Source organism: Pongo pygmaeus, chromosome 21 (genome assembly GCF_028885625.2).
Source record: "Pongo pygmaeus isolate AG05252 chromosome 21, NHGRI_mPonPyg2-v2.0_pri, whole genome shotgun sequence".
In the NCBI taxonomy this organism is placed as follows: Eukaryota; Metazoa; Chordata; class Mammalia; order Primates; family Hominidae; genus Pongo; species Pongo pygmaeus.
In genome coordinates, this window is record NC_072394.2 from 64,922,987 (window position 1) to 65,197,130 (window position 274,144).

Here is a 274,144-nt window from a genome sequence, read left to right on the forward strand (position 1 = left end):
CGCCTGTGGGGACCCGGGGTGGGGGTGGGGGAAACGCCTGCACCCGCGCTCCAGGGAACTTGCCCTGCGGGGCATTTCCTCGGTGCATGTTTTGGGAATGTGGGTCTCCGGGGGAAGGAATGTCTGGAGGAGAAGGGATGGGGAGGAGGGGGTTTTGGAAAGCCGGTGCCCAGACCAGGGGTCCGCTCCACCTCCCGTTTGCACGGACCCTGGGTGCCAGCCTCCCTGTGGACAGGGCCCAGTGCAGGGTCCAGGGTGACCTGCAAGGCGCAGGCAGACGTGGAGTTACATAAGGGAAGATGAGGCGCCGGGCGGACCCAGCCGGAGGGGAGCGCGTCTAGCCTGGGCTCCGGCGGCCTCAGGCTGAGGAGGGAGCAGCAAGCCGCTTGGAGCCCAGCCACGGACCCCCGTGGACAGAGGGGCAGTCGGCACTGCAGCGGACAGACGAGGTCACTGCACTCAGGGCGCAGGTGGTGGCTGTGTTAGCGCCTGTGGGAGGGGACGGGGGAGGAGAGGAGAGGTGGCAGGAGGGAGCGCCCCCACCACCAGACACATGCGCTCAGATACACCGGGTCAAGGACAGATTCCTCCTGAAACACTCAGGGCAGACAGACAGACATGCCCACACTCAGATACACAGACACCCACAGGCCAGGGAAGCAGCCACCAGCGCCAGGCTGAGGACCCACCAAGAGCGAGACACACATCAGACAGCAGGCAGGGAGGGAGCCGCGCCCCAGAAGAAGGAAGCAGCAACTCCGCTCGGTCGCCAGCTGAAGGCATCCCTGGTGCCTCGAAGAGGCCAGAGTGCGCGTGTCTGGGGCAGGGGCTGCAGAGGGGACCACGGGCGCTGACATGCACCGTTACTCCCCTACTTATAGCAGCTTCCGCATACTGTGGGGACCTGCCCCTTCCCCTCGCCCCCAGTGGCGCTTCAGAAACTTTGGGGAAAGAGGAGCTGGGATTCCTCTGCTGCCACCTCAGGGCTGACTGCAGAAAGGAACCCCCAGACCCGTGGCCGCAGTCAGCCCACTATTCCACAGCTTCTAGGAGTCTGCTCTGGGGGGAGGGGTTCGGCTTCCCTCTCTGACTACCTGGTTGTACTCATCCCACTCCACCTGCAAACCCTACTCCTCATACGGGTTCCCCCACGTTCCCTGCACCCCACCCCAACTCACCCAGTGTGGAGGGGTTCTGCCCGGACCAGGGAAGTTTTCAAGGGGAAAAATTCCATGGAGCTGGGCAGCAAGGGGCTGTGGGGCCATCAGAGCTGCCGCCCAGGCAGGCTGCGGCCCTTGACTCACTGTCCCCACCCAAACAAGGACTCCTTGTTGAGTGGACTCCTCCCCAGGCCCTTCTCCTCCCCAAGTACCCACTGAGGCTGCGGGAGATGGCATTGGGTGGGGGTTAAGAGGGGGCCCTGGCTCTCTCCTTCACTGGCTGGAGCCTCAGTGTCCCCATCTTGGAATGGGGAATATAAATTGGAATCCCAAGCAGAACCAAGGATGAAGGAGTCTGGAGGCCCGCCCAGCCATTCTCCCTCCCCACCCCTCCTCCCCTGTCATCCACAGCTGCCCAGGCTTCCCCATGAACTGACCAGCCCCGGAGAGCCTGGGCAGTGCTGGCCTGAGCCAGATGACCCAGACAGAGGGAGCTTTCCTGGTGTTCTCTCTGCCCCAGAGCCTCAGCGGGGACAGTTCAGCCCACACCTACCCCACAGCTGTTCTGAAACCCCCGCGGAGCCTGCACCAAGATCCAGGGGCTCATGGAATCTGGACCCACAGGCGGGGAATCCCACACAGCATGGCATCGGCCAGGGGACCCACTTCTGCAGCCTGTCACTACAGTGGTGACACATATCCATCACACGCCTGTGGGTCACCTCAGGGCACCCTCGCGGGAAGTCAGAAGGAGGCCCTGGGGTTCGGCCCCTCGCAGTGGGGACCCAGCTGTGTGACCCCAGGTGAGTTACCAAATTCTCTGAGCTGCTGTAAATGGAGGCTGCCTGGAGAGAAGAGGGCCTGGCTTGGCCCCGAGGTCTGATGATGACAGTGGCTGGCGGCTGTGAACGCCCCCTACAGACTCAGTGGGAGTGCTTGGTACCTGACCTCACCAGCCCCTGCAAGACCATAAAGTTGGGCAGGACTTGCCTCCCTGCAGCGCTGGTGAGCCCCCCTGCCCGAGGTCACGCACGCCCACCCTCTCCATGGCCACATGTCCAGCCCAGCCTGAGGACAGCAAGCCCACCAGCGTGACCAGCAGCCATGTGAGAGGCCCGTGTCCTTGCCCAAACAGGAGGCCAGTGTCCTCTGGGCTGGGGCTTGATGTGGCCATGGCAATGCAGGGTGCATGTGGCTGGTCCCTGTGTAGCCTGTCTAGCCCTGGGGAGCCCTGTCCCAGGGACCGGCTATGTTGTGTACCTTGTGATGAAAAAAGAAAGTAGCCAGGGGAGACCATCCCTGTATTCATGGGCAGAGGCCAATGTTCCTGCAGGCTGGTCTGGGCCGGGGAGGAAAAGGACTAGAGATGGAGACAGGAGCTCTGGGCCAGAGCCATGTAGATGGCCACGTGACTGGGGGCCTAGCTTGTTGGTTTCATATCACAAGCAAACACCCACCAGAAGCCATCCACCCTGAAGACGTGACATTAGCAAGCCCCTGTCACTGGCCACCCTCGAACTGGGATGTTTGAGGTGAGTGCAGTGAGTGCAGCGCAGCTCCATTGAGAGCAGTGGCCACCCTGGTGGCTACGTGTGGGCCAAAGGGCACCGACTCCCACCTCCCAAGGCCCACCTGCTGCTGCTGCCTCTGAATGTCTGACCGCCAGCAAGTGTTCAACACCCAGCCCCAAGTAGAGGACATTCTCTGAGGACAACAAATAGCTGCTGGTGAGCTGGCTCCATGGGTCGCCTTCCCCTAGCCCTCATGGACCACAGACCTGCTCTGGGTGTGCGTCGGCCTGCCTTGCCTGTTGAGCCTACACTGCAATCCAGGGGCCTATGGATCTCAGATCCACAGGCAGAGATTCCTACACAGTGTGGCATCTGGCCAGGGGACCCTCTTCCCATGAAGGCAGAGCCAGCATGGCCCCCGGCCATGGGCCCACCAGGGTCTGGCCTGCCACACCACCCAGGAGCAGCCTCCGGAGGCACACCAGCCTGGGGCACTCACCTTCGAGGCTGACGCTGCCCTGCGGACACGGATGACAGAGCAGAGTCCTTTCCATGGCGCCACGTCTCCAACAAGAAGACCACAGGCCTTCAGGACCAGGGAAGGAGCAGGAGGGGCCCCGCCTGGCACCCTCCCAAGCATCATCAGGGGAATCTGTGCTTTCCAAACTCGGGGCTCTGCAGGGCTCAAGCTTCTCATCTCTGAGGGACACCTGCTTACTGGGGACACAGCTGTGGATGGCTCCCAGGCACTTTGAGCTCCTGAGCTCCAGCAGACAGGACGAGGAGCTGCCTTTCTGTCGGGGTAAGTGGCCCTGATCAGCAGGAGAAGGTGGGGCTGCTGTTTCCAGGAGAGGAGGGGTGGGAGGGGGTGGGTGTGAGGCTCAGGGCCCTCTTGGGCGCCATGGCACCCCGTGGCCCAATCGTTTCTGTGCATGGACAAGTGCGGCCACTCCAGCCTGAGAAGGTCCAGTGGCTGGGGCTCAGGGAAGGAGCGTGAGCCTCCAGGACCTGCAGTGGCCACAGCCGAGGTGGGAGAGTGCAGGAGGGAGGGGACACGTGCCAGGCTCAGCTGCCCCTGTCCCCTGACCCCTGATCCTTCACAGCCCTCACCCCAACACATCTCTCCACCTCCCGTGCTGTCTCGGCATCTGCTTCCTGGAGGACCCACGTTGACACAGCCCAGGTTCCAATTTTGAAAGGGTGGTCAGGGAGTTTCCACTGAGAAGACACACGAGCAAAGGGGGAAGAGAGGGAGGTGGGTATTGGAGGAAGCAGAGTTCCAGGAAGCGGAACAGCAGGAGCGAAGGGCAAGGGGTGGAGCACGTTCGTGTTCCAGGGACAACGACGAGGCTCGTGCGGCTGGAGCTCAGGCGGGGGCATGTGGAGTGCGTTCCAGGGGCAGGTCTTGGAGGCCCTCAAGCTGCTGCAAGGATGCTGATGTTTTCTCGGACAGGTGCTCCAGGAGGGCCTGGGGGACGCTTTTACAGGATCCCCTGACTGCGTTGGAGAGTGGTCTCTAGGTGGATGACAGCAGAGAGACCAGAGGTGAGGCGTTGCAAGACTCCAGGTGGGAGGCGATGGTGGCAGTGGGGGTCAGGCAGACCTGGGCAGATTCTGACATGAGCTGGCACGTGAGGTGTGAGAGGGCAGAGGAGACGAGGGGCCCAGCCCAACTCCATAATTTGGGCTCAAACTCCTCAAAGGAGGTGCTGACAATGAACCAGAGGGAGCAGGTTTGGGGGACGAAGAGGTGCCCTGTTTGAGAGCGCCAAGGCTGAATTGCCAACGGGATGTTCAAGAGATGAGACTGGACAAATGGGCAGTCAGGGGCTGGGATGAGAGGAGCTCTGGGCTGGTGGCCATGCTGGTGTCACAGCAGCGGACAGCAGGATGCTGTCCCATCACCCTGTGCCATCGGGGGAGCAGCTCTGCTGCCAGCATCTCTGCTGCCCAGAAAAGACCCTTCTCTTTGGAGCTGATGGTGCGCCCAGGTGCTGTCCCCGCAGTGCTCTGTCTCTGCTGCATGGGGACGCAGCTGCTGGTGAGTAATATGGGGGTGAGGCGCGGGGCCGCCAGGGCCAGTGCAGGACAATTGTCCTGTTAGTTACAGCCAAGGCACCTGTGGGGGTCTGGGGCCAGCACTGTGCCGCCTCTTCCAAGGAACCCATATTTGCTTTCTCTCTTTCTGCAGGAGCTCATTTGAATATGGGAATGTAAATTTTTCTTTTTTTGTTCCATGTCTTTTTTTCCCCCGTGACATTCTGAGCCAGCTCCGGGTGCATCCTGACGAGCTCAGGGCCTGGGTGTGACAAGAATGGCGTCTGAGGCCGCCGACTTGGAAGAAAAAGTTGAGTCTGGTTTACCTGCCTTTGCAGACCAGGCAGAACTGGGCCCAAGACTTGGATGGTAGGAAACAGAGAGGGGACAGGAGAGCCAGACATTAGTTGCTATAGTTTGGGGGAAAGTGAGAGAGCTCAACTCCAAAGGGCCTAAGGACAAGGAGCAGGTGCTGTTTCCTATGCCCACGAAGTCCAGGCGCTGTGAGTTTCAGGCACAGCTGCATCTGGGCTCAAGTACAGCTGCTCCATCCATTTCGTCTTATCCTGTGTGCACTTCATCCTCAGGCAGGGAGTATCTCCCTGAGATCTCTCCCTGCAGCTCCAAGTGACTCCCCTGTCCCCTCCTCCATCCCCAGGCAGGAGAGGAGGCTGCCTTTCAGCCAACAGAACCCCAGGATCAGCCGCTTTGGCCTGGCATTGGCCTGGCTTAGGCATTCGTGATGCCTGAGCTCACAACGGTGGAGTCAAACCCTGGCTGAGGATGCATGAGAAGTGGAGGGGGAGTAGCGGTGGTCATCCCTGAAGCTGCTTTGAGGTCCCCGCGAGGAGCCCCTGCTTAATCCCCCAGCAATGCCTCAGGGGTCCAAGCGCCATCCTGCTGGGTCAGTGGGCCTGGGCACAGAGAGCCTGGCCGTGGTTGGGGTGGCAGGGAAAGTGCGACTGCAGAGATGACCTTCTCTCGGGGCATCTGTGTCTCTTGCTGCCTGGCTACTGTGAGAAGTGAGGCTGAGAGAGCAGGGAGAGGGGCAGTGATGGGTGATGGCAGTTTGGCGGATCTCAAGGGGCCCAGGCAGGATGGGTGTGGAGCCACCCGTGGTCCATCCATAGGAAGGAAGCCTGCAGCCTGCTCGGGGTCTGCTCCCTGCTCACCCAGGGCTGATACAGCCAGCTTAAGGGACAGGGTCGCAGGCTGGGCATGAGGGCTCATGCCTGTAATCCCAACACTTCAGGAGGCCAAGGCAGGAGGATTGCTTGAGACCAGGAGCCCAACACCAGCCTGGGCAACATAGACAGACCCCGTCTCTACAAAAAATAAAGAAAGAGGCAGGGTCACACCCACACCACAGGCCAGGACAGCGGCCCCCAGAAAACCAAGCTCCAATCAGACCTCAGCTCCTCCTGCTGAGACTAGGGGCCTGCTGAGCCCTGGGGCCTGGGTCGGAGGGCAGAGGCTGCGGCAGGGAGAGTGCAGAACTGAATGGAGCCTGACCCAGTGCTCTTCCCTCCTAAGGATGGCACCTGGTGGAGACATCAAGCACGAAAGAAGGAGTGATCCTAGGAAGGCTCCCTGGAGGAGGTGATGCCTGGAGGTGGTCTTGAGAACCCAGGTCTGATCCGAGGGTCAACAGCCCGGTGAGTGCAGAGGCTGTCGGAGAATCTGGAGGAATAAAAAATCTTTGCCGGAGGAAAGGAGCTCCTGCCTCCCCAGAAAGTCCCTCCATGTGAACCAGACTGTTGCTGGCGCGCAGCGTGCACCTCCCAGGGCTGGCTGAGAAGTATTCGCTGAATGAATGGAACAGATTGCATCTGTGCAGCCTCCCTCCGTGGGCTAAGAATGAAGACGTGATAGAGAAAACAGAAAAGAAGACAGAAAGCAGAACGGTCTCCACTGTGCTTTTCCAGAACCCTCTGGAAGGCCGAGAGGGCTCCAGGGCAGCTGGGACCCGGCCCCATACCCAAGTCCAGCTGTGGGGGACCCAGCCCCGGCCCAGGAGCCCTCACCCCATCCCTAAGAGCATTTGGTGGGGCCTCCTGTGGCTATGATCCAACAGAGCAGCACTGCTGGGGGTGGCCTCCGAGCCAAACCCAGGCCATGACCTCCCATCCCTGCCGGTGCCTGGGGGTGAATCAGGCCCTGGACAGTGCTAAGCATCAAGCCAGGGGGCCGCTGGGCCAGGCCAGAGGTAGGGACAGGCCCTGGGAGAGGGTGACGTCTGGACCCTCAAGCTGGTTGGCATCCAGCTCCTCCTGCTTCCCATGCCAGGGTGCCCTGAGACCCTGCTGATGTCTGCCCCGAACACCTTGCCCACACCCTCAGCCTAGGTCTTGGCAGTGGGGACCAGGCTTGGTGACGCTGGTCCATCCTGCAGACCCCCTGCCAGGGTGCAAGGCTAGGCAGGCCAGCCAGGGGCCACGTGCTCCCGGCTGCTCCACACACGAGCCAGTGGGGCCCTCCCCTCCAGCAGCTGAGGTTAGCACAGGCAGGGGCCTGGTGGATCTAGCGGAGGGCGACAGACAAGAACGTGGGACGTGTGGCCAGCACACCTGCGCTCACCGCCCAGGGCTGCTGGAGGGCTAGCCCCATCTCTGTCCACCCCCTGCCTCCCGCCTGGGTGGGGTAGTCTGTCTGGGTAGGAAGCAAGGATGGCCACGGGGTGAGCACACTAGAGGCCCGGCGTGAGTACTGTGCAGGCCAGTCTCCATCTGGCTGCTGCCTGGATCCATTTTCGGTAAGGCTGAGAGGCCAGCCTTACCCTGGAGCCTGAAGCCTGGTGGGGAGGTGGCCCCTCCTCCTCCCTCTGTCCCCGCCTCCTGCACCTCCATGCCCCTCCCCAGACACACGCCCCTCAGGCTCCGCCCCACCTGGCACCTTCCCCTATGGGTGCCTCCTCTCAGAAGCCTTCAGGGTTATTCCAGGTCTTCCCATTGCCTGTGCTGTTCCCAGAGCTGCTGACCGCGGTCCCAGGTAGTGTATGCCCTCACCCCTAGGGCAAACGCAGCGCCCTGACCCCTCCTGGAGCCTTGGACCCTCTTCCCCTGCAGAAGGTCGGGAAGAGGCGCCAGGTGGAGGGGCTGAGCGGTGCAGGTGGGCTCAGGGAGCCTCGTCCTGGAGGGGGAGTCTGGGCTCTACGAGGACGAGGACAGAGATGGGGACAGGGACGGGGACGACCCTCTCTGTTGACTCCCTGGAGTCCCCCAGATCCAGGGCAGCTCCTGGGGACCTGGTGCCTACTGGAAAACTAACCCAGCTTTGATCAGTGCTGGGGCTAGGACCCAGTGAATGTGGCCGCCCCCGTGTCCTGGGGGAGGAAGGATGGGGGCTCCCAAGCAGCAGGCAAAGAACGCATGTGTGTGCGTGCGTGCGTCTATGTCTGCGCCTGTCAATGTACACGTCTGTGTGCATCCGGGTATGTCTATGCATTCGTGCATCCGTGTCTCTCTGGGCTATGTGTGTGTGCACGTGCGTCTGTGGGTCTGTGGGTGTGTCTGAGGGTGTTTGGTGCGAGCTGTGACAGAGGTGTCGGCAGGAAAGTGACACTGTCCCCTTCCGCCCTGCAAGGGACAGGTCCGGGTGGGAGAAACAGTCCCTCCCTCCACGAGGCCCTGAGCCACGGCAGGGGGCGAGAACTGCTCTAGAGGCAGAACCCCCTCCCCTGGGTCTGGGCACGAATCACTGTCACTTGCTGCCCACACGCCTTTCCATACACACTCACACACAACGCTCATCCCACACACACTCGCACACTCAACACACACACACTTAACACACTCAACACACACTCACACACACTCACACACTCATCCCAGTCACTCACACACTCAACACTCATCCCACACTCACACACTCAACACTCACACACACACTCAACACTCATCCCACACACATACTCATCCCACACACACTCACACACTCAACATTCACACACACACTCTCATCCCACACACAAACACACACTCATCCCACACAGACTCACACTCATCCCCCCACACTCTCAACACTCACACACCCACACACTCACCTACTCACACTCAACACTCACACACACTCATCCCCCACACACTCAACACTCATCCCACACACACAACACACACACTCCACTCATCCCACACACACTCACACACTTAACACACACACTCATCCCACACACACTCCACACTCATCCCACACATTCACACACTCACACTCGTCCCACACATCCCACAGTCACACACTCAACACTCACACACACTCAACACTCACACTCATCCCACACTCACACACTCATACACTCAACACACACTCATCCCACACACTCACACACACTCATCCCACCCACAAACACATACTCATCCCACACACTCAAACACATACTCATCCCACACATACACACTCAACACACACCCATCCCACACCCACTCACACACTCAACACACACTCACACACACTCATCGCACACACACTCACACACTCATCCCCCACGCTCAACACATACATTCATCCCACACACTCACTCAAAGACACATTCAAACATACTTCCCCCATTCCCCACACACACTCACACTCAAACACGTACACACTTCCCCTCAATTCACACAAACACACACACTTCTCAATTCCATACACGCAAACGCACACTTCCCCATTCCACACACACTCACAAACACGTACACACTTCCCCCATTCCATACACACACTCACTCTCACACTTCCCCCTCAATTCCATGCACACACACGCACTCACACTCAAACATGTACACACTTCCCCCATTCCCCCCCCACACACTTTCCAATTCCATACACACAAACACACACAGTCACACTCAAACACATACACACTTCTCCCCATTCCACACACACACTCACTCTCAAACACACACTTCTCAATTCCACACACACAAACACATACACACTTCCCCCATTCCACACTCACACACTCACAAACATGTACACACTTCTCCCCATTCCACACACACAAACATGTACACACTTCCACCATTCCACAAACACTCACTCACACACTTTCCCCTCAATTCCACACACTCTTATGCTCACACAGTCACACATACACACAAACTCACTTCCATACTCATACTCTCAACACACCCAAACACACACACTCCCAATTCCACACTCTTCCACTCACACACACTCATTCACTTCCGCACACGCACACACACTCCAATTCCACACACACACTCATTTCCACTCACACACACTAACACTTTCGCACTCACACTCACTCGTACACACACTTCCCCCAATTCCACACTCTTCTATTCACACATTCATTCACACCTCCACACACACTCCCACAATGCCACACACACTACACACTCACATTCACACTCACACACACACTCTGCCACACACACTTCCACTCACACACACAACCAGCAAACAAGGGAACAAGCTGTCCCGCCTGGGCTGTCCCTGGGGGAGCAGGGGAGAGTGCCTGGGACCGAAGGGCTTTGTAGGGCCTCACGTAGCTTTGCTTGGAACCCACCAAAGTGGCATGGGTGCGTCCTGGCTGCAGCTGGGAACCCGAGGTCCCGGGCCAGACCAAGGGCATGAGCAGGGGGCAGCGCCGGGCCTTGATGGAGGATGATGGAGGCGCAGCTCCTAGACCCAGGTCAGAGGTTGTCTTTGCAGGACATGGTGGGGCCATCTGGGCTCTCCCCACGGCCCTGGGGGAATGACGGTCCACATCCTCGGAGTGCCTGTTACCCTGGTGCATCCCCCTGCCCCCTCCCCTCCACTGGCCAACCTTGCCTGGATCTGCCTCTTCCTGGCGTCCCATCATCCTCTCACTTTTTCTGGAGTTGCTTAGCTGATCCAAGCAGAGATGTGAGTGCCCAAGGGATGTGCGGTGAGGTCATTGGGCGACTCCTCCGTCCCCTGGGCTCTGTGTCCCACCTGTGCAGCACTGGATGAGCCAGTGGTGGAAAGACCCTGGTGGAAACATCTGGGGCTCCTTGGTGTGCATCTTGAGTGCCCACCTATGTGCTCTTCTGAAGGGTGACCCCAGCCCAGAATGCCCTGATGAGGAGAGGAGGGAGTCAGAGACCTGTTGGGACATGTGGTCGTCCTCTCCCTGTGTGGCGAGGTGGGCAGATGGCTCAGGACACTTCATTTACCAGGATGGAAACCTTGCCTGCATCTGAGAGTACACTGCTGGTGCTATCTCCTTCAGGCATGGCTGGATCCAGGAGCCCGACGGCTACCATCAGAACTGGTGTCCCCACCCTGGGCTCAGCCTGCCGTCCTCTCAGGCAGCCCTTACCCTTGGCATGGCACCTCCAGGCTGACATCCCAGCTCAGACCTGGGGTCCATGAAGGGCCCAAGTACGATCTGACTGATTATGGCTACGCAATGAGTGATGCCCAGGTCCCAGTCACATGCCCTATTTGGGGCAAGAGATGGGCTCAGCCTAGTACCAGCCTACGGGTAGTTCCCAAAGGAGGATTCAGGGCTGTTCCTAGGAGATGTGGTGGATGCTGGGCAGAGCCCCGGCAATGCCCGCACGCCCTCCAAACAACTTTCCCTTGCTCTGCCTCCTCTGAGCCTCACCAAGCCCCCAGGAAGTTCAGGCTCAGAGTGCCTCTGTAGCCTGCTTAGGACCTCCATCAGCACCTAGGACCTCCATCAGCACCTAGGACCTCCATCAGCACCTAGGACCTCCATCAGCAGCTAGGACCTCCATCAGCAGCTAGGACCTCCATCAGCACCTAGGATCTCCATCAGCAGCTAGGACCTCCATCAGCAGCTAGGATCTCCATCAGCAGCTAGGACCTCCATCAGCACCTAGGACCTCCATCAGCACCTAGGATCTCCATCAGCAAAGGCTGGGTCTAGACCCCCATGGGCTCCAGGTTCCACCCCAACTCCCAGCCATCTGCCCAGACTGACCCACACCTGCTTCCTGCAGATGCCCTGGGCATTACTGAACCCCTATTTCCTGAAGCCAGCCAGCGAGTGAGAGCACCGGCCAGCATGGTCCTCCCTGGCCCCAGGGGTCTCCCAGCCCTGGGGCATGGGACTCCTGGGCAGACTGCCTTCCCCCAGCTTGTGCAGGCTGGCACCAGGCACAGGAGCCCAGCACAGGGCCTCTTATCAGCCCCTCCATCTCTTCCCCAGAACAGGCCCAGCCTGCTTGCCCGGCCTGTCACCATGCCTGGCAGGGATAGCATCACCCAGCCGGCTGTATGCAACTGCTGAAACCCCGTTGGCCCTGCTTCCAGTGCCGCACCCTCCTCGCCCAGGACAACTGCAGGATTTACCAGGTCCTCCGCACAGTGAAAATATGAGCTCCTTGCCCCAAGATGATGAAGAATTTCAAGACGGCAATGGTAGAGTGGTAAATTAACCTCAGGTGCCATGTGACAGCACAGGTTGGGTGCTGTGAGCCATGCATGAAGCTCCTGGTGGGTACAGCTCTGCCTCATGGGCCACCCCTCTCTACCATGAGCACGAGGACTGGGCTGGTATGCAGTGCCCTGCTGTGACCCCTGACACACAGACCCCTAGCCATCTCCTCCACCCCCTCCCTGACCTCTTCTCCCAGGGATGCAACTGGGGGAGCACACCTATCCCCAGAAGAACCCCAAATCTCTGGCTGGCTGTCTCTTACCCAACCCCCACCCCAGCTCCAGCCGAGGGGCAACTGTGCTGCTGGGCTGCTCCTAAGGAGAAACCAACGGCGCCACCCTCAGGCCCCCGGTGGCTGCTCAACCTGGGCCCCATCTCTGCCCCCCATCTTGGCTCCCCAGGCATATTTAAACTTTGCCCCTCCCACCCCCGTGCCTGGCGGATCCCCTGGCACTGAGGCCCAGCCAGTGGCTCCAGCCAACGCACTTGGCTCCCGCAGCAAGTTAAATCTAACCCAGCCCAGCTGTCTCTCCTCCAGCTCCCACCTGCCCCTCCCGTTCCCTGCAGGGATGTGCCCACACCCTGCCCACCCTACACGGGCCCTCAGGAAGGGTGCAGAGGTCCCCCAGGGTCCCCCACTTTCCCACACTAGGAAAGCCCTTTGCCTAGCAGCCTCTGGGGTGGGTGCCCTGCTTCCGGAGGTACCCTGGCACCCAGGGTGGGGCCGGCAGAGTGCAGCAGGTTTTCAACAGGTATTTCAAGAAGGAGCAGGAACCCATTTCCCAACAGTCAGGGTGCAGCCAGGAAGAGGGAAACTCCAGGGCCAACACTGAAGTGGCCGCTGCAGCACCACGCTGGGGCACGGAGTCGGAGCACAGCCCTTGTGCCACAGGCATGCCAGGGAATGTGTGCCAGGCGCTCTGTCTCACATCTGGGGCTGTCGGTTCTTCTGAGGCAGGGCACTCATGGGTCACTTCTGGAGATGTCCACATTTCTGGGTCTGGGACGGTCTAGGCCTGGCTGTGGGGCCATCTGTAATCTGCTTCCCATAGCCCCAAGTTTTGTTTAGGCTGGCAGTGCATTCAGCTAAAATGCCGTTATCCTACCAAAAGTGGCATAGGATGGAGTTCTGGCCAGTGAGATGTGAGCAGAAGTGCTGGGTGTGTCTTCAGGGACAGATCCTCAAAGGGAGCTGACTCATCTAGGGGGCAGCACTTTTGCTCTTCCTCTTTTCCTTCCTCCTTTCTGGTCAGCTATGCTTGTGATGGCTGGAGCATCAGCAGCTGTTTTGGGCCATGAGGTGACACTGAGGCTGGAAGCCAGCACTAGGAGAGTGATACAGTAAGGTAGGAGCTGTGTCCCTGAGGATGCCACTAGGAGAGTGATACAGTAAGGTAGGAGCTGCGTCCCTGAGGATGCCACTAGGAGAGGATAGTGTAAGATAGGAGCTGTGTCCCTGAGGATGCACGGTACCCTGCCAGCTGGACAGCGCAGGCTTGTGTCACCCGAGAGAAACATACGTTTCTACTCTGTCAAAGCCTCTGTTATTCTGAGCTTTCTCAGGAACGCAGCTCTAACCAGTCCTAAAGGGCAGGCAGCCATGTTGGCTCAAATGCTTCCCCCAGCAAGGCAGGAAGCCACTCCAGTGTCCTGCAAGAAACTTCATAGAAAAAAGGCTTCCATCCCCATATGTTGGGAGTCTGCATCAGGCCCTTCCTGGGCCCTGGAGCTTCCATGTGCACCTGAGTGGGAAGGGCTCTAGGAAGCCTAAGGTTGGGGAGGGCACCTGTTGACTTTGTTTAAATAGTGTTCTCAAACCTACTTGACTGAGGAACCCCTTCCTCCAGAAACAAGGAATTACAGCCGGAAAGGCCTCTGGGAAGGCCACCTTCTCTGCCCTTCACTGCGGGGTGGGGCGTGTCCCTGAGCTGCTGCACTCAGAGGAGCTAGGCCTGGCCCTGGGCATGCAGCAAGCACTCCAGGAGAGGCTGTGGCTGCTGCCAGCTCTGTGAGCGGGAAACTGGGGGGCCTTTCTCCCCTCTCCCCAGCTCCTCATTCCAACTGCTCTGGAGCTGTGGCCTGGGCCCCACCCTGGCCCTCTGCTCAGAAGAGCCTGTTCCCAGGCAGGTCTCAGTGCCCAGGAGTGGAGAGGGGGGCTGTGGAGACAGGTGGGGTCACCCCAGGAAGAGTGGGTTTGCAAAGCTGCAGCAGCAAGGAAGCTGTGGGGTAAAAAGTTTATAAGAGGAACACTATTTTTTCTTTTGGCAGAATTTAATGGGTGCAGATTGTTCAGGTCCCAAAGACATGGGAAAAAAAAAAAAGAGAGAAAGAAAAAGCCCTTTGCTGCTGCTATTGATAACTTGTCTCGCTTCACGTGGTGGGTTCAAAACTAAAAATACTCTCCTCCCAACAGTAGAGAAGCCAGGGCTGTCACGTTGCAGAGGAGACTGGAGAGCTGCGGTGGGGAGGGGTCAGCTGTGGCCACGTGAGGGCCAGGGCCAGGCCTCAGTGGCCAGGCCCCTCTCTGGCTGCCCAGGCTGCATCCACACAGAAGATTCCATGGCTTTCCATAAAAGAGAGTGGGAGAATGTCCTCTCTAAAGGCCTGCGGAGTGCCTGGGGAGAGGAGACAGCCTCAGCCGGGGCTCACCAGCCAGCAGCTGCCAGCCAGGCCAGCAATGCCAAGGCACCCGGCGTTCCTGGAAGCCAAGCCCTGTTTGATCTAATGGGGCAGCTGTGGGTGCAGACCCAGATAAAGAGACAAACCCAGACCCAGAAACCTGGGGGAGGAGGTAAGAGTGGAGCGGGGGAAAGGGCGGTGGGTTGTGGGCGGGACTGGTGCTGCCAGGCCCTGGGCAAGCTGCTTCTGCTCTCTAAGCCTCAGTTTCCCCATCCAAAAGGTGGGAGCAACAATCTCTCTTCCGCCTCCTTCACAGTGAGAGGAAAGGAAGCGGGATGCCATAGTTGTGGCTGGGACTGCTGGACCCCGCACGCCAGCCCTGGGAGGTATGTGGGTCATGAAATCCACCCACTGGTGACCTGCCCCATGGTGAGAGAGGGAGAGAGCTTCTCTCCTCCTTGGCTAAGAGGACAGAGGGAGGATCCTAGAAATTCTGTCAGGAAGCAGAAATTTGGTCTGAGAGCAGTGCAGGTGGGAGCAGACACCCCCCAAATCACCTGCAGGATGAGCGTTTCTCAGGCTCTAGAGAGCATGTGTGGCACACAGCCGCCAGCCCACCTGGTGCGGGGGTCCAGCAGCCACAGCCATGGGGACTCCTGGGCCTGTTGTTCGTGTGCGGATCCTGGTCCGGGAGCCTGGGTGGGGCTCTGCCTTGCGGACAAGCTCCCGGGCCAGGCCTGGTCCACCAGACCTCCCTATGCCTGGAGTGCCTCCTTGTTGTGCCTGGAGCTGTGCTGGGCCCTTCCTCATTGCAGGGCTGGGGGACTCACTTAATCTGTCTGGGGCTCAGTCTTCTCATCTGTAAAGTGGGAATGATGGCACCTGGTACCCACTTGATTGGCTGTTGCAAACATGAAACCAGATGGGCCTGTAAATCACAGGGCACTCGGCCACCATCATCATCATCATCATCATCATCATCATCATCATCATCATCATCACCATCCTCATCATCGTCTTCATCATCATGGCCCCAGCTCATCCATCTTTGTTGACTTCCCCAACCCCATCTTCCATCCTTGGAGAACTGTGCCTCTTGAATTGGCCTCGTGACCTAGTAAAGATCATGACAAAGACACCTAAGTTGGTCTCAAGGCACCCTCCTTACTACCCACCAACTGAGGGAGGATTCTTGCCTAGTCCCAGCAACTGGCCCCGGGGAGGAAGTACCCTTCCCAGTCCTGGCACGTCTCCAGCAGCGCTGGCTGACAGCAGACTACCCTTGGAGCTCAGTTACTGCATCTGTGAAGAGGAGTGAAACCCCTGTTCCAGCCCAAGGGCCATCTGAGATCACACCCCCAACCCCAAGGCCAGGGTGGATCTCCCTGCTTGGCCCTGGGGTGGTCCCTGGGCAGATGAGAGGGTCCTTCTGCCTGAGCCTCTGAGGCTGCCCTCACTGCAGAGCTCGTGGTCAAGGGGTGGGTGGGCAGGTTGGATCCCCTCAAGGGCACAGGGGTTAGAGTCTTAGAAACTTAGGGTGAGGGACATGGAGAGTGGTGGGTTTCTGGGACCCTGAGCTGGCCCTGGCAAGGCCCACAGGGGAAGCTGTGGAGCGCGGTCATCTCCGTGGCAACTGGCCTCATCGTCCTTGTCCTGGCTTGGGGGCCACATGCCTTCCCTTCCCTTTCACCGGCTGGAGTCGCTTTCTTCAGAGGTAACCATGGCAACCCCTTTGTTTCTGAGGCCTGCCCGCCCTCCTCCCCGTTCTCTCTTCAGGAGAGGCTCAGCCAGCTCTTTCCTAGTCCTGGCACGTCTCTAGTGGCGCCGACTGACAGTGGCCCACCAGTGAGTGGGGCCAGCCCCTGGGGTGGGGGAGAACAGCCCTGCTGAGCCCAGAGATGTGACCTGAGCCCCACCCCCGCCACAGAGGCCACGTTCATTGGCTCACTCATGCCCTGAAATTGATAGAGAGTACCCATGTCTGCCACGGGGCCACAGATGGGGCAAAGGCCTGTCCCTGCCTCCATGGCCCTACTAGGGGCAGCCTGGAAGTGGGGAGACAAGGCCTGAGGAGAGGGTGCAGAGGCCCAACGGGGGCTGGCTCTGCTGCAGGATGCGCTGCGGGGTCACGGGTCATCCGCCAGGGCTCTCAAGGCCACAGGAAGCCCAGGACTCTTGGCTCTACCTCAAACGGGCTGAAGCAGAAATGAGCATGTGGTTCACGTAACTGAAAAGTCAAGGAAAGGACCTGCTGAGGTGCAGCAGGGTCCACGTGACCCGGCCGTGGTTGCTCCGGCTTTCCTCTGGGCTGGCTTCATTCTCGTGCAGCCCTGTTCTCGGGTGGTGAGATGTGGAAGACTGGCCCCTTCCCTCTCTCACCTAACCCAGCTCTGGAGAGGTCTGTGGGCAGATGGGAGAGTCATTTGACTTCAGCCTCCCCTCTGGTCTGAACTCTGACCCTACAGCAAAAGTCCCAGGACTGAGCCTCTTTGGCTAGAACTGGGTCACAGGCTGACCCCTAAACCAACTGCTGTAACTACGTAGCCAGCCTGGTTCATGCCACTCCACTCACCTCAAACCAGACCCATGACTTAAATGAGTTGATGACAGGGGAACCCTGGTTTGCAAATGAAACTCTGAGTGCTCACAGACTCAGAGAGGTTAATTAATTTGTCCAAATCCACACAGCTGGTAAAGAATGCAAGCTCCAGGTCTGATTCCAGAACTTCTGGGCTTAACCATGGAGCCACTGTAGGTCAGTGGGAGTCCAAAGGGTTTTAAGTATGGTGGGGAAACGGTCGGGGATGCAGCTGGAGGGGTAAATTGGCGCTGGATTTTGGTTGGCGGTGAATGGCATGCAAAGGAGGTGGACGATATTCAGGATTTGGTAGGACGGTGGGAGCAGCTACGCCCCAGCTATCGCACGGTCCCCAGCATTTGTGGGAAAAAGCCCCCAGGGCTTTGGGTAGCCTTGCAGGCCCGCACCGCCGCCAGGACGCAGTGCACCTGAGGGCGGAGCACCCACGCCCCAGGCCACCTGACTCACTGTTTGTCAACTCTGCTCTCTGCAGCCACGCCTTTTCCTCCTTCCCTCCCTCCCCTTTTGGCTCAGGGGCGGCATAACCCCGCCTCTCTCTTGCTGTGACTGGCTGTTCTTACCGTCACTCCGCTGCGTGGGCGGGGCTCTGAGGGGGCATAGGTAGAGGCCCCTTCGCGAAAGGATTAGCATAGTCCCGCCCCCCGGCGCGAGCCTCGGGCCGGGCGCTGATTGGGCAGGCAGCGGCCCACGCGGCGGCGCCGGGCGCAGCGAGTGGCGGGCGCGGGCTGTCAGTCGGAGAGGCGGCGGGCCGCACTTCCGCCTCGGTGTCAGTGGGTCGCGGGCCTAAGGGGCGGGGGCGGGGCGGCAGCGAGCTCGGCCGGCAACAGAGGGACCCGCGTCCAGGTGAGTGGCCCCCGCCGCCGCCACGCGAAGGCCCGGGACCCCGGCGAACTGCGGGGCCTGGGCCGCGGGCTGGGGCTGGAGCCGGGGCGGGGAGGGGAGGGCGGGCCGGGCAGGACCCGGGTCCGCAGGCCGCCTCCAGCCCCGGCTCCGGCCTCGACCCCCACTGGGAGGCGCGCCCGGCCTAGGCCGCAGCCTGGCGCCCCGGGGAAACTTTGGGAGGAAAGTTCCGGCCGGGCTTGGGGCCTGGGCCTGGGTCCCGCGGTCCCCGCACCCTTCCCCCTGCGGTCGCCCGGCAACTGCGGTCCCGGGACTCCCGGCCCGGCCCCCCGAGACCCCCAGCCCCGCTGCTGCCCCGCTGAGCAGGAAGTGGGGACAGGCGCACCTGCTCGCGGCCTCGCCCTCTCTCACCAGCTCACCGGGAACAGGGAAGGATTTCGTGCGCATTTAGGGCGATCCTGTAGGTGAGGAGGGCGAGTTCCGCCGGGAGGAAGGGCAGGGAGACGCAGCTCCACTCCGACCCTGGCCTTCTTGTCCGGCAGGCCTGTGTGCACGTTGTCCCGGGGAGGGTGCCCGCGAGCCCTTGTCCGTTCCCCGGGCTCTGTTTTTGTTTTTAATTTATAAATCTTAGCAGACTACACACGGTTGAGAACTTGCCACCTAACACCTATCTTTAGTAATGTAATTTTAAGAGGTTCCTTTTTTCGCCAGTTATATTTTGGTACTCAGAAGAATACGTCTTTAGACTTTCCAAGTTTATAAGCCCAGACCAAGACTGTTAGGTCGTCACAGCACCTCAGCCTCCCCGCTACATGGGAGGACCGGCGGCGAGGCGGTGGGTGTCGGGGTGTTGCAGGCTCTCCTGGGGTGAGGGTCACCTCCCAGGGGCGTTTCTATCTGAACCGTCCTCTAGAACAGGCCCTGGCCTGGCCTGGTTCCGGCAGCTTTGGGATGACTGCCCGGGACACCTGGAGAAGGGGTCCCATTCGGTTTGGTTGGACAGAGGTTTCTCGAATGCCTGCTGTGGGCCTGGCTGGGTGCTGTGCGGCCTTCCCACCCGCTGGATGTGTGGCGAGGACAGCGGAGAGTTGAGGAGCCCGGAACTGGTGCAGGGGCCACATGCTGGGAAGCCACGGCCGTCCCTGCTGCCCTTCCTAACTGGTGCCCACGGCCTCTTTTCTGGCTGTCAGCCTCAGCTCCTTCATCCGGACACGTAGCACTTTGCTGATAAGAGGAGCAAACGAGATCATTTTCTTGTTTTATGTTTTGAGATGGAGTCTCGCTTTGTTGCCCAGGCTGGAGTGCAGTGGTACGATCTTGACTCACTGCCACCTCCGTCTCCCGGCTTCAAGCCATTCTCCTGCCTTAGCCTCCCATGTAGCTGGGACCACAGGTGCCGTCACCACGCCCGCCTAATTTTTTTATTTTTAGTAGAGATGGGGTTTCACCATGTTGGCCAGGCTGGTCTCGAACTCCTGACCTCAAGGGATCCGCCTGCCTCAGCCTCCCAAAGTGCTGGGATTCCAGGTGTGAGCCACCGCGCCCTGCCATGAAATCATTTTCTACCACAGTCTCTGACACCTAGTGCGCACCCCGGAATGCCAGTTCCCTTCCCCTTGTTGAGGAACTTTGTCGGTGGCACTTCCTCCCTGCCCAGCCCAGTGCCTGCCACAGTGTCGCCTTTTAGAATGTGGCGATGAGTGAGTGAGTGACTGAGTCTCCCTCATAGAATTTACCCTGTTTTCTTCGTGTGTCCATCTGTTAATGACAGCTCTTACCCGAGCAGACGATCATATTTAATAATGATTGTTCCAGGACTGTTAGGAGCATGTCGTATTCACTTTCTTTGTGTGATCTTCACAACAGTCCCCTGGACAGGTACTGACATTATCGTTAGTTCATTCATGAGGAAGCTAAGGAACAGAGAGGTTAAGTAACTTACCTAAACCACACAGCAGTAAATTACGAAATATGGATTTGAACCCAGGCTCCAGGGTTCACACTCTGCCTTTTAATATCAAGATTTTCATTTAACATTTTTGTTTAGAATATTCTAATCATGCTGCATTACTGTGTGTCAGAATTTCGGGATTTTGCTACATATAGAACTAATAGACTTTCTTTTTTTGTGAGCCTGAGTGTTTACAAAGCCATTTCATTTTTTCTGAAATAAAGTAATTTACCGTTTGGCTATTCAGGATTTTGCCAGAATACCTTCCCTGCCACCCAGCTCCTTTGTTACTGGCAGATTCAGTGGTGGTCTCTGTGTGAAGAGGGAGGACTGAGGGGCATGGGTGCTGACAGGCGTGCAGTCCAGACTCTGAGGTCTCCGTTCTGAGTTCAGTTCCAGGGGACTTCACACACTGCCTTAGAGTACACACGTAGGACATTTTTCTTCCATGCCTCGAGTGCATTGAGAGGGTCAGACTCTGCTGTGTTCCACATGTTAATGAGGGGTGCTGTTTGAATGTGAAAAAATGCCACTTGACTTTCATCCCAGTGTCTCTCCTCTGTGCCCTCCAGGAGATGCCAGCAGATGGGTCTCGGATTTTTTTTTTTTTGAGATGGAGTCTCGCTCTGTCGCCCAAGCTGGAGCACAGTGGCGCGAACGCGGCTCACTGCAAGCTCCGCCTCCCGGGTTCACACCATTCTCCTGCCTCAGCCTCCCAAGTAGCTGGGACTACAGGCGCCCGCCATCACGCCCGGCTAATTTTGGGTCTTGGATTTGTCCTTAAAGCTTGCTCGACTTTTAAAGTTTTAGCACATTCAGCCAATTACAAAAGTGACATTTTGTATAAGGGAATTGTTGACACATTTTAGGTTCTCATGCTGTCTTCAAACAGGGAAGCTGCCGTCTCCTCAAGGTGATTTCTTTAGTGTCCCCATGCAAGCCATGTCTTGTCTGGCCGTGCAGGCGCAGCTGGCGCCATGCCTTCCTGAGTCACAGCATCTTTGCGAAGGTGGTGCGCCGGACCAGGGCTCTTGGGTCCTGGGTGGGTTCCCACTGGCTCCTGCCTTCAGTGTCTTTGCCTGTAATACGGATTATTGTGTGGAATCTGTGTGAAAATATAACATCAAGTGTCTGATACGTTGTGGGTGCTTGGGACACCCTTGGCTCCACCACCACCACCTGCTGAAGCTGGAGCCACTCAGCAGTGCAGCAGCCACACCCTCAGGTGTCCCAGGATCTTTTTATGAGTCTGCCCCCCACTTGAATGGTCACTTATTCAAGAGTGACTTGTTTCAAACAGAACATAGCTCTGCCAGGCAAGGGTTTTCTCGGCTTCTGTGATGAGGGGCACCTGTGTGTGTGGTGTCACTGGTGGTGTCGGGGCCTCTGTGGGCAGTGCGGTTGGGTGTGGGCTGATTTTCTCCTAATCATTGTCATACTTCCTGTTTGGGTGTTGACATTTTGTTTAGTGTTTAGCACAGATTGTCAAGTACGAGGTTTAATTCCAAAATGTAGTACATTTTCAAGTGGATTTATAATCTTATCTACACTGAATGGAAGTCAGTATTTGAATATGACTGATTATTAAAAAGGACCGAAGTCCTGAGTTAATATGGTGGGTTCTGGTTTGATAGTTTAAATGCACTTTCCACATATGCTAGTTGATTTGTAAATCTGCTGTCATTTTTGCTTTTTCAGAGTGTTCTTGCTAGTGAGTTTCAGGCATGGTGTCACGGCCTCTCAGGCTGCTGGTTTGGGCTAGGGTCCCACTGTGGAAGCGTGGCGGTGTCCCGGCCCACCCCTGCAGCTCTTGATAATAAACATCTGTTAAATGGTTCACAGCACTGTTTCCGTGAACTTTTTGGCACTTCTTTCCTTTTCCTTCCAGATTCAGAAAAGAACTTGGGATCATTTAGCAGAATGTCACAGCATCCACGTTCTTTCAGCTGGAGCTTCTGCTGATGCAAATCCTGTGACCTCTGAGTTGAGCTGAGTGGTGGAAGTGAGCTGTTAGAAGGGACTGGATCTGAGACTTGTGCCTGATGTGTGTGGCTGTTTCTCTTTGCTTGCCTTCTTTTTTCAGTGGAACACTTGCTTGATTTATTTTGAGAAACAAACTCTGGGATCAGTCCTGTTGAGCTAGTGGCTGGCTCCATAGTTTGGGGCCTGAAGAGGTTCCCACACCCTCAGGGCTTGTGGCGGCCATCGAGCCTCTCTCCTGGGTGTAAGGTGTGTGCTTCTCACCTGCGCACTGAGGGCCTGGGGGCTGTGGCCCCGACGCTGAGGCAAGTCACGGGTGGGAAGGGTCTGAGGGGCTCTTGGCTGAGCAGACACTGAGCACATTTCTTTATCAAAGGGGCTGGGACCGCAGCCTTCAGGGGTGCCCAGAGAGCGCCTGTTGTGGGCTGATACGGGGAGTTCTTGGAGGAGCACCAGGGAGGGAGGACTGCAGCGTGTAGGGAGTTGTGTGGAGTTTTGGTTCCAGAAAAGATGGAGGCAGCTATAAAGGAAGGAGGACTGTGGTGTGGAAGTGATTGCCTGTGCCTTGTACTGAATAAACCTAAGGCTGATCCAAGGCTGATCGTGAGAAAGAGCCCCCTGTAACCTGGGACCTCGTGCCACTGTGCTCAGCCAGAGAGCGACTTCCATTATTGCCTTAAAACTAGGGTGACTGTGATTCAGTGACATTTCGGTGACTGAATGCGCAGGTGTCAGGTACGCGCAGGGCGTGGGGCTACCCTCTTACTGTGAAAGAGGACACGGGCTGGATCTGTGGCGGTGAGCTCCTGCGAGTGCCCTGGCTCTGGCTTGGCCTCTCTTGATGATGTAGCAGAGCTGGGAGTCTCGCTGTAATCATGACCCGTCTTCCAAGTAAGTCTCACCTGTGGAAAATGCTGGAACACCTGAGCGGAAGCAGAGCCAGGGCAGTGCCTGAGCTGGGGGCAGGGGGAGGGGTACCAGTGCAGAGGCGCCCGAGGAGCTCTGGCACCTGCCCCACAGCTCCTGCCCCGCAGCTCCTGCCCCGCAGCTCCACCTCTGCAGTGGTTCAGCTGTCAGGGAAGAAGGCTCCTGGGTTAACATCATGGAGTTTTCACCGCTGCTTCTCATCAGAAAAGCCGGGGGAGCTTTTTAAAAGTATGGGTTCAAGGCCCAGCCCCCAGCTTCACTGAGCCTGGGTTTCCTGGGAGGGGCCCAGGAAGACATGTGTTTAACAGGCTCGGGAGGGTCTGGGGGGTGGGGGTTGGGGGTTCTCAGCAGGGAGTCCAAGTGCTGGAGGCCCATGGTGGGGTCAGGACCCTTTTTTAGATCAAGGACCCTTTTGAGAACTTCATGAATATGAATAATCTGGGTCATTGTTCTGGGGAAAAAAATGAACACAAATTTTTTTTTCCTGTTTTTTTTTTTTAATTTTAAAATTTTTTAAATTTTTTTTTTTTTGCAGCGGGTAGAGGGGTTAGAGATTCGTGGTTTTCCCTGACCTTGGTTTGAAGCCCTGCCTATAGGTGCTCAGGAAGCACAGTTGGCAGCCACGTGGGCAGGTCTGATGTTTGGGTGACAGGTTTCTCAGCACAGTGGACCCCATTAGGGCTGCGCAGGATGAAGATGGGCACGATGGTGAGGAGGCCTGGAGCCGAGGCCACGGAGGAGGGGGCCAGAGGGCAAGGAGGCACTCCAGCGAGCCAGCCAGTCCTTGGCTGGGCAGGTGCCCTGGGGAAGGCCGGGAGCCCTGCAGGACAGCAGCCTCTCACCCGGCCCGCTCACTTCCCTCTGCTGTCTTAATTTTTCTCCCACTCCCTCACGGCGTCCTCCGCCTGCTGTGGCCCCTGCTGGGTTGTGAGATGTGGGTACAAGGTGTCTCCTTCTCCTCTAGCTGCAGCCGCAGGCTGGGCTCCTCTCGGGACCGTTGGTTTTGGTCATCAGAGATACACAGCGGTGGCGGGCGGTGGTCTGACCGGCACTGCTGCTGCCCTTGGAGTGCTCTCCCTGCCCTCCGGCGTGGCTTTCTGAGAGCAGGGTACCCATGAGCTGTGGGGCATGCGCCTTGTCCATTGTCTTCCCACCCAGTCTCGTGGGCTGCATTGGAACAGCTTTTTATTGTGTTGCATAAGGACAAGGTTGATTAAAACAAATGTTTTTGTACGGAAGAGCTTGCATTCATCTTGTGTGTTTGGAAATACATCGTACTGCATTACAAGGTAATGTTCCTCGAGGTGCATGATGTATTTTTGGCAATTAATATTCCACAGGAAGCAGTTAAGTCAGCGACAAGACTTGAGGGAGTTGACTGTGATGAGCGGGGCGCTAGGCTCCACTTCTGGGATGTCGGACCACACTGGCCACGAGGCCCAGTGGGAAGAATTGCCACTCCCCACAGCTGTTCCTTGGAACCAAGCTAGTCTCACCTTTGCCTGCCTCTCAAGGTCACCCTCTTGGCATGGAGAATGGTAAACAGTGGGGGTGCTGCTGTCTGCACAGTGGGAGAGGTTCACCTGCCTTTCTCAGTGTAGAAACTGTTCCTGCATGAATTCCGGACCGATTCAGAGCCCTCATGTGCGCCTGGCAAGTTTGCCTGGCTGGCACGCTTAGCACAGGGCCTTCCCGAGTCAGGGTTGGGCCATTTGTTTGTCCACGCTGGTGTCTTAGGATAAAGGGCTGAAATCTGTTCTTTTTTTTTTTTGAGACGGTGTCTTACTCTGTCGCCCAGGCTGAAGTGCAGTGGCGCGATCTCGGCTCACTGCAACCTCCGCCTCCTGGGTTCAAGTGATTCTTGTGCCTCAGCCTCCTGAGTAGCTGGGACTACAGGCATGTGCCACCTGTAATTTTTTTGTATTTTTAGTAGAGATGGGGTTTTGCCATGTTGCCCAGCTGGTCTTGAGCTCCTGACCTCAAGTGATCTGTCTGCCATGGCCTCCCAAAGTGCTGGGATTATAGGCGTGAGCCACCGTGCCTGGCCTGAAACCTGTTCTTCAGCTAAGACGTGTTACATTCTGTGTGGTGTTAGGTAGCTGATTTTGTGATGAGCTACATAGAACCCCACACTAAGAAGAACCATACAGGCCTGAAGAAGGCGGAGAGGTTGTTCAGGTTAAAAAGCGCAGACCTAGAGCCAGCTGGTTCTGTGCTCAGAAGGGCTGTCTCCTGGAGCTTCTGATGCAGTTGTACTTAACCTTATTTGGCTAAAGGATCAAGAACCAGTGTTCAATAAAGGTTACTCTTGATTCCATCCCATTGCCACCAAAACACAGTGCATTTAAGGGCAAAGGCCTGAGCGGCCAGTCGTACGTGCCTCACTCGTGATGGGCTGCAGACGGTGATGAGGACAGACAACCGTGCACATCCCCCTTTTTAAAAAAGGTCATTGTTGTGAATGGCATATGATTTGTTTATTTGGTTCTAAATTTATACAAAATCTGTAAAAATAACCATTAAGCTTTTACAATGACTGGAATATTAAGGCTTGATTTTTTTCCTCAACAATTGGCAGAAAGCGTGTTTCAGTGAGCACAGACGGAGCAATCCAGGGAGGTCTGGGAAGGAGGAATGGGGCCTGGCCTGGCGGCGTCCTTGACGGCCCTCCATTGTCGTGGGGTTGGTGTTTGAGAGGTAGCTGTGGCGCGGGGCGGGCTGCCATTCCCACGTCTCCTCGCAGAGGCCTGGACCTGCGCCTCGGGCTAGCAAAGCCCCCTGCTCTCGCTGCTGCCGCCGCCTCCATCTTCCTCCACCCTCTGGTGGGGCTGGGCACAGGCAGGGCACGGTCCCATGATGGTTCAGCCCCATGGGGCCCCGGGACACTGTGTCCAGGATGGGCACCACTGCCGTGGGTGGCTGTTGAAGTGAAGTCAATTCAGCTGATTAGCATCGAGCATTCAGTTCTCCCTCACGTTTCAAGTGCTTGTAGCCACCTGTGGCCCATAGGGATGACACTGGACAGATGACATTTCCAGTGCCATGGGAGAGTCTAAGCTCAGCTCTGAAGCTGTGAGATGTTGAGTCTTTGTTTTAGTTAAGTTTTGTTTTTTTGCAAAAGAAACGAGATTGTGGCCTGGTGGCCAGCTGGGTGTCAGTGGAGCGAGGGCTTCTAGGCGTCCGGGTGATGCATGGGCTGAGTTTGCAAAGTGGATGTGTCAAGGTTGAAATGCTAGCTGAGAAGCGTTGCCCACGCAAGGCTTGGACACGCAGGGAGGGATGAGGTGTCAGGCCCTGACCGGTCACTTCTGCCCCAGGGCTTAGAAGGTGCTGGGTGAAGAGAGCTGCACCCCTGTCCCTTAGCCCCTGCCCCTCCCCCTCAGTGCCACACGGAGGCACAGGCATCTCACACCAGGTTCTCCCTGGGTCCATTCATGTCACAGCAGGCTTTGTCTTGCTCTCCATGATTTCATGTTCCTATCCTCCAGCCTTGATCCGGGAGACCTTCTGTTCTTTAATTTCCACAGAGAGCTAATTCTGTCCTTAAACTTTGTGACTCTGATGCTCGTAGGTGACACTTGTTTCCCTTTCTGGTGCTCTGGCAACCTCGCAGTGTTATGGTAGCATCTTTCCAAGCGTTTGAGTGGCCAGGTTAGGCCCTGCCAGGTCGCCGACTGCTCTGGGAAAGGAGAAGTCCTGCAGGGATATGACAGTGGCTTTGGTTTGCTCCTTGGCCGGCCCCAGCCTGACCTAGTTCTGCTCTGCACTGTGGTTGGGCTCACGTGTTAGCCTTGACCTTGAGCGGATGGCAGGTGCTCTTCAGTACACGATGCTGCACCGGGAACTTCGCTTGGCCCTGGAAGCTGGTTTGATGTGCGCATCGGCTTGAGCGAGTGCGGGGATGGGCGAGCTTGCCTCTTGGCTTAGGCACTGAGTATCTTCCTGTGGGTCCTCTGGGGTCGCTTGCTCTGTGGTTGTGCTGGATGTGCCCTCTTGTGGGGCAGAACCAGGCCTGTGGAACCCATTCCCTGTGACTGCCCTGGCACCTTGGCTTATGATTGCTGCCCCCACGCCGCAGCTGCCTCCCTGCGAAGCTCAGCGGGACCGTGGGGACTGAGGGACTGTAGCTCCCGACCGTGCCTGATCACAGTGTGATCCCTACAGGAATGAGTTTGAAAGTCTCTGCCAGTGGCTTTGACCTCAGGAGGAGGCAGGAGGAGGAGCATTCTTTCAAGTGGAAGTGTTGGATGGTCCTTTCTTTCTTTTTTTTTGAGCCGGAGTCTCGCTCTGTCGCCCAGGCTGGAGTGCAGTCGTGCGATCTCAGCTCACTGCAACCTCCTCCTCAGGTTCAAGCTATTCTCCTGCCTCAGCCTCCCTAGTAGCTGGGACTACAGGCACCTGCCACCATGCCCGGCTAATTTTTGTATTTTTAGTAGAGATGGAGTTCCACCATATTGGCCAAGGCTGGTCTCGAACTCCTGACCTTGTGATCCGCCCACCTCGGCCTCCCAAAGTGCTGGGATTACAGGTGTGAGCCACCATGCCTGGCCCCTTAGGGTCCTTTCTAAGACAGAACCCCATCCTTGTTAATAGTGGGGACATTTTCCCTTTCAGCAAAATGCCACATAAGGCTCTGTGCACAGTTGTTTACTTGTTAGTGCTGCTTGCTGATGTATTTTTAAATTATGAAATAAAACATATTTTCTTTCCTTTTTTTTTTTTTTTTTTTTGAGACAGGGTCTCGCTCTGTTGCCCAGGCTGGAGTGCAATGGCTAAATCTTGGCTCGTTGCAACCTCTCCCTCCCAGGTTCAAGCGATTCTCCCACCTCAGCCTCCTGGGTAGCTGAGATTAAAAGTGTGCGCCACCATGCCTGGCTAATTTTTGTATTTTTTGGTAGAGATGGGGTTTCACCATGTTGGCCAAGCTGATCTCGAACTCCTGACTTCAGATGATCTGTCCACCTTGGCCTCCCAAAGTGCTGAGACTATAGGCATGAGCCATCGTGTCCGAGCAGATCTATATAAACTTAGAATTAATATTTAACCTCAGAAGTGATTTTAGAATCTTCTTGTGATCAGTGCACTCTCTGTGTCCAGCATATCCGGGGTGCCCTGCCTGTTTCTGATGGACAGAGTAACGACATGTAATTGAACTTCCAGCAGGTCGCCCGTGGTGGTCAGCACCGGATCCCCAGTCTCATTCACTGACTTCCTGAACTGTCAGGTCTGCTTTATTTATTTATTTATTTTTTAAGAGACAGGGTCTTGTTCTGTTGCCCTGCCTGGAGTGCAGTGGAGCAATCATAGCTCACTGCAGCCTCCAACTCCTGGGGTCAAGCAGTCCTTATGCCTTAGTCTCCTAAGTAGCTAGGACTTACAGGCACGTGCCATTGTGCCCAGCTAATTTATTTTATTTATTTTTTTTGTGCAGACAGTATCTCACTGTGTTGCTCAGGCTGGTCTCAAACTCCTGGGCTCAAGCCATCTGCCACCTCGGCTTCTCAAGGCATTGGGATTATAGATGTGAGCCACCGTGCAGGGCACACATCTGAGAAAAACATAAAGATGGGTTTGTAAGACTTGAGTCCAAGTCTTCATACCAGTGGTAGGACATTTTGAGATCCTGGTGGGACGGGGACAGCACCTTTAAGAAAGTGTGCTGGGGTCCTTTTCAAGGGACTGGTGAGTTCCCTGGGCTAGGGGAACCGAGACTGGCTGGGACCTGCAGGGATGGCGTCCTTGGGGCCGAGGAAGTGCCCCCCACCCCCCCCCCAAAAAAAAACTCTCACTGGAGAAGGACAAAGGGCAAGAGGCCAGCAGAGATGCCCAGCACAGACTCAGGCCCCGGGGTTTTTCTCTAGAAGTAGAAAACGGAGAAGTTGACCAGAAAGAGCTCATTAAAACAGACAGAAAACCCCAGCAAAGTTTGTTCCTGAAATACTCTCTCTGGGGATTGTTTTCTGAGTGCAAAGTGAGATCTGTGCATGGAAGAACATATTCAGGAAATAAACTCTGCCTTCCTAATGCTTTTTCTTAAACATTTAACTTTCTGTATATTCCTCAACTTTGATACTCAATTATGAAGGCTAACTTTTGCTTTTTAAAATTATTTTTACTTTTTAAATTTTTATTTATTTATTAATAAAATAAACAGCCTCTGTTGCCCAGGCTGGAGTGCAGTGGCACGATCTCGGCTCACTGCAACCTCTGCCTCCTGGGTTCAAGCAATTCTCCTGCCTCAGCCTCCCAAGTAGCTGGGATTACAGGCATGGGCCACCATGCCTGGCTAATTTTGTATTTTTAATAGAGAAGGGGTTTCTCCATGTTGGTCAGGCTGGTCTGAACTCCCAACCTCAGGTGATCCGCCCACCTCCGCCTCCCAAAGTGCTGGGATTACAGGCCTCAGCCACCGCACCTGGCCCCACCCAGGCCTCTGAGAAGTCCAGGGGTGGGCAGATGGGACCTGGCTGGGGCAGGCGCTCCTCGACCCCATGGGCCATCTGTGCTTCCCACCATGCCCTGGGCCGCCTCTTTTCTCCCTGCCCCCAAGGCTCACTCTGAGCTCAGCTCCAGGGTTGCCCCCTTAGGGACTTGCCCAGGAAGGGCCCTCCTGGGAGCACCTTCGTGACCGGCTTCATGAGGGCGGGACCACCACAGTTTCCACCTCAAGGCCTGGCACCAGGTAGGCTCTCTGTGAGTGTTTGTTGAATGAGTGAGTAGGATCATATTCCACCTCAAGGCCTGGCGCCGGGTAGGCTCTCTGTGAGTGTTTGTTGAATGAGTGAGTAGGATCATAGTTGTCTTGCATAGTCGTCTGTACAGTTGGGTAGTTGTGTGGGCTCTGGATAAGGCCTCTTCATTTTTCTGGGCCTTGGTAAGTGTAGAAGGAGACGCAGGGCGTGGTGCCTGTTACGGCAACTCCTTCAGGAGTGACCGGGAGGCTGTGTTGGAATTCACTGTTGCACGTGCAGATATGGGGGTCTGAGGGCACTGTGACCTCTGGGTGCTCCTTTGGTGGTTGACGGGAAAGGCCTCCCCAGGTGGGTCTTCGGTCTTGGTTGGACCACACGGCACAAACACACAGTAGCAGGCGACGTTGGTGTCTCAGTTGTCCAGCCAAGCTTGTGTCTGACATCTTAATCCTCATATTAAACATTTCCCACAAGCTGTGATTGATTTACCTTTGACGTTAGACTTTTGTTATAGGCAGGGGAGCATTTTAAAAAAGGCAAGCGGGCCAGGTGCAGTGGCCCACATCTGGAGTCCCAGCACCTTGGGAGGCTGATTCGGGAGGATCACTTGAGTCCAGGAGTTCAGCACTAGTCTGGGCAAAATAGAGAGACCCTGTCCCTACAAGCAGTTTTTTAAACAATTAGCCGGGTGTGATGGTGTACGCCTGTGGTCCCAGCTACTCAGGAGGTGGGGGTGGAAGGATGGCTTGGGCCCTGGAGGTCAAGGCTGCAGTGAGCTGTGATTGTGCCACTGATGCCAGCCTAGATGACAGAGCAAGACCCTGTCTCCAAAAAAAAAAAAAAAAACAAGCAAAAGGGAGAATAAAATGGTTTCTAATTCTAACTTGCTTTCTATTCTGGGAGGCTTTTCACATAGTGCAGAGCAGTAGATTTTTTTTTTTTTGAAACGGAGTCTCACTCTGTCGCCCAGGCTGGAGTGCAGTGGTGCGATCTCGGCTCACCGCAAGCTCCGCCTCCCGGGTTCACGCCATTCTCCTGCCTCAGCCTCCCGAGTAGCTGGGACTACAGGCGCCCGCCACTGCGCCCGCCACCATGCCCGGCTAATTTTTTTGTTTTTTAGTAGAGACGGGGTTTCACTGTGTTAGCCAGGATGGTCTTGATTTCCTGACCTCTTGATCCACCCGCCTTGGCCTCCCAAAGTGCTGAGATTACAGACAGGTGTGAGCCACCACGCCCAGCCAATTTTTTTTTTTTTTTAGGGTTCTCTCAAAAAGATATTCATACTATCGTGACTTTTTTTTTTTTTAATTTTTTTTTTTAAGACAGATTTTTGCTCTCGTTGCCCAGGCTGGAGTGCAACAGTGCAATCTCGGCTCACTGCAACCTCCGCCTCCTGGGTTCAAGTGATTCTCCTGCCTCAGCCTCCCGAGTAGCTGGTATTACAGGCATGCGCCACCATGTCCCACTAATTTTGTATTTTTAGTAGAGATGGGGTTTTTCCATGTTGGTCAGGCTGGTCTTGAACTCCTGACCTCAGGTGATCCGCCTGCCTCGGCCTCCCAAAGTGCTGGGATTACAGGCATGAACCACTGCGCCTGGCCTATCGTGACAACTTAAAAATGAGCAGGAATCCTCCTACTGTCAGATACTCACTGTGTTTAGATTTCCACTGTCTTATGAATGTCTCCATCAAATCCTGTCTGCCTGTGTGTGGGCCTTGTTTGCATCCTGCTTCAAGCATCATTTTAATTGGTATGCATTTTTTTTTTTGGAGACAGGGTCTTGCTCTGTTGCTCAGGCTAGAGTGCGGTGATGCAACCATGGCTCACTGCAACCTTGATGTCCCAGGCTCAAGTGATCCTTCCACTTCAGCCTCCCATGTAGCTGGGACCATAGGTGGGTGCACCACCACACCCGACTAATTTTTGTGTATTTTGTAGAGATGGGGTTTTGCCATGTTGCCCAGGCTGATATCCAACCCCTGGGCTCAAGCGATCCACCTGCCTCAGCCTCCCAAAGTGCTGGAACCACTGCACCTGGCCGGTATGTCTTTTTTTTAAAGATAGCTTTTTTGAGGTATAATTGGCATATGATAAATTGCACACATGTAACGTGTACGATAGGTTTTGACACGCATGTGCACCCATGAAAACTTCACCATAATCAAGTTGGTGAGAAGCCGTCCCTCTCCTTCTCTCTCTCTGTCTTTGTAATTGATTTGTTGGAGAGACTGGGTTGGTCATGCATGGGTTTTGCTGATTGCACCCCCACATTCGCATGTAGTCGAACGTGGTGTGCCCACGCCTAAGAAGTGGCTGCTCAGTCAAGGTCACGAGGTTTCCTTTCTCCTCCTGGGTGCCTCCTTTTTCAGTGTGGTTGATTTTCTGCAGAGGCCAGCTCTGCTGGGCGAGGCGCCGGGGGCCCAGGTGCTGCTGCTGAGTCCCTGTGGTGTGGCCTCTGGTCTCTGTACTTCCCTAGGTTGGGAGGTGTGTTAGGCTGTTCCTGTGTTGCTATAAAGAAATACCTGAGACTGGGTAATTGATAAGGAAAGGTAGTTTAATTAGGTCGCGGTTCTGCTCTACGGGAAACATGGCGCTGGCGTCTGCTCAGCTTCTGGGGAGGCCTCAGGGAGCTTTTGCTGGTGGTGGAAGGCGAAGCGGGCGCAGGTACCTCACGTGGCGCGAGGGGGAGTGAGAGAGACGCCTTTAAACAAGCAGATCTCATGGGCACTCATCCTTGCCCAGGACCAGGAGGACAGCACCAAGCCGTGAGGGATCCACTCCCACGGCCCAAACATCTCCCATCAGGCCTGCGTCCAACACCAGGGATCACATCTCAACAGGAGGTTTGGTGGTGGGGACACATCCAGACCATGTCAGTAGATAAAGCTAGAAACTGGACAAACCTGGGCTCAGTGTTCCTGGCAAAACTGCTTCAGCAGTGGCAGTGTCATCTCTCCCCGGGGGGCACCCAAGGCCGTCTCTCGGGGTTCGGTGCCTGGATGCGTGAATTCCCCAGTGTCGTCTAATGGTGATGGCCACACACCTGTGTGCCTTGTTCATCCGTTTGCTGGGATGCTTCCATAAAGCGCAATTTCCTCACTTATTACCTGGCGACAGTGGTACAGTAGTGTGTGTAGGGAAGGCAGGATGCTATCTCCTTGATTGCCAGTTTCAAAATAACTTGTGGGCTTACTGGCATCATCCACCATGACCAGTTAATCTCCTTTTTAGGATCTTAGGAACTCTGGACTTGAATGTATTCACCATGTTTCAGCCTTTTCCCGTGTACTGGTACTCAGATTGTCTCCTCTTTCTTGTGGGAGCTTCCGTAGGTTCATCCTGAGTCATTCAGCGAGAGCCCCTGGCGTAGCCTGTGTTGTGCTGCTACAGCAGGCTGGGCAGTTGAGAATGAGCAGCAATGTGCAGGCTCCTTGTTTTGGAGTCTGGAAGTCCAGTTCAAGGTGCTGGTGTCTGCTGAGGGCTTTCTTGCTGTCATCCCATGGCAGAAGGTGAAAGGGCAAGAGAGGAGGGAAGAGAGGGAGAGAGGGAGAGAGAGGAGAGAGGGAAAGGGAGGGAGAAGGAGGGGGAGGCAGAGGGAGGGGGGAGAGAGCGCACTAAAGGGGGCCAAACTCACCCTTTTATTTATTTTTATTTTTTTATTTTTTTTGAGACGGGGTTTCACTCTTGTTGCCCAGGCTGGAGTGCAGTGGCGTGATCTCGGCTCACTGCAACCTCTGCCTCCCGGGTTCAAGCGATTCACCTGTCTCAGCCTCCCAAGTAGCTGGGATTACAGGTGCTTGCCACCATGCCTGGCTAATTTTTTTGAATTTTTTTAGTAGAGACGGGGTTTCATCATGTTGGCCAGGCTGGTCTGGAACTCTTGACCTCAGTGATCCGCCCACCTCGGCCTCCTAAACTGTTGGGATTACAGGCGTGAGCCAACACGCCCGGCTGACTCACCCTTTTATGACAGACCCTTTTATAAAACAGTATGAAGCCATTCCTGAGGGCAGAGCCCTCACAGCCCCACCACCTCTCAAAGGCCCCACACCCTAACATTGTCACATGGCAGTCAGATCTCAGCATGTGTTTGGAGGGACACACATTCCAACTCTACACCCCAGTCTTCCTGGGCAAGCAGCTTCCTCACTACCGTGGAAGAGGAGCCCAGTCCTGGATTCAGCCGCGTCTCCTCAGGAAGCCCTGGCTCCTCAGTGGCTCTGAAGGGGGAAGCACGTCGCTGCAGTTGTGAAGGGGACCTGAGTGAGTGACAGCAACTTCTCCTGTCTGCAAGGGCAAGCACACCCTGGCCGTGAGCAGGGCTGTCTGCGCTGGCCTTCAGGGGCTGCCGCAGGCCGGCTGGGAAGGAGGGAGGAACTGGGAGACACTGGAGAGTCTCTCAGGGGACGTGGTGGCTGTCCTGTTGTCTGGAGGGAAACAGCTGCTGTGGCAGGGCTGCAGGATGAGCCACTTGGGGGATCGCCCAGCACTGGGGGCTGTTCTCGCCCCTGGCGCCCTCACCCTCAGAACTGTGCAGAGAGCTCTGGGCTGGTTTTTGTATTTTTGACACAAGTAAGGATGCTGATTTTGGCTTCCTTCTCTTGTCGTTCATCAAACGCTGCTTTTCCTGATGGGAGACACTAACGTGCATGAGTTCTAGAATATTGAGCTAAGGTCGTTGTGAGAAAATGTAAGTTTACTTCAGTTTATCCTGGTAGCAGCTAACTTACATAGCCTCAATTCTCTAGAATTGATGTTGGTTTCAGGTAGTTGTGAAATTTTAGACATAATTTTCCATTTACTTATACAGCTACTTGTTCCAGCCTCTGGTGAATATTTGCAATGATTTTCAGCAAAACTTCCTGAGCTGTGTTTGAACCTCGGCTGCTGAATACCTCATTGAAGTCCATCTGCTCTCTCTTGACTGCCCCCATGACTTTTTTTTTTTTTTTTTTTTTTTTGATACGGAGTCTTGCTCTGTCGCCCAGGCTGGAGTGCAGTGGCGTGATCTAGGCTCACTGCAACCTCTGCCTTCCGGATTCAAGCGATTCTTCTGCCTCAGCCTCCTGAGTAGCTGGGATTACAGGTGCCTGCCACCACACCTGGCTGATTTTTGTATTTATAGTAGAGACAGGGTTTCACCATGTTGTCCAGGCTGGTCTCTGAACCCCTGACCTCAAGTGATCCACCCGCTTCGGTCTCCCAAAATGCTGGGATTACAGACGTGAGCCACCACACCCTGCCTGCCCCCATGACTTTTCCCAAATTAATGTTTTATTGTTTTCTTACATAACTGTAGATAATGCTTTTAATTTTATTTTAATTATTTATTTGTTTATTTATTTCAAGACAGAGTCTCACTTTGTCACCCAGGCTGGAGTGCCGTGGCACCATCTCAGCTCACTGCAATCTCTGCCTCCCGAGTTCAAGAGATTCTCCTGCCTCACCCTCTCAAGTAGCTGGGACTACAGGCGTGCGCCACCACGCCTGCATAATTTTTGTATTTTTAGTAGAGACGGGGTTTCACCATGTTGGTGAGGCTGGTCCCAAGCTCCTGGCTTCAAGTGATCCGCCCACCTCAGCCTCCCAAAATGCTGGGATTATAGGCATGAGCCACCATGCCCAGCCAATAATGCTTTTTAGAAACAACTCTTCTTATAGGGGTGAATTATTGGTCTGTTATTTATTGATTGATCTTACGTTATAAATGCTCCCTCTCGTTTACTTTTTGAAATTATGTTTGTGATGTGATAATTTATTTTACTAATTTGCTTACATGGACTTTAGATTGATTTTAGGATGGTGAATGGGTATTTTTAAAATGTTTTTAAACCATGAAACTTCTGGAAGCTAAGTATGGCAAATTTTTTTCCCTTTAGATCTTCAGTGTCTATTGGATTTTTCCAAGAGAAAGTTTGTAAAATTCTTTACACCGTAGATGTGGATCAGATACGATGATTCAGTAGAAGAGCACATGTCAGGGGCAGTGGAAGCTGGCTGCTGAAGGATGAACGGAGAGGAAGAATTCTTTGATGCCGTCACAGGTGAGTTGAAAGAGAACCAACCAGGGACGTAGTAGAAGGGCGAATGTCCCTGGATTCAGATGTTGGACCTGGCGTTTGGGGTGTAAAGATGCTCAGTAAAGCAGTGTGTGGGTGAGCGTTCACGATTTCAAACACGGACTGTTCAGCAAAACCTAACGTCCCTCTCAGAGGTGGGAAAAGCCTTGTTGGCTGACAGGGTTTAAGTCTCCCGAAGAGTTTCCTGGGGTGCGGATATTTTCATTTGTCTCCTGAGATAGCCATCTTCTTCTCCTATTTCTGCTTCATGATGAGAACGTTCCAGATATGATGGCCCTGTCTTGCCTGGCACTGCTTGACGCATCCCATCAGACAGCAAACCCCTGGCTCCGCAGCCGCGCTCACAGCCGCAGAGTGCAGTTATTTTTTTCTTTTGCACGATGGTTTAAAGTGGCAGCATGCAGCCTGTGGTCTGAATGAAATCCTGTGGCCTAATTGAAAAGAATGTGTTTTGGCCTCCAGTCACTCAAAAAAAGAAGAAAATGAAGACTGTGTTGCAGGGCCCATGGGCATGTGACGGGGCGGCTAGAGGAAAGGGCAGGCGGGGCTGGCAGCTTGGCGTCCCAGAGCTGCCCCTTCTCCTGGCACAGGGAAGAGCCTGAAACCCTTCGAGCTCGTGTCTTGTCAGGTCCTCATGTTCATTCTCCACTCTTCTGTGCCTCGGAGTCAGCATCTGGAATTCCGCTTGTTTTTTCTGGAAAGGACCATTGCTGGTGGGAAGGGGCATCAGGAGATTCTCTTGGATGTTCCCTTGTCCTTAGGTGTCGGGATCAGAAAGGAGCGGCTTTGGAAATTTGGCCGCAGGCCAGGAATTAGTGACGATCTTTAGAAGCACTTCTGCAGTTACTGCCGCTCAAGGATCTGTCAGGGTCTCTATGGCCACGCCCCAAGGACACGTCGATGGCTCTGTTGGCACCTCCAGTCTGTGGCCCTGCTGGGGTGGGTGTGTCAGGAGGGTCTCTGTGGCCACACCCCGAGGACGTTGATGGCTCTGGTGGCGCCTCTGGTCCGTGGCCCTGCTGGAGCGGGCTGATTGTCCCGAGGCTGTGCTGCTCCTGTACCTGCGCTGGCAGCCCAAGATGATTGACTTACTCTTATCCAAAACCCCAGGAGAAGGGGATGCTGCGCTCCTTACCGGCTTCAAAGGCTCAATTTCTAAGTCATTTTCCATGATTTCATAGCTGAATTATCTGCAGCGTGTTTTCCTCGGATGCAGTCTCAGAGGAGGGTCCGTGGAGCTTGCACCTCATCCGTGGTGGTTCTGTGTTCTCTGCTGAATCCCACACAGCAGAGGGGTTGTCAGGCTCTCACACCCTCGGGCTGCCCTCTAGTGGGATGCCACGTCTGTCACAGAGAGCGCAGCCTTGAGGTCCCTCCTCTGCTGGGAGTCTCATAGGATGTCCTTTTTGTCTGGGGTCCTGGTGTGACTGATACTTTCCCAAATGCCTCTGGGTGGCTTTTTTTTTTTTTTTTTTTTGAGCCAGAGTCTTGCTTTGTCACCCAGGCTGGAGTACAGTGGCGTGATTTCAGCTCACTGCAACCTCCTCCTCACGGGTTCAAGCAGTTCTCCTGCCTCAGCCTCCCGAGTAGCTGGGATTACAGACTCCCACCACCACGCCTGGCTAATTTTTGTATTTTTAGTAGAGAAGGGGTTTCACCATGTTGGCCAGGCTGGTCTCGAACTCCTGACCTCAGGTGATCCACCTGCTTGGCCTCCCAAAGTGCTGGGATTACAGGTGTCGGCCACTGCACCCGGCCACCTCTGAGCTTTTTGAGTCAGTTTGCTGTGACTTCCCAGGGTCGCCAGCTGTGTGTGATGTAGTGCTCAGATGGACTCCACTGTTCTAGAGCCACAGGGTGTGCGGGGCTGCGGGGCACTGCTCCTGCACAGCAGGCCTCTCCGTGTGTCCCCAAGGGCGAGGTGGAAGGGACAGACATCTAAGTGATGAGAATTTTCCCCCTCAGTTCTTGGGCTTCAAAACAAATAATGGAAGGAGAACACTTCATCTCTTTGTGTGATGAAATACCTGTGCTAGAGGTAGACTCTCGACTCCTTCACCCCCTGTAATCCTCATCTGACTTTGTAACTCTAATTTCAAAAGTTATTAAATGAACGACTTCATTAGGCATTAATTTGTCTTAAGAATCAGAGGAAAGGTTCGGAGGACATGAACAGTGTGTATGGGATTAAGGGCTACGAACGCAGAGGGGCTAATAAAAGCGGGGGTTTCCGAGAGAGCTGATGGTAGGAGATCTCAGCTTCCTCCTTTGCTCATCTGTATTTTCTGTTCTTCTACAATAAATGCATGTGGTGTCTTAGAATGTTATTAGGCCATCTGTGTAGTGTTGGCTGAGTCAGAGGCTGTGGTGGCTGCCCGGGATGTGCTGCTTTAATCTTCTGGGTGGGGGCAGGTCCTGCCCCGCGGAATTCCCTTAAGTAGGGAATGTTTTCAAGATAACTTCAGAGTGAGAAGTTAAGAGATGTTGCTTTTGGGACAGAGAGCAAAACATGAGAGATGGCAGGCTATTTCAGAAACCGTGGGCCATTTCAGGGTTCCTTTTTAACCCATCCTCTCAAAATCACGATGTCATCCACCCCAGCACTGCCTTTATGGATGGACTCTGCCGTCTGGAGGGGCAGGACACAGCAGCTTTGCTTTGTTCTCGTGGAGCATGTAGCAGACTCGTCTGCGTGTGGGGTCCGACCGCAGTTGTCTACCTGACCTTCCCGGGCCTGTGCCCCTCACGTGGAGCCCTCAGACCCTGGAAGCATGTGTGGTTGCCGGCTCCCGCAGGCCCAGAGCCCCCACGAAATTGACTCATCGTGGGGCCCCAGCCCCCAATCCACCCGGCTCTGGAGCAGAACTTGGCCCTTCCAGCGACTCAGACTGACAGGAGTTGAAGGGAGACGTATGTTCCTGTTCCCTAGTCGCCCGTTCTGTCCTGGGGAAGGGCCCACCCCACCAGGGCAGCAGCCGGCCGTTCTTCTCCAGGACTTTTGCTCCAGGAGCGCGTGCATGGCTGGATCTCACACACATGCTAAAGAGCTCCTTCTCCAGAGCCCCCTGCATCTGGAGTCCACTCCGAGTCCAGCCACATGTGTGGCATTTCCATGATTGTTCCCTAGCTGGGTACAGTTTAGTGGTGCCTTTGCGTGTCGTGATGGTCTCTCTTGAAACATTGTCAGCAGGCGTGTTTCAGACCAAGACACAGACCTTGGTCACAAGCCCTGAGCCACAAGGCGTGCGTCGCAGCCTTGGGATGGGTTTGAATCCGATAGAAGTGGCCCACCCAGAGCATGTAGGTCGCAGATTAAAATGATGAAAGGGTTCCTTCTGGAAGATGAAGCTCATGGCCTGGGACTGGACCTCACGTCACAAGCGTGGGAGGAGCCTGGGCACTGGAGCTCGCTGGGAGCACGTTCTTAGGAGGGAAGCTCCCGGGCGTGCTCCTGTTCTCTCTGCACCCTGTCTACTTCTGGGGAACCAGAGTTAATTCTTCCAAATGTGTCCATTCACACAACTTAGCGCTTTAGTCATCTGCTTGCATAGTCAGAATTCTTGGAGGTAGGCTTTTAAAAAATCTTTCAGGTCCAGCGAAAATTACCATTTTCTTGTCTCGCACAGGCTTTGATTCTGATAACTCTTCTGGGGAATTTTCAGAGGCAAATCAGAAAGTCACGGGAATGATTGACTTGGACACCAGCAAAAATAATAGGATTGGGAAAATTGGGGAGAGGCCCTCTCAAGAGAATGGAATTCAGAAACACAGGTATGTTCTCTCACGTCTGTTGTTTCTAAAATGTGTCTGTAATCACCCCAAAAATACTCTGCAGGGTATCCCTCAGCCCTCACGAGCATTGAGCTGGAGTGGCACCCCCACAGCTGCCTGGCCTCCCCATCCGGACAGCCTCCTGTGTCTGGCCAACAAGGGTTCAGAGAGACTCCATGCCTCTCTTGGCTCCCGGAATCCACAGATGGCAATTTTTTGAGCAGTGCCTTTCCCCATCTAAGAAATGCCTCCGTTCCCCTCCCTGCCCTCAGGAGTTGCTGTGAGAGGATTTGGGGTGACACAGGCTTTGACAGGGCCTGGCGAACAGTACATGGCGTTTTGATCATCAGACCCCTTGCTGATTTCCTACAGATCCGCCTGTTCTTCCATGGGCCGCCAAGTTCATCCTGTCTCATTGGAGTTCTATTGCAGTGTGTTCAGCTCTGACCCCTACAGAACAAGAAGGGTTTGATTTGCTTGATGTAGCAAGACCTCATTCCCTTTCCTCCTCCACCACCTTCGTTTTCATGTAGGTAGAGTACAATGACAGTGGCCATCACAAGAAGTCTTCAGTCCTTGGCTGGTCACGGTGGCTCATGCCTGTAATCCCAGCACTTTGGGAGGCTGAGACAGGTGGATCACTTGAGCCCAGGAGTTGGAGACCAGCCTGGGCAACATGGCAAGACCCCACTGCTACAAAAAAAATAATTAGCTGGGCATGGTGGTGCACGCCTCTGGTCCCAGCTACTTGGGAGGCTGAGTCAGGAGGATCCCTTGAGCCCAGAAGTTTGAGGCTATGGTGAGCTACGATGGCGCCGCTGCACTCTAGTGTGGGCAACAGAGCAACACCCTGGCTCAAAAAAAAAAAGGGAAGAAGTCTTCAGTCTTTTGTTGATAGAAGCACGAACCAGGTGTGGTGGCTCATGCCTGTAATCCCAGTCCTTTGGAAGGCCGAGGCGGGCGGATCATGAGGTCAGGAGATGGAGACCATCCTGGCCAACATGGAGAAACCCCATCTCTACTAAAATACAAAAAATTAGCTGGGCATGGTTGTGTGCATCTGTAGAGTCCCGGCTACTCCGGAGGCTGAGGCAGGGGAATCACTTGAACCCGGAAGGCAGAGGTTGCAGTGAGCCAAGATCATGCCACTGCATTCCAGCCTGGGTGACAGAGCGAGACTCTATCTCAAAAAAAAAAGGCACAAAGGCAGGACAAGTGTCAGGTGGGGCAGGCGGTGGCCCTGGAGCTGGTGGCATTGCGTTGCGGGCTCCAGGCACAGCCGCTGATGTGTGTCTCAGCTCCAGGGAGCTGCTCCAGCCTGGCCTCAGGCTCTCCTTCAAGCTGTAGGCCCACACGCCTGCTTGGTGGGTCCACTCGGGCGCCCATATGTGCATCTCACCTGTTGTTTGTTCATTCTCTCACCCTACAGATGTGGGAGCCCCCACCCCGGCTCCTGCATTCCCCGTTTTCTAGCCCTGACTCTGTGGTCGCTTTAAATGCTGTTGGGTCCTTCAGTTCTTCCATCTTCTCTGCCACATGCCCGTCTACCCAACCACCCTTGTTTCCAGAGTGGCCTCTGCGTCCCTGCCTTTTATTCCTGCTGTTGTGCAGAGGCATTTGTGTATATGTGTATTTATTGTGTTTGAGATGGAGTCTCACTCTGTCGCCCAGGCTGGAGTTCAGTGGCGTGACCTCGGAAACCTCTGCCTCCCAGGTTCGGGTGATTCTCTTGCCTCAGCCTCCCGAGTTGCTGGGATTACAGGCATGCGCCACCATGCCTGGCTAATTTTTGTATTTTTAGTAGAGACAGGGTTTCACTGTGTTGGCCAGGCTAGTCTCGAGCTCCTCAAGTGATCCACCTGCCTCGGCCTCCCAAAGTATTGTGATTAAAGGTAGGAGCCACCATGCCCAGCCCAGAGGCACTTTTCAAAAGACAGATCTGGACCCCCCCACCCCATCACCCTCTGCCTAAAACTCAGGCAGGATGACAACATGGCCGGCCTCACACTCCTGGTCCTACAGAACTGTGAATGGCGCCCTGTTATACTAGAAGAAATGACCCAGCTCGGACAGTGCACCATGTGGTCACTCACCTCTTAGAAAGAAAGCCAGCACCCTCACCTGTGCCCTCAGGCCTGGCCCCGAGCCCTGTTGCCTCCCGTCCCAGCTGCAGGGGCCTCTTTCAGGTCCTCGGGTGCGTCAGCTCCCTCTGCTCCCTGGGCCTGGGGGCTCTTTTCTCTTCTTTCATGTCTGTAGTTCCTATGCATCCCATCTCCATGCAGGGTCATATCCTTGGGGGATGAGACCTGACCTTCTGCAGAGCCACGTTCCCCTCCTGGTAGCACCCCCGAATCACAAAGTATTCGCTGAATGCGTGCACGGACGATGGCGGAGCAGAGCTGGGTGCTGGCTTCTGGCAGCCCGGGCCTGGCACTCAGCAGATGTTCCTTTTCTTTTCCACCTCGCCTCATAGCTGCCGTGTCCTCTCCCTCCTGCCCTCTGACACCAGTAGTGTGCCCTGACCCAGCTGCCCTGACGTGGCATTCCCGGGGCATAGCTCGGGAGCAGAGCAGGCAAGAGCTCGTGCTTTCATCACTCTGGAGGTCAGAATGTCGGTGTCAAGGTTCTGCTGGGTGTGAGGCAAAACGCCCCTCAAAGCAGCTTCCATGAAATGGGAGTTCAGCAGGAGAGCCCTGGGGTGTCCCTGGAGGGCTGTGAGCAGCAGGGAGCCCCAGGCCCCTACTCTGCAGCACCTTCTTTGCACCCTGCTCTGTGGTGTCCTGTGTGGGTCTGGCACGCCTCTCCCCAAATCCAAGTTTATGTCTCCATTCAGGCGCTCCCCTCCTAGATGGAGACAATGTCTCATTCCAGCTCCATGTTCCTGGTGGGGAGACCGGGGCCCCGGGTCACTGGTCCCGGTCAATGAGTGGTGAGCATTGGTGGGGGTGAGAGTCTCCTGGTGCAAGCGTGACCCTTGCAGCCGACTGGAAGACTACCTGGAAAGAAATGCTCCTCAGGAAAGCAAGCATGTGTTTAAAGGGTGGAAAAGCTTTTAATTCGGGTCACTCGTGGTGCCCTTGTGGCCTGTCCTCTGCCTATGGTCTGGCCACTGCCGCAGGGACCCAGCAGGAGCCCCCAGAAGGCTGTGGGCTCTGCGGGCAGAGGGACTCCCTCCAGCTGCCACCCTGTCCCCCAGCTCTGGGAGGAAACAACAGCAGGGCCACTGTGGGGCCAAGACTGCAGAGTCATCTTTGTTGTCATGACCATTCCCAGGAGGCCCTGGGAACATGGGTGTGGAAGGCCTCTAGGCAGCAGTTGTGTCCTGTGTCCCTAGGCATGCCAGAATGCAGAAATGCCAATGTTTAGGGGTAAAAATTAAAGAGAAATGGTCATTGAGCACAGCCGCCTTGAGTGGTCAGAGTCCCGTGTTGAATTCACCCACATGCACCCCTTTTGTGCTTCGCAGGACATCGCTGCCGGCTCCCATGTTCAGCAGAAGCGACTTCAGCGTGTGGACCATCCTGAAGAAGTGTGTTGGCCTGGTGAGTCCGGGGGCCCGTGTTCACACATGGGGCTGCACCACTGACTCCTGGGAAGGTATTGCAGTGCTGGTGGTTTAAGAAAATGCGTTCTTGCCAGGTGTGGCGGCTCACCCCTGTAATCCCAGCACTTTGGGGGGCCGAGGTGGGTGGATCACCTGAGGTCAGGAGTTCGAGACCAGCCTGGCCAACATGGAGAAACCCCATCTCTACTAAAAATACAAAATGAGCCGGGCATGGTGGTGCATGCCTGTAATCCCAGCTACTCGGGAGGCTGAGGCAGGAGAATTGCTTGAACCCAGGAGGCGGAGGTTGCAGTGAGCCGAGATCGTGCCATTGCACTCCAGGCTGGGTGATAAGAGTGAGATTCCATCTCAAAAAAAAAAAAAAAAAAGAAAGAAAAAATGCACTCTCATGTTTATAAGCAGCATGAGATTAAGACAATAAAACAGGAAAAGAACAAGCAAGTCAGGGGAAGGGGTGTTCTGTAGGTGAAACGGGACATAAGAACCATCCTGCAGGCACCCATCCAGCCCTGTGTCCTGCGTGAGGTGGGTGGGGCTTCCGTGGCACCCTCCCCGGCCACATGCTGAGCTGCAGGAGGGGTGTCAGCCTTTGTCAGGTGCTCAGGGTTTGGGACAGAAAAACCAGCTGGGAATGAGTGCCCAGAAGTTACAGAGTTTCCCTTTCATGATCTTTCCGGACTGTGAGAACCCAAGCTGTGCCTCACAGGGGCGGGGAGTGTGCCGCACCTTCTGTACTGTGCTGGTTCCTGGGCCAGCGCTTGATGACTGAAAACTCAAATGGCCTGGGAATACGCATCACTCTTGCTCAGACCATGTCTTCTAGTGCTGGCGATTTTTTGTCCTTATCTGTTTTAGTCCTTTTTTTTTCCAGAGGGAACTTCACTTTTCCTCAACTTTTTATTTTGAAATAATTTTAGACTTACGGAAAACCACAAAATAGCACAGAGCATTCCTGTAGACCCACCACCCAGCTCCCCTGATGCTGGCATCTCTCAGAATAACCATAGGTCAGTGACCAAAGCAAGAAATGCATCTTAGCTCCACATGTCACTTGTATTTCCTCAGTATCCCCGACGTCCTTTCCTGTCCCAGGACCCTCATGGCATTTGGGCTCTTCCACTTGGTGGCAGCTGCTCTGGTCTGTTACTTAGTGGACTTTTCCTTAATTTGGGTTTGTCTGATGTTTTCTTCTTAGAATGAGATTCTGTATTTTTGGCACACACAGAAGTGAAGTACCCTTGCCAGGGCCTTGTCTGAGGGGCTCTGTGATAGCCACATGTCTTGTTAGTGGGACTGTTAACCTGTTCACTTGATCAAGTGTCTCCACTGCAAAGTTGCTGCGTTTCTCTTTGTAATCAATGTTTTGGGGAAGACACTTGGATTCTCCTTGCTAATTGTAGCATCCATTGGTGGCGTTTACTGAAATCGTTCTAATGGGGATTTTCTATTCTCGTTCTTTCTTCTGCCTTTATTAATTGGAATTGTTCTGTAAAGGAGAGCTGTCCCTTCTCCCCTAATTATATATTTATTCAGTTATTTATTTGTATTAGTATGGACTCATGAGCATGTATTTTATTCTGTGAGTTGAATTCCAGTATAGTCCTTATTTACGTAATTGCTCAAAGTGTTCTACCTTTGGTGTTGAGAGTTCTTCTAGGTTGGTTTTCCCCCTTCTGCTGAACCCCCATCCTTTTCTGAACACTTATTTCAGGCACTAAAGGATGCTGTAGTTCAGCTTATATTTTCCCTGCCTTAACCCTGGAATCAGCCACTTCCCCGGGGAGCCCATTCACTGGGCAATGGTGTTTAGAAACCACAATCCGGTGCTAGGTGAGCTCATTGCTGCTGAGGTATCATTGCCTGCAGGCCCTCTCAGCAGACGGCGCTGGAAAATACGAGTGTGCTAATGCTCATGCATACACATCTGTATTTCTGTATATATCTGTATGTTTCTTTTAAAATAAACCATTTGAGATTTTTTTTCTCTGTCAGCGGTGTTTTTTGTACATTTTTGACTGTGGATAATTCAGGTCTTGACAAAAATATCTGTCTTGGTATAGATGAGGAATGTCTTTTGTGAACTTGACAAACCACCTACTTTTGACTCTTTTAAATTCTAAGACAGGCTGGGTGTGGTAGTAGCTCATGCCCTCAGGAAAGCTGAGGGAAGAGGATCGCTTGAGGCCAGGAGCTTGAGACCAGAGCCTGGGCAACATAGTGAGACCCCAACTCTACAAAAAAATTTAAAAGATTAGCCAGGTGTGGTGGCTTATGTCTGTAGTCCAGTTACTCAGGAGGCTGAGACAGGAGGATGGCTTGAGCCCAGGAGTTTGAGGCTGCAGTGAACCGTGATTTCATGACCATGTTCCAGCCTAGATGACAGAGGGAAACCTTGTCTCTTAAAAAAAATAAAATAAAGATTCTAGGACCAAAAGCATCTTTTCAACAACATGAAGTGATGTATATTGCATTCCCTAGGTGAGGGTTGTGGAGAGATTGAGGTGAAAGTTTCATGTGAGCATGTAGGACTGGCAAGTGTAGTGGAAAGGTGCTGGGAGGGGCCTTGTGGGGTGGCTTCACCCCTCACACTTCACTTCGAAACACTCCCCTTTGGAGGTTTTGGTGGCACTCCACTCTTTTTACTACTTCTCAGCTTGTATTGAAAAAACACAAGCACACTTGGCAACGTGGACAGTCCCAACATAGACTCAGACAGTGGTGAGCTCGTCCCCATAGCTGGATCTGCAGTGATTGGCTGTGGCTCGTTCTGGATCCACAGTGATTGGCTGTGGCTCGTCCTGGATCTGAGGTGATTGGCTGTGGCTCATTCTGGAGCCACAGTGATTGGCTGTGGCTCATTCTGGATCTGCAGTGATTGGCCGTGGCTCATTCTGGATCCGCAGTGATTGGCTGTGGCTCGTTCTGTTTGGTCCACACCCTCCTTCTTCTCTCCTCCCTCGTATTTTGAAGCAAATTCCAGACATCTTTTTGTTTGTAAATATTTCTTACGTATATTTAAAGGATAAGGATTCTTTTTTAATGTGACTGTGATATTATTATTATACTTTAGAAAATAACTTTAGAAAGTTATTTGATATCAGATACTCAATCTATGTTCAGATGTCCAGTGGTCTCACGTGTTGCCCTCTGGTGTTTGCAGTCGTGTGTGTGGACCTTGTTTGTGTCCCTCTGTCAGGAAGCCTTTTTGTTGCTCTTTCTCTGAATTTAAAAGCTGTGGGCAGGCCAGGCGTGCGGCGGCTCACGCCTATAATCACCATCAGAGGCTGAGGCGAGAGGATCGCTCGAGGCCACAGGTTCAGAACCAGCCCGGGCAACAAAGTGAGATCCCATCTCTACAAAAAAGAATTAGCCGGGTATGGTGGCGCATGCCTGGGCTCCCAGCTACTCAGGTGGCTGATGTAGGAGGAACACGAGCCTGGGAGGCTGAGGCTGCAGTGACTGGTGATCACATTACTGTACTCCAGCCTGGGTGACAGAGCGAGACCCTGTCTCTAACAAACAAACAAAGCTATGGGTGCTCAGAGCCTGGGTCCATTAACTCATGAGGAGTTGCTAGTTGGAGCTGTGCCAACATGATCACCCTTTATTGATTGCCAGGGATAGTTCTGTGGTGAGAGGGTCCCCTTCCTTTGCTGTAAATGCAGTTTGTGTAGGAAAGTCAGGACCAGTGAGTGATTCTTCCTCTTTATTGAAGTTTTCACATAATGTATTCATTCACTGGCATCATCCAGTGTGACTCGTGTAACCAGCTAGTTTGTCTTTTGTTTACCTCCTAGCATTTAACCTATTGATGTCTTCCAGTCCACAAATTGTTCCATCTTTGGTCAGTGAGAGTCTCTTCAAGGTGGCCCGGAGTCCTTTACGAAAGGAGCTTCAGGCCTATCTTGTGCATTTACTGTCTGGGGTCTGGAATCACCTACTTGTCCAGGGAGAGAAGGAGAATTCAGGAGCACAGCTGGGCTCTCAGGAGGCCACTGGGGTAGTCTTATTTCGAGGTCTGTTCCTACAGCTAGGAATTGTGTTTTTGTTTGTTTCAGTGATGCTTCAAATTTGGGCCAACAGGCTCCACCTAACCTCTGCGGCCTCATGTCTGTGTCTCTTTTTCTCCCTCACTGACAGTCCCAGTTTTCTGCAGCCCTAGCGAGGATAGATTTAGACCGGCACGCAGTTGTGACTCACTCACTTTGCCCCACATACCTGTGGGACCAGCTCTGCTGCCGACAGTGTCTTTGCTGAGACAGCACTTGTCTGTGGCTCCTGCAGTTGCCACTTGTCTTTGTCTTCAGGGCATATCTCAAATGCCTGCATTATTTTTTATTTATTTATTTATTTTTTTTTTTGAGGGAGTCTCGCTCTGTCGCCCAGGCTAGAGTGCAGTGGCACGATCTCAGCTCACTGCAGCCTCTGCCTCCTGGGTTCAAGTGATTCTCCTGCCTCAGCCTCCCGAGTAGCTGGGACTACAGGCGCCTGCCACCATGCCCGGCTAATTTTTTTTTTTTTTAGTAGATACAGGGTTTCACCTTATTGGCCAGGCTGGTCTCAAACTCCTGACCTTGTGATCCACCCACCTCGGCCTCCCAAAGTGTTGGGAGGATTACAAGCGTGAGTCACCGCGCCCGGCCAAATGCCTGCATTTTAAAACCACCTGGGTGCTTCTTCCCTGGGTGATTGTGCCACCAAGGGAATGACATAGGTTCATTTGTTTCATTTTTGATATTGAGAGATGACTTTTTAAAATTTAATTTTCTTTTTGAATTATGGGTCCTGCGTCAAATTTATCAAGCAAGGTATATTCCAGGAGAGTCAGCTTCCTGTCCCTGTCCCTTCCTGGTGCTCTCTGCTTTCCCCACAGGTGACCAGGAGCCAAGTTTAGGGCACATCTTTCATGCGTCACATAGCTGATTCTGTATGTATCTTCTCCCCACTTCTTTACATAAATGAGAGGCTTTATCTACCTTTTAAAATTCGATAGCAACATGCAGTGACTTCTTATTGTATTATTTCTTGTTAAAGACTGAGTCTTGCTCTGTCACCCAGTCTGGAGTGCAGTGGCAGGATCATGGCTCACTGTAACCTCAACCTCCTGGGCTTAAGTGAACCTCCCACATGAGCCTCTGGAGTAGCTGGGACCAGAGGAACCCACCACCATGCCCAGCTACTTTTAAACAATTTTTTGGCAGTGGCTCATGCCTGTAATCCCAGCACTTCGGGAGTCTGAGGCAGGCGGATCATGAAGTCAGGAGTTCGAGACCAGTCTGGCCAACATAATGAAACCCTGTCTCTACTAAAAATACAAAAAATTAGCCGGGCGTGGTGGTGCATGCCTGTAATCCCAGCTACTCGGGAGGCTGAGGCAGGAGAATCGCTTGAACCCAGGAGGTGGAGAGGTTGCAGTGAGCCGAGATCACACCATTGCACTGCTGCCTAGGTGACAGTGTGAGACTCCAACTCAAAAAAACAATGTTTTTTTGTAGAGACGGGGTCTCACTTTGTTGCCCAGGCTGGTCTTAAACTCCTGGCCTCAAGTGATCCTCCCCGCCTTGGCCCCCCAAAGTGTTGGGATTACAGGCGTGAGCCATCTCGCCTGGCCGACTTCTGAATCTTTCAATGGTGTGGCACTCCCTCATGTGGCTGCCCCCTAGCTCATTGGACTGGCGCCCTGTTGTTGGACATACGGGTCATTTCTGGTCTTTCTTGGATCCAGCTGTGCTGCAGCAAAGAGCCCTGCATGTGTGTTTGGCCGAGGCTCTGTGGGGTAGGTTCCTAGAAGTGGGGCCGCTGCGTCAGGGGCAAATACCTGTAGAGTTTGCTGGAAGCAGCCCAGTCCCCTCTGTGAGGCTGCATCACTGTGCATTTCCACAGCAGCTGGGGGGCTTTTCCTGGCTGGGAGCTGCACACAATTGCGATACCATCTCTCCTCTCCTGAGCAAGGCAGCGTCTCCCCCATACTCATGGCCGCCACCGGCCGCACTTCCTTCCAGGCCTCCCTGGCCCCATCTCTGGCCGCTGTGGACTGTGGCCTCTTCCAGTTTACCCGGCGTTTAGAGCACGGGATGCTGTCGATCCTGGTCTGGAATGTAAATTGCAAATGCTCCCCCATCTGTCTGCTTTTCTGCTCATTCTTTCGGGCTTCCTTCTTTCTCTGCCACGTGCTCCTGCGGTGCTGAGCTCTGATCACGAGGGTCACATCTCTTCCTGCTTTCCTCGGCAGCCGCATTCCCTTGTGCAGTCTTGGCCACACCCATGTGCCGGGGCTGCCTCAGTTGGAATCCAGTTCTAGCCCCTCCTAAGCCCACAGTCCCCGTGTGTCCAGTGCCATCTGGGGCCTGCTCGCCCATGCAGCAGCCTGAGCTGCAGGCTCTGTGCCTCTGCCGTGTGCTCTCAGCCTCGGTCCCTGCGCTTGTCCTTGACCCAGCGTCTGAGCAGAGCCCCCCTCCCAGCACGGACGCTGAGTTTTGGGAACCTCGGGGCCCAGGCAGAGTGCGTCCTTGTGGTGCTGTGCACACCCCACCCACCCTCCGTCCACCCTGCACACGCAGTGCCCGTGGTGTCCTGAGGCCTTGGTGGGGCCGTCCTAGTCCCTGGTGGAGGAGCCTGAGAGGCTCAGCAGCTCGTGCGTGTGTCAGCTGGGAACCCACAGCAAGTGGATCCCAAAGCCTGCCCTGTCCCTGTTGCCACTAGCACCTCCTCCTCCACTCCCTCCTGGCCTCTCTGGTCCTCTCCTTCTCTCCGTGTCCCTCTCCCTCTGCCTCTGCTTCGGCCACCCCAGACCCTGCTCCTTCCTGAAGAGCCTGCCCTGAGGTGACAGCTGTGCTTCCCTGGAATGCCTGCTGCCCTTGGGATCCCTTTCCTGGAAGCCCAGCGGGAAGAGTGGCCCCTGTGGGCACTCTTCCCCTTGGCACCTTCCCAGCTTCCCCCACTAAGCCATGCGCCTGCTCTGTGCTGCCCAGGGCCTGGGAGCAGAACCTGAGGCTCCTTTGCCAACTCGGAAGGCCTTAGGGGAAAGCCGCATGGAGCTGTGTTATGGGAGGCCTCGTTTGCCAGGTTCAGGCGTGTCCGAGGCATCCTGGAGGGACGGGAAGCCAGGGACTATTTTTAATGGTGCGGGTGGCTCTGCTTGGGACCACTACTCTGTTTTTTTGTTTTTGAGATGGAGTCTGGCTCTATCTCCCAGGCTGGAGGGCAATAGCACAATCTCGGCTCACCGCAATCTTCACCTCCTGGGTTCAAGCAATTCTCCTGCCTCAGCTTCCCGAGTAGCTGGGGTTACAGGTGTGCGCCACCATGCACGGCTAATTTTTGTATTTTTAGTATAGACAGGGTTTCACCATGTTGGCCAGGCTGGTCTTGAACTCCTGACCTCAAGGGATCCGCCCACCTCGGCCTCCCAGGATGCTTGGATTATAGGTGTGAGCCACCGTGCCCAGCCTGGGACCACTACTCTGGAAGTGTGGTGGAGAAGATGTGGAGTCGGGGATGGGGCACGGGTGGGCCCAGGAGCCGCTGTGGCAGTCTCTGTGTCTGGAATGGGGCGGTGGGCTGGGGAGGCAGAGAGGATTCAGGGGTGTCACGCCATAGACCTCTGCAGGCTCAGCACAGATTGTGTGTTAGGTCTGATGGCAGCCGAGGCTCACAGAGCAGGGCTGATGGGACAGGGAGTGGCTCACCCATGGGGGGTTTGAAGATCCGGTTCAACCCCAGAGTCTGCGGCTCCATGAAGGGATGCTCAGAGCAGGGGCATCGGGTGAAGGGATGCTCAGAGCAGGGGCATCGGGTGAAGGGATGCTCAGAGCAGGGGCATCGGGCAGCCCAGCGGTGTTAGGAAGGCAGCAGTAACCAGCGAGTCTTCCCCATCTTTCCAGGAGCTGTCCAAGATCACGATGCCAATCGCCTTCAATGAGCCTCTGAGCTTCCTGCAGCGGATCACGGAGTACATGGAGCACGTGTACCTCATCCACAGGGCCTCCTGCCAGCCCCAGCCCCTGGAGAGGATGCAGGTGGGCCTTAGGGGTGCCAGGCGGGAGTTTGTCATGAAAGTGACGCCCCTTGCATGTCTGGCCACACAGTCTTGGGGCCCCAGGCATCTGTGAGAACGGCTCGCACAGCTCCCCCCAGTGTTCAGTGCCATCCTGCCTGGTGGCCGTGACATTTGTCCTGTCACCACAGGTATGTGATGACAGAACTTGCAGGAAATGCCATTGAGCTCTCAGTGGCCCCAAGAGCTCCCTGCTGCCGCCTCCTGCCAGGAGTCTCTGCCTCTTGGAGCTGAAGGTGGCGGTGGGCTCTGCCCTTGGGCTCCTCTTGGGTTCTGTTGCACCACCGTGCCCCATGTATGTGACTGTGCGCTGGGCACGCACGGTGGCTCATGCCTGTAATGCCAACACTTTGGGAGGCTGAGGCAGATGAATTGCTCCTGGAGGTTGAGACCAACCGAGGCAACACAGTGAGACCGCATCTCTACAAAAATTTTTTTAAAACTTAGCCTGGTGCAGTGGTGCATGCCTGCAATGCCAGCTAGTTGGGAGGCTGATGAGAGAGGATCGCTTGTGCCCAGGAGCTGGAGGCCACAGTGAACCACGATTACGCCACTGCACTCCAGCCTGTGTGACAGAGTGAAACCCTGTGTCTAAAAAACAACAAAATACGAGTGTGTGACTGTGGGTGCACATAACCTGTGTCCCTGTGCACGTGTGTGCGCTTGCCTCTGTGAATGCGTGTGCGTGCTTGGGGTGTGCGTGTTCCGTGTGTGGCCTTGTGTGTGCATGTGAGACAGAGTGGCTGACGTTGCGGCAGCGTCTGCCAGGAAGGGCCCGGCTCCGGGGGTGGAAGGCAGCACCCAGTTCCTTCTTTCTGTGCTGTCAGGGGAGTGGCGGGTGATGAAGGGCGTTCCCTGGAAGTCCTGTAGTCTCAGACACACCGCTCGGGGAAAACTAACAAATCACACAGAACAAATAGTGACAGAAACCAGGTGCCCACCGCGCTCCACGAGAGGCCATCTTCTCCAGTGCGTTTCCTAACTGAAGCTGTTCCTGCCTACCCTGTGGATTATTTACAGTCTGTGGCTGCTTTTGCTGTTTCGGCTGTGGCTTCCCAGTGGGAGAGGACCGGCAAACCATTTAATCCACTCTTGGGAGAAACGTACGAATTAATCAGGTAAGGGGGAAAAGGCCCATCATAAATATCTTGTAAATGGAATTCCTTGGATGACGGATGAGTTTGACTCTTTCACTAGCATTGATTCCTCTGCTCTGAGAATAAACTGTTTGAATTAAGAGCTCACGAAAGCGTTTGGATGCTGTAGGCGAGATGTTTCACACACACGGGGTGTTGTGCTAACAGTGCCACAGCGTCTGAGTGAGTGTAAAGCGCTGGCAATGAGATATTTTAGTGTGTTCGACTCAAGCGTGGAGATAGCGCGTACTGTGGATGCTTCCGTGTGTGTGTGCGACGTCTGTGAAATGTGTAGGATTGTGAGCTTCACCGAAAATGGAAATAGGTACTAATGAGCAAAACTAGGCTGTTTTACCAAAGCATTTAGTGAATGCTGTCGAAAAAGCAGGTAAATCCAAACACAGGAATGATTGCAAAGAGGAGCTTCACTCCCAAGGCCACGTTTGCCACCACAGCCTCCCCAGAGTTTTAGGGAGGGTCAGACAGCTCTGGCCAAGGGAGAGTTAACCAGACCACACCTCATCTCCAGACATCCCTGAAACTTCTTCCTACGGAACTTTCTTCTAGGCAGCGTTGCCATCCCTTCCTAGAGTCTCCCCAGCTTCCCTCCTGTCTCTGGTGGCCCTCACCTCACAGACCTGAGACTGACTCCAAGTCCCAGAACTCTGACCCCAGAGGTCCAGCCGGGCCCCAGATCATGTTGTTTGTGGCTGGGCCTCTGGAAGGACTGGTTGGGGTTCTCTTCACCCACCTGGTTGCCCTGGGGACTGCTGTGGTTATGCACAGAATCATCCTGGGATTCTGCCCAGGTGACAGTGCCCACCCAAACCAACAAATGAAGTCAAAAGCAGGCCAGACCACGGCATGTATGTGGCAGTGTGGTAATTCCTCAGCCATCGAGCAGCCTGGCTGGGGCTCCGGGGAGCTGTGGATGAGAGAGATGTGTGTGGCTTCCTTCAGGGCCATTAGGTGATGTCTAAAATGATTTTTATTCCACTGCCTGTGGACCCCATCATTCTCTTGTAGATGCATGCAGGTGCCCGTGGGCAGATGTGTAGGGAGAGTCAGCAGAGCACAGTTCAGCCGCTGTCTCTGTGACAGGGCTAAGCTGTGGTTCTGAAGGAGGGAGGGGCAGGGCACTCTCGCTGCACCCTTCACTCTTCTGACTGTTGAGGTAGCCCAGCACACAGAACTCACCCCACCTGCCTGGGGAGAAGGAGCTTGCTGGAGGGGCACCCTTCACTCTTCCGACTGTCGCGGTAGCGCAGCACACAGAGCTCACTCTGTCTGGGGAGAAGGAGCTTGCTGGTGGGGCGCCCTTCACTCTTCCGACTGTCGGTGGAGCCCAGCACACAGAGCTCGCTCCGCCTGCCTGGGGAGAAGGAGCTGGAGGGGCGTGGGTGGTTATCTAGACAAGTCTGCTGTGCAGAATGCAAGCTGTTTGCCACAGGCTGCTGGGCTGCACGCCTCCCTGCCCAGGAACAGGGTGCAGACAGGAGGGAAGGCGGGCTCCTTTATCATCTTGTTTTATTATTTTTCTGTGAAAAAGGGAGTTGAGCCAAAACAATTAGCCTCTTATTTGGATTCTGGGTTAGTTGAGATTCTGTTGGGTTGTTTTATTATGAAGTCTGTTTGTTTTTTTAATTACAAGAGAGTGCTCCTTATAGAAAATGTATAACATTGAGAAAGGTAGAAAAGATGAATCAGGCATAATCCCATAAAAGATAATAGCTGGCTGGCTTCATGCCCGGAATACCTGCAACCCGGGAGGCCCAGGCAGGAGCATCACTTGAGCCCAGGAGTTCAAAGTTACAGTGATCGTGCCACTGCACCCTAACCTGGACTACAGAGCCAGACCCTGTCTCTTTAAAAAAAAAATAAAGATAACTGTCATCATTTTGTTAGACTTTCTTTTATGTGTGTTTCAAAATATGATAATGTTAATTTGTATCCCTTTTTAACATGTCATAATTTTCCTGTGATATTAAAAACTTTTTCTAAATTATAGTGTTTCATCGATTCTAAGACACATTGTTCACGTTGCAGCACTTCTACGTGTCAGTTTCTTTTTCCCTTTTTTTTTTTTTTTTTTGAGACGAGGTCTTGCTCTGTCGCCCAGGCTGAAGTTCAGTGACATGATCACGGCTCACTGTAGCCTCAGCCTCCTGCCTCGACCTCGTGGATATGATCACGGCTCACTGTGGCCTCAGCCTCCTGCCTTAACCTCCTGGATATGATCACAGCTCACTGTGGCCTCAGCCTCCTGCCTCGACCTCGTGGATATGATCACGGCTCACTGTGGCCTCAGCCTCCTGCCTCGACCTCCTGGATATGATCACGGCTCACTGTGGCCTCAGCCTCCTGCCTTAACCTCGTGGATATGATCACGGCTCACTGTGGCCTCAGCCTCCTGCCTTAACCTCGTGGATATGATCACGGCTCACTGTGGCCTCAGCCTCCTGCCTCGACCTCGTGGATATGATCACGGCTCACTGTGGCCTCAGCCTCCTGCCTCGACCTCGTGGATATGATCACGGCTCACTGTGGCCTCAGCCTCCTGCCTCGACCTCCTGGATATGATCACGGCTCACTGTGGCCTCAGCCTCCTGCCTCGACCTCCTGGATATGATCACGGCTCACTGTGGCCTCAGCCTCCTGCCTCGACCTCCTGGATATGATCACGGCTCACTGTAGCCTCAGCCTCCTGCCTTGACCTCCTGGATATGATCACGGCTCACTGTAGCCTCGACCTCCTGGGCTCAAGTTATCTTCCCACCTCAGCCTCCCAACGAGCTGGAACTACAGGCATGCGCCACCATGCCGAGCTAATTTTTGTATTTTCAGTAGAGACAGGGTTTTGCTATGTTGCCCAGGCTGGTCTTGAACTCCTGAGCTCAAGTGATCTGCCTATCTCAGTCTCCCAAAGTGCTAGGATTACAGATGTGAGCCTCTGTGCCCAGCCCAAGTCATAGTTTCATTTGCAGCATTTTTTTCTTTCTTTCATAAAATAATGGTGTGCAGTGCAATGAATGGCATCTTAGGTTCCAAGAAGTGCAGTTCCTTTGAAACTTCAGGCCACTGTTTTGGGGCCCTTTATTGTATTTTATGTGTTATTAATGATTGAGAATTTTTTTTTTTTTTTGAGACGGAGTCTCCATTGGTTGCCCAGGCTGGAGGGCAGTGGCATGATCTCGGCTCGTTGCAACCTCCGTCTGCCGGTTCAAGCAATTCTCCTGATTCTCCGCCTCAGCTTCCTGAGTAGTTGGGATTACAGGCGCACGCCACCAGGCCTGGCTAATTTTCGTGTTTTCAGTAGAGACAGGGTTTCACTTTGTTGGCCAGGCTGGTGTCGAACTCCCAACTTCAGGTGAGCCGCCCACCTTGGCCTCCCAAAGTGCTGGGATTACAGGCGTGAGCCACCATGCCTGGCCATGATTGAGATTTTTATCAATAGTGAGCAAATGGTTGTGGGATTTGGTTTGCTTCAAATGGGCTCTCTTCCAGCGTGTAAAGAGTTTAAAAGTGTATGCCCACATTTGTCCTAGAAGATGTGTCAGCACTGCCTGTCAGACCATTTTGGGAGGAGCCGTTGTTAGTAGTACAAGCTTTCCTGCACTTCGGTATATAAATCACTATGCAGTTTGGAGAAGCAGCATAAATGTCACAGCTTCAAATTCTAATCTGTTCCTGGCCCATCCTGGCTGGGTCAGCTGCTGGTCCTTACCCACATGCTGCCCGTGTGTGAATGCCAACTTTGTGTTTTTTGTCTGATTTAGAAGTTGGCTGGCACTGGGCAGCCGAGCACCTGTTCTCAAGATGTCATTGCCTTTGAGCAAGTAGGACTAGTTTGGACAGAGTGTGGCGTAGTGACAGCAGGGTCCAGCAGGCAACTGTGGGTCTTGGCACATGCTGCAGGGAGCAGCCCTGCTTCTGCTTCTGGGAAAGGGGAGGCTGAGGCCTGGACAAGGGAAAGACTGGCCACGAGAATCACTTGTGAGGGAGTCTTCTGTTCTGAATTCATGTAGAGTGTGCTTCCTTTTCTAGATATTTCTCTTGAGCAGTATTCCTGTTGCTGCCTGCCAGCCTTCTCGTCCTCTGGTCAGCGTGCTGTGCCACCATCGGAGGCATTGACGGGATTGGCTCTTAAAAAATTATTAAAATGTCTTGAAAAAGATAAATCAGGCCGGGCGCGGTGGCTCACGCCTGTAATCCCAGCACTTTGGGAGGTTGAGGTAGGCAGATCGCCTGAGGTCAGGAGTTCGAGACTAGCCTGGCCGACATGGTGAAACCTCGTTTCTACTAAAAAATACAAAAAATTAGCCGGGTGTGGTGGCGGGCGCCTGTAATCCCAGCTACTTGGGAGGCTGAGGCTGGAGAATCACTTGAACCTGGAGGCGGAGGTTGCAGTGAGCCGAGATCACGCCACTGCACTCCAGCCTGGGTGACAGAGATTTTGAGATTCCATCTCAAAAAAAGAAAAAGAAAAAGATAAATCAGAAGAGGAAAGAAGTTCTAGATGATAGAGAAGAAGCCTTGTGGGTGAAAGGAATGCAAGCCGCCTGGGCTGGGTAGAGCGGGGCGTGCCACCAGCACCCTTCCCCAGGGGCTGCACCCAGGGCTGGAGCTCCTGCTGCACAGCCGGAAGCAAGCGACGCACCTTCGCAATGCTGAGACACGTCGTCTGTCATGTGTTCACTTCCAGATCGTCCTTGCCAGTGTCTGCCATGTGCTGTGCGTCTGTGAGACCCTGGCAGTCTGTCAGATTAGGGGCCATGGACGTGGACCAAGTCCTTTCCTGATACCCTGGGTCCCTACAGATCCCTTGTTATAGCTAAAAATACACATTCTTTTCTTAGACAAGTATTCATTTTGTAAATTACATACCTTGGTAGTCAACCTTTTAAAATCTAATTTTTCAACTTTCCTTCTTCTGTAATGATTGGAAATTCTGATTCCAGTTAAGTTGGTAATTATGTGGTGTAGCTTTTCTAATTTTTAATGACTACAATTGTAGGTGTATTCACAGTTCCGGAACAATTAAAAGCTGACATTTTGATTGAAAAAGAGAGTATACTAAAAATCCTGTTTCCTGGACAGGACTATTTTGGGATATAAGCCATTCCATCTCGGAAATTTCAGGGGCCTTGTAGAAAGGCAAAGAAGGGGCAACCCCTTCAGAAAGGGTTTAGGGTCCTGAGTTCCTGGGCAGTGGGAGTCCCTCGGGGTTGAGGGTTTGGAGTCAGGGGTGTGTAAGGGTTGCTTCTCCACCTGCGTCTCTGGGCACCTCTAGCCAGACACCGCTGTGGCTCAGGTGGAGAGCGAGTGGGGCATCAGGGTGGAGGCCTCTCCTGCACCATTGCCCTCTCTGGGTGGGTCAGATGCGCTCTGGAAGCCATGTGTGTGTGTGTCTGTTGCCAGTGTTAGGCCGAGTGCGTTGTTGTGTTTGTGTGTGTGTCTGTTGCCAACGTTAGGCCAATGTTAGGCCAAGTGTGATGTCGTGTTTGTGTGTGTGTCTGTTGCCAACATTAGGCCAAGTGTGATGTCATGTTTGTGTGTGTGTTGCCGTTAGGCTGAGTGCGATGTCATGTTTGTGTGTGTGTTTGTTGCCAACGTTAGGCCAAGTGCGATGTCGTGTTTGTGTGTGTGTCTGTTGCCACCATTAGGCCAAGTGCGATGTCGGAGAGGCAGTGTTGGGTGTTTCTGCCACATGTTGTGGCGCGGAGGGCCCCAGCTTCCCAGCGTCCCGTGAGGGGCTCCACATGATGTCTGAGCTGCCCTTTCTTTTATTTTGCTGCCATTAATGTGTCTCTTTCTCTTTTTTTGTTCTTTGACCTAGGGAAGATTTAGGATTCAGATTTATATCGGAACAGGTCAGTCACCACCCCCCCATCAGTGCGTTCCACTCGGAAGGCCTCAACCATGACTTCCTGTTCCACGGCTCCATCTACCCCAAGCTCAAGTTCTGGGGCAAAAGCGTGGAGGCGGAGCCCCGAGGCACCATCACCCTGGAGCTGCTCAAGTGAGTGTCGGTGCGTCCTGCTGAGATCCGCTTCCTGCAGAAACTGAAATGGGTGCTGGTGATATGGAGGGAAAGCTTCCTTCAGGAGGAAACCCTGTCATTTTTCTCCTGAGGTGGTGACCTCCCCACAGCAGAAATGTCTTCAGAAGAGCTTCCTGACCAGGGTCCCATGTTGCTGGGGTGCGTCCTCACGTCTGCAGTTGGAATTCGCGCCCCTTTCAGTCATCATTCATTGTATTTCTTGTCTCTTACTGCATAACAGCCCCAAACTTAGCAGCTTCCACACCAGTCTGGCAGGGTGTCTGAGGGCCGGGGACAGTGAGGTTGCGGTGGGGATGAGGGTTGGGTTGCCCATGGCGCCTGTGTCCTTGCTCCCCTTCAGGGCTGCTTGCTGCAGGGCACTGCCTCCCACAGGGGGAGAGAGCTGAGAAGGAAGCCAGGGAAGTGGCTCTTTGCACACTCCCCCACCCTGTGCTCATGTGGCAGGGGTGACTTAGGGTTGGAATTTGAAACAGCGTGGTGGGGGACCCTCTGAGAGGCTGCTCACCACCCCTCTTCACTCTCAGCCTAAATGCTCCCCAATCCACTGTCAACCAAAGACACCTCAGAGCAAAACACAAGTCTCCAACAAACCCCGGCCTCTGAGACCCGGCAGACACAGACCGGATGCTGGCATCCTCCTGGGCCACCAGTTCTGAGATGCGAGTCTTGCCAAGCCACTGCCTGCAGTCTTGTTGTAGGCACCAGCTCCTAACAAATACATACAGAAATAAGTAATAAACGACACCTTGCCTGATGAAGCATTTGATGTGGGTTTTGCTTCACATTGGCCCTGCCTGGATGGTGGCTAGAAGGTTCCACAAGGACCTGGAGAAGCCCCTGAGAGTGTGTCCTGGGGCTGGTATGGCCTAGTGCCTGTTGTGCAGTGGCCTTGCTTTCTTAGGAAGAGGCGTGCAGAAATGAAATGTTGCACACTTTGCTGATAGAGTTGCACACCTTGCTGATAACCTTGGTGATGAACCCGTTTGGGTTCCACCCCTAGGAAATTGAGAGAATTCCACACGTGTCACAAAATATCCTGCTCTGAGCAGATTTCTGCCTTCACTATGGCTCCTCCACGTAGCCCCTTAGAACGCGGGGCTGCTAATCTGCTGCCTCACATTTGTGGGGTGTTTTCTTCTTGGGCAGGACCATTTGGGAGGATGAGGAATAAAGGAAACAAGTATGTGGAGTGCGGTTGAAAACCCTGCACCCTTCCACAGCCACGTGCCAGCTCCCCAGAAAGCCAGGGCCGCATGCCCAGGACCCTGCATTACTGCCGTATGTGTTTGGTGAGGTGGCTTTTCTTTTGACTACTTCACAGGAAAGCCATTTCTCTTTGTTCAGTCTTCTTTGATTGCTTATTAACTTGTCTTGACATTTAAGTAGAAAGCTTTGTAGATGCTACAAAGGAAAGAAGAAGTACGTTTCAAACACATGCTAAATACACAGCCTCTGTTGCAGGGGCTTCAAAGCAGCGTGCTGCTCTCCTGCGGGTGCTGGTTGCTGTGACCCAGCCCCGCCTGGTCGTTGCGTCTTGGGTCACGTCGTGTCTTGGCTTTTCTGGACTCTCACTGCTTGTTTTCTGGTGTCTTCACAGACATAACGAAGCCTACACCTGGACCAACCCCACCTGCTGCGTCCACAACGTCATCATCGGGAAGCTGTGGATAGAGCAGTATGGGACAGTGGAGATTTTAAACCACAGGTGACAGCACCCCACTGTTGGGTGAGAGTGCGAGGCTCCGGGTGGGGATGGGCGCGCCGGGGAGCGTGGGCATCCGTGCTCCTGGTGGGTTTCAGCTCAGCCTCACGAGCTGCTGCCTTGTCCCCGCCAGCCCAGGCATAGCAGCTGCCTGGACTTGACTCTGACCGGTGTTGGCCATGGGTGCTTCTTGTTCAGGACCTCGTTTTTAGTCACGGTCGTTACTTTAGCGCTTTGAGCTATGCCAAAGAGCCGTGTCATTGCCGGGTGCAGCGCTGTCCACAGCCGTTGGCCACTGTCTAGGCTCGAATGCCCTATTCCTGGAAGCTCATGACTGGTGGGCTTTGCCTTTTCACCACTTTAGTGAGGTATAATCGATGCATCATAAGATTTGCCCATTCTGAGTGGACACTTAAGTGATTTTTAGTAAATTGACCGAATCATGGAGCCGTCCCCACAGCCCGTGTCAAACACTTCCATCGCCCCAAAGGCCCACCACACCCATTTGCAGTCACCCTCCGCCTGCCCCAGGGGCCTCCGCCGTGCTTCTCCTGTTACGGAGTTGCCCTTTCCGGCTGTTGGCTGTCTTGCAGCAGAAACCTGTGTTTGTTTTTCTCACAGAACTGGACATAAGTGTGTGCTTCACTTTAAACCGTGTGGATTATTTGGAAAAGAACTTCACAAGGTGGAAGGACACATTCAAGACAAAAAGTAGGTCCTTACCAGGTGTTCACGGGGCACCACTACAGCCTGTGTGTCCACGTTAGAGGGCTCAGGTGCTCCTGGGCCTGCATGTGCCGATGTGCACGAGACGCGGGTACGCCAATGCCATCTGTTCATGGTCCAGAAGTATGAGTCTTTTTTGTTTTGGAAAGACATTTTGTTATTGAGCATAAAAGGAAATAAAGGGTATTTTTGAATGTAGTTTCTAGGTGGCTTGTTACTGGGGCCATCTTCTTTTGATAAAATTGTCTTGAGAAGTCAGCTGTTTCCACTGGGAGATGAGACGAGACTGTTTCGCAGCAGAGCTGAGGTGCGTGGGAAGTGTGGCCTTGCGTTTTCCTTCCACCTGCACCCCATGCGCGTTGTCAGGCGAGACTCAAATGTGTTAGCTTGTGGGGCGTCAGTGTCATGTGACCAGTTCACTCCAGTCTTTAAATCAGGGACTTTCACAAGTTTCTGTGAGCAGAGAAATGGCCAGTACTGGTTTAACAAATTTTTCAGTTTTTTCCTCCCCATGTGGGTTAATTACTTTGTAATCTGGTCTCCAGGGTGTTTTCTTCACGAAGGAATTTGAGCCATAGGATGTCATGAATTTCCTTCTAGTTCCAAAAATGTAGACATTTCCCCTTAGAAACTAGCCCCCAATTTAAAACAGTCAGGGCCAGGTGCAGTGGCTCATGCCTGTAATCCCATCGCTTCCGAGGTGGGCAGATCACCTGAGGTCAGGAGTTCGAGACCAGCCTGGCCAACATGGTAAAACCCCGTCTCTACTAAAAATACTAAAATTAGCCAGGTGTGATGGCGCACATCTGTAATCCCAGCTACTCGGGAGGCTGAGGCACAAGAATCTCTTGAGCCCCGGAGGTGGAGGTTGCAGTGAGCCAAGATCACGCCAGTGCACTCCAGCCGGGGCAGCAGAGCAAGAGGCTGTCTCAAAAAAATAAGACAGTTGGTGTTTCTGCTCTGTTCACCCTCTATGGTATACCAGAAATGCACCCATTTGAACAGCCTATAAAATAAAATGGCCAGGCTTATGACTGACCATTTCTCCCATAAAACATGTGAGGATCAACGTGTGGACCTAGAAGGGACAGCAGTCTTACAACGGGGTAGCAGTCATCAGTGCCTTGACACCTCTCCCCCTTGGAACTCAGCCCAGTGAGCAGCTGGCTGGCTGTTTCCAGAACCGGGCGGGGACCCCGAGGCCAGACTTGCTGACCTTCAGTGAGTGCATGTAAAGTGTGTTTTGGTTGTCTGGTTTTCCATCCTAAATTTAAGGATGCTCTGTCCTTGGAGACAGAGAGTTGTCCCCAGGCTGTCTACTAGGTGAGGCCTGGCCCCGTTCCCCGCATCTGTGCTGGCTCTGCAGGCACTGCAGAGACACCGTCCCCTCCTGGGTCCTGAGCCTGTCAGAGTTGCACTTCCCGGGGGCCTGTGGTCGCGGCTGACTCTTCCCAGCCAGAGGCGAAAGGAGAAAGAAAATGGAGTCTGGCACTATTTGGCTTCATCCCTTTTAGAATCAAGAGCTCTAGTGGCCACTCTGCAAAGGTCTCTGGGTTGTTATTGATGAAAAATGGCAGGCGGGGAACCAAAGATCAAGCAAGCAGCATTGACTGCACCGATTGATAGAAAAGGGCTGAAGGACACACACACAACACATTCAGTGTGTTGAAAATGATCAGTGGGCGCATGCAGCTTTACATTTTAAAACGCTCACTCTTTTTTGCCCCTTCCCATCTCCTGCAGCCCCGTGGGCTGTCCGTCCTTTAGGTTTCTGGCCCTTCATTTTCCTTTCCATGGTGTGTATCAGGGCTAGGAATGGTCCCAGAATGCAAATTTTCACCTTTGTATTTATGTCCAGAGATGTCCCAAAATGCATAAGAAAACATGCCTGAGGGGAATTTATTCCAGGGTCAAAATTAAGGTGCTACATGTTTAGACAAATGGTTTGTAATGACTAAAACTTGGCTTTAAAAATCCCATTTAATTACAGCAAAAAGAAGCTCTTTATGATCTATGGCAAATGGACGGAATGTTTGTGGGGCATAGATCCTGTTTCATATGAATCCTTCAAGAAGCAGGAGAGGAGAGGCGACCACCTGAGAAAGGCCAAGCTGGTAAGGGCTGGGGCGTCTCCGGGCAGAGCTGAGCCCTGGGTGCTGAGGGCTGCCAGGCCGCTGCTGCCTTTAGCTCACTGTTGGGGGCCCAGGGAGCCTTTGGGCCCCACCAGGAGAGATGAATGTGCAGAATTTGTCTGTCCAGATGAACCATGTGTTGTGGGTTCCAGTATCAGTAGGGGGGGTTAATCTGTATTTCTTTCCGTTTTTTTTTTTTTTTTCCCCCCTCCAGGCAGGGTCTCCCTCTGTTGCCCAGGCTGGAGTGCAGTGGTGCAGTCATAGCTCACTGCAACCTCCAGCTACCAGGCTCAAGCAGTCCTCCATCCTTAGCCTCCCAAGTGGCTAGGACTATAGGCATGTACCACCATGCCTGACTAATGTTTATTTTTTTTTGTAGAGATGGGGTCTTGCTATGTTGCCCAGGCTGGTCTTGAACTCCTGGGCTTAAGCAATCCTCCCACCTCGGCCTCCCAAAGTGCTGGGATTACTAATAGGCGTGAACCACAACACCCAGCCGATTTATCTGTATTTCGGTTGCACGGAGGCTGCTGCTATAAACCGTGGGCACCAGTGCCCTAGAGTCATACATGGTCGCTGGCCCCCATGGCTGGAAGTATCTGAGGGAACCTCAGGCAAGGCCGTTTCTTTTCTGGAAGCTCCAAGTTCTGGGTCCTTCTTAATAAATCTTCTTGCTTTCTTTGAGTTAGCCTAGACATATTGTTAAAAATCAAGTGAATTTCAATTTTTTGTTTTTAGTTGTGAGTACCAGATAATATATTCAACAGCCAGAAAGTACTGGCAAGGCTTTTTCCCCTTAGAGCTTTGGAATACTCATTACCTTAAGACTAGTTGTTCTTGAACTTAAAAGTGATAGTTCAAAAGAGGTGTCATATTTTCTACATAATGAATTGGAATGTACCAAGCCTGAAATGTTCAATATTTATTTAACGGAAACATTCAGCCTCCTCCGGATCCCAAGTGTTTTTTATGTTGTAGTATTCATTTGTGCTGTTAGACACCTTTTCTAATCACCCTCTTTTATTTAAAAAGGAAAATTCTGCTTACACACTAGACAGACCTAGAAGGGTAAATCCATTTAGCGATGTCTTTTGATGCTTTCCTGCTCCTTAAGGTGACCTAGAAACGGGAGTTTTCTGTGAATGCTTCCCAGCCTCAGGCCATGGTGCCTACAGCCAGTGTGAATACAGCTGGTGCAGGAAGCCCTGGGCTTTGACTCGCCCCGGCCTCGGGCCACGGGGCCTACAGCCAGTGTGAATACAGCTGGTGCAGGAAGCCCTGGGCTTTGACTTGCCCCGGCCTCAGGCCACGGGGCCTACAGCCAGTGTGAATACAGCTGGTGCAGGAAGCCCTGGGCTTTGACTCGCTTGTTTTCAGTGGTCTCCCTGAACAGCTGCTTCTGGAATCATTGTCTCCCTTTTCTAGGACCCATTTATTTTGAGAAGCAATGTGGCAGGTTTTATCTTTTCATCAGGGTGTAGAGAGCCTGAAACCCCCACACAGGAGCCACTTATTGATGGAGGGCAAAGCTGCGCTATCTAGAAAGCTCTCAGTCCCAGAACCTGCCTTCTGGAGAGGCGCCGTGCGTGTGAATGAACCTGCTGTTTGGAAGGCACCGCTGTGTCGTCGCGCTCAGACTCCACCAAGGCACCGCTGTGTCGTCGCGCTCAGACTCCACGAAGGCACCGCTGTGTCTTCGCACTCAGACTCCACAAAGGCACCGCTGTGTTGTCACGCTCAGACTCCATGAAGTGCCGTTTCGCGTGCACCGCTTCTCCTGAAGGGAAACACGCCTGGCCACTGACTTCCTTCGTCTCTGCGAAGGGAAACACGCCTGGCCACTGACCTCTGTCGTCTCCGCTCTGGGTGTCAGTTGGAACAGAAAGCACAGCCCCACGAAGGGAGTGTGAGCTGCTTTAGGGACTGGGGCCCAGCTCCTCTCCGTACAGTGATGGACAGACAGTGTCATAGACTGGAGAGGAAATTCGATTTTCTCCTTAGTTTAAGAAGAAAAAGGCCGGGTGTGGTGGTTTACGCCTGTAATCTCAGCACTTTGGGAGGCCGAGGCGGGTGGATTGCCTGAGGTCAGGAGTTCGAGACCAGCCTGGCCAACATAAGTGAAACCCCGTCTCTACTAAAAGTACAAAAAATTAGCTGGGCATGGTAATGGGCGCCTGTAATTCCAGCTACTCAGGAGGCTGAGGCAGGAGAACCTCTTGAACTCGGGAGGCAGAGGTTGCAGTGACCCGAGATCGCACCATTGCACTCCAGCCTGGGCGACAGAGCGAGACTCCGTCTGAAAAAGAAAAAAAAAAAAGGAAAAGCCCGCTTGGCTCTGCTCAGGCATGGTGACTGGTCTGAAAGGCGCCCTGAGAATAGCTGTCCTCCTGGCCAAGAGCGGCCTGGCCCCAGGCAGCCACACAGCAGGGTTCTGTGTTTCAGGATGAAGACTCTGGGAAGGCTGACAGCGACGTGGCTGACGACGTGCCTGTGGGCCAGGAGACCGTGCAGGTCATTCCCGGCAGCAAGCTGCTCTGGAGGATCAACACCCGGCCCCCCAACTCTGCCCAGGTCTGTGTCCCTCCGTGGCCTGACGCCCCCACTGTGAGGCCAGGCCTCTCTGCCTGCCCATGTCACACCCACCTCTGGGCCCAGCCCCTCGGCTCTTCCCTGTCCTTGGGCCCTTGCCTGCCACCTCGCCTCAGCCTGTTGTCCCAAAGCAGAAGGAGGGGCTTCCGCCAGAGCAGACGGAGGGGCCTCCGCCATTGTCGGAGTGGCTTCTCTTGTCCCTGGAGCTGTGTCCCGGCCCTGTGCTTGCCTGCCTTGGGGCCTGCTGTTGGGGCTGGGCACCGCTGCTCCATAGGACATGCAGGTCGAGGTGTGGACGCATGCTCAGCTGCGTGTCAGAGCTGCCCGCTGCGTGTCGGAGCTGCCCGCCAGGCACACATGCCTGTGCTTCCCCTGGGAACATCAGACAGTTGTGGCCATTGCCGGCCAAGGCCTGCACCGAGTGCATCTTATCAAAAGAGGCTTCCAGACCTGTTCAGGGAGATTGCTTTTCTAACTTGTCAATTTAGATGCTTAAATGCCTTGTGATATTTACTTTTGAAAATTGCACTTACAATTTTTATTAAATACATGATAAACTACATGTCTTACGACAAATAACAAAATATGTGATATATGGTTATATGATAAATACCACATGTAATATCTTAGTATTTTTTATAAATTCTTATTTGTATATAAAATATATGCAACTTATGCAATTTTGTATGTCCCATAAACAGAGCAGAACATGCGTAAAATACAGAAAAGGAAGCAAAACCTTCACTCTAAGCACATTATTTCAACAGTCGCTGTTATCATTTGAGTAGAGTACGAACTGGTTTAACAATGCTATTTTCTTTATTAATAGAGGCAGAGTCTCGCTCTGTCACCCAGGCTGCAGTGCAGTGGTGTGATCTTGGCTCACTGCAGGCTCCAGTTTCTGGGCTCAAGTGATCCTCCCACCTCAGCCTCCCGAGTAGCGAGGACCACAGGCGTGTGCCACCATGCCGGACTAATTTTCTATTTTTTGTAGAGAGGAGGTCTTGCTATGTTGCCCAGGCTAGTCTCGAACTCCTGGCCTCAAGCATTATCTTCCTGCCTTGGCCTCCTGAGTTGCTGGGACCACAGGCACGAGACACTGTGGCCTGCCAATGATACTATTGGTATTTTAAATTTATTATTAGGAAAACTGCTTATTTTTTTTTCAGGGAAGTCTCTTTAAAGGTAACTCGTGCTTCCAGCCTTTGGCTCAGCGTATGTGTCGAGTCCTCCTGCCTGCCAGGCCCTGTGGGCCTGGGCACTAGAACCAGGCAGATGAGGTCCCAGGAGGGAGGCGGGGCAGGTGGTTGACTCACACCTGAGAGTCAGGTGGGTGCCTTGGGTGCCAGGGAGGGCATCTGAGTGCTGTGGCTTCAGTCATGGGGTAGGGGTGGAGGTGTGTAGGGATTGCATTTGGGCGGAGGGGACAGTCAGGGCAGAGCCCCCTGGAGTAGACTAGTGTGTGAGGGCCCAGGGGGCCATGGGGATGAGGGTGGAGGGGGTGCAGGGGTCTCCAGATGACTTCAGTATTTGCTGTGAGTGACATGGGGCACCAGGAGTCATTTGAGCAGGGGGTGACGGGCGCTGTTGATGTTTCCTTTGGCCTTTCTGGCTGCTTGCTGAGATGCTGTGAGGGCAGCAACAGAAGAGGGAGGACACGGGTGGCAGCTGGAGGGCCTGGATGTGGCAGGAGGACCTGAGGAGCCAGGGCCCTGAGGGCTACAGAGGCCGGGAGGCTGTGGGTGCAGAGGCTGGGAGGCTGTGGGTGCAGGGTGCTGCCTCAGGCCTGCTCGGGTGTGCTGACCATGAGACGCCGAGCAGACAGCTGTGAGCCAGAAGTCAGGCAGAGCAAGGCTCTGGGCGTCCTGGGCACGGGGCGGGACTCTCATACCCTAAGCATCCCAGTTTTTAATGTGACAAATGAACTTGCTCCCAGGGCTGAGGCTTTGGCAGCTGCAGGGGTAAAGAGGAGGAACCTGCGGGCAGGTGTGGCTGAGGGCAGGAAAGGAGCAGGTACAAGCTGAGAGTTTAGCAGTGGGAGACAGGTGGTGTGGCTGGAGTGTTTCCAGCAAGCTGGTGACAAATCTGTTGATGAGATTGTGAAGACAGAAAAAGAAATGTGTGTGAGTTTTGCTGTTATACCTCAAAATGCAAACGTTACAGCCACAGTGCATGATAGGTGCTTAGTGAAGACGGCAGAGGCATTGAATTTGCGGGTGGAAGACGTGAGCGGAAGTAGGTTCCCATGGTGGCAGTCAGGTAGCACCTGCGGGATTTCAGGGGCCCACTGGGGGTCTTGGAGCATAGTCCATGGTTCAGAGGCCCTGCTGAGGTCATGTCTCTGTGCCTTGCTCCACAGATGTATAATTTCACCAGTTTCACTGTGAGCCTCAACGAGCTGGAGACAGGCATGGAGAAGACCCTGCCACCCACGGACTGCCGCCTGCGCCCTGACATCCGCGGCATGGAGAATGGCAACATGGGTGCGTCCACGCAGTCAGAGGAGGAAGCTTGGGGCCAAGGACGCCCTGGCTAGGGTGGGAGAGCACAAAGCACTTGCTGGCAGAAGCCAGGCTCTCACCTACAAGGGGAGCCCCGTACCTCTCCCTAAACAAACAAGCAGGCTTGCAGGCCTTCTAGCTAGGCTTCTCAGACCGTCTGTGGTGAAGGGCTTTAAAGATCTCTTGCCTGCCTCAGACCAAACCTTTTGTAAATAAATTAAAATTACATTACTAGAAAATGAAATGAAAAAGAATACATACAAAGTACAAGTCCTAGGCCGGGCGCAGTGGCTCACGCCTGTAATCCCAGCACTTTGGGAGGCCGAGGCAGGTGGATCACCTGAGGTCAGGAGTTCGAAACCAGCCTGGCCAACATGGCAAAACTCCATCTCTACTAAAAATACAAGAAATTAGGCGGGCATGGTGGCGCCCGACTGTAATCCCAGCTTCTAGGGAGGCTGAGGCATGAGAATCGCTTGAACCCAGGAGGTGGAGGTTGCAGTGAGCCGAGATTGTGCCACTGCATTCCAACCAGGGCAACAGAGTGAGACCCTGTCTCATAAACAAACAACAACAACAAAAAACACAAAAACAAAGTAGAAGTTCCCAATTTTTTATTATTAAATTAAATAAAAGTTAAGATTACATTTTGAAAACTGCACGTGTTCCACTGTGAGGATCCGAGTAGCCATCAATGCAGTCACTGGCACGTGTGTGGCGTGTCCTGCAGCCTCACGCTCTCCCGGTGGGCTGTGTGCATGCAGCGTTCATCTGTAACATGGCAGATGAACAACTTTCTCACTCACTCATCTAGATGGAATCCACAGTGAAACTGCTGCCTGAGGAGGCATATCCAAAGTGTCCTGAGTTTTGAGTTAGTAATGTTTTATTTATTTATTTTTAAAGTCGGGATCTCACTCTGTAGCCCAGGCTGGAGTACAGTGGTGTGATCTTGGCTCACTGCAGCCTCAACCTCCCAGGTTCAAGCCATCCTCCTGCCTCAGCCTCCCGAGTAGCTGGGACTGCAAGTGCATGCCACTACACCTGGCTAATTTTTGTGGGTTTTTTTTTTTTTTTTTTTTTTGAGACGGAGTCTGTCTGTCCCTCAGGCTGGAGGGCAGTGGTGCGATCTCGGTTCACTGCAGGCTCCACCTTCTGGGTTCACGCCATTCTCCTGCCTCAGCCTCCCGAGTAGCTGGGACTACAGGCGCCCACCACCACGCCTGGTTAATTTTTTGTATATTTTAGTAGAGACGGGGTTTCACCGTGTTAGCCAGGACGGTCTCGATCTCCTGACCTCGTGATCCACCTGCCTCAGCCTCCCAGAGTGCTGGGTTTACAGGCGTGAGCCACTGTGCCTGGCCAGGTTTTTTGTTTTTTTTGTTTTTTTTTTTGAGACAGAGTTTCACACTTGTTGCCCAGGCTGGAGTGCAGTGGCGCAATCTCGGCTCACTGCAACCTCTGCCTCACAGGTTCAAGAGATTCTCCTGCCTCAGCCTCCCGAGTAGCTGGGATTACAGACACCCGCCACCACACCCAGCCAATTTTTGTATTTTTAGTAGAGACGGGGTTTCACCATGTTGGCCAGCCTGGTCTCGAACTCCTGACCTCAGGTGATCCACCCGCCTCGGCCTCCCAAAGTGCTGGGATGACACTGCGCCTGGCCTAATTTTTGTATTTTTTATAGAGATGGGGTTTTGCCATGGTGCCCAGGCTGGTCGCCAGCTCTTGGGTTCAAGTGATCCGCCTGCTTCAGCCCTCCTAAGTGCTGGGATGCAGGCATGAGCCACTGCGCCCGGCTTGAATTAGTGATGTTTTCGGAGAGAAACCCAGCTCACGGAGGAGTGTGACTTGGGAATGGATGTAACTTCTCATGCTTTGTATTCAGAATGTGTGCCCAGTCCTTCACAGAAGCCACATGGCAGTTACCCGGGAAGGTTAAGGCTAAAGGGAGCTCGTCTTTGAGAGATGGGCTCTGATTTGCATAGCCCATGGTGGGGCTGGCTCCCCGTCCTGAGCGCCTGCTCGCACACCAGGGCATCAGGTGGTGCTTGGGCCCTGCCTGTCCTTCAGACTCCTGCACCCGCAGACTTTGAGTAGTGCTGTCATAGAACACGCAGCACACGCAGCCCTCACGCTCTACTCAGCTCCGCTTGGGAAGGGCCCCGTTGGCGCGCTGGCCGCTGTGGCCTCGGCAGTTGTGATTGTGTTTGGTCTCCCGATCACAGAACCTGTTGTCTGTGGTATTCAGCCACAGTGAGACATGCCAACTAGAGATCTAGGTGCATAGCAGGTGGCGGGGTGCGGTTCTAAGGTCTCTGTCTGACCTAAACTGTTTGCTTGGATCCTAGATCTGGCCAGCCAGGAGAAGGAGCGGCTGGAGGAGAAGCAGAGAGAAGCGCGGAGGGAGCGGGCCAAGGAGGAGACGGAGTGGCAGACGAGGTGAGTACTGTGGTAGCCACGCAGGCTGGGGCAGCAGGGAGGCCCCACACACACCTGGGGACGGCGGGGAGGCCCCACACGCAGCTGGGGACGGCGGGGAGGCCCCACACGCACCTGGGGACAGCGGGGAGTGCCTTCTCTCACCCCCACACCCCTGTGGCTGGGCAGTTACTGTTCCATGACTCCATTAAGGTAGTGACACCAGTGGCCGGCCCTGACCCACGTGGTTCCCACTGCCCAGGTAAGAGCCCATCCCAGCTTAACGCACACTTCGCCGAGACCACCCGGCTGGGGGTGGCCTGTGCAGAGTGCCTGTCACCTCAGACCCGGGTCTACTGCTGGGCCTCATGGTGTGTTGGCCCAAAGCTTTCTTCTCAACTGTGGCAAACTTAAAGAGAAAACGTTGCCTGAATGTGGCTGCTCCCTTTAGGAAAACACAGCTGGTGAGTGTATGGGTGAGGTCCCCCAGGGGCCACGGCCCATGTGTGGGGAGGTGGCACCGTGTGGAGGCCACGCCTGTCACACCGATACCACATCTTCCTGTCAGTGCCACTCAGGCTGATCTTCACCCCGTGACCCAGAAAGGGTTTGTGAAAATTAAATCCCGTGCGCTGTGCCGTGGCATCTGTGCACACGGAGGCTGGGACGGTGGCATGGGCCGCGTGGGTCTCACAGAAGCATCAGCTGCTGGGACATGATTCCTGTTTCTGTAACTGTCCTAAGCTGGCTGTAGTTTGTTCTATAATAGTCATAAGAGAAAAGAACCATTCAACAAGGATTCAATCAATAATGTACTGTAATAAGTATAATTTTAAAATGTATTTATAAGTAAAACATTTTAGTTCATTAGAAGAATCTTTGGGTGTTTGTGAAGCATCTTAATCCTGTAGGCCACCTGCTTGGCAGGACTCGTTCTCAAGGCCCAACAACAATGATACCCGGTGGCTTACATGTGGCTGGCGTTTTGAAACCAATTCTCACTGTTTGGGCTTCCAATTTAATTTAATACTAGACTTTGAATGGTTTGATATTTGGAATTTGCCCTTAATCCACAGAAAAATCAGCTTCAAAATAGTTAACCTTTCCTCATTTTTTTTTTTTTTGTTGCCCAGGCTGGAGTGCAATGGCGTGATCTCGGCTCACTGCAAGCTCTGCCCCCCGGGTTCACACCATTCTCCTGCCTCAGCCTCCCGAGTAGCTGGGACTACAGGCGCCCGCCACCATGCCTGGCTAATTTTTTTTTTTTTTGTATTTTTAGTAGAGACGGGCTTTCACCGTGGTCTCAATCTCCTGACCTAGTGATCCGCCCGCCTCCAGCCTCCCAAAGTGCTGGGATTACAGGCGTGAGCCACCGCGCCCGGCCTGTTCATTGTTTTTTTAAAGTGTTAAAAAAATATACTGTGAAAATAATGATCTTTTGTCCTTTGAAGAAAATGTCTTCTCCTTTGTGAGCACCGCCCCCACCCCACCCCCAACACTAAGGACACCCCTCGGGCCCTGAGTGCCAGCCGGGGGCTGTGGACGGCGGCTGAACCATCCCCAAGGACGCCCCTTGGGCCCTGGGTGCCAGCCGGGCGCTGTGGACAGCGGCTGAACCAGCACCAACACTCAGGCCCTGTGCTACCTGCTCTTTGCCTATAATGTCTTCCTTTGTCCTCAATTAAAAAAGCAAATACTTGGTTTGCTTTAAATGAGAGCAAATGTGAACAGTGTAACTGCTTTTGCCTTGAAAAGGGAGAGGCATTATTTAGGCTCCAGTAACTTCTCTGATAAGGGCCCAGTGTGAGGATTTTGTGTTGAGTTAAACCCTCAGGATTTTGTTGGGAAGAAAATTGACACGGGTGGCTGGATATCTTTAGGTTCCAGCATTCACGTGACCACGTGATCAGTAATTCTCCGTTGAAGTTGTTATGCTGGGCTGCATTTTAAAACCCACGCTACAGTGATGGTGCTGAGTTGGGGGAATACACTCTTGCACCCAGAACAGGGCTGCGTTTTCCTTTTGGGCTGAGCATCTTCTGACCCCTCTCCCTTGTGTCCGGCAGGTGGTTCTACCCAGGCAATAACCCCTACACTGGGACCCCCGACTGGTTGTACGCAGGGGATTACTTTGAGCGGAATTTCTCTGACTGCCCAGATATCTACTGAGGGCCTGGAGGGGCCTGGGGCCCGGGACCGGAGGCTGATGAGGCTGGACTTCCTCGAGTGGCCACTCTGAGCCTCGTCACAGCAGAAACCAACTTTTCTAACGACTGTGTTCGCGGAGATAGCATCATCCCTGATCAAGGATGTAATTCTAATTAACTGTTGATTGCCAAACATTTCACTCTGCTGTGCCGTCTCTTCATAAAGCTTCACTTGGGATCATCGTCTTCATTAAGGTTTCAACAGGGAAATTCTTCACGGCGCGCTTTTATGTGGCAGAAATCAGCTGGGGCTTGTTTAGCTTCCAGCACACTCTCAGTCATAGAATGTGTAGCTAAAGGAAGTAATGGGAAGGGGTTCATGTTCTCTTTATAATGCAGTGGCAAAAGGTTCTGAAAGTCTTTGAAACTCGAACCAGTGGGGGAAAGGTGGATCTTGAAACTAATCCTGCAGAGAGCTTTATAAAGGCCAGGGATGGCCTTCTAAATTACGATAAAACAGAAGTGAAGAGTTTCAGAGCATCAGATTGAGTGAAAAGTTGTCAGATTCTGTATTTTTTAACAATCTTCAATAATGTAAAGATTACTTTTAAAATATTTAAGTTAAAACTACTTGAATAGTATTTTGCTGAAGAGCAAGATATGCATTAATCACCGGTTTTATACTGTCCAAAATGAAGCATCCCCGTGACAAACCAGAGTGGGCAGAAGCATCAAGAGCGTGACAGGAAATCCCAAGACTGCTCCTGCCTCAGAGGCGTCCCGGCTCCGACTCGCTGTCCTGTTGTCAGTGAGGCCTGGCTGTCACTGCACACCGTGTCCATGTCTCCAGGGGGTTCATTTCTTCTCACACGTAGCGTGTACCCATAGCACTCTTGTGTTTCTGTTTTTCCCAGTATGCATGTTTAAAATAGAAGTGACAAGAATCACATCCAGTTGTGTGCTGTGGGAGGGTCAGAGGCAGAATCTACTTACAGTGGTGTAATTAAAGTTATTTAACCAAAAATAGGTATGTGTCCATCTCAGCATTCACCTTTATCAAGTGACTGATTTTTTTTTTCTTTTTTCTTTTCTTTTTTTTTTTTTGAGATGGAGTTTCGCTCTTGTTGCCCAGGCTGGAGTGCAATGGCATGATCTCGGCTCACCGCAACCTCCGCCTCCTGGGTTCAAGCGATTCTCCTGCCTCAGCCTCCCGAGTAGCTGGGATTACAGGCATGCGCCACCACGCCTGGCTGATTTTGTATTTTTAGTAGACACGGGGTTTCACCATGTTGGTCAGGCTGGTCTTGAACTCCCGACCTCAAGTAGTCTGCCTGCCTCCACCTCCCGAAGTGCCGGGATTACAGGCGTGAGCCACCGCGCCCGGCCGTGACTGATTTTTTTCACGTAGAATTGTCAACACGAGAGATCACAGTGGAGGACTTTGAAAGACCGTCGGTTGTGTGCACGCTCATGCACACGCTGACACACAGTTGCATGGAGTCCAGGTTACTCAGGCCGGCACTTCTGAATGACAGGTGCCACCTGCGTGTGTCTTGGCTTCCGCATCACACCTGTGACGGAAGCGCTTCTAGAAGTGAACACTCGTTTTGAAAGCTTGATTTTGTAGCTTTGGAAGCTGGAAACGATGGTGTTTGGTGCCGAGTCCTGTGTCATCCTCGGGGCCTGTGAGCTCCGTACCAGCCACTCAAAAGTGTCTAAACAGAACCGCTCGGTGACTGGTAGCTGGGTCTGAGGATTCAGGATTGTGGCGTTATTCAAAGAGGAGACTTTGAAATCCCCGATGGCTGGAATGTGGAGCCCAGGTGCCTCTGGTGGAAGGTCATCTGCTTTTCCAGACTGTGGTTGTGAACCGGCTCCTTCTCCAAGAAAGACTGAAAGCTGAGAACATCCAAAGGTGAGACTCAGACACATTGAAAGTGACTGCATTTAGGGAAGTTTAACGACTTCTTACTCATCATTCCACTTCTTACTGGTTAAGATAATTTGCCCCAATGGGTTTGTTTCCAAGTCCTCTCCTAGGACCAGCCTCCTGGTATTTCAGGGGCTGGTTGGCTGCACAGACAGCCCCTCTTCTGCTGTCCCTGAGGAGAGACACCAAACCAGAGGTGGAGGAAGAACGGTAGGAAGGCTGTTGGCAAAAGCAGCTGTGTCGAGGTTATTTTAACTTTTTACTATTTTTTGTTACTGTTTCTGCAAATGCTAACACATAAACTATGACCTAACTTTTGTCACCTTTGATACCTATTGAATGTTAAACATCTCTAATAAACATGGCCACCACTTAATGTGTGGAAAGTGATGGCCTTCTCGTGGGCCATGCGTTTGGGTGTGAGTATGGCCTTGACCAAGGGTCTTGGTGTTTTATTCCCTTTTAGAGATAGGGTCAGTTGCCCAGGCTCGAGTGCAGTGGTGCAATCATAGCTCACTGCAGCCTCGATATCCTGGGCTCAAGCGGTCCTCCAGCCTCAGCCTCCCAAGTAGCTAGGACCATAGGCACATGCCACCAAACCCAGCTATTTTTTAAAAAAAAATTTGTAGAGACAGGATCTCACTGTGTTGCCCAAGCTGGTCTTGAACTCCTGGGCTCAAGCAATCCTCCTGCCTCAGCCTCCCAAAGTGCTGGGATTACAGGTGTGAGCCACCTTTTAATTAATTTTAAAATTAATCCTGTCATGTAGGATGTCCTTACGGAATGAAAAACCTAGCAAGCTTATTCCCCAACAGAACCTAATACCTTGGTTGGATTCTATTGCTAATTGAAATGAGAATTGGGTTCCATGGTCATTGGTTCAGGGTGTATGTATTGTGAGCTGCTGGAGACAGAACGGTGAACAGGCATGCCTCCTGGAGAGCCGTATGTGAAGCACGTGTTGGCATCACAGCACACGCTGCTGCTCACCAGGCTCACCTGGGATGATGGTGTGGATCTGAGTCGCTGGCCACATGGTGACATCTGCCCTGCCCTAGTGTCCGAGGACGGTGAAGGGTCAGGTGTCACCAGCACCTGCAGCCTTCTCACTGGGCAAGGCTTGGGTTGTGGGAAGTGGGGGACAGCTGGCCGTGGTCCCCAGCCCTGATGGACATCCGGCATTTTGCTGGTGCAGGCTGTCCTGAGGCCAGACCCTCCAGAGACTGCTGTCTGGGAGGAGAGTGAGCCAGCGGCCCAGAAGCCTTGATCGCGGGGAGGTGCCTGTGTGTGCCGTGAGCTTCCCAGCCTCCATCAGCAAGTGGGAAAGCCGGTACAGGAAGAGCAGTGCCTGCAGGTGCTCCCGGTCACCACCACCCCTTCCAGACGCCATCCCCAGAGCTCACATCTGTGCTGGTTGGAGGGTCAGGGCTACACTTTGCCCGACAAGCAGTCTGGTGCAGAGGACACAAATGTCAGACCCAGCAGGGCCCGGCACTTGGAGAAGTGCCACATGCCACCCTGGTGGCCATCGGGCACCCCATTGTCCACGTGTCTGAGCATGGAGCTGTCCATCTGGGGCATTGGCCTTGAACACCAAGGACCTGCCCCGGTTTGCCAGGCACATCTGAACACAAGGTCAGGAGGTTAGAACAGGACAAGAGAAACGCCTGGAGGCCTCCTCACAAGGCATCCTGCTCTTTGGGGAAAATTTCTCCCCAGCACAAATGGGGATTTACAAGTTTTATGGGTCCTTGTCATTTCTGTGAAGGAAAACAAAGTGAAGACAGTTACGAGTTCCGATGAGCTTTCCACTGTGCTGGGCGACAGAGTTCAGGTCTCCAAGTGCCGGGCCCTGCTGGGTGTGACATTTGCGCCCCCTGCACCAGACTGCTTGTCGGGCAGAGTGTAGCCCTGACCCTTCAGCCAGAACGGATGTGGGCAAGGGGCACAGCTGGACCCCAGAGGAGAGTTCGATCCATCTGCAGGAAGTCCTGATGGTCCCAGTTTTCTTTGATGGCCACATCTGGACTTGCCTGTGTGTAAAGTGGACACAAAAGACGGGGCCCCTGCCATGGCCGAGAACGTGGCGGTGGCTCCTGCTGCTCGCCAGGCAGCATGGGAGCTGGGTCTCCCTCGGACTCCTCAAAAGATGGTTCCTCACCATCTTCTACAGGCTGATGTAAAATTTCTGTGAGGCGAAAGCCACATTTGCCAACTCTGGGTACGAAGTTCACTTTACAGTCAGTCCTTCGCTTGGTGAGCTTTGGGAGCCAGGCTGCCGTGGCCAGATGTTTAGGAGCACAACGGTGGCTCTGCAGAGGGCGATGGTGTGCAGCCGGGCGTTCCTGTCGCCCACGCCTTGCAGGCCCTCACCCCTCCCCGTGCCTTCGCCCAGCTGCTCCTCTAGTGCCATTCATCCCAGAAGGCAGCAAGGACATGGCAACTGAGAAAAGATGCCAGCAGAACGCGCTTATTTTATAATATTTAATAACTGTCAGTGCCAAACTGCATTAACACAGTCATCCTCAGATTTTTCAGAGGGCTGTGTACACATCGGTGAAAATAAATGTTAACCTCTAAGTTTTGAATGAAGATTCTCTGAAGACGGGCAGCAGGTGACCTTTGTTTTACACTGAGCAATTTTTCACCATCTCAGCCGCTCTGGCCATTTTGAAAAGGGCTACAAATCTGCTATGGATGAGTCCTCATGCCTGGTTATCAGATGTTTGGACCGTGTGTTCCTGAGGATTGGCCAAGCAAATGGCTCATTTCCAAAAACTGCCCTGTGGAGAGGGGGCTGGGGGACACGCGTGACACCTGTCGGGCGGCACATGTGATGGGTGGAGCGCCCAGGTTCTCCGAGCAGCAGGAGGCTCTGATGGACCCCCCTCCCATGGCGGGGGGATGCTACTGCTAGAAGCAGCGAAGTGCCCGGTGCCCCAGGTTTCGGCTGCCTGCCTTCTGCCGTAAGTGGCCCCAGCACCTTTGTGCTTTTCAGGAGTGTAAGCTGAGCAGACACGGTCGTCCCAGTGGTCACTGTGGCTGGGGCAGAGGGACACACGGTCCACGAGACGTCCATGCTCTCGGAATGCTCCAGGTGTGTGGCTGTGGGGCTCCACCACCATTGCCTGAGCCTGGAGCCAGAGGCTCATCCCACACTTCCTGGTCTGCCCCACAGAGCATCAGCACCATGCAAGATGAGGACAGCTCTCATCAGACAACCAGGCCTGCCGCCCCACTGACGCTGACTTCCTAACCTGCACAACTGTGAGAAAGTAAGTTTCGGTTCTTTGTAAACTGCCTGGTCAGTGGTGGTGGTATGGCAGCACAGATGGACCGATGGTGGACCTCGACGCAAATGGCGGACTCTGGGTGCTGACCCGGTGTCGGCGTAGCTCACCGAACACCCAGGGGAACCGGAACTCTTTGCCTTCCACTCAGCTGTGACTTGTCTATTTTTAAAATGTTAAAACAAAAACAAAAACAAAAAAAACCCCACAAGGCGCAGTGGCTCACACCTGTAATCCCAGCACTTTGGGAGGTTGAGGTGGGTTGGATGGGTGGATCGCTCAAGCTCAGGAGTTCGAGACCAGCCTGGCCAACATGGTGAAACCCCGTCTCTAATAAAAATACAAAAATTAACCTGGCCTGGTGGCACATGCCTGTAATCCCAGCTACTCAGGAGGCTGAGGTAGGAGAACTGCTTGAACCCAGGAGGCGGGGGCTGCAATGAGCTGAAATCAAGCCACTGCACTCCAGCCTACGGGACAGAGTGAGACTCCATCTCCAAAAAACAAAAACAAAAGTTTAAAAAACGCTACCCCTGCCAAATGCTTTTCCCAAGTAGCCGTGCCATTGGTGTTTCAAAGTTTGCCTGGCACCTTCTGTCGTTTGCTAAGCTCCAGCAGGTGTATTTCATTTGCATTTCCCTCATGAATAATGGTGTTGAGCAGTTTGCCACGGTGCCTTTGCCGCCTGTGACCTCTTTGGTGAAACATCCGGAGGTGTCTTCTGCCCACATGGAGGCGCAGCCTGGGCTCTGCCGCCTACCTTTCACCCGAGGAGCCTGCAGCACGTGGAGAGCATCAGGGTGTGCTTTCTTCACAGTTTGGGGCTTTTTTTGAGATGGTCTCGCTCTGTCACCCAGGCTGGAGTGCAGTGGTGCCATCACGGCTCACCGCCAGCCTTGACCTTCACCTCAGCCTCCCAAGTAGGTGAGATTAGAGGCATGCACCGCCATGCCTGGCTCTTTTTTTAATTTGTCTTTTTGTAAAGACGGGGGTCTCACTGTCTTGGTTAAGCTGGTCTTGAACTCCTGGGCTTCAAGGGACCCTCTCACCTCGGCCTCCCAAAGTGCTGGGATTGCAGGTGTGAGCCATTGTGCAAGTCTGGGGCTTTTTTTTTTTTTTTTTTGCTAAACAGGATGAATAGAAATCTTCTTTGGGGGTTATCTTAATCCAAATCCTTTAGCTGAATGCGCATGTCCCGGTGAGGCTGCTCCTCTAGACACTGCGGGCATTTTGCAGACATCTCACCAACTGCCATCAGCGACCAATTAGAAGATAGCGACGGCTGTGCCTGTCACACAGCCCTTCCGACCTTGTGTGTGCTTCAAGTCCGAGATTCCTGACACGAAGCAGCGTGTGCCTCCCCACCCACTCCGTGGCCACAGCTGGAGTCCTGGGCTGCTGGGTGCTCCAGGTGCCACACCCCACACACGCATAGAGCCCGTGCGCTGGCAGCGGGCACCCACAGTGGCCTCTGCAATGCCTGCCTGGCTGTGGCTCGTTTCCTCACTGCAGCGTGCTCATAGGAGTGTGGGAATTTCACTTGAAGTGCAGGTAAAGAGTTCTGGGGTTGTTTGTTTGAGCCATCCCAGGCCACAGGGCCAGCAGGAACTGGAGGAAATGGTAAATCCAGGGCCCTCTTGGCCGCTGCGTTGGCCTCTGCACCCTTGGCCCCTGCGGACCCTGGGGCTTCTGCTTCACTGTCTGTGATGTAAACAAGTGACACTTGCCTGCCACCTTCTTGCCGGGAAAGCCAGGCTGGGTTTTCTCATTTCCACCTTTCCCCTGTTTTAGACAAGGGCACGAGGACGGGGTTGCAGTATCAGTGATGCACCTGTCACCAGCGGGCCACAGAGCTTTGTGTTAGCCCCTCTCAAGCCCTTTAGCCTCTGGAACCCTTTAAATTCTTAAAAATTATACAGGACCCCAAAGAGCTTTTGTTTATGTGAGCTTTATCTATTGACGTTTACCATACTAGGAATTAAGAGGACATTTAAAATTATGTAACTACGTAAAAATAACAATAACAAACTCACTACCTGTTAACACACATTTTAAAATGAAAAATAGCTACATTTTCCAAAACAAAAAACATGAATCTTTAGATCAATAAATGTTTCAAATGGAAGCATTATGACAGTCAAAAGCTGGCAACTAAACATAACTGGCACAAGCTCTGCCACCGAGACAATGGAGGCCTGAGCAGTAGGCTCCCTGCAGAATGAAAGGACTGGAGCTGCCAGCATCAACACCAACGCATCTCCCAACAAAGGTAAGTGAAAACACACACCTAAAGACCTCAGAGAGCACGTAAGCACGCAGCTGTGCATCCACTTGGAGGGTGAGCCACCAAGCACACGGTGACCCCGGGGAGCGCCCGAAGGGAGTGAAGTATCTGAAGGAAAGAAGGGAGCGGTGGGCAAAGGAGAACCTGAGGACCCTGGCACAGTCTCAGCTGCAAACATCTAGTCCTGCTTAACTGGGGTGCAGAGGCCACTGCACCTCAGGGTTCTCACGAAGCGCCTGACCTCTCTATTTTTATTACTATTATTATTATTATTTTTTTTTGAGAAGGAGTCTCCCTCTGTCGCCCAGGCTGGAGTGCAGTGGCACAATCTCGGCTCATTGCAACCTCCACCTCCCGGGTTCAGGCGATTCTCGTGCATCAGCCTCCTGCGTAGATGGAATTACAGGCATGTGCCAGCACACCTGGCTAATTTTTGCATTTTTAGTAGAGTCGGGGTTTCACCATGTTGCCCCAGGCTGGTCTTGAACTCCTGGCCTCAAGTAATCCGCCCGCCCCGGCCTCCCAAAGTGCTGGGATTACAGGCGCGAGCCACCGCGCCTGAACCCTCTAAGAGCCCCCTCCTGGCGTCGCTATAGGCAAATCCCAAAGAACATGTCCCTCCAGCAGCCGGCTGGGGCGCCACAAACGCTGTTGTCTTCGCTTTAGTTTGTGTCAAAGTGACTCAAAGTCACACAACACTGGCGGGCGACTGCCGCCTTTTTACCCTGTGGTCTTTCCCATCCAGGCGTCCAGAGGGTGAGCCCCTGCCCTCCAGGACCCCTCCCTTCCAGGACCCCACCCGTCTGGGACTCAGGCCTTCCCTGACTCCTCCCTCCCGGACTCACCCCTCCCAGATCCCTCCCCTCCGGGACCCTTTTCCCTCCCGGGCCCCCTCCCCTCCGGGAACCCCTCCCCTCCCGGACTCACCCCTCCCAGATCCCTCCCCACCAGGACCCCTCCCGTCTCGGGACCCCTCTCCTCCGAGACCCCATCCCTCCCTGACCCCTGCCCTCCCGGACCCCTGCGGGACTAGATGTATACAGCTGAGACCATATCACGGTTCTCACCCCTGCTCTACCCTCCCGAACCCCTGCTCTCCCGGACGCGTGGACTCCAGCTCCTGCCTGGGCCCCCAAAGCGCCGAACCCATGGTCACTTCTATGCGTAGCCCTGGTGCCCGCCGCCCAGAGCCGGACCGCACTCCTCGGCCCCCGCCTAACCCCTGGCTCAGCCACACGAGTGACAGCTCTGCCCGCCCGGGCTGGCGACGCCGAGGGGTGGGCTCGGCCCCACCTGAGCAGGTCCCCAGCGCCCCTCTGAAACCCGCCTGTGGTCCCTGGCGCCGCCTCTAGGGGCCGCCGCCGCTCCCCTATGACACAGCAACAATAGGGGCCGCTCTGGTCCAAGCGCCCCGCGGCCCGCGCTTCCGCCGGAAAAGAGCCGCCGGCGCGGGGGCGGACCGGGGAGGAGCGAGTGCGATGGACGGTCGCCCTTGCCAATCGTTAGCAGGTTAGGGCCGGCAACGCGGCCTACGGGGCCCAATTGGCGGCGAGAGCGGCAGGCGGGGCGGGCTGAGCGCGGGCTTCCGGCGGGGCCCGGCAGGCGCCGAGGAGGAAGAGCGAGCCCGGACGGCGCCTCTCGAACGAGTGTGGGCGCGAGGCAGGTGCGGGAGTCGCCGGGCCTGGGGCGGCCAGGGGCGACCGGAGGCAGGGGCAGGGGCTGCTGGACCAAGGATGGGGCGGGGGCAGCCAGGACGAGAAGGTGGCCGGCGCGGCGGGTGGGGCCTGCGGGGGCCGGGCCGGGCGGGGGTTCTGGGGTCTCGGACGCCGCCCCGGTTCCGCCTGCGGCCCTGAGCGTGGGGCTCGGCGGGAGCTCGGGCGGGTCTGCCCCGCGGAGCGGGTCGCCGTGGCGGCGCGTCGAGGCTGGTGCCCCGCGGAGACGGCGTCACGCCTAGGGCCGGCCCCACTAGGCTTGGCGGGGCTGCCCCGGCCCAGCGCCGACTGCGGGCGGTGCGATCGTCGGGAGCGGGGGAAACGCGGAAAGCAGCCCGGCGTGTCCGTGTCTGCCTTAGGCAGTTCTGGGCGCAGGCCCCCTGCTCCCAAACACTCCGGGGGGCGGGAGCTTGCCGGACCGCAGGCGACAGTGACCGCCGCGTCTCAGCGTCCTCTCCGCGCTTTCAGGATGACGACCTCAGGCGCGCTCTTTCCAAGCCTGGTGCCAGGCTCTCGGGGCGCCTCCAACAAGTACTTGGTGGAGTTTCGGGCGGGAAAGATGTCCCTGAAGGGGACCACCGTGACTCCGGATAAGCGGAAAGGGCTGGTGTACATTCAGCAGACGGACGACTCGCTTATTCACTTCTGCTGGAAGGACAGGACGTCCGGGAACGTGGAAGACGTGAGTGTCCCTGAGCCGCAGCAGCAGGACAGGCGACTTCTCGGGCCCTCGGAGTCCTCGCTTTGGAGTTCGCGGTGGGGGCTTGGCCGCATCTGGGGACCGCTCGTGGGGCCGTCATCGACTGCCCTGCTGATGGGTCGTCCTGGTTTCCGCGGTCACAGGGGCATCTCGGCCACTGTGTATCTTGAACTGTCTGTGTGAGGTGCCTGGGGTTGGAGGTGTGGCCCTGGAGAGCCTGGAGCTCTGTGCCTGGCCTTGAACTTTCCGTATGAGGTGCCTGGGGTTGGAGGTTGTGGCCCTGGAGAGCCTGGAGCTCTGTGCCTGGCGGCTTCACTCCGTCTCTTTGTTTTTCAAACTCTAAGTTGTTCTTTGTTAATTTGAGAGCAGTTCAGAGTTGACTTTTTAATTACTCTGGGAATGTTGTTCCCAGCACGTCTCAGAAACCCCGTTGCCATCTGAAAGGCCCCCTTCCCTGCTCTCTCCCCACGCCTTGCCTTTCCTGGGCTGTCTCTGACCCTGGCTTCTCTGCCTTGTGGAGACCCTGCCAAGCGAGGGGTCTGGCGGCTTAGCTGCCCCTTGCGCACCCCACCCGGTTAGACCCAGGGCTCGGCATGCTCTCCTGAGACTGGGCACAGTGATGCCATCTGCGCCACTGACTCTCTCTTCCCCTGGCTTGCCAGGACTTGATCATCTTCCCTGACGACTGTGAGTTCAAGCGGGTGCCGCAGTGCCCCAGCGGGAGGGTCTACGTGCTGAAGTTCAAGGCAGGGTCCAAGCGGCTTTTCTTCTGGATGCAGGTATGGGGCAGGCCTTGGGGTTGTGCCTTTTTGTTGCCCTGCGATTCGGTTAGGAACTTGCTTACAGTGTGGTGCGATTGGCTTTTATAAACCAGCGGGCACCGGCCACGCGGCCTGAGATGCACCTCGGGGCTGCATGTTACCTGGGGCCGAGGTCCTCTCCCAGAGTGCGGAGGCTCCAGGCTGGGCTCTGGGCACCCTATTGCGGTGTGAAATTGCCAGGCAGATGGGCATGCTGGCCCTGGTTCTAACGATGCCCAGTGCCCTCTTTCTGCCCCTTGCCATGGGTCACTGAGGCCCCCACAGCAGAGGCAGAGGCTCCTATGTGGCTTCCCTGCTGGTGCTCACAGAAATGAAGCATCCTGCTCACGCTCTCCACAGCCCTGCCCCTTCCCTGGCAGTGTGTCCTGGAGGCCAGGGGTGTCAGTGCCCAGGGTTTCTCTTACCCACAGCTGCAGAACGTCTTTTGGGTCTAGACGCTGCTGCTCATTCTGCCATCTGTCAGTGACCATTGAGCTTGTTGCTGTTTTTTGTGCCGTTACAGGCAGTGTTGCAAAGAATTGCCCGGTACACGGATTATTTTCCATAAGCCAGTATAATCTGTGGGTGAAAACTGGCGGCGGGCCTGTGGTCAGAAAGCGTGTGCATGCGTTTGCAGTGTGGAGAGAGAATGCCATGCGCTCTGCCAGAGGTGGAGCTGCTGTCCCCACCCCGCCCCCCTTGGCACTTTCGAGAGCAAGGGTGGCCCTGTCTGAGAGGTCTCTGTGGGGCACATGGTCTGTATTGCTGCTCACCTGTGCAAGTAGTGTGCAGCGGCCTGGGAAAATGAACAGGCATAGCCAAACTCCAATTAAACTTTATTTGCAAACACAGATGGGGGCCACAATTTGCCACCTGCTGGTGTAGAACGTGTTTTTCCATGGTTTTGCCAAGAAATAGTGTCCAACTGTTACCACCCTCTCTCTTTTTTTCCCGATTTTCCTGTTGGTGGCTTTTAAGTCCCCTGTCCCTGCTTTGCCATGAGGGCAGGGACTCCCAGTGTCCCTGGCGCCCTGCAGCTTCCATAGCCGTTCGGGGTGTGCGTGGGTGCTCTGCTCCCAGCTCTGTGAGCTCGCAGGTCGATGCTTCTGACACTGATCTGTGCATGTGTGAGCACACGCGTGTGCTCGGTTCTGAGCGCCTGCCGTGGCCCTGGGTCGCGGTGTGCTGAGCGGGCCGGTTCGCCGCCTTCCACTGGTTGAAGGAAGGAGACGGGTGTGTAAAGAACCGCACCCCAGATGGCAGCAGGGTGAGAGGGCTTGGCCTGGCAGCAGCTAAGTGCCTTCGGAGCTCTAGGCTCCCCATTTGTGAAATGGGCGGAGGGGGACAGGGCACAGGGCACACCCAGGATTGCGGCGGATGGGGACAGGGCACGGAGCATCGTGCTCAGGAGGCGCCACTGCCATACCCTCACCCGCTGGGCCGGGTCCTGTCTCCTCAGCACTGTGTGGCCAGGCACACGCGCCTCTGCGTCTCAGGTCCCTCACCTGTAAGCCAGGTCAGAGAATGGCTGTGGTGGCCCTGGGAGTGAGCTGGCGCCAGCTCCTGCCCTTCCATGTCCTTCCTGTTGCAGGAACCCAAGACAGACCAGGATGAGGAGCACTGCCGGAAAGTCAACGAGTATCTGAACAACCCCCCAATGCCTGGGGCGCTGGGGGCCAGTGGGAGCAGCGGCCACGAGCTCTCTGCACTAGGCGGTAACTGGCACATCTGTCACATGAGCTCAGGGTTTTCTGGGAGGCCAGAGTCTACTGTGGATGACTCGCCCTCTCAGCACAGGTTGTTTGGAAACAGAAGATTCTAAGTTAGAGACCCTGTGAGCTCCCTGGGTCACTCCCCACTCCCACCTTCACAGGGTAGGACTGATCTGCGTCCCACCGTCACCTCAGTTCAAGTGGCGCCTCCTGTAGAGTTCAGGGGCAGCCGAGTGGGGTGCTCAGCAGAGGCCCAGGCAGCGCCGTGGGGCCCGCGTGGATCTGGCTGGGGCAGGCCCGCCTGAGCTGCAGTGTTTTCCAGGTGAGGGTGGCCTGCAGAGCCTGCTGGGAAACATGAGCCACAGCCAGCTCATGCAGCTCATCGGACCAGCCGGCCTCGGAGGACTGGGTAACGCACGCCACCTGGGCTCTCGGGCAGCTTCTGCTGGGAATGCTTTGAGGCCCAGTCTCTGTTTCCTTTAAACTTCTGCTGGCTCTGTCTGCGTAGTGTCGGGGAGTCTGCGGGTCTGCAAGCTGGTTCCCCTTTGGGAATGGGCTTGTTTGCCTTTGGCTAGAGCTGGGTAGGCGAGGGCTTCTGGGCCCCTGGTGAGGACCCCAGCTGGGTACTTCGGAGGAGGGTGGCTGGCCGAGCGGTGGGGCTGGAGGACTGGAGGGAGCTGGGGTTCCTGCCCTGGGTCCCCTGGCCCCACATGGCTGCCCGCCTGCTGCTAGCTCATGGAGTGCAGGCCCGTGTGCTTGCTTGGCCCTTCAGAAATGCTTGTCCCTTTGGGTGGGATCTGGACTGAATCTTTTAATCTAAGCACATGAATTGTGTAATGGGATGGAACAGAAGTGACCTTGCTTCCAGAACACAGCCACAAGTGTCCGCCCGCCCCACGCTGCTCCTCCAGGCCTGTGGGTCCCCACCATCCCGCTTCTTCCTGGCTTTGGTGTTGGGAATTCCTGCTCCTCTGGCCTGGGGAGGGGCCAGGCTCTTCCTGGTGGGCTAGAGGGCATCCTGAGCTTGCATTTCCTTGCCCCTCGCAGGTGGGCTGGGGGCCCTGACTGGACCTGGCCTGGCCAGCTTACTGGGGAGCAGCGGGCCTCCAGGGAGCAGCTCCTCCTCCAGGTGAGCCTCATCGTTCCAGTCCTGCCACGCAGGCTCCACAGTGTTAAGGGACGGGCAGTGGGGAATCCTGGCCCGGCGCCCTGGACCCTGGGAGTAGGCTCTGCCATGTGGGGTGTGTCCGCTCCAGCGGTGCCCTCTCTCTTCGCAGCTCCCGGAGCCAGTCGGCAGCGGTCACCCCGTCATCCACCACCTCTTCCACCCGTGCCACCCCAGCCCCTTCTGCTCCAGCAGCTGCCTCAGCAACTAGCCCGAGCCCCGCGCCCAGTTCTGGGAATGGAGCCAGCACAGCAGCCAGCCCGACCCAGCCCATCCAGCTGAGCGACCTCCAGAGCATCCTGGCCACGATGAACGTACCAGCCGGGCCAGCAGGCGGCCAGCAAGGTAACGCGTGCTGTCGCCTGGAGCTGGGTGGTGGGTACGGGGCCTGCTGACCCTCGCATGCTTACCTTCCAAGGCATCTGCCCGGTGTGCGCGCCTGGGGTGCTGCGGCGTCTGCCCGGTGTGCGCGCCTGGGGTGCTGGGGTGCTGGGGCGTCTGCCCGGTGTGCGCGCCTGGGGTGCTGGGGTGCTGGGGCGTCTGCCCGGTGTGCGCGCCTGGGGTGCTGGGGTGCTGGGGCGTCTGCCCGGTGTGCGCGCCTGGGGTGCTGGGGTGCTGGGGCGTCTGCCCGGTGTGCGCGCCTGGGGTGCTGGGGTGCTGGGGCGTCTGCCCGGTGTGCGCGCCTGGGGTGCTGGGGCGTCTGCCCGGTGTGCGCGCCTGGGGTGCTGGGGCGTCTGCCTGGTGTGCGCGCCTGGGGTGCTGGGGCCATGGGCTGAGTCCCTGCTTGCATGCCTTCCTTGTGGGCACTTAGGCTGTCATCGAGCTGATGGCCGTGTTCTTGTGCCCCAGTGGACCTGGCCAGTGTGCTGACGCCGGAGATAATGGCTCCCATCCTCGCCAACGCGGACGTCCAGGAGCGCCTGCTTCCCTACTTGCCATCTGGGGAGTCACTGCCGCAGACCGCGGATGAGATCCAGAATACCCTGACCTCGCCCCAGTTCCAGCAGGTAGAGGCCGGGCCCAGGGTGTCCACTGTGTGCTCAGGGAGTGCGGAGGAGGAGGCCCTGCCCCACCTTCACCGTGGCCAAGTGCTTCGTGTACCTGACCCACAGAGCTGGCAGCTGAGCAGTGTGGCTCTGGGGCGCAGCCCAGGGTGGAGCTCAGCCCTCGCCTGGCTCTTCTTGCAGGCCCTGGGCATGTTCAGCGCAGCCTTGGCCTCGGGGCAGCTGGGCCCCCTCATGTGCCAGTTCGGTCTGCCTGCAGAGGCCGTGGAGGCCGCCAACAAGGGCGGTAAGTGGTTGCGCCTGCACCTCCGGGCCAGAGCCAGGGGCAGGGTCCGTTCCTGTCCCCCTGGATCTGCAGAAGTGGGGCTGAGGGGGTAAAGGTCACAGTCCTTCTGCTTTCGATCCCCAGTTCTGGGCAAGGGTTAGACACCACCTTGTGTCTTTAACATGTTTTAGATGTGGAAGCGTTTGCCAAAGCCATGCAGAACAACGCCAAGCCCGAGCAGAAAGAAGGCGACACGAAGGACAAGAAGGACGAAGAGGAGGACATGAGCCTGGACTGAGCCATGCGCCGTCCTCTGAGGAACTGGGCGCTTGCAGTGCGTTGCACACCCTCACTTCCCACCCACTGATAATAAAGTCTTTTCTTTTACCTGCCAACGCTTAGTTTCTTTGCCCAAAGAGAGTTTTGGCTGGACAGGTGCTAGCGTGAGGAGCTGCTGTAGGGTCCCAGAGAAAGTTATTTGACCTAACGACGGAAAACGGTCACTGCAGGAAGAGTTTCGTGCTTCTGTCCAGGCCGGTTACAGACCTGTCTTGAGACTCTCTCCATATTTAAGTCAACATTCAGTTATACAGAAGTTACTTTTTAATTTTTAAGGAGGAACCAGTGATTGATTACAAATCTCTCACAATTCATTAAAAATGGGTGGAAGGGCCAAATACAAAAACATTTTGCAGTATTTTATTCTTTTATTTAAGAAGACAGATAGATAGATATAACTTAAACCATCTTCAGAAACGATCTGTCACCCGTAGAGCCTAGAGTCCCAATAGACACCTATGAGGCGAGCACAAGGGGTGCTGTGAGTCAGCTGCAGGGGCATGACCAGGGGCCGGGGTTGGCTGTGCCTTAGACGGCTGGGCAGCCACTGGCCCCCACTGCTCCGTGGACCTCCGCAGAGCGAGTCATGGCGACGGGGGACCGGTTCACCGCCAGCCTCCTCATGCAGCCACGGTAGGTGGGGGGCCAGGGCTGCATGGCCATGGGCTCTGGGGGCACAGGGAATATGGAAGAAGGCTGGTTGGGGGACAGCTAGAGACCCACAGGCCCTTCCCAGATGTTAGTCCCCTACCCAGCCTCTGTCTTATTCCACATCACAGGGGGGTGGGTTACCCAGCACCTAGTCCTGAGGGGCAGCTCCCCCACCCTTGATCAAGGCTGCACTCACCAGGCAGGCCCCCGAGGTACAGAGGGGTTGGGGCACCAGCTGCAGCTACCAGCAAGGGGCCCACAGTGTGGTTGCTCTGCGCATCCACCTCCAGCCGGAGCACGTTCCCGCCTTTCATCACTGGGAGAAAGGGGGACTCCTGAGGCCAGGTGGTCCCCAGCCCAGCCTCTCTCCAGCCCCAGAAGAAGCCACCCCACCCAGAGTCCCGCCTGGCTCCCGCTCTGCAGAAGGGTGGGGGTGGCAGAGTGCCCTGGCCACAGGAGGGGCCTCACCTGCCAGCCGGTGCCACTGGCCGTCACACAACACTGAGGGGCGGGTCACCGACGTGGAGAACTCCCCTCCTCCGTCATCCGCCCGCAGCAGGACCTGGCGGGGTAGGAAGGGAGGGTCAGGCTGTGCCCCCGAGATCACCAGAATGGGGAGGCAAACCCCGCCCTGGCGCGCCACCTCTGCCAGGCTTACTTGCTTCTCGGTCACCTGCAGCTGCAAGTAGGGGGGCGTCCGGGCCTGGCCCAAGTGGAAGATCAGGCCGGTGACTGCCAGGGGCCGCACCTCCAGTTCCAGGCCCACGTCAGGCAGCGTAGCTCCTGGGAGGTCTGCGGGGAGGGGTTGTGATGGAGAAGGAAGGGGGGGCCCCTCCCCAGAACCTCCCGGAGCCCCCTGCCCTGCCCTGCCCAGCTGGGGCCTGGGATACCAGCACCCACAGACCTAAAGTGATAACTCCCCCGCTGCCTGGGAAGAACAGGCCCGCCTCCAGGGGGCCCAAGATGCAGGGTGTGACCCCTGCCATCCGTGTGGGGGCCCCCAGGGGCCTCCCGTGCAGCCTCAGTCTCTTCACACAGCCGCTGAACCCGACGGTCACCTATAGGAGCAGATGGGGCAGGGATCAGGGCCCAGGGCAGCTGAAAGGGGTGAACAGTGGGTGGGGAGTGGCCGGGGCAAGATGGTTCTCACCGGAAGTTTGGAGCTGTGGCTGCTGGCCGGGAGGCCCCCCACAAAGAGGGTGTAGGGTTGGGGGTGCTCTGCCCCCTGGTGCTGCCGGCGTGGCCCCTCCTGGCTCCAGGCCCGGGCCCCGTCCGTCAGCAGCAGGATCCGGTTCTTCTCCCAGCGCACGGAGACCTGGGGGCAGGAGATGGGTTAGGGTAGAGATGGCAGGAGATGGGTTAGGGTAGAGATGCCAGGCCCTACCCACCTTCCTTCTTCTCGGCCCTCACCTTGTGCCAGCGGCCAGGCCGGGAGTGCTGGCGGCTCTGGGCGCGGAGCCGAGTCCCGAGGCCTTCCATCTGTGCGACGAAGTGTCCATTGCTCAGGAAGAGCGCCAGGGAGGGGCCGCCGGGCCTCAGGCGGGCAGTGAAGAGGAGGAGGCCTCGGGAGCTTCGCGGGAGGACGTGCATGGAGAGGCTGGGCCTGGAAGCGGAGCTGGTGTCAGCCTGCGCGGCCCCTCTCAGTCCACCCCAGCCGGGCCTGGCCTTACCAGTTCCTATGTGGGGCCAGGATGCCCACAAACTCCAGGTGACTGGACAGGGAACCCCCAAACTGGTAGGAGTCTCGGGTGGTCCTGAGGTGTGGGGGCAGCATGCAGGCAGGATCCTGGGTGGGCTGACGGCTGCGGCGGGAGGCCTGGGGGCGTGGATGGTGAATTCAGGGGCTGCCCGCACCGGGGCCACCCTTCTAGCCACCCCAGCTCTGCCTGCTCACCCCTGGGGCGCCCACCTTCCGGGCGGTGGCCTGCAGTCCTCTAGGCCCCAAGCCCGGGGTCTGGGCTTGCAGGGCGGGTGCACAGCCTGTGCTCACATTGACGCTGCCCAGGTTCTGCTGCAGGTCAAATACGCGCTGTGGGCCCAGGAGCCTGTGCAGGGCGGGCAGGCGGTCAGCAGCTGCAGAAGGCCAGCTGGGACCTTGCCCCCCAGTGCCCACTTGGCTTACCGCCGCACGAAGACGTTGCTGATGCAGCCACTGAAGTTGTAAATGGTGCCAGACTCAGGCAGGCCTCCCAGGAGGAGCCTCGGGGACCCCTCAGGCTGCGGCTGGAGCTCGGGGGCTGGTCCCCAGTGGGGCTTCATCTGCTGGAGCTGGTCGTCGACATAGAGCCAGACTCTGGGGGGCAGGAGGCCGGAGGCTCGGTTCTTCCCCACCTAGCCCGCCCCCACCTCACAGGGGACACAGGTCCAGGCAAGCGCGGGCGGGCGTCCCTCCAGACCTTCACGATGAGGGCCCAGCGGCCAGGCTCACCCCGTGGCATTGCTGTAGAAGGCGACGTAATGGGGGGCACCATCGGCAAAGCCCCCTTGAGTTTTCACTTCAGTCCTCAGGAGCTGTAGGCTCACACGGCCCTGCTGCAGGGACACCTGGCACAGCCCATCCTGGGGACAGCAGCCAGGTCAGCCGGCCAGCCGGCCTGGGGACCCAGACTCATTCCAGACACCCCAGTCCCAACTGCTCTGACGGCCACCGCGGGGTGGGGAGTGGGCACGGGTGTGAGGTCTCACCGGGGACGCCCGGTAGTAGAGCAGGGCACTGTCCTGGGCGCTGCGGAAGCCGAAGCCGGAGTAGACGTTGCCAGTGAGGGGTGCCACGTTCGAGAGCTCCAGGCGAAGGAAGCCGTGGCCGTGGAAAGTCATGGCGCGCCCCACCTGCGGGGAGGCCATCCCTGAGTGCCCGCGGGTGCCCCTGCATGTCCACAGATGCCACCCCCAGCCCAAGGAGGGCTGCTCACCAGCAGGTCGGCGGTGCAGCCGGCGCTCACGCCTGTCGTGTTCAGCCGCTTGAGGTCCACATACTTGCCCAGGGCTTTGATCCCTTTGATGCAGCCACGGACTGAACCCCCGGTGGGGAAGAGCTGTCGCAGGCTGTGGGGAAGCGGGGATGCGGGTCAGGGCGCCACCTCCTCCAAGCCCAGCCTACCGCCCCCAACAGCCTGGCCTCAGAGCCCCAGCTGCGCACAGTGCTTACCTCAGGGGCAGCTGGTCGGGCGGCACGCCCCCCAGGTAGTAGGCGTCGGCCAGCTCCAGATCATTGTCCTGCTCCACGCTGTACACCGTGGCCCGTTCCACACGCACCAGCACACGCTTGCGGCTGCCCCCCAGCAGGAACACCTGGATCTACAGGACCAGTGGGGGCTCCAGGGCCAGCTGTGTCCCTGCGGCCTGCCCCGCCCCCGTCGTTCCACCTCCTCTCCCTGCCACCCTGGTCCCCGCCCTGGCCCTACCGCCTTGCTGGCCGAGGTCAGGGGTGGTGGGGGCTGCAGTGGGACGGCCTTTTTCAGGCCGGCGCCAAAGTCATACAACAGCACGAGGCTGCCTTCTTGCATGGCCAAGCACAGGAACTGGCTCTGCAGAAACAGGGCAGGGTTAGTGTGGGGCAGGGGCAGTGCAAGTGGGGATGGCGGGACGGGTGTGCCTGGCGTACCTGCTGCTTCAGGAAGAAGAGGACCCCACTGTAGGATACGAGCCGCAGCTCCTGCTCGAAACGCTTGGTGGTGCTGATCTGACCGTCGAAGCTGATGCGGGCGAAGCCGGTGCCGTCCAGGTAGGAGCCGTCCGTGAGCCATGGGTCCCCAGTCGACTTGGAGCTGCAGGTCGGAGGTTCTGGGGTCAGCGGAGGGTGGGGTGGGTGGAGACGGGGGGGGCAGGCCACACGCACCGGGCACAAGGCCTGTCCACAGCCGTGTCCAGCTGGAAGGTCCTCTCGAAGTTGTAGAGGCTGACCACCTCCTCATTCAGCGTGTCCATCTCGATGCAGCCCCGGTAGCCGGGGAAGCGAAGCAGGGGAGGGGGCTGTGGGCACAGGGCTAGGTCAGGGCACCTGGCCTGAGGTGCCTCCCCTCCAGGATGGACCAAGGGGACTTCAGACTACAGCAGGACGGACTGAGACGAGATACCAAGAGAACCCGCGGCTCTCCAGGACACAAGCGACTTGGGGCTGCGGAGCCCCTCCCAGGCTGCCCCAGGCTGGGCAGGCTCACCGTGAAGGTACTGGGGTACCCCCCGACGTAGAAGACGAAGTCGTCTGGCCGCATGTTGAGCAGCCCCTCTGCCCCAGGGGCCACCGTGTCACCCTTGGTTTCCTGGATCATCTGTCTCTCCACTGTGACGGACATGTGGCCAAACTGGAGAGTCCTAAGGGCAGAGGCGAGGGGTGGCGGGTGCGCACGGAGAGGCGAGGGGTGGCGGGTGCGCACGGAGAGGCGAGGGGTGGCGGGTGCGCACGGAGAGGCGAGGGGTGGCGGGTGCGCACGGAGAGGTGAGGGGTGGTGGGTGCGCACGGAGAGGCAAGAGATGGCGAATGGGCACGGGCCCTGCAGTTGGAGGCATCCAGCCTCTCTCCTGGGCCTCCCACCTGTCCAGGCTGACAGCTGCGAACTGCTCCCCAATGTCCTCATCGATGCTTAGGACTGCAGGGCCCGCCTCGCCCAGCCGATACACCCAGTGCACCTTCTTGTCACGCAGAGACACACCCATGTAGTCCCCAGTGGCCTGCGGCAGTGACAGACACACAGTCGGGATGGGGACCAGGGACCAGGCACCACTCATTTCCAAACAGAGGCTGAGCTCGGGCCCCATCCACCCAGCCAGCCCGGTACCTGGCGGCTGCCCATGTACATCACAAAGCAATCCTCGGTACCCTGCCCAGGCTCAGGCTCTGGGCCCTGCAGGTAGAACTTGAGGGCAGTGTAGGCAGCAAGGTCGGCAAGATCCCGTGGGGTGCGCAGCTGCACCCCTGAGTGCCCGTTGAACTTCATGGGCACCTTGACCTGCGGGGCACGGTCCATCAGCGTCCACCACCACCGTCCCTGATGTCCACCTTCCCCTGGGACTCTCACCCACCTTGCTGGCAGCCCCCCGGGCCTGGGCAATGAGCTTTCGCACGCGGCCAATGCTAGTGGACAGGGCCAGGCTGGCGTTGTGTGCCCCACGGTTCTCCAGGATGCTCAGCTTGGCCAGCAGCTGGGGCAGCGTCTTCTCCAGGGTGGACACTGCAGAGAGGGAGGCCTGAGATCTTTGCCCCCCACCCTGCCCCGCCTCCATCAGGGGCACCGCGAGGGCCACGCCCGAACCTGAGCGGCCTGCGTCGAGCACCGCCTGGCCCAGGTCCTGGCCCCGCAGGCCCTCGTATTGGCCCTGCCACCGCTCCACACTCTCCTGCATGGTCTGCAGCTGGGACTGCACACGGGCGGCGGTGTCCTGGGCTTCAGCAGCCACAGCCTTGGCGTGTGCGATCTTCTTGCTTGTCTCGTCTGTGGTGGGCAGAGGACACGCTCAGCAGGGGCCAGCAGGGACCATTCTGGCTTCATGTCCCCAAGTCTTTCTGTCGGGCCAGCAACAGGGACATCCAGTCCCCTATGGATCGTGTGAGACCCTCACACCCCGCCGCTCAGTGCATTCCAAACCCATCCTAAATGCCTCCACCAGATGCCCCCTCCATGCCAGGACAGGCACCCAGCCTCTCAGGCCACAGCTGGTCTCTGGACATGTGCCCCGTGTCACCTCCCACCACCTGGCCCCCACCATCTCTCCTGGGCTTGCTGGGAACAGTCTGCAGCCACAGGGGTCCCTCAGAAACTGGGTGAGGCCACATCATCCTCTGCTCCAAGCCTCTCAGGGTGGGAGCCCTGGTCCTCACCGCCCGAGGTCTCGCCAGCCCCTTGGTTCCAGCCATGCTGACCGCTGTGCCCTCCTGGGTGCCCTTCCTGCAGGGTGTACCCCAATGCCCCCACAGGCCTACAGCCCTCCCACCTATACCTCCATTTCTACCCAAAGCACTTCCAAGCCTGCCAGGCTCCCGACGGCTGGCGCTGTCTGCAGCCCTGGCACCTCCCTGGCAGGCTTTCTGTGTCTGGCCCCAGCTGCCCACTGTGGGGGTCTCTTCAGCAGCACAGTGAGCGCTCACCAACCACGTGGCCAGTGCCACTGTCACAGAGCCTCGTGGTCAGCCGGCTGCGAGAGCCGGGCCCAGGCTCCGCATACCTGTGGCCATGGCAAGCATGGCCTGCGCCGCCTGGATGTGCGCCTCCAGCTGGTCTTTCTTGGCCCGGACATCTCGGAGCTGGGTCCCGGCACCCTGGAGGGCAGCCCACACTGCGGGGGAGGCAGCTTCAGCTCCCAGGCAGCTTCACCCCCAGTATACAATTGTAGCCCACCTCCACCCTTCTGACCCCAGGAAGACCAAGGCTGACACACAGGCAGACAAATGGACAGGGGCACTCAGACATGGAGTCCCTTGGCCTGTGGGGAGGTGTTGAGTCTCGGCGTGGCCTCTGTTCCCTGAAGGCCTCTGGTCCCACTGCAGGCATAGCTGTCTCCATTGTACAGATGAAACAATAGAGGCTCAGAAGAGACAGCCCTCTGGTCCTAGCAGCTCACACCTTTCTCATTGCGCAGCTTGGCACGTGTGTGGCCCTCGGGTCAGCAGAGCAGAGGCCATGTACCTCTTGCCCTGTGCCCTGTGCCTCAGCTGGTGCCTCAGTGGCAGCTGGTGCCTTGCAGGAGGCTGCTCCTCCCTGGGCTCCCCTGCAGGGCTCCCCGGGGCTGACACACAAGCAGCTGAGGAGCCACCTCCAAAGCTCTCCCACCCCAAACCATGCTGCGGCAACCCACAAACCCCACGCACACATGTGGCCAGGGGCTGAGGGTCCCTGGGAGCTCGGATGCCCAGCAGGCCCAAGGGCCCCCATCAGAGCCCAGCACTCACCGAGGCCCAGCCTCCGCTGTTCCTGGAGCATGGCCTCCTCTAGTGCACTGCTGTTCGCCAGGAGCTGCTGGGCTCGGTCCACCAGGCCCTGCCGCACCACCGTCTGTGGATGCCAGGACAGACTGTGGCTCAGACGTGCAGACCAGGGCTGCGGGAGGTGCAGGCAGTGGGGGCGCTCCTGCTGGGGCTGAGGAGAAGTGAGGGGCCTCACCGCCCACGTGTGGTCCGCCTCCTGCAGGGCCTGGCCAGCGGCGTCCTCGGCAGCCTCCACGGCCTGTAGGATGCGGCTGTAGGCGCTGGAGGCCTCGATAGCCCTCTGGGTGAGGCGATCCTGGTTGACGTCCAGGATGATGCTGCAGCGAAAGGGAGGGTCGAAGGAGCGGGTAAGCACAGACACCCTTGGCCTGGCTCTCCAGCCTCCTGCAGTCACGATCAGCCGTGCCCGCGCCTGCCCGCCAAGTCCCGCCTCCAGGTCTTTGCCCGTGCCTGTCGCCTGCTGGGTGTACTGCTCCTGCCTGCTCCTGTAACTCTGGGCCCCAGCTTGCCCTGGAGCTGAGGAAGGCCTGGCTTCTTTGAGGACAATGGCCCCAGCCCCTAGAAGCCTTCCCAGACCAGCTGGCCCTCCCAAGGCCCTGGCTGCATCCCCAGGGTGGGCCCAGGGCCCCTCCTCTCCTGGCCACGCACCTGGACAGATTGAGCGCCAGCTGGCCCAGCTGCTGTGCGTGGGCCTCGGCGGCCTCCACTAGACGCAGCTTGCTGCCCGCCGGGGAGAAGGTCTGCATCCTCCGCAGCAGTGGGGTCCGAGCCCCGTCCAGGCTGGCGGCGAGGCGCTCCAGCTCCTGGAATTTGAGTGGACTTAGCAGCCCCTCATCCTGCTCACAGCCACCTGATCCACGACCCTGAGGGTGGGCTCTGCACGCAAGTGTGCACACAAAGCTGCCCATGGGCCTGGGAGGGAGTTGGCCGTGGATGGGGTGGTGACAGAGGCCCAGGGCTGCACTCACCCCCTTGGCCTGGTCCAGGCTGTGCAGCAATTGGAAGACGCTGGCCAGGGTGTCGCTAGCCGCATGCAGAGTGGCCTGCAGAGTGGCATTGTCCTGGGACAGCTCCTGCTTCCTTTGCTGAAGGCAATGCAGGGGAGTTGGGGACAGTGAGGGATAAGAAAAGAATAAAGGATGTGATGGGGTGGACAGCGGTGCAGGAAAGGGAGAAGAAAAGAGAGTGAGTATGGGGAGCGAGGAGGGGAGGGATAGGATGTGTAAGTATGAGGGAAGGAGGAGGAGGGAGGGGAAGGGGGAGAGGGGGAAGGGGGAGAGGGGAAGGGGGAGAGGGAAAAGGGGGGAAGGGGGGGAGAGGGAAAAGGGGGGAAGGGGGGGAGAGGGAAAAAGGAGGAAGGAGGGGGAGAGGGAAAAGGGAAGGAGGGGGAGAGGGAAAAGGGGGGAAGGAGGGGGAGAGGGAAAAGGGGGGAAGGAGGGGGAGGGAAAAGGGGGGAAGGAGGGGGAGGGAAAAGGGGGGAAGGAGGGAAAAGGGGGGAAGGAGGGAAAAGGGGGGAAGGAGGGAAAGGAGGGGGGAAGGAGGGAAAGGAAGGGGGGAAGGGGGAAAGGGGAAAAGAGAGGGGAGGAGAAGTGGGAAAAGAGGGGGGAGGGGGAGAGGGACGGGGAGAAGAGGGAGAAAGGATGCAAGGGGTGGGGAGAGATGGGGAAATGAGAGGAGGGGAAGGGGGAGGAGAGAATGGGGGGGTGGGGGGAGGGATGAGGAGTGGAGAGGGACAAGGAAGGGGAGGGGGGGAGGGAGAGGACAGAGGAGGAGGAGGGAGGAGGAGGAGGGAGGAGGAGGGGGAAGAGGAGGGAGGAGGAGGAGGAGGGGGAGGAGGGAGGAGGAGGAGGGGGAGGAGGGAGGAGGAGGAGGAGGGGGGAGGAGGACGGGGGAAGAGGAGGGAGGGGGAGGAGGAAGGGGGAGGAGGGGGGAGGAGGAGGGAGGAAGGGGGAGGAGGAGGGGGGAGGATGGAGGAGGACGGGGGGAGGAGGGGGGAGGAGGAGGGGGGAAGGAGGAGAGGGGAGGGGGAGGGGGGAGAAGGAAAGGGAAGAGGAGGAAAGTGGGGAAGGGGGAGGAGGAAAGGGGGAAGGGGGAGGAGGTGAGAGGGAGGGGAGGAGGGGGAAAGGGGGGAGGAGGAGGAAAGGGGGGAGGGGGAGGAGGAGGGGAGGAGAATGGGGAGGGGGAAGAGGAGGGGAGAAGGGGGAGGAGGGGGAGAAGGTGGAGGGGGAGGAGGGGGAGAAGGTGGAGGGGGAGGAGGAGGGGAAGAGGAGGGGAGGAGGAGGGGAGGAGGAGGGGAAGAGGAGAGGAGGAGGGGAAGAGGAGAGGAGGAGGGGAAGAGGAGGGGAAGAGGAGGGGAAGAGGAGGGGAGGAGGAGGGGAGGAGGAGGGGAAGGGAGGGGGAGGGGAAGGGAGGGGGAGAGGAGGGGGAGCGGAAGGGAGGGGGAGAGGAGGGGGAGGGGAAGGGAGGGGGAGAGGAGGGGGAGCGGAGGGGAGGGGGAGAGGAGGGGGAGAGAAGGGGAGGGGAGGGACGAGGGGAGGGCGGAGGGGAGGGAGGAGGAGGAGGGGGCGGGGGGAGCAGGGGGAGGAGGGAGCAGGGGCAGGAGGGGGAGCAAGGGGAGGAGGGAGTGGGGGAGCAGGGGGAGGAGGGGGTGGGGGGAGCGGGGGGAGGAGGGGGTGGGGGGAGCGGGGGGAGGAGGGGGTGGGGGGAGCGGGGGGAGGAGGGGGTGGGGGGAGCGGGGGGAGGAGGGGGTGGGGGGAGCGGGGGGAGGAGGGGGTGGGGGGAGCGGGGGGAGGAGGGGGTGGGGGAGCGGGGGGAGGAGGGGGTGGGGGGAGCGGGGGGAGGAGGAGGGGTGGGGGGAGCAGGGGGAGGGGGAGCAGGGGAGGGGGGAGCTGGGGGGAGGGGGAGGAGGAGCTGGGGGGAGTGGGGGGGAGGAGGGGGAGGGGGAGCGGGGGGGAGGAGGGGGAGCGGGGGGGAGGGGGGGAGCGGGGGGGAGGAGAGGGAGCAGGGGGGAGGGGGGAAGCGGGGGGAGGAGGGGAGCGGGGGGGAGGAGGGGGAGCAGGGGGGGAGGAGGGGGAGCGGGGGGAGGAGGGGGAGGGGGAGGGGGGAGGGGGGAGAGCGGGAGCAGGGGGGAGGAGGGGGGAGGGGGAGGGGGAGCGGGGGGGAGGAGGAGGGGGAGCGGGAGCAGGGGGAGGAGGGGGGAGGGGGAGGGGGGAGCAGGGGGAGGAGGAAGGGGAGGGGGGAGCAGGGGGAGGAGGAGGGGGAGGGGGGAGCAGGGGGAGGAGGAGGGGGAGGGGGGAGGGGGGAGCAGGGGGAGGAGCAGGGGGAGGGGGGAGCAGGGGGAGGAGGAGGGGGAGAGGGAGCAGGGGGAGGAGGAGGGGGAGGGGGAGCAGGGGGAGGAGGGGGGGAGGGGATGAGCGGGAGAGGAGAGGGATTGCAGGGAGGAGGCGGAAGAGGAGCAGGAGGAAGAACAAGTCCAGGGTCCTCACCAGGGCTTCCTCCAGGCGCTCCTGGTTGCGGCTGTTGAGCTCCTGGGCCTCCCGCGTGGCGTCCACTGCCCGGTTTAAAGCCTCTCGCAGGTCCATGAGGCCGGCCTCCTGCTGGGCCAGCTGATCGCGGGTGTGTGTGGCTAGTGCCTGGTTCTCCTCCCAGAGGCTGCTCAGCTGCTCCTGCACTCGGGCCAGCACTAGCCGAGACCAGGGTGAGGGTGGTCACTCTGGAAGCCAGGCCCCTTCGTGACCCCTGGTCTCTACTTGGTGCCTGCCACACCCATCTGCCCCGTGATGACCACCTGATGCCAGTCCTTGCTGACCTCCCCCTTGAAGCTCCCAGGTCCCTGCCTCTCCCCACCCCACCTGCCAGGGACAACACCACTCACATCTCTGTGCGGCAGCCAACTCAGCCTCAGCTGCTGCCTGCGGGGCCCCCAGGTCCCGGGCCCGCATCTCCCAGAGCAGCCGCTCCACCTCGGCCAGTGTCCGGAGCAGCTGCTCAGCTGACGGAGCCGAGGCATTGGCCAGCCCCAGGTGGCCCGTCTCGGACATGAGCTCTGTGGGGCAGGGGTTCATCAGAGCCTGGGGCCGCCCGTACTAGTGCACCTCTGCCTGCTGGCTTCCAAGCCCAAGACCCCAGCCCTGCCATCCTTGGCAGGCCAGCGGCCAGGAACCTGAGTGCACCTGGGTGGCCCCTAGAGCACCTGGGCCAAAGGCCATGGCTGCCTCACCTGCCCAGCCCTCACCTCCTGCAGTGCCTCCAACACCCTCACACCAGTCTGCTCAGCCAGCTTCCGAGCCTTCTCGTCCTGCCCCTCTCCGCCTGGCCCACCCTGCTCCCTGGCCAGCTCTCTCTGAAACGGCACCCCCTGCCAACCCTCAGGCTGGGCCAGCAGGTCCTGTTAGGCAGGCAGGGGAGCCAAGTCTCTCCTGAGTTTTGTGTCTCAGTGTGCATTACGGGATATCTGTGAGCGTGAACATCTAACCGGCACGTCTCCCGGGAAGGCCGTTGAGGGGTCTGATGTCTCCCGGGGCCACCTGTCTGGCCACACGGCTGTGTCGCCAACCTCCTGACCCTACCCTACTGTTCACACCAGAGGCGTCGTCTCCCATCTAAGCAGACAGACCCTGCCTGTTCTTCCAGGCCAAGCTCGGCCAGGCACCCCTGCCCCTACCCCAGGCAGCCCTCCTGGCTCTGAGCCCTGAGTCTGGCTGGGCTGGCCCCTACCGCTCAGGGTGCGGTCCACGGCACGGATGGCCTCCAACACCGTCTTCGCACGGCCCAGTGTGGCCTCGGTGCCGGCCAGCAATTGGCTCGCCTGGTCTCGGGTCCCCACGGCCTGTGGAGGCAGAGCCCACTAGCCCACGCTGCTGGTAGGCGAGGGTTGGGGTGGCAAGGGAGGGCCTGGGGTCTGGGGGAGCGCCGAGGGTCCCAGGGAAGAGGGGCCCCTTATCTATTTAACTCTTTTATCTGATGACTTGTTATTTATCACTTGTTACTCACCTAAAATAATTGGTTATTACTTGCCATTTGTTATTTCCTGTCAATTTAATGAAATAGTTACTCATTAAGACATTTGAGGCCGGCCACGGTGGCTTACGTCTGTAATCCCAACAGTTTGGGAGGCTGAGATGGGCAGATCACCTGAGGTCAAGAGTTCGAGACCAGCCTCACCAACATGGAGAAACCCCATCTGTACTAAAAATACAAAATCAGCTGGGCGTGGTGGCGCGTGCCTGTAATCCCAGCTATTCAGGAGGCTGAGGCAGGAGAATCACTTCAACCCGGGGGACAGAGATTATGGTAAGCCGAGATTGGGCCATTGCACTCCAGCCTGGGCAACAAGAGCAGAACTCTGTCTCAAAAAAAAACAACAAAAAAAAACCCAAACATTTGAGTGATATTATACACTGTAAACAAATGTATTAGGTAGTTTAGATAGTAATTCAGTGACTTGGTCAACCCCTAAGACTCTCGAGTTCCTGTCCCCTGCACTGACACATATATGAGGCATGAAGTAACATCTGCTGAATGAGGACAAGCGAACCGAACCGCGGGGAACACAGGTGAAAGCCTCCCAGGGCCCTGGGGGGTCTTGGGGCTCCTGCCTGGCCGCCCAGCCGCCGTGCATCCTGCCCGAGGCTTGTGCTCTGCTGCTCCAGCACCTCCAGCTGCTGTGCTGTCTCATGGCGGGGGCCCAGGGGGCTCCGAAGCTGGCTCTGTGGGGAGCGGAAGGTGAGGGCCTGCACTGGTCCGGGTTGGGGAGGGAAGGCCGGACGCTCAGTACCTGCAGGTCAGCGATGGAGGCATTCAGCCTGTGCAGACGGGCCCAGGCCACGGAGCTGGCATTGATGCCACGCAGTTGCTCACGAATGGCGGGGAGGAGGGCGCCGGCCCGTTCCAGGTCATCCAGAAGCAGGACCACACAGTGGTCACACACTGCAGGCGATGTAGGGTCACAGGTCAGTGTCATGGGGTCAGGCCCGGGGAGAATGATCAGCTGGGGCCCTGGGGTCATCAGGGTGGGGAGACCTCAGCCAGAGGTCATGAGGTCAGCTTAGGGACACAGGACCTGTGGGGAAGTCCCAGGGTTCCGGCAGTCATGGGGTCAGGTTGGAGTCAGATGGGACTGAAGGGCATGGGGTCACCCAGGGAGAAGGTAGGGCCAGCACAAGGGGTTGGGGCCGGCAGCAGGCTCATGGGGGAAGCCGGTGGAATGGGGTCAGGGTGGGGTCATGAGATCAACATGGGGTTGGCACAGGAGACTGGGCTGGGATGAAAATGACAAGGTTAGTGGAGGTCAAAGGACAGCATGGGGCTCCCAGGATCAACTGAAAGATCATTACAGGAGTTAGGTCGGCAGGGAACTGAGTGGGTACCAGGAATCCAGCAAAAGGAAGGGGAGACTATACAGTGGGGTGGGGGGTGAAGCAGTGGGGCCAGTGGAGGGGCGGGGCCAGTGGAGGGGTGGGGCCAGTGGAGGGGGTGGGGCCAATGGAGGGGGTGGGGCCGGTAGAGGCAGGATCAGTGAAGGGGTGGCGCCAGTGGAGGAAGAGGGGGTCAGGGAAGGTGTCGGGCCAGTGAAGGTGTGGGGCCAGTGGAGGAGGTGCAGCCAGTGGAGGGGCAGGGCCAGTGGGGGTGGGCTCAGAGGAGGGGTGGGCTCAGAGGACGGGCAGGGCCAGTGGAGGGGTGGGGCCAGTGGGGGAGGCAGGGCCAGCAGATGGGGTGGGGCCAAGGCACACAGGAAAGCTAGGGACAGTAGAGGGGTGCAGCCAGCATTGGAGCTGCGGCGCTCCTCAGCGTGGTTGGAGTTGGAGTTGGAGTTGGACAGGCACGGGTCTCTTGGGAAATGGAAGGCAGCTGGGACCACACTGGGAGGTCGAAGTTAACACAGGGGTCACCAGGCTGTGTGGGACTTGGATTCCCACTCCACCTAGGTGTGGGGAAGTGGGGTATTGAGGACGCACCTTCACAGTGGATGCTGTGGCCCACAGTCCCGCCGGGAACGGGCACCTGATGCTGCTGGCTGCAGGTGTCGCAGCGCTCCCCGCTGAGCCCCGGGGGGCAGGTGCAGTGGCCCGTGTGAGGGTCACAGCGGCCCCCAGGGCACTGGCAGCCTGTGGCGGGGGGCTTGGGTGAGCATGGCCGGCCTGGGACCTTGGAGTCTACCCCACTCAGAAGTCCCCATCCGCCCTCCTGGGACTGGCCAGCACTCACGCCTGCAGCCCTGCTCAGGGAGTCCCCAGTAGCCAGGGGCACACTCGCGGCACTGGGGTCCCATGGTCCCTGGTCGGCAGTGGCACTGTCCGCTCTGGGGGTGGCACTCGGAGCCCTCGGCGGCCGGTCCACAAGCACACGGGCGGCAGCCCCCGCAGCCGTCGAAACCAAAATGTCCCTCCTGTGGCACAGGCTGTGGTCACTGCCCTGCCCAGCCCTGAAGACTGTCCCAGACCAACCTGGAAGCCAGGGGTCCTGCCCATCTGGCCTCACCCCCTGAGGCTCTGCCCATCAAACACCGCCCCTCAGCCCCACTTATCACTCTCCCCAGGCCCCATCTCTAGTCCCTAGGCCCCACCCACCCAGCCCTGCTTACCCCACAGCCCTACCTGACAATGGTCACAGCGCTGCCCAGTCACACCTGCCTTGCACAGGCAGTGCCCGCTGTGGGGGTCGCAGGCCTCTGTCCCACATGGGGCACAGTTGCATCCTGCAGAAGGGGTCCGTGACTGCAGCCCTGGGCCCTCTCACCCCCCAGGGAGCCCCTAGGCACCCTCCTAAACCCTCACTTCGCTGCCTCCTGCTGTGTCTCCTCCAGGCCGCCCGGACCACCCGGCTACCCACTCCCGTCCCAGCCTGGCCCCACTCCCCAGCTGCCTCCGCTGGGCCTGAGGGACCTGCAGACTCCCTGCCATGGTCTGCCCTGCTCTGATGGCTGGTGTCCGCTGCCAGTGGCGGGGCATTGGTGGTGGTGTCTAACCATGAGGGGGGCCTGATTGTAGCGGAAGAGGGGATGTGATCGTGAAGTGGGGGGGGGGCGCTGGTCATGGGTTTGGGGGGAGGGTCTGATGGTGAAGGTGGGGGCCTGATCGTAGGGGGGGTAAGGCCTAATCATAAGTAGGGGAGGGGGGATGTGATCCTGGTATGGGGAGGGTCTGATTGTGGTAGGGAGAAAGGGTGTGATGGTCGGGGGAAGGCCTGATGGTGAAGGGGCCTGATCGTTGGGGCGGGAGGACCTGATCATAGCAGGGGAGAAAGGGTTGACCATGAGCCCAGAAGGCTGGCTCCATCTTGTTCTGGCTGGGCCCCAGCATCAGGCACACAGCCTACTTATGGGGTACGCCCAGCAGGCCTCCCTCCTCCCTGCGCAACCCTCCCCAGGGCACATCCCTCCCAGCCCGACGCCTACGGGTGCAGTTGCCGGGCAGCAGGGCATTGCCGTAGAAGCCGGGGGCACAGATTTCGCAGCGAGGCCCGGTGGTGTGGCGCAGGCAGCCACGGCAGGCACCCGTCAGGGGGTCGCAGTCGCTGAAGAGCAAGTTAGGGTCACCGTTGCCGCTGCAGTCGCAAGGCTGGCAGGAGCTGCCCAGCACCAGTGGGTTCCCGAAGAATCCGGGCGCACACCTGGGAGCAGGGCGGGGAGGGGCTGTCAGTGGCCCGTGGCGCCCACCCTCGCATATCCTGGGGTCAGCACTCAGGCCCTGCCCCGCTGCCTTGGCCCCAGCTCACCGCTCACAGGAGGCACCTGCATAACCAGGTTTGCAGAGGCACTGGGTGCGGCCGCCTCGCAGGACACAGCCCTCGGCGAAGCTGCAAAGACCAGCAGCGTCAGTCACTAGGCCCCTGGCAGTGCCCGGGCCCGGGCAAGCACACTGTGCTCAGGCTGGAACTCACGCCAGGCATCGGGGGTCCAGACCTCACGGACACCCCCAGCTGGCCAGGCCTCTGCAGAGGGCAGTGGGAACCCACCCTGCTGCTGGGTGAAGGGAGCCTGGCACCATCAGGGCCTCGTCCCGGGAGGAGGCTGGCTTACTTGTTGGAAGGCACGGAGAGGGGACAGGGGCAGCTGACACAGGGGGCGCTGGGGTCCTCCCCGCTGCTCACGAAGCCAGCCTGGCAGCGCTCACAGTGGGCCCCTTCGGTGTTGTGCTGGCAGTCCTGGGGCAGAGTGGACAGTCAGCGCTATGGTGGACACCCACATCCTACTGCCGAGTCTGTGTAGCTCCCACCACCGCTGCCTCAGACTCTGTGCCCAAGGCCAGATGGTCCCCCGCTGGGCAACGCCCTTCCTTGGACCTCAGTTGACCTGCAAGTGCAGCCCCTGGTCTTCCCTGGCAAGCTTGACTGTGCCTTCAGTGAATGCTGCCCCCCTGGCCCCGCCAGCCCCTACTCACCACACAGATGCCAGAGCCAGGGAGGCAGCGGTCTGAGTGTCCATGGCACTGACAAGGGACACATCGGCCCAGGAAGAGACCTTTGACGTCCCGATAGAAGCCGGGGGCACATTCCTGAGGGCATACGGGGGCAGGTGGCATCAGCGATTGAGAGGATGAGGGGCCCCACCCTGCAAGCTCACAGGTCAGACCCTCAGGGATCCTGCAGGCACGAGGCACTGGGAACCCGTGGAGCGTGGTCACCACTGGGTCAGAGGCTGGTCAGAAACTCCTAGCCTCGGCCAGCTGGAGGTGGGCCAGCACCTGGCTGCTGTTTGAGGACACAGCTCTCAAAGCCACACGGATGTCCTGTCTCGGGAATGACCAGGCCTTGGGGCTGGTGACCACCCCCTCCACGTGGACCAGGGCCTGCTCTTTCCACTCCTTCTAGGAGGTGTTCAACCACAAACCTCATACGGAAGGAGCAAAGTTACAGCAGACAGACAGACAGATTAGCAGGACAGATTAGCAGCTGGACAGATGCACAGTGGGCGAGGGATGGGCAGAATGACAGGCAGACGCCAGGATGACAGGCAGTGAATGACAGGCAGACGCCAGGATGGTTGGTGGGGGATGTCCAGGTGACCCAGTGGTGGGGGCTGGGGTAGGTGGGAAAGGGGTATGGAGGGTGTGTGCATGGAGGGGCAGGCAGATGAGGGGCAGGCAGATGAGGGGCAGGCAGACAGGCAGCAGGGGACAGGCAGGCCTGTGAGTTGGCCAGCAGCCTGTGAAGGGCAGAGACAGGAAGAGAGGTGAGTAGGGTGACAGGAAGTGGAGGCAGCAAGGAAGGGAACACAGGGAGGTGCTAGAGGAAAGGGTGTGCACAGGTGAGCAGTCTAGTGCTGTCCTGACCTCACCTGGCATGAGTCCCCCCGGTAGCTGGCGGGGCACAGGCACAGCTCCACATTGCTGGCCAGGGCCCCCTGGCCTGCTGGGCTGGCCACCTCCAGTGCCACCCTGCGCAGGGAGACAGCCGAGGAGATCTGTGAGAAGAGGGCACGGATCTGCAGCTGCTCCAGGCTGGCCAGCACCATCATGAGCTCCTCGCGGGACACAGTGTTGCGAGTCTCCGTGTGCCGGAAGTTCCCCTGTGGGTCCAGGATGGCACCTCAGTGGGGCCACACTCAATGGGACAGAACAGGGAGCCTAGAACAGACCCCCCAACCCTGTAGGGGATGGAGGGGCACAAAGACCACGGGGAAGGAGGAGGTACACACAGGTAGAAAAACCAGTCTCCCATGTGGCCAGCCAGCACCTAGATCCCTGCCTCACACCACACACCAAACCAGCTCCAGATGCCTTAAGAATTGAAATACACAAAGAGAACAGCCAAGCTTCTAGAAGAAAATATAGGCGGGTCCTTTCTGATCAAGTGGTGACAAATAAACTTTCTTAAACAAGATGCAAAAACGCGTGCTGCCAAGGAAAAAAGGATAAATTCAAGTACATTAACTATAAGACCATTCATCAAAAGACAGCTCAGGCTGGGCGTGGTGGCTTTGGGAGGCTGAGGCGGGAGGATCACCTGAAGTCAGGAGTTCAAGACCAGCCTGGCCAACACAGCGAAACCCCATCTCTACTGAAAATACAAAATTATCCGGGTGTGGTGGCAGATGCCTATAGTCCCAGCTACTTGGGAAGCTGAGACAGAAGAATCGCTTGAACCTGGGAGGCAGAGGCTGCAGTGAGCCAAGATTGCATCACTGCACCCCAGCCTGGGCGACAGAGTGAGACTCTGTCTCAAAAAAAAAAAAAAAAAAACAACAAAGAAAAACCAGATGAGCTGTGAAAGGGGAGAAGACGGTTGTTACTCTGTTATTCTTGGTGCTTACTCTCTGTCAGACTTCAAAGAACTCTAAAAGGATGGAAAAAGATTTGCAAGTCAAAGACAAATGGGCAAAAGATGCTAACAGGCAGTGCACGGAGGAGGAAGCCAACAGCTACTGAGCAGCTGCTCACCCCTCAGGGATCAGGGACTCACAAAGCAGGTGAGAAGACAGCATGACACCCCCAGGGTGACCAGCACAGAAGATGTCTGACAACGGGTGTGTGGACCCCCCAAGCCCTGACCCCACTTCTGCTCCTGGGCTGTTTTTCCACCACGGAGAATGGGCACAGCAGTTCTGGGACCCCTTCCGGCCTTCCCAGATGAGCTGAGGTCCAGGAGGGACCTGGATGCCCAAGCCAGCTCCCCTCACCTCCACCAGTTGCAGCTGCCCACGGTGAACGTGGCCAGGCGTGGGGTACGCCGGCTCCAGGAATGTGATGCTCATCTGGTTGCCCTGGGAAGGCACATGGGTAGGTGAGGGTCGGCACGGGCCTGGACCACAGTGCCACTGGGCCACGCCCACCCAACCACCCTGCCACATCATCTCAGCTCCCTCACCTGCAGCGCCACATCCGGCCTGCTCTCCATGGGGACGAAGACATCTCCCCGCTGGGTCTCTGAGTGCAGTTCATAACGGAGGGTCCCACCGTAGGATGACACCTGGAGGCGGGACAGACAGAGGTGACCTGGCCAGACCCTGGCCCCAGGCTCAGAGCCCGTCAGCAGTGGTCTGGGCACCCCCAGCCCTGAGCTGGGCCCGGATACTTGCGCTCATTCCCTACCTGGGACAGGGCCTGGGCACCCTCACGGACCCTCATGGAGCTCCCCCTCCCTAGACAGACCCCACTCCTGGCTCCCAACCCTCTCAGGCGTCCTGGCCATCCTCAAAGTGCCTCCCCTAGACCTGATACCCTGCTTACCCGGTCCCCCAGGTAGGAGGGCGGGGCCTGCCAGTACAGCTCGGGGAAAGCCTCGGGCACAGCCTCAGGCACATGCCGCAGGTCTGCACGGAGCATCTCCGTCCCTGGCCGCCGCTCGTGGGGCACCACCTGCCGGTCAGTGCTCAGCAGCACCCAGCCCTCCATGTCCACGAACTGTGGGCACACACATGTGGGGGCACACACATGTGGGGGCACACACATGTGGGTGCACACGGGTGGACGCCCACACATCACAGGGCCCCATCTTGAGTCCAGTCCCACCTACGCCCTCCCCGAGAAGGCATTGCCCTCAGTCCTGCAGGCACACCTCCTGGCGGGTGTAGGACGAGCTCCGGCAGCGCTCCGTGGCCCCAAAGCAGAAGCAGCGGGTGCAACCTTTGGGGTTGGCAGCATCCAGGGAGAAGGTCCCAAGGCTGCACTGGTCACATCTGGGGCCCTGCACGTTCTCCTAGGGACGAGAGAACAGTGAGGGTGGTCGGCAGGTGCCAGGTGCCTGACCCCAGGTTCCTGGTACCCACTTGCCCATGGGGATGACTCTCCCAAAAGCTTCTAGGAAGCCCCAGCTGCCCAGAAAGGCTCATAAGGACACTTTCAGCTGATGAGGCTGGAGGGAGAGGCCAGATCTGGGCCCAGCCCTCACTTACCTTACAGTAGCACTGCCCTGTGAGGGGATCACACATGCCAGGCGCAGTGCCCGCCTCGTGACAGTCACAGGGGCGGCAGCGGGGGTAGCCATGGAAGCCCGGAGAGCAGGTATCACAGCGGCGCCCAGTCACGTTGGGTCTGCACCTGCGGCAGGGGCAGGAGCTGAGCCCCCTCCACCCCAGGTCACTCACACCAAAGTGAGACCTCGTAGGCACCCCCCACCCAGGCAGCATCCTCCCAGAAGCAGAGGAGAGGGCGCTGCTGCACCCAGGGAGCACGAATGGGAGCAGGGTGGGTGCCAGGACCCGCTGGCTAGAGGAAATGCTGTCCTTAAGGCCACCAGGGGCCGCGCTGATGCCGCTCTGGGCTCTCACTTGCACTGGCCGCTGTCTGTGTCACAGGTAGGGTCTATGAGCTCCTGGACGCCGGGCCCTGAGCAGTTACACTCCTCACAGCCGACCAGGGGGTGGCAGCCAAAGGTCTGGGGCTGGCACAGCAGGCAGTCGGGCGGGACGGTGCGTGGTGGGCAGATGCACTGGCCCGTGAGCTCGTCACAGAGGCGGGCGCCGCAGTCACAGGCTGTGGGGCGGGTACAGGGTTTGCTGACCCCTCTTCCCAGTCCCACCCCTCTCAGAGGCCCCAGATGCAGCCCTAGGGGATGTGGCGGTGTGGCGGGGGCAGGGGAGACAAGAACAGGGACCCCTGCCCCGGGTGCTGAGCCTTGGACAGCTTCTGACGTGGAGGCAGCTGCTCAGAATCAACATCATCGTCAGAGACTGTGGACCACCTGCTGGTCCCTGAAACCTTCTGCACGGCCCGCAAGCTGGAGTACTGGGCCCAGGCCTGCAGACAGGGCAGCAATGCTGCCCTGCCAGGCTCTAGAACATTCTCCTGACCCTGCTTTCTGATCGACCCATCCACCTTGGGCTCTAGCACCAACCCTGCCGCTGGGCGCCCAAGGACTGGGGTACTCACGCCTGCAATTGGGGAAGCCCCAGTATCCGGTGGCACAGCGGGAGCAGTCACGACCAATGACGTGGGCACGGCAGGGACACTGGCCCCCGAAGGGCTCACACGTGGGGCCTGTAGCACCTACTTCGTGGCAGCCACATGGACGGGCTCCGTTGTTATAGAAGAGGGAGAGGGAAGCAGCAGCGTTTCGGCAGAACAGGGATGAGCTGCTGGGGCTACATGGAGGAGCAAGCAGTGAGGCCAGCTCCCCACCCAGACCCCCACCCCGGATCCCTGACCTGCCAGAGCCCTGCCCACCTGATGTGGTAGCCCTGGGCTGCGCAGTGGCTGATGAAGTCATAGGATTTGTCCAGGGGCTCCTCCCGGAGGTAGCCAAAGCTGTAGACGTTCTCAGGGACCACGAGTACATAATCCTAGGGGGTGAGGCCTGGTCACTCTCCCGTGGGCCCAGAGCCTGCAGCGGGGAAGCCCCCAGTGGCTGGCTGGGACCAGGGTCCTGCAGGCAGCTCAGAGTCCTGGCGGCAGCAGCCCAGCCCAGCCCTGGGCCCTGGCTGCTCAGGGGAGGCCACTCCAAGCCAAACAGCAGCTTTCGGGGGTGTGAGGAGGCAGCAGCATTGATGAGACCTCCTGGTGTCTCCCACATCTCCGTCTGCTGGCCACGCCTTCCTCCTCCCTCTCCTTCCTGGAGGCCCCACCTCCTCCAGGAAGGCCACCCTGACCAGCAGGGTGCAGGGTGCAGGTCCAGGGCCCCTCTGGAGCCTCACAAGGTGGATCGGGAGGTCCCCTAAGGCAGGAGCTGCTTTGCTGGGCATAAGGCCAGGCCTCAGCAGGCCCAGAACAGACCCAGCCCAAGTGTACCAGAGTGGTATGACAAGTATAAGGACAGCTGCTCCCTGAGCAGAACATCAGCTGGGACTCACCAGCCAGAGCCACCGGCCCTCGGGCACACGCACGGTCACAGTGAGCTCGCTGTGGGTCACGTCCAGCAGGGCCTGGCCCTCACACACCACCAGGGTGCGGCAGCCATAGCCATGTGGACAGAAGCTGGCGTTGGCGTGGCCTGGGCGGGGGAGAAAGGCAGAGTTAGGCCCCCATCTCCAGCACCCCCAAGACACCCAGAGGGTTGAAGATGGCAGTGTCGGGGCAGCCAAGGAGTGCCCGCTGGCCAACGGCCACAGGCATAGGACGTGCCCAAGAGGTCTGCAAGGCCGGCCTCTCATGTCACGGGAGTTCGCCGATTCATGACCTACAGGTGTCATGCAGGACACCTCTAGGTGCCGGTCAACTCCATGTGCGGGACCCCAGGCTTGGCCGAGCCAGGAACCAGACAAATACACAGGGCCACATGTGCTGCCAGCGGCATCCTGGGGCAAGCCCTCAATTCGCCACGTGCCATGGAGCACAACAGGGCTTCCCAACGCACGAGACGGAGGCGAGACCCAGCCTTCTCTGAGAACGGGGGCGGGCGGGCGGGTGGGGGCTGCGGGCTGCAAGGGCAGCTAGTTTGAGAACTGACGGCAGGACAGGGTCATGTTGCCTGTCACTCATAGCAGGTAGCACAGGCCACACTGTGGCGCCAGCGTTCCAGCCTCATCGTGTGTGGTAGCCTCTCCAGCCCCCACACCATACACTCACCCTGCCACACGCGGCCGGCGTTGATGAGGACTTCCACGGGGAAGGTGGGGTGGGCTGGCTGGTAGCCGTGCAGCAGGAAGGCGTAGCGGCCCAACATGGGCACATGGGTGGTGAAGACCACGGTGGCCTGCAGGGATAAGCCCTAGTGAGCAGGCTGAGCTGTGAGCCCCTGCTGCCCCCTGGACCGCCTGCCGTGGGTTGGGGCCCAGAGTCCTGCCCTGACACCCCCGTCCCTCTAGAGACCGTGGCCCTCACCTGGGGCTCACGCAGCAGGGTGGGCTCCGTGTCAGGGTCCACGGCGGTGGGGGGCCGAGGTTGGGGTCCGGTTGGGGACGTGGCTGGAGTGAGATCCTGTGCGTGGGTCAGCGGGAGGCCGGGCGGCAGTGGGATCACCTGGCAGTCCCTGAGGATGAGGGGCTGGGGCGGCTTTGGGAAGCGCGAGGGCAGACAGGCAGCACTGGTGAGAGCACAGTGGGTGAGTCAGAGCCGGCCCTGCCGCCGGGCCCTCGGCCGTGCCCCTCCCAGCCCCACTACCTGCCACTACCTGCCGGGGCCAAAGGCGCCGTGGCTGCTGATGCAGCGGACCCGGGGCTCCAAGAACTCCGGGCTGAACTCCTCAATGGGCACCAGAGTGACCCCATGCTGCAGGCAGAAGGACGAGATGCTGCAACGCCCGTGGTGCGGGGAGGATAGGGGGTGCAGGCGGTATAATGGGGGGTGCAGGCGGTACAATGGGGGGGCCGGTCACACAGCTCAGACCCAGGAAACTGCAAACCCAGGTGTCCGACTGAGCCCTGCTCTTTGCAGGAAGCCCTTGTCCCTGCTCCGGCTGCACAAACCCAAACCCTAGACCAGCGTGTGGGCCAGTTCCTGGGCCCACAGACCTGTGCGGCTCCTCCCATAGCCCTCTTTCTCCCCTTCGCCCTCCCATCCGTCACTATTCCCCCACCCTTATCTCGAGGGCTGTTTGGTGCCACCAGGCCAAGACAGGCCCAGCTCTCCCAGGACCTGGCCCAGGCAGGCGCTCAGCAGGCACAAGCCGCAAATGGGTGCTCCCTTCCCGTGCGGCCATGTGAGGTTGGTGTCTTGGAACATGGCAACTTATCCGCAGACACAACAGTGGGAGACGTGACTGCACAGAACATGTTGTGTGGCATTTATAGAAAGTTCCAGGCCAGGTGTGGTGGCTCCTGTCTGTAATCCCAGCATTTTGGGAGGCCCAAGAGGGCGGATCACCTGAGGTCAGAAGTTTGAGAATAGCCTGGCCAACATGGTGAAACCCCGTCTCTCCTAAAAATACAAAAATTAGCCGGGCGTGGTGGTGAGTGCCTATAGTCCCAGGTACTTGGGAGACTGAGGCACAAGAATCGCTCGAACCCAGGAGGTGGAGGTTGCAGTGAGCCAAGATCTTGCCATTGCACTCCAGCCTGGGTGACAGAGACTCCATTTCAAAAAAAAAAAAGAAAAAAAGAAAGTTCCAGAACAGGCAACCAACTAATGCTGTCTGTGCCAAGAGGTGGCTGCCCTGGGTCCTGGGAACTATGACTGCAGGTGCTTTCCTGAGCACATGGAACAGCTCGGGGGTACGTCAAAAGGGACTGAATCCACAAAACGCTTGCAGGAGGGGTTCCAGAAGAAAGATGCTGGGCATGAGCAAGTGTGGCCGCCTTGGGGACCTGGGACCCCAACTGTCCTCTCCCCTCTCATGCATGTTTCAAATCTTCTGAAAGAAGCTGACCCCTTGGGGTGGGGACCTGAGGGGTCCTTACCAGGAAGAAGCGTGCCTGCTCAGCTGTGAGCCTCACGCTGGCCTCTGAGTCCAGGTGGAAGACAGCCAGGCGGTCATGGGTATCCCGGGCGGTGCCCCGGCACAGGGTGCTGTGGGGGGAGGGTGGTCAGCAGGTGGGGCAGCCCCGGGCGTGCCCTTACTCCAGCCTCACCGGCTCCCACTCACCTGTACAGGCAGGGGTGCAGGGAGAGCAGCCCCTGCTGGGGGGCCCGCTGTGGGGTGTGCACGGCCATGCCCACCTCCTGGCGGGCATCCTCATTGGCGTACTCCACCACTAGGGCGTAGCGGCCCGGCTGCGGCACTGCCACTTGAAGCTGGACGTCCACCTGCAGGAAGGCAGGGTGACGGGAGGGCCGCCACCCCTCGCCCTTTACACCTCCCTCCCCTCCCACTCCAGTACCTCCCTGACCCCAGGGCCTGCCCCTCAGCCGAGTCCCACCCTGGCCCGGACAGCTCCAGGCAAGTGGTGGGGGCTGAGCTGTATGCGGAGGCCACAGCCGATCCCAGGTACAGACAGGCACCGAGGTCACACATGCAGGAGGCAGGGGCGCCCTGCCTGGGTGCTGGGCTCCATTGCCTGAGGCAGTGCCCTGCTCCTATAACCTGTCACCGCCACAGGACCCGCAGCCCCCAGGCCAAGGTCCTGCAACACCCATTGCTCCGTGGGGTCCCAGGACACGCACATCACTGCCCGTGCAGGTGATCAGTGGCGGGTGCAATGGGCTGAGCTGTTCCGTGGGGCAGGGCCGGGGCAGGCTGTTGTCCTGGCGACACAGGGCCTCCAGCCCGGCGGCCGAGGGGAAGCCATCCAGGGGGAGGTGTGTGTAGAGGAGGCAGCTGGATGGACACAGACCATGGTCAGCCCCAGGTCTGCCCAGGTCCCCAGAGACAGCCTGAGTCGGGGAAGCCAGGCACAGTGGGGGTCCAGGCAGCCCCCACCCCGGTCCCACCACATGTGTGGCCTCACTTGTCGCCAGACTGCTGGGCAGAGGGGCGGTATGTGCAGGCCTCGGTCACCCGCAGCTGCAGGAGCGCCGCCTCGTAGTATGCGCTAGGCAGCAGAACCACGTAGTCCTGTAGGGTGGTGGAGGTGGTGGAGGTGGTGGTGGAGGTGGTGCTGAGAAGGGTGGGCCCCACCCCCTGACCCGGCCCCCAGCCCTCACTCTGGCCCCCGCCTCACCAGGAGCACCCCTTCAGCCTCCACAAGCAGGGCCCAGGTGCCAGGATTCAGTACAAAGGGCTCTCCGAAGCCCCTCTGGGGCACAGTGATGAAGGCAGGTTCCGTGCTGGGTGGGAAGGCCACAGGCTGGCTCTGCGCTGTGCCTGGGCGGGGGTAAGGGGTGAGACTCCTGAGCCCAGCCCTTGGGGCCACCCCAGGCTGCACCCCCTACAGGGTTGGGGATAGGCTAGTCCTACCACCCACAGGAGCCAGAGGAAGGTGGCGGGGGCTTGGGAGTGGGCTGGGCTGGTGGGGCAGGGGCTGGGTAGGGCAGGGCAGGGCAGGGCAGGGCGGGGCAGGGGCTGGGTAGGGCGTGGCAGGGGCTGGGCAGGGCGGGGCAGGGGCTGGGCAGGGCGGGGAAGGGGCTGGGCAGGGCGGGGCAGGGGCTTGGCAGGGCGGGGCGGGGTGGGGCAGGGGCTGGGTAGGGCGGGGCGGGGCAGGGGCTGGGTAGGGCGGGGTGGGGCAGGGGCTGGGTAGGGCGGGGCGGGGCAGGGGCTGGGTAGGGCGGGGCGGGGCAGGGGCTGGGTAGGGCGGGGCAGGGGCTGGGTAGGGCGGGGCGGGGCAGGGGCTGGGTAGGGCGGGGCGGGGCAGGGGCTGGGTAGGGCGGGGCGGGGCAGGGGCTGGGCAGGGCGGGGCGGGGCAGGGGCTGGGCAGGGCGGGGCGGGGCAGGGGCTGGGCAGGGCGGGGCGGGGCAGGGGCTGGGCAGGGCGGGGCAGGGGCTGGGCAGGGCGGGGAAGGGGCTGGGCAGGGCGGGGCAGGGGCTGGGCTGGGCGGGGCAGGGCTTGGGAGTGGGCTGGGCTGGTGGGGCAGGGGCTGGGTAGGGCAGGGCGGGGCAGGGGCTGGTTAGGGCAGGGCAGGGCAGGGCAGGGGCTGGGTAGGGCAGGGCAGGGGCTGGTTAGGGCAGGGCAGGGCAGGGCAGGGGCTGGGTAGGGCGGGGCAGGGGCTGGGTAGGGCAGGGCAGGGCAGGGCAGGGCGGGGCAGGGGCTGTGGCCCAGGGACCCCACTCACAGTTGGCGCAGGCAGCCGACCTGCCCTCCTCTCGCACAGAGACCCGCCCGCTCACACTCATGGCCCCCCGGTTGACGTATCGGAAGACAAGCCAGAAAAGGTCGGGGGAGGTCAGGTTCAGCCTGGCCACGATCCTGGGCTGGATGGGCGTGGAGCGTTGGGTCACTCTCCCCGACCACTGCCAGCCTGAGGCCCGGGCCTTCAAGGGGCCTGCCCACCCCTCCCTGCCAACCACGCCTGGCTCCACTTCTAGGCTGAGCCTGGGAGGGGGAGCACAGCACCCACCTGGACAGGTGCCATCTGCGCATAGCCCCTCCAGCTGAAGTTCTCGAACTCGAGGGGGTTGAAGCCAAAGCGCACGGCGTGACCCTCAGGTGTGGCGGCCTCCTCCAGTTCCAGGCGCAGGTGGTGCAGGTCTGGGAGGTAGTGGTCCCTCGCAGGCCTGGCCACAGCAGGGGCTGGTCAGGTGCAGCCTGGCCATCCTACCTGGCCCTGCACAGCGGCCCTGGATCTCCAGGGAGGGTGAGGCCTCACTTGGGCCCACGGTGAGGGACACGGAGAGGCCCGGAGGACAAGCTGCTTGCCCCGCTCCCCGCCACCCAGTGGGGAAGGGGTACCCACTTGCTGCAGGTGGGGCCTTGGGTGTTGGGGCGGCACCGGCAGGCGCCGGTCCTCGGTTCACAGCTCTGGCCCAGCGCACCGCCAATGTCACACCGGCAGCCTGCCGCGAGAAGGTGGGACATCAGAGGCTGCCTGGCCCCCACCAGCCTCAGAGGCCCCTCACAGCCAGACTGAGAAGCCTGCCTGGGGCTCTCTGGACGATGGAGAGTCAGGGGTCAGGGGTCAGGGGTCAGGGGTCAGGGGTCAGGGGTCAGGGCTCAGTGCTCAGGGCGAGGGCGAGGGCGAGGGCGAGGGCGAGGGCGAGGGCGGGGGAGCTGGGGTCTGTTAGTGCCATCTGCCTGGGTGCAGGACAGGGGAGAGGAAGCCATGCATCTGGGTGGGAGCTGCGCCCCCTCTCCCGCACCGTAGCACAGGCTGGCACCAAGGGGCAGCCATCCATCACCCAGGCCTCATGCTGCCCAGGCTGCACTTGTCCCTCTGGGCCTTGGGTTCCCCAGCATAAACTGAGGGGAGGCAGGGCCGTGGTCTGGGATGAGCGAGTGGGCACTCACTGCGGCAGCCGAAATAGTCAGCCTGATCCAGTCCAAAGAAACCATCCTTGCAGGATGCGCAGGCCTGGCCACACACGTGGGGCTTGCAGAAGCACTGGCCGGTGCCCTGGGGGCCAAGGGAGGAGGTGAAGTGGGGCACGGGAGGGTCCCAACCCGTGTGCCCCCAAATCCCCCACACCTTGGTCCTCAGACTCACCGGCTGGCACTGAGCAACTCCACCCAGCGTGCCCCTGGGGTCGCAGCTGCAGCCTGGGGAGAGCAGAGCAGGACTCAGATGCTTGGTGGGGCAGGAGAGCCTGGCTCCAGCCCCCTGAGGAACCCCCACATACTAACACCCCCTCCAGGGCACATTCACGGGCTCCAGCCCCCCCAGGAACCCCTGCACCCCGACACGCCCTCCAGGATACACTCACGGGTACAGTTCCCCAAGGAACCCCTATACCCCAACACTCCCTCCAGAACACACTACAGGCTCCAGCCCCCCCAAGGAAATCCCATACCCCAACACTCCCTCTAGAGCACACTCACAGACTCCAGCCCCCCAGGAACCCCTGTACCCCAACACTCCTTCCAGGATACCCTCATGGGTACAATCCCCTGAGGAACCCCACACCCCAACATTCCCTCCAGGGCACACTCACGGTTGCAGCCCCCCCGAGGAACCCCCACACACTAACACCCCCTCCAGAGCACACTCACAGGCTCCAGCACCCTGAGGAAACCCCATACCCCAACACTCTCTCCAGGGCACACTCATGGACTCCAGTCCCACGCAGGAACTGCCTGCACCCCAACATTCCCTCCAGGACACACTCATGGACTCCAGTCCCCCCCAGGAACCCCCGTACCCCAACATTCCCTCCAGGACACACTCATGGGTGCAATCCCCTGAGGAACCCCACACCCCAACACTCCCTCCAGGGCACACGCACAGGTGCAGCCCCTCCGAGGAACCCCTGTACCCCAATACTCCCTTTAGGGCCTTTAGGGCACACTCACAGGCTCTAGCCCCCCAAGGAACCCCCATACCCCCAATACTCCCTCAGGGCACACTCGCAGCCCCCCCGAGGAACCCCACACCCCAACATTCCCTTCAGGCCACACTCATGGGTACAATCCCGAGGAACCCCATATCCCACCACTCCCTCCAGGGCATACTCACGGGCTCCAGCCCCTCCAGGAACCCTGCACCCCAACACTCCCTCCAGGATACACTTGGCGGATACAGTTCCCCAAGGAACCCCTGTACCCCAATACTCCCTCCAGGGCACACTCACGGGTACAGCCCTCGGGGTTGCTGGGGCTCAGTCCCCAGAACCCAGGTTTGCAGCGGTCGCAGCTCGGCCCCTCCACGTGAGCCCGGCACATACAGGGAACCTGTGCCTGGGAAAGGACAAGACTGCGGTCGGAGCGGCGCCGTGCTCTCCCAACCCACAAACCTCAGCCATAGAGCCCTGAAAAGGGGTAGTGAGGGGTGAGGGCTGAGGGCCCTCACCTGTGACTCACAGGAGTCACCTACAGTAGGGGCAGAGGACCAGCCTAAGGAGCAGACAGGCCCTGGGGTTGCCATGGCAATTGAGCAGCAGGCAGGAAGCCCTGGTCTCACCGGGCTTGGGACTTTTAGCTTGGCCTGGGTCCCCACCCATCTCCCACACTCGAGCAGACTTGGGCTCACCTCAGGAAGGGCAGGATCCACTGAGGCCAGACCAGCAGGGTGGCAAGAGCCAGCTGTGAAGAGAGGACCATGCCTCGGTCATTCCCCGGTGACCAACCCTGAAGGTCAAGGGCGTCCCAGGCCCAGGCAGAACCCACGGTCCCACGGGACCTGACCAGCACAGGTGCCTCTCATCCACGTGGACGGCCTGAAAACATGCACCTCCCTGCTCCCTCCACAGCAACGGACATGCCATCCCACCACACAGCACCTGCTCACGGACACGCACGCAAACGTGCACCGCGTGGGATACCCGTGGACGTTCCACACGCAGTGTGTGACACACGTCTGAACAAGCACACAAACTCACGTGAAAATGCACCCACTACACGTGCACTAACACACGCACACGCCTGTGAAAGGACATGAACACGCACACCTACACTTGAGACACGCGATACGCGCACCCACTTACGTGACGCGCGCACCCACACGTGACACGTGCACCCATTTACGTGACACACATGCCCACACTTACACGAAGCGCACACCCACTCACGTGACAAGCGCACCCAGACTTATGAGACAACACGCACACCCACTTATGCAACACACACACCCACACTTATGCGACGCGCGCCCACACTTAGGCAACATGCAACACACGCACCCACGTGACACACAAACCCACTTACGACACATGCAACCACACTACGCGGCATGCAACATGCGCACCCACTTACGTGTCACACGCACCCACACTTAGGCGACACATCCACCCACACTTAGGCAACACATGACATGCGCACACACACAAAACACAACACACACACCCACACTCACGAGACATGACAGGCGCGGATGCACAGCACGCAGATGTGGGCAGTACACAGACACTCCTGCACAGCATGTGAACAAGGTACGAACACAAAGCACGGGGACGTAGTCGCAGTACACACAGCGCATAGATGCAAGTGAACAGCGTCACAGGAAGGCAGGTAGCGTGTGAACAGCACATAGACCCACAAACAGGCCCGGCACCTGGTGCACACTGCCACCTGCCTGCTCACCTTCGCAGTAGGGGAAGTTGTAGGCACCGGGCACACACGTGTCACACCGCAGCCCCGTCACGCGGGGCCGACAGCTGCACTGCCCACTCTGGGAGTCACAGGCTGCGTGCAGGGAGCCTTCGGCAGAGCAGTGGCAGGCTGTGGACAAGGATAGCTGTGGGCACGCAGTGGAGACCGCACCCGCCTCCCCACCGCTTCCTCCCTAGGCACTCACGGACACAGCTGGGAAAGCCGTGGAAGCCGGGGCTGCATTCCTGGCAGGCGGTGCCTGTGTAGCCGGGGCGGCAGCGGCACAAACCTCCCGCCCCACAGAGCTGGTCCAGGGCTCCCCGAGGGTCACAGGTGCATGCTGCAGGGGGACAATGGGGTCAGGCCCTGGCGCCATGTGGGTGGCAGAGCCCCTTCCTGCCCTGACCCTCTGCTCACCTTGGCAGTTAGGGAAACCGTGGTAGCCAGGGCGGCACTGGTCACAATGAGGTCCGGCAAACTCAGGCTGGCACAGGCAGCGGCCGGCCTCATCGCAGCCCTCGGGCAGGGTTCCTGCAGGGCTGCAGCCACACACTGCAGAGCGGAGCGGGTGTCATAGTAGGCCAGGCCCACGGGCCTCCCCTACCTACGCCCACATGGAGAGGTGCCACTCACACTGGCAGAGAGGGAAGTGAAAGTAGCCGGGGGCACAGCGATCACACGTGGCCCCCTCGAAGCCCGCTCGGCACCTGCACTGGCCTGTGTCAGGGTCACAGCGGTTGTCGGCCACTCCAGGGCTGGAACACTGGCAGGCTGCAGGAAGGGGCGGCCCACATGCTTGGTCAGAGGCACCAGGCCTCTGGTGTCCGCCTCGAGCGCAGGTAGAGGTTGAGTGGGGAGAGGGGACTCACGCTGGCAGCCGGGGCCGTAGAACCCTGGCGCACAGAGCTCACAATGGGTGCCTTGGAAGTTGGGTTTGCACACACAGCGTCCCACCCTCGGGTCCTTCCGGCAGGCGTTGCCCTGGGTCCCTGCCGCGCTGCAGTCACAATCTGGAGGGTGGGGACAGGCAGGGGAGTCTCAGATGCCCTGCAGACCCCAGTACGCCCCTCCTGGCAAACTTTCCCTCTCCACAAACTCATTTTCTTACACTTTTACACAACACTAACGAGAAAATAAAAGAATAAAAATCCCAACAACAGCTGCGCGCAGTGGCTCACGCCTGTAATCCCAGCACTTTGGGAGGCCGAGGTGGGCAGATCATGAGGTCCAGAGTTAGAGACCAGCCTGACCAACATAGTGAAACCCCGTCTCTACTAAAAATACAAAAATTAGCTGGGCGTAGTGGCGCGCGCCTGTAATCCCAGCTACTTGGGAGGCTGGGGCAGGAGAATCGCTTGAACCTGGGAGGTGGAGGTTGCAGTGAGCCAAGATCGCACCACTGCACTCCAGCCTGGGCAACAGGGCGAGACTCCGTCTCAAAAAAAAAAATTCCAACAAGGGAGAGGCGTGTTTGGGAAAACAGTGGCGTGCAACAAAGTCAGGCCAACTATCAAAACACTTCATTAGTTATTTGTTATGTAGATTCCTAGTTAGCTGCAAGCATTAACACAAACAGAAAATACAAATCAAAACTCAAAACAAGCTGCAAAGCAAATTATAGTTTTTGTTTTTTTTTTTGAGACGGAGTCTTGCTCTGTCGCCCAGGCTAGAGTGCAGTGGCACGATCTTAGCTCACTGCAAGCTCCGTCTCCCAGGTTCACACCATCCTCCTGCCTCAGCCTCCCCAGCAGCTGGAACTACAGGCGCACGCTGCCACGCCCGGCTAATTTTTGTATTTTTAGTAGAGACGGGGTTTCACTATGTTAGCCAGGACGGTCTCGATCTCCTGACCACGTGATCCGCCCGCCTCAGCCTCCCAAAGTGCTGGGATTAAAATTATAGTTTCTTTAGAAACAATGTCGGATGTTGGGAAGAAGGTAGAAAGAATGTATCAAATGTCTTAACTTACACATGAAAGGAGGGTTGTGAACACACTTCAGTTTTTGTTACTGATAGAAAAATAAAGGTTCAATTCTTGTCAAAAATGTAAGAGTAACCACTGGTCAGACCAGAACACAGAAAGAGAGCTTGCAAACCCTCCCCAGAGAGGAAACAGTAGCAAAAACAAACAGACCAAAATCAAAGCACGTTTTCTTGCTCTAACTTGTGAAAGTCAGGAAAGGAAACATTTCAGCAGAAAAGGAGAAATGATACAAGGGCAGGAGCGAGCCCGAACTGACAGCGGCAAGGACGATCGTGGGGCTGGGCTGTCTCCTTCATGAGATTAAAAACTGAAGACGTCAGCGTGACCAAGAGGAAACTCCAGCCATAGCCTCTTGAAAGAGCGTACCTTAAACCAACGCCTCAGACAGGTGGTAAACCGAGAGCTGTGTGCAGGGGGCTGGAGTGGACGCAAACACAGAGGTGAGTGAGGACGGAAGCTATGGCGGTAATGAGACGGAGGGAAGCTCAGGCACACCACCCAGTGGGGCAGCAGAAACGAACCTCTAGGAGCAGGTAACGTGTCCTGGGGGTGAGGGAAGCTAAAACTATTAAAATGGCAAGGAGAATTTGGCAAAACCAGAGTCAGAGAGAGACAAAGACTGGATGGAGATACATAGACTGTGACAGCTCAGAGGGACAGAAATTAAGCAAGGGTACTGTGGGTTTGAAGAGTATAATGAACAAACCTCCTTCTTTTTTTGGAAATGGAGTTTCGCTCTTGTTGCCCAGGTTGGAGTGTAGTGGCGCCATCTCAGCTCACTGCAAACTCTACCTCCCGGGTTTGAGCCATTCTCCTGCCTCAGCCTCCCGAGTAGCTGGGATTACAGGCATGCGCCACCACGCACAGCTTATTTTGTATTTTTAGTAGAGACGGGGTTTCTCCATGTTGGTGAGGCTCATCTCAAACTCCCGACCTCAGGTGATCCGCCCACCTCAGCCTCCCAAAGTGCTGGGATTACAGGCATGAGCCATCGCGCCTGGCCACAAGCCTGCTTTAACATGCCAAATCAGTACTCCATAGAGAACACACATTCCTGTCCAATGTTCCTGGAACAATCTAAAAGTGGTCACATTCTGGATTAGAAACAAAGAAAATCTCAAATTCCAAAAACAAAAGGCAGAAACTGCCAGGCGCGGTGGCTCATGCCTGTAATCCCAGCACTTTAGGAGGCTGAGGTGGGTGGATCAACTGAGGTCAGGAGTTCGAGACCAGCCTGGCCAATATGGTAAAACCCCATCTCTACTAAAAATACAAAAATTACCCAAGTATGGTGGTGGGCACCTGTAATCAATCCCAGCTACTTGGGAGGCTGAGGCAGGAGAATCGCTTGAACCTAGGAGGTGGAGGTTGCAGTGAGCCGAGATCGCGCAACTGGACGCCAGCCTGGGTGACAGAGTGAGACTCTGTGTCAAAATAAATAAATAAATAAATAAGATAAATAAAATTAAAAAATAAAAGTCATCACATTCTAGGTTAGAAGCAAAGAAAATCTCAAATTCCAAAGACAAAAGGCAGAAACTTGTCAGTGTGCCAAGTCTAACCATGATGCAGCAGAACCAGAACTGAACACCACGAAAAGGACAGGCGGGAAACCTCAGCACCTTCAACAGTGACAGGCTGAAAGAAAATAAAACCCCAAATGGTAGACTATTTAAAAAAAAAAAAACAGCAATGAGGACACCCCACATCTCAAACTACGAGACACCTAGCCGAAGCTATACTCTGAGGAAAATTTATAGCTTTAAACTAGAGTTTCCCAGCCTCAGGACTACTGACATTCCGGGCTGGATAACTCTTTGTTGTGCATGCAGGAGCGGTCCTGTGTTGTAGGAGGTTCGCAGCATCCCTAGCCTCTACCCACTGGATCGGTTACATCCATCAATCATCACAACCAAAAATGTCTCCAGACATCATCGAATGCTTCCTGTGCATCAAAGTCACCACTGGCTGAGAACCACTGCTTTAAGCCTTTTCGTTGGGAATGAAGACAGACTAAAAATAATAACTCAAGAAGCTATTTAAAAAAAAGTAATAAAGAAAGTGGATTAAAGAAATTGAATATTAGAAAGGAAAATCTCTCCTCCCAAAGAAAGAAAAACCTCAGCAGGTCTTATCAAGAGAACCGCATCTGTACTTCGAACAGACCAATAAACTCAACAAACCTCTGTTAGGTCTGATCAACCAAAAAAAAAAAAAAAAGAAAGAAAGAAAATAAAAATAAAAATAGATGAGAACAGAAATGAACAGAAATTTTAACTTTATAACAGGTCACTGTGCATAACTTTATGTCAATACATTTAAAAATCCAAACAAAATACACAATTTGCTAATACAAATAATCAAACCTGACTTAAGATGAGGAAGAAAACTGGCCGGGCGTGGTGGCTCACGCCTGTAATCCCAGCAGTTTGGGAGGCCGAGGCAGGTGGATCACTTGTGGTCAGAGTTCAAGACCAGCCTGGCCAACATGGTGAAACCCCGTCTCTACTAAAAATACAAAAAATTGGCCAGGCATGGTGGCAGGTGCCTGTAAATCCCAGCTACTCGGGAGACTGAGGCAGGAGAATCGCTTGAACCCAGGAGGCGGAGGTTGCAGTGAGCCAAGATCGTGCAGCTGCCCTCCAGCCTGGACGACAGAGTGAGACTCCATCTCAAAAAAAAAAAGATGAGGTAGAAAACTGAATACAATAGCCACAGAATACATTCAAACCTTAATTTAAGATCTCTGTTGAAAAACAGGTATCAGAGGCCAGTCTCAGTGGCTCACACCTGTAATCCCAGCACTTCGGGAGGCCAAGATGGGTGGATCACGATGTCAGGAGATCAAGACCATCCTGCTTAACTTGGTGAAACCCCATCTCTACTAAAACTACAAAAAAAATTAGCCAGGCCTGGTGGCGGGCACCTGTAGTCCCAGCAACTCAGGAGGCTGAGGCAGGAGAATGACGTGAACCTGGAAGGCGGAGCTTGCAGTGAGCCGAGATCGTGCCACTGCACTCCAATCTGGGTGACAGAGCGAGACTCCATCTCAAAAAAAAAAAAAAAAAAAAAAACGAAAAAAGAAAAACAGGTATCAGGACCAAAGGGTTTTGTAAGTTTGACCAGACTTTTAACAAGTAAATAATTTCTGTGATTTTTAAACTGATTGGGAGCATAAAAAAGTGTGGATGATTTCCCAAGTATTTTACAAAACCAAAACAATCTCACTTGTGAATTTAGACAAAATAAAATATTGATGTTCAACGCTGTGTCCCCGTTAGGAAAGACAATACAATTCATTGTAATGAACACATTGAAAGTGAATACTGTACAGCCACAGGTAAATTACTGAGTGCTTACTATGGCCCAGTAGCGAAAAGATAAATTGTCAGTTTACACCCGGGATTAGCAAACTAGTCTATGGACTCCTCGCTTGTTTTTGTAAATAAAGTTTTATTGGAACACCGCCAAGCCCACTCATGAATACATGTTCTATGGCTGCTTGCAAGCTACAGCTGGTAATGGTAGAGCTGAGGAGTTTCCCCACAGGGACCACACGGCCCTCAGTCTATGACATTTACCGTCTGGACCTTTTCCGACAGTTTGTTGACCCCTGGTTTACACTATTGACGAAAAACTAAACATTTCCACGTAAAAAAGAAAACCATCAGAGAACCAGCAGACAAGAGGATTCCGGGGTAAGGGAGCAGCATCTAAATCCGACCCAGACAGAGATTCGGTAGAACAACATGGGCAGATTCACCTAAAAATTTACAAAATCAGGACACAGAAAAAAGCTCCCCCAAAAAATAAGGGGCAAATGACCCATCAGGAGAAAAACACACAACTGATAATAGGTGATACAGGCTGGTCACAGAGGCTTACGCCTGTAATCCCAGAACTTTGGGAGGCTGAGGCGGGCAGATCCCTTGAGGTCAGGAGTTCGAGACCAGCCTGACCAACATGGAGAAACCCCGTCTCCACTAAAAATACAAAAATTAGCCAGGCATGGTGGCGCATGCCTGTAATCCCAGCTACCTGGGAAGCTGAGGCAGGAGAATCACTTGAACTCGGGGGGCAGAGGTTGCAGTGAGCTGAGATTGCAGCATTGCACTCCAGCCTGGGCAACAAGAGTGAAACTCCGTCAAAAAAAAAAAAGAAAAAAAAAAAAAGAAAGCACTTGAAAAGTCAAGCTTACAGAGTAGTCAAAGTGCAGCTAAAAATGACACAATATCGTGCCAGGCGTGGTGGCTCATGCCTGTAATCCCAGCACTTTAGGATGCCAAGGCAGACGGATTACCTGAGGTCGGGAGTTCGAGACCAGCCTGACCAACATGGAGAAACTCTGTCTCTACTAAATTACAAAATTAGCTGGGTGTAGTGGCGCATGCCTGTAACCCCAGCTACTTGGTAGACTGAAGCAGAAGAATCGTTTGAACCTGGGAGGTACAGGTGGTAGTGAGCCAAGATCACACCACTGCATTCCAGCCTGGGCAAAAAGAGCAAAACTCCATCTCAAAAAAAAAAAAAAAAAAAAAGACGTCATATCAAATACAGTCTAAGAGCCCACTCACTGGGAAAGATGCCATGCTTGTATGTCCTGTCACGAAAGGGAAAAACCCTTCCAACTAGACTATGATATGCCACCAAGCAAAAGACACGTCCCAATTCCAGAAACACTAAAAAGCAAGGGAACATGGCTCTGACTTGAGAATATTTTTTGTCTATCAAGCCAAGAGTGATAGACTCTGCTATGTGGTAATGGCAATGATTTGGTCAGCAGGTGCCATGCTGCTCTGTGGCTGTGACTGTATGCTGGGAGACTCTTTTTTTTTTTTTTTTTTAATTATTTTTTGAGATGGAGTCTCGCTCTGTCACCTAGACTGGAGTGCGATGGTGGATCTCAGCTCACTGCAACCAGGTTCAAGCGATTATCCTGTTTCAGCCCCCCAAGTAGCTGGGATTACAGGCACGCACCACCACGCCTGGCTAATTTTTGTATTTTTAGTAGAGATGGGGTTTCACCATGTTGGCCAGGCTGGTGTCTAACTCCCGACCTCAGGTAATCCACCTGCCTCGGCCTCCCAAAGTGCTGGGATTACAGGTGTGAGCCACTTTGCCCGGCCAGTTTTCTACCTCATCTTAATAATGCTTTATCACGGTATGATTAAAAAAAAAAAAAGAACCTAGATTTCAAACCACTGGGGGCTGTTTAAATAAATACTTCTTTAGTCCCTATGAAAGAGACCACAAGACAATGTGTTTACAGTATTGTGGCTGGGACGTAATCACAGGACAGGGTGCAGAGCGCATGACGAAGCTTGCGAAAGAGAAGTGCTTGTGTACAGAGAGCATTCAAGCGCTGTGCAGAGCTGGTGGAATTGTGGATAACTTTTTGATTTTGTTTTTCTTTTTGAGATGGAGTTTCGCTCTGTTGCCCAGGCTGGGGTGCAGTGGTGCAATCTCGGCTCACTGCAAGCTCCGCCTCCCGGGTTCAAGCGATTTTCCTGCCTCAGCCTCCTCAGCAGCTGGGATTACAGGTGCCCGCCACCATGCCCAGCTAGTAGAGACGGGGTTTCACCATGTTAGCCAGGCTGGCCTTGAACTCCTGACCTCAGGTGATCCACCTGCCTTGGCCTCCTGAAGTGCTGGGATTACAGGCGTGAGCCACTGTGCCCAACCAATTTTCTTTTTTGAAACAAGGTCTCACTCTGTTGCCCAGGCTGGAGTGCTGTGGTGTGATCATGGCTCACTGCAGCCTCGGCCTTGGAGGCTCAAGCAATCCTTCCACCTCAGCCTCCGGAGTAGCTCAAACTACAGGCACACATCACTACGCGCCCGGCTAATTTTTGTATTTTCTGTAGAGACAGGGTTTTACCATGTTGCCTGGGCTAACTTTTCTTTGGCTTTATGCCTACCTATATTTCTGAAGGTTTTCCAGTGTGAATAGGCATAATTTGCATAAAAAGAAATAAGCCAAAAATAAAGTGACCAAATGAAAATCCTCCCTTTCTCCAGGAACTTCCTGTGAAGCTGCCCCCATGGCTCCAGGGCAGGCCAGGGACCTGGGGGCCTCAAGGACACTTACTCACAATCTGGCCAGCTGGCAGCACCTGCTCCCTGGTGTCATTGGACGACGAGGGCGTCGCTGAGGGGAAGAGACACGCATGTTGGCCAGGTCTGCTCAGAACCCCAGCACCCTACACCCCCTGCCACCCTTAGTCTCTCAGCGCAATCGGAGATGCAGGCAGGACAACACGGTCCACCCTGGGGAACCCCTCCACCCCCTGCAGGGCTCCTGGAGTCCAGCAGGTAGTGGTATCTGTTCGGATGCCCCTGGCAGGTGCTCACGGTAGCAGCTTGGGAAGCCTGTGAAGCCCTCGGCACACACGTCACACCGCTCCCCAGAGAAGTTGGGCCGGCAGTAGCAGCGACCCGTCAGGTCCTCGCAGGTGCCATCTGTGAAGTCGGACTTGCAGTTGCAGCCTGGGCAGAGGCAGGAGCCAGGTAAGCCTGGAGCTACCAGGACCCAAGAGGTGGGTTCCAAGATGGGTCAGTCTCTACCTCCCTAGCCAGGGCCGTGGGGATGAGGGCTACAGCCAGGCCCCCTGGGGGGACATGAGGGCTGGGGACCCGCCCGTGGCCTGGGAGGCTCCTTCCTGGGCTGGGCTGGCCTGGAAGCTCAGGACATCCCCTCCAAAGCAGCCCCAAAGGCCCAGGAACGCCTCTTTCCGGGCAGACCCTGAGACCCAGGACACCCGTCCAACTGAGCCCACTCACGGCGGCAGACGTGGGGCGAGTCGAGTGGGTGGTTGGGAGAGCGGTAGAAGCCGGGCAGGCAGCGCTCACAGTTGACGCCAGTGGTGTGGTGCTGGGGGTGCAATGGCTGTTGAGTCTGGGGAGGTCCCTGCCCCACCTCGGGGCCAGCCCATTCCCAGCCCTCTAGCCCAGCCCACCTGGCAGTCGATACAGACACCCCCACCCTGATAGGTGCCATCCAGGCTCTGGCTGGCGCGGCGCCGGTCCACCTCAGGGTCGTAGTAACAGTCGGTGGCATGGCCGTGGCAGTTACAGGCTAGAGAGAGGGGAGCGCAGCTGTTGGCACGCCCTCCACGGGCCCGGGCATTGGGGCCCTCTCATGGGTCAGGGTGTGGGCAGGACATGCGTGTGTGGGAGGAGGCACTCACACTGGCACTCGTTGGCGCTGTTAGCAGTCGCAGGCTTCCACGGCTGCTGGTTGAAGCCGGGGCAGCAGCGGTCGCAGGTGCCCCCACAGGTGTTGTGCTGGCAGGTGCACTGCAGCCTGTGGGGAACACAGGAGGGGGGCTCAGGCCCATCCTGGAGGCAGGTGGCAGGTGCTCAGTCCCTTCCCTGAAGGGGCCTGTGATCCCCTCGATGGCTTGGCTTGCCACACGGACACGGCCCCCCACTGCTGTTTCTCTAGCTATCAGGCAGCAAGTGTTAGCCCAGACTCAGCATCCCCGAGCCAGTGGCTCTGACGCAACTTCCCCAGGCTGAGAGAATGGACACAAGGAAAGAGGCGGTGGAGGACAGGGTCTCACAGGGCCTTTGTAGAGGCGGGACTGGGGAACAGGTATGCATTGACCAGGTGGGGCCTAGGACAGGGCACCTCAGGGGTCAGTAGAGCCCCCTAGCCTGCAGGTCAGGACAGAGACCTGCGTTCTCCAAAACGGAGTTATGCCCTTTCCACTTCGGCCAGGACTCGAACGTAAGCCCAAAACCTCCCTGAGCCAGAAGGGAAAGGGGCCCATTTGCACCCCCCCAAGGCTCAGATTTCACTTAGCAGGCAGGACTCCTAGGCATCCTGGTCACCTCCCTAGGGCCAAGTGGCCAAGAACTGCTTCCTTCTTCCAGCTGGGGTGGACACTAAGTCAGAGGGCTGGAATCTTGCCTTATGTCCCGTGGGCAGGGTGACAGCTGGAGGGAGACAAGGCCTGAGGTTGGAAGCACCTACTCCTCAGTATTAGCCAGACCACAGCGGGAGTCCCTGCCCCAGCACACAACACAGCCAGACCACAGCGGGAGTCCCTGCCCCAGATCAGGCTCTGCCGGGGGCTGCAGGGCCATGCGTTTCCTGAGCAGGACCCCAGAAGTCAGTCCATGAGGATTAGACCCAGAGCCTCGAATTGTCTAGCTCTAGTCCTGTCCTCCACGGGGCCCACCTCACAGGGCCTCGGGAATCAATATTGCTTTCCCTCTGAATCCAGAAACATCTGGGAGGGCCATACCCTCAATGAGAGGAATTGGGAAATTAACTGCCCGTCAGCACAGGTGATCAACAAAGCAGCTGCTCTATCTTCGCACCAACTCCAAGTACCTACAAGCAAGGGCCTGAAGCTGGTGTTCCGTTTTTCAAAAATCCACATGGTCAAGAAATTGATAGGAAAAGTGGTGCCAGGCTGGCGATACCCTGGGGTGTATAGCAAAAGCTCTCCCAAAACCATCCCAATCCCAGGGCACACCAGAAGCACAAAGATAAAGCCTGCTAAAGACCTTGCAGAGAAACCATGTGGCAGGTCAGCAGAAAGAGCCTCAAGAACCTCACAAAACGGAGTAATCTAGTAGAAGCTGGAGAAGAATGTTAAAAATGGTCATAAAGAAATCTAAAACATAGGCCGGGCGCAGTGGCTCACGCCTGTAATCCCAGCACTTAGGGAAAGCCAAGGCGGGTGGATCAGGAGGTCAGGAGATCGAGACCATCTGGCTAACAAGGTGAAACCCCATCTCTACTAAAGAAAAATACAAAAAATTAGCCGGGTTTGGTGGCGGGCGCCTGTAGTCCCAGCTACTCAGGAGGATGAGGCAGGAGAATGGCATGGACCCGGGAGGTGGAGCTTGCAGTGAGCCAAGATTGCGCCACTGCACTCCAGCCTGGGCAAGAGTGTGATACTCTGTCTCAAAACAGAATAAAATAAAATAAAAAAGAAATCTAAAACATAATAAAAAAAAACACTATGGAAAACAGGCAGATGTGAAAAAGAACCAATCAGAACTTCTAGAAATGAAAAATGAAACTATAAAATTAAAGACTCAATGGATGGGCTAAACAGCAGACCAGACACAGTGGAAGAGAGATTTAGTGAAGTGGAAGAGGAGCTAAAGAAGCTATCCAGAAGACAACTCAGAAGATAAAGAAAGAGGAAATAGAAATTCTGAGAAGGAAACCAGAAGGCGCTCCTGTATCTAATGGGGACTCCAGGGGAAAAGAGGTAGGAAAGGGAGCCAACAGTCAGAAAGAATGGCCAAGGATGGTCTTGAATTAATAATGAACACATGGCCAGGCGCAGTGGCTTACACCTGTAATCCCAGCACTTTGGAGGCCAAGGCAGGTGGATCACGAGGTCAGGAGATCAAGACCATCTTGGCTAACGTGGTGAAACCCCGTCTCTACTAAAAATACAAAAAAAAAAAAAAAAAAAAAGGCCGGGCATGGTGGCTCACACCTGTAATCCCAGCACTTTGGGAGGCCGAGGCGGGCAGATCACAAGGTCAGGAGATCGAGACCATCCTGGCTAACATGATGAAACTCCGTCTGTACTAAAAATACAAAAGAATTAGCCAGGCGTGGTGGCAGGCGCCTGTAGTCCCAGCTACTCAGGAGGCTGAGGCAGGAGAATGGCGTGAACCCAGGAGGCGGAGCTTGCAGTGGGCCGAGATCGTGCCACTGCACGCCAGTCTGGGCAACAGAGCGAGACTCCGTCTCAAAAAAAAAAAAAAGAAAAAAAAGAAAAAGAAAAAGTGTGAGTCCTGAGCAAGAAAAAAATCCCAATCCTCAACACATCACAATAAATCTGCAGAACACCAATGGCAAAAAGACCATAAAAAGTCCCGGAGAGGAAGACGACCCCCAGAGGATCAGCAACTACAGGGACAATGGACTCTCCCAAGCACCTGGAGAGGTGAAGAGACAGTCAAATCATTTCTCCAAAGTGCTGAGAGACACAGCTATCAACCATGAATCCTACAGTCAGCTCAACTCTCATTCAAGAGGGAGGACAAAACAGCCGTTTTCAGACAATTCCAGATAGACTGTCATGGAATAGAAAAACTATGGGGTGCATTTCAGGGAGGAGGAAGCAGCAACCCAGGGGATGGGGATGGTGATGGTGATGGTGGGGGTGGGGGTGATGATGGTGATGGTGGGGGTGATGATGGTGATGGTGGTGGTGATGATGGTGATGACGGTGATGGTGGGGGTGATGGTGGTGATGGTGGTGATGGTGGGGGTGGTGATGATGATGGTGGGATGATGATGGTGGGGTGATGATGGTGGGGGTGGGCTGGTAGTGGGGGTGATGGTTTGGGTGGGAATAAGTTGATGGTGGAGGTAAGGAGGCAGAAAATTGCTGGCTGAAGACATGGAGCCCCCTTCCCTGGAGGAGAGGCGGGGTGGCGGGTAAAGGGTGCAGGGAGAACACGGGCAGGCTGATGTTTTGGGACACTGGTGCATGACCAGGTGCGGGTAACAGAGTCTGTGGTTCCAGGAAAGATTCCAGTCACCCCTGCTTGCACCTGCAGGGAGAGCTGAGCTCAGTCCACACCCAGGTGCGGTGAGTCAGGGGATGGCAATGTCCTTCCTCTCCTTGGAGGCCCATCGGGCTGCCTGGTGGGTTCCACTCCCTGCTGTCACGAGCTGCGTCCCCACTTGGCACTTAATTTCCCACAACAACTTAGTTCTGCTGGAGCTCAGCAGCCTGAAGCTGTGCTGGCAGCAACCAGTGCCCAGGGTGGGTCCCCAGGGCCCACAGCTCCTGGCAAACAGCCCAAGTCCTCCGGCTCAGGTGACTGTGCCACTTCTCCCCTCAGACCCATCACCGCATCCGAAGGGGCCCGGGGCTCCCGCCTCTGCTCGGCACTGACCGTGAGAATAGGAGTAAACCTTGGTCCTATCTGAGCTCCACCCGCCTCCCCACCTCCCCTGTAAACTGGAGCGTGGACAGAGCAGTAAGACCCCGCAGAAGGCAGGGGCAGGTCCCAAATCCAAGCGCATGAAGTTGGGCTGCTCGGTTGCAGGCACTAGATGAGCCCTGCCAGCTCCCTGCTGGGGTTCCAGGAGCCTCGTCACTCGCTCAGCCTCAGCTGCACCACTCTGAGTGGCTTCTGTCCAGCCCCATGCCTGCACTGCCACCCTCGGGTGTTACGCCCTCCGGGCACCACGCTGAGTACTGGTTTGCGTGTTTCCCAGCTGCCTCCCCCGGAACAGGTGCTCCTGAGGCTGGGCTGGGGTCCCACCCTGTGTTCCCATTCCCAGGAAAAGGGCCCAGCATGTGTTAGGCACTCAACACACAGCTGCTGGTTGAAGGAACCAACAGAGGGAGGGAGGAAAGGAGGGACATGCCCCGGGGCTGCTTCTCGGCAGAATGAGCCTGGCCCTACCTTACTGAGGACTCTGGGTGAGGCCCAGGAATGTGCTGGTGCCAGCACCAGGGCCACTTTCCCATTCTGTGAGGGGCTCCCGGGAGGTGGACGCTCTGCAGTGCCCTCGGCCACCCCCAAAAGGAGGCACACAGGGCACAGCAGATGACGGGTGTTGGCTGCCCCCACCCCGCCATCCCCGTCCTGGGCCTTGGTCCCTGCTTGGCTGGAGTGAAGGTCAGGCCTGGGGCCGCCAGGAAGTTGTCTGTTGTGTCCTGAAAGGTTGGGGGAGCTGGGCGGGCACCCCCAAAGTGAATTAGGGCTGCCTCGGCAGGTAGTGGGCACCTGTCCGTTCTAGGGGATGCAGGCGTGGAGTCGGGGCTCAATCATCCCCATCACTGACTCCCCTCCACGGGGCCCCAGGTGTCCATTATGGTGGGAAGGCCAGCTGGCCTGGGGGTCCGGAGAGCCTCACCTCTGCTGGCAGTAGGGCAAGGCCCCCCCAAACTAAGACAGGGCACCCTGGGGAGGCTGCACACACCCTGGCCTCCACATCACTGCACACATGAGGAAACTGAGGCCCATGCGGTGGTGGTCAGTTCAGGTCACACAAGAGAGCAGGGCCGTGGTGGGCCATGGAACCAGGTCACCCACCCTCAGGTTAGGCAGGGGTGACAAGGACAGGCAGGGAGCTGGGGGTCTCACCTGAACGGGGCCTCACCTGAACGGGTCCTCACCTGAACGGGGCCACACCTGAACGGGGCCACACCTGAACGGGGCCTCACCTGAACGGGGCCACACCTGAACGGGGCCTCACCTGAACGGGGCCTCACCTGAACGGGGCCTCACCTGAACGGGTCCTCACCTGAACGGGTCCGTGGGGTCTTTGGCATCACAGGCATCCGCGTGGCCATGGCAGACACAGCGGCCTCCAATGCTGATATCCTTGATGCTGTAATAATACTGCACCCGCAGGCCCCGTGAGCGCCAGGCGGCCAGGCCTCACCCACCCTGAGTCCCGGGTCCACCCAGCCGGTCCCCCTCCCCCGCCTGGGCCACGGGCAGCTCACCCGGCGGGTGACCGTGGGGTCCCGCAGCGCCTTCCCCATGAGGTGCCCCAGCAGCGTGTTGGTGCGCAGGAAGCGCAGGCGGACGTTGGTGGCCTTGGTGAACTCACGTAGCAGCGGCGAGTAGGAGAAATTCATGGCGCCCGGACGTCCGTTCACCAGGGACACCACGATCTGTGGGCAGCATGCGGTGAGGCCAGTGTGGCCCTAGCCCCCGCTCAGCACTGCCCCTCCCGGCCCACCTTTCCCTTCTGCAGCCCCGCACCGCGCTGCCCCTCCCCTCCCGGCCCACCTCTCCCTTCTCCAGCCCCGCACGGCGCTGCCCCTCCCAGCCCACCTCTCCCTTCTCCAGCCCCGCACGGCGCTGCCCCTCCCCGCCCCACCTCTCCGTTCTCCAGGGGCACGATGCGTGAGTACTCGGTGGTGCAGATGGCCGCGTCGTCCCGTGTGATGCGCTCCAGCGTCTGTGGCCCGAACCGCTCCAGACAGTCCCTCTTTGAGGCTGCGGGGAATGGCGGGAGGGAATGGCGGGAGGGGAGGGCGCTGGATCACCAGAAAAGCCTGGGCCCCCGCAGTGCCCCGGGCCCCTTGACATCTCCAGGCCTCGCCACTGAGGCTCCCACAGGCCAAGAGGCCGTGTGACAGAGACCACAGGTCGCTGGCTGAGGGGGCCTGGCCCGTTGGACTGCACTGCCCCCCACCACTCACCACTCTCCCTTGCACGATTTGATGTGAGTGACCCCCCACCCCCCGCAATGACCATCCTCACCCCCTTCCTTGGGGACAGACGCCTACTGCCCATCACTGACCCGCCCCTCCCCCATTCTCAGGCCAGGGAATTTTAGGGGACACGTGACCAGGCCTGCCCCATTGGGGAGGAGCACCCACTCCCACCAGCATGACTGGTCAGGGTGGCACGGGGCCAAGGACGGCCAGCATCTGGGCTAGGACTCCAGTACTCCTGACACAGGTGGCTAGGCTGGCAGGAGGCGAGGTGGGAGCTGCCAGGGCCCTTTTGTCACCACGGGAGCTGCCGGCGCATGAAGCCATCCAGAGGCAGCCAAGAGATGGCACCAGAGATTCCTGGCGCCACAGCCCCTGGACTCGGCTGTGCCCGACGCCGGGGACAGGAGCCAATAAATCCCCAGGAGCCTTTGGGTCCTCATCTGACAGTCATGACCACAGCAGCCGGGTATGGGGGCAGGGCTGGGTGTTCTGAGACCTTCAGAAGCCTGGTCATGGAGAGCCTGCCCAGGGACCCCCCTGCCTCGCCCCCCAGGCCCCATGGCGGCAGAGACTCACAGGCAAAGAACTGCCAGGGCTGGTAGGTGCGGCCGAAGTCCATGGACCGCTCCAGCACCCAGAGGTCCGGCCGGGGTGAGTTGGCAAACTTGATGAGGACGTAGGCCACATGGAAGACCTGCGGGTCGAGAGGGTGTCAGGGGAGCCAGGGGTGCCTGGATTCCCATGCTCCCAGGGGCCTGGCTCATTTTCTGCCCCTCAGGTGAGGCTGCAGCAAGGGATGTGGCACCCTTGCCACATAGGGGGCACCTCTGGGTTTGCCTGCATGGGGTAGACGAACCCAGGGGAGAGGGCTCCCCAGGGATGGAGATGAGTCCCCGGGAACCAGCCCTCCTGGAAGGGCTCCCCGCCTGTGCTCGGGACCAACGCGCTGCCTCCTCCCCTTCCCTGCCGCAGGAGTTTGGGGTTCCCCATGGTCCTGCAAGCTCTGTAATTGCAACTGGAGCAAGCTAGGGAGAGGCCCACCTACGGCGCAGGCAGGAACACACCCCAGCGTCCCCACAGCCCTCACGTCCAGCCAGGCCCGGTGGCCAGACAGTGGTCCCCGCCACCAGGCAGGTCCAAAGGTCCAACCCCCTTGTCCCTCTGACAGGTCAGCGGCTCCTAAGACGGGGCCCCTGTCCCCACCTCACACCGGGCACCCCTCCCCAGGCTCCACTCACTCCCATGCTGACCAGCCCACAGCGAGAGGCCCACTGAGCCCCCGGGTACCAGGCTGCAGGGAGCAAGCGGGGCTCAGCCTTGCAGGCAGGGGGCCCTCTCGAAGCTGAGTCTGCCTCGGAGACTCCACCAGCCCAGGCACTGGGGCAGTAGCACTGCTGTGGCCCGGTGTGTGTCAGGGCAGCCGTGCCCAGGGCAGAGGAAAGCTGCTCCTTCCCAGGCCCCCGAAACCCCAAGCCCCTGCCCCGGCCCCACCCTGGCTCTGTCCACTTTCTCCCCGTGTGTCAGCCCGACCTCCACCCAGGGACAGCCCATGTGTCTGTGCCTCGGGGCTGGGGGAGAGCCTGGCTCAGTCTTCACAGGACGCTTTGTACATCTCCTCAGAGAAGCCTTCCCTGACTGCAGCTCCTCCCCCTAACCCTCAGCTGTGGACATCTCCCCAGGCCCAGGCCCTTCTCCCTGCACAGGCCAGGCCTGCTGGCTCCCCTCAGGCCTCTGATCAGCCTGGGCTTCCCTCCCTCCCTACCCATCCCCTGACACCCTGCCCTCAGGACTCCAGGCCTGAGCCTCTCCTGCCCCCAGCAGTCAGTGCTACCCAGCCTCATCTCTGCACCCACCCGACATGACCACAGGCCTCCATGCCTGCACCTGGGGGTGCACACACACCCGCCCAACAGTGAAACACCATGGGGGTGGCTCCTCCATGGACCCAGGCCACAGGCCCCCTCTGAAAAGGTCTCTGGTCCCTAAAAACAGCCCATGGCCTCAATGGCAAGAGGCTGCACCCAGGAGCGGGGGGGGGGGGTCCGGAGGCACACAGGAGGGGGCGGTGCCCAGGCAGCACTCCGCCTTCACACTTACGCAAGCCAGGGCTCAGCCCCTGCTGCAGCAGAGTGCTCCCACCCGCCATAGCCTCTGAGGGGAGCCCTAGGCTCCCCCTATGTGGCGGCAAAGGAGGGAAGCTGTTTCCAGGCCCTGTCACAAGCCTGGAGGCTCCAAGGGAGGGTGAGCCCCTCCCCAGCCCCTCTCAAACAAAGGGGAAAGGGCTCTCCCAGGCAGAGGCTCCACAGGGACCTGGCAGGGAGGCGGAGGAAACACGAACCTCTCCCCCGCCTGTACGAGCAGGCCCGGGTGCCAGGGAGAGAGGCAACTCATGGACCCACAGCACAGGTGTGGCCTGCCTGTCCTGGCCCACACCTCCCCTGACAGGCCCACAGGGTCTGCAATGGAGACCTTGGGAGACCTCAGTACTCAGCCCAACTCTTTGCGGGTGGCAGTGGGGACCGGCCCCTCCTCTGCTCACAGGTGGGCCCCCAGGTGGGCCCTAAAAAGGCCAGCAGGCCTCCGAGGGTCACGCCACACCCCAGGGCCACCCACCACACTTCCTCGGGACAGTGACCTGCCAGTGCCCACTCCTCCGGAGGGTTTCTCCCCATAGCAGGTGCACCTGGGAACAGCTGGGTGCTGTTGGCCAGGTAGGCCTGGGAGCCTAGGGCCCCAAGGGGGAGAGCAGGGTCCCCCAGAGCTGCACGAGACCTACAGTCACCCTACTGGACTGAGCCAGACTGCTGTGGGGTCCCCCATGAAAAGACCACAGACCCCTCATAGCTTCAGCCCTTAGGGGCACCAGCTGCCCAGACTCCAGGTAGGGGGCAAGGTTCCAGGACTCCAGACATACCAGGTCCAAATCCCACCCTTCTCGGAGGGTTTGGCGTTGCAGGGACTGTGGGAGCCAAGCGCAGCCTTCCGGGGTGGGGGCGGGGCACAGGCCTATTCACCGGCTGCCAGGCTCTGAGGTCATCGTCTACCTCCCTGTGGGTGGGGGGCAGGGAAACAGGCCCTGTCCAGCAGGGAGGGGTCTGAGCCTCTTCAGGGACAGACCCTATACCCAGCCCCACACCTGGGCCTCAGCAGCCCCCTGTGGGCCTGACCACAAGCATTCCAGAGAGCCCCAGGTGGGGGCCAATGGCTCCTGTGCCTGGACAGGGAAGGGTCCACTCGAGGTGGACGGGGGCACGGACACAGGCTGTTCTCAGGGAGCTGGCAGCACAGCCCTCCCACCAAAGGCTCCGAAGGAGACTAAAGGTCCCGACTGAGCCCCCTGGGAGCCGCCCCCGCTGTTCCCTGAGCGCCTGGATGGAGGCTGCACTCTCCTCAGCCCAATCCGTCCTCCCCCCTCCCCTTCAGCAGGCCAGTCACATTTTTCCCAGCTGAGAGCACTTGCACAAATATTGACTTGAAGACGCTGATCAGCAGGATGAGGGGGACACAGACACTTCGCCCTCCCCACCCCTGGGACGCACGGGAAGATCCTGGCCTCCTGTCTCTCCCCCATCCCAACCATCTGTGTCAGACAGGGGCCCTGGACAGCTGTCCTCGAGGGCCTGGTGGCTGCACAGATGCTCACAGGAAGGGAAGCCCGCACTGGAGGACTCCCATCTGTCTCTGACCTGGTCGCGGCTCCCAGGGCCACACCGGCCGCCCTCGCCATGACCCGGAGCGAGCGCAGACCCTAGGCTTCAGGACCGCCCTTCCCCCTCCACGCCCCGCTCAGCTCAGCTGCCAGTGCTGACCTTTCCGCTGCTACATAGTTCTGTGCAGAAAGAAAAAAAATTCTTTTAAAGCAAAAGCCAAACAAAAGCCGCCTGAGTTATTTTTAAAAATCGGCTATTTTGGGGCAGGCACGTCTCCAGGACAGCAGCCGGACCCGCCTCTCAGCCACTGCACCCCCCCAGTCCCCCCAACTCAGCCTGACCTGGGAGGGCCACAGTTCCCAGAGGAGGCCTCTGCCCGGTGACTACTGCGTCACAGGGGGTCGGTGAGAGCCCCAGGAGTACGGGGCCCGGGGCCCAGGGCCCAGGCAGGCTCCAGGCTTCAGGGGTTGTGTGGCCCTGGGGCGGACACTTCCCTTTCCTGGGCACAGGGCAGTGGGAAGAGCTGCAGAGAGGGGCATCAGGATAAAATGCCTTTCATGAGGGCATGAAGGTTTGAGCACCCTGGGAGGGAGGACGCCAGCTGTTCCTGGATGGCAGGCAGCAGCCACCCCGCAGACACACTAAGAGGCCCCCACTGGAGCTGCCCCACTCACTGGCGCTCCGAAGGCAAAGCTACAGAGGGGACTGAGTAGGTGCTGGGGTCTGGGCAGCACGGTGAGGACTACAGAGAAATGCTGGTGGGGCTTTTGGGGACCCTGGGGATGGTGTGGGGCTGTTGGCTAGCAGCCTCCTGGGCTGAGGCACCCACCTCACCATGGGGTGGGCTGTGGCTGGAACCTCCAGAGGAGGGGAGGCGGTGCTGTCCTGTGCCCAAACCCAGCTCTGCCCTGGCTCATCTTGGGTTGGGGAGACCAGGGCCAGGCCCAGGTGCCCGCTGTGCTGGGTGAGGGCCAGTCCAGCCTTCCCCAGCAGCCTGGATCACAGCGGTCTGTGACTCAGCCCCCGCCCTGCAGGAAGAAGGGCATTGTGCCAATTCCCGGGGCAGGAAAAGCCCCTCCTAGCCCCAGGCGTCCGGGCCAGCACCCTGACCGCACTGCTCTGACAGGGCACCAGGGCACCCAGCCCCCTCGATGCCCAGAGTCCTGGGCCAGCCCAGCCCTTGCCCGCTCCCGCCATGTGCCTCCCCTCGAAGAGACCCCATCTGGAAACACAGATAAGCCCCACAGCAGGGGCGGGGCAGGGCGGCAGCCGGGAGCATCTCCACTGGCCCCCAGCTGGGTGAATAAGCACGGCAGCCACACAACCTATCAGGGGTCCGGAAACACGCCCCACACAGACACTTCTCCCAGAGGGACGCAGAGTGGAAAAGCCGGGGGTTTCCACAGCAAGCCCACCGCTGGGAAGAAAAATAAAAACTCCAAGGCCAGAACCCCCAACTCCGGGGTTGGACGCCGCCATGCCCAACTACAGATGTCCTAAGCAGGATAGGAAAACTTCCAGGAGTGGGCGGAGGACGGGAGCTCCCCAGCTGGAGGGAGAGGATGGGGTCCCAGCCAGGGGGCTGCCCGCGCCTCAACAGAGCCGGGCCTGGGGTGGATTCAGGGACCCCAACCACTGCAGCCCAAGCTCAGGGCTCCCTCCCTGCAGCCCAGCCCAGGTCAGGCCAGATGGTCAGCCAGGGACACAGGAAGTGGAGATTATCCCAAGGGGACCCCTGGGCCTGAAACCCAAACAGTTTCATCTCCACTGAGCTGTGTTGTCAGAGGCCAATGTAGTGGCTGTTGTTTAGAAACAGACAGAAAACAGGAAGCCTCTGGGGACCGCCAGGGCCTGGGGGTCTAGGTGGGTGCTGGGGCATCTCTGTGCCCTGAGTGCCAGGTCTGGCCGTGCAGCCACCAAGGGCGAGCATGGCAGCAGGGGTGCGGGGAGAGGAGTGGCCCCATCCCCACCTTGGCATGGCAGCCCCTTGGGCCGTGTCCTCCTTCCAGGACAGGTAGAGGGCTGGTTTCGCCATCTATCCTGTGCCAGGGGAGGGGAGCGGTGCCTCCCAGGACCCCCGCCGTACCCCCCAGGGAGCCCCGCTCAAGTGGCTGCGTCCGGCTCAGCCCGTGCACCTGTCCCGGCTGCCGAGCTCTGTAACTAGAGCCTGGCCGCGGCTGCACTTCCTGTCCTTCCCTGGACAACCCACTAACCGTCCTGGGGCACTGGCCACATGGCTGAGTGCCCACCCAGGCCCAGGAAGCCAAGCCAGTGGCACCCTGGATCAGGAAGCCTGCCCAGGGCCCAAGCCGGCCGGCCAGAGAGCAGGCAGTCCTGAAGGGTGAGGCAGCCTGGGCGTGCTGGACCTCCGGCAGGTCCTCCTCCTGCGGTGCTCCTCCCATTTACAGAGGAGGAACCAGCCCGGGAACCCAGACTGCAGACAGCATGGCCAACCCTACAGTCCTCCAGACCCCAGCACTGGGACTGGGCACTCCACACTGGCCCTGACCCTCTCATAACTCTACCTCAGTTTCCCCAAGTGCCTAGGGAAACTCACACTCCAGTGACCAATGACCTCAGCAGAGCTTTGCCTCCTCGTACCCCCACTTGGCGGGGACAGCTGACTGCCTCCCCTCTCCGGCCCTGCCTGCTGCTCTGCCCTCCTATGGCTCTCCACCATCCCAGGGGCACGGGCCCTCACCTGGCACTGCTCGCCCCCAACCAATACTTCTAGCCTCATACCTAACTGCCCCCCTTATACCCTGCCAGCCCCAGTTCCCGCACACCTTGACCCCCACCTGGGCCTCCCCATTTGCCCTGCAGCTCTGGGCCTCGGGGGCTGGGACAAAGCCGCTGCCCCACCTGTGGCACCTGCACTGCGGCCTGCTGTGCAGAGAACAAAGCAGGGGCCTCCCTACCGGAAGGGAGCCCATGCGTCCTCACTCCTCATCTGAGGGAGGCGGGAGGCATGCCCTCCTCTGCTGGGGAAAGCCCCGCCCCCACAGTCAGACCACCCAGGGGCTGACTGGAGAGGGAGGGGACACAGGCCAGAGCCAGCCCCATTCACCCTGCCCAGCTCCTTACAACCTGGGCCTGCTGGGCTAGCGTGCTGGTGTAGTGGGGCAAGGGCCTGGACCCTGTGGCAGAGCCAGGGGGTGGCGGAGCTCAAGCCAGGACCCGCTGGCCACGTGCCTGGGCAGTCATGAACGCGCTCACCCTTCCCGGGACCCGGGTGTGGTTCATCGGAAGAAGGAGCCTGAGGCCAGTGATGTGACCGCTCAGTTCCAGAAGCTTCCGGAGGATGCAAGGAGATACGCAAGAACCCCCTAGAAGGACCCCCTGGGGAAGGTCACGTCTGGAACTCGGAAACTGCCCCCTGAGTCACCAGTGACCAGTGCTGGAGCCTCTTCCTGAGGCTCCACCCTTGGAGAGAGAACCCCTCCACGGCTGGGCGCAGTGGGACCCAGGCCAGGAGCCCAGCTGGCACTCCCGGGGGCCCAGGCTCATCTGCTTCTGGGTGGACACCCCAGGGACTAGTCTCCCCTCCCCTGCGCCAGCCCCTGCCCCACCACACACCAGGGGCATGAGATCCGAACAGTGATGCAGCCCACCCCGCCCTCCTCAGCCTTCCAGGAGCAGGAAGCCTTCCCGATGCCCAGTGCCAGCCGCCCCCACCCCCCTCCCAGGGCATCCGCTCCAGATCCCAGAACAAAGGCTGCTGGCAGCCCGCTGCAGGGGGAGTGCCCGGACCCACCCGCTGCTCAGCCTGGCTTCCTGATGGAAGCCCCAGCCCCGCCCCAGGATCAGCCCTGAAGCCCAGGAAGGACATTTCCCCACCCCACTCCAGGGAGTCCCTGCCCCCACCCCGACCAAGGCTGGCAGCCCCCCGGCCTAGGCCAAGACGGGGGCCTTGGTAGATACATCCACGTGGTCAGGAAAGTGGGTGAGAGGAAGGAAGGAAGACGGTGCAGGTGTGAAGGGAGGAATGAGCAGACAGATGGATGGATGGATGGAAGCAATGAAGAAAGGGTGGGTGCTGCATAGGTAGGGGGGTGGGTAGGGGGGTGGGTGGGTCAGCATGCAGAGGGATGGGATAGGGTAAGTGTGTGGGTGGGTGGATAGGTAGGAGGTGGGTGGGTGGATAGGTAGGGAGTGGGGTGGGGTGGGTGGGTCAGCAGGCAGAGGGATGGGATAGAATAGGTGGGTGCGTGGGTTGATAGGTGGGGGGGGTGGATAAGTGGGGGGGTGGGTGGGTGCATAGGTGGGGGGTGGGTGGCTGGGTGGATAGGTAGGGGGGTGGATGGGTCAGCAGGCAGCGGGATGGGATAGGATAGGTGGGTGGATAGGTGGGAGGTGGGTGGGTGGGTCAGAAGGCAGAGGGATGGGATAGGATAGGTGGGTGCGTGGGTGGATAGGTAGGGGGGTGGGTGGGTGGATAAGTGGGGGGTGGGTGGGTGCATAGGTAGGGGGGTGGGTGGGTGGATAAGTGGGGGGTGGGTGGGTGCATAGGTAGGGGGGTGGGTGGGTGGATAAGTGGGGGGTGGGTGGGTGCATAGGTAGGGGGGTGGGTGGCTGGGTGGATAGGTAGGGGGGTGGGTGGGTCAGCAGGCAGCAGGATGGGATAGGATAGGTGGGTGGATAGGTGGGGGGTGGGTGAGTGGGTCAGCAGGCAGAGGGATGGGATAGAATAGGTGGGTGGGTGGGTTGATAGGTAGGGAGTGGGTGGGTGGGTAAGTGGGGGGTGGGTGGGTGCATAGGTAGGGGGGTGGGTGGCTGGGTGGATAAGTAGGGGGGTGGATGGGTCAGCAGGCAGCAGGATGGGATAGGATAGGTGGGTGGGTAGGTGGGTGGGTGGGTGGGTGGAGGGATAGGTGGGTGGGTGGGTGGAGGGATAGGTGGGTGGGTGGGTGAGTGGAGGGATAGGTGGGTGGGTGGGTGAGTGGAGGGATGGGTGGGTGGGTGAGTGGAGGGATAGGTGGGTGGGTGGGTGGAGGGGTAGGTGGGTGGGTGGGTGAGTGGAGGGATAGGTGGGTGGGTGGGTGAGTGGAGGGATAGGTGGGTGGGTGGGTGGAGGAGTAGGTGGGTGGGTGGGTGAGTGGAGGGATAGGTGGGTGGGTGGGTGGAGGGATAGGTGGGTGGGTGGGTGGAGGGGTAGGTGGGTGGGTGGGTGAGTGGAGGGATAGGTGGGTGGGTGGGTGGAGGGATAGGTGGGTGGGTGGGTGGAGGGGTAGGTGGGTGGGTGGGTGGAGGGATAGGTGGGTGGGTGGGTGGAGGGATAGGTGGGTGGGTGGGTGAGTGGAGGGATAGGTGGGTGGGTGGGTGAGTGGAGGGATAGGTGGGTGGGTGGGTGGAGGGGTAGGTGGGTGGGTAGGTGAGTGGAGGGATAGGTGAGTGGGTGGGTGGAGGGGTAGGTGGGTGGGTGGGTGGGTGGAGGGGTAGGTGGGTGGGTGGGTGAGTGGAGGGGTAGGTGGGTGGGTGGGTGAGTGGAGGGGTAGGTGGGTGGGTGGGTGAGTGGAGGGATAGGTGGATGGGTGAGTGGAGGGATAGGTGGGTGGGTGGAGGGACAGATGGGTGGGTGGAGGGACAGATGGGTGGGTGGAGGGACAGGTGGGTGGGTGGAGGGACAGATGGGTGGGTGGAGGGACAGGTGGGTGGGTGGAGGGATAGGTGGGTGGGTGGGTAGAGGGATAGGTGGGTGGGTAGATGGAGGGATAGGTGGGTGGGTGGAGGGACAGATGGGTGGGTGGAGGGACAGATGGGTGGGTGGAGGGATAGATGGGTGGGTGGAGGGATAGGTGGGTGGGTGGGTGGAGGGATAGGTGGGTGGGTGGGTGGACGGATAGGTGGGTGGGTGGGTGGAGGGGTAGGTGGGTGGGTGGGTGGGTGGAGGGGTAGGTGGGTGGGTGGGTGGGTGGAGGGGTAGGTGGGTGGGTGGGTGAGTGGAGGGGTAGGTGGGTGGGTGGGTGAGTGGAGGGATAGGTGGATGGGTGAGTGGAGGGACAGGTGGGTGGGTGGAGGGACAGATGGGTGGGTGGAGGGACAGGTGGGTGGGTGGAGGGATAGGTGGGTGGGTGGGTAGAGGGATAGGTGGGTGGGTGGGTGGAGGGATAGGTGGGTGGGTGGAGGGACAGATGGGTGGGTGGAGGGACAGATGGGTGGGTGGAGGGACAGATGGGTGGGTGGAGGGATAGGTGGGTGGGTGGGTGGAGGGGTAGGTGGGTGGGTGGGTGGGTGGAGGGGTAGGTGGGTGGGTGGGTGGGTGGAGGGGTAGGTGGGTGGGTGGGTGAGTGGAGGGGTAGGTGGGTGGGTGGAGGGACGGGTGGGTGGAGGGACAGATGGGTGGGTGGAGGGACAGGTGGGTGGGTGGAGGGATAGGTGGGTGGGTGGGTAGAGGGATAGGTGGGTGGGTGGGTGGGTAGAGGGATAGGTGGGTGGGTGGGTGGGTGGAGGGAGAGATGGGTGGGTGGGTGGGTGGGTGGAGGGAGAGATGGGTGGGTGGAGGGATGGGTGGGTGGGTGGGTGGGTGGGTGGAGGGACCGCTTCCCAGGTGGAGTGGAAAGGGTTCCTTTTCCCTCCGTATCATTTTACAGTTGGTGAAACTGAGGCTGGGAGAGGCAAGATGCTCACATGGCAGAACCTGATTTCTGGCCCAGAACAATCTAAAAGCAAGCTGGCTTCAGACCTGAAGTTTCCAGCCCAGTTCATAGATGTGCACCGAGGCTGAGAGACAGCCCCAGAGCCAACGGGTGGTGGAGCCCACGCTTGTGGGTCCGAGTGTCAGTCCCGTCTTCCCTGCCCCACCCAGGCACATCGGGCACTGCGCCCACTGGCTCTGCAGCCACCCTGGGGTTGCCGTGGAGACTGGGCCATCTCCCCTCCCCCAGCCCAGCCCCCTAGTTTCTTGAAGGAGGAGGAGCGGGAAGAACTCGCCAGTATCCAGCTTCCCGCCGCCAGCAGCTGAGAATTCACATGCCAGCAGCTGAGAATTCACACGTACACTACAGCCAAGGTGGGAGCCTCTGCTGCTGTGCCAGAGAGATGAGGGACCTCCAGGGTCCAGGGGACAGGGGAGCCAAATGCGGGGAAACCCAGTGAGATGAAGGTAAACAGGCAAAGCCACACCCAGACCCAGGCCAGGGCAGGGCTAGGGGCCTGGCAGGCAGGCAGGGAGCCCAGGACAGGCAACCCCTCCCCAGCTCCCCGCCCTTCTCCACAGGGCCCTGCAAGTTCAGGAACCCCTGGAAATTCCAGGCCACTTGTTGGAGCTTGAGCCCTCCCCTCACTGCCTGCCCACCCCGGAGCAGGCCTGCAGGCCACCAAGGCTGCCAAAGGTGCCTGCCCCTTGGGGCCAGCCCTACAGCCAGGCTCCAGGGAGACCTCCTCTATCTCTAACACCCTCGGGACAATGGCAGGGACAGAGGCTCAGACAGGGGTGAAGACCTACGTGTCACACACTGGGACTGGGGCAGCGGCGGAGCCAGCTGGGATGCAGGCCTCTGGGTCAGCCCTGGAGCCCCCACTCCAGGCACTGGCTGCTCTCAGGCCCAGCCTCCTCCACCTGCCCCACCACTGTCCCTGACCCAAGAAGCACCAGGATTACTGGCCCATTTTACAGGCCAGGACCTGAAGGCCGGGTACCCAGGCCAAGTCGCCCCCAATCTGGGGGTGCTCAGGGCTGGCAGCCAGGCAGGCCCACCTTGGGGGGTTCACTCTTCACTTGGAGGCACCCAGCTGCAGCCTCCTGCTTGTGCAGGGGCGTCCAAGGCCAAGGAGAGCCCAGAGCTGGGGACGGGAGAGCAGGCACTCGACCCCACCTAACCCTCAGCGGCTGCCACCTCGGCACAGGTATCCCAGGAATGTCCACTTCCACCAGCCTCCTCTGCATTCCTGCAGCCCCTCCAGCACCTGCCAGGAATTCCTTAAACAGCAGGGCGCCTGATGCAGGGGCACCACCGCACTGCCCACAGCACCTCCGCCCTCCCGGCCCCAAGCTGTCTACTCAGCGCTCCCACCCAAACTCTGTGGCGTTTGGAAGCACCCCCATCAGCACCCGCTTTCCCTGTGTCACGGGGATGCTGAAAGCACAAACAAAAGGCGACCACTGCCATGCCTTTGTCCCTGTGGGGACTGCCCCCCACCAAGTCCTTCGTGGCCAGCCTCCCAGGCCCCAGGTCTCACTCAGAGTGGAGACCTCGCCTTCTGGTCCTGTGGCCCAAGGTAGGCCCGACGGCTACAGACACAGAGATGGGGGCTGCAGCAGGCAAAGAAGGGCCCCTACCTGGCCCAGGTCCAGGGTGACATTGACCTCGTTGTACTCCAGGCCGCGGGACAGCGGTGGGCTCTGCCACCAGCGCTCCGTGCCGTCGATGGCATTGCTCGCGGGGTGTGCCTTGTTGCTGTTCGCAGCCGTGCAGATGTCGCAGTACTGGCCCTGCAGAGGGAATGGGAGGGTCAGATAGCCGAGAAGGGCCGGGACCCCCTTCCTCCTCCACAGTCACCCTCCTGCCCTGAGATGAGTCCTGGTCCCACTCCCAGCCTCTGTACCCCTCATCCACTTGCTCAGCAAACATGCACTAAGCACCCGCTGCTCCTCCGACTCAGGGGATGTGGCTCATGTGAGCTGCTCATGGCGCTAAGGACAAGAGGAAGACCAGGGATGGAGACGGGAACCTGCCTTGGGTGGGAAAATCTCGGTGGGCCTCTCTAGGGGGGTGGCGTGTGAGCCCTACGTGGTAAGGGAGGGTGTGCTCTAGGCAGAGGGGGTGCCAGTGCAACGAGCTCTGGGGGCAGGAAGAGTCTCACAGTAAACCGCAAGGTGGATCAATGTGTCTAGAGCCAAAGGCGCAAGAAGGGGCAGGAGCAACGCAAAGCATGGCTACCCCTCCCTGCTGGCCCTGCCAGGGGCTCCAGAAAGGCTTGGACAAAACGCAGCAAGACATCGGGTGGAAGGGGGAGGAAGGTGGAGCTGCAGACAGAAGGACCGTCAGGGCGGGGATCCAGGCGGCCAGACCCCGCCCCACCTCCAGATCTTGCCCACAGCCTTCCGGATTAGGGTCTCCAGAGACAGAATTAAGCTGTTCCGGCGGCCTGTGGGGACCGGCCCCAGAGTGGAGGTGTGGACAGCGGCAGGTGGGCCTGGGCCTCCTGGCTGCTGCTTCTGAGTCCTGGGAAGAGGCCAAGTCACAGTGACCGCTGAGCCTCAATGTCCCCATCCGAAGAGTGGGGATAAGGCTGCACCTGCCTGGGGCCACTGTGAGGAGTAATGGCTCACACACACAGCCTGGCAGCCGCTTCTGTCCCGGGCCTGCCACCTGCTGGGGGCCTGCCCTGCATGGGTGAGTGGAGAACAGAGGAGGCTCCCAGCAGGGTCCTGGCCTGCATCCTGGCAGGGGAGGGGTAGTGCTGGGAGCCAGGGCGGGGACGAGGAGAGGGGGCAGAGCTGGGTCCTGGCTGCCCTCCCCCCCCCCGCCGGGAAACCAGACCTGCTGTTTGTCCACACAAAGGCGCCCTCCCAGGCTTGGGGTTGATTGAGGCCCCAGAGGCCGAGTTTGAGAAAGTCAGCGGCCCTACCCCACCCAGCCTCCCTGGGGGGGCCAGACCTCATCCTAGGAGGAGGAGGTAGGAGCTGGGGAGATCCCTTCTCCCCACCCCCAGGCCCAGCACCTACAGAGGGCCCAACCCCCTCACCCACAGAGTGTGCCCTCTGCCTCCACTGAGCACCAGGGCAACGCCCGGTACCCCTCCCACAGGCTCCCAAGACCCCGCCCTGGTGTTTGGATTGCCCCATCTCAGACTTTGCCCTGGACCACCCAAGATGCAGCTCTGCAGCCCCCAGTGTGGCCACTGCTGTATTTCCTTTACTGCATGTATGAGATCTGGAATTATCTGGGGGCTTCCCTGGGGTCCCCCAGAGCTCTGCAGTGGCAGGGTCCATACCCTCCTTATTCCCGCTGTGTCCCCAGCTCACCACCTAAGCATTCTCGTGGATGGGGCTAGAGCAACTGAAGACACCCAGTTAAGCGCCACGACCCCTACCCGCAGACCGCACTGCAAGCTTCGATGGTGACCCCCAAGAGCTCACTGACAGCACGGCACACACAGGTCCTGCTCAGGGTGGGGCCGGGGGCTCCTGGAGAAGGTAGGTGTGGGCAGGGCCCTCTGGCTGGGGCAGCGGGACCTCCCCGGGAAGGCTGCTTGCTGGTCAAGACCCTCCCAGACACACGAGCAGCAGAGGGAAGCTGGGTGGAAGGTTGCGGGTCAAGGGTCAGCCTCTACTTTTCCAGGAGGTCAGGGAAGCAACTGTTCAGTCCCTGCCTGGGCCAGCGTTGGTCCAGTTATTGGGAGGCAGTTCCAGTCCCCATTCGGCCACTCACTGAGCCACAGAAGACCGGACTGGGAAAACCAGGCTCCCACCACCTCCGCTGCGGAGGGTCCCGTGAGAACAGAGCTAGGAAACAGCAGAGGGGCTGATAAGGACTTCCCCTTCCAATGAGTCACCACGCTGGCCTGGCTGCCCAGTCCCCACCTTCCCAGGCTGGGCTGGCCGGTGATCCCCTGAGGCTGCGAGGGCCACGACCTCCCCCTGCCCTCTGCCTGCTCTAGCTGCCCAGCAGGGTTCACCCCCACCCCCATCTGGGATGCCCAGCTAATGTGCATCTCCTGCAGTGGGTCCCTGAGAGCCCCTGGCCTGCAGCCTTGAGAACACACTGCCCAGCCCCAGGCCCCAAAGCCTTAGTGAGCCCCCTCAGATGGAGCTGCGGCTTCATCGCCTGGGTACCTCCTGTGCCTGCCTGCCTTGCCCCGACCGCAGCTCCACTCCAGACCGGCCGGCAAGGACTTCTCACACGCCCAATCCACGGCCAGGGCGGTCAGCAGACCTGCAGCTCTCAGATGAAGGAGGCGTCCAAGGTCATACCCGTCCAGCTCACGTCTACCAGCCGATCTTTCTACTTATCTGGCAGCCTCAGCGGGCACTCACTAATCAGAGCTCGAGACTTTGGAAGAGAAGTGTTCGCCTCTATTGCTAGACATGAACTGGGCGAGGCTGGCTGGTTTCTCATCCAAGCTGGCTCTGAGGCGTGGAGCACCACAGCCCACAGCTGCCACTGAAACTGTGGCTGCTTCCCAGGCTCCTCAGGCCAAGCTCACAGCCTCAGGCGAGGCGGGCCAGCACGCTGTGCCCATTTTAAAGACAGAGAGCTTGAGGCTGACAGAGGGAAGCCACACAGCTGAGGCAGAGGAGAGGGGCGTTGACTACAGGCTGGCCCTTTACTCACGAGACGGGGGTAATAAGCCCCCACAGAGGAGACAGATCCGAGAGGGGGCCTGTGGCCCCCAGCCACATAGCACGGGCAGGCGGTGGGGGGGGGTGGTCTGAGGTTCAGAGGGCACCTGGAGCCTCCCCTGCCAGAACGGCAAAATCTCAGCTGGGGACACTCAGCCAGGCCCTCTGCGGTGAGGTGTGGCAGCAGGCAAGGAGACAGTCACAGGCCCTCCGTCCTGAGACCCGGCCCCTCTGAGTTGACCAGATAAGGGGGCAGCCAGGAGGCGCCCAGGTTCCCACAGCTAACCCCCGCTGGACCCTGTTCTGGCTGGGGGGGTCCAAGCAGGTGTCAGCAGCTTTCCAGGGCTCAGTTCCCCCATCTGAAGTGTGGGCTTGAGACCTCCTATCTCAGAGGACTGTGCTGGGCTTAAGGAGAGAACGGTGAGCTCAGAAGCAGGGGGAGGCTCCTTCCCCCTCCACCAGGGCGAAGGGGGTGGGGCAGGCAGAGGGGGCGGGCCCAGCCCAGGCTCCTCCATTCATCCCCTTAACATCTTGCTCCAGGGCCCTCTGCCCCCACCCGGCAAATCTCCAGCTACTCGCCCCTGCCCCAGCCTCTCCTTCCAGGAAGGCGGAGGTACCAGGGAGGAGACAGCTCAGGTTACACGGGCCCTCAGGGCCCCTAGACTCTCCCTAAGGTGGGGCTGAGGTGGGGAAAGGGCCTAGAGCGGCCGGTTGGGAGCCGTTGGAGCTGACTTTGCTGCTCCTTACCCAAGGCTGACCCCAGGCCCAACCTAAGTCTAGGGGGCCCCAAGAGCCTTGGTTTTCAGGTAAGGTGTCCATGCATGGAGTCCACCAACAGAACCCGCCTACAGGTTTAAGGCTTGCTGGGGAGGGGACATGCACCCCAGGGGGTCTTCAGGGCCTGAAACCACATCTCCCAGTGAGACTGAAGCCCCCGGACCCTACCACCTGCTGGACAAAGATGCTGCCCCTCCTGGGAGCCACGTGTTCCCAGCCCCAGTCAAAACTTCGTAGCTGGCCCTCCCCTACTTTGGAGGTATCCTCGAGTCCCTAGACTCCTCCGAGGGGGGCCAGTGGGAGCCTCAGGTGGCTGGCCCCTCCCACCCCATCCAGAGGCCAACAGGTTCCAGCCTGTCCCGGGTAGGGCGGAGCTGCGCCCCCTCCCCACCGGCAGCAGGCGGCGGAGGCCAAGTCCCGCCCTCCCCGGGATCCTGGACTTGGGGCCGCCAGGGACTGGGCTCGGCCCCCCTCCCGCCCCGGTCACCGCAGTCGAACTGGACCGGCGCCCAGCCGCCCCCGGGTCCATGCCGGGGACTTTAATTCCGCCTTCCCGGAGGGACGCGAAGTTTCCCGGCCGAGACGGAGCGGCCGGGTCGGGGTGCCTTCTTGAGCCCCCAAAATGCGGAACCAGAGAGTCCGCACCTGGACTCGCCCCAGGCCACTGCGCTCCCCCTGGGGTCGGGCCGGCGTTCCGGGTCCGAGTGCCCCGGGAGGATGCCCCACGGCCCGCCCTGCGCTCACCTGGATGGTCTGGTTGGGGTCGCCGCCGGCCACGGGGCCCCCCACCAGCTTGCAGTAAAGGTCTTCGGTGGGGCGCGGGGAGCCGCGCGCCGGGGCCTCCTCTCCGCAGGTCGCGGAGGCGGCGATGCGGGCGCCCTCGGCCAGGTTGAAGTAGGGCGGGTGCAGGCTGAAGCCGCCGCCCGCCTCCTCCCGCGCCCGCGCCGCGCCCAGCAGCGCCAGCCCGACCAGCAGCAGCGGCGCGGGGCCCCGGGGGCCGCGAACACACAGTGCGCTCCCCGCGCAGAGCCGCTTCGCCATCTTCCCGGCTCCGGGCCGCGTCCCCGCGCTCCAGGGACAGCGCGCGCGGCGGGAGCCCGGCGGGTCTGAAGCCAGGCGGCCGGCAGGGCTCGCTCCGCCCGCGGACGTCAGGCCCCGCCCCGGCCCGCCCGAGCGCCCGAGCCCCGAGCCCCGGGGAGAGGTCCGGGGAGGCGGGGTGGGGGGGGGGGGGAAGGAGAGGGGAGGGGGAGGGGCGGCCGGGCGGCCTTAACCCTTCGGACCCCGGCCCGGCCGCCTCCCGGAAGGGGCACCTGCTGGCCTCGGGCCAGGCCGTGGGACGACGGCGCCCCCGCGCCGCCAGCCCAGGTCGTAGCTCCGGGTCCCAGGTACGACCCTCGCGCTCCCCACGGCGCCCTGGCCCCCAGAGCGCCCACCAGCTCCTCCCAGCCCAGGGGCCCACTCTTTGTTCCCCTAACTTTGGTGCACCACTCGGCTGCCCCCGCTCCTCCCCCGACAGCGTCCGTCCTGCTGGCTGCGGGAAGGTGCCCTCTGCACCCGCGAATGACCATCTGCAGAGGAACAGGGGGAGCCTAGGTGGGAACCCCCTGCTTCCTGGGGCGGCCAGGTCAGGTTCAACTCGGCCTGGCTCCTGCCTGCCCCAGCAGGGCTTAAAAATACTCTCCGATAGGGAAATGGGGCAGGAGGGACTGGCCTGCAGCCACAGTCCCCTTTAGAGGACGGGGGCGGTGCTCATGGCCCCACAGCCGCCAGATTGGCTCTTAAGGAGGTCGGAGGCTTTGGCCACAGCTGCTGAGCACCTGCTGGGTGCCTGGAAGCACCTGTGCTCCGGGGCCCCGTGGACTCCACCAGCTCTGTCGGCCTGGCCTCCAACCCACTGCACAGCCGCGCACGCGTTCCTGCCACGGTCGGCGGCTCGAGGACGCCTGGCAAACGGCACAGGACCTAGAGGCCGAGATCAGGTCTTCGTCTGCCTTTGGGTGGCTGCGGCCCTGGGTCTCCTCCTTCCCTTGGGCTCCGGGGCCAAATCTGCCTCCAGGGAAGCCCCGAGGGGGTGGTGGCGGGGTGGGGCTGCAGCTGCCGAGCTGGCAGCAACCCCCCATCTCTGAGCCAGGCCAGCTGGGCGGGCCATGGTCCCAGATGGGCTGTGGGGCTCATGTCTCGCTGGGTTCCCTGGACAGTCCTGGGGGGCTGGGTGGGTTTGTGGGGCACTGGCCAGCTGGTTCTGGTGGGGGTTTTGAGCTAGCAGCTGTCCCTGGAGGGTGCACCTCCTTGCACACCTTCCTGGCGCCCTGGCCTCCTGCAAATCTCAAATCCCAAGAGGGTGTATGGCCCTTTCTCTACGGAGTCGGAGGGCGATGTGACCCTCTCTCCCTCCTCCTACTTTCCGGCCCGGCAATTCTTCCATAACTTCACTATTAGTTCTCCCACCTGGGGGAGGGGGAAAGGAGGCGGCTCCCCTTGGCAGGAGAAGCTCCAAGTGGGGGAGGGGCTGGCTGGAGAAGGGGCGGAGACATCAAGGAATCTGCAGTCCAGGCGCAGAGTCCAGCTCTGAGCTGCTTTAGATCCCGTGTGAGGCAGACAGCGGCCTCTGGGCAGTAGCGGGTCCCCAGGTGGGGGCTTGGCCCCAGGCAGTGTGCTCTGGCTCTGGGCTCCCCCTTGACAGCTTGGGGCTCTGACAGCCCCAGGGACTGGAGGTGGAGACTCCGGAGACCCTGAGGGCTTCTTGGGATCCCTGGAGGGTCGGGTGGTTGGAGGGGTGGGATTGCGAGTGGCGGTGTGGGAGGTGGGGGGGAACAGCCCTTTAAGCCTCCTAGTGGCCAGATCAGGCCAAGCCGCCAGGCCTCTGCTGTCCTCGGCACTGGCCAGGAGGGCAGCGGGGGCCGGCCCTGAGAATGCGCTGTGTCAGCCGGAGCTGCCAGCACTAGCAGGGTTAATCACCAGCTCACTGCTTCCCGGCAGACAGCTGCCCCAGGAGCAACTGGCAGGCAGGCGGGGAGTGCAGTGGACAAGACAATGTGGCCCAGGGGCTGGGTAAAGAGCCCACACTCTGCCCCCATCCTGTGCCTGCTGGTGCACGGACTGGGGGGCAGGCAGCTGGGGCAGGAGCTGAGCGTATGGAGGGCGGAGGGGCTGTCCCAGCCGGGCTACACACAGGGGGTTGGGGAGGTGGGCAGGGAGAGGGGCAGCTCATCTCTGCACACCCCCACTCCTTGCTGTCTTTGTCATGGTCATCACCATGTCAGTGAGTCATCACCAAATGGACCAGTGAGCCTCGCTTCTTGTCTGAGTCCTGTGCAGCCCAGCCACCTCTTCTATTTACAAATGGGGAAACTGAGGCCAAAAAGGCCGGGGCCAGTCAAGAGCACACAAGTTACTAAAGCAAGAGGAAGTCTGTCCGTCATTCATTTTTTACTCCTATTTGCTGGGCATCTTTGGGGCACCCGTCCCTGACGTAGTCCTCCTCCCTGCAACAGGTCAGACAGCACCCCACCCCCAAACACGTTCTGTCCTGAATCCACAGGAGGGAGCTGCCCAGTCTGGGAGTGGAGGGGAGGGTAAAAGGAGGTGGCTCGCCAGGGGAGGGCCGTGGAGGAGCCTCTGTCCCACCAGGCTCTGGCTGCCCTCCAGGGACAATCCAAGATCCAGAGCCCCTGTCCACCCAGCTCTAGGCTGATGGAGCCCCAGAGGAGGTGGGTCGGGGGCAGGGGTCAGTGGCAGCCCGAGAGAAGTAGGGGCACTCCTGGCCCTGGGGAAGGGGTCTCAGATCCTCCCCCAGCCCTGGGACAAGGCCTGCTGGGGAGCACCCAGTGCTACTCCAGTGGCATTCCCGAGAGTGCCCCCACCCTACTCAGCCACACCTGCAGGCAGCTGTGGGGGACCCTGAGGGTAGGCCACAGGCACATCTGACTCAGCGGTGAGTCGTGAACTCCTGACCTTGGGAGCCTCCTGGAGACACAGCTGCGCTGAGGACATGGGGCGCCCCCACGCCCACACTCAGCTGCATCACAGGCAACCACAATCGGTAACAGATGACTGCGGACCTTCCTGTCTCAGAGCCCAGGGTCCAAGTGGGTGCTGCACCCTCGGGAGAAGCCCCCAAGAGGAAGCGGGGGTTGAGCAAGAAGGAGGGCTGGAGGCTGGGCTCCTGCTGGGGCCAGGCCTGCGGGTGAGGCCTTGTGGCTCCCACTCCGAACTGGGAATGTTGTCTCAGCGGGATGAGATCTGGAGGAACGCCAGCGCTGTGGTTTGGGATATTGGAGGCCACAGTCCCTTTCTCAGGGCTGCTGGGATGCCCTTCCAGGGAGCCGGCCGGTAAGAACCTCCATCCCTGTCCATGAAATACAGAAGCTGGGAGCGGGCAGCAAGGCTGGTTCTGAACTGTTCACATGGGCCGGCTCAGTCCTCTGGGAGGAGGACACAGACCAGCAAGTGCCGGGAAGACAGGGTCTCATCAGGATTGCATAAACCCAGCGGACTGGGAGAGCTTCTGGGCCTCTTGGCCTAGGAGGCCCCCACTGCCCTCAGCCTGGACCGACTGCTGTAAGAGCCAGCCCGGAGCTGCAGACCCTGGGGGGCTGGCCTCAAAGGAATGGAGGCAGAGCCCAAGAAGACCCTCAGCCATAGCCAGACCCCTCCCCCAGGCCTGGAGCCCGCCTTCCCCCAGGGCTGCCACCTGCCTCCAGTCTCCGAGGGTCCACAGGTTCCTGCTGCCAGAAGGATGGGGCCAAGGGACAGTTGGGCATTCCTGGGCTAGGGAGGGTCTGGAAACAGCCCGTTTGGAAGGAGTGGTGTTATTTCCTCCCTGGCTGTGATCCCAGCTGGGCCACTACTGGGCTCCTGATGGCCTCTGGGACATGTGGTTGTTGGAAAGCACAGAGGCCAGGTTCTGGGTTGACCCTAACCGGGAATGGAGGATTCTTACCCACCGCTGCCTGGCCCCTCTGCCACTTGCTGTGTGTGACCAGCTCACAGCCCCAGGCACCACTCACAGGGCAGGCCCTCCACAGACTTGGGGCTCTTCAAAGCCTTCCAGTCCAGGCGCCATGCCAGGAGCATGGCCACTGCCTTAGGGCTCCAGGAGACAAGTCACCCGTGCAGGTGATATGCCTCATGCCTGCCCGAGGCCCGACCCAAAGGCCGCCACTGGATTCTCACCTGGGGGATTTCAGGTGGGCCCCCATGCCAGATGGGGTGCAGACAGGCTTAGGTGGTGCCCAGTGTGGGAGATCTGGAGAGGGTCAGCATCCGGGCTCCTGGGTTCTCCACAGATGCTCCCCGACGCTCCTCTCACCCACCCAGCTCCTTTTCTTCCCAAGTGGCGAGGAGAAGCGCTTGGGCTGGTGCCCTGTGCCGGCGGGCCCAGCCCCATGACAAGCAGGCAAACCTGGGGTGCTCAGAAATGGGGGGGCCTCATGGAGCTCTGTGGGGTGGTCTGCGTGGCGACGGAAAGTCCGGAGTCCAGGATCCCACCTGGACGCCCGTGCCCCGGCCTTGGCGTGTGTAGCTGGGTGTAGGGGAGCCTCCACGCTGCCAGCCTGTAGGAGGGAAGGAGCAGGGGGCCCGGGACCTCCCTGGGATCTAACCACCTACAACTTGGCAGGGAAGGGGCCGGTCCAGTAACAAGGTTGCTCCCAGGACCCCAACCCATCCCCTCCCTCAAGTGGGGGCCCCTGTCAGGGCACCTCCCAGCACCTCGCTGGGGTGTGAGGCAGAGTCCAGGACTCCTGTCCCCAGATCTGTGGGGAGCCCCAGAAAAGGCATCGCCCGGGGTAAACATGCAGTGGCACACGGCTGCAGCGTCCACCCCGAGACCGGGCACCTACGTTTCCAGGTGTCACCTTAATCTTATTTAACTGCGGTCCCCCTACCTTGTACCCCCTATTCTTACCACTTGCTTGCCTCAGGCCTAGACTGGGGAGCCCTAGTGAGCTCCAGGGGCCAGGAACCCCAGGGGAAACAGGCGGAATGGGGGCACCCCAGTATGCTGGGCAGGGTGACTAGGGACCCTGAGCCTCAGCCCCTGGGGCCTGGCCTGCCTGTACCCTCCTCCCCCACAGGACCACGGCTCCAGCAGCCCCTCCCCTGCCTCTGTCCTTGCCTGGCTGAGCTCTGGTTCTCATAGAGGGTGGGGCAGGTGGGGGGTGAGGGCTCTGAGCTTCTCCAGGAGGTGCCCACAGACGGCCTTATATGGCCAGAAGGCCTCGAAGCCCAGGAGGAATCTGACTTCCCAGGAGGGCCCAGTGGGCAGAGCCAGAGCCTGGGCAGGAACCTGGGACTGCACCCTGGGTGAGGCCAGGGCCCCCATGAGCCCACCCTCAAATGTCTCCCATGAACCCAGCCTCCTGGGCTGACAGGCCCTCAGAGGGAGCCAGCTTGGCCCGGCCCTCACCCACCTTGGGACATCTGGCTGGGGGTCCCATATGGATGGGAACACCTGCAGCTCTGCAAAGGCCCCTCCTCAGGACAAAGGCCTCCCCTCATCCCGGTCGGCTTTCCCACACTGCAAGGGCAACTCCCCAGGCCCCACAGTCAGCCGCTTCCAGCCACATGAATGCCCATGGGGCTTCATCCCCTCTGCCTGCGCCCTGGTGTGTGCCTCGGCCAGCCAGGGCCACTGGGGCAGAGAGAAGCGTCCCCCTCCTACTCCTCCCTCTCCTGACTCTCTCCCTCTGACTTTCTGCCTCTCTCTGTCTCCATCTCTCTGTCTCTCTGTCTCTATCTCTGTATCTCTTTCTCTGTTTCTGTCTCTATATCTCTGTTTTTATCTCTATTTCTCTGTCTCTATTTCTTTGTCTATCTCTGTTTCTCCCTGTTTCTGCTTGTCTCCATCTCTCTGTCTCGATCTCTTTGTCTCTGTATCTGTCTTTGTGTCTGTCTATCTTTGTCTCTGTCTCGCTCTCTGTGTGCTCCCCCTGCTACTGCCCTAGCCCTGCCAAGCTCAGCCGAGGGTCTTAGGGATTACAGGTGTGGGCCTCGGTCACTTTCATTAGGGATTACAGGTGTGGGCCTCAGTCACTTTTACTTATTTGACTGGATCAAACGTGGGGCTTGGCTTAGTCTGGGGGTTGGTGCCATCGCTGGGACACAATGGGCCACGGTTCCTGCCCAGGAGCTGGTCCAGATTCTGCAGTGAACCAGGATCCCAGGAGTGACGGCTCCCAGGCTGCACACTTCCACACTGAAAGTGCCGTCCACAACACGGTTGGGCCCTCTGTCCTTGCGCCCTCCACCCGGGAGGCATGTTGCTGCCCCCGGCTCACAGAGGACAGTGCAGCATGTCCTTGGGCGTCCAGGATGAGATGTCCTGACCCACATCAGCCCCCCAGACGCAGCACATAAGGCAGAGGCAGCTCCGTGTGCTCACTGCTGCGTCTGAGCCCAGCGCTGGGCTGCTGGACGATGGTGGCTGAATGACCGATCGCCCCTCTCCCGTCACCTTCCCACTGCCCTGGGACCCACATCCTCCCACACCAGGCGTGGCAGGCAAGGGCCCGGTGCCCAGACTCCAGCCTCGTTTTATGCCCGCCTGAGGCCCACACCGTGATCCTCACTCTATAGCCACCAACAGAATCAGGAAGTAAGACAATAACAACTACAGGCAGGATCCTGCGGGGACCAGTGTGGTGTCCAGTGTGGGAGCTGCTAGGACACCAGCTGGTTGTTCCTCAAAGGACTGAACACAGTTGCACACGGCCCAGCAGCTCCACACCTGGTAGCTGCAGAGAGAAGCATAAACACGTTTCTGCACAGACACTCGTGGGTGGACATGCACAGCAACGCCAGGCACCAGAGCCATCAGGCGGAAACAGCCCGAACGGCCATCCAGGGTCGACTGGGGAGAGAAACGTGGTGCATCCACACAGTAGATGTCAGTGGACAGGAACGGCACTCTGTACAGGTAGGCTCTTGGAGGGGCTGCCCAGGGACCAGGGACTGGAGGCCTGGGATGTGCCATGACCACTGGCCCCTCACCAGTGGGGAGGGGGAGAGGGAGGGCGTGGATGCTGAGTGGGCCTGCAGAGGCCAGTTCAGGCGGGCAGGTGCCTGGGAGTCTTCAGGTGGAGGTCAGCAGAAGCAGGATACTTCTTGGTGCTTATGGGCCACCCACACAAGCCTGCCAACGCCAGGTGGACCTGTGCTCATGCACAGAGAGGTGTGGGCCTGTGTTTAGGGCCATCACATACCCAGGACACCCAGCCCTACACACTGACTCAGCCTGGGGCGGGAGACACAGCCCCGTAGCTGCCTCTGTCTTCAGCCCGGTCTGCGAGGAGCCTGAGTTACTACGCAGGTCCAGGGCCTGACCCCCGTCCCCTAGGGTCTTCATTGATTCCAACCGCCAAGCAACACCTCCGCCACCTCCACCTACTGCCACCCCAGTTTCACAAAAGGCAGGCTGAAAGGTGGGAGGATGGCAGTGCCACTGAATCCCCTGGGCTGGCTGCCCCAGCTCCGGCAGGAAGATGCCCCAGCTGGGCCCCCACGTGCCTGCCCAGTGCCTGCCCCCTGCCAGGAGGGGGAGGGGGATGGGCCAGGTGAAGAGGTAACCCCAGGATCCCACTGGGCCCCCGATGTGTGGAGGGGCAAAGTGGTGGGTGGGCCCACTCCAGGCCTCTGTTTGCCACAAGTTCCAACATTAAGAAAATATTTGCAGCTCTTCTGGGGAGCTATTTCCTGGGGGAATGTAAACACACGGAGACTTGGAAGGCTCCCGCTGACCACAGATGGTGCTGGGGCCCACTGGGAGCCCACGCTCCCTCTTGCAAGGGATCTGGACCACCCCTGGCAGCCAGGTCGGGGGTCTGTGCGTGGCCTCCCACGGGGCTCCCTCTCAGAACCCGGGGAGTGGCAGTGGGGACGGCATGCAAGAGAGCAGCTGCCACGGAGCCTCCTGGCGGCCAGGGCAGGGCCCGTCGGCCCGGTTGCCCACTGCCTGCTCCTGGCTCCACGAAGGGCTTGCTGTGCGGCTTCAGGTCAAAGGCACAGCCCCCGCCTCCAGCCCCCTGAACACGTGGGGTTGTGTTTTCTTGACTTGGGCCCCTCCGTGCCTCCCCCCCACCTCTGGGCAGGAGACCCAGGCAGCCTGTGCAGCCGACTTCAGGCCAGGCGCTGAGCCGGCTCCCATCTCCTGAGAGGGACCTGCTCTTGTTTTTTTTTTTTGAGGTGAAGTTTTGCTCTTGTCGCCCAGGCTGGAGTGCAGTGGCACGATCTTGGCTCACTGTAACCTCTGCCTCCCGGGTTCAAGCGATTCTCCTGCCTCAGCTTCCCGAGTAGCTGAGATTACAGGTGCTCGCCACCATGCCCGGCTAATTTTTATATTTTTAGTAGAGACAAGGTTTCACCATGTTGGCCAGGCTGGTCTCGAATTCCTGACCTCAACTGATCCACAGGCCTCGTCCTCTCAAAGTGCTGGGATTACAGGTGTGAGCCACTGCCTGGTCCCCTTGTTATCTGCATTTTACAGATGGGGAGGCTCGGTTGCAGGTGAAGTGTGGCTGTGTCCTGCCAGCCCCTTGGAGCTGGTGAATCCCTGCCTTATCTGCAAGTGGCTCCTCCCCACACAGAAAGGCGAAAGGCAACCTCTGCCTGCGTGTTCCAGCAAAGGCCGACTGGCTCAGCTCCAACATGCCGAGCTCGGCAGAGCCTGGACAGGGCTCCCCAGGCCCCACAGGAGGCTGGCGCAGGCCGCGGGCTGGCCTCCCTATCTCCACCAGGAATGCGCTGAGCCCCTGCACCCCTGCCCACCCAGGTGGAGGAATGTGGCAGGGCCGCTGGGAACTCGGAGCCTGGAGGAGGGCTTTTGAGGCCTCTGCCTCCTGGAATTCCCCAGGCCTGGCACCAGGCGGCTGCTCCCTCAGGATCCGCCTGCCTCGGCCTGCCCCCAGGCGGCCGTGCTCTCAGATTCTCCTCTTCCCAGGCTGTGGGGACCTGCAGAGGAACTGGGCCATCTCAATTCCGCTCACTCTGTGAAAGTCCCCTGCTCAGAGAGGCCTTCCCTGGCCGCCCTGCCCCTGGAGCCCCTTCATCGGGCCATGGTCCTTCAGAGCCCCTGAACAGGCGCTGGTCAGACGGTCTGGGGGACACTGACCTGAGGTGGGGCCGCTTGGCCCCCACTCCCCAGAGGCCAGAAGCACTTGCCCTCCAGTCGTGACAACCGAAAATATCTTCTGAGTAGCCCCATGTCCCGAGGGCTGAATCTTCCCGGTGAGACTCACAGCCCTAGACGCTTCTGGGATGCCAGTTGGCCCCTACCCTAGGCTGCGAGCTCCCTGGGCACAGGGCTGTCTGTTCCATGCATCAAGGAGCCCCTGTACCCACCACAGGGCTTGGAAATGGCGGGTGGACATGATGGGTGCTCTGTGCTCTATGGTTCCCGGCTTCTGATTTGCAGTTGTTCGGTAGAAACCGTACTTCCAGTGCCCACACAACCAATCTGTTTTTCTCCTTCTTACAGCATTGGACAAATTACGTGAGACATTTGATGCGTTATTATAAAGGAGGCTTCATGGGGGATGATTTCGCCCAGCTGTAGGCTAATGGAAGCGTGCTGAGTGTGTATAAGGCAGGAAGGCTCAGCTGTGATGTTCCGTGGGTTAAGTGTATTAGTGCATTTCAGCTGTCGGTATTTCTAACTTACCACGGGTTTATCAGGACGTGGCCTCACGGGGGATGGAGGAGCACCTGTGTTTGTTTGTGGAGTGAATGAATGAAGTGAACCAATACTGGTTCTCAGGTAGCCTTGTCATGCAGGCCTGGAGCTCAGAGATGGTTCCTGGCTCCTGGTGCAGGCTCCTGGGGACAGCGGTGAGGCAGGGGCTGTCCTGTGTCCTGGCCGGAAGGATGGTTGGGGAGCCGGTGGGCCTGACCCATTCCTTGCCCAGTCTTGGCTCAACGCCTCCCTGGCTGGGAGCCTGGGAGAGTCTTAGGGCTTTAAGTGCTGAGCAGGGACAATGGTGCCTCCCTGCTGAGTGGCCGTGAGGCTCCCTGAGGGGAGTGGGCAAAAGCACCCCCTGAGGCAGGGGCCCCAGGAAGCGCTGAGAGGTGGTGCCGCTGTGGGAGGGAGGTGGGGGCTGCGGCTCTGCCTGACTCCTAGGCCGGGTGCCAAGTTCTTGGCAGGAATCCTCCTGGGCCCTGCCAGCTGCTGGGCACCTCCCACCAGCATGGCCGGTTGAGAGGTCTGCATGGAACGCAGTGGCCGGCCCAGGGGTGCAACCCCATCCCCTCTCTGGGGTCCCTTTGCAGGGCAGACTTAGGCTCCATCCACTGTGGCCCAGGGCAACCTGTGACCCTGCGGAGCCACCTGCAGGAGTCCCAGCAGATGAGGGCCTCTGGCTGCCCCTCAGGGGCTTGTTGGGTCCCACAAGAACTTCCAGGGCCTCGGAGCTCCAGCCGGGCCACAGAGCTGGGAGCCTCGAGTGGCTGGGAACCCTGAGGAGCCAGGAGAGCCAGGCTGAGCAAGACAAGCCTGGGCGACTCACCTGGGGCAGGAATGTGGATTCCATCACTCCGCAGAGGCTTTCACGGCAAACACAGCCTCTGGGCCTGTCTGCTGCGCGGCACATCCAGCCTGATGCTCTCAGAAGCAGCTGGGCTGGGCTCGGGGAGGTGGGGGTGGAGCAGGAGTCCCAGCTGCCTTCCTCTGGGGCCCGTCGCAGGCTCCCGGCTGGGCGCCAGCAGGGCTCGAGAAATGAGGGGGCCCCACACCGTTGCCTCTGAACGTGCCGTGCCCGAAATCCCGCCATTCTCACTGGGCATGCCTGGCCCTCGAATCCTCACATCATGACTCAGGGGAAGCGACTCCGTCCCGCTTGGCCTCAGTCCCTGCTCTGTCAATGGGCTGATAACTGCCCTTCCCACAGGGCTGCCACGGGGTCTCTGCGCGGCCCCGGCAGGTGCCAGGTGGCCGGTCAGGACCCCTCGTGGGCCTCCCAGGAGGTGGCTCCTCTCAGGCCACAGTTCACAGGCGGAAGAATGGAGCCTGCTGTCCTGTCCTGGCACTGGGGACCTTGTTCCATGGAGCCCTGCGTCTGGCCGGCCACTCCCTTCCCATGCCTGCTTGCTGGCTTAGACATTCTCCACATTTCCCAGAGGGCAGGAGGAGCTAGGCCCCCTGAGAGCCAGTCCCAGGCCCCTTCCTGGACACACAGGCAGACAGAGGTGGCCCATTTTCTTTTTTTCTTTTCTTTTTTTTTTTTGAGACGAGTCTCGCTCTGTTGCCCAGGCTGGAGTGCAGTGGTGCCATCTCCACTCACTGCAAGCTCCGCCTCCCGGGTTCACGCCATTCTCCTGCCTCAGCCTCCCGAGTAGCTGGGACTACAGGCGCCCACCACCACGCCCGGCTAATTTTTTGTATTTTTAGTAGAGAAGGGGTTTCACCATCTTAGCCAGGATGGTCTCGATCTCCTGACCTCGTGATCCGCCCACCTCGGCCTCCCAAAGTGCTGGGATTACAAGTGTGAGCCACCGCGCCCAGCCAGAGGCGGCCCATTTTCAATGGGAAAACAGCAGCAAAAGTAAAAGTTAGTTTTTCTCTGTGTCTGCATGTGCACCCCGTGTGGACTCGACACTGCCTTTGCATAGTGCACCCCTCATGGTGTCCCTGGGGTGCAGTCCTTTTCTTTGTGAATCCTCACCTCCACCCAGGGTTAAGGAGGAAAGGTTCTGCCTCCAAATGGGAAAACTGAGGCTCAGAGAGAGGAAGAGCTGGGTGTGTGTGGAGGTGGCACCAGAAACAGGCCTGTCTGATTCCCAGGTCTCTGCCTTAATTACGGTGCTGCCCTGGCTCCGGAATGCTGGGGCCTGGGGTCAGAAGTTGGCCTGGAGGCCGGGTGCAGTGGCTCATGCCTGTAATCCCAGCACTTTGGGAGGCCAAGGTGGGCGGATCACCTGAGGTCGGGAGTTCGAAACCAGCCTGACCAACATGGAGAAACCCCATCTCTACTAAAAAAAAAAATACAAAATTAGCCAGGTGTGGTGGCACATGCCGGTAATCCTAGCTACTAGGGAGGCTGAGGCAGGAGAATCGCTTGAACCCAGGAGGCGGAGGTTGCGGTGAGCTGAGATCGTGCCATTGCACTCCAGCCTGGGCAACAAGAGCGAAACTCCAGCTTAAAAAAAAAAAATTGGCCAGGCATGGTGGCGGGTGCCTGTAGTCCCAGCTACTTGAGAGGCTGAGACAGGAGAATGATGTGAACCAGGGAGGTGGAACTTTCAGTGAGCCGAGATCATGCCACTGCACTCCAGCCTGGGGGACAGAGCGAGACTCTGTCTTAAAAAAAAAAAGCCGGGCGTGGTGGCTCATGCCTGTGATCCCGGCACTTTGGGAGGCTAAGGCGGGCGGATCACGAGGTCAGGAGATCGAGACCATCCTGGCTAACATGGTGAAACCCCGTCTCTACTAAAAATACAAAAAATTAGCTGGGCATGGTGGCGGGCGCCTGTAGTCCCAGGTACTCGAGAGGCTGAGGCAGGAGAATGGCGTGAACCAGGGAGGCGGAGCTTGCAGTGAGCCGAGATCGTGCCACTGCACTCCAGCCTGGGGGACAGAGCGAGACTCTGTCTCAAAAAAAAAAAGAAGTTGGCCTGGAGCCGGGACTGGGGCTCCATCTATGCTGGGGTCAGAGGTCAGCTTGGGCCCAGATCAGGATACAGGCCCATAGGTCCCGGGTGGGGACAGACCCCAGTCTCTGCCCCAGGCGGGCCTGGTCCTGGAGGCAGAGTGGGCCTTGCTTCTGGTCTCCCCTTCAGCTTCCTCTCTTTGAACCAGTTTGGCTGAGCTGGCCTGGCGCCCGGCCAGCGTGGGAGCCCTTGGTGTGTCCACTGGGATGGAAGTGCCTCTTTTCCTGTCATTTGGCTCAGATTTCAGCCAGCCCCCAGGAGGTGTGGGGAGAGGACTTCTCCGGGTCTCCCTGCTGGGTCGGCCTGTACCCCAGGGAGACTCATGGTGGGACCCAGTACCCAGTGCCCGGGCCTGGCCAGCCCAGCCCCTCTCCTGTCTTCACCATGTCCTGGAAAGGGGCATAAGGAGCCTCCGGGGAGGGGCGTGGGGAAGGTACCCTGGACCCCCCAGGCTCTGACCCAGTGCTAGCCGTGACCACAGGGGTGGGACCTTCAGGATCTGGGCACTTTCTCATAGGTAGGTTCTCCCTCAATGTAAAAATTCTAAAGTCTCATCAAGTAAAATAAATTCAAAAAACAAAATAGTAAAGTGAGTTAAAGTAAAACTGAATGGCACAAAATAGAAAGATGCGCTGGCCCAATGCTCCCAGGAGCCCTGTGACAAATGCCGTGACAGTCTCCAGGTCCCCCGGGCAGCTGGGTCTCCCCCTCATGTTGGTGACCTCACTTGAGCCTCTGCAAACCTGGGGCGGGGCTGTTACTCCTCTCCAGCCCCCTCCAAGACGAGAGGATGCCCAGAGTCATGGCTTAGGAGGTAGTGCCCCAGGAATCCCCCGACAGCTCACGGCCAGGTCCGTGTGCTCCCCACACCCCATAAGTCCCACTCTGAGGCTGGCTGTCGTAGCCTTCACCCAAGAGCGGGTTCTATCTGGGGCAGGAGTGGGGGCTGGTGGCTGTAGCTCAGTGTCGGGCTTGCTCTGGGAGAAGGCCCATCCCATGGCCCTGACCTGCCACTCACCCGGACACCCACCTCCCTGGCCTGGAAGGAGGATTTCCTTGTTCTGGGCTTGTTCCCTTCTACACACAATGCATTTGGGGCTGGCCTGGGCCCTGCTTGGCCCAGAAACAGCTGCTCTGGGAAGGAGGAGGGAGGCTCCTCTCCCAGCCTGCACCACAGCATGTCTGAGAACGTGTTTACCTGCCTGTGACGTGAGCCTGAAGGAGGTGCTGGAGAGCGGAGCCAGGGCTGTTGTGCACAGATACCTGCCCAGGCAGCCTGAATAGGGGCCTGCGTGAGATTGGGGTGGCTACAGTGTGGCCTCCTGAGTCAACAGCCCCAAATCCAGACCTAGCCTTGTGATCTTGGGCATAATAACAATGATGACAATGATGGTGGTGACGATGGTGGTTATGACGGTGATGGTGACAATGACAATGTTGATAATGGTGATGATGGTGATGATGGTGACGGTGTGTTGGTGATGATGGTGGTTGTGATGGTGATGATGATGATGATGGTGGATATGATGGTGATAGTGAAGATGATGATGGTGAAGATGATGATGGTGATAATGACAATGGTGGTGATGATAGTGACAGTGATGATAATGGTGATAGACAATCATGACAATAATGATAGTGATGATGATGGTGGTGGTGGTGGTGATAGTGGTGATGGTGATGATGGTGGTGATGGTGATGATGGTGATGTTGATGGTGGTGATGGTGGTGGTGGTGATGATGGTGGTGATAGTGGTGGTGGTGATGGTGGTGGTGATGGTGGTTATGGTGATGGTGATGATGGTGGTGATGATAGTGGTGATGGTGATGATGGTGGTGGTGGTGGTGATGGTGATGATGGTGAAGTTGATGGTGGTGATGGTGGTTATGGTGATGGTGATGATGGTGGTGATGATAGTGGTGATGGTGATGATGGTGGTGGTGATGGTGATGATGGTGATGTTGATGGTGGTGATGGTGGTTATGGTGATGGTGATGGTGGTGGTGATAGTGGTGATGGTGATGATGGTGGTGGTGGTGGTGATGGTGATGATGGTGATGTTGATGATGGTGATGGTGGTTATGGTGATGGTGATGATGGTGGTGATGGTGATGATGGTGGTGGTGGTGGTGGTGATGATGATGGCCATGGTGGTGATGATAGCGATGGCGATGGTGGTGGTGATGATGTGATGATGGTGGTGGTGATGATAGTGATGGCAATGACGTGATGATAGTGGTGGTGGTGGTGGCGATGGTGATGGTGGTGATGATGGTGGTGATGATAGTGGTGATGGTGATGCTGGTGGTGATGATGGCCATGGTGGTGATGATAGCGATGGCGATGGTGGTGGTGGTGGCGATAGTGATGATGTGATGATGGTGGTGGTGGTGGTGGTGGCGATGGTGATGTGATGATGGTGGTGGTGGTGGTGGTGGCGATGGTGATGGTGGTGGTGATGGTGACGATGATGGTAGTAGTGATGATGATGGTGATGATGGTATTAGTATGCTGGGTGCCTCCTGGGTGCCACACCTTTTTCTGAGCACTGGACAGGCACTGATTTGTTGAAAGCAGCCAACTCCAGCACGGCTGGGTGGCTCCATGACAGTCGCTTCACTTTATAGCTAGAGCGAGAAGCAGCTAAGGAATTTGTGCCAGGTCACACTGCTAAAGAGGCATAAATCTGGGGTGACACTGGCAGTCAAAGTTATATATAGTAATTGCGGGGCAGAACGGGGGCAGGAGCAGGTGTGAGTGTGCTCTGGGGTGGACGCAGGGGCACTCAGAGACCCTGACTGGGATCACCCTGCAAAGGCAGCAACTGCTGTGAGCCACTGGGGGCTGCTCTAGGATTCTGCAAAAAAGGCTCAGGCTGACAGTGTCTTTGAGTGCTGGGTCCTCCTGCCTCCTCAATCCCTCCTTCACACCTGCCCTCTGGCCCTTTCCCACGAGACCCACTGGAGGCCCAGTAAACGACTTACTGTACAGACAGCGGGTGGAGGGACTGAGGGGAGGGGCTTAGCTCCCTTCAGCCAGCCCCGTCCCTGCTCCAGCATTGCTCTCAGACACCGCCTAGTGGCTTCTGGGGACAGTGCTGGTGGCCCCAAGCCTCCTGACAGCTAAGCGGTGCCACCTCCTCTGCAGGTCCCTGGAGGCTCTCCTGATGGAGCCACCCAGATGGCTTCCCTCGGGAGGACACTCCCCTCTCTGTTTTGGGGATCTGCAATTTTGTACAGAAGGTTTTCTTAAAGAAGTGCTCATCCAGATTTCATGGGCTCAGGAGATATAGGTTGCAGAGGTTTCCCTTGAAGAACTCAGCCTTGGACACCCGGCGCCCAGAGGAGAGCGGACTTCAACGCTTTGCATGAGTGAGTGTGTCCTAAAGTCTTGCCAAATAGCACCTATAGTCTCTGTAAAATTTTTGAACTATAATTGATGCAAAATAAAATCCACTTTTTAAAGGATACAATTTGATGTTTTGACTTTTTTTTTTTTTTCAGACGGAGTCTTGCTCTGTTGCTCAGGCTGGAGTGCAGTGGTGCAATCTGAGCTCACTGCAACCTCCGCCTCCCTGGTTCACGCCATTCTCCCGCCTCAGCCTCCTGAGTAGCTGGGACTACAGGAGCCCGCCACCATGCCCGGCTAATTTTTTATATTTTTAGTAGAGACGGGGTTTCACCGTGTTAGCCAGGATGATCTTGATCTCCTGACCTCGTGATCCACCCGCCTCGGCCTCCCAAAGTGCTGGGATTACAGGCACGAGCCACCGTGCCCAGCCGATGTTTTGACTTTTATATGCAACTGTGAAACCACTGCCATCATCAAGACAGCAGACACCTCCCATCACTCCCCACATTTCCTGTGTCTGTCTGTAATCCCACTTGCTCACCACTCCAGGCAACCACCACCATGATTCCTGTCAGTTTTGATTGGTTTGCATTTTCTAGAGTTTATACAAATAAAATCACACAGTATGCTGTCTTTCGAGGGGGACGTACCATTATTTATCCATCTGCCTGTTGGTGTATGTGTGGACTGTTTCCATTTTTGGCTATGACACATAAAGCCTCGATGAACATTTCAGTCCAGTCTCTGTATGGACATATGTTTTCTTTCCTTTCCTTTTTTTTTTTTTTTTTGAGATGGAGTCTCGCTCTGTCTCCCGGGCTAGAGTGCAGTGGCGAGATCTCGGCTCACTGCAACCTCTGCCCTCCGGGTTCAAGCGATTCTCCTGCCTCAGCCTCTCCAGTAGCTGGGATTACAGGCGTGCACCATCAGGCCCGGCTAATTTTTGTATTTTTAGTACAGACAGGGTTTTGCCATGTTGGCCAGGTTGGTCTCCAACTCCTGATCTCAGGTGACCCACCCTCCTTGGCTTCCCAAAGTGCTGGGATTACAGGAGTGAGCCACTGTGCCCAGCCTGGATACAGGTCTTTTATCAGATACAGGTTTTGAAAATATTTTCTGCCAGTCTGCGGGTTTCTTTCTTTCCTTCCTTTCCTTTCTCTCTCTCTCTCTTTCTTCTTCTTCTTTTTTTTTTTTTCTGGGTCTCCTGTCGCCCAGGCTGGAGTTCTGTGGCATGATCATGGCTCACTGCAGCCTCCACCTCCTGGCTCAACTGATCCTCTCACCTCGGCCTCCTGAGCATCTGAGACTACAGACACACACCACTACATCCAGCTAATTTTTAAAATTTTTTGTAGAGGGGTTTCACCATGTTGCCCAGGCTGGCTGGCCTCAGACTCCTGAGCTCAAGGAATTGCCTACCTCAGCCTCCCACAGTGCTAGGGTTACAGGCATTAGCCATCATTCCTGGCCTCTAATCTTTTTTTGATGTGTCTTTGTCTGATTTGGGTATCAGGATAATACTGGCCTCATAAAATGATTGGAAGCATTCCCCCCTCCTCCCCCTCCTCTATTTTTTGGAATAGTTTGAGTAGGATTCGTATTAGTTCTTTAAAAAATGTTTGGTAGGCCAGGTGCAGTGGCTCACGCCTGTCATCCCAGCACTTTGGGAGGCCAAGGTGGGTGGATCATGAGGTCAGCAGTTCAAGACCAGCGTGACCAACATGGTGAAACCCCATCCCTACTAAAAATACAAAAATTAGCCAGGCATGGTGGCGGGCCCCTGTAATCCCAGCTACTCTGGAGGCTGAGGCAGGAGAATCGCTTGAACCCGGGAGGTGGAGGCTGCAGTAAGCCTAGACCGCACCATTGCACTCCAGCCTGGGAGACAGAGCAAGACTCCGTCTCAAACAAAAAAACAAACAAAAAAAAACTAAGAACAGAGCTACCATAAATACAGCAATCCCACTGCTGGGCATATACCCAAAAGAAAGGAAATCAGTATATGAAAGAGATACCTGGCCAGGTGTGGTGGCTCACGCCTGTAGTCCCAGCTACTGAGGAGGCTGAGGCAGGATTATCACTTGAACTCTGGAGGCAGAGGTTGCAGTGAGCTGAGATCTCACCACCGCACTCCAGCCTGGGTGACAGAGCCAGACTTTGTCTCAAAAAAAAAAAAAAAAAAAAAAAGAAAGAAAGAGATACATGCGCTACGATGGTTATCACAGCACTATTATTTGTGGGAGCTAAAAATTAAAACAATTGAATTTGTGGAGACAGACAGTAGAAAGATGGTTACCAGAGGCTGGGAAGGGTATCGCAGTTGGGGGAGGGGGGCAAATGGGGATGGTTAATGGGTATAAAAAAACAGAAAGAATAAGACCTAGTGTTTGATAGCACAACAGGGTGACTACAGTCAATAATGATTTAATTGCACATTTTAAAATGACTAAAATAGTATTGGATTATTTGTAACGCAAATGATAAATGCTTCAGGTGATAGACACTCCATATCTCCCATGTGATTACTACGCATTGCATGCCTGTATCAAAATATCTCATGTGCCCCATAAATGTACACACCCACTATGTACCCAAAAAATTAAACATAAAAAAACTTTTTTTTTTTTTTTTTTTTTTTGAGACGGAGTCTTGCTCTGTCGCCCAGGCTGGAGTGCAGTGGCGCGATCTCAGCTCACTACAAGCTCTGCCTCCCGGGTTCACGCCATTCTCCTGCCTCAGCCTTCCGAGTAGCTGGGACTGCAGGCGCCTGCCACCATGCCTGGCTAATTTTTTTTTTTTGTATTTTTAGTAGAGACAGGGTTACACCGTGTTAGCCAGGATGGTCTCGGTCTCCTGACCTCGTGATCTGCCCGCCTCGGCCTCCCGAAGTGCTGGAATTACAGGTGTGAGCCACCATGCCCGGTCCATATTTCTTTTTTTTTAATGCCATTATAAATGGTATTAATTTTTTTTTTTTGAGATGGAGTCTCACTCTGTTGCACAGGCTGGAGTGCAGTGGCGCAATCTCAGCTCACTGCAGCCTCCGCCTCCCAGGTTCAAGCGATTCTCCTGCCTCAGCCTCCCAAGTAGCTGGGATTACAAGCGCCTGCCACCACGCCTGGATAATTTCTGTATTTTTAGTAGAGATGGGGTTTTACCATGTTGGCCAGGCTGGTCTCGAAATCCTGACCTCAGGTGATCCGCTAGCCTCGGCCTTGCAAACTGCTGGGATTACAAGCATGAGCCACCGTGCCCGGCCAAATGGTATTAATTTTTAAATTTAAATTTCCAATTTTTCACTGCTAGTTGACTGAAATATAGTTGAAGTTTGTGTGTTGCTCTTGCATCGTGAAGCCTCACTAAACTCATTTATTAGTTTAGTAGCATTTTTGTAGGTTCAGTTGGATTTTCTACATAAATGATCATGCCGTTTGCTAAGAAAAGTGGCCTCTTCCTTTCCAATCTGATGTTTTTTGTCCTCTGCCTTAATGCCCTGGCTAGAACCTCCAGTATTGTGTTGAATAGAACTGGTGAGAGCAGAAATCCTTGTTTTGTTCCTGGCTCTAGGAAAGCACTCCGTCTTTACCTGTGAGTAATACACTGGTTGTATCTTTCACAGATGCCCTTTCTCGGGATGAGGAAGTTTCCTTCCATCTTTACTTTGCTGAAAGCTTTTTTGTTGTTGTTGTTTTTTGAGACAGAGTCTTGCTCTGTTGCCCAGGCTGGAGTGCAGTGGCACCATCTCGGCTCATTGCAAGCTCCGCCTCCTGGGTTCACGCCATTCTCCTGCCTCAGGCTCCTGAGTAGCTGGGACTACAGGCGCCCGCCATCAGGCCCGGCTAATTTATTTTTGTATTTTTAGTAGAGACAGGGTTTCACTGTGTTACCCAGGATGGTCTCGAACTCCTGACCTCGTGATCAGCCTACCTCGGCCTCCCAAAGTGTTGGGATTACAGGCGTGAGCCACCGCGCCCAGCTGAAAGCTACTCTTCTTAAAAATCAGGAATGGATGTCAGATTTTGTCAAATGCTCTTTCTGGTTACCTGATCTTGAGATGATCATGTAGTTTTCCATTTTAGTGTGTTATAGGATGAATTATTTTGATTGATTTTTGTTTTGTTTTTTGAAACGAAGTCTTGTTCTGTTGCCCAGGCTAGAGTACAGTGGCATGATCTTGGCTCACTGCAACCTCTGTCTCCTGGGCTCAAGTGATTCCTGTGTTTCAGCCTCCTGAGGAGCTGGGATTACAGGCGCTCACCACCATGCCCAGCTAATATTTTTTTCTTTTTTTTCTTTTGACACAGGGTCTCACTTTGTCACCCAGGCTAGAGTGCAGTGGTGGGAACATGGTTCACTGTAGCTTGGACCCCCTAAAGCATCCTCCCATCTCAGTCTCCCAAGTAGCTGGGACCCCAGGCAGGCGCCACTACACCTGGATAATTTTTAAATTTTTTTTTTGTTTTTCTTTTTGAGATGGAGTTTTGCTCTGTCACCCAGGCTGGAGCATGGTGGCACGATCTCGGCTCACTGCAACCTCTGCCTCCTGGGTTCAGGCGATTCTCCTGCTTCAGCCTCCCGAGTAGCTGGGACTACAGGCGTGTGCTACCACGCCCGGCTAATTTTTGTATCTTTAGTAGAGACAGGGTTTCGCCATGTTGGCCAGGCTGGTCTCGAACTCCTGACCTCAGGTGATCCACCTGCCTCAGCCTCTCAAAGTGCTGGGATTACAGGTGTGAGCCACCGTGCCTGGCCATAATTTTTAAAATTTTTTGTAGAGATGAAGTCTTGCCATATGTTCCCAGGCTGGTTTCAAACTCCTGGGCTCAAGCAATCCTCCCACCTCGGTCTCCCTAAGTGCTGGGGTTACAGGCGTGAGCCACCACGCCCGACGTCCCTTAACATTTAACATGCCCCTTACATATGTATCTATGTACGTATTTATTTATTTATACATATCCCTAAGTGCTGGGGTTACAGGCGTGAGCCACCACGCCCGACGTCCCTTAACATTTAACATGCCCCTTACATATGTATCTATGTACGTATTTATTTATTTATACATATCCCTAAGTGCTGGGGTTACAGGCGTGAGCCACCACGCCCGACGTCCCTTAACATTTAACATGCCCCTTACATATGTATCTATGTACGTATTTATTTATTTATACATATCCCTAAGTGCTGGGGTTACAGGCGTGAGCCACCACGCCCGACTTCCCTTAACATTTAACATGCCCCTTACATATGTATCTATGTACGTATTTATTTATTTATACATATCCCTAAGTGCTGGGGTTATAGGCATGAGCCACCACGCCCGACGTCCCTTAACATTTAACATGCTCCTTACATATGTATCTATGTACGTATTTATTTATACATATCTGTGTCTCCTTTATTAGCAGCTTACCTTCTTTTTTTTCTTTTGAGATGGAGTCTCACTCTGTTGCCCAGACTGGAGTGCAGTGGTATGATCTTGGCTCACTGCAACCTCTGCTTCCTGGGTTCAAGCAGTTCTCCCACCTCAGCCTCTGGAGTAGCTGGAATTACAGGTGTGCGCCACCACATCTGGCTAAGCAGGCCATTTATAATTCTGCTCCACTTTCACTTCCTGCTTGTGCTGAACCTATAGATGGCCAGTGGTCTTCTCAGGTCTTCTCTGAGCATCCTGTCCTGGACACGCACATATGCAGCTTTGTCAAATTCCCTAGTATACACAAGTGGGTTTTTTTCCAGACAAGAGTCTCATTCTGCCACCCAGGCTGGAGTGCAGTGGCGTGATCTCGGCTCACTGCAACCTCTGGCTCCAGGGTTCAAGCGATTCTCCTGCCTCAGCCTCCCGAGTAGCTGGGATTATAGGTGTGTGCCATCATGCCCGGCTAAATTTTGTATTTTTAGTAGAGATGGGGTTTCACTATGTTGGCCAGGCTGGTCTTGAACTCCTGACCTCAGGTGATCTGCCCACCTCAGACTCCCAAAATGCTGGGATTACAGGCTTATTTATTTATTGTATTTTAAATATTTTTAACATTTATATATTTCTATAACATATATTTTTATTGTATCATTTATATTTTTTGTATTCATATTGTAGTTTTCATCTGTTAGTTTTTTAGAGTGCAACTTATTATTGAACATGTTTCAAAAGCAGTGAGAAAGACAGGCGCCCATGTCCTCAACAGCCTCCTTAGATTCTTCTTTCCCTCTCTTTTCTCCTAATGAGCTCAGGCAGCAGTGGTGGAGGAGACAGGACCTCCTGCTGGGGCAGCACCAACCACTGGAGCAGGCTCAACAGTCCCCACACTGCCAGTGAAGTTCCTGATTGTGACGCTGGCCAGACCAGAAAGGTTTGACGTTTACACTAGCTGCTTCAGTGAGGGCATCGATCCTGTCCTCTGTGACAGCCACTTCACTGTCATGCAGGATGAGGGCTGCGTAGATGCAGGTAAGCTTGGATAGAGACCAAGATACAGGCTTGCGGGGCTGCTGGCTGTGGTGCTAAGTGCCGGAAGAAATGAGGGCCTCACCCCAGCACAGCCTTAGCTTCCCTGCTCCCCATTTTAGCAGCAGCTGAGGAAATTCATATCTATTACTATAACTGGGATCTTTTTTTTTTTTTTTTGAGATGGAGTTTTGCTCTTGTTGCCCAGGCTGGAGTGCAATGGCACCATCTTGGCTCACTGCAACCACTGCCTCCCAGGTTCAAGCAATTCTCCTGCCTCAGCCTCCCGAGTCTGGCTGAGATTACAGGTGCGCACCGCCACACCTAGCTCATTTTTGTATTTTTACTAGAGTACTTTTACTAGAGATGGGGTTTCACCATGCTGGCCAGACTGGTCTTGAACTCCTGACCTCAGCTGATCCACCTGCCTCGGCCTCCCAAAGTGCTGGGATTACAGGCGTGAGCCACCGTGCGGCGGCCCTGGATCTTTTTTACTTCTCTGCCAAAGTTTTTTCACTATATGGAGGGTGTTATGTAAAAACTGTTATAATAATGGCCTTGTCTGCTAACTCTAACATCTGTCTTAGTTCTGGAACAATTTCCATTGATTCCTTTTTTTTTTTTTTTTTACAGGCCGTATTTTCCTGCTTCTTTAAATGCCTGGCAGTCTTTGACTGGATGCCACACAATGTGACTTTTACCTTACTGGGTGCTTGATATTACTGTATTCCTGTGAATATTGTTCAGCTTTTTTTCTGGGATGCAATTAAATTACTTGGAAGCAGTTTGATCCTTTCAGGTCTTGCCTTTATGATTTCTTAGGTGGGACCCGGGAAACATTCAGGGCAGGGATAAATATTCCCCGTGACTGAGGCAACAGCTTTCTGAGTACTCCATCCAATGTCTTGTGATTGTGAGTTTGGAAAAGTTGAGGAAAGCAAGCACTGTTTCCAGTCCCGTGTGAGCACTGAGTAATCTTTCTGGCTGTTTTTTACTCCAGCCTCTAGGAAATGTAGACAGTACTCTCCTGACCACTCAAGGAAGACCCTCTGCAGACCTCTGGAGTTCCTTCTGCTATTCTGTCCTTTCTAATCCTCTGGCTGCCCCTGTCTCTGGCTTTTCAGCTAGAGAGAATCTCTTAACCTCCCAGGCCTTGCTGGGCAACCCACACACAGACACAGATGGGAAGGTCAGTTCTGCAGATCTCCAACTGCAAACATCAAGACATCTCCGTACACATGCTGAGGGTCTGGAAAGAGCACACATCTCAGAGCCTGCATGAACAGAGTCACCTTCCTGAAAGACAGCAGCCTCAGTGACCTCACTTCTGATGCCTGGTTGCTGGAGGCAGTGGAAGCAACAGCAGACGTGCTGCCCACATGAACATGCGGTTTCCAAGCCCAACAGAACTTGCAGCCTCAGTTCCAACCAGGTCCAGATGTTAAACCTTCCCACAGTCGGAATGAAGTTGGCCTGACTCGGACAGTGCTGTGTCAGGTATCCTTGGTGCCTTCACTTAATCCTGTGTCCAGTGTGCCTACTGTGTGCAGCCCCACAGGAGCGCAGCTCCAGCTGCCTCAGGTGACAGGGAAGATGCCAAACAGTTCCACAAATCAGTGTCCAATGACAAGCAGATTGTCACGAGAAGAAAAGTGGGTTCTCTGAGAGCCCTTAACTGTATAAGCTGACATGGGCTTGGGTCAGCGAAAGAATGTGGGAGCTGAGACTTGGAGCTCAGTGTGGACTAGGGTTGTCCAGGCAAAGGGGCAGCGTGGGCACCAGCTGTGTTTCCAGAGGCTCCTGGGGCTTAGCCTACGGGGCTGCTATAGGAGAGGTAGGATGTTTGTGGTCCTGAGCCCGTCCTCGTGGGGTCTTGTCTCATCTGGAAAACAAAGTCCCAAGCGGACATTTTAACTGAGGGACTGCCATGCACACTCCCACAAAGGTGGGGTGGGGGCGACTCTGAGATGTTAGTGTCACAGTCTGGGATTTTTCTTTTCTCCATTAATGGACCCTTGACACCAGGAATGGGCATGACATCAGCACTTCTCAGTCAATACTGCTCCGTGGAGGAATGGGATGGGGGAAATTGGGAGAGGTTGGGGCAGGGAGAGGGCTGTGGGGTTTGGCCCTAGTTCTGCCACTAGACTTGGCCAAGCCCCTTTCCTGCTTGGGCCTTGTTTTTTTTTTTTTTGAGGCAGAGTTTCACTCTTGTTGCCCAGTCTGGAGTGCAGTGGGCAATCTTGGCTCACTGCAACCTCTGCCTCCCGGGTTCAAGCGATTTTCCTACCTCAGCCTCCCGAGTAGCTGGGATTACAGGCGCCCACCACCACGCCCAGCTAATTTTTTGTATTTTTAGTAGAGACGGGGTTTCACCATGTTGGCCAGACGGGTCTCGAACTCCTGACCTCAGGTGATCCACCCACCTCCGCCCAAAGCGCTGGGATTACAGGCCTGAGCCACCGCACCTGGCCACTGAGTCTTAGTTTTCTGAGGCTAGTTCTACATCCTACGATCATGTCCCCCGCCCAGAGAAGACCCCAACATAGGCCGCGCTGCTCCTTCCGTCAACCGGCTTAGAGCTTCTCCTGGCAACAGGGTTCAGGCTGCCAACAAGGCCTTCCTCAAGACCCCACCCACAACCAACGACCATACTTCGTGGGTCCATCTTTGTATCATCTTTACTTCCTTGGAGCAAATTCCCAGGAATGGGTTTTCGGGGTCCAAGGGTATGCACCTCTAGCACTACGACAAATGCTGCCAACACGCTTCAGGGAAACGGTGCCCGAGTTTGCATTCTGCTTCCCCTGCCCTGCCCTGGGGGTCTGACTGGTGAAACATGGGAAGGCAGAGTGGTCGGGTGTTTCTGATTCCACGGTGGGCCGGGGTCTTTTCCTACCCTCGGGAACCGTCTGAATTTCTCCTCTGCCGAGTTCCTGCGGGTGTCCTTCGCCCACCGGCCCGGGGGAGTGACTGGCAGGCACCAGGTGAGCAGGCCTCCGCTAGCAGCGGCTACGTGCACGGGCAGGAGCACCGCCCCACGCCCCAGGTGGCCGCAGGGTGAGGGGACCAGGGGGCGGGAGTCTCACTAGGAGGGGCACGCCCGTATCTCTAGCCCGGCCGGCAGCGGGCAGCGAGGCTCAGTCCTCGCCCCTTCTCCCAGCTGCTATTCGGGGCTCCCGCGGCGCTCACAGGGGTCGACTGCGTCCATGGGGCACAACCCAGGGGCTAGGCTAAGACGCCACACAGGACAACCACCCCCAGCGACATCCACCCCCGACGACGCCCCGCGCCCCAGGGACAGCAGGGCGGGTCCGAGAACCTCCTCGCCGGAAGCGGAAGTGCGTCACGGCATCGGCCGGCAAGCACGCACGGCGCAGACTCACTGTGGTGGCGTGACCCGGAAGCGCTCGCCGAGGCCCCTCCTTGCCCGCTGATATCTCTGCCGGGTGACTAGATGCTTCCTTTCTCTCGCGCGCGCGGTGTGGTGGCAGCAGGTGTGGCGCGCGGCGCGGGCTTCAGGCTCAGGGCTGGGGCTGGGGCGGGAGTGGGGGCTTAGACGCGGGGGACGGGGTGCGGGGGACGGGGTGCGGGGTGCTGGGTGCGGCTGGGGACGTGACCCTAGGGGCCGGTTTGCGCTGGGAGCCGGGGCACGGTTCCGGCGGTCCTCACGGCGCTGCGCGGTGACTCCCCAGGCACAGCCCAGCCTCGAAATGCAGAACGACGCCGGCGAGTTCGTGGACCTGTACGTGCCGCGGAAATGGTAAGCGCCCCCCACATGCCCCTCTTCCGTCCTTAGCTAACCACCTCGTCCCCTCGCCTGCCCTTGTTCCCCCACACTCCTCCGGTCCTTACGTCGTCACGTCCCTAACTTGTCCTGCCCCCGACGTTCCTCTTTTCCATTCATACCCCGCCAACCCTCCTTGTCCCCTTTTTCATTCTTACCGCCCACGTCCCCTCTGATCACTGCGTCCTTTCTCCACAGCTCCGCTAGCAATCGCATCATCGGTGCCAAGGACCACGCATCCATCCAGATGAACGTGGCCGAGGTGAGCTGGGAGCCCGGGAGGCGGGAAGGTTGTGATGTATGTGCGGGGAAGGCAGGCTGTCCCATTGTGGAGGAGCCCCTAAGGTGAAGGTACGGGCAGAGGCTGGCTTTGAGGATGGGTGTTTCCCAAACTTGGAGGAGTGGTTGGTGACCCTTCTTCTCTTTCTAGGTTGACAAGGTCACAGGCAGGTTTAATGGCCAGTTTAAAACTTACGCTATCTGTGGGGCCATTCGTAGGATGGTGAGTGTTTCCCTGGGCTTTGCTCATCACTTCGGGACATCGTGGACTTTACGGTGCGCATTGGAGCGTATGATGGTGCCTGAGTAGATTTGCTGGCAGAGTAGTTTGAGCCAGGTGGACTGGGCTGGCTGCCTGCCGGTTCTTGAGGGTGGAAGAGGGGTGCTCTGAGAAGACACTCAGGCAGCAGACTCTGCCTCTCACTAGGAGGTGCCTCCCTACCCCGCTCCACCATAGTCAGGCTGGAGGCTGCCCCGGGAGAGGTGGCTTCCCTTCTGCGCCTGTCTCCATTCGCTCAGCACGGGAGAGACATGGGCTGGTGGCACAGCTGACCTTCTGCCATCTCAGGCAGCCGAGTGGAAATATTCTTAATGTGCTTTTTTTTTTCTTAAGGGTGAGTCAGATGATTCCATTCTCCGATTGGCCAAGGCCGATGGCATCGTCTCAAAGTAAGGTTGGGGGCTCACATTTGGGCAGAGTGAGTGGACCAGGACTACTCCAGAGGCGTGGTCTTAACGTTGTCCTTTTCCCCTGGTTCTAGGAACTTTTGACTGGAGAGAATCACGGATGTGGAATATTTGTCATAAATAAATAATGAAAACCTACCTGTGCAGGTTCATTCTGTGTCTGTAGGCCCAGGGTTGAGGTTTTGCTGTCAATGGGTGACAAGGGTGCGGTAGGGTACCCAGTTAGTTGAAAGGAGACAAGCTGTGAAACATATTGCAAAACTGAGGTTTAAAGGACAAATACATTATCCATTTAAAAACAGATATCTAAGACAAAATAAACATTCTGAGGTCAGATACTTGCTTATGCACATTGACATCCACAACTGCTACCGGTGCGGAAGCAACACCAGGCCTGGTTTTGTGTAGTCACAGCCCAGCTGAACACCTCAGCTCCGACACCTGGATGTGTTCTAGAGAATGACAGGCTGAGACTGTAGTTTGGTTTAACTACTGGCTTTGTTGCAGTAATCCTCGAATACCACACAGTGGCAGCTCGTGGCATCACGAAAATGGGACATACCTGAAGGGAAGGCTTCACACTTCACAAAGACCGGTTTGGTTAATGACTAAATCTCACTACATAAATACACAAACTTAAATTACTGTGCTTATCAGCCATTTCTTGCGTTCATGTGTAGAAAAAACCATGGAGACGTGTGTCCCAGGAGGGCAGGTTGTAAACTGCAACAGTTACTAGGAAGTCAGTCCTTTACATGCTCGTAACATGGGCGAGCTCTTGAGATGGGATCTGGGTGGCAGGAGAGGTTGCTTTTCAGAGGAAAGCTGCCTGGGACCCAGCATGGTGGAGCAGCTTGGAAGTCGAGTCCCCTCTGGGTGCACACTGGGTTCCAGGGGATCATCCTTGGCCTGAGGGCAGGCTGCTCGATGGAAGGGGACGCTCCACAGTAAATAAGAACAAAGACTTTGGTTTGTCCTCATCCTCCAGTCTGTCCCACACACCTGTCATCTCTGGGTTTTGGCCCCGGTGAGTGGCTGTGGAAAAGGAGGAGGGCCAGGTAGGTGCTGGCAGCTGTCCTGCACCACTGCTGGGGTCGGGTGGAGTTGCTGGTGGAGTTCTGTGATAGCAGAATTGGCATCTCCTTTCTGCGGAAGCACCAGTCTGCACAAAAAGCATAGAATGTATTAATGGGCTAGAGACAAAGTCATCCCAGAGCCCCTCCAGGGCCAGGCAGGTTTATAAGGTAGTGGTAGGAAAAAGCTTGGTGGCTGAGGCAGTGGCCAGTTTTGAGACCAGCTGACCCATGAAGAAAAACTCAGCAGTCCTTGGTTATTCAGTGTTTTTGATGAGGCAGCTAGCTGGAGCGCTGGACCATGCAAAATTCGTTGCAAGAACTTCAGACAGACATGGAAAAACTAGAGATGGGGCCCTGCTGGCCTGCACAGAAGGGACAACGACCACCATTTGGGGTCCTTTTAGCATGGTGGGCTGCCCTGGCCGAGATGGCCAAGATGGCACCTGTTTCCTGCCTCAGAAGAAAAGGCACTGACGCACTGACCCTTTGAGGTTCTGTGGGGTGTGGTCAGTGCCCTCCTGCCTGAGGGTCAAGTGTGTTTTCAAGTCAACTTCAGCAGACCTCATTTAACCAATTTTTGTTCCCCTTAAAAAAAAAAAAAGACCCAAAAAACTAAATCCCAATAAATATGTTGTTTTTCTCCATCACAATATTGCTTAGAAAAATAAGAGCCAGCAAGCAGCAATTGATTGTCCTAGAGGCCCAGAGTGTCTCCTGGTGAGAGGCAGAGGGTAGAGCATGGCATGGGATGGGCAGCTGTCGGTTGCACCGTCGGTCTGTAGGACACAGGGGCGTTAGGATTTCACAGTGACACGATGCTTGAAGAACAGAGGTCCAAGAGTCCAAGAATGAGATCAATCAGGAGACTGCTCCCGCCGGCCTAACTGGACACCAAAAGCTGCACTTGGGATGCAGTGAGGTGGGCAGAGAAAGCTCTGGAGGAGCTCGGCTTCAGGTGGCAGGGAGCCAGCGGCACAGTCGGTGTCGGGAGACGCTGCTGGGGAACCCACACCCGAAAAACCACATCTCCAAGATGAATGCCTAAATAAGGGAAACTCAGCCATTTCAGTGTGTTCAGCGAGGTCTAGAAACCCAGATCTCCACCCCGACGCTGTCGTGGCTGCGGTGGTTTACAGAAGGTGAGGCTAGGGGAGAGCCACTGCAGCCGGCTCGCTGCTACACGCTGTGAACAAAAGGTCCTGGTGCCAGGCTGGTCTCAGGCACGTGAAGAAAATAGCAGTAACAAAACCTCACATTTAGTTTATGTAAAAATGCAGGAGAATTCTCAGAAATCCCCTTGGAGGGACGGTGCACTTGGGGATGAAAGCGACGTCCCTTTCCAAGGAAATGGCAAAGAGGCAAAAAGGAAAGCTGCAGCAGCGGAGGCCAGGTGCCTCCTGCTGGCAGGTGCTGGGGGCGCTGGCAGGAGGAGGTGCGGGGCTTCAGTGGGACACCTCCCAGGCCGGCAAGTGCACCTCGGTGCCCTGAGCCTTCTGTGGGGCCTCTGCTAGAACTGCTGGGTGAGGCGCCTGTAGTGAGGTAACACTTGGTTCTCGGGAAGATACAGGGCCAGCTCCAAAGCCACGAGCACTGTGAACTCAAACCCTATCAGGTCGCGCCTGTTGAATCGAAACCTTTCTTCTAACTTCTGCAGGGGAGAAGAGAGAAGGGTTACATGGGAGCCTTCCCTCTTCCACGTTTCCCACCCGGCCAGCCCCATCCCAGCAGTGGCCCTGGCTGGATGTCATGACCCTGCCTGCAGTGCCTGCCGAGCCGGGCACTCACATCGATGAGCTGCTTCACGCCGCTCTTGCGCAGGTCACTGCTGATCTTGGCGGCCAGCAGCACGCAGGCGCCGGCGCACAGCTTACGGTTCTGTTTGCTGAGCTTGCCCTGCAGGACCAGCTTCTCAAAGTACACGTAGGCCATGGCCACCGTCACGGGCTCCAGGCTGCACTCCTCCGACAGGCTCCGCATCTCCCGCTTTAAGCTGTGGGTTAAGACAGAAGCCATGTCCCTGGGGGCTCTAGCTGGGGCTGAGGAGGCAGCCCCCTGCCACCACCAGTTGAGGCTGGAGCGATGTAGCTTTGGGCTGCAAGAAACACCACCGCATCCTTCAGGGGATGGTACCCTCTGCCGTGCCATGGACAATGCCCAGGGCAGGGTGCATGGGCAGGGACCAGCAGGCTGGGTTTTGGCTTCCCCCGTCCCTTGGGTGGACACCCATGGCAGCTCCCACCTGTGCCTGGTGGGTGGAGCCACAGAGGACAGGCCCTGCTCTCGGTGGGGGGCAGTGGCCTCTGATGAGGGGCGGTTTTAGGAAGAGCCTTGAAGGGAGGTGCCAGGGTATTGAGTGAGCCGCCCTCTGGAACACTGGGGCAGACGCCGGGCAGGGCAGGCCCCCAGTACAGGGCCGTGGCCAGGAGCCCAACGTGAGCCCAGCAGTTCCGCCGCCTTCGGCTCGCTTTCCTCCAGTCACGGGTCATCAGCGTGGCACAATGTGAGAGCAGAGGCACACCTGCACGGCCTTGGCGAGCACCCAGCATGCCTGGACGGGGGCGCTTTGTGGGCCAGGGAAGGGCCACGGAATCTACTCACAAAATAGCACACGCTGGGAGGGGCCGGGCACAAGAGAGGCCTTGTCCCACTCAAGTTTTAAAAGGATCCTGGGCTGCTGCGAGGGTCTGGCTGCAAGAGACCCCGTGGTGTGTGGGGGGATGCAGTGTGATGGGGCCGCGGGAGGCCTGGCTTGGCGGGTGGTGGAGGTCGGGGAGCTGCTGCTGGGGGCCTGGTCAGATGGCGGGAGGGGGTTGGGGATGGGCAGCGGCTAGACTTGTCAAGCTGGAGAGAATCTACCAGAAACTGGAGAGGAGAGGCTGGCAGGGCCTCCCAGGACGATGAGATGGTCTGAGAGGCTGTCCTCACCTCCTGATTTTGCTCAGCGTCAGTTTGACATGTGGGAACTTCTCCCTGAAGGTCTCGTTCATGTCCTTTTTGAGGTCTGAGGGCTTCACGTATTCTATCACTGTGGTCTGCAACAGACAGTGGGCAAGGTCGGGCCGGCCCCTCGCACAGCCCATGGGTCCCGCCTGCTGGGTACGACAGATTTCTCACTGTCCTTGGTTTGCAAACATGCGTACAGTGCGGCTTGAGAGGCCCCCAATCTCTGAGAACAAAATGGCGAGAGAGAGAACTCCAGACCCCATGCCTGCTTGTTGTGGGGAGAGCCAGGCTGCCAGGTGCCGAGGGCTGAAGGGCAAGGGTGGACCCCAGCTGGAGTGGCCAGCACTGCTCCCTGGCCTGCCCTGCACACCGCCACTGTCTACGCTGCTGCGATCTGGGATGGGGGCACGTCACGCCCCTGGGGCAGCTTTGCCCATAGCCTGCCCCACACGCCCCGAGCGAGGACAGGCGTGCAGCTGCCTGCACCCAGGCCCTGGGAGAGGGCACTCACCATGTACGACGCAAAGATGAGGACACGTTTGTGCTTGCCGCAGGGCCACTGCGGGTCATCCAGGAGGTTGGGGTTGTACTCCAGGGTGTCCCCCACGTCACTCCCTGTAAGAGAGGCAGCCCCTGACCCACCAGGAGTCTTGAGCAGTACCCATCTAGCCCCAAGGTCTGGCAGGCCAGCGCCATGGCGGGGCAAGGCCGAGCAGGGGAGGGGCTCCAGGCCACGGTTCTCTCTCTCCCGAAGGGCCCAGGGCTTAGGGCAAGAGAAGGATGTCCTGAGAGGAGGGGCCCTCCCTGGAGTCATCTGTGGATGCAGCTCCTCCCCACTGCCCGGCTCAGGCCAAGCCCAGGCCAGCGATTCAGTGTGGAGCTGTTCGTCTCCTGACCCTGTTCCCCAGGCCCATCTGCATGGAGGGCTACAGATTGAAAGGGGCTTGCTGCTGCTGCTGCAGTCCCTGAGCCATGGTTAAGGCACGCGGGTCACCCTGTTCCAGGCCGTGGTTAAGGCACGTGGGCTACCTAGTTCTGTGCTGGCTGGTGCCGACTTGGTGGGGGCAGGTTTATGTCTTGACCCTGGCAGAGTCCGGGGGACACTGGGCCGAGGTGTGGGCAGCAGGCCATGGCTGTCACTCTTGTGTGTGACCAGGGCGTTGGTGGGATACAGGAACTTCGCATAAGACACGACCTGGGAAAGCAAATGCATCTGGCCTCAGCTCTGCCTCCCGGGACCGGAGGGCAAAGTGAGCTCTGCCTGCCTCCCGCTGCAGGAAGCCCAGACGCACATGCCAGGAGCCCTGCATGGAAAATGAAGGGAACAACTCAGATCAAGCCGTTGAGGCTGCGCCTGAGCTAGACGCTGCTCCTCACATGCTAGAACATTCCGGAACACTACTGTGCTTTATCTGGGTTCTGCAGCCTGTAACGTTCTCCCTGCCTCTGAACACTGCTGACCACCAGCACAGAGGCCGGAGGGTTGGCAAGCCCCACCCTGCAGCCGGGGCTGTCCAGGAGCACCTGGCTGTGCTGCAGCACCGCAGACCTCAGGCACGGCCAGGCTGGCGGGGGAGTCTGATGGGCTCCAGGGCCACGTTCTCAGGGCTGCACGGGCCTGCATCCACTCCACCCTTGCGTTTTACGTGGAGTGAAGCACAGCTTCACATCTGCCTCATGGGCACTGACGTGGGACTGCTCCCACCCGCCTGCCTGGCCCTGACGGCGCTGGGTGTCCACCAGCAAAGAGGCTCTTACCTTCCCATCTGCTCCTAGTTCCACACCTTCTAGCTCAAAGACCATCTCGGAAGACACAGAGATGCCGCCGGACGGGTGCCTCTGCTTCTGGCTGTCCACCCTCAGGTCACTGCAAACATGGGAGAGGCAAGGGGCTGTGGTCTGCGCTGAACTCAGGCTCCGGCAGCCCAGCCCACCTCTCCGCTGGCCCGAGGCGCTCTCGGAAACAATGTCAGCACAGCCCCTCGGGAAAGAAAGGCGGCACTGGTGTGACCAGGAAGGCGCACATCAGGAGTGCTTTCATGGAAGGAGGGGTCTTTGAGCCCCGCTTCCCCAGTACAGACACTGGCTGGTAGAGCCCCCGGGGTGGCGCCCACCTTCACTAGCCCACGAGGTGCATGTGCCCACGCCTGGGCAGGTTTCTTCACCACTGTTTTTAAGCCAGGGCCACACATAATCCCCACCCCATAGCTGTTTCCTCCTTCCCTGAATTACGCACAGATACGACCGCCTGGATGGTCACAGCACCATGTGGCTCTGTCCACAGGAGGTGCGACAGCCCAGCCACCTGTACATCGACAGCGTGAACAGAAACCGGCTCCTCTGGAGAGTGAGGACCCAAAACAGCCCTGGGTTCCTGAGGAGCTTTGCTGGAGGTTGACGTGCTGAGCCTCGCATGAGCCCGGGGGCAGCCTCACCTGGGGGCGCAGTGCCCTCTGATGCCTCCTGGGCCTGGCGGGGACCAGGCCTTGCCTTCTGCCTAGACGCACACTGCACGCGAGGCATGCACTGAGAACTCACCTGAGCCGCAGGCCTTCCCCATAGGGCAGGACCGAGAAGGCTGCACACAGGGACCGCTTGGCACAGATGAGCACAATCCTGCAGGGGGACGGAGTCGGGAGACAGGGGCCGGGGAGCAGGGGTCAAGGTGCTGCTGCTTCCAGAGCTACAGACGTTTCCATGGAAAATTCCTTCTGCCTAAATTCAGGTGCTGGGAAACTGCCCATGCTGCCCGAGGGGACTTGGGCCCAGGAGGCCGGGTGGCCACCGTCACTAAGCCTGGCCCCCGCAAGCTCTCAGAGTGGATTCCCTACAGGAGCTACCGGGGTTCCCCTCCCTGGGACGCCGCTGCACGTGGGCAGGCACAGCAGTGACATCCCGAAGGCTCCTTCCTGACCCAGTGCAGGGAGGCTGGCGGCCTCCCCTTGGGATCTTGGCTCATTCAGAGATGAGAGGCGCCAGAGGGGACAGGATGGCGAGGCCAAGGGCTGCCTCAAGCCAGACCTCAGAGGTCCTGGGTGGAGCGGGGCTCAACACCACCAGAAAGGGCCTGATTCAGGTCCACAGAGAGGCTGGCCTGGAGGCTCCCTTCCAAGGCGTTCGAGCAGCCAGGCCCCGGGCCCGGGGAGCACAGGCAGAAGCCACTGTTTCTCCTCCCTTGGACACTGGCTCTGCCCTGCCTGGGCCCAGGGTCTCACCAAGGCGACAACAGTGGGAGAACTTCTCCCCCTCTCTGGCTTGGATGACGGGAGCCAGGGCTGGCACTCACGTCTGCTGGGAGCTGTATAGGACTGACGGGGAGCAAGGGTCTGTCCAGACTCACAGTCACAAGGAGGGTGCCCGGCAGGGGGAACTCCAGAAGGAAGGGAGCACTCTGGACCTCAGGACACCTCAGGACATGCAGTGACGGGAATACAGGGCCACAGGAACACCCCCTGGGGCCTCCCCAACACAGCCTCTCAGGGTGCACCCGGGTGCCAGCTGCGGCCCTCCGCCAGCTTTGGGCAGCCAGGTGTTTGGTTTATTCAGCCTCTCCTCCGTGCTCCCAACACAGCCCAGCCCTCCTCCCCACACATCTCACAGCCACACCCGTTTCTGTGTCTCCAGTTTTCCTTCACGTCAGCACTGTTGCTGGAGGCTGGTGTTCATGTGTGACCCTTCACCTGGGAGCCCAGAGAGGGTGACCTCGCTGTGGTGACACCAGGGACCTGCGGGTGCTCGGCTGATGTGGAGCAAGCAGTGTGGTGGGGAGGAGGGTCCACCTCTAGAGGTGTGGAATGTGGGACGGGCGGGAGTCTTGGGAGTGGAGGGAAGATTGCTTGGCTGACACGGGCAGGACCCCGTGGGCTTCTGGAGACCACAGCCCTGGCCCGGCTCCTGGCTCGGCTTCATACCTGCTGTTCCTGGTGTCGTACTGCCTCATGTTCTTGATGAAGTGGGTCTTCTTCAGGCCTTTATGTCTCGGTGATCCAGATGTGTGTTTGGTTCTGCAAGGCAAAGGACACAGGTCACTCTTTTCCTCCCAGGACCCTCTGGCCCTGCAGGGGTCAGTGGCAGCCCGAGCTGAGTTGTAGAGCTTGGGGCGGATGGGGGCGTGTACCTCTGTGCTGGAGCACATCCCACGGCATCTTCCAGAAACTCCAGGGAGCAGCGCTGGGACGTGACTCGCTTCCTGCAAGATGACAATGGAGCCTCAAAACAGCCATGGGGCCACCAGCCCGGGCGCCACCTTTGTGGCCAGAAACCAAGTGCCGCCCGCTGTGCAGGGAAGAGCCACTCTCCAGCCCAGCTGCGCACCCATGGGCCGAGGGGCTTCCAGAGCCTGTGCAGACTGAAGCAGGGAGGAGGAGCACCTCCTGCCTCGAGAGGTTCCTGTTTTGGAGGCACTGAGCTCTTCTCTGGGGACCAGCAGCCCTGGGGGACAGGCTCCTCAGGCACAGCATAGCACAGCACAGCACGCCAACCCGCCCTGCCCACCGAGGGTCGCTCAGCCCCAAGCAACACCCTGCTGGGGGCACCACCAGCTCTGACAGGCCCATCCCACCCAGCGCTGCCTGAGACTGGTGCTGCCTGCCCCTCCCTGAAGCACAGCTGGGCATCGGGGCCCATGGCACGGGCAGGCAGGGTGGGCACTGGGCAGCCCTTGCTCTCAGGCCACCTTCCCCTGGCTCGCAGCTCCCTGCACCGGCCACACCCTCCCACCTCAGTGCCGTCACGGGGGCTGCGCCTCCGTCTGGAACATTCTGTTCCTGCTCTTCCAGTGGCCACCTCTTTCTGAACTTTTTGGCTCACAGGTGGCCCGCTGAGGGAGGCTGCCCGGATCCTGCTATTCTGTGACTTGCTCAAGGCACTGGTCACTACAGGAAGGAGGCATCCCTGCCTCACCACCCACCTGCCGTCTGCCTCCCCTTCCAGAGTGCCGGCCCCAAGAATGGGGCAGGGTCTGTCCCCACTCACTACTGTCCTTAGTGCCTGCCCTCCTGCCTGGACTTCAGGAGTCTCCCAGGTGTTTCCCATAAGCGAAACGTGCAGGCAAATATTTGTTGGCTGAATGACTGTACAACGCACTTCCCTGAAGACCCCTCAGGGCACAATGCCCACTGCTCCTCAGACCCTCCACTCTCGGGACCAAGCGAGGCCATCCTGATGTGGAGACATGACGTGGTTCAGTAACTCTCAGGGCCACGCAACTCCAAGCGCAGAGCTGGGTCTTGAACCCAGGGCTGTCGGGGACACCAAAGCTTTGTTCTCTCCCTTATACCGGGAGCCATGAACATGTGTGCCTGGGCACCAAGGCATTCCAAAAGCACAGCTTAGGAGATAAGGTCCAATGCCAGTTGATGCAATGTTGCAGTATTGGAAAACCACTCCAATTGCCATGACAATGATGGGCGACGTGGCATGGCACGTCTGAGGATCCTGCCTGCCCTGCAGGGCTGTTGGCCCCCAGAGGGGAGCAGTTGGTGGTGGTGATGGCAGTGGTGATGGTGATGGCAGTGGTGATGGCGATGGTGGTGATGGTGGTGATGCTGATGGTGGTCATGGTGATGGCCGTGGTGATGGTGATGACGGTGGTGATGGCGGTGGTGGTGATGGTGGTGGTGACAGTGGTGGTGATGGTGGTGGTGGTGATGGTGGCGGTGGTGGTGGCGGTGGTGATGGTGATGACGGTGGTGATGGCGGTGGTGGTGATGGTGGTGGTGACAGTGGTGGCGGTGGTGGTGATGGTGGCGGTGGTGGTGATGGTGGCGGTGGTGGTGATGGTGGCGGTGGTGGTGGTGATGGTGGTGGTGGTGGTGATGGTGGTGGTGGTGGTGATGATGGTGGTGGTGATGGTGGTGGTGGTGATGGTGGTGGTGGTGGTGATGGTGGTGGTGGTGATGGTGGTGGTGGTGATGGTGGTGGTGGTGGTGATGGTGGTGGTGACTGGTGGTGGTGGTGGTGATGGTGGTGGTGGTGGTGATGGTGGTGGTGGTGGTGGTGATGGTGGTGGTGGTGGTGGTGGTGATGGTGGTGGTGGTGATGGTGGTGGTGGTGATGGTGGCGGTGGTGATGGTGATGACGGTGGTGATGGTGGTGGTGGTGATGGTGGTGGTGGTGGTGATGGTGGTGGTGGTGGTGATGGTGGCGGTGGTGGTGGTGGTGATGATGGTGGTGGTGGTGGTGATGGTGGTGGTGGTGGTGATGGTGGCGGTGGTGATGGTGATGACGGTGGTGATGGTGGTGGTGGTGATGGTGGTGGTGACGGTGGTGGTGATGGCGGTGGTGGTGATGGCAGTGGTGGTGACAGTGGTGGTGATGGTGGTGGTGATGGTGATGGCGCTGGTGGTGACGGTGGTGGTGGTGGTGGTGACGGTGGTGGTAGTGATGGTGGTGGTGACAGTGGTGGTGATGGTGGTGGTAGTGATGGTGATGGTGGTAGTGATGGTGGTGGTGATGGTGGTGGTGATGGCGGTGGTGGTGATGGTGATGGCGGTGGTGGTGACGGTGGTGGTGATGGTGGTGGTGGTGGTGATGGTGGTAGTGGTGGTGATGGTGGTGGTGACGGTGGTGGTGATGGTGGTGGTGGTGATGGTGATGGCGGTGGTGGTGACGGTGGTGGTGATGGTGGTGGTGGTGGTGATGGTGGTAGTGGTGGTGATGGTGATGGTGGTGGTGGTGACGGTGGTGGTGACGGTGGTGGTGATGGTGGTGGTAGTGATGGTGATGGCGGTGGTGGTGATGGTGGTGATGGCGGTGGTGGTGATGGTGGTGGTGGTGGTGGTGGTGATGGTGGTGATGACGGTGGTGGTGTTAGTGATGACGGTGGTGGTGGTGGTGACAGTGGTGGTGATGGTGGTGGTGATGGTGGTGGTGATGGTGGTGGTGGTGGCGGTGGTGGTGATGGTGATGGTGGTGGTAGTGATGGTGATGGCGGTGGTGGTGATGGTGGTGGTGGTGGTGGTGGTGATGGTGGTGGTGACGGTGGTGGTGTTAGTGATGACGGTGGTGGTGGCGGTGGTGGTGGTGATGGTGGTGGTAGTGATGGTGATGGCGCTGGTGGTGACGGTGATGGTGACGGTGGTGGTAGTGATGGTGGCGGTGGTGGTGACAGTGGTGGTGATGATGATGACGGTGGTGATGGCAGTGGTGGTGATGGTGATGGGGCCCTCTGCAGGGTGCTGTGTGGTTTATTAAATGGAGCAACTTGGCCCCCAGGCTTGGCATGGTGCATTCTCAGCGTGTCAACAGTAGCCTTTTTATTAAGTGTCAGCCAATCTGGACTCCTGGCCAAGGGCAGGTGTACTGCTGGGGGTCACTTCTGGGAACTCTCCAGGCTCCAGGCCAGCGCTGTCCTCAGGGTCCCATGGGCCTTCCCCCAGCAGGACCCCGGCTCACACACAAGACCTGGTGCACTCAGGCCCCCTCTCTGGTGGAGCCGGCCTGGAGTCCAGGTCCCCACACCATGCCCTTGCCAGGAGCCTCCCACTGAGAGCCAATGTTTGTCCCAAGGCGCTGGGTTGGGCACAGCCACAGTCCCATGGTGGGTGCCACCTGTGCCAGTGAGAGTGCCACAGCCACCACCTCATCAACACTCGACGGCTCACAGTGACAACCACACCCATTTATCCAGTGGCACGGAGAGGCCTGGCCCTTGCACAGGTCACACAGCCAGTATAGTCCTGGTTGGCACCAAGGCTGTCACCTTGACGCCAACATTGATGCTGTCATTTTTTTTCTTTTTTTTGAGATGGAGTCTCTCTCTGTCACCCAGGCTGAAGTGCAATGGCGCCATCTTGGCTCACTGCAACCTCCGCCTCCTGGATTCAAGCAATCCTCCCTCCTCAGCCTCCTAAGTAGCTGGGATTGCAGGTGCCTGCCTCCATGCCTGACTAATTTTTTTGTATTTTTTAGTAGAGATGGGGTTTCACCATGTTGGCCAGTCTGGTCTCGAACTCCTGACCTTAAATGATCCGCTGGCCTCGGCCTCCCAAAGGGCTGGGATTACAGGCATGAGCCACCATATTTTATTTATTTATTTTTTTGAGATGGAGTCTCACTCTGTCGCCCAGGCTGGAGTGCAGTGGGCACCATCTTGGCTCACTGCAAGCTCCGCCTCCCGGGTTCAAGCGATTTTCCTGCCTCAGCCTCCCAAGTAGCTGGGACTACAGGCGCCCGCCACCACACTCAGCTAATTTTTTTGTATTTTCAGTAGAGACGGGGTTTCATCCTGTTAGCCAGGATGGTCTTGATCTCCTGACCTTGTGATCCGCCCGCCTTGGCCTCCCAAAGTGCTGGGATTATAGGCATGAGCCACCGCGCCCAGCCTGTTTTTTTTTTTTTTTTAACAGATGCTCGACTGATGATGGGTTCAGGTCCTTTTTTTTTTTTTTTTTCTTTTGAGACAGAGTCTTGCCTCTGGCCCAGTCTAGAGTGCAGTGGCACGATCTTGGCTCACTGCAAACTCCACCTCCCAGGCTCAAGCAATTCTCCTGCCTCAGCCTCCCAAGCAGCTGAGATTACAGGCGCCTGTCACCATGCCTGGCTAATTTTTGTATTTTTGGTAGAGATGGGGTTTCACCATGTTGGCCAGGCTGGTCTCGAACTCCTGATCTCAAATGATCCACTGGCCTCGGCCTCCCAAAGTGTCAGGATTACAGGCGTGAACCACCATATTGTATAACGAAGTGTGAAATAGCTCCTGTAATTTGTTGGATACTGTACTGAAAGTGAAGAACATGGTTGTAGGGGTACCAAGTACAGTTTGAAGTCAGGAACTTAAGATGTAATTAAAATCTTTTAAAAGGCAAAGTCAACAAGAGCTTGTTGAAAACAAGCTAGGATTGAAAGCAGAAAATCCACTAAAACGCCTGGTGCCTCACACTGGCCCCATCACCAGACACAGCTGTGCACCTGCCCAGTCCCAGCTGGAGGTGAGGCAGGGGACCAGCCGGATGGCTGCAGAAGGTGGGTGAGCAGCTGGCCAGAGGAGAGCACTTGGATGATGGGACCAGGAATGGCTTGCGATGCGGTGGGCTGGCCTGGACAGTGGGGTGGGTGGGGAAGGAGGAGCTAAGGGGCTGGGGCAGGCAGCAGGCTCTGAGGGCAGTGGGAGGGGCAGAACACCCAGCTGCATGCTGATGGGATGTGTGGCAGACGCCAGCTGTCCCGAGAGGCCCAGCTGAGTGCTGGCTTGTGATGGGTGACGGTGGGCAGGCTGCCCCAAGAGGAGCCCAGCGGAGGCTGGATGGGCAGGGCCCACACTGGGGAAAGAAGCCGGTGAAGGAGGAGATTTGGGGACTGTCCCCAGAGAGGTGTTTGTGTGTCCTGCCCTACACGGCTGGGCCTGGAGGCCCTGAGGACCAGCCTGTGTGTCTTTCTGGAAGCTCCTTCCCACGGGTAATTACCAGGGGATGCCTGGGTATTTGCACACCTGGGACCTCATTTGGAGGCCCGTGGGGGTCCCAGCAGAAGCCTGAGGCCCCGTGGCAGCCTGCCTGGCAGTACCGTTGGAGCCTCTGGCCCAGGACGCAGAGGAGCTGCAGCGGGGAGGCTGACGCTGCTGCCGGCTGGCCCGGCTCCTCCGTGATTTTCTGGTCCCTGCAGGAATGATGGGTTTCTCTCCACCATGCTTTAAAATCTGTTCCCAGCAGGTTCTTCTACAGATCTTTCTCTGTAATTTCCTTCTCTTTTCTTTTTTGTAAGCATCTTATTAGTAACCTAGATCTGCACAGTTCTAGGAGGGAGGCAGCATTCTGATGCTCAGTTCATGGGTGGGTAAATTGAGGCAAGGAGCTGTTTAGCAACTTGCCCGAGATGACACGGCTGGTAAGAGACAGAGTGGGGACCTGAGCCCACGTGGACGGCTGGGCTCTGGCACCTGGTGGCACTGCTCCCACTGTGTCAGTTGGAATGGCGGCTGCTCTCCACTGTTTCTCAGGGGCTCATTTTGTGAACCTGGCCCCGTTGCAGGTCACGTTTTTTGGTTTGAGTCCAGAAGACTCTGACAATGCCGAAGGAGGTGCCTGTGCATGGGTGCAGGGCAGGGCGGCCAAGTGGGGAGGACATCGCTTTGGCCTTCCCTTCCCCAATGCCTCCACGGGAGCTGGCGTCAAGGGAGAACGAGGGAGGTGCTTCCCTTCCAGAACCAGGGCTGTCGCAACTCCACGCATCACCGCAGTAGGGCGCTGCTGCTGATGGGACAGGCACTGCCAAGTGCAGATGGGACCCAGGCCAGCGTCCATTGCTTGGCCCCTCTGGAGGATGGGCTGGGAACCCATGAGATGGACCCCTGCTCGCCCCGGGCCCCACAGAGCGGTGTCCGTGTGTCCGGCAGACACAGAGAGGATCACGCATGTGCAGATGCAGCACCTCACACCTGGCTGGAATCGGCACACATGCCGGTCAGCAGGAGGCGGGACATGCGCGGTCAGGGGACAGCATGCACAGCACGCTGCAGGTGCACACAGACGCCACACGGGTTGAGAGGCTCGTCACGTAGTGACACAGGTCTTCTCGGTGTGGGGGAGGGGCTGAGGAGGGGCACCAGGGAGCGGGGGGGGTTGGCCTGTGTCTCCGCAGGGGAGTGGCTCCGTGGGGTGTGCCCAGGCAAATGCACTGAGCCGCACACACCTTCCATGTGCTTCACTCATCCTGCGTGCACCGGACCCCTCCGTCCAAAACATGCAAGGAACAAGCGAGCAAAGCAGAAAGAACGAGGCCCTCGGCAAGGCCCACGCCCCACACCCCACATGCTGGGGCAAATGCAAGTTCTGCTCAGTCCCAGGAGGCCCCGCTCCTGCTCAGCCATGGTAGTTACACCGGCGGTGCCTACTCGTGGTTCCCCCCACATGGCAGTGACCAGCTTGAAGCTGCCTGCATCTGACTTTTGGGAAGAAGCGGTTGGGGGTTGGGGCAGTGGGGAGGCTGCCCCCCAAGTCTGCTGACACACCTCGCTCTCAGCACTAAATGGCGGGCCACCAATGCCTCCACCCAAAGTCACGCTCACAGACAGGAAGAGAAATCTGCTATTTATTAAACACTGTTTCTAGTGTTCGGTACATTTCCTTTCCTTTGTAACGGAAGAAATGCCCAGAAGGGGCTGAGGCCTGAAGACCCCATCCCCATTAGAAACCCAAAGCTGTGTGTAGGAGCCGCTGTGAGGCTCAGAGGGAACTCAGGAGGCCCGGCCGGGCAAAGAAGCCGTTGAAATGACCGTGACGGTAGGTCTGACAACGTGAGGACAGCTGGGAGCCTCTGCCGAATGACTGTGCTTCTGTCCCATGGCGTGCCCACGCCGGCACCAGGGAGACTGGAACCGTGTCTCGCCAGGAAGGCGCGGGCAGTGGTGTTGTTCGGCTGCCCCCAGCTCCAAGTGTGGGCAGTGGTCTTGTCCGACCACCCCCAGCCCCATGCCCTGGACCCTGGGGCACAGCTGTTGAAAGCGTGGCTGGTCTCGGGTGTCCCGTCTCATCAAGTCCCAGGTGAAGCAAAAGCCCAAGTCTAGCACTCCCTGTAGGGACTGCAGCCTCACCCAGCGAAAGCATCCATATGGGGTCACAGGGCTGGGTGGAGTAGCGGGTGTCCAGTGTCCTCTGGGCTGCCATGGGAGATGTGCCCCCAGGCTCTGGCCTCAGCTGACCACTGCCAGCTGCTTGCCAGCTGGAAAGCAAGAAACCCCCAAATCACGCTTGTAAACAAGGTGCCAGATGCTGAATTGGTTTAACTTGGACAGCAGCTTGGCGACGCTGAGTGGCTCCTGGCCCAGACAGCAGCCTGTCCCACAGCTGCAGTCCAGCCCCAGGCCCAGGCCTTTCCCCAGAAGCATCTCAGCACACACCCTCCAGAATTGGGGGGCTCTGCTTGCTGATGGCTGCACCCTGGCTCTTTGCTGGGCCACATCTGGCTGCAATTTGGGGAAAGTTGTTCACTTGAGGGGATGCCACTCTCACCTCATTAGCGCTGTGGACACTCACCAAGGGCTGTTGTGGGTTGAACTGTATTGCCCCCAGAAGACAGGGTGAAGTCCTAACCCCAGTGCCTGTGAATGGGACCTCGGATGGAAAGAGGGTCTTAGTTGAACTGTATCGCCCCCTGAGGGTCTTAGCAGATGTCATCAAGTTAAGATGTCACAGGTTAAGTCCTAATCCAATGACTGGTGTCCCCGTGAGGAAATCACCACGTGGAGACACAGACACGCAGGAACAGTGAGGCACGGAGGCGGAGGCAGAAACTGGAGCCACAAGCCCGGGAGCGCATGGAGCCACCAGAAGTGGGAAAAGGCAGGAAGGATCCTCCCTGGAGGCTGCAGAGGGAGCGTGGGTCTGTCTACACCTTGAGGTTGGACTTCTGGCTTCCAGAGCTGGGAGAGGCCACGCTAGTGCCGTAAGCCGCTGGGTTTGGGAGGAGGGGGTGGCGGGGAGGAGGCTGCAGGTGGAGCACCCCGGCACCTGCTCAAACCCAGCTGGGGAGGCCCAGAGTTCCTGCTTGCTTTTGGGCATTAGGCAATGGCAATGTTAAAAGTGAAAATAAACCTGGTTGGAAGTTCTATGAGGAAAACAAGGATTCTAATGATTCACTCACTGGTTCAACACAGTGCCACACCAGGCTGAGCCTCCCTGGGAAAGAATAAGTATTAGGACCGAGACGTGACTGTTCCCTGAGCAGCCTTGTTGTAACAGGAGGCTCCATTTGACTGGGTGTGGCGGCTCCCACCTGAAATTCCAGCACTTGGGAGGCCAAGACGGATCATGTGAGCCAGAGTTTAAGACCAGCCTAGACAATATAGTGAGACCTCATCTCTGCTAAAATAAAAACTTAGCAGGGTGTGGTGTGCGCCTATAGTTCCAGCTACTGGGAGGCTGAGGCAGGAGGATAACTCGAGCCCAGAAGGTAGAGGCTGCAGTGAGCTGTGATTGCGCCACTGCACTCCTGCCTGGGAGACAGAGAGAGACCCTGTCTCAAAAAAAAAGAGGCTCTGCTCATCTCACACTGACTCCTGCCACATACCTCACCGAGCCCTGGGCACGCATCTGACTTCTGACCTCAGGGAGGCCGTGCTTAGTGCTTAGTGTGAACCCACTTCTCAGAGGAGATTGAGGCTCAGAGAGGCCGTGTCACCTGTTCAAGGTCACAGAGGTACTGAACAGTGCAGCTGGGATTCCAAGCCAAGTCTGTTCCCAGAGCCCAGGTCAAACCACCACACTTACAGGACCAACATCAGGGCTACCTTCAGGCCTTTCAGAATTCTCTCCATTTCCTGAAACCAACTCATCCTAGAACTCTCAAGCCAGGAGCTAGCAGCCCCTTTTGCTGGGGCAGCCACCCTTCCCTCGATCAGCAGCCAGGCCCAGGGAATGCAGGGAGAAATGGACGACCTCACACTGGGGGCTGCCTATTAGGGGAGGGGCCACGGCCCTCAGACACAAGGTCAGCACCACGAACTTGGCAGCAGAGCCCCAGGAGGGACGCCTCCACCTCCAGGAACAGAGTGGGGTTCAGGAAAGACCTGAACAGGGACATGGGGGCCAAGGAGGAGGGAAGGGAGGAGGCAGCCCTGGGCGAGGCAAGGGGTAGTGGCGCTTGGGCCCATGGTGGGTACGGCAGGAGGAGTGCAGGCACCCAGCCCATGCCACGTCCCATCCTGTCCCAGGGATGCTGGCCACAGTGCACCTTCTAACAATCCCACAGGGCAGGGATGTGCTGCACGTGGGCAGCATGCTGCGCTCATAACTGTCACCACGGAGACTCTGGCCCTGCAGGGGGTGCCTTCTCAGTTACTGGCACTTCCCTGCAGCGTCGCCACGCTCTGCCTCTCTCCACTCGAGTGGGCTCCACTCCACGCCAGGCCTGGTGCACACAGGGATGCATGAACTCTGGAAGGAGGGCCTATGACAGCACCCGGTCTGCCTGGTGTCACCATCCGGTTCTGGACACTCACATGCAGGACTGAGGGAGAAAGCTGTTTCCATGTCAAACAGCAGGGCCCAGGGTTAGGGAAAAGCCCACCACACCTGCGGAGCTCGGCCCGTTGGGGTGAGCCCGCTGCCCCTGGAGCCCACACCTTGGGGCCTTGCCGCTCTGCCCTGGAGAGTCACCACCTAGTTCCATCTCTCCCGCCTTCCTGAAGGAGCTGGCCATGCCAAATGCATGGGGCCTGGCTGCCACATTTGGGCAAATCCATCCCTCTGCCCCAGTCACCCCTCTGACCCTCCCTGGAGCAGCGGCCAGGCATGTCCGTGGGGGGACATCTTGTGGACAGGCCGGGGTCTGCAGGCACCCTCAGCCTGGCTACGGCCAGGAACACTTCCAAGGATGGAGTGCACGGCGACCTGTGTGTGACGCAACCTGCATGTGACGTCATAGTCTTTGAGGACAGAGTGCTGTGTTCTGGGCCCAAACTTCCCCAACCAAAGACGTTAGAGGAACCCAATGCCTCCACCTGCCTGAAGGCCAGGGGCGTGGGGTGACTCTGATGACCTCCAGGTAAGCAAGGAGCCCATGCCAGCCTTGACCCAAGAGCTCTGTGTCAGCCCCCTTCGCTGCACACCTGCAGGGGCTGCCTCTGGGAACAGCTGCCCAACAGGCACTTGGACCTGTGGACAGTGGCTCCCTTTGAGAAGGAACTGCAACAAGCAGCCAGTCCTGGGCCCAGAGCCCACAGTCACTCCTGGAGGTGAGGGCTGTGGGAGGCAGGGTCACCCAGGGCCTGTGGTCTCTGGGAGAAGGACACAGGGTGTTGGGCAGCCAGGGGCCATCTGGGCAGGGGACACACGCTGGACAGGCAGGGCTCATGGTTGGGATTGCCCTGGGATGGGCTGAGGTGGTTCCCAGAAATGGAATCAAGGCAGGGGGAGCAATGGAGACCCAGGGTGTGACAAGCCCAAAGATACTGAGCTGAGAGTGATGTGGGGGAGGGCGGGGCTCAGCAGGGAAGTGACAGGGAGAGGAGGGGTGCCAGAGACCAGTGGCTGTGGGATGGGAGATGTGGCTGTGCAGGGCCCTCTGGGAACAGGTGTCAGTGACAGTGCCAGGAGGACCCCGGCCCACATGCTGGGTCTGAGGAGGTGGGCATGGAGGGTGTGGCCCGGTTCAGAGAATGCGAGGAGATGCACAGGGCTGTCCGTGTGTCCCTGTGTCCCGGGCACTGGTACCAGTGGATGGGGGTGGGGGCATGTCCAGAACCCACAGGGCTGGGGGTCTCAGGGGTAATAAGGGCTGAGTGAACCCTAAAACCCATTTCAGAGGACTGACAACATGGAGACCCAGACCCCGTATTCAGGGGCTGGGAGAATTCAGGGGACAATGAACCCTATGTGTGGGGGCTGACAGGGCCTGAGGAAACCCTCAGCGAGCCCAGGAACCCCCAGTTCTGTATCCAGGACTGACAAGGTCCCCGGTGAATCCAACCCGTGTCCTGGGCTGATGAGGGCCCAGGTACCTGACCCCTTTGTCCTGGCCTGATGAGGCCCCAGACTGACCCTGACTCCTGTGTCCTGGGTTGATACGGGCTCAGGTCACCTGAACCTCTGTCCAGGGCTGACAAGGCCCCAGATCACCTGACCCCCTTGTCCTGGGCTGATGAGGCCCCAAGTAATCCTGACCCCTAGTCCTGGGCTGATCCGGTCCCCGTCCCCGTCCCTGTACCCCGCGTCCTGGGCTGACCTGGCCGGGCCCCCACTCACCTCTGGCGCTGCCCATCCAGGCCGAGGCCGGCGGGCACCTGCGTGGGGCTGAGCAGGCCCTGGGGCGCGGGGGTCCTGGCGGGCAGCCCAGGCAGGCCGGCGGGGGTCTCCGGCGGCGGCGGCGCTGGCGGTTCGCGGGCCTCGGCGGGCGGCGGCGGGGGCTTCTCTCCGCCCGGGCCCAGGCTCGGGGGCCGCCCGTCCAGGGAGATGTTGTTGAGGAAGAAGAGCGCAGCCTGGCGGCGCCGCGAGTCCCCGCGCCTCCGCAGCGCCTGCGGCGGGGCCCGAGCGGCCGAGGTCGGCGCGGCGGGTGGCGGGGGCCCAGCGGGGCCGGGGACCGGGCCCGGGGCTCCACCGGCCGCGGCCGCGGCCATCCTCAGACTGCGCCCGCCGCTGCGAAGCGCCCCGCCCCCTGCCCGCGCGCCCGCGCGCCCGCCGCCCATTGGCCGCGGCGCGCCCACATGCAAATATATCGCCGTCGCGCTCTCCCATTGGCCAGCGAGGTGCCGCGCTCGGGGAGCTCCCCTGGGTCCTAGAGGCCGTCGGGCGCAGCCGCAGGGAGTTGGGAGCTGCGCGCCTCCCCGCCAGTTCGAGTCCCCGTCTTGGGACCTGCGGCCGCGGGGCTCTGGCCTTCTGTTCCTTTTGCTGTATGGCGGCCTTCGCGGTCAGCCTCCATCGAGAGCGCATTTTAAGCCTCCGGACCCAGGGCGGCTTGGGTGAGGCCCTAGCACACTTCCCTGTCCGGAGGTGTGTCTGGGCGGCGCTTCAGCGGGCGCAGGGCGGCCCCTGGAGGAGCCCCACCGCTTCCCGGAAGGGCCCGCGTGCCACTTGGCCTCCTTCGTTGACAGAAGGGACCGAGGGTCTGAGTGGAGAAGGCACCTGCTTGGGATCAAAGCCCCGGGCAGAGTCCTGCACTTCCTGCAGTAGCAAAGTGACCTTGAGCCTGCCTTGTGCCCAGGCCTGTCTTCTCTCTGTGCCCAGGTGCCCCTGACTTCAGAACCTGTGAGCCGGTGGCACCGGGATGGTCAGGGCCTGCCTCTGGAGCCCGGGAGCCTGTCTGCAGTCTGGAGGGGAACCCGCTGTATCTTTGTGGAGGGACTCAGGACCTTGCACCAACCTCCATGCCACCTGCCTGCTCTGTCCAGCTTTCTTTCATGGGTTTACTTATCTTTAAAGAGGGGACAATGATTTCAGTCTCAGGGTACTGTCAGGATGAAACTGGCTCAGTGAGGGGGTCGGGCTGTGGCTGGAGGCCAGGCACATGCAGTGGTCAGCCCGCAAATGCACTGCAGTACCCCGCACCTGCCCACATGCGCCCAGCTTCTGCTGTGCTGGGTGCTGGGGACCCGGTGGGACGGGCAGGCACAGCACTGGCCCTAGGAGCACCTGGTGTGTGGGGAGGCAGCATGATGGCCAACAAAGTAGTGGGCGAGTGGGCAAGACAGGGTCTTCATCACCACCCCTAGCATGGGCCCCTGCCCTTCAGGCCCCTACCCACCTCCCACCTGCCTTGCTCCCTCCTGTGGGCCTTCACGGGCCACCACTGGAGCTCACGCAGCACGCAGCACCTCCATTTCCTTTCCCTCCGCCCTTCCAAGTTGGCCTCCAAGGCCTCTGCCAGGCCTAGGGGAAGGTGGGCAGCTGTCCTGTCTGGGAGAACGCGGGGCTGGGTGGTACGGCAGAGGGGAGGCTGCGGATTCTGGATCCACAGAATGGGGTGCTGACTTGTGTGCCTGGGGGCCCCCGTGAGTGGGGAGTGAGTGTGACCAGCGCTGTAGGGTGCTGAGGCTGGGGCAGGCACACAGTGGGCCCTCCATCCCTGCTGGCTATCACCAGGAGGAGGAGCCTGACAGGGGAGGGTGGGCCATACACCAGCAGCTTGCAGAGAATCTGGTGTCAGATGAGAACAGAAAGGGGCGAGTGAGCGTGGAGGGCAGGAGGCAGGAGGCAGGTGGCAGCTGTCCGTGCTGGCTGCAGCGCCAGGCCCTGGCGATCGGCTGTGCAGTAGCGGGGGGGCCCTAGCCAGTTCTTCTTTGCTGGCGCTAAGCCAGACTTTGAGGGACAAGGAGGAATGCTGAGGAAGGAATGGGGTCTCTTCCTGGGTCTGGTGAACCCCCTTGCTAGGCTCCCGCTGCCAGTCTTCTCCCCTCCCCCGGGTGTCGATGGGTGGCCAAAAGCCAACCTGGCCTGCAGGTGGTGTGTAGGGAACACACGGCTTTTGTTTCGTGTGATTCTGGAGAAATTAAAGCAACCTTTAACACACCTGGACTTCCCTCTTGGGAGTTCAGTCCCTCTGGCCTCTCAGGCCAACAGGCAGACAGGTCACAGGCTGCAGGTGGGAGGCAGTGTCCCCTGAGTCAGGCCCGCACCCCAGTCTGGCCCAGGCCTCACCCAGCCCAGTCGTTGGCCCGTGTCCTGCCATCCCTGCGATGCGTGGTTTTAAACGCCCAGCTCACCTTGGTGCTTTGGCTGCAGAGGGCCCTGCTCATGAGTTTCACTCCTTATTTTCTTTGGCTCTTACCCTGAACTCTGAGCAGGTGTCAAGCGCAGGGCTCTGTCTGGATGCTCCTGACTGCAGGCCTGGCCCTTGGGCTGACTTCTTAGTTTCCCCCTTGCCCTGGCACTCCTCCGTGGCCCCCACCTTTCCTTTCTGCCTGATCCTTGTCCATTTTTCTAGAGTTGGGGTCTCAGCAAACTTCCCAGAACATCCTAGCTCCTTTCCTACTTGGCACACTCCTGTTCATCCCTCAGAACCCAAATTTGGGTTGCAGGTACCACCTGCCTTGACCTCCCAGGGACACCTGCTCTCCTCCCCATCCCCCAACACTGGCCATGACTTGGTGCCATTGCTCCTTTGCCCACCGCTCCCTGATGCCCAGCAGAGGTGTCAGTGCCCAGTGTCTCTGCCCTGTAAGGGGCAGTTCTCAAACTTCACATTTAGGAGAATTACCCCCGGGAGCTTCTTAAAACACAGACTCCAGGCCCACCTCTAAGGTCCCGGTTCAGTGGATCCGGGGTTGGGCCCAAGAATCTGTTTCTTAAGCTCCTCCCACGAAGCTGGGAGGGACTGATACCCGTCCTCCCCCGAGGAGCAGACAGCCTTGAGTGCTCCTGGTGGAGTCCTGGCGAGCTGCCCTGTGGCTGCCAGGCCAGGGACTAGTGACCTCCAGTCCCTGGCACAGTCAGGGGTGTCCTGGGGCCCGGGCGGGTGGAGGCCCAGCTGAACCCGGCCCTGCCAGACACACGCATGGTTCTTCAAGTGTTTATTCTCTGTCACTCAGGGGACCCGGTCTGTGAGGGTGCTGCCGCCCACCGCCTCCCTCCACCCTCACTGCCAGACGTGTTTGCTGTCAGCCCACGAGGGGGCGTCCAAGATTGTGCTTGGAGCTTGGTGGGCAGGGGTGGGGGTCCGAGTGGTCCGTTGCCTCCCAGAGTGTGGGCACTGCCTGGGAAGGGCTGCAGTGCACAGCCGGGGTAGGGCTGGGCTGGAGCCTGAGTGAGGGGTCACTCCCTCCGGTCCCCACACCCCTCGGGGAGCAGGTGCTGGGCTGTGGGAGGGGCCGAAGAGCATTTCCCAGGTGGGTAGAGACGGGGTGAATCGCCAGCCTGAGACCCCTCTCGGTCCTCCAGCCCCTCTTGAAGTGGGCCAGGATGTGCCCGCCACCGGCTCTTCGGGACTGCCTGCTGGTTGCGTGGTGTGCCCTCTCCAGGCTGTGGTGAGCAGGCGGAGAGCCGCCCTGGGCTCGCTGTGGGTTCAGTGCAGGCTGGCTAGGTCTTCTCCCAGGGTTCTGTGCGGGGCTGCCTGCTGGTTGGATGGTGTGCCCTCTCCAGGCCCTGGTGGGCAGGTGGAGGGCTGCCCCAGGCTCGCTGTGGACCCTGGTACAGGCTGGCTAGATCTCCTCCCAGGGGCTGCTGTTGGGGGAGGGACTGTGGTCCTCGGCGTCCCTTGGGCTCCCGGGCCCCTCAGTGGCTGTCAGTTTCCTTCTCCCTCTGGACGGCTTTTTGGAGGCTATGGGAAGTGGCTGGAGGTCAGGCCGGAGCTGCGTGCCTTCCTTTGAGGCAACACTGGCTTTCACCTGGGGCCTCCTGGGTCTCCTCTGGGCACGGGGAGCTGCGTGCTTGGGGAAGTTTGCTGGCCACCCTTGTTCCTACAGAAACCAGTGCCCAGAGCAGGGGTAGCCCGATCTGAGGGTGAACCCTCAGAATTGGGTGGAGGGTGGACACTGTCCCCATTGTGTGACCCCAAACATGGCGCTGACCCCAGTGGCCCCTTTGATGCCTTGAAGGGAGCCAGGCCATACTGGCTGGCCTGACACTGGCTGCGGGCCTCAGCAGGACTGCCCCCGGGCTAGGGTCACATGGGAAGGGCGCCTGGTCCCTGCAAAGGTCCGGGGATGGGGATCCTGCCGAGATGCTGGGCTCAGGCCATCTCTGAGGCACAGCGAGCTCAGGCTGTGAGTTGAATGAGTCAGGTTTGAATCCTGACACAGGTCCCAGACCTGTGACCTTGGGCAAGTGACCTCTCCTCTCTCAGCCTCAATTTCTGCACCAGCCAAACAGTGATGATCCTACCTGCTGGGCAGGGTCGTAAGGCTCACAGGCAGCCACAGCTGCACCCATTCTCCTGGGGCACCAGGCACGAGGACGCTGGCTCTGGAGCTGAGCTGTGCTCATGCTGGGCAGGGACCTGCTCTCACTGACCACCACAAGCAGTTTCTCAGGATCCCCTGCCAGCATCCCTGGTCCTGGCTCAGGGAGGAGCACAAGGGTTTGCTGGTTCACAGACTGCACCCCCCGGGGCCATTTCCACCCACTCAGCAGGAAGTGCCTCAAATAAGGGCCGTGCTGGTCTCCACTGCCGCTCCGGGCAGACGCAGGCCATGGCCACCTGCCAGCAACAATGGCACATAGTGGCGGCACCACCCCGCCTGCTGCCTGCGGGCCTTGCCTGGACAAAAACCAGGGCCATACAATCAGGTGTTCAAAGTCTCTCATGGGCTCCTGGACCCCAGCTGGAGCTGCCATTGAGCCCAGAGCAGGAAGTGAAAAGTTGTCCCGATACCCTCGGACCAGGGCCGAGGCTCCTGCCGGCATTACTGGGAGGAGCTGGGCCCAAGGACACTGCCCTTGGCAAACACTGGAGCCGTCCGCAATTCCCCAGGGGAGCAAATGTGCCCCATGCCCCTCAGGGCTGTGCCTTCTGCGCTGCCCCTGTCTGCAGGTGGACAAGGGGCCCTGGGGATCTGCTCCTCATGGCAGCGGCTTATCCTGTGCACCAGGACGCCCTTCCCTCCAGGATGATGGTGGGGACAATGACCGTCCTCTGGCTCCTTCTCTCACTGAAATCTCCTACGATCTCTAATGTCAGCCCCCTTACAGGCGAGGAGACTGAGGCTCAGATTTGGAAGGACCTGACACCAGGCTACACAGTCAGAGGCTGCACAGGAAGGACTCACTCCGGCCGCCCTCGCCCTCCTCTGTGGGGTTCATTTGGGGAGGGTTGAGGTTCATTTTTGGCTCCATCATTCTGAGGCTGCCATTCTCCAGGCAGCCAGGAGGAGAGGTGGCACTGGGGAGAGGTGGGTGCTGTGGCTCCCCTCGCCCCCTTCCCTGCACCTGCCCCATGCCGGCTGTACCTTTGTCCCCAGGCTCCGAGGTCCGCTTCCTCTTCCGTGGTAGACCCTGCGCGTGCTCCTGGGCGCAGATGCACTCAGGCCCCTCCCCGGTTGTCGTGCTGGTAGTGGCCTCCGCCTGGGAACTCAGGTCCACCTGGGGAGAAGGGGGTGTGGTCATGAGGAGGATCGCCTCCTGGCCCTGTCCTGCCGAGTGTGTGGCCTGGACCCACCTCGCTGCCTGGGGTGTCTGTCTCATCCAGTTCGTCGGACTCTGGTCTCAGCACTTCAGCCTTGCTGGGCTCTGAAGGATGCAGGGTGTGGGGTCAGGCCAGGCTGGTGGCCCCGGGAGTCTCCCGAGCCCGCCAGACTAGGATGGGTGGAGCCAACTCTGCAGATGGGGAAACTGAGGCACGGAGGGCCAAGTGACCTGCCCCAGGGCACTGGCTGACAGGAGGAAGACTGGGGTTTGGGCCCAGGCCTAGTGTCCCCATCAGTTGGGGTGCCCTCCCCTGGCTTGGATGCTGCATGATGGGGCACTCACAGCCTGCTTGCCAGCCCTAATTGCTAAGGTGCTTTTCCCCCTCACTGAGTGTTGTTAGTGAGGCTCCTGATGGGCCCTCGGCTTCCTCCAGTGTCTGCAGGTGGAAGAGCCAAGCCCTGGAGCCTGGGGTTGCCCCGTCAGGTGGGCGGGCAGAGCTGGGCCTGGAGACACCCATTCCAGGTGGGCACTGACCACCACCCTCTCTCCCCGTGGGGAAAACACCTCCCAGCTGGACTCTGACCCCAGGTGCTGACTGTACCTGAGTGGCCATCCAGGTCAGGCGGCTGTGGGTGGGGAGGCAGCTGTGGGTGGGGAGGTGGCAGAGGCCTCCCTGTGTCTTCATCTCCTGTCCTGCCTGGAGAGGACAGGCTGAGCTGGGACCCTGGAAGTGGGCGTGAGGGGTCCTGGGGGGAGGCAAGTAGGTGGCTTGAGTTTATTTGGGAGACTTCCCTGCCCCCAACTCAGCCCTGGACAGCGGGTGGGACCCCTCTTGAGGCTGCAGCTGGTGGGGGGGGCTTGCCTTTCCCTTTATAGTGTGGATGAAGCAGCCTTGCTTTCTCCCTAGGAACCAACTTGGTGGGCAGAGGGAAAAGAGCAGCCCGAGGTCTGGCTGGAGGCCGGCCCAGTGCGGGGGACGTGGAGGCTGAGGACAGGGTCTGAGCCAGGACCGGGCTCCTTACCGTGGGAGTGCAAGCCTCCTCCTGCTCTGGCACTCTGGTCTCCTTGGTGCCATTGCTGAGTGCCTGGGGACTTCGAGTCAGGGGTCCGGACTGGGTGGGTGGCTCGGGGCTGGCAGTGTGGGCAGTGGCGGGGCTGAGTGACCCACGCTGGCCGGCCGGCTTGGGAGTGTCCTGGCCCCGGGCCCGGCCCCACTCCGAGAGGTCTAGGGGCTTGTCTAGGGCACAGTCCTGCGTGGCTGCAGCCTCTGTCCTCTGGGCGCGGCCCGGGCCTGCAGCCTGTGTGTGCCGCCCTCCAGACAGGCCTGCTGTGGCCAGAGCTGCCCTGGCCCCCTCACTCTCGGGGCCCTCAGAGTCTGAGCCGACTGGTGTGGAGGGCAGCATCTCCCCGGGTGTGGGCTGGCCCCTTGGCCTGACACTGCCTGCCCTGGCCCGAGCCCGCAGCTGCTGCTGGGCCAGGAGCAGGTGCAGTGCCCCCTCCAGGCGAAGGTCCTGCATGCCCGCCAGGGCACTGGGCAGCCCCAGCAGTTCTGTGGGCTCCTCCCAGGCCTCTCCTTCTCCGGCCTTCAGGTCCTGGAGCCGGGGGTCGCGGGGGACTGCAGCAGGGGCCAGGGGGCTGCTGCGGGAGCTCTGAAGGTGCAGGGACAGGGGGCGGTTTAGGAGGCAGAGCCGGTCCAACTTCGGGGAGTGCTTCAGCGCCTCATGGGTCATGGCGGAGGGCCGGGAGGCCCGCAGGAAGCTGTGAGGGAGGAGAAGCCGAATGACCATGGCTGTGTGGAGCCGTGACCGTCCCAGCGAGCCCTGAGAGGGAGAGACGACAGGCACCCACTCCACAGGCGAGGAAACTGAGGTCCAGAGAGGTGCAGCAAGCTGCATGGGTCCCATGGCAGGTAGCGGAGGGAGGGGAGGCTCAGCCCCCGGCTCTGGAGGCCATGCTGTGTGGACCCGGCCAGAGGTGGCCTTCGGTCTGGGCTCCAAGGTGGGGCCAGATGCCGAGGCCTCCGTGTCTTCTTGGCAGGGACATCAGCCCCCTGCTCCTCACCTGGAGGGTCCTAGCCACCTGTCCACCCTCCACACCCTACTTGTTCTCAGACAATGTCCCCATCCCCTGCCCCCATGCCCCAGGCCTGGCCACTCTGGAGGTGTCCACGTGGGAACTTTGCTCCAGGCTGAGTGCCCAGAAAAAGCCAAGCCAGAGAAGGTCGGGCTGTGAGGGATAATCATAGGGACTGCCCTGGGGCGAGGAGCTGAGAGAGGAGCTCATCTGAGGCTACTCTGGGTGGGGGTGGGGCAGGCGGGCACCTGTCCAGAGAGAGGCCACGCTCATACGCTGGGCTGGGTGGGCTGCTCCTGGCGGGCAGTGGTGGGGGCGTCCCGTTGGCGGGGCCACGGTCAGCAGGGCAAGCCTGGGACCCAGGCCGCACCACAGCTATGGTCCCGTGCAGCTGGTTGGAGATGCGCTGGGGGCTCTGTGAGGATGGGTGGGTCAGCCTGGGCGGGCGCATGCGTGGCCTCTGCCGTAGCCTCTGCTGCCTGCCCTGGGCTGCTCCCACTCTGCCCCTGCTCACTGCTGAGCTGCGCCCCCACCCACGCCAAATGGAGCGCAGTGGCTCCTGCCCGGGACGAAGGAGGGGCACATTTGAGGTGAGGCGCATGAGAGGGTGGCATACTGCAGGTGCAGCTGCCTCCAGCCTCCTGCCTGCACTGGCCCAGCTGCACGTGGTGGGCTCCAGGTCCCTGCCCTTACCATGTCTGGGGCTCGCGACTCAGGCAGGGTGGCCCCTGGGGAGATTTTGGCCACTGGAGATGTCCTGTGCCCTGCTGGCTTTTCTGTGGGAGGAGAAGCCAGGGGCAAGAGCTTGGGAGGTGCTCAGAGGGGCGGCGGCCCAACCCCAGGGGGAGGATCCCTGGTCCTGTGGGGGCCCAGCCTCCCAGCCTCACCCGATCCCCACAGCACCTTCTTCCCGTAGGCCCACGCCCTGGTGGTCTTCCTCAGCCTCCTCGTGGGCTCCCGGTGGCTTCTCTGTGATGGTCTTCCAGCCACCAGGAGAGGGGAGCAGCAGGGGTGAGGGGGGGTCCGAGGTGCCCTCCTTGGCCAGGGGCTTGGGCCTATCTCTGGAGGGGAGGCAAAGACAGGGAGGGTGAGGGAGAGCAACATCTCAAGAGATGATCAGAAAAGCTGGGCCCACTCCTGGGTGACCCCAGGGTACGCAGCTGTCCCGACACCGCGTGAGAGCCCTCCATGGGCGGTTCCCCCAGGGACGTGTGCTGAGTGCTGCTTGGTGGGTGCTGGGGAGTTGGGTGTCTGAGCCCTGGGACCCTTTCCCACTCACCCCAGGCCCCGAAGCCGCTTCACTTCCTCCTTCAAGGTCTCGTTCTCTTCCTTCAGCCCGTTCATCTCGTTGGCTGCAAAAGGCACTGATTAGCAAAGCAGCCAGGGGGTTGGGGGGGACAGGGGCAGGGGTGGGGTTGTCACAGCACCAGGGAAGCCCTTCAGCAGTGCCCCCAGCACATAGCCCAGGGCCTGGCAGGCAGCAGGTGAGCCGTGGATGCTGGCTGCGTGTGTGGCTGATTGGATGCTGTTGAATGAGCAGCGCCGGCGTCAAGGGAAGGGGGCTTGCCCTTGGTCATCAGGAGGGCCACTGGGACCTCAGCACTGCAGGACCTTCTGCATCACAGGAAGGAGGTCACGCCCAGTGGGGGCAGGGATGCCCCCAGCCCAGGGGAGGGAGACTGTGTTGAGGGAGGGCCACACCAGCGCCAGCTGGGGGCTTTGTGTTTGTCTGTAGACTGGGTTGTGAGGTTCCCGCAGTGGTGTGGGGCCGATTACCCTGCCTCCTTTCCCCATCCCCCTACATGGGCTGAATAGGCCCTGGGGTCGCCTGGCCCCGTGGGAGAGGACCCCGGCTGTCTGGTGGGTGGGGCTCACTGATGATGAAGATGCGCTGCAGGTTCTGCAGGTGGGAGCTCTCGAACTCCTGCTGCCGCTTCCTGGCCAGCTCCTGGGTGACCATGCAGCGGTCGCACAGGCCGGCCCGCAGCCTGCAGGGACGGGGACACAGGGGGTCTGAGGGATGGCACGGAAGCCACAGAGGGCCTGGGACACTCACCGCCCCACTGCTGGGAAGTGCCCCTGCCCTTCCCAAACTATTCCGTAGAGCCCCAGGCCTCTTCCCACCCCGTGGGCTAGGTGTCCCATGTTCCCCTGAGTTGGGGGAGAAATCTTGAAAATGCAATTTACTTAAGGCTCTGAGATGTCCTGCAGTGGAGAAACCTTCCTGGTTCAGTTTATCCTGGAGTTTCCCAAACTCATTCTCCGAGGAGCCCTGTCAACTCCGCCTCCCCTGAGCCCACCGGTCCTGGCCGTACTGCAAGGCGTCCTCCCAGGCCCACCTGTTCTCCAGCACCCGCAGGTTCTCCTTCAGTGTCTTCTGCTGTTCCCGGAGCTGGTGGTTCTTGGAGAAGAGCTCCTCGATCCTCTGGGCGTCCCTGTGGTGGGAAACAGCTAAGGTGGGCTCCTGTTCCATCCAGGAAGCCACACGCTGTCCCCATCATCCAGCCTGGGGGGGCAGCGCCATTCGGCACCTGCAGCCTTGGTCTGGGGCTGGATCCTGCTCAGTGCCCCCAACTGTGGGGACTTGCCCTTGAAATGGGCCCTGTGGGGGCAACGCCTAACCCGGTGCCCCCCCAGTCATGTGCATGCTCCTCTGTGACGTCTGTCCTGTCCACGCACCACTTTAGTGCCGTGGCACAGGCAGAACTACAGCCAGGTCTATAAGCCGGAATGCAGGGAGCCTGCCCGCCTGCCAGCGTATGACCAGACATGACCCCAGCTCACCATGAATGTATTGTTGTTATTCTGATCATGATCCTGGGGTGGGAGACGCCCCGAGTAGGGGGCTTGCCCTGCCCTTGGGAGGCCCATGCAACTGGGTTCAAGTCCTGGCTTCATTGCCTGCTCACCGTGTGACCTTGGACAAGTGACTCCCCCCTGCCCCCACACTGAGCCTCAGTTTCCCTTCTGCACCATAGGATGGTGGCAGTGCTGGCACACTGGGGCTTCAGGGGGATGAAATGGCCAGTGTGGCCCCTGCGGGGAGGGGCCCTGCTTGGCCTGACTCACCGACACCTCTCTGAGTTCAGTTCCAGAAGCTTGTTCTGCAGGCCTGGGGGAGCGAGCAGAGGGGCGGGGGGTCAGGCCCAGCTACTGCTTCACCTTCAGCGTCCCCACCACGGGGTCTGGGCAGAGCCACAATGTGGCACTCCTGTCCCCTGCACCCCCTGGGGGAGCCCTGCCAGGTGAGCCCCTGTCTGTGCCCAGGCACGGGGCTGCCTGAAGCTCAGTAGTCTTGGCCCAGCATCGGTTGCTTCCCCTGGGGTCTCTGCCTCTGGCATCTGTCTGGGGGTGTGTGGGGGTGAGCAGGGACCCCGGTGCCACAAGTGACCAGCCACCTGTGAAAGGCAGAGGGACCGAGGGGCCATTTTGTGTGTGTGTATGTGTGTGTGTGTGTGTGTCATAGCTAGTGTTGAAATAAGATGAGCTTCTGGGGCAGACCCCACCAGACCTTCTCCTTGCCATATCTTAGGGATCCAACCTGGGCCTGGCTAGCCCCAGCAGCCCCACCTCTCTGGGCTGCCTAGGAGGCAGCCGGGTCCTTGGACCTCCAGGTGGGTGCGGGTGCTCAGTGGAAAGACCACGGGGAGGTGCTGGCCCTGGGACTGGACTGGGGGTGGTGTGGGGGCTGTGGCCCTGTCCCTCGTGGGGGAAGTGGACAGGGGTGGGGCCTGGGGCGTGTCCTAGAAGGAAGAGAATAGTTGCAGCTCAGCGCCTTGACATGTTCCGGATGGGTCCAGAGAGCCATAAGCTCCTGTTTCTGGAAGTGGCTGTTTCTGCCCTGGTGAGCTCAGCAGGCCGGCCGGGGTGGGCACTTCTTTCTGCCAGGCGGGAGGCCGGCCCACGGGAGAACAAAGCATGGGGTCTGCGGGTGGCAGGTGGCCATAAGGTGTTGGTGGCAACCCTCGAAAGTGCCCCTCCCCCTCGGGGTCACACTCTGGGAGTGGTTCGAGGATATCCCAGCTTGAGGTCAGCACTCGTGGGGCCCAGGCAGGGTGTCTGGCCACGTTGTAGCTCTGGGCCTTGGGTCAGGACTCCCCTGCCTGGGCCAAAAAGACGGGGTCCATCCTCTGACTTGGTGGGAATTGGAGGTGATCGTGGTTGCACAGTGGCCTGCCCTGACCCTTAGGTGAGGGCTGTGGAGACCCCTCCCTAGCCCGGCATCTGTCCCTGGCCCCTCACCCAGGACTTCCTTCTCGTGGATCTCCTTCAGCCTGTTCAGCGACTCCATGAAGCTCTCCATGGCTCCCTGTGGCCCTGGCCCGGGCCCCTCTGCGCTGGGGTTGTGGAGACGCCTGCAGCCTCTACTGACCCTCTGTGTCCATCCTGAAGAGGAGGAAGAGGGGACAGGGATCCACTCAGGAAGGGCTTGTGGGCTGTGGAGTCCAGGAGAGGATTGGGGCTCCTTGTGTCTGTGTGGAGCAGACCCCACGCCATGCTGTAGGGGCTACTCATGGGAGGTGGGCTGGAGGCTCTGGAACCCCACGGGCAGGCACAGAGATAATAACATTGTGTGGCTTCCTCCCACACATATGTGGCCGGGGGCCAGAGGGCAGGGTGCTGGCTGCCGTGTGGGAGGGGCTGGAGGGGCCAGGGAGCATCTGGGGTGAGTGCCGCCACCTCTGAGCCACCCCGTTCTTCCCAAGTATCCAGCCCATCAGTGCCTGGCCTGTCCCCATATAAGCCCTTCCCCTGGCACCTCAATGGAGGGACAGGGAAGCCTGGCGAGAGCTGGATGGTGCTGGCGGCACCTGCCCAGCTGTGAAGATGGGAGTCAGACCTCACCAGCAAGAGCCCACAGACCTGACCATGCCACTATACACACCCCGGCCCCAACACCACCGTCACAGCACCTCCTTCCCTCTCACCAGAGCCCTGTACTCAGTTCCCTCCTGGGATCTCTGTCCCCCTCCAATGCCGTGGCAGCTTCAATCCTGTCACATAGGCACACACACACATACACACACAGATAACATGTACACACAACACACATGCACATATATGCAAAAGACACACACAGAGCACTTACACACATAACACACATGCACAAAGACAGATGCGCACACACACAGCATGTGTACACACAACACACAGGCACACACCCAGAGATATACACATACAACACATATGTACACAGATAGGGATGCCCACACACAACACACAGAGACACATAGACATGGGTACATGCAGACACATGCTGACAACAAATCTGTGCAGACATAGAGACACAGCTACACATGCAGTTGCAGGTACACGGAAACACACACAGCCACAGCAGCCCCCTCTGCCCGGAAGCAGCTCCCACACGCAGAGGCTGGAAGCTTCCAGGAAGGGGTAGGAGCTACTCTGAAGAGGTCACAGGCCCCCTCCCTCCCTGCCTGCCTCCCCTACCCGCAGGTCGCAGGAGGTCCTTGGTAGGCAGTGGGTATCTTGTGGTCTCACGGACTAAGGCCAGAATTAAGGGGCCGTGGGGCCTTTGCAGGCTGGGCCTGGGCACCTGGGCTGGAGCACTCATCCTCAAACCCTCCCAGGCCTTTCCAAATTCCCAGTGACCTGGAGAGCTCCCAGGCAGGGCTGGGCGAAGTGAGCCTGGGGGTGTTGTGACTGTCTGTCCTCCCTTGACCCTTCCCCCTCCTCCCACAGACTGGCCTCCAGGCCTGGGAGGTTGGGATACTGGTCAAGTGGCTGTGCTTCTGCAAACCAGTGTTTGTGACACACAAACCACTGCAGTTCAGACTTCTTCACTGGGTGGCTTGTGCTTCACTCGGTCGGGTGGGGGAGTGTGTGTGTTTGCCGTGTGTGTGCACGCCCGAGCCAGTGTGCATGTGTGTGCCGTGTATGTGCATGATAGCCAGTATGCCTGTGTGTGTGCTGTGTGTGCACACCCAAGCCAGTGTGCATGTGTGTGTGCCATGCCATGTGTGTGCATGCCCGAGCCAGTGTGTGGGTGTGTGCCTTGTGTGCACGCCCGAGCCAGTGTGCATGTGTGTTTGCTGTGTGTGCACGCCCAAGCCAGTGTGCATGTGTGTGTGCATGTGTTTTTGCCCTGTGTGTGCGTGCCCAAGCCAGTGTGCATGTGTGTGCTGTGTGTGTGCATACCCAACCTACTGTGGAACCACTGGTGCATCACCTGAACAACTGTGTCGGCCACCTCCCTGCTTGGCCTCCTGCTCAACCTCCCCTGAACCCCCTGCCTCCCCCCATCTCCTCCAGGACCACTTTCCAGGGTGGCCATCCCTGGGAAGCTCTGGTCTCTGCTCAGATGTGCACCACTCTGCTCAAAATCCAACTTCGGGCTGGCAGCTGGAGGCCATGCCCAAGGCCTCGCCACGGCCAGCCCAGCCCAAGTGGATTACAGAGGGGAACAGCCATGGCTGCATCTGGGTTCTCAAAGGTCAGCCTGGAGATGCCCACGCGAGGGTCCCGTCCGCAACAGCATTCTACAGAACCATCCCGAACAGGACCCCCTAACCCCATCCCATGACGGGTGGAATATGGCAGCCACCCAGCCCCATGCCCATCCCAGCGTGGCCAAACCTCCCAAGCCAGGCCAAACCACCTAAGCCAGGCTTGAGGGTGCATTGAACACAGAAAGAGGCACTTGCCCTGGGGCCCTGGAAGTCGGGTGGTGAGCGTCTTTGGGGATGGGGCTGGGGTGCCTCTAACTCAGGGTGGCAGGCACCTTGGGACCCCGAGAGAGGCCATGGGGCCTGGGGTGGGGATGGGGACTGGGGTGGGGATGGGGACTGGGGTGGGGACGGGGACTGGGGTGGGGACGGGGCCTGGGGTAGGGATGGGGCCTGGGGTGGGGCTGGCGACTGGGGTGAGGATGAGGCCTGTGGTGGGGATTGCGACTGGGGTGGGGATGGCGACTGGGGTGGGGATGGGGCCTGGGGTGGGAATGGTGACTGGAGCCACTTGGAAGGAGACTCTCCTAACTCCCGCCGAGCCCTGTGATGAAGCATTAGTGCCGAGACTGGTGGGGCAGCAAGGGGTGTGGGACAGAGTGTGGCCTGTGTTCGGGGGTGGCTGCAGCGTCCCCAGGGGCCCCTGACAGGGCTGGTGGGGCTGCGTGGAGGGTGGAGCACCAGGATGCTGGGCTGCAGAGGCTCAGTCCACAGACCCGCTTGGGCTTTGGGGCCTCCAGCCACCCTCGGAGGGAGTGGGGATGGCAGTCGGTGGCTCTGTGTTGGGTGGGTGAGGGATCCTCGGACTAGGAAGACTTGGGGCTTTTCTGGCGGGAGGCTGGGAGGGAGCCAGAGCTCCCTGGGAGGGATGTCTTTGCTGGTGAAGGGGTCCAACAGGACACCGAGCTCCAGAGGTGGGGACAGCATGGAGCCTGCCGGAAGCAGGTCGCGTGGCCGGCATCTGTGGTTTTGACCCCGTTTCCCGAACTCCACACGCACTGAGACCTTCCTGACAGCCCACGGAATCTTGACCACACCACGAAGACCCCGCTCCAGATGGGGAAACTGAGGCTCAAACAGATCAAGCCTCCCATCTCAGTCACCCAGTGGGAAGTGGGATCTGGGTTGTGCCCGGCTCCTGGGGCTGTGGGTCCTGCATGCTCTGCCTGTGTGGACTGGGGCATCTTCCCCATGGCTCTGGTGCACCCAGCTGCGCTGGCTTTTCCTGGCCAAGGGGCCCCTGGGAGGAAGGTGTCAGAGCCGGGGCCTCCCTAGGCTCAAGCAGCTGAGGAGGACTAGGAGGGGGCTGAGCTGCAGCTCCTGAAATTCCACCCGGACCCGCCCAACAGGCCACTCTTCCCTGGTCCCCAGCATCTGCCATGTGGGCTGGGCCGACGCCCATAAAGGAGCCGCCCAAGGGAGCCCATGGTGCCTGCGGGCCTAGGAGAGGTCTCCGGGGTCCACGTGAGAGGTGGGCTTCCTTCCCAGTGAGGTCACTGTGGTGCAGAGGCCGAGACGGAGCTTCTGCCGTGCCTCCCACTCACAGGATCCTTTCTGTGCCCCAAACCACCTGCAGCACTCTTAGAGCGCTGGAGAGCTCCGGGGAAGGGATGGGAGGTGGAGGGAAGGTGCAAGCCCTGGTGCTTTTGGGGAGAAGAAATGAACCAGGATTGTAGAAATTCACCCAGACCCGTGCCCGCAGCCTTGAGCCAGGGGTCAGCAGCGGGGTCAGTGGGGCTGGCTTTTTCTTCCTGAATCAGCCCTCTCTGGGTTTGTTGGGCTTGCCAAAGGCAGCTAGGGGTGCTGGGGCTGGGGGAACTCGGAAGGAGGGTCTCCTCCAGGCCTGGGTGGGGGCTGCAGTGGGGCTGTGATGGGGGAGCAAGCCTGCCGGGGTGGGGAGGGGCTGGGCTGAGGCTTATGGGGGGCTTCACAGGGCTGGGATGAGAGAGCTGAGCTCTGGTCCAGGGTCACCCTCAGCCACTCCTCCCACGCCCAGCCCTCCCACTCTGGGAGTCCAGGCTGGAGGGTCTCTGTGGGTGCTGAGCCCCCAGGAAGGAGTGGGGTAAGGGGAGGGCAGGCTAGTGAGCCTCTCTCCTACCTGCTGCTTGCAGCTGGGCCATGGGACGGGCAGGTGTGAGGGGCGCATGTCTGTCCCCCCCGACACCACTCTCACCCCACCATGCCTTGCCCTCTGCTCCATTTTGCCACTGAGAACATGACCCAGAGGTGGGGTCTTGCCCACAGTCAAAGCTAGTGAGAGCCGGGCTGGGCTTCGGCTAACCCAGGCCCGCAGCTCCGCCTCCTGCAGTGAGGTGCTACTGGTGCCAGCACCTTTGCCTTCGGGGGACTGCTCCTTAAACCCAAGGGGCGACGTGCTGCTCTCACCAGAATGGAACAGAGCCCATCCAATAAATGGGTGCCTCTGATCCCCCGGACAGGGCACAGGAGAGCCCTCCATGGGGAGCCTGAGGCTGGCAGACCACCTTCCACCTCATGTCCTCACCCAGGGAGGCCCCCCAGAGCCCGCACGTGCCCTCCTAGGGTCTCCACCCACCCTCCCAGGGCTCTCTGGAGTGGCCACTCAGAGGGGGCAGAGGTTTGCTGTTGTTAATCCTACCTCATGGGTTCTCAGAGCCCCAGCAGAGAGGGTGCACCCCCCACCACCCGCTGAGCTGGCTGGGGTGGGGCAGGGGTCGCATTCCTGAAGGGTGCTGGCTGGAGAGTCAGTCTGGGTGGAGGGTAAAGGTGTGGGCTTCCCAGTCAACAGCCCTGGTGGGGCTCTCGGACCCGTTTCTGCTCTCTATGCGGCCTTGGGCAAGTTGCTTTTCCTCTTTGAGCCTGTTTCCTCACCTGGGGGTGACAGCACCCCCGCCCCTGTATCAGGCTGCTTAGAAGCTCCTCACAGGTAATGCCTGTGCGGCCGGGAGCTCTGTAGACGGGAGCGCTCAGTGAGCAGCCGAGGGAGACCCCGAGTTCACCTGCACCTCCCTCATGACCTGCGCCTCCCTCATGTGGGACCCCAGGTGTCCAGCAGTGCTGACGGCAGGACCCTCTGTGCTTGGACAAGGTCAAGTCCCATTGCCACAAAGGTCTTGTGCAGGAAGACGCAGCCCTCCCCACACTCAGGGCAGAGGTCCGGCTTCTGACAGTGATGACACTTATCCTTGGACGGCTGCTCACTACGGACTCCAGTGGGCTCACGGCATCTCTGTGGCTGCACCCAGGGGAGATGCCACCTGCCTCCCACACACGGGCCAGGGGATCACAGGCCCAGCCATGGCCCTGGCAGGACTGGACATTGTCTGGCCGAGTGGCAAAACCCACAGTGATGCCTGTTCTTACCCTGTCCTCTGGGAGGCTGGGCCCCCTTAGCTTCTCTGCTGTCTGAGCAGGAGGCATCTGGGGCATCACCAGGCTCCCTGCCTCTCCCAGGGCACTCAACCAGAGAAGCCACCTGGGCACCAGTGCCCCAAGGACGTCTGCCAGGCTGGCTGCTCTTCACCCCAGCCACCGCCCCCCAGCAGGCCCTTCGGGGCAGGAGTGCGGAGCTGGACACTGGTACCCTCCGTCTCTGAGGCCTGGGATGTCCGTACGTCCATCTGACTGACTGCCCACCTATCCAGGAGCAACGGTGAAGGCCACAACAGTAGCAGTGGCAGTGGCAGTAGCAGTGGCAGTGGCATAGCAGTGGCACTAGCGGTAGCAGTGGCAGTGGCAGTAGCAGTGGAAGCGGCAGTAGCAGTGGCAGTAGCAGTGGCAGTGGCATAGCAGTGGCAGCGGCATAGCAGTGGCACTAGCAGTGGCAGTGGCAGTAGCAGTGGCAGTGGCATAGCAGTGGCACTAGCAGTAGCAGTAGCAGTGGCAGTGGCAGCAGCAGTAGCAGTGGCAGTGGCAGTAGCAGTAGTAGTGGCAGTAGCAGTGGCAGCGACAGTAGCAGTGGCAGTGGCAGGCAGTAGCAGTAGCAGTGGCAGTGGCATAGCAGTGGCACTAGCAGTAGCAGTGGCAGTGGCAGTAACAGTGGCAGCGGCAGTAACAGTGGCAGTGGCAGGCAGTAGCAGTAGCAGTGGCAGTGGCATAGCAGTGGCACCAGCAGTGGCAGTGGCAGTGACATAGCAGTGGCACTAGCAGTGGAACTAGCAGTGGCAGTGGCACTAGCAGTAGCAGTGGCAGTGGCAGTGGCAGTAGCAGTGGAAGTGGCACTAGCAGTAGCAGTAGCAGTGGCATAGCAGTGGCAGTAGCAGTGGCAGTGGCACTAGCAGTAGCAGTGGCAGTGACAGTAGCAGTGGCAGCGGCAGTAGCAGTGGCAGTGGCAGGCAGTAGCAGTAGCAGTGGCAGTGGCATAGCAGTGGCACTAGCAGTGGCAGTGGCATAGCAGTGGCACTAGCACTAGCAGTAGCAGTGGCAGTGGCAGCAGCAGTAGCAGTGGAAGTGGCAGTAGCAGTGGCAGTGGCGTAGCAGTGGCAGTGGCATAGCAGTGGCACTAGCAGTGGCAGTGGCAGTAGCAGTGGCATAGCAGTGGCACCAGCAGTGGCAGTGGCAGTGACATAGCAGTGGCACTAGCAGTGGAAGTAGCAGTGGCAGTGGCAGTGACACTAGCAGTGGCAGTGGCAGTGGCAGTAGCAGTGGCAGTAGCAGTCACAGTGGCAGTGGCATTAGCAGTGGCAGTGGCACTAGCAGTAGCAGTGGCAGTGACAGTAGCAGTGGCAGCGGCAGTAGCAGTGGCAGTGGCAGGCAGTAGCAGTAGCAGTGGCAGTGGCATAGCAGTGGCAGTGGCATAGCAGTGGCACTAGCAGTAGCAGTAGCAGTGGCAGTGGCAGCAGCAGTAGCAGTGGCAGGCAGTAGCAGTAGCAGTGGCAGTGGCATAGCAGTGGCACCAGCAGTGGCAGTGGCAGTAGCAGTGGCACTAGCAGTAGCAGTAGCAGTGGCAGTGGCAGTAGCAGTAGTAGTGGCAGTAGCAGTGGCAGTGACAGTAGCAGTGGCAGTGGCAGGCAGTAGCAGTAGCAGTGGCAGTGGCATAGCAGTGGCAGTAGCAGTAGCAGTGGCAGTGGCAGTAGCAGTGGCAGCAGCAGTAGCAGTGGCAGTGAGGCAGTAGCAGTAGCAGTGGCAGTGGCATAGCAGTGGCACCAGCAGTGGCAGTGACATAGCAGTGGCACTAGCAGTGGCAGTAGCAGTGGTAGTGGCACTAGCAGTAGCAGTGGCAGTGGCAGTAGCAGTGGTAGTAGCAGTCACAGTGGCAGTAGCAGTCACATTGGCAGTGGTAGTAGCAGTGGCAGTGGCAGTGGCACTAGCAGTAGCAGTGGCAGTGGCAGTGGCAGTGGCACTAGCAGTAGCAGTGGCAGTGGCAGTAGCAGTGGCAGTGGCACTAGCAGTAGCAGTAGCAGTGGCATAGCAGTGGCAGTAGCAGTGGCAGTGGCACTAGCAGTAGCAGTGGCAGTGACAGTAGCAGTGGCAGCGGCAGTAGCAGTGGCAGTGGCAGGCAGTAGCAGTAGCAGTGGCAGTGGCATAGCAGTGGCACTAGCAGTGGCAGTGGCATAGCAGTGGCACTAGCAGTGGCAGTGGCATAGCAGTGGCACTAGCAGTAGCAGTGGCAGTGGCAGCGGCAGTAGCAGTAGCAGTGGCAGTGGCATAGCAGTGGCACCAGCAGTGGCAGTGGCAGTGGCAGTAGCAGTGGCAGTGACATAGCAGTGGCACTAGCAGTAGCAGTAGCAGTGGCAGTGGCAGTAGCAGTGGCAGTGGCAGGCAGTAGCAGTAGCAGTGGCAGTGGCATAGCAGTGGCACCAGCAGTGGCAGTGGCAGTAACAGTGGCAGTGACATAGCTGTGGCACCAGCAGTAGCAGTAGCAGTGGCATAGCAGTGGCAGTAGCAGTAGCAGTAGCAGTGGCAGCGGCAGTGGCAGTGGCAGTAGCAGTGGCAGTGGCTGCTGTTGATCACATACTGCTCTGTGCCAAGCACCACGCCCAGGCTTTTTCCCACTTGCATGGGCCCTGAAACCATCCTGCAGCTTTGCTGAGGAAGCCAAGCTCAGAGCCATGCCCTCTGCACCTTGACCCGCTTCTCCCCAAGGGATTCCCCTGCCCCCGTCCACCTCCTGGCTGCCCCCGTCCACCTCCTGGCTGCCCCCGTGGAGCACCCACTGCATAGCTAGGCTGGGCACACACATGTGGCCGGGGCCCACCTGGCCTTGGAGGAAGTGCTGATTGTCTCACTCTACAGGTTTGGACACTGAGGCTTGAAGCAGATCAGAGATGTGCAAGTGGAGCAAGATTTGGACCTGGACATGGCCTCAGAGTCTCCTCCCACCCTCTGTGGTAATGGGCAAAGCCTCTCCCATGGAGACTTCGGCCAGGTCGCTTGTCTGGCTGTGCCTCAGTTTCTCTGACTGTAGAACAGATGGTGGTGGTGAGTCCTGACCCAGGCTCCTGTGCACACACCGCCGCAGGGGCCCCGGGACAGCTGCACACGCATGTCCGCCACAGCCACCCTCTCCTGCTGTGCGCATACCGCCGCAGGGGCCCCGGGACAGCTGCACACGCATGTTGTGTGTGCACATGCACTCGTGTACCCCACATGCACGTGCCCCCTGTGCACTCGTGTGCACACATGCACAGAGGAGCCAGCCGAGGTGTCCCTGCAGCTCAGGCACAGCAGCCCTGCAACCTGACTCCCTCCCGGAGGTGGAGGTGGGCCGGGCTGCTCTCCTGCCCTGCCGGCTGGCTCCCTGAGGCCTGGCCTGTGGGGGAGGGGGTTGAGCAAGGCCCGCCTTTGTGGCTGCTTCCCCACAGACACAGCAGCAGAGGAGTCCCCTGCTCAGTGCCCAGCTGCGGGTGCTGCACCCCTGCACCACCCTCACCCCTGAGGCTGCGCCCGCTTATCCTCTTGTGAACCTGGATGGTGGGGGGGGACAGGCCCAGGGTGAAGGGCGAGGCCACCAGCCTGTCCCTGATGCCCCTCAGCAGACCACGGACACTTCCTGGGCCCTGGTGCCAGACTAGGCCTGGCCTCTTTGCACCCAGCTCCTGCCGGGAATGCCCACTGAGCTCTCTCCGTGGCTAGGTCCCTGGACCAGGAGCAGCCTTGTGCCACCCCTTAGGGAAGACGTCCAGTCCCACCCACCCCCGCGGCCCTCCTTGTGGGAGCCCAAGCTGGGCCTCCAGCCTCCCTGGTGAGCACCCCAGCCAGGGATCCCAGCCCACCCGGCTGCTTGAGTGTCCTGGCCCTGGGGTCCCGGGTACTCACATGGCTCCTGGCCCTGCCTCAACCTCCGTCGACCTCTGTGCGGAGTCCCCCACGCTCTCCACAGGGAGAGAGAAGTGAGCGGGGTGTGAACCTGCACAGGGCAACAAGACAGGATTTTGGCCAAACCCGCTTGACAGGTTTTCGATTCTCCCAGCCAGGAGCAGAAAGGAGGCAGAGACGGCCCCGAGCCGCCAGGCGGGTTCTGCCATCTCGCAGAAAGTGGCCGGACAGGTTGGGTCTGAAGCCACATAGAGTCGGGATTGTTTCCTCATAATCACTGTGAGGCCGGGCTGCCGGCAGGAGCCAAGCTGGTTAGCACTGAGAATCCAGTTTGGGGCCTGGGACACGAAGGGCCCAGGCGGGGAAGGGTGGGGGGCTTGCAGGGGTGCCCGGGTGGGGGGCTGCAGGCGGGAGTGAGCAAACGTGCTGTCTCGCCACCTTGGGACAGGTGGTAGGGCCTCTGACAAAGAGTGGTCCTTCCTGCTGTTCACAGCTCAGCTCACCATGGGCTGACCATAGGCAGGTGACAGTCCCCTTTCTGGCCTCGGTTTCCCTGTCTGTAAATTGGGGATAATAAGCTCAAGAGCTGTCCCTGCCAGAGCCCAGTGGACAGAAATCCAGCAGCTGCTATGGGAAGCGACCCGCCCAGCCTGCCCCGCCCTGCCCGGAGAAGCAGGCCTTCTGCTTGAGGGGGACTGGGCGCACGCTGGGCCTCTGGTCTGCGCAGTCTGCCCGGGGTCTGTGAGTGCTTGTGAGTGGGCTTCTCTGGTCTCCAGGTAGGCTGGGTGCCCCCGGCCAGGTGGAGCCCGGGGGGGAAATAGGCTGGGGGCTGGCCTGGCCCTGGGTGGCACGGCCCAGGTGCTGGAGCAGCCTCACACTGTGGTCTCATGTGTGTGTTCCCTGGACAGCAACACTGTGGCTGCAGGGCACAGCCCTGACTCCCCCATGCCCTGCCCCCTGTGTCCTACCCACGACCCCTCCCCACTCCCTCCTCCCCACCTCTGCCTCATCCTCAGCTTGTCTTAGCTCTGCACGGAAGCAGAGCGGGGGTTCCCCAGTCCTTGGGGCCATGATCCCCAGCGCACCCGATCCCTCCTCCCTGCCTCCGCCTCATCCTCAGCCTGTCTTAGCTCTGCACGGAAGCAGAGCGGGAGTTCCCCAGTCCTTGGGTCCATGACCCCCAGCGCACCTGAGTACCCCAGGAATGCACGGGGCTCAGAGGAGGAAGCCCGGGAGCCTGGCCTGCAGCCCCTGCCGCGAGGGGAGGACGGACTTCCTGCTCCCTGGCAGGGCCCCTGCTGGTGGCTGGTGGCCAGCTCTGGGTTTGGGATGAGGGCTGGGTCATCTCTGGCCCCACGATGCCCTCCCACTCAGGACCGGGCTCTTGGGAGGGGGTTGTGGTCAGCATGGGCCACTCCAGCTCTGGCTGGCCTGGGAACTTCGTGGAGGCCCCTCCTCCGGCCACCTCCCTGCTCCTGGCTGGGCCCTTTGTAAGTGGGATCTGCTTGCTGCTGGTGTGTGTTTTGTGCGTACCTGTGTGGGGACTGTGTGCATGTGTGAGTGTGTCTGTGTGGATACGAATGTGTGTGCATGTCTTATGTGTGTGTGCCTGTGTGTGCATGTGTTGCACGTGTGTGTGTGCACGTGTGTGCGTGGACACGTGTAGCTGCTTTGTGCTGTGGTCTGGATGTGTTTTGTGTCTCCCCCAGATTCTCGTTGAAATCCTAACCCCCAAGGCAATGATGTTAGGAGGCGGGGCCTCTGGGAGATGGCGAGGTCATGAGGCTGCAGCTCTCTTGAGTGGGATCAGTATCCTTCTACAAGCGGCTCCAGGGAGGTCCCTTGCCCCTTCCACCATGTGAGGACCCGAGATGGTGCCGTCTATGAACCAGGAAGTGAGTCCTCTCTGCACGTGGAACGAGCTGGTGCCTTGATTTTGAACTTGCAGCCTCGAGGTATGAATGTGAGCTCTGCTCTGGGCTCACTGCCTATGGGGAGCCCTGCCTCACAAGGAGGGGTCCCTCTGCGTCTGCCATGTATGGCTGTTTCAATCAAAGCTGCTGTCTAACACCACCTGCTCGCCCTTGAGTTCCTCCCTGGGCGAAGCCAAGCGACCTCCTGGACTGAGCCAGTTTTCGTGCCTGCCTGCCCTGGCTCATTGGCCAGGGACCCCATCCCGCCATGTCCAGGCCTTGGTAATACAGGACAGAAGTGCCCGTGCAGGTTGTGCCTGTGGCTGGGTCCCCAGGGGGAAGGTGGCACCCCCAGGCCAGCAGCCTCCTACCCTGAACTCCAGGCAACATCGTCGGCCCCCTGGCACTGCACCTGCACCGTGGGCAGAGAAGGAGGGAAGGCTGGGAGAGAAGGAAGAGGTCGAATGTCGCTGGAGGTCGGCGTCCTTCTACAGCCGTGGGTTTGTGTGCCCCTTCGTTCATTCATGCAAGCATCCGAGACCCATTCCCTGGCTGCCCACCAGGCCCTGTCCAGGCTCTGGGCACATGGATGGCCAAGAACGCGACTCACACATTTAGGGGACTTTTGGCTGTGAGAATCGGGCACACAGAGAGCACTGTCTGAGCCTCAGTTTACTTGTCCCTTGCAGGGCTGATGAGGGTGAAAGGGGTTCCTCTCCTGGTACCACTCACCTGTTCATTCATTCAGCCTATGTCTGTTGAATCCTGATCAGCCAGGACCTGGGGGGTGTGATGGACGCCCAGGCACTGGCATCTGGGCTCACAGGAAGCATTGGAGAATGAGGCAGCAAGCCCTCAACAGGCTGGTGGCAAACCGTGGCCAGGTTTCAGCTTGGGGGCTGCTCCATCGCCCCACTATACAGCTGAAGAATGAGGCCCCAAGTGTGTGTGTGGCCTCCCAGCCCTGGCAGCCATCCCCACCTGCACCTGAGGGGCTGGGGTTGCTGGGCCTGGGGAGAGGGACCAAGAGGGCTCCTCATGGCCCCCTACACCTGCTTCCTAGGCCAGATGGGGGCACAATGCCCCACCCCAGGGGTGAGGCAGCCTTTTATCTCTGAGCTGGGAGGCGTGGGAGATAAGCTTCAAAGGCATCTCGCTGTAAAATGCACCTTTAAAAGCCGGCCCTGCTGCCTGGTATTTGTGTTACTCGAGTGATAGATAAAGGGTGGGGTGGCCAGTGCAGTGGCCAGGTCAGGCCAGCCCTGCAGCCCTGGCCCCCAGATAAATGGGTCACCTATTAGCATGGCCCTGCAGGAATGGGGCTGCCTTCTGTGATGACCGGGGCCCATCCCCACCCTCCCTGCAGACAAGCCCTTGCTGGTCTGGCTGGGGGGCATCCTGATGGCGGGTGCTGTGTGCCCATGGGGCCAGGCTGCGCTGGGCAGGAGGGGTGCAGATGTGGGCCCTGCCTGGGTACTTGGGAGGGTGGAGGCTTTCTTGGTGGGGGGAAGGATGAAGCCCCCCACCTTCCCTCCACATGGTCTCACTGCTAGTCACCCTATTTTATGTTCTCATGATTTTTATTTGTATAACTTCGTGGGGTTTAAGTACAATGATGCTGCATTGTACTGTGTGAAGTCAGGGCCTTCTGTGCATCTGTCGAGGGTGCAATGCACACGGCACCCCCGAGCAGCCACCCATCCTCCTTTCCCTCCACCCTGCGAGGCCCCGTTGTCCATCTGTCCACACTGCTCCACGAGCACACGTGACTTAGCTCCCCCTTATGAGTGAGAACCTGCAGTATTTGTCTTTCTGTGTCCGAGTTGTTTCACTTAAGATAACGTAGGCACCCTCTTTTAAAAATTACTTTTTGCTAACACAAGAACTGCAAGGATGCCCCACGCCCCCTCCTGCGAAGCACTAAACATGACAAATAAGACCAAAGTCTCCTTTTATTGTCCCGTCTCATCCCCTCCCCAGGTGAGCCGATGCTTGGGGTGAGCATGCTTCCTGCTGGATGCTTCTCTATGTAAGCACCTGCCTGAGTGTCAGCCCTCTTAAGGTGAACCGCTCAGTGTCATTCGTACATTCACAAGTTTGTGCCGCCATCGTCATGGTCTGATTCCAAAACATTTTCATCACCTCCAAGAAAGCCTTGTACCTGGCAGCAGTCACTGTCTCTATGGATTTGCTTATTCTGGACATTTCATAAAGATAGAATCAAACAGCATTTGGCTCTTCATGTCTGGCCTCTTTCTCTGAGCACGATATTTCAAAGATTCAGCTGGGCCTCGCTCCTGTTCCTGGCTGAATAATATTCCAGTGCACGGCTGGACCACAGTCATCAACTGACGGACACTTGGTGGTCTCACATTTCCACTGATGTGAATAGTTGTTCTATGAACATGGGTGTGCGAGATTTTGGTTGAACACTTGTCCTCAATCCTCTTGGGTGTGTATCTAGGAGTGGAATTGATGGGGCTTATGGTAACCCTAAGTTTAACTTTCTTTTATTTTTTTGAGACAGAGTTTCGCTCTTGTTGCCCAGGCTGGAGTGCAGTGGCACGATCTTGGCTTACTGCAACCTCTGCCTCCAGGATTCAAGTGATTCTCCTGTCTCAGCCTCCCGAGTAGCTAAGACTACAGGCATGCGCTAGCACGCCCAGCTAATTTTTGTATTTTTAGTAGAGACGGCGTTTCACAATATTAGTCAGGCTGGTCTTGAACTCTTGACCTCAGGTAATCTACCCACCTTGGCCTCCTAAAATGTTGGGATTACAGGTGTGAGCCACCGTGCCCAGCCAATGCAGTATTTTTAAGAAGGCTAAGTTAATGGGAAAAATTCACAATGAACAAAATATCCAAGTTTTATATAAAGACAGGATTAGGGCGAGGCAGGCTGGTCCCTCACTCTCGGGGCTGTGAGAGTGTGGGGTGGAATCGGCTCCAGGGTCCCAAGGTGTGGCCGGAGCATGGGCCTGGCAGGGAGACCTGGGCATGGTGCCCATCTCCGGCCTCTGTCCTGTAAGGGCTTGCCTATGCCTCCGCCTCATCAGATTGCTCTAAAGATAGGACACAGCGGCACACGGGGCCCAGGCTGGGGTGAGTGGGCCCCTCCCTGAGACCTTCATCTGCCACCGAGGTGAGGACAGCCATCAGCCTCCTCAGAGCCTTAGGGTCTGATCCCTCCTGGACCGGCCCACAGATGCCCACCGGACTGGAGTGCCCCGCGGCTGCTCCCCTCCCTCTCCCAGCCAGCTCTTGGGCATCCAGGCACCCCTCTGCAGGGAAGCCCTCCACGACTGTAGGTAGGTCAGGCCTTTTTTGCACAGGCCTGTACGATGCAAGTCTTGGGTAGAGACTGTGTGTCGGCTCGGGGGTCTTCAGGGTGCCACCTCCTTGAGACAGGAAGGGTTTGCCTGTTCATTGCTGTCTTGGCCCCTGGCATATGGTGGTACTTCATAAACATTTCCTCCTTTCTTTTTCTCTGAGGCAGGGTCTTGCTCTGTTGCTCAGACTGGAGTGCAGTGGCACGACCATAGCTCGCTGCAGCCTTGAACCCCTGGGCTCAAGTTATCTTCCTACCGCAGCCTCCTGAGTAGCTGGGACCATAGGTACACGCCACCATGCCTGGCTAAATTTTAAAAAATGTTTTGTAGAGATGGGGGTCTCTCTTTTCTTTCCAAGCTGATTTTGAACTCCTGGGCTCAAGCGATCTTCCCGCCTCGGCCTCCCAAAGTGCTGAGATTACAGGTGTGAGCCACCGTGCCTGGCCCCGGTGGGTTGTGTCTTAGCCAGAAAACTCAAGTGCTAAGAGGCAAAGCCTAAAGGTTCCTCTGAGCTGAGACAGGATGGGCCCTGGTCGGTGAGAACTGGGGAGTGGTTTAGGGGAGGGCTATGTTTCCTAAAGAGCCGACAGAACCCTTTTACTCTGGCTAAACTATTTGTGCCTATACCCTTGTTAACAATTATGAACATTAGGGAAGCTGTGGAATGGTGACTGTGTGTGTGGAACTGGGGTGCTAGCTGGGAGGGGTCTTCCCAGGCCAAGTCCTGGTTGGGCTCTTGCCTGGGGTGTGTGGGGTGGAGGCTCCAGGGAGGGGGGCAGAGGTGCCTGGGGGCGAACCAGCGGGTGCCTTGGGACATTTTGACCTCTGACCTCAGCTTCCTTTTTGAGACAGTGGGGCTGCCTTGGTGCCTCTCTCCTGGAGGGTGTGGGGTTAAACAAGAGGGGCTCTGTGCCAGGGGCCCAGGGCTGTGCCACTCACTGAGGGTCCTAGCGACACTCCTGAGACGGCTCTTATTTCGTCACCATTTCCCAGGGCAGTGCCAGCCTTGGCAGACGGGCCGGACAGAGGCGGGATGATGGCTCAGGCTGGCAGGGGCTGCCACGGGGCAGCGATGGCCACCTTGAGCCTGGCCAGTGCTTCTGGACTTCCTCTCTGCTGACTTTGTCCCCTGGCTAGAAACAGTTGTGGCAGCGCTCCCAGACCGGGCGTCTGCACGGAGTGGCCTCAGCTTCCTTGAACTGTGGGAATTTAACGAGAGTAAAATGGGACCATAAATCTCCGTCGGTCGGGATAACTTGATCCGTGATTTTGGAGGGCAGGCCAGAGCGGGGACGAGGAGGTGTCTGTGATGGGAGTGATCCCCGGACTGAGCTGGGCTGTCTGCTGGCACGTCACAGATAATAAAACCACGTCGTCCTGCAGCACACGTAGACCGTGTCAGATCGAGATGTCGTAACCTGGGCCTTGTGGCCAGGAGCCTGGTGTCGGGGAGGCACGGTCCATACATCACAGATCCCGTGCACATCATAAAGATACATTAATGGTCTATGTGTCTTTAAAGAAATACTAATATTGTTGTTTTATGAGAAACCAGAGTTGAAAATATTAAAAGTCAGAATTTTATGGCCTAAAAGAAAGTTAAATAATGAGGATGTGGGAAGGGAGACTGAAGTATCCGTCACTGCCCGGGCCAGAGTCCTGGATGGGGACATGGCGGGGGAGGGGCTGCCCTGCTTTGATGAACTTGGCCGGCTCTGGCAGCCTCTGCGTGAACCTTCAGCTCAGTTAGAAGCTTCCTCCTTGGGAAGGGTTTGGAAAGCCGAGATAGAGGACGAGGGCGTTGGGGTTGTCCAAACAGTTGCAGGGCTCGGCAGTGGGGCACATGGCAGGAACAGAGCCTCCAGGAAGCCCGGGCCCTCCTGTTTTGGGGCATGATCAGGGAGCGTGGATGGGGACACCCAGAGGACTCGGTTTCACCCAAGCCCTTTCCAGAAGGAAATCCTCCTGGCTTGCCACATGCTCCTTGTCAGATGACAATTTCCTCTGGTGCAGGTTTAAATTTTTATGTGACAGATCGGCTTGAATGACCCTTGGAAAAGGAGCAAGTGAAGGGGCGGTGGAAGGCACCGTGGAAGGCACCGTGGATGGCACCGTGGATGCCTGGGGTGTCGGGGGCGAGGTCCTGGCCTGAGCCATGCAACCACATGTGGGGCCGAGTCCCCCAGACCCAGGGACCAGCTCCTTCCACCCTGGAATCTGCATGCAGCAGGCGCTGATGAGTGCCTGTGGACGAGAGATGGACTGACCTGGGTGAATGCGCCTGTGGGCGAGGGATGGACTGATCCCTTTTCTTCCCTGGCTGTGCCCGTTACCCACGGCTGTGCTCCGTGCTGGAGTCAGTGGGGAATTTGGGGCCTGAGGGCTGTTTGCAGCTCTCTCTTGCCCCATTGTGCCTGCGTGAGGACCCCTGGGACATGGGCACGCCCAGGGCGAGGATCTGCCAAGGCTTTGTTCAGGTTTTAAGATGTTTATTACTAAGGTGAGATTTCCATGAAATAAAACCACTCATTTTAAGGAGTCAGTTCAGGAGTGTTTAATGTGTTCACTCTGTCACGAGCTAGCACCTTGACTTAGTTCCAAAACATTTTCCTGCCCCCAAAAGGAGACCCTGTGCCTATTAGCAGGTCCTCCCCTTCCCTCCCTCAGCCCTGGCGACACTGCCCTGCTTCTGTCCCCAGATTTGCCAGTTCAGTGTTTTGTGTCACTGTATCCACACCACGTGTGGTCTCTTGTGCATGGCTTCTTTTCCTGAGCACTGTGCTTTTGAGGTTCACCTCCATGGTAGCTTGTGCCTGTGCTTCGCTCCCGTTAAGGTCTGGGCTGCATGGACAGACTGCAGTGATCTGCTCATCCGCTGATGGGCGTCTGGGTGGCCTCCACTTTCGACTGGGAAGAGGCTGCTGTGGGTATCCAGGCACACTCCTGCCTTCAGCTCTTTTAGGTATTTTGCTCAGGATTTGAGACACGTTTTCTCTCCCTCAGAGGAGCGCCTGTTGAAGAATCATGACCTCTATTGAGCATTTACCTGGTCACGGACATTTTGCTGAAGAATCCACAAGTTCATATAAGGACACACTTCGTCTCAAGTGTCCAGTTCAATGAGTTTTGACAGATACGGACAGTCGTGTGACTCCAGATCACAATGTAGGACATTCTGGTTGCCATGGGCTCCTTGTTGCCTCTTCCTAGTGAGTTTCACCCCATGCCCTGCTTTCTAATGCAGGAGATTAATTCTCTTCTAGGATTTTGTATAAATGGAACCACACTGAGGCAGGAGGTGGGACTTAACCCTAGAGATAGGGCTCCAACTCTGTACCAGATTGAAGACTGGCTGAGACAGGGAAGAGGCACCTCTCCATAAGATGCCCACCAGTGCCAGGCCAGTTTGCCATTGCCACGGTGACACTTGGGAGTTACTCCCCGTTTCCATGGTGATGACTTGGAAGTACCACTCTTTTTCTAAAAATTCAGAATGCAGGTATGAATATGAGTGCAGCGCTGCCTCTGAGTACGCTGCCTATGGGGGAGTCCTGCCTCACAAGGAGGGGTCCCTCTGCTGCTGCTGTGCACGGCCGCCTCAATCAAAGCTGCTAATGCCACTGGCTCACCCTTGAGTTCTTTCCTGGGCGAAGCCAAGAACCTTCGTGGGCTAAGCCCCAATTCTGGGGCTCGCCTGCCCTGCGTCAGTGCTCTGTGTGGCTCTGATGTCTGCCAGAATAATGGACTGGAGGCCTGTGTGTGCAGCACGTGTGCCTTGTGTGGGTGGCACTCTGCTCACCCATTCGTCTGGGTCATTTGCACTTTTTGGTGATTGTGAATGGAGCTGCGATAAACATCCGTGTGCCGGTTTTGCAGGAACACAGGCGTGGATGGCCAGGCCCTGTGATAAGCATCTGTGTAACTTTACAGGAAACTGCCCATCTGCTTGCCACAGTGGCCGTGCCCTTTCATTCCTGCCAGGGCACAGGAGCGTTCCAGTTGCTCCACGTCTTTTCCAACACTTGGTATTGTCTGTCTTTTTAATTTTAGCATTTCTTGTTGGTATTTGTCGCAATTTAAAGATCAGAAAATGGAGGCTCAGAGAGGTGAAGTGAACTGTCCAGGCTGCAGGTCCAGAACCTGCCCGTGACCTTTGGACTGTGACCCCACCTCTCAGACAGAGCTGGTCTGTGCTGGCCCCCGAGGCCCCAAACTGACTGCAAAGGCCTTCACTTCACACCACAGCCCCATGCCCTAGTGCTCCCTAAAGCCCTCAGTGGCCCCCCTGCCTCCGGCCCATCCCTGCCCTTCTCCTCCCTGCTCCAGGCTTGCTGGTGCCTTCCTCTCCCCAGCGCCTTTGCACAGCTGCTTCTGCTGCCCCTCTCCCCTGGTTTTATCCTTCCCATGAGCCGGGAACAGCTCGTGTTGGCCGGCATGTGCCCTCGGATTCATGCAGAGTGATGCATTTGAAATGACAGCAAGTGGCAGTTGATACCTTTCTGTCCTGCTGAAAAGAGAGACCCAGGAGGGCAGAGACCAGGCCTGTCTTGTTGGCCCTGGGGGCTGTGCCTGGCAGCTGGTTGTTGATTGGGGCAGCACGAGTGTGGCAGGGAACATCCTGCCGAGCCTCACCCCATCTAGAGATGGGAGGAAGCCAGGGGTCCACCTCCAGAAAAAGGCGCTGGAGGAATTATTAGTGGACACTTCAGCCTTGAGGAGAAGCAAGATAACCAGGACAGCATTTCCACCCCAAGACTGGGGCTTGAGGGGGACATCCTGGGAGAGACCCCTCTGAAACTTCAATAATGCCCCCACAAGGTAGACAGGGACCCCACCTCAAATATGGGCACTGGGGTTCTCCAGGTAGCCTGGATGGTTCCCTGGCCTCCCCAAGGCCGTGGGAGGAAGGCCCTGGAGCAGGGGTCGGCTGTCTGCTACTGGGGGCCAGGCAGGTCACTGCGCTCTGGGGGACACTGCCTGGGCTGAGGCTGAGGTCTGTGTGGGGGACACTGCCTGGGCTGAGGCTGAGGTCTGTGTGGGGGACACTGCCTGGGCTGAGGCTGAGGTCTGTGTGGGGGACACTGCCTGGGCTGAGGCTGAGGTCTGTGTGGGGGACACTGCCTGGGCTGAGGCTGAGGTCTGTGTCGGGGACACTGCCTGGGCTGAGGCTGAGGTCTGTGTGTGGGACACTGCCTGGGCTGAGGCTGAGGTCTGTGTCGGGGACACTGCCTGGGCTGAGGCTGAGGTCTGTGTGGGGGACACTGCCTGGGCTGACGCTGAGGTCTGTGTGGTCCGTTACAGTCCACGTTGCTTTCCTCAACACGCACAGTTACATAAACGATGATAACACTTCATAAACATTTTTCTAACATGCGGAATGTTTGACATGAATTTCAGCTATTTTAAAATGAATAAACAATTGTCAACGTCCTGGCCGACGGGGAGCAGAGGCCACAGTGCTTTATGGAAGATCAAAGGAGGGAGAAAGGTCTCTTCTTTACAGAAGAGGAAGGGAAAGAGACCCATCCTGTCCCTCTGACGACAGGGCCTTCGGAGAGCAGCCCTGGGCTCGGGCTGTGGGCGGAAGGGCCAGTGGAGTCCAGAGGCGAGCGCCCCTTCCCGTAGCCACCGACTGCCCGGGGCTCAGCGGGCAGGCAGGGAGACGCCTCAGGACTCACGGGTGAGGGGTGTCGGGCGGGGGCCGTGTGGGCTCGTGAGCATTGCAAGCTGCCGGGCCCTGCCCAGCTGCCCGCCTCAGAGCCACAGCTGGCGCTGGGGAGCTGGCAGCTGAGTGCCGTCCTTCCAAAGACGTGGTGCTCCAGGGCGTGTGGTCCATGACCACCGCCGGGGTGTGGAGACACCTGAGTAGAGTGCTCACTGCCGGCCCGGTCTGCGCTGCCTGCTCTCGGCCTCCCTGTGTGTTGCGTGATGTTGTGTGCCGGAGTTGGGTGGTGGCTGTGTGAGGCCTGTGATGACACATGCAAACGGGAGAGGGAGTGTGCATGGTGTTGGCATGGGGCAGTGGTGCAGAGTGACTGGCCCAGGGGACCCCCACACTGGACAGCCCTTCTGGGGCAGCAGTGGTACAGGAGGGCTGCCGGGAGCTGGCAGAGCGTGGCTGGGGACAGCAGGGTCTTGGTGGAAAGGCCCTGTCGCTCTTGTGCAGAGAGAGAGGCCACCGCTGTCGCCAGGCTCTGGGGGGTCCTTATAAGGGCCTGGCCCCACCCTTCTGGGATCAGGTGGGGGTGTGGCTGGATTCCATTGGAAATGAGGGTATTTCCACAGGAAAAGCCTGGCCTGGGTGGATTCGAGAGGCGGTGCTTCCTCAGCCTCTCCTCTTACCCTCTGTCTCGGCGCCACAATGCTGAAAGGCACGCAGAGCACAGGGTGTTGGTGAAGTACCGATGTTTACCTGTGCTGTGCTGACGATGACACACTCAGCTTTTGGCGTGACTCCCTCCCTACCCCAGGCTCACCGCTAGGGAGACGGTTGTTTATCCTTCTATAGAGGAAGATACTGAGGGTCTGAGAGGCACACAGCGGGGAGGTCACTCGTGTCACCGGAAGATATGCTGAAGTCCTAAGCCCTGGCACCTGCGAGTGGTCCCTTGGTCCCCAGTGACCTCATGTGGGCATAAGGGCTTTGGAGATGTGGTCAAGTTGAGATGAAGTCATGGAGGTCTGACCTACGTGGCAGCGTCCTCATAGGAAGCTCACGTGATCGTAGACCCAAAGGGAGCAAGCACCTTGGAGAGGAGGCCCAGCCCGGAGTGAGGAAGCCCAAGGCTCGCCAGAAGCAAAAAGAGCCTGTAGCAGGGCACTGTGTGCTCCTAGCAGCCCACACTTAAACGTGCATCCCAGCATTTCACAACACCCCTGGAGCCTGTATTGGGGTGCATTTGTGGCCTGGCCCACACCTTGATGTTGAGGTCCTGGCCTCCATAGCTGGGAGAATGAATTTCTGTTGTAAGCTGCTCATTTCCTGGAGGCCTAGGAACCTGAAACCATACAGAAAGGCACTCTGTAGACATTTGTGAGAGAATGAGGAAGTGCGGAATCCTTCAGTGTGCTCTCTGCTTCCACCAGCCAGGACTCAGGGCTCCAGGTGAACCTCACAGCCTGGTGCTTCCCAAGTCTCGTTTTGAGGCTCAGTGCTGAGCCCACAGGCGCCCTGAGGCTGGGCTTTGGGTTTCTCGCTCCTCATGTCTGGTTCATGAGTTGTTCTCCAGGCCTTTCCTTGCTGGGGCCACTCCACCTTCCCAGGCCAGTAACTTCCAAGCTATGGGTCAGCCCAGCTCACCCTGACCTGCTCTCTCTCTCCCTCCCTGCAGGGTGGGACGCCGCTCCTGCTCCACATCACCTGGCCCTGCCTGCTCCTCCTACCAGCTCTTCCCAGGGTGGCCTCCAAGCAGGTGTTCAGCCAGAATGTGGCTAAGTGGTGTATGCAGCTGTATCCACCAGCAGGGCCTGGCTTGAGGACCCAGAGCCCTGGCCCCATAGCTGTGAGCTGGAACACCTGCACAGCAGTGCCACAGGCTACTGGGGCTGAGAGTGCAGACACTGTCAGGCTCCCCTCAGGTCCTTGGACCCCTGTTACTGGGTTGAGGCACGCATGTCTCCACAGCTGTGTGCACTCCAAGCAGCCTACCCCTAAGTGCACCCCAGCAGCCCACACCTGTGCCCTGAGCAGCCCACACCTGTGTCTCGAGCACCCCACACCTGTGTCTCCAGCAGCCCACACCTGTGCCCTGAGCAGCCCACACTTGTGTCTCCAGCAGTCACCGCTCGTCACTTCTGAGAATTGCTCTAGGAAACCAGAGCCACCTTACCAGGAAGGGCCTGGGAGTTTGTGTCTTCCCATCCGCCCCCTAGGCAGCCCATAACCAATGGCTGAGCAGTGTTGGGGTAACACCCGGCCCCTGCCTCTGAATGGGAGAACCTCTGTGGTGCAATTCATGCTCCAGGGCTCCTCGCTGGAGCAGACTGAGGCTGGATGCCTCTGGGACCCCATTCTTGCCCAGCCCTCCCCACCCCGCCCTGCCTCCCTCACCTTTCTCCTGAATGCAGCCTCAATGTGTCACCAGATGCTTGGTCTCAGGCTCTGCTTCTGGAGAACCCGACCCAGCATGACAGAAGTCCCAAACTGGGTAGACGCCACTGTGATGGATGAGTTTGCATTCATTGTGACGTTCCTGGAGTTGTGATTGCTTTTTAGTCCCATGCGTTTCCCCGGTCCACAGAGGCTGAGCGCTCCGTGCCTGCCCTGTGGGGTCGTCTCCTAGAGCAGCAGCCACATTCTGGAACAGCCTGGCTTTCCTACTGGGAAATGGGGTGTCCAGGGGTGTGGACTTTGCCTGGTTGGGGACAGGATCTGCCTTGAGAAAATGGCTGGTTGCTGATTGAGGAGTGTCCATGTCACCCTGAGGGCTGGGTTCCAGAATGCTCTTTTTACAGAATTGACCACTCCTTTGGTACCCACCCAGGTCTTAGGTAATCCCTCTGGCTCAGGACACCCGTTCCTGCTCCAGACCTCAGTCCAGAGGGAGATGCTGTCAAGGGGATGATGCAGGCGTGGCTGGCCCACCACCTGTGGTGATGCCGGGGGCCCGGGAGGAGGGAATGGTGTTACCTCTAGGGGACAAGGGGGACTTGCGCATCTTTAAGCAATTTTAAGGATGAGTTTTTTTGGTGTGTGTTTTTAATATTTTGCAAATGATTTTTATAAAAGTAGCTCTCTGGGAGGGAGGCCGTGGAGAATGGGAAAGGGCCCAGACTGAGGCTCCTCCAAAGATGCTGGGTGTCACTGCAGAGCCGGCCCCTGGGAGACGCCAGGTGGAGGATCTGGGGTGGGGCTGGGGGCACAGTGGGAGGCCTCACGGTTTGCAGCGAGCAGAGGCGGAGGGTCCCGCCTACCTGGCCAGAGCCCTGCTGTCTGTGCTTGGCTGGGTGTCACTGACCGGTTTGCAAAGTTCCACGCTATGTTGGCCAAGGCCGGGGTCAGCTCAGCGTGCACGGGAGAACCTGGGCTCATAGCAGGGTTCCCAGGCAGAGCTGGAGCGCTCGCCCCAGCACAGCGGGCTTTGCATCTGCTGGGCACTTGTTCTGTTGGGATGTGCCTAGGACCCCTGGGGGGTGCCTGGCCCTGGTGTCTGGAGCTGAAGGGGCAACTCTGGGTGCTCCACTCAGCTCTGCCCTGTAGAGGGGCTGGCAGACTTAGGGGTGTGCTGCAGGCTTCGGGGGCTTTGGAGGCTCCTGCAGTCCATATCTGAAGGGCTATTTGGTGCTCCTTCCCAGCTTGCTCCCCACACAAGGGCCCAGTGACCTGCCGTCTGCTCCCAGGGTCACCAGCGTCCAGCCTGGTGTGCTGCCCCATCCACAGCATATAGCCCAGGCCCCTCCTCTCCTCCAGCTATTCTTCCTCTCACACCTTTGGGGATCCCCTTCCTGAACCCCCCTTGCTGGAGACTCCCCTAGGCCATTGCTCCTGCCTCCCCTGGCTGGGTCTTAGCTGGGCCTAGGAAAATACAGCTCACGCCTCCTCTTCCTTGGGGGTAGGGGTGGGTAGAGCCTTCCCAGCGAGGGCAAGGGCGGTGAAGACACAGAAAACCCTGCCAGGTGCCTTGTGACCTTGAGAGGAGGTGGCGTGCCCTGGGGGACTGGGTGCAGGGAGACCTGCCTGTGAGGCAGCCTACAGGCCAGCCTGGGCCTTCCTCCTCCCTCCATGGAGGATGCCTCCTGAACACCGATGGGCTGTGAGGACTCCACGTGTGTCTCTCTGAGCTACTGCAACTCCCCGTGGGGCCGGCACCCATGTAAACCCATTCTGAGGGCGAGCACATGGATTCTCAGAGAAGCTGAATCACTCGCTCCGGGGCATGCGGCCACAGGGGCTGAGAGCTGGGGTGAGTCCAGGCCAGTCTGCTCATGGTCAGCCCTGGGTGATGGTCAGTCAGGGTCAAGGTCAGTCGGGGTCACAGCCAGCCAAGGTCATAATCAGTCAGGGTTGTGGCCAGCCAGGATCAGGGTCGGTTGGGGTCATTGTCAGCTGGCTGGGGTTGAAGCAAGACTTTCAGGTTCTCTCTGGTGATAAGGGTGCTGCAGGCCCCCAGGTGGGTTAGGAAGCCCCACCGTGGCAGAGAGATGTCCCTGGACCCTGGGGTCCAATGCACTTGCTGTGCAGGTTGAGGAACTGATGCTCAGAGCAGAGATGGCCCTGCCTCTCACCAAGTCCACACTGTGCTGTCGTAGTGGGGCTGGTGGGGACTTAGCGACACTGGGGCCTCCCATGCCTTGTGGATTCCTGCATTTGTGGGGGCCAGAGGGGAAAGTGGGGCTAGTAGAACAGCTTGGACACAAGGACACTGCCCAGGAATAACCACATGTCTACTGTGGAAGATTTTAAATCCTGGGAAATAAATACACACCACCAATGGTGAAGAAACAGTCACCCACAGCCGGCCACCCCCAGTTACACTACTAATATTTCCGTTATATGTTTCCATGTGTATACATTTGTCTATGTATCTATGTGTCTATCTGTCAATCATCTATCTATTGTTACAGTTATAGTTATTTTCTTTTTCCTCCTTTTACAAAAATCGGGGGGGGTCATCTTGAGCTTCTCCATAAACTGCTTTCTTCACCTTAACAATATTTCATGGGTGCATTCTCTCATTTTTGAATTTCACGTTATCATTTTTAAAGCTGCCTAAAGTCGCATGGGATCAATGAGCTGCTCTGGTTGGGCATTGGGCTGTTTTCCCTTTTATCTGGGGGTCTCATAAACAACCTGGAATGAGCATCTTTGTATGGACATCTCTAGGCACATCTCATTTGAGGTTATGCCTTGGGAATGCTCCCCAGAAGTCGAACCTGTGGGGGCTACGCCACACCCATTTCTTTCTTCTTAAATGAGACCTTGACTCCCTGGTGATGCTGTGCCCATTTCTAAGGCTCTTTACACACCGACATTTGCCCTGCGGGAGTCCTCCCCTCGACCCCCGTAGCAGACCCGAGATGATCTATTTCTACACATTCTCACCAATGCGGGCATCACATCTTTTTCAACTTTGCCAATTGCTGGGTAAAATAGTATCTTATTTTAATTTGGGTTTCTTTTCTTTTGAGATGGAGTTTTGCTCTTGTTGCCCAGGCTGGAGTGCAGTGGCGCAGTCTCTGTTCACCACAACCTCTGCCTCCCAGGTTCAAGCGATTCTTCTGCCTCAGCCTCCGGAGTAGGTGGGATTACAGGCATGCGCCACCACGCCCGGCTAATTTATATTATTAGTAGAGACAGGGTTTCTCCATGTTGGTCAGGCTGGTCGCAAACTCCTGACCTCAGGTGATCCGCCCATCTCAGCCTCCCAAAGTGTTGAGATTACAGGTGTGAACCACGGCACCCGGCCCTTAATTTGGGTTTCTTAGATTACTTGTGAAGTTGACCATTTGTCATATTTATCAGTCACTTACATTTCTTTTTGGGTGAACTGCCTTCACATTGTCTGGTGTCTTTTTTCATGATGAGGTTTTCATCTTTTTCTTATTGAGTTCTAAGAGCTCTTTATATTTTAAGGCTAATAATACTTTATCATATATGTTGCAAATGTTGTAGACCATTGATGTTTTCCTTCTCATTTGTTTGTAGTGTTGTGGACATGAGGGTAAACCTGGATGTAGACATTCCTGTCAATCTTCCCTTCCTCTGACCTCCAAACCGACCGTGGGACTCATGCTGGGGCAAGCTGGGAGTCCTTTGGGATTCCACATTGAGGCCAGTTCTTGAACAGTGCAGAGAAATCTGAGTGGGATATTGCTGGTCAACTCAAGGCAGGGCTGGGGGCCAGGGATGAACAGAGGTGGTGCCGGGTGTACAGCAGGTGCTTACACCATCCTTGTTGAATTAAAACACAGCTGGTTGGTGACCAGGAAGGGAGGCTAAAAAGGAAGAGCAATGAGGGAGGTGAGGAGCAATGAGGGAGGTGAGGAGCAATGGCCTATGACCACAGGTCTCAGGCTGGGGCGGCTGGGGGCTCAGCCCAGCCTGGGCATGGATCTCAATGTCCAATCTCACCATCTCGACTCAGCATTCTTTTTCCATCTGGTGAACTCCTACACATCCCTCAGAACCCTGAGTGCTCGCTTGTCCGCTTATCCCTATTCTTGCAGTGCTTCACCTGGGCAGGCCCCTACTGGAGTGGCCCCACTTAGTGATGAAACTGTTGCTCATAGCTGGGTGGTCCTGGGATGCCTTATCTGTGCAGCTGGGAAGGGGATGAACCAGCCCCTTCATCTCCTGGTTGGGATGAGGATTCAGGAGCTAACCGTGCAAAGGGCTTGGTGCCTCGGGGGGATGGGGGTGGTAGATGGAGAAGCCACTCCCATACCTGCCAGCCACCAGTCCCCAGGCTGGGCCTTGTCCCCCATGCATGGGGCAGGAGAAGGAGGGTGGAGGAAGGGAGCAGCCTGGCCAGGTTCTGGGGCAGCAGGGCTGGGGCTGATCAGTAGACCCATCACTCAGAGCTTGATATTACTCATGGCTGTAATAGTGATCCCCAGCATGGCTTGGGGGTTTCAGAGAGAATGTCCCACTAAGTGTAGCCCCTTCTCCAGCCTCTTGGCAACTGTTGCTGCTGGCACTGAGGAAGGAAGCTTGGGGTCATCCCAGGCCACATGTGCCCAAACTGCTGTCTACAGCTGTAGCTGCGGCCACACGTGCACACCACCGTACCCAGATCATTCTTTTGTATTTTTTTGTAGAGATAGGGTTCTGCCATGTTGCCCAGGCTGCTCTTGAACTCCTGAGCTCAAGCAATCCGTCTGCCTCAGCCTCCCAAAGTGCTGTGGTTACAGGCATGAGCCACGGTGCCTGGGCTCCTAAACTGATTTTTAATGACATGAGTAATACAGGAACACATTCTCCTTCTAAATAGAATTCTAACGGCGGGGGCCCTCGAGCCGCGGCGTCATCTCAGCACCCCCAGCCTCACTGTGAGGGCCCTCGAGCCGTGGTGTCACCCCAGCGCCCCTGGCCTCACCGCGAGGTGGCTGAGGTTCCCAGCAGGACATCTGTCCTTCCGGCCTGAGAGTCCGCTGTTGGGTGCAGGTCTCACCTGGAAGCAGGTTTCTCTATGGAGCAGTGAGACAGGAGGTTTCCTCAGCAGATCACCCAGAAACGGGGCTCTGCCATGGAGCCCCCGGACTGATGGGCTTGTGGGGCTTTCATTCTCTGCAGTGACAGGCAGGGCCGCGGGATCCTGCTCCACGCCTCTTCTACTCACACCTTACACTGAGCTGCCCAGGACACCCCCAGGGCTGTTTTACCCACACAAGGCACAGAGAAGGTAGCAGCCTGCTCAAGGCCACACAGCGAGGCTGTGTAGAGCTGCTGCTAGAGCCAGTGTGGCCTGGCCTGGGCTCCAAACGGCCTGCACCTGCCCTTCCCTGAGGACAGTGTTAGATGTAGGCATGCGGCTCACCCATCCAGGTCTCACCTCCTGGTGTTTGGAGGACCCTAGCGGGGGCGGGGCCCAGGGGTCTGTGTTCACACTGCCCAGCAGCAGGGGAGGCACACAGTGGGCTCTGGACTGTGGGCACTTGCCAACTATACTTGGGGACAGAGTGGGTCCTTCTTGGCACCCTCCATTCATGTATTCACATGTGGGTTCATTCACTTGTTACACACTGGCTCCTCTGCTCAGCATGTGCCATTTGCTCAGCTCAGCGTGGGTGGCAGAGGGGCGACAGGTGGTGAGGGCAGGGCGGGGGCCCGGGGCCTGCTCTCCAGAGCCGCACAAACCCGGCCAGATGGCTCCTGACTGGGGCCTCCCAGGGCACATCCTCCTGTCCCTTCTTCTCTGTGCTCACTGCCAAGCACCCAAAGCAGCAGCCCCAGGAGGGACCAGGGCCCCCTCTTATCAGCAGCCTCCCCCAGGCCTGGCCGCAGCGTTTTCCCTGGAAAACCTGTCTCCACTCCCTGCTGCTGGCTCCCACCAGGCCCCTTCCTCACCTGGCACGTCAGCAGACGCCTCCGCCTGGCAGCAGACACTGGCACGACCCTCACCCTGCCTGGGTGGCCAAGCTGCTCTGGGGAGCTGGCTGTAAGACTACGTGGAAACCCCACCCCAGCTATCACTGAGCGGGGGTCTGCCTGTGGGCCTGGGGGCTCTGATGGGGAAGGCTCAGCTTCTCCGCATGCTGACTCAGCCCTTCACCTGTGGGGCTGGAACGACAGCCACAGGGGTCTGGCTGGCCAGGGTTGAGATGGGGAGCAAAGCCCCTGTCCCCATTCCCTATGGGTTTCATGGAGGAGACTGAGGGTGTGGTGTCCCAGACCCTCCCCTCCCCTCCTCCTGTCCCCTGGGGAGGGCACCAGGGGCAGCGTCCTGCCTCTGCACCCAGCTCTCTGTTCCCACCCATACCTTGGAGCCACGTGCAGCCTCCCGCCCACCCACAAAGATGTAGCCCTGGCCTCAACCCAGCCCGGGTCACTGCACATTTGTCCATGTGGTCATTCATTCGTATAGCAAGTTCGAATAATCGTCTCTAGCCCGGCGCGCCCTCGCCTGTGGGCGTGGAAATGGGGTATCAGGGTCCCATGGAGCCATCTCCTTCAGCTCAGTGGCCCTGCGTCAGGCTGGCTGGTCCCTGCTGAGCTGTGGGGCCGGCGTAAAGCTCATGTGGACTGTGAAGACCTGGGACAAACAGAAGAACCACTCACCACGTGTTATGCTGATAATGTGCTGAGCTGATGACATTTCCGATGCGCTGGGTTAGCATATATCGTTAAAATAATCTGTTTCTTTTTCCTTTTCTTAGCACGGCCACTAGCATGTTTGAAGTCACAGGGCAGCGCCGGCCTGGACAGCGAGGCGGACATCTGACAAGCGGGCCAATGAGGATGACACCTCGGACGGTAGTCACTGCTGCGACGGAAGTCAGTGCCCCACCTTGCCCAGCCGCAGAGTGGACGCTAAGTGGCTCGCCCCACCCAGCCCGTCCTGCCTGCTCTGTCCCTCCCAACCCCGGCCCATCCTGCCTGCTCTGTCCCTCCCAACCCCGGCCTGTCCTGCCTGCTCTGTCCCTCCCAACCCTGCAGTGGGCAGATTTCTGGGGGGCAGTCTCTGACCCACTGTGGCCCAGGTACAGACCCCTGCCTTCAAGTCTCTGGGCCTCAGTTTTCTCATCTATGTGTTGGGGACAAAGATGCCGCCCGGCCGTCTCACCAGGCTGCCAAGCAGCGCGGAAGAGCTCTGGCTATGAGGTCAGAGGCCCTTTGTTTGAAAGATCCAGGCCCATATGGGTGCATGGGTTGTGGTCTTGGGTGATATTAGCAGAGCTAAGTCGTCTCTCCTGGGCAGATGACACCAGAGGGAGGGTGAGAGGGTGGTGGAGAGGCCGGTGGCCTGGTGTGGGCTGTCATAGCAAAGTGCCGCAGACCCGGTGGCCGAAACAGTGGAAATCCGTTGTCTTGCAGTTCCAGAGGCCACAGGTTCATGTAATGGAGGCATCGGCCGGCCTGGTTCCTTGAGAGGGGGTGAGGGGCCTGCTTCCCACTCCCGGCTTCTGGTGCTGTGCCGCGGTTTCTGCTGCTCTTCTGCTCGTGGAAGCATCATGGTGTCTGTCTTCACCTCACACCTGCTCCCTGTGCCCGTCTGTGCCCAATTTCCCCTTTTCTCAGGGCCCAGGCATCTTAGATAAGGGCTCACCCCAACCTAGCATGGCCTCATCTTAGCCAATTACATTACCAGTGACCCTATTTCCAAATAAGGCCACTTTCTGGGGTGCTGAGGAAAGGACTTCAACGTGAAGTTTTGGGAGACACAGGTGCGCCCACATCACCTGGGGCGTGTGAGAATGAGCAGCTCTGGGCTCTGGACCTGTCTGCGGGAGCTCCGAGTCCCATGGCACTTGGAGCTGGTTGAGAATGGGGCCAGGAGCCCCAGGTCAGGTTGAATTGGTGCTGGGGACACCTGTCTCATCCCTGGTTCCCACAGGCTTTATTACGATGTGCAGTTTCCTGAGAAGCGGAGTCTGAGATGGAGATTTTTGTGCAAGGGACTCACTGAGAGGTGCTCCCAGGAGAAAGTGGGGGTGATACGCAGGACTGGGGGAGCTGAGCTGGGAGGGGCTCTCAGTCACAGCCCAGCCACAGCCCCAGAGCCTGAAACGCACCCCAGAGTCAGCCCCACTCACTCTGAAGGGGGGGTCCCTGCACCCTCCTCTGGCAGTCATTGGCTGTGGCGGCCTCACAGGTGGGGCCCAGGGGTCTTTGTTCACACTGCCCAGCAGCAGGCGAGGCACACGGTGGGCTCTGGACTGTGGGCACTTGCTGGCTACACGTGGGGACAGAGCGGGTCCTTCCCTGCACCCTCCATTCTTTTATCCACACAGGGATTAATTCATTTGTCCACTCGCTGGCTCCACTCGGCACATCCCATTCGCTCAGCTCAGCATGGGCGGGAGAGGGGTCAGAGATGGTGAGGGCAAGGCGAGGGCCCATGGCCTCCTCTCTGGAGCTGCACTAAACTGGCCAGCTGGCTCCTGGCTGGGGCCTCTCTGGGGCTCATCCTCTTGCCCCACTCACATCCCTCTGCCTCTGTGCTTGCTGCTGACCACCACCCAAAGAAGCGGGCATTTCTGGGTGAGGTGGGTCCTGGCCCCCTTTGGCCGAAGGTGTTCCCTGGGAATGGACAGCTGTGAGCAGGTGGAGCCACACCCAGAGCCACGTGGAGGTGCGCAGGAGGCAGAACACTTAGGACCCCTTCCCGTGGGCAGAGACCCAGTGCCCGGGGAGGCCTGGCTGGGTCATACCCACAGGCTCACCCTGGCTCAGGACGCCGGCACCCAGAATCCTTGGGCCACTCCAAGCCCAGAGGCACCCAGGCCCTCCTTAAGCTGCACGCAGCTTTAAAACACCCATGTCCTTTGAACTCCTCCCACCCAGGGGGTTTCTCTGCTCTCTTCCCTTGAATCTGGCAGCCTCCACCCCACCCCGATCCCGCACAAATGAGTGAGTGTCCCCAGCCTTCTCAGCCCTGAGCACCATTGCGGATGGCACTGTGGGCCCTTCTCCACCGTCTGAGTTAGCCCCGGACAGACGGTCCCAGTGGGACTGTGTCCCTATTATCTGTGTGTCCCCATCCCCTGAGCGTCCCCAGCCTTCTCAGCCCTGAGCACCATCGCGGATGGCACTGCAGGTGCTTCTCGACCGTCTGCATCAGCCCCGGACAGACGGTCCCAGTGGGACTGTGTCCCTGTTACCTGTGTGTCCCCATCCCCTGAGCGGGCCCGGCCGACTCAGTGCTATGCGTACGATGGGTGAAGAAGGATGAATCTGTGAAACATTTCAGATACATTACACTTGACGCCATGTTAGCTCCACTTTCACCTTTTTCGGTTCTTAATATTCCAGAAGCCCCAGTAAGATAGAAAAGTCTTGGGCCCCGGGTCTGGGGAGGCACCCAGAGCCCTTCACGGTTTCTTGTCTGTCCTCGGAGAGGCGCTGAGCTCCGGGGGTGCATCCGGCTCCCAGTGAATCCTGGTGGCCACTGAGGAAGCTTCTGCTGAGAGAATTAGGGAAAGGACCCCTCCAGGAGGGTCTTTGCTGGAGCAGAGGCCCCGTGTCCCCACCTGCTGCCCATCCAGCCCTGCCAGCGGCTCCCATACCCACTCCTGCCGCTGGGGGCCGACTGTGGCCCCAACCCTTTTTTCCATGGAAGCTGCCCTTTGGTTTATGGTTGTTTCTTGTTTCTGGAACCTTTGTACCAGGATCCCTGCCCCTGTGTGTGGCAGAAGTCTCCAAGGTCATTCACCCTGGCCACGCTGCCTGGGGCTCTGGGACCGGCCACTCCTTCCTGACCGCATGGCTGTTCTTCACCATCCCGCCCAGAGGCTTGAACCTCCAGGGCCGGCAGGGTCTTTGGGATAAGGCTGTGGCCCCCTGGGGGTAGTTCCTCAGGCCATGGGGAGGACGCTCAGCGGGCAAGAGCCGTGAGCTGGGTGGTGTGGACCTGACTGTGAGCAGCCACTGTCTGGGCGGGCAGACATTCCAGGGCGCTGGGCTGTAGCTTCTGCCTCATCACTAGCGGAGGGTGGCCTGCGGCAGAGGGTCCGGCCTGTGTGGTCTGGGCCCTGGAGTCCCCATGGCTTCCCAGGCAGCCCCCAACCTCACTCTGGGTGAGACACTGGGGACTGTGCCGAGGGGGCAGGCGGCCTCTAAGTGCACAAGGTGATGTGCCCCTCCCACTTCCAATATCCCAGGAGGGCGGAGTGTGCCCGACTTGTGCTGGGCAGCAGTATGCAGGGGTGGCCGTGCAGGGCCAGGCAGGCACCAGGTGGACAGTCCTGCAGCGGAACAGGACGCCCCTGCCCACGAGCATGTACTCCCTCCTTGTCCCAGGACCCCCCTCCATCCTCCTCCCAGGAGCCCCTCTATTGCCCTTCCAGGTCCCCCCACCCCTCCCAGAACCCCCTCCCTTTCCCTCTCAGGATACCCTCCCCCCTCCCAGGCCCTCTTCCTTCCTCCCCCAGGTCCCCTCCCAGAACCCCTTCCCTCCCCACCAGGCCTCCCTCTACCTCCTAGCACACCCTCCCTCCCCTCCTCTCCCCTCCGTCAGATCAATGTCCTGGAGACAGGAATAGCCATTATCCCCTGATTCTGAGGAGATGGCTCCCCATGACCATTGTGGTGGGGGGTCAAGGGGACAGAGTGCCCTGGCAAGGACCTGGAGACCCCTCGGGTCAGCTCTGAGCCCAGCTGACCTAGAGCAGCCACTGAGGGAGCTGAAGCCAATGCCTTCCCCCAGGTCAGATGGGGCCCCGCTCCGAGCCTCAGCTGTGGCTTTTCAGCACCCCAGGCCCACCTGCTCCCCACCCCAGCCCCTCCTCCACCTGGGGGAGGCCTGGTGGGGCCCAGGCCTGTGGGGTCCTATTTGGCTGGTGCCATCTTGGCATCATCCCCCAACATACGGTGGAATCAGGGGTCTCACCTGGGCCATGGAGGCCTTGGTGGTGACATTCTGATCAGGGCAGGTGGAGGGAGTGCAGGCTGTTCCAGGCCCCCCACCCGGCCCGGGCCTCACAGCCTCCTGAAGGATGAGCGCATGCATTTGGGGAGGGTGGGCCTTTGTGAGGGGAGAAAGAGGAGAGAGAAGAGAGAGAGGGAAACAGAGAGGGAGAGAGGGAGAGAGAGGGAGAGAGGGAGAGAGAGGGAGAGAGAGGGAGAGAGAGGCAGAGAGAGGGAGAGAGAGGGAGAGAGAGGGAGAGAGGGAGAGAGAGGGAGAGAGGGAGAGAGAGGGAGAGAGGGAGAGAGGGAGTGAGAGGGAGAGAGGGAGTGAGAGGGAGAGAGAGGGAGAGAGAGGGAGAGAGGGAGGGAAACAGAGAGAGGGAGAGAGGGAGAGAGGGAGAGAGAGGGAGAGAGGGAGAGAGGGAGAGAGAGGGAGAGAGGGAGAGAGAGGGAGAGAGGAAGGGAAACAGAGAGGGAGGGAAAGGGAGGGAGAGAGAGACAGAGAGAGGCAGGGAGAGGGGGAGGGAGAGAGGGAGGGAGAGGGGGAGGGAGAGAGGCAGGGAGAGGGGGAGGCAGTGGGGGAGGGAGGATGACAGGAAGGGAGAGAAGGAGGAGAGGGAAAGAGAGAGGGAGGGGGAAGAAGAGGGAAAGTGGGGAAGGAAAGAGGGAGAGAGGGAAAGGAAGAGAGGGGGAGAGGAGGGAGACAGAGAGGGAGGAGGGAGGGAGAGAGAGGGATGGAGAAGAGAGAGGGAGAGGAGGAGAGAGGGAGGGAAAGGGGGAGAGAGAGAGAAAGAGAAAGAGGGAGAGGAGGGAGAAGGAGAGGGAGAGAGGGGGGAGAGAGATGGGGGAGGGAGAGAGGGAGGGGGGGAGGGAAAGAGGGAGGGCGAGAGTGGGGAGAGGGAGAGGGGAAGAAAGAGAGAAGGGGAGCGGGGACAGAGAGGGAGAAGGGGGAGGAAGAGAGAGAGGGAGAAGGAGAGAGAGAAGGAGGGAGAGAGAGAGGGAGAGAAAGAGAAAGGAGGGAAGGAGAGAGGGAGGGAGGGAAAGAGGGAGGGAGAGAAGGAAGCAGAGAGGGAAGGAGAGAGGGAGGGAGAGAGGGAAGGAGAGGGAGAGAGAAAGAGATGGGGAGAGAGAGAGACAGAGAGAGATACACGGAGAGATAAAGAGCGGAGGAGGGCAGAGGAGAGCGACCTGCTTACCCTGAGGAGGGCGGGCCTTTGTGAGGGGAGAAAGAGGAGAGAGAAGAGAGAGAGGGAGAGAGGGAGAGAGAGGGACAGAGAGGGAGAGAGGGAGAGAGGGAGAGAGGGAGAGAGAGAGAGGGAGAGAGAGAGAGGGAGAGAGAGAGGGAAACAGAGAGGGAGGGAAAGGGAGGGAGAGAGAAAGAGAAAGAGGGAGAGGAGGGAAAAGGAGAGGGAGAGGAGGGGAGAGAGATGGGGGAGGGAGAGAGAGGGAGAGGGGGGAGGGAGAGAGGGAGGGCGAGAGTGGGGAGAGGGAGAGGAGAAGAAAGAGAGAAGGAGAGCGGGGACAGAGGGAGAAGGGGGAGGAAAAGAGAGAGGGAGAAGGAGAGAGAGAAGGAGGGAGAGAGGGAAAGGGAGAGAAAGAGAAAGGAGGGAAGGAGAGAGGGAGGGAAGGAAAGAGGGAGGGAGAGAGGGAAAGAGAGAGGGAGGGAGAGAGAGAGGGAGAGGGAGAGACAAAGAGATGGGGAGAGAGAGAGACAGAGAGAGATACATGGAGAGACAAAGAGTGGAGGAGGGCAGAGGAGAGCGGCCTGCCTATCCTGAGGAGGGGAGAGGGTGGAGACGAATTTGCACCTTAGTCATGCCCTCACCTGTTCCTGTGAGAATACCAGGGTGGTCCTAGCACCCAGCACCCCAGCATGGCAGGCCCAGGTGTCTCTCAGGCTCAGGTTTGCCTCAGGCCCCTCTGGCTCTAGGAAGCCCCCAGTCCTCCTCAGTCCTTCTCCTCAGCCTTCGCTGTGCCCAGGTTGTGTGCCCAGGAGGTGGGTGTCCGTGTTATTCTAGGGATGCTGCTGTCCTTTGGGGGTGACTTCTTACTGCCTCCACTTTTCAAAGCAGGAAACTGAGGTTCAGAGAGGTTCGGGCCTGCCTGAGACCACACAGCAATTACCAGCAGACCAGTGCAGGCTCTGGAGCCTCTTTGGGATCTCCACCCAGATCACCCTCTGGGGCCTTGGGCGGGCGGGGCTCCTCCGCAGGTTCCTGTGATGCAAAACCCTGGGGAGGAAACAGGACCATTTTCCAGGCAGGGGTCAGGGTTCTGGGGAGGCAGGGATGTGCTGGGAGGTGGGAAGGCCCCAGGTCGGAGTCAGGGCAGATCTGGGTGTGGCTGGGGCTGCGGAGGAAGTCTAAGGGGGCAGGGAGCCCTTTATCGCACTGCCTCGGTGACATTTCACCTGCTCTGTGCTAAGTGGGGATAACTGGTCACCTGCCCGGCTGTGCTCACACCCTCAGGCCAGCCCACTGCAGCCCCATGTGGTCCCTGGCCCACGGACTGGCTGCCCTTCACTGGGGCTTGGCCACTGAGGCCCTTGCAGGAGCCCTCGAAGGGGACCCCCGGTGGTGACTGTGTGGTCCCAACTGCCCAATGGGGCTCTATTGAGCACCTGCTGTATGCCAGGCCCTGTATAAGCCCCTTTGTATGGTAACAAACATGGTCTGCATGGGACTCATCCTCCTGGGGCTGGGATTCAGTGACAACTGCAAACTGCCAGCGACACCAGTAGCTAAGGAGTTGTGAGGGTGGCTGAGCTCCGGGAGGGGCACTGAGGGCCACACAGACCCATGTTGGCCTGGAAGGATGATGGGACCCACGGGGTGGGGGACACAGCCAGGCAGAGGGTGCCCAGGTGGGAGAAGTGTGGAGCCCCGGCCTGGGCATATGAGGGTGGGGAGGTGGGGGGTGAGCTTGGGGGGTCTGCGTGGAGCAGGTGGGCAGAGCCTCGAGGCCTACTGGGGCGGGAGTCTGGGGGGCCCTGAGGAGCCCTGGGGCCTTTGTGGGGAGGGAGTGGGCAGATGGCAGTGTGGAATTGGTGGGGAGAGAAAGACACCGCCAAGGTCGCCCAGACAGGTTTGCAGACCCCAGGGTGGGGGGGTGGGGTCAAGTGAAGGAACTGTCACCCTCTCTCGAGGCAGGTGCGGCTGACATTGGCTGCCTGGGGACACCAAGGACAGCCCCAAGGTCCTATGGGGTCACATAGAAGTCCTGCTGCCTGAGTGGGGAGCGGGGTGGGGGTGATGGCAGGGACCTCCAATGGGCCTGGGGGCCAGGACAGAGGTGGCCCTGGCATGACCCCTGACCTTCCCTGAGCACCAGCTCTCAGTGGTTCCTGGGGAGACCCTGCTTTTTTTTATTTGTCCTTTTTTTTTGGATCTGTAGCTGGATTTAACTGTAAAGAGCAATAAATTACAAATCTGGAAAAACATCCCTTGTCCCCACAAAGGACACAGCTGTCCCCAAATGACAAATGGCTCTGAATTAACATTATTTAGTATTTATAACTTCCGCCGGACAGAACTTACAGATGTTACTGGCAAATCCTGCCTGACTTTGGGGTATTTTTAGAGCCTATTGTCCATCCTTACGCGGTTCCTCTAACCTCGTCTCTACCAAGGAGGCAGGGTGCACTGTCTGGGCCCAGAGGATGGGCCCGGGGTGCCCCCAGCTCCTCTGCAGAGCTGGAGCGGTCCTGGCACTTGTGGGCACATTCATCCATCTGCAAGGAGACAGAGTGTGGGGAGAGGGCAGGAGCCCCCCGTCTTGCTCTGGGGCAGGCTGAAGGAGGGCTGAGCAGAGCTGGGGCCAAGTGGGAGCCCCACCCGTGGAAGGGGATTCAGGAGTAAAGGCAGCAAGGATGTCTCAGGGACCGGACGAGTGGCCAACACTGACCATCAGGCAGGCACATGGCTGGGAATCTTCGCTGGTTCTGCAGACATGGAGGCTGAGGCATAGAGAACTTACCCTGGGCCCTCCACGTTCAGCGGCAGCTGGGACTTGAACCCTGGCCCGAGCCATTTCCCGGCCGACTGCACTCTGCCAGACATCCGAGGTGCCTGGCCTGCCAGCGGACCTCCAGCCTCTGTCCTGGACCTGGACTCCAGGGCCTCCGACCCAGCCCTGAGTTTTGGGCTTGGGGGCAAGGCTTGAGCTGCGAACAAACCTCCCTCATGCCTGCCCCTGGGGCTCAGCTGGGAATTCTCGTGGGTCCCCACAACAGCTGGGGGGTCTAAGTGTCTCTTGGGCTTCCAGTGCGTGGATGTACAACTTTATTTGAGTATTTAATTTCCCCTCTCATCCATAAAATAAACAAGGGAGATTTATCTGAAAGTGACTGTGAACTCTTCCAGGCTCTCTGCGGAGTCTGGGCCCACAGCGCCGTGCGCTGCTCCCAACTCAACCCAAGTGTCTGCTTGCAAGGCAGGCGCGGGCAGGCAGCGTCGGACCTGGTGTTTTCGTTAGGGAGGTTAACGGGCTGGGATGGAGGGCCTTAAATCTTTCACTAGAAAATCCCGGTGAAGCTTCGGAGGAGGCCTGGGGGAGAGCCGGGCCGCGGAGCAGCCATCCGTGAGCAGAGGCACCCGCTCGAAAGTGCTGTTGATTTAAGCAGGCCAAGGTATTGAGGGTTTTCTGTGTTTAGTTTAAAATCTTCAGAAAAACTCATTAGCGCTCTCCCTAACTGTTTCCGGAAGCGGCGATCTGGGCTCAGGCTGAGGGCTCAGAAAAGGCCGTTGGACATGGAGGCTCACGGAGGGACCAACTGTTCCTCCAGATCCTTCTGGAGCCCGGACCAGGGTCACTGAGGGGACGGGCCCTCAGCGCCGTTCATCTCGGCTGATCCTATTTCAGCCGAGTCCGGGATGGGCTTTCCTGGCCCAGCCAAGGAAGTGACACCCTGTCTCAGCTCTCCCTGAGGCGGGGATATGGGCCAGAGGGCACCACATTGAGGCTGACAACTGTCACCCATCCCCTGAGGGGATGCCACCCCCAAATCATCCAAGCTCAGGGCCCCAGAGTCGCTCAGCTAATTCACGCTGGTGCCCCATCTCGGGCTGGCAGGACCATCGCCCTGGCCTCGTGCTGGCCAGTGCCTTCGGCTGACCTCTGAGCTTTGCTTGGGGGAGAGTGTCCAGTAGGAGGCAGGGAGGCTCCTGGTGGTGGCCCCCAGCCCCTGTGGGGGCTCCTTCCCAGACTCCATCTGCCCCCAGCACCTCCCTTTGGAAAGGCTGTTAGGAGACGCCCATGGGAGGAATCTGACGCCTGGGGGGTCCTGACCTGGGGCTGGGGGTCCTGACCACACTGCTGGGAAAGGTTTTCTGTGTTTCCTTCAAAGCCCCCAGAAGAGCTGCTCCGCTGCCTTCCACACCCCTGGGATTGTTGCTCGAGAGCTGGCCGGGCGGCCTCTGCGGAGCAGCTCTGGCTGAGCAGCTGCCCAGCTCGGCCTGGGTCCTCCTCGCCCCTCCCCGACCCTCCAGGGCCGACAGGGACAGGTTTGTCGATGTTCCCCCTGGGACCTGCGTGGGCCCTTGTGCAGCAGGAGGCTGGTGGGGGGGAATGCAATCCCCAGGAGGCCGTGGTTACCAGACCGGGGTCGGTGGGCCTGGTTCACTGGTCTCTCTCCCTCTCTGTCTCTCCGTCTTTGTCTCTGTCTCCATGTCTCTGCCTCGCGAGTCCCCCATCCCGGCCCCATTCCTTGCTCCCTGCAGAGGGGCAGCCTTGCCCTCCCTCCCGTGCACACGGCGTGCCACAGACTCAACTGGACCTGTCCCCATCGCTGTCACCAGGGCCTCTTGGAGGTCAAGATCAAGGGCCCTGCATGTCCTAGGATCCTGCAGATTATGAAATGAAGGGGTGCAGAACAAGGCCTCAAAGTGGCAGATCCTCGACAGTGTTTGCAGCGAATAATTTGGCACGTTTTATACACAAGCATTACAATTTAGAAATGATGAGTTCAGAGGTCAAAGGAGAAGCCCTCGAAGTAAGTAAAGGGCTGGGTCATTGGGGCCTCCTCCCCACAACCTCACATCGTTTCCACATTTCTGGGACCCAGAATCCAGCAGACTGGGCCCGGCCAGTGTCCACAGGCATCTCAGAAGGGCGTGCGGCCTGTGCAGCGGCTCCCACCTGGGCTGGGGCCGGGGCTGCCGTTCCCCTGGACGGGCTGCTGGGAGCAGCCTCAGAGTGGCCGCCTGGGAAGGGCCTCTCCAGAGACCTTTCCCGGCCAGGCTTCCCTGGGCTCCTGGCAGCACGGCAGGCCCCTTACTCTCGAGCTCCTGCACTGGGAGAGTCAGTGACTGGCAAGGATGTGTCCAGCTGAGCCTCCCCTGGCCGGGAGAGGCTGAGTGGGCTCAGAGCCTGCACCGCCTGCTACACCTTGACTGCAGCCATGGGGGGTGAGGATCCAGCTTCCCACAGAAGCAGGGCAGTCTGGAGAGGACAGAGACCACTGCCCAGCACATTCTCTTCCTAGCCGTCTCCCACTTGGAGCAGTGCCCACCCTGAGGGGGTAGACAGCCTGGGACTGGCAGAGGACCCCCCACGGGGTCCTGGAGCCCCTCCACAGTGTACCCAGGAGCACACAGCGGCGAGTGCGAAGCAGCCTCCCCAACTGTGGCAGGACAGCACGGGCCGGTGCTTCTGGAATCCCTGCAGGCCAGGCAGGTGCTGGAAACATCACCCGGATGAAGCCCACACTGCAGCCTCCACACAGCCACCCAATCACTAACACCCCTCCTCTCAGCACCTGCTTCCAGGGACCCTCCACACACAGGCCCCGGGGACCCTCCCCACATACAGGCCCCGAGGACCCTCCCCACATACCGGCCCCGGGGGCTCTCTGCACATACAGGCCCCAGGGACCCTCCACACACAGGCCCCGGGGACCCTCCACACACACAGGCCCCGGGGACCCTCCACACACACAGGCCCCGGGGACCCTCCCCACACACAGGCCCCGGGGACCCTCTTCACACAGGCCTGGGGACCTTCCTCACCTGCCTCCCTCAGCCTCCCTGCTGCCCTCCTTGGGGTGTGTCCTGGGTGAGGGGACATGGCGCGGCTGCAGGGCTGGCCCAGGAGCCCATGAAGGCCGCCTTTGTCATTTTCCTCCTGGTTATCAACGCTGATTCACTGGAGAAGGTTTGGGAAAAAGAACTTAGAATAAGCTATAATTGTCGAGAGATAACTATCCTTATCACCCACTCCCCTCCAGATCAAACATCATTACACACTAAGTATTTGTCCACACAGGAGATGGATGAGACCCCATACATGGCTTGAGACCCCGCTTTTCTGTGGCGTGTCTGCGTTCTTACATCTTCCCAGGGCGCTGATGGGTGAGGGCTCCTTGACACACGTGCCCTCGAGCCACCTGGGCAGCCCCTCTTGTTTGGAATTGTACCCTTGCCATTGTCCCAGAGCAGCCCAGGGGCCGGCGATGGCTCCATCTGTTGGAGACTGGGCAGCTGCATGCCCGAGATGGAGGGTGGCCCCTGGGGTGGCACTGAAAGGAGGGCCCGGCGCCGCTCATCACAATGTCCCCACACCTGGTGCACACCCACATCCAGCTCTCAGGTGCACACACCGCCACGCAGGTTGTCCACACAGCCAGGGACCTCCTCGGAGGCCCGGGCTCCTGACCTCCAGGCAGGAGGGCTCTGTGCACCGTGATCCCTCCTGCTGCCATGGAGGAGGCAGTGCTGGCATCAGAGGGCCTCGACCCCTGAGCACCATGTCCCGGGCTGGAAATAGAGGAAGGAGGGCCATTGATCCGAGGAAACAGCACATGTGGAGACTCTGAGATGTGATGGGTCTTGTCCCCGCACCTGAGAGTGGACGCAGGTGTCAGGACCAGGGGACCTGAGGCCACGGGGCAGCCAGGGCTGGGGCAGCTGTGCGGAGTTGCCACAGCAGAGCCTGGGCTGTGATGGAGTGAGGGTTTGGATGCAAAGAGGAAACAGAACCAGATTCGCATCATGGAAATCCGAGTCGGGGCCAAGTGCAGGGCCGTGGGGGATGGGCTGTGGCTGGAGCTGGGTGCGCTGAGAGGAGGGACCCAGCTGGGGTTTTACCGGGATCAGGGAGAGCAGGTCTCGGGGGCCTCCCCACGCAGGGAGACCCCAGGCGGCTCATTCGAGGCCCACCAGCTTGCTGGGCCGTGGAGAAGGAAGGCCTGCGTGGAGGAGGGGGCGTGGGGATCCCTCAGTGCACCCGGCCCAGAGTGCAGCGTGCAGGCCCGGCCGGCTGAGGTGTGGCCGCGGCTGGGCTCCCGGCTCCCCCACCCCGTCTTCCTCCTCCCCCAGGCCTGTGGCCCCAGTGCGGCCTGACGCCGTCCAGCAGTGGGGCCAAGAGCGCGTTATCAGATAATAAATAAGGCGGCTGGAGCCGTCCGTGTCAACATCTTGGCGGCCGCACAGGGCACTGTGGGGGAGGGGGCTGCCCACCAGGGCCACCCCACCTGGGGGGAGGCTGTGGGCTTAGGCAGCCTCCGCTGCTGAGGCGCCTGTCGGTGGGGGGGTGAAGGCACGGGCACTCTGGGTCTATCCGCAGCCACAACCTCACAGCCTCGGGGGTGCCGGGCCCGTCAAGCATCGCTTCTTCATCTGGGCCTCGTGTGGAGGCCCGGGCACGGCCCAGAGGCAGACCTGGAGGGGTTGGGCCTGGGTGCTCATTCCCTGGGCCTTACCTTCCATCTGGTGGCTGAGCACCTGGGGGGCCGCGTGGAGATGGGGCCCCAGCCTGCACAGGCGGGGTTGCTGCTGAGGGGATGCTGCCGCCGGCAGTGCTGGGCCGGGGACACTGGTGTGTCAAGAGCTCCACTCAGCCTCCCTCAGGGACCCCACCAAGTACACACCAGGCCCTTCCCCACCGTGGGCCCTTGGAGGAGGAGGCTGGGCCCCAGGGTGCCCGAGGGTCACAGTGCCAGCTCCTCCTGCCACGGGGAGCCTGGGCTGGGGTGGACACCGGGTACTGGCCAGCTTCCGAAGGCAAGTCTGATGTCCCCAGAAACACGGCCCCTGAGGCTGTGGATCCGGCCTCACTCTCAGGTGAGAGCCTGGACTTGAAGGCCCTGCTGCCTCCCTCCCGCCTGGGCCCCTCCCCACCTTCTCTCCTCTCTGCTCACTCAGCCGCCCTGCCCTCCCCACCACACACCAGGCCCTGACTCAGCCAACGTCTGACTGGCTGTCCCCGAAGGCTGTCCACACACCCTGGAGGAGGCAGCCCGGAGCCCACAAACTGCCTGTGAGGCTGTGGCACCAGCATAGCTGGGCAAAGATGCCCCCTTCCAGACATGACACCCGTGTTCCTGGTGGCAGAGTGACCTGTTTGACGATGGTGACAATAGGAACTGTTTTTTTCTGAGGGATGTCCCTATTTGGTCAAATAAGGAGGCACTTTTCATTAACGATGTTCCTTTTCTTTTCTTTTGTTTTGAGACACAGTCTTGCTCTATCACCCAGGCTAGAGTGCAGTGGTGCGGTCAGCCCTCACTGCAGCCTTGAACTCTTAGACTCAAGTGATCCTCCCACCTCAGACTCCTGAGCAGCTGGGACTACAGGCAGACACCACCACACCTGGATTATTTATTTACTTATTTATTTATTATTATTATTATTTTTTGTAGAGACGGGCTCTCACTATGTTGCCCAGGCTGGTCTCGAACTCCTGGGCTTGAGTGATCCTCCCACCTCAGACTCCTGAGTAGCTGGGACTACAGGCGGACGCCACCACACCTGGATTATTTATTTACTTATTTATTTATTTATACTTTTTTGTAGAGATGGGCTCTCATTATGCTGCCCGGGCTGGTCTCAAACTCCTGGGCTCGAGTAATCCTCCCGTGTTCCCTCCTTAATGAGCACGTTGCATGTTTCAGACAAGCCTTAGAGGCTTCACGCTCACTTAGCCATGAGCTGTCTTTTGCAACAGCAAAGGAGAGACTGACCCTTTCCCTGAGCCCACCCCTGGAAGCTGCGGTCCCAGCACAGTGGAGAGGTGGTGTGTCCCCAGGACTCAGCCGCCGGGTCGGGTTTAAGCCTGTACAGGGCGGCTCTCGGGATCTGGTGTCCAGGTTTGGCCAAGACACATCTACGGGTGTCAAGGAGCATCCTGTTGGTTGGCCGCAGCCAGGTCCAGGAATGGTGGGAGAGTGAGGACGTGCCAGCCTCCGGGCCTGCTTTGAGGAGCGAGGGCCGCAGCCTCGGGGCCTGGGTTGCTTTCAGCCTTGCTGCTCCGCTCTGAATGAAGCAATAAATTAAGGGCTTGAAGCGGGAGGGCTCTATAAACGGTTCTGGGTCAGGAAGCCCCAGCTGACGGGGCTCTGCATCTCTCTTCTTTTTCTATGCTGCCCACACTGTTTTGGGGCTTCACCAGGGCCTTCTCCCTCCCCCAGGGTGCCCAGGACGGAGCACCGTGGGGCTTGGTGGACACTTTCTGCAGGCTGGAGGGGCCACTGCAAGGTCTTTGGGGATTTCCAGGTGTGGCGCCCTCCTCCTGCAGGCTGCTTGGGCATCTGCTTTAGTTCAAAAGGTGATGGGAAGTCAGTATGCCCAGGTCCAGGCAGTGCAGGTAAAGTGACCTTCCTTTTAGTCCTGTCGCTCTGATAAGGGGCTGGGCCACTTTGCCTGCCAACCTCTGGCTCGTCTGGTTGTTTATGGCTGGCTGGGCAGAGCGCAGGGTGGGCTGGCGGGAGGGAGAGCGCAGGGCGCCTGGCGGCTATATTAAGGCTTTGGTCTTCATGGCTTCCGCCCTAAGAGGAGAAAGGCTTAAATTTAGCAGCAGTGACCATGCCCAGTGGTGGAGCTGTCAGCCTCCGTCATCCCGGACACATCCCTAAAAGTGGAATAAAAACAGGGAAAGGGTTGCTTCCCCTTTTCCCATGGGCAAATCCCCCTGTTCCCTTTGGGGACCTCCCTCCATGGATGGGGTGTGTTCAGGGCCACAGTCGGGTCAGCACCTGGACTCCCTCCACTCTACCTGTGGGGACCCTGCCTGTCCTGCACGCCCCCCACAAACACCTCCAGGAAGCCTCTCCAGGTAGGGATTGGTGCCTGGTGCCGCCTCCCTATACTGGGGCCTCCCAGGGACCCGCTTTCTACACAAGTGCATGAATTACAGATATGGCCACGGATATGTGGTACCCCCTCCCCAGCAGAGGTGGGGAAACCGAGGCCAGAAGAGAAGCAACGTGGCCAGCTCCATTGCACCCAGCACTATGGTCTGGGGACGCCATGCTGTGCCCTCTGACCATGGCACCTTGAGTCACCTCTCTGAGCCATGGTTTTTCTCATCAGGGAAGAGGAAAACCAACACCTGCTTCCCAGGAGTGGGGAGTGCGAGGATGAGGCTGCGCAGTGTCCACCCAGCAGCAGGCATGGGGAGGCGCTGATGTGAAAACCACCACGCAGACCATCACCGGCTGCCTCCTGCTCCAGGTCCTCAGCCCAGGTGGCTCTGCAGCTTCCCGCTGTCTCCCCCAGGCCGTCCTCAGGCCTCCTTCCCTCTGGGTCTGTGGCTCCCTCACCCCCTCACCCAGGGTCTGGGGTGCTGAGAGCAGGCTGGCCTGGCCTTACCTTCCATAGAGACGTGGATTCCCAAGGTCAGCCCTGCAGGTGGTAGAGGCAGCAACCGTCCAACCTGCAAGGGGACAGACTGTCCTTCCCCAGCTGTGGCCTGGGCTGGAGAGACCTGGGAGGTCACTGCCACCTGTGAGACCTGGGAGGTCACTGCCACCCGTGAGGCCTGGGAGGTCACTGTCACCTGTTTTCCCATTCAGGGACCCAACGCCCAGCATGAGCCCTGAGGCAGATGTGCAGGAGCCGGGTTGAGGGGGTGACCCTCAATCCCTCATGCCTCAGTATCCTCACTGTGCACAGACACCCGGGAAGGCAGCCTGAGGCTTCTGGGCTTGGAAACAGGACAGTAGCAAGTGAACCCCAATGGTGCCCGGATGCCACATGCAACCCTTATGGGGACACAGGTGCCACCTTGCCCCAGCCCATTTCCTCGTCCCCTGTCCCCAGGCCAGACGAGCAGGGCAGGGCAGGGACTTGAACTGGATTCAGACCCTGAAGCCATCATAGTGCAGGGTTTCTCAAAGCGTGGGCCCCCAGGCACCCAGCAGGTTTGAGGGGTTCCTGTTTAAAATGCTCACTCCCAGACACTCCTCAGATCCCACGGAGCTGAAAATCTCCCAGCATGGCTCCCACTGCATGGGCTAGAATGAGGGGCCTTGCCTGAGTTCTCTCTTGAGCCAGGTCCAGTGGGGGGCAAGTGGCTGAGGAAGTTACTAGAGCTGCTCACAGCCCCCACCCCAGTGCCTAATAAGATGGAGGAGGTTGGGAGCAGACAGGGAAGGCTTCCAGGAGGAGGTGGGCTTGGCTAGGAGGAGGCTCTGAGCAGGGACGCAACCTGTGGAAATGGAGGTGTTCACCAGCCCAGCCCCTCTGCTGCACCTCCGGGCCAGGCTCCAGGCCTGTTGAGCTCCACTGCCGAGCCTCACACCTGCCCTGCCCGGCACCCCTCTCCCAGCCGCTGGGGACCTGGGGGCACTGGTGGTCCTGAGCATCATCAGGGCCTGGAGATGTCCTCGAGGGCACCTGGGGGGACGCAGTGGACCGGGGATGTTTCAGAACGCAGAGGATAGCCGGAAATCGCTAGGAGGGTGGTGACCAGCAAGCAGGGCAGGGCTTGGAGACCCCACAGGTGATGGGCGGGGGGAGACGGGAGACCCCACGGGTGATGGGCGGGGGGAGACGGGAGACCCCACGGGTGATGGGCGGGGGGAGACGGGAGACCCCACGGGTGATGGGCGGGGGGAGACGGGAGACCCCACGGGTGATGGGCGGGGGGAGACGGGAGACCCCACGGGTGATGGGCGGGGGGAGACGGGAGACCCCACGGGTGATGGGCGGGGGGAGACGGGAGACCCCACGGGTGATGGGCGGGGGGAGACGGGAGACCCCACGGGTGATGGGCGGGGGGAGACGGGAGACCCCACGGGTGATGGGCGGGGGGAGACGGGAGACCCCACGGGTGAAGGGCGGGGGGAGACGGGAGACCCCACGGGTGATGGGCGGGGGGAGATGGGAGACCCCACGGGTGAAGGGCGGGGGAAAGGAGAGTGGGTGAGGTTCAAGGCTTTATTTCACTCTCCCTGTGCCTTCATTTGTCTGTTTTAGAAAAGATGACATCGCATAGAAATGGGGCTGGAAGAACTCTGGAGGGACAGTTTCAGGACGAATGGACACACTCCCGAAGCTGGTGCCAGACAACTGTTTTTCAATATGAGGTGGTGCGCTGGGGGTCTAGCTGGCTCACAATGTTAAAAATATTTTTGAATCAAATTGGAAGACTTAAAATCCAGGTTTCTGGCATTGCTGGAAAAATCAGGGCTTGTCGTTGAAGGGCAGCCGGACGGAGGTGAGGATGTGCTCCCCGCAGGGCGCTGTGGCTGCCTGCCCCGCTCCTCCGCTCCCTGTGGCCTCCCGACGTTACGTCACGGGCCATTCACAGCTGCGTCAGGCAGGTTGCCTCTCGCCAGCGTCACCCATTAAGGTATCATCCAACCCAGTGTGGAGGGGGCTTGCAAGAGAAAGAGGGGTCACTAACAATTCTCCTGGGACAAGAGACTAAACTGCGTGGCCCCAGATACGCCAGGACACGTGGCCACGTCGCCACCAGCCCCAACAGCGCTTGGATGGGTCAGGACAGGGCTACCAGACAATTCACTCTGCCTGTCAGAAATGGTCATGATACACAGATTCAGCTGGAACAAGGCCCTTTCCCATCCCCTCTGGAAAAACTGTCCAAACAAGTGCGTAAGTCTGTGATGACTGCAATATGAGCGGCTTCCCCTCGGCGGAATCCTGGCACCGTGCACGGCCCGCACTCCTATCCCTGGCAGTCCTGCACCCGTTGCGGGAAAAGTTCTCTGCACCACAGCTCCGTCTATCCATGTGGGCAATGAAGGACAGCCCCTCAGGAGGGGCCTCAGGAGGCCCATGTCCAGCTGCTCCCCTCATTCCTCTCCCCTGCTTGGCTTCAGGTGCTTCACTGGGAATCTTGGTTTTACACTGGGAGGTTGATTGTTTTTCCCCAACTGCTACAACTTGTAAACATATTGACGGTGAGCGTTGATGACGGAATTCAAGCTGGCGGCGGTGCCCTGCGTTGGCCTCCGCCGCAGGGGGCCAGTGTGGTCCGGAGCCTTGGGCCGCACCTGGGGAGTCCCTTGCTGTACGTGTGGTGGGAAGCTGAGCCCTTCCCTCACCAGCCTTCTTGCTCTGGGGCCCGACTGCCGTCTGTCCAGAAGGCCTCCCCACCACTGTGTGGAGACTCCAGGAGACCCAGTCTCTGGCTTGGGGGGCCTGCTGCTCTCTGCTATGCTGGAGCAAAGCAGGCACGGAGGTGACTCAGTGGGTGCTCTGTTCCGGGCTGTTCCCCTGACATGGGCTGGCCTGGGGACCTAGGCCAAGGCCAGCGCACACCAGGCCTCTTGGCGCAGAGCCCCGCTGAGGCCAGCCTGGGGGCTCAGGGCTGTGGAGGGGAAGGCAAAGTCCTCAGGCTCGAACTTGAACTCCAAGTGGCCGGGGGCAAGGGAGTCGTTCTCCTGGCCGGAGGCCTGCAGGGACAGGAGTGCGTGAGAATGCGGTGTGGGGCGTGGGGCGCGGGGCGTGGGGCGCGGGGCGCGGGGCGTGCGGCGTGGGGTGTGAGAATGCGGTGTGGGGTGTGGGGCGTGGGGCGTGGGGCGTGGGGCGTGGGGCGCGGGGCGTGCGGCGTGGGGTGCGGGGCGCGGGGTGTGAGAATGCGGCGTGGGGCGTGGGGCGCGGGGCGCGGGGCGTGGGGCGCGGGACGCGGGGCGTGCGGCGTGGGGCGTGCGGCGTGGGGCGCGGGGCGCGGGGCGTGCGGCGTGGGGCGCGGGGCGTGAGAATGAGGCGTGGGGCGTGGGGCGTGGGGCGTGGGGCACGGGGCGTGCGGTGTGGGGCGTGGGGCGCGGGGCACGGGGCGTGGGACGTGGGGCGCGGGGCGCGGGGCGTGGGGCGTGGGGCGCGGGGCGCGGGGCGTGGGGCGTGCGGCGTGGGGCGCGGGGTGCGGGGCGCGGGGTGTGAGAATGTGGCGTGGGGCGTGGGGCGTGGGGCATGGGGGGTTGGGGGTTGGAGGGCTGGGGGAAGCTGTGGCCTCTTAGGTCAGGAGCTCCCATGACCAGGATTTGCCGTTAGGGACCCCCTGATGCCCTGGAATGGCATGGGGGACGCCTCATGAGGCACTGGGGTTCCGCCCACATCTGGCACAGAGCCAGCTCTAGGGGAAGGGCCACCATACTGATGGCCAAAGGCGGCCGGTGTGTCCAGCCCACCTGCTGGAAGAGGCTCCCAGGGGCTCTGATGGGATCTGACTTGGCCAGGGAAGCACAGGGGCCCCAGCTCTGGGCACCCCACCCCAGCCCGCCCCCTTACCTGGGGGCCCGTGCCGGGCCCAGGGCACACTGGGGACTCCAGGCTGGGCTTGGCTTTCGAAGTGGCTGCTGAGCTGTCAGTGCTGCGGACAGCAGATGGGGAAGCCAAGGCATTCCTTGTGGATCCTGGAAGGGAAGAGTGGGTGTTTACAGAGGGGTCAGGTGTGGCCTCACTTCCCCTTCCTGCCATGTAGCCAGGTCTCCTCTGGCCCTGGCCCAGAGAGGTTTGGAGACTCCTCACGGTCACACTGCAGGCGTGGGTGGTGGGGCCGGGCATGGCTTCCTTGGCCCCACCTCTGCCCCTGCTGCCCACATGCCGTCGCCACCCTGGCACCCCACACCCCTCCAGCAAGGTCACCACAGGGCAGAGCTAGGGGCATTTGGACTTCCAGAGGACCGTGCTTGAACCAAACACACAGCTCTCATGACGGAACCGGGGGCACTGAAGGCCACCCTGCAGGAGGGGGGCTGACCGCGGGGCCTGGCCACGCACCTGAGGAGCCCCTGGCCTTGGCGATGGTCTTTGGCTTCCGCTTCCGCGTCTGGATGCTCTCCTTCTTCATAGCCAGAGGCCGCGGCACCTGGCAGGGGTGGCGAGGGTGGAGGCTGGTCCCATCGCTGCTCACCCTGGGCCCCTTGCACAGCACCCCCTCATTCCAGCCCCCCAGAGCCGGTCACTCCTGAAGCTGGCTGTGTCCTCACAGCCCTGGTGGGTCAGCTGCCAGCTGGGCTGGGTGAGGGGGAGCCCGTGGAGCTGGATGCCCATCCCACCGTCCGACAGAGCTGCCAGGGGCCAGAAGGCACCAGGGGTGCCCAGAGGGCGGGAGCAGTGTCCTTGTCTGGCCCAGGCTGAATGGCTGTGGTGAGCCTCAGTCAGCGCGTCTGTGCCGTGAGTGTAATAGGAATAGCCCGGGCCCCCGGGGGTGGTGCTGCTGTCGGCCGGGACATGTGTGTAAAACAGCCCAGGGTCCAATAGCCATCCTGCCGGCTCCTCCCCAGCCTCTTGGTCTGGGAGTGGGGAGGGCGCTCGCTAGGAGGCTGGACAGGGGCCTCCCCGCCCTGCCCCGGGCACCACACTCACCCCGTGCAGCTTCATGTAGAGGCCGCAGGCATTGCACACGGGCTCCCCGCCCTGCCCCGGGGACCACACTCACCCCGTGCAGCTTCATGTAGAGGCCGCAGGCATTGCACACGGGCTCCCCGCCCTGCCCCGGGGACCACACTCACCCCGTGCAGCTTCATGTAGAGTCCGCAGGCATTGCACACGGGCTCCCCCTCCGAGTTCCGCCGCCACAGCGTGGTGTTGGTCGTGTGGCAGTTGGTGCAGCAGAGGCCGGCGCGGCGGGACGAGGACTGTGGGGGCAAGGGAGACTGGAGTGAGCCCCAGGCCGGGTGTGCGGCTGGAGCAGGGGGACGGAAGCGAGACTCAGGTTGGCCTTGCGGCCACGCAGAACCCAGTGAGAAGGTGTTTGGAGCATGAAGGTTGTGAGCTCTGCAATGGACCCACCTGGCAGCTCTGCCTGGACATGCTCTCGAGCCCTGGGAAAGGTAACTTTACCTTCCTGGGCCTCAGTTTCCCCCCCAGTAAAAAGGGGGTGATAACAGACCCACCACAGGCCAGTTGTGGGGTTCAGAGCCCGTGGGGGCCAGGCACCTAGACATGGCAATGGTTTTCCTGTTGTCCCTTTTAGCACCAACCCTGCGCCTGGACCCCACGATTCTGCAGTGGAGCAGCACTCCAAGGCCACAGGGCTGCCCGGAGGCCAGGACACAGCAAGCATCAGGGCCTGTGGTCCCCCTGGACACCTGCCTCCCAGGCCGGGGGGCCCCACCGGACACAGGTTGAGGGCTCTGGGTCCCACCTGCCTATGTCTCCCCATTGCTGTGCACTGCGCCTGGTGTTGGAGCAAGATTGGACCCATCTGGAACCTTCCAGAGGCTCCAACATTGCCTCCCTCCTTCTTGTGGCCCTCAGTAGAGACTGACCCCCAATCTGGCAGACCCGGGTCCAATCAGAGGTCCCGAGCCTCCAGGGCCCCAGTCTGTGAGCTCAGTTGGGGCTCAGGAATCTGAACCGAGGGAGGCCTGGGAGGCTCGGAGCTGGCTGCCTGGGGAGTCCCTGTTGAAGGCGGACCAGGGGCCTCCCACCAGCTCAAGCCAGCCTTTCTCCCACTGGCCTCACAGGTTGGTGCTTGGAGGGTGGTGGTGTTTGGGAGCTCCAGCCCAGGGCCCCAGAGGCACCTCAGACTTGAAGCCCTTTCCCGAATCTCAGAGCACAGCTCTGCTGGTGGCACCACCCTTCCCAGCCACCTGTCCCCAGACGTGGTTCTCCCCGGGGGGCTGCTGTTTCTACCCCCAGCCCCTACCCTGACCCCATCGGTCCCCCTCCCTCAGGTTGCACAGCCCCTGCCTGATCCAGGTCCCCGGCCTCTCTTGCCAGGATCACAGTGGTGGCTCTGCAGGAGCTCTGTCCTGCCCTCCCGGCGGCAGCCAGGGCCAGACGATCAGTGTGCCTCAGGCACAGGACGCAGCCCATGAGGACGCAGCCCCCACACTCAAAGCCATGCCCCCAGATTCTCTAGCCAGGACAGAGCCAGAGAGCAGTCACAAGTGAGCCAGCTACACTAGGGGAAAAGAATCCATCCTGGACGAGGGCTGAGTGGACCCAGCCAGCCTCAGCTTCCCCGCCTGTGTCTGTTACTTACGTGAGCAGATGCAGCCAGCCTCAGTTTTCCTGTCTGTTACAGCCCACCTCGGTTTCCCCATCTGTTACAGCCCTCTATGAGCAGACACAGCCAGCCTCAGCTTCCCTGTCTGTTACAGCCCTCTATGAGCAGACACAGCCAGCCTCGGCTTCCCTGTCTGTTACAGCCCACCTCGGTTTCCCCATCTGTTACAGCCCTCTATGAGCAGACACAGCCAGCCTCGGCTTCCCCGTCTGTTACAGCCTGCCTCGGTTTCCCCATCTGTTACTGCCACGAGCAGACACAGCCAGCCTCGGTTTCCCTGTCTGTTATAGCCTGCCTCAGTTTCCCTGTCTGTTACTGCCATTAGCAGACACAGCCAGCCTCGGTTTCCCCATCTGTTATAGCCTGCCTCAGTTTCCCCATCTGTTACTGCCCTCTATGATCAGATGAGGGCCGGCCTTGCTGACCATCTCCTGCCTACCCTCCCCCCAGGCTGCTGCCAAGGGCACAGGCCGCCCTGTCAAAGGCCTGAGTGGGAGAGTGGGGGCCTCCCTGCAGCCCTGAGCACCAGCCAGCCCCCAAACTCAAGGCCTCCTCGACCCCCAGCCACAGCTGCCAAAGGCTCTGGGAATGCTGCCCCTGCTTCATCTGGGGCCAGGCCTCCTGTCTCCAGGCAGGACCCTGTCCTGAGCTCCATGACAAAGGGGCAGAAAGGAAAGGAGGGGGCCAGGCCAGTGAGGCTGGGGAGGCTTGAGAGGTGCCTCAGCTTGCATCTCCTGGCCTGACTGGGGAGGACAATGTCTCCCATCCTGGGCCGACAGCATCCAGCCACTCAGGGTCTCCAGTGGTCTCTCTGCGGGGATGCTGGGAGTGAGACTTGTGCTCACGCTGGAGGGCCCAGCCCAGGCCCCAGCAGAGCTGGAAGGGAGACGGTGCCTGGTCCCAGCTGGATGGTGGGCACCCTACGTGCAGGAGCAATTGAGGTCACCCAGGGCCCCCAGCTGGTGTCTCTCCCTGGGATGCCCCCCGCCACACCCTGACGGGTCTAGAAGCAGCTACTGTTACTGGACAGGATTTGAGTCTGGTCCAGCCTCCCTCTCTTCTATCCTCATCAGGTGCCAGGTGCTCTGGCTGCTTTCTTGGTGGCCTCAGGCCACTGTCCAGCATGAGGCACGGTCTCCTTCCCACCTCTCGGACACCCACCCATCCGTCTGTCTTCCTGAAGTGGAAAGAAATCTCCCCCAGGGCTGCGAGACGGATCGACCCAGCATGCCTAGGTAAATGTGAATTTCTGATACATGATGAATCCTTTGTCTCCTGCAGTATTTGGGACATGAGTGCTAAAATATTTGTGTTTATTTGAAATCACATGGAACCGTATGTGGCCTGGAGTTTATTTGCTGACTCCCTCCTTGTGCCCCAGCAGTCTCTGCCTTCAGACTGAGGGGCATCCATGGCCCAAGGCCCGTCCTCTTCCCTGAACTGGCGGGACCCTCGGGTCTGGGACCGGCCATCGCCCCTTAGCACACACAGATAGGGGTGCACACACATGAGCACACTCCACATGTCCCCCCACAGCTGCCAGCATGCCCCGACGGAGCCACGTCTGAGACACGGGTTGTGGAGAGAAACAAGGTGGGGCGCGCAGGATGTGTGTGGGTTGGGACAGCCCCCAGCAGTGGGCACGCCCCTCACCTGCACCCCTGCGAGTGCCAGGGAAACACCTGGAACCCACCTTGAATGTTTTCACAGTGAGCATGTTTCATGTCTATCAAATTAAGAAAATGGAAAAAACATGGACCTCACAACACTTTTCAAAGTGCATCTTCACCTACCCTTTCCTAAATCTTCACCAGATTGCCATTGTACGGGTGGGAGACTGAGGCTCAGAGGAGCTGCGGGACCAGAGGAAACTGGAGAGGCCCAGGGTGGACAGAACCGCCCCCCTTGGCCAGATACTTCGGGGACACGCTCCCAGCAGCTTGCCCGCGCTGGGGCTCCCTGTGCCACCATACCTCGACAATGCCTTCATCTGTCCCCTCCTCACTACCCAACAAGCAGCCTGGCCTGGCCACGCTCAGCACCCTGCCCCCCAGGCCTCTCTCCTGGCCGCATTTTGTTTTTCTTTTTTGTCGATTCTTTTCAAAAGAAATCAGACTTCAAAGCCTGCTTGCGCGCAGCAGAGCCGCTCTAAGCACCAGGCCCTGTGTGCATCTGAGACATCCAAATAAATCAGGCTCTGGGCAGGGCTGGGCCCGGGCCGGTGCTGGCGGAAATTCAAGGAGGGCGGGAGGGGGAAGGAGGTTCGAGCCTGGCTTGGAGGGACGAAGTGCACATGCCGGGAAACACTTCGGAGTAAAGGTGCAGGTCACAGCGACCCGCAGCGCAGCAGCCTCCTCTGAGATGGAAGACTGGGCCGTGGACAACCAGAGGCTGCTGTGCCGCAGAGTCTGAGCCTTGGGGACGGGTAAGTGGCTGGGATGTCTCCAATTCAAAAGGGGAGATGCAGTAAGCACTTGATACAGTGCCCATGCCCCTTGCTGGCTGAGGACAAACTGACTTGGGGACGTGGGTCTGTGAGGGGCTCGAAGGAAGGAAACCCTGGGGTTGGGTGGGTGTTAGGTGCCTGACTCCAGGTAAGGACCAGGCTTGCTTAGCGGGAAGGGACGCTTGGCTCCATGCGACACTGGGCTACTTCCTGGAGCTGGTGCCAGAGGTGGCCCTGGGCTAGGAGGTCTGCTGTCCGCACTGCCCTTGGCTGCCGGGCCCCAGGCTTCAGCCGGGGCTTCATCGTTCTTGGGGGTGGGCTGCTTGAGGCCCAAGAGCTCCCAACTGTGTCCACGCACAGAGCCAGACCATGGGGAGAGGACACGGTGGTCCCCACCCTCCGAGGCCTCTGATATTGGCAAGATGGACAGTAAACAGGGTCCTCCCCCAGGAGGCACCCCAAAGCCCACCCTGCATCCCCCAGACCAGGGAATGGAGGCCTCATCACACCAAGGGTCCCCATCAGCCCATCCTCAGAGCCAAGGCCGAAGCACACAACACCAGCTAATTTAATCTTCACAGCAAGGCGTGAACGGTTCCAAGTTCCTCTCCCCACTTCTCACATGAGGAGACAAAGGCTCAAAGAGCTGGGGAACTGTCTACGAGATGCCCCAGCCCAGGAGTCTGGGATCCAACTGGACACAGGTATTGCCCAGCTGGAAGACCCAGGGCAGGGCAGCAGGAGGGGCTCCCTCCTAGCAGCTCCTCCTGACACCAGTGTGTCCTGGTGCCCAGTTCAAGGCCTGGCAGGGGGAGAGTGGATACAGCCAGAGGAGGGGCAGCCCTTTGCATGAGTGAGGGTGGGGAAGGGACGTCTGGGCTGCAGTCTCACAGGAGCTGGGCTGAGCTCCCTACCACTTCTCTTTTTAAAAAAAATTAATTGAATCTAACTTAAAAAATTAATTTAATTTAACTTAAAATGTAATTGAATTAAAGAGAACAGAAGTTATTTCAACTACAATTTTTTTTTTTTTTTTTTTTTGTGATGAGGTCTTGCTCTGTTGCCCAGGCTGGAGTGCAGCGGTGCCATCTCGGCTCATTGCAGCCTCAGCCTCTCAGCTCAAAAGATCCTCCTGCCTCAGCCTCTCAAGTAGCTGGGATCATGGGTGTGTGCCATCGTGACTGGCTAACTTTTAAATTTTTTGTAGAGACCTGGTCTCCCTATGTTGCCCAAGCTGGTTTCAAACTCCTGGGCTCAAGTGATCCTGCTGCCTTAGCCTCCCAAAGTGCTGGGATTACAGGCATGAGCCATTGCACAGGACCAATTTATTTATTTTTAGAGACAGAGTCTCCCTCTGTTGCCCAGGCTGGAGTGCAGTGGTGTGATCATAGCTTACTATACCCTTGAACTCTTGGACTCAAGTGATCATCCTGCTTCAGCCTCCTGAGTAGCTGGGACCACAGGTGTGTGCTACCATGTCTGACTAATCTATTTTTTTTTTAATTTTTAGTGGAGATGGGTTCTTGCTATGTTGCCCAGGCTGGTCTCGAACTCCTGAGCTTAAGCAATCCTCCTGCCTCAGCCTTCCAAAATTCTGGGACTATAGGTATGAGCCACCGTGCCTGGCCCCTACCCCTTCTTCACCTCAATGGTTAACCCCTCAGTGAGGACCACATGGACACCAGGCTGGAACAGCACACCTGCGAGCACAGGCATAGTCACAGAAGCAAACAAGCCAACAGGGGGATGGACTCCTAGGAGCCTTCCCTCCGAGAGGCAGGCACAGGAGGAGGCTGGGCCTGCAGAGCCCCAGGCCCTAGGCCAGCTCCAAGGAAGAAAAGTGACGGCCGCCCCCGGCCTGTGGTCCTGCTTCCCACCACCAGCTCCACTGGGACCTCCCACGCTCAGGTCCTGGTCCCCCATAGCCCAGGGCCCCAGGATTTCCCCTCAGCCTGTAACTGAGGAATGTACAGAGCTGCACCGGCACAGGGCGCGAATCCAGGCATCTAGAACAGCCACCCCGCAGGACAGCGGCAGGAGGGCTGGCCTCCACCCAGGGTGACGGCGGGAACTGGCTGATCGACCCCACGTGGAATCCACCCCACCAGCAGAGGAGGGCTTGGTGCCCAGGAACATACCCTTGCTCAGCCTTCTGACCCAGGGGCCACTGTGGCCTCCTCAATTTTAGATAACTTGCAAATGACATCAACACCCCAAATCCTTATTTGTAAAATTACTTGAAAGTAAAGGTTTGCCTGGGAAAACGTATAGAACAAAGTAACTTTCAGCTTCTTCCAGCCTCTGGGGACTGTGCCCTGCCTGAGGCAAAAGTCCGGGCTCCAGAGTCCCCCACTCCCTGCTCAGCCACAAGCCAGGAAGAACCAAAAGTGAAAACAAGTTTTGCCCATGAGGCAGAGGACAGGCATAAACCTGATGTCCCTGCGGTCCCTGAAATATGGGTAGAAAGTGCTCCCCGAGGGGACTACAGACACAAAGACTCTCCAATTTCAGATTTCAAGGCCCTTCAATCAAGTATCCAGCAGCCACCTTCCCAGGTAGGGTCACCTTGAGGCCTCCGAGACAGGGCCAGGCCACAGCCAGCCACCACCGACTCATAGGGCTGAGCTCCTGGCTCCTGGCAGCAGCTCTTCCTGGACCCAGCACTGAGCTGAGCCCGGCTGACACCGTTGCTCCAGAGCCTGGGCTCCTGGCCCCCAGAGCGCTCCCAGGGCTGGGCGCTATGAGCTGGTGGCCCCTGGCATCCCCACTGGGGTCCCCTGCCCTGCCCTGGGCACTCTCAGAGAAGACCTGAGCCAGCCTGACCTGACTCACCAGGGTGGGCATCCAGGCTGTTTTTGGCACACTCCCCTACCCCCACCCCAGGGGCTCTGGTGTCGCCTGGGTGGATTGCAAAATGTCCCCTCGGGGGAGCACTGCGCCCAGGCGCCGCTCTGTCCAGCCCGAACTCACCAGGCGCTTCTGGGGCCGAACGAGCGGCCGGTTGACTCCGTTCATCTTGTGGTAGAGGCCGCAGGCATTGCACAGGTAGTGGCCGGTGCCATCTCGGCGCCACAGTGGTGTGGACAGGGCCCCGCAGTTGACACACTCACGACCCTCACCCGGGAACTCCTCCAAGAAGTCGGACACTGAGGGGACAGGCAGCTGGTGGGTCCCAGCCCTCCCTTCCCCAGGAGCCTGGCGGCTTTCATCAGACAAATAAATTTAAGGCACAAATTTTGTGCCTTAAATGTATTTTATTTTAAAATTTATTTGCTTACTTAATCTTATTTTTAAATTTTTAATTCACATATGATAAAATTCGCTAGGGTTGGTTTTTCAAGGATGGGGTGTTAATAAACAGAACCTGAAGACAGACACCTGGGACTCCCGGCTCCGGGACCAGGGGCCAGCACTGGCCTCTGCCTGTTTGACCTGCTGAGAAAGCAGGGTGTCTACACTGGCGGGGGAGGTGGATGAAGGGGTGTCTACACTGGCAGGGGAGGGATGAAGGGGCTTTATCTGGCAGACACTCTTGGGCTCCCCTGGGCTCTCCTGGGAACGCTAACCCCGCTGTCCTCCTGTTCTGCAAAGCGGGTCCATGACAGGGGTGGGGGGTCGGGAGGGTGGAGGAGGTGTCTTCTGTCAGCTTGTCTGTGGTCGCAACCAGTGTCCTTCCTTTAGAAGGCCAGCCCCGCCTCACAGCCCCCTGGGGCCGGGCTTCGCACACTGTGCGGCTGGGGGTGGAGGTCTTCCTGGTCCCCTCCAGGCCCGGCCCGGCGCCGGCGCGAGGGAGGCCCGGGCGCCGAGTGGGGGTGGGGCAGGGATCAATCATCGCCCCGCCGGGGGTGGGCGCCAGCAGCGGGGCTGTCCAGGGAGGCGGGGGCCAGGGGTCCTGCGGCTGCGGCTGCGCCCGCTTCCTGCGCCAAAGGGCCTGCGGGGTCCCAAAGGCAGCTCCGGAGCTGGGTGTCGAGGCCTCCAAGGTCCCGGAGGGACGGGATGGGCCCCTGCGGAGCTCAGAGGCGCCGCCTTCGCCAGAAAGTGACTACGCTGCAACCGGGAAGAGCCGCTCCCTTCACAGGCCGAGAATCCGATTCTCCAAACTGATACTCGGGAAGCGACTGAAACCAGGTCTCAAATTAAAATAAGTAAACATCCTAGAACCGAGACGAACGTGGCCACTTAAATAAACCGGTGTTTTGGACTTTATAAAAATCGTTTCCAAAACTTTTCAAAAAAAAAAACAAAAACAAAAACAAAAACGATTAACTATTGAGGCTCTACATTGGCACAATCCGGAATGCTGTTTGGAAATAGATGTTCCTTCTCATTGACAGGTTAAAACAGAATTCTGGATGGGTGTTTCTCGTGCGGGGTGTTACCCAGGTTTACTCGTCTCGCCCCGGGGCTGCTGGTGTCGCTCCTGGCAGGGAGGCTCGGACCGTGGGGGAGGATGAGGGGAGCGTTTCGCAGGGTGCGGGTTTGCACCCGGATTCGGCCAGCTCCTGGGCCCCGACACTGTGGAGCCCCCGCACTCACCGAAGGTGGGCCTGCGGCCTGGGAGGCCGTGCAGGACGCTGCCATCGAAGGGCCCGGCAGTCCAGGACTGGGCCACGTCGGGGCTCACGTAGGCCGGGTAGGTGGCGGAGTACGAGGTCCCCACCGGCCGCCCAAGCGGGGCCGCGAACTGTTCTCGAGGCAACAGCGCGCCCTGGTAGGTGCTGCCGTCTCGGCCCCCCGCGCTGCCGCCGCTGCCGGGCCCCGAGGGGCTGTGCGCGAAAGGGAAGACGGTGGCCCCGGGCGGGTGCGCGGCTGGCGGGTGCGGGCTGCCCGGGCCGAAGGCCGACGAATCCGCGGTGGCGGTCTGCGCCCAGCCGGGGCGCGCAGCGAGCTCGGGGGACTGCGGGCTCGGCTCACACCCGGACAGGTAGGACAGCATCGAGGGGACGCGCGCCGGCTGCACAAACATCGGAGAGCCGGCGCCCGGAGCGTGCAGGAAGGAGCCCGAGTCGGCGTAGGCGGCCTGGCTGGGGCTCGCGGCCAGCGCCAGGCTCTGGTACATCCTCCCAGGCGTGGTGTTGACCTGCAGAGAAGAGGGACAGGTGTGGAGGTCACGGGAGCTGTGCGCCCTCCGCCAGCGCCCGAGCTTGTGCCGGGCAGGTGCCGCCGCTTCGGGCAGCGCTTCCCAGTCCCCAGCCCTAGACGTTCGCGGGGCGGGTCCCCGAACCCGAGGGAGAGGAACCCTGGGGATGGGAGCGGCCAGCGCGTCATCCCCGGGGCAGTCATAACGCCGAGCCCAACCTCCTCCCCGACCGGGCCTCGGAGGTCCCCGGGGTGAGCTCGGTGGGGGCCTGGGAAGGACGGGCCTGGCGCGGCCGCAGGACGCAGGACCTGGAGAGCGGGGCCTCGCCGCGCCGGGAGGGGCCGGGTGGAGAGGGGCGCGCGGCTGCAGCCCGGGCTGGAGCACTTACCAGCGGGCAGGGAGGGCGGGAGGGCACGGCGGTGGCGGTGGGTCGGCGACCGGCGGGCCGAAGACTGGAAGCCCGGGCCGGTGATGCTCCGCAGCCCCCTCCGCGCCGCCCCGGCCCGCCCCCGCCGCGCCGCCCCTTCCCTCCCCGCGCCCGCCCCTCCTTCCCCGCGGGGTCAGCGCTGGGGCTCGGGCCGCAGAGCCACGTGACCCGGGCAGGCCCTGCTCGCGGGGCTTGGCGACAAGGACGCACGACACGGGGCGGCCAGCGCGGATCCCGGACCAGTGCAGCTAGACAGGCGGGCCGAGGGCTTCGTGGGCCCCGGGGAGTCGGGCGCAGAGACTTCTCCAAGTTTGTGCGAGTCCCGAGCCCTCTTTCTCCCTGCCCGGGCCCCCGCCGAAGGCTGGCCTAAAGACGGGCTCCGTGTCTGGTGGCTGAGTCGGTGATCCCGGCCCCGCTCACCGATGGACACGCGGCGGTGGAACCCCGTGGGCCCCCTCGTTGCGTGGCCGCACCCGGGGCTCGGTGCAGGGAACCGGCTTCCATAGGGACGGCCCGGCTCGGGTCGCTGGACTGGGACGGGGTGCACTGGCGGGAGCCCCGCGATTTCCTCTGTTTCTGAGCAAGCGGGGCCACGAGGCTCGGAGTCCCAGTGGGAGGTGAGCAGGGTCCAGCCTCTAAGGCGCGATCTGGGTGCCAGGCTCGAAGGCCCCAACCCCGGTGGGGCTCTCAGCCGGCTCTGGGGGACTCGGGAAGAGTTTCCTCCAGGCGCCAGAAATGCGGGGGGGGGGGGGGGCGGGTAGGAAGCGACCAAGGTCAGGGAACCGTGCCCCGCTCGCACTCACGGTGAGGGCTGCATGGAGGCGTCGCTGCCGCGGAACAGCTCCGCAGGCTGCGGGAAACGGAACGGCGGGCTTGGAGCACACAGGGTGGACCCAGGCTTGGCGGCCATGAAAGTTTTCCTTCCTTCCTCCCTCCCTCCTTCCTTCCTTCCTTCCTTCTTTCTTTCCTTCTTTCCCTCCCTCCTTCCTTCCTTCTTTCCCTCCCTCCTTCCTTCCTTCCTTCTTTCCCTCCCTCCCTCCCTCCCTCCTTCCTTCCTTCCTTCTTTCCCTCCCTCCTTTCCTTCCTTCCCTCCTTCCCTCCTTCCTTCCTTCCCTCCCTCCCTCCTTCCTTCCTTCCCTCCCTCCCTCCTTCCTTCCTTCCCTCCCTCCTTCCTTCCTTCCTTCTTTCCCTTCCTCCCTCCCTCCCTCCTTCCTTCCTTCCTTCTTTCCCTCCCTCCCTCCCTCCCTCCTTCCTTCCTTCCTTCCTTCCTTCTTTCCCTCCCTCCTTCCTTCCTTCTTTCCCTCCCTCCTTCCTTCCTTCTTTCCCTTCCTTCTTCCTTCCTTCCTTCCTTTCGCGGAGTCTCGCTCTGTCGCCCAGGCTGGAGTGCAGCGGCACGATCTGAGCTCACTGCCTCCCGGGTTCAAGCGATTCTCCTGCCTCAGCTTCCTGAGTAGCTAGGACTACAGGCACCCGACACCATACCCGGCTAATTTTTGTATTTTTGGTAGAGACGGGGTTTCACCATGTTGGTCAGGCTGGTCTCATCGAGCTCCTGACCTCAGATGATCCGCCCGCCTCGGCCTCCCAAAGTGCTGGGATCACAGGCGGCAGCCACCGCATGAAGTTTTCCTTGCAGAAACGGGCCCTCAGCTCCTGTCAGTCAGGGCTCAGAGAGGACGCTGGCTTCTCTCCTTGGTGGAGGGTGAAGACCTGGGAAGGCAGGAAGGCGGCGGTGTGGGGCCGTCGGGGTGGGAGTCACTGGATCCCCCCCCACGGGGGTCTGGACGGCCCTCGCTGTCCATCCGGGGAGAGCTGGGGTGCCCCACATGCGCCCTTATTCCTGGCCTTTCCTCTTCGTCCACAGCAGATAAGGATTCAGGGTGCTTGTGGAGGCGCCCAGGGTCTCTGCCTCTGGGAAGGCAGCAGGCTGAAGCCCCTGGTCTGTGGTGGCCTGGGGACCCCACAGACGGTTCCGCGGCAGGCTCAGGCCTGTGCAGGAGAGGGTGCAGCGCGGCAGGCTGGGGTGGGGGGCGGCTGCCATTGGGGTAGGGAGCTAGGCGACCTTCCGTTACCCCTTTACCACTTCCCAGTCCCCTCCTTGCCAGCTTCCCACCAGACGCTCCTTCCTTTCCTGTCCTCAGAAGCCCGGTTGGTGCTGCCTGCCCTGTGTGCACTCCCCTGCCTTCTGCTCTCCCAGCACTCAGGGTCTCCGTGAGGGTCTCTTTGACTCCACACGCAGACTTTGTCTGTGGATGGCAGTGCACTCCATGAAGGTGGGGAGAGGTGCTGAGGCCTCGGTGCGGGCGAGAGGTCGCAGCGCAGTCCAAGCGGCTGCAGAGGGCTCTAGCGCAGCAAAGCTGGTTGGACCCAAGCTCTGACCCCTCTGCCCTCAAAGCCTGGGTTACTGAACCCTCATGAGCACCAAGAACGAAGAGAAGTAAAAAGGGACACTTGTGACCTGCTGGGGGCTGAGCCACCCCTAACTCCAAGAAAAGTCTAGAGAACAAGAAAAGAGCCACAGCAAACCTGGGACCCTGCAGGGCGAATCAGGGAGGGATTCGTGCTTTTTACTTGCAATGAAATCTGTAAAGTTCTTGAATAGGAAACACCAACATCGCCCGGTGCTGTGCTTTGCCCTGACATTTCCATTTAGTCTTCACATCAGTCTTATGCAACAGATCACATTATCTTTCCTATATCCAGACCGAGAAACGGAGCACAGAGAGGTGAGCTAACCTGCCCCAGGCTACACAGCTAGCAATTAAACAAGCCAATTAAAACAAAGAAGGGAGTCTCTGAGTGATAGTGGTTGGTTGCTTTCTTGAGTTAATAAATATCTACAATGGACATTTGTATTAAACCCTGGGCCTCCATGAAGGGCGGGGAAGGGAAAATTTACCCTTTGAAGGCTCCTCCGAGGCGGCACCCCACACAAGGCAGTACAGGGCTGGGAGTCCGGGGCTGTTCTGGCCACTCGGTGCCCCGCTAGGCGAGTCATAAGCTCACCTGCTCTGCAGCAGCAGCAGAAGCCACTGGTGGCGTGTTTTCCACGTGGATCCAGCTGCCTCCACAGTGACCGGTGGGGGTGGGCACCCATCTGCGAGGGTTGTCTGTGACAGTATCTGGACCCCTTCTCAGACCTGTTTCTACTTGAGCCAAAAAGTGAGGAGTCTCAGCTCAAACCTCAAAACCCAGGTACCCTCGACCTCCTCGATCCGCACGAACCATGCTTTTGTGCAGCTCTCCACTCCCGGTGCTCTGGGTCCCTCGGGAAGGAGGTGGCCCCTGAGCCAGCTGACCCAGTCCACCAGGCTACCCCACCCAGAAGCAAGCCCTCTTCTCCCCTGGACCCTGCCCATGCTGCTTCCTGAATGGGCCCTTTGCCCTCTTCTCTTCTTGCCAAACTCCTACACATCCTTCAAGGCCCGTCTTGCAGATCCCTACCTGTCCCTTCCCCTATGTTGCTCTCCCCTTCCTGGTGCCTCATTGTGCTTTGTGGTCAGATGGCTGTGTGCCTCCATCTTGTCACCTCAGCAATAGCTGAGCCAGGAGAACAGCATCAGGAACAGCAGATCAGGGCACCGAGTGGGCACAGTCAGACCTTTGGGACTCAGCGTTGGCATCTCCAGGCTGTGTGGCCTTGGATGAGCTGCTTCCCCCTCTGTGCCCCTCTTCTTCTGTAAGGTGGGGGTGAGGATAGTGCCTGCCTCTCACAGTGGCTTTGGGGAGGCATTAGTGGGACTGGGTACTGAGGGCGTCTGACCCGGGATGGGCATGCAGCAGGCATTGGGCTCATGCTGGCTGAGATAAAATCCAGTGCAGGGATGGAGGCTCTGAGCTGTGTGCCCAGGGCCCTGAAAGCCGGGGAGCCAGGGGAGGTGACGAAGACCAGAAAGGAATTTCTGGCCCTGCCACGGGTGACCCCTCTCTCCTGAAGGCTTCCCTGGATCACCAGGACCCAGGGACCTGCCAGGGCTGGCCTGGGAAGACACACCTCTAAGGTGGGGACCCCATCCCCAATGGGATAAGAGGGTGGGCACGTTAACCCCCTGGTGACCATGCAGAGTTAAGTTCCATGAGTCCTGGGCTGTGAGGGGCTTCTGGGGGCCTGAGTGGCCTGGGGTGGGGCTGGGGTGAGAGGGGGTAGGTGTTGAGGGGGGGACTGGCATTGGAGGTTGGGGGAGGAAGGCTCTAACCATCAGGCTCTGGGTTTCGTTTCCTGCTGTCACTTTCCTAGCAGTGCCCACATACCCCCCACCCCGCCTGCCCCCAGCTTGGGAACCCTTAACTCAGACATACTTATCAAGGGAAAGAAAACAGTCTCATTGTTCAGGAGGATAAGGACCAGCTCCCAGGAGACACCTCAGACATGGCCCCTGTAGGTGGAGTCCCGGGTACATGGCCTCCCCCAGGGGCCTTGTTCTCTGCCCAGGAATGGCCCCAGGGAGGGCCCCTCCCAGGAACAGTCCTGGGCAGGGCCCCCTTGAGGAGCAGCCCTGGCAGGTGGGTCCCTGCCTTGCACGCTGCCTGCAGGTGCTGGATGCTCCGCATTGTGGGCACCGGGGATGGTCCCACTTGAGGCTTTGAGCTCCGGCGAGGCCACCCTCTGTCCAGCCAGGGAGAGGGTGCCCCTGAGAAGGGGGCTGTCAGGGTTGCCTGAGGAGGGGGCTGGGATGACCCCTATCAACCCCAGTCCTGGGGTTCCTT

At 58.6% G+C, this 274,144-nt stretch overlaps 8 protein-coding genes and 3 long non-coding RNA genes across 26 annotated transcripts; 7 read left to right on the forward strand and 4 right to left on the reverse strand.

The window, feature by feature from the left end:
- The first annotated feature begins 12,275 nt into the window (after window positions 1-12,275).
- Window positions 12,276-12,910, forward strand: LOC129021591 (putative uncharacterized protein FLJ44790). Its single transcript, XM_054467150.1, is given in 2 exon segments — window positions 12,276-12,351; window positions 12,354-12,910. Coding segments are annotated over 2 exon segments (633 nt in total).
- A 1,608-nt stretch (window positions 12,911-14,518) lies between these two features.
- Window positions 14,519-15,720, forward strand: LOC129021936 (uncharacterized). The gene is made up of 3 exons (XR_008496178.2): window positions 14,519-14,868; window positions 14,977-15,082; window positions 15,638-15,720. It is a non-coding gene; the product is annotated as an uncharacterized LOC129021936 (long non-coding RNA).
- A 2,257-nt stretch (window positions 15,721-17,977) lies between these two features.
- On the forward strand, window positions 17,978-74,910 carry OSBPL2 (oxysterol binding protein like 2). 6 transcript variants are annotated; one of them, XM_054467989.2, is made up of 15 exons: window positions 18,030-18,138; window positions 35,567-35,731; window positions 39,394-39,538; window positions 43,005-43,080; window positions 50,987-51,121; window positions 52,180-52,277; window positions 58,132-58,314; window positions 59,954-60,061; window positions 60,680-60,769; window positions 62,775-62,898; window positions 65,359-65,487; window positions 67,865-67,988; window positions 70,358-70,448; window positions 70,641-70,689; window positions 72,494-74,910. In XM_054467989.2, exons 2-14 carry the CDS (start codon window positions 35,695-35,697, stop codon window positions 70,642-70,644), a joined length of 1,344 nt encoding a protein of 447 aa, XP_054323964.1. In that variant the 5' UTR covers window positions 18,030-18,138; window positions 35,567-35,694; the 3' UTR covers window positions 70,645-70,689; window positions 72,494-74,910. The 6 variants fall into 6 exon arrangements, with proteins under 6 accessions (XP_054323962.1, XP_063515039.1, XP_054323964.1 ...); XM_063658967.1 differs by lacking the exons at window positions 18,030-18,138; window positions 70,641-70,689 and adding exons at window positions 33,025-33,196; window positions 33,760-33,950; XM_063658968.1 differs by lacking the exons at window positions 18,030-18,138; window positions 70,641-70,689 and adding exons at window positions 33,025-33,196; window positions 33,760-33,950 and having other exon boundaries at window positions 39,430-39,538.
- Window positions 74,911-80,700: 5,790 nt separating this feature from the next.
- On the forward strand, window positions 80,701-87,831 carry ADRM1 (ADRM1 26S proteasome ubiquitin receptor). Of its 8 annotated transcripts, XM_063658971.1 has the most exons (11): window positions 80,750-80,834; window positions 81,588-81,741; window positions 82,259-82,472; window positions 83,153-83,269; window positions 84,882-85,005; window positions 85,325-85,411; window positions 86,050-86,131; window positions 86,280-86,512; window positions 87,017-87,174; window positions 87,355-87,457; window positions 87,628-87,831. In XM_063658971.1, the coding sequence occupies exons 3-11, from the start codon at window positions 82,260-82,262 to the stop codon at window positions 87,732-87,734; spliced, it is 1,224 nt and encodes a 407-aa protein (XP_063515041.1). In that variant the 5' UTR covers window positions 80,750-80,834; window positions 81,588-81,741; window position 82,259; the 3' UTR covers window positions 87,735-87,831. The 8 variants fall into 8 exon arrangements, with proteins under 8 accessions (XP_054323967.1, XP_063515041.1, XP_054323975.1 ...); XM_054467992.2 differs by having other exon boundaries at window positions 80,701-81,741; XM_054467993.1 differs by lacking the exons at window positions 80,750-80,834; window positions 81,588-81,741 and adding an exon at window positions 81,447-81,587.
- LAMA5 (laminin subunit alpha 5) lies at window positions 84,869-150,699 on the reverse strand. 2 transcript variants are annotated; one of them, XM_054467991.2, is made up of 80 exons: window positions 150,318-150,699; window positions 145,791-145,943; window positions 134,439-134,556; window positions 133,520-133,638; window positions 133,140-133,310; window positions 132,935-133,032; window positions 127,881-127,996; window positions 127,650-127,768; window positions 127,474-127,564; window positions 127,045-127,179; window positions 126,782-126,841; window positions 119,579-119,719; window positions 119,343-119,480; window positions 119,127-119,261; window positions 118,915-119,049; window positions 118,701-118,838; window positions 117,652-117,704; window positions 117,254-117,359; window positions 116,173-116,225; window positions 115,977-116,082; window positions 115,426-115,525; window positions 115,090-115,246; window positions 114,805-114,943; window positions 113,758-113,900; window positions 113,545-113,651; window positions 113,261-113,414; window positions 112,743-112,903; window positions 112,558-112,666; window positions 111,333-111,430; window positions 111,044-111,245; window positions 110,789-110,915; window positions 110,074-110,213; window positions 109,451-109,566; window positions 109,157-109,368; window positions 108,556-108,760; window positions 108,181-108,325; window positions 107,844-107,984; window positions 107,516-107,689; window positions 107,154-107,255; window positions 106,966-107,049; window positions 105,625-105,855; window positions 104,729-104,842; window positions 104,368-104,492; window positions 104,064-104,144; window positions 103,744-103,958; window positions 102,944-103,044; window positions 102,555-102,735; window positions 102,305-102,454; window positions 101,125-101,276; window positions 100,946-101,056; window positions 100,065-100,176; window positions 99,223-99,393; window positions 98,834-99,030; window positions 96,317-96,433; window positions 95,997-96,151; window positions 95,524-95,665; window positions 95,313-95,415; window positions 94,589-94,699; window positions 93,679-93,858; window positions 93,449-93,597; window positions 93,205-93,375; window positions 92,961-93,097; window positions 92,587-92,740; window positions 92,265-92,398; window positions 92,031-92,193; window positions 91,831-91,953; window positions 91,575-91,723; window positions 91,339-91,471; window positions 91,112-91,255; window positions 90,855-90,985; window positions 90,549-90,719; window positions 90,336-90,471; window positions 90,097-90,242; window positions 89,837-90,029; window positions 89,577-89,741; window positions 89,331-89,484; window positions 89,085-89,218; window positions 88,895-88,988; window positions 88,623-88,742; window positions 84,869-88,443 (listed from the first exon to the last, which is right to left on the reverse strand). In XM_054467991.2, exons 1-80 carry the CDS (start codon window positions 150,612-150,614, stop codon window positions 88,304-88,306), a joined length of 11,088 nt encoding a protein of 3,695 aa, XP_054323966.1. In that variant the 5' UTR covers window positions 150,615-150,699; the 3' UTR covers window positions 84,869-88,303. The 2 variants fall into 2 exon arrangements, with proteins under 2 accessions (XP_054323966.1, XP_054323965.1); XM_054467990.2 differs by having other exon boundaries at window positions 90,321-90,471.
- Window positions 150,700-168,764: 18,065 nt separating this feature from the next.
- Window positions 168,765-173,788, forward strand: LOC129021782 (uncharacterized). Of its 2 annotated transcripts, none has more exons than XR_010125102.1 (4): window positions 168,765-170,151; window positions 171,994-172,115; window positions 172,792-173,008; window positions 173,639-173,788. It is a non-coding gene; the product is annotated as an uncharacterized LOC129021782 (long non-coding RNA). The 2 variants fall into 2 exon arrangements; XR_008496141.2 differs by having other exon boundaries at window positions 172,787-173,008; window positions 173,639-173,700.
- Window positions 173,789-175,368: 1,580 nt separating this feature from the next.
- RPS21 (ribosomal protein S21) lies at window positions 175,369-177,896 on the forward strand. The gene is made up of 6 exons (XM_054467655.2): window positions 175,369-176,502; window positions 176,701-176,768; window positions 176,991-177,054; window positions 177,223-177,294; window positions 177,685-177,740; window positions 177,833-177,896. The coding sequence occupies exons 2-6, from the start codon at window positions 176,719-176,721 to the stop codon at window positions 177,840-177,842; spliced, it is 252 nt and encodes an 83-aa protein (XP_054323630.1). The 5' UTR covers window positions 175,369-176,502; window positions 176,701-176,718; the 3' UTR covers window positions 177,843-177,896.
- A 115-nt stretch (window positions 177,897-178,011) lies between these two features.
- Window positions 178,012-197,853, reverse strand: CABLES2 (Cdk5 and Abl enzyme substrate 2). Its single transcript, XM_054467654.2, has 10 exons — window positions 197,458-197,853; window positions 185,895-185,966; window positions 185,689-185,781; window positions 184,316-184,393; window positions 183,536-183,644; window positions 182,807-182,972; window positions 182,289-182,392; window positions 181,760-181,866; window positions 180,620-180,824; window positions 178,012-180,482 (listed from the first exon to the last, which is right to left on the reverse strand). The coding sequence occupies exons 1-10, from the start codon at window positions 197,826-197,828 to the stop codon at window positions 180,342-180,344; spliced, it is 1,446 nt and encodes a 481-aa protein (XP_054323629.1). The 5' UTR covers window positions 197,829-197,853; the 3' UTR covers window positions 178,012-180,341.
- Window positions 197,854-200,700: 2,847 nt separating this feature from the next.
- On the reverse strand, window positions 200,701-219,265 carry RBBP8NL (RBBP8 N-terminal like). Of its 2 annotated transcripts, none has more exons than XM_054467410.1 (14): window positions 219,045-219,265; window positions 209,584-209,727; window positions 208,411-208,453; window positions 207,681-207,776; window positions 207,217-207,329; window positions 206,621-206,693; window positions 206,245-206,402; window positions 206,035-206,117; window positions 205,590-205,756; window positions 204,291-205,026; window positions 203,870-204,014; window positions 203,300-203,370; window positions 203,091-203,223; window positions 200,701-201,463 (listed from the first exon to the last, which is right to left on the reverse strand). In XM_054467410.1, exons 2-14 carry the CDS (start codon window positions 209,642-209,644, stop codon window positions 201,345-201,347), a joined length of 1,998 nt encoding a protein of 665 aa, XP_054323385.1. In that variant the 5' UTR covers window positions 209,645-209,727; window positions 219,045-219,265; the 3' UTR covers window positions 200,701-201,344. The 2 variants fall into 2 exon arrangements, with proteins under 2 accessions (XP_054323385.1, XP_054323383.1); XM_054467408.1 differs by lacking the exon at window positions 219,045-219,265 and adding an exon at window positions 214,426-215,090.
- Window positions 219,266-219,358: 93 nt separating this feature from the next.
- LOC129021884 (uncharacterized) lies at window positions 219,359-223,186 on the forward strand. Its single transcript, XR_008496165.1, has 3 exons — window positions 219,359-219,820; window positions 220,754-221,457; window positions 222,938-223,186. It is a non-coding gene; the product is annotated as an uncharacterized LOC129021884 (long non-coding RNA).
- Window positions 223,187-256,426: 33,240 nt separating this feature from the next.
- GATA5 (GATA binding protein 5) lies at window positions 256,427-269,464 on the reverse strand. Its single transcript, XM_054467656.1, has 7 exons — window positions 269,399-269,464; window positions 268,467-269,010; window positions 266,901-267,076; window positions 259,983-260,108; window positions 259,249-259,336; window positions 258,757-258,881; window positions 256,427-257,921 (listed from the first exon to the last, which is right to left on the reverse strand). The coding sequence occupies exons 2-7, from the start codon at window positions 268,987-268,989 to the stop codon at window positions 257,766-257,768; spliced, it is 1,194 nt and encodes a 397-aa protein (XP_054323631.1). The 5' UTR covers window positions 268,990-269,010; window positions 269,399-269,464; the 3' UTR covers window positions 256,427-257,765.
- Between the last annotated feature and the right edge of the window lie 4,680 nt (window positions 269,465-274,144).

Bases quoted from the DNA above. Each gene is read 5' to 3' on its own strand.
- OSBPL2 (XM_054467987.2), top strand. From the start codon at position 35,695: ATGAACGGAGAGGAAGAATTCTTTGATGCCGTCACAG. The intron at 35,732-39,393 runs GTGAGTTGAAAG...TGTCTCGCACAG, and splicing joins ATTCTTTGATGCCGTCACAG to GCTTTGATTCTGATAACTCT. The intron at 67,989-70,357 runs GTGCGTCCACGC...CTTGGATCCTAG, and splicing joins CATGGAGAATGGCAACATGG to ATCTGGCCAGCCAGGAGAAG.
- ADRM1 (XM_063658970.1), top strand. From the start codon at position 82,260: ATGACGACCTCAGGCGCGCTCTTTCCAAGCCTGGTGCCAGGCTCTCGG. The intron at 85,006-85,324 runs GTAACTGGCACA...AGTGTTTTCCAG, and splicing joins CGAGCTCTCTGCACTAGGCG to GTGAGGGTGGCCTGCAGAGC. The intron at 86,132-86,279 runs GTGAGCCTCATC...CTCTCTTCGCAG, and splicing joins GGGAGCAGCTCCTCCTCCAG to CTCCCGGAGCCAGTCGGCAG.
- LAMA5 (XM_054467990.2), bottom strand. From the start codon at position 150,614: ATGGCGAAGCGGCTCTGCGCGGGGAGCGCACTGTGTGTTCGCGGCCCC. The intron at 133,639-134,438 runs GTGAGTCTCTGC...CATTCCCCGCAG, and splicing joins GCCCTGGCAGTTCTTTGCCT to CCTCAAAGAGGGACTGTCTG. The intron at 115,526-115,976 runs GTGAGTGCCCAC...TTCTCGCGGCAG, and splicing joins TGACTATTTCGGCTGCCGCA to GCTGCCGGTGTGACATTGGC.
- RPS21 (XM_054467655.2), top strand. From the start codon at position 176,719: ATGCAGAACGACGCCGGCGAGTTCGTGGACCTGTACGTGCCGCGGAAA. The intron at 177,055-177,222 runs GTGAGCTGGGAG...TTCTCTTTCTAG, and splicing joins TCCAGATGAACGTGGCCGAG to GTTGACAAGGTCACAGGCAG. The intron at 177,295-177,684 runs GTGAGTGTTTCC...TTTTTTCTTAAG, and splicing joins GTGGGGCCATTCGTAGGATG to GGTGAGTCAGATGATTCCAT.
- CABLES2 (XM_054467654.2), bottom strand. From the start codon at position 197,828: ATGGCCGCGGCCGCGGCCGGTGGAGCCCCGGGCCCGGTCCCCGGCCCC. The intron at 182,973-183,535 runs GTAAGAGCCTCT...TTGCTTTCCCAG, and splicing joins AACTAGGAGCAGATGGGAAG to GTCGTGTCTTATGCGAAGTT. The intron at 181,867-182,288 runs GTGAGTGCCCTC...TGTCTGTTGCAG, and splicing joins TCATCTTTGCGTCGTACATG to ACCACAGTGATAGAATACGT.
- RBBP8NL (XM_054467410.1), bottom strand. From the start codon at position 209,644: ATGGAGAGCTTCATGGAGTCGCTGAACAGGCTGAAGGAGATCCACGAG. The intron at 207,330-207,680 runs GTGGGCCTGGGA...CCGTCCCTGCAG, and splicing joins CTGCGGGTGCTGGAGAACAG to GCTGCGGGCCGGCCTGTGCG. The intron at 205,757-206,034 runs GTAAGGGCAGGG...CCATCCTCACAG, and splicing joins AGTCGCGAGCCCCAGACATG to AGCCCCCAGCGCATCTCCAA.
- GATA5 (XM_054467656.1), bottom strand. From the start codon at position 268,989: ATGTACCAGAGCCTGGCGCTGGCCGCGAGCCCCAGCCAGGCCGCCTAC. The intron at 267,077-268,466 runs GTGAGTGCGGGG...CTGTCCCCTCAG, and splicing joins AGGCCGCAGGCCCACCTTCG to TGTCCGACTTCTTGGAGGAG. The intron at 259,337-259,982 runs GTGAGTGTGGTC...CACCCCTGCCAG, and splicing joins TCTACATGAAGCTGCACGGG to GTGCCGCGGCCTCTGGCTAT.